Source organism: Leucopleurus acutus (genome assembly GCF_964270905.1).
Source record: "Leucopleurus acutus genome assembly, chromosome: 14".
Classification (NCBI taxonomy): Eukaryota; Metazoa; Chordata; class Mammalia; order Artiodactyla; family Delphinidae; genus Leucopleurus; species Leucopleurus acutus.
This window is the reverse complement of record NC_139156.1, coordinates 60226899-60515256: the sequence shown is the minus strand read 5'-3', so window position 1 is coordinate 60515256 and position 288358 is coordinate 60226899. Positions and strand designations below refer to the sequence as shown.

The window sequence follows — 288358 nt, the reverse complement described above, 5'->3', positions numbered from 1 at the left end:
CAGTTTTATTCAGAGACCCTGCTGGAGACTATGGCCCTAGAAACAGCCTCTCAGAATCTCTGAGGGGACTGCTCTGAAGAGGTAGTGGGAGAAGCCAGTATATATATGATTTCAGTGAGAGAATAATAAGTGCAGTCAAGCATAAAGGTTACTCTTCTATGTATGGGAAGATTCAAGAATCTGAAATTTAATTTCAGATTAATTTAATTTCAGATTCAAGAATCTGAAATTTAATCTGAAAAAATGTAATGATTTTTTTTCCTGAGATATCGCTAACTAAGGGGAGGCTGTTTTTCCAAAGCACAGAGCACCTCATCCTGTTTTTCATCCTGAATTCCTTCCAGGGGTACTGTACCTCGGCGACTGCGGTGATTAATGACTTGATGCTTGTAGAACTGGATGGTGGGCAATATTCTTTGTTTTATAGTAAGAAAGGCTATATACTGAACAGCATGTATTATATATGACCCTTATGCTTTAAAAAAGTCTACATAGGGCTTCCCTGGTGGCGCAGTGGTTGAGAGTCCGCCTGCCGATGCAGGGGACACGGGTTCGTGCCCCGGTCCGGGAAGATCCCACATGCCGCGGAGGGGCTGGGCCTGTGAGCCATGGCCGCTGAGCCTGCGCGTCCGGAGCCTGTGCTCCACAACGGGAGAGGCCACGACAGTGAGAGGCCCGCGTACCGCAAAAAAAAAAAAAAAAAGTCTACATATATGTAATATACAAAATTGTCTGTATGTTTGCACATGCATGCAAAATCTTTGATATACACCATACCTGCAGAATCCTCATCCCTATGTGTAGTGATGCAGTATTTGTTCTCCCGTTTATTTGTCAACCTCCCTTCCCTAGACAGTAAGCTCTTAGGAGGCAGGAACCATGTCTATTCACCAGTGGATCTCTAGAGCCCAGACCATTCCCTGGAACATGGTGGGTCCTCAGAAAAATATTTGTTAAAGGTCGATAGAGAAAGAGAGAGGAAAAGAAAGAAAACTCGAGAGAGAAAGAAAAACTTGTTGAAAGACAGGAAGACGGAAAGAAAAGTTAGGAAGGGAGGGAGGGAGGGGGAGAAAGAGATGGAGAGAGGGAGAGAGGGAGGGAGGGAGGGAGAAAATTAGGACTGGAATTTTACTTCTACAACTTTAATTGGTTGAATACCTTTTAAATGTTTTCATTGTAAAATAAAACACAGATACAGAAAATCCTATGGTTCCAATACATGGCTTAACCAATTACTACAAGGTTAATGCCACCGAGATCAAGAAAAAGAAGGTGGCCAACCCGCCCGCAAACCCCTCCACGCGCCCATCCCCAAGCACCACCCCTCCCTCCTCCAGGAGCAGTAACCGCTATCCTGACTTTTATAGGGCACAGTGATTGCACTTTAACCTCAAGTCGGCCGTCGGGGTGGGGGTGGGGTGGGGGTTTAAATGCTCCTCCGGCGTCAGGGCTCAGTTCCCTCTGCAGAAACCCCTCCGACCCAGCAGCTTGTGCAAGACCCCCCTGACTCCACGGATCCATGTGGCGGGTTCCGCAACGCTCATCCGCTTTCGAAATACAATTTTATGCAACCCTAGCGGACAGAGCTTCGGGTCTACGGAGAAAGAGAAGCGAAAGAGGATCAAACACCACGCGCTGAGTGATTTCAGGTTCAGAGCGGTTCATCAGGAAGGCCGCGGGGTTGCGCACCGCGCGGAGGGGAGACCCCGGACCAGTGGGGCGGGCGGTGAAGCGGCCGGTACGCCGCCCCCGCCTGCAGACTTGGCGCGGGGCTGAGCGGGTCCGCAATTGCCAAGCCGAGGCGCTCGGGCGGCCTAGCAGCATCCCCGTACCTACCTGCAGGCATCCGTCCATCCACACAGCGGCGCAAACCGGTCGTGGAGGGACGCGCGGAAAGCGCTGCGAGTGGGCCCTTGGAGTTGGGGCGGGGGGTCCAACTAGGAAGGGAGTCAATTGGAGGACTCAGTTTTTCTAATGCTTACTGATTAATTTTAAGAACACACACTCCCCCCCTCCGGTCCGTCCTTTGGGCTCAACCACCTCCTCCAAGAAGCTGCCTTTCTCTCCCAGCTCATCAGGAATTCTCTGTCCTCCGTGCTTCTCCTGCCGGAGCTGGTATCGGCCCTGCTAGGCTTCCACTGCCTGTGGACTCTTGGGCAAGTGGCCCCTGTCCTCGTGCCGCAGCCTCCTGGTCTGTCAAGTGAGGACGGGGTGGGTGCGAGGCGGGTAGCGGTGAAGTGCGGAGCACGCCGGGCGCACTGGCATCGCCCTCCACCTGAGAGAGGAAAGAGCCCGGACGCCTGAATCCCACCTCCACCCCACTTTCCCTTGGCTCAGGCCCTGCCACCGACCTGCTGGTTTACCCTTTCATAGGCTCTCGTTTCCTGAGCTCTAAAATGGAGTCGGAGAAGCTCAGGAATTGCGTATTATCATGTAAACAATGATGATGAGGCCTGTGCAGCAGCTCTGACCACATTTGAAGGAAGCATCTTTGCTTCCCAGCCCCAGCTTCCCCTCTGCTCTGTGCCCCATCTCCTGCCTCCCTGTCAACCCCCCTCCTCCTCAACCTCTCCTGGCCCCCATCCAGGCCTCCTATCGGAAAACATCTCCAAGCACAGTCCCCGTGGTGTGGATGACCAGGGGGGATTTCCACTTCAGGGAGGAAGTCAGTCCCTAAGCAGGAGCTCCAGACAGGTGGCCACTGAGTCCGTCCCCTGAAGCATGTGTTTGACCTGCACAGTCTTTTTTTTTTTTAATTTATTTTATTTATTTATTTTTGGCTGCGTTGTGTCCTCGTTGCTGCGCGTGGCATTTCTCTAGTTGTGGCGAGCAGGGACTACTCTTCATTGCGGTGTGCGGGCTTCTCTTGTTGCGGAGCACGGACTCTAGGCGTGCGGGCTTCAGTAGTTGTGACATGCGGGCTTAGTAGTTGTGGCTCACGGGCTCTAGAGCGCAGGCTCAGTAGTTGTGGCACATGGGCTTAGTTGCTCCATGGCATGTGGGACCAGGGCTCAAACCCGTGTCCCCTGCATTGGCGGGCGGATTCTTAACCACTGTACCACCAGGGAAGCCCTGACCTGCACAGTCTTGAAGGAATTATGTTTGGTTTGTAAACATAATTTCATTTAGTTGCCAACAATCAAGATAAAGAGATTACATGTCGAATTGGGGCCAATTTCCCATAGGGTCACAGTCACTCAGATGAGCCCTTTGACGCGTCCACACCTAGCCCCACTGAGCTCCTCTGGGCCTTTGAAACCAAGATTTCTGCCTGAAGCTAAAGAAATGCATAGCAGTGGAGCACTGGTGAGCACAGCAGAGGAAGGATTTTGGAGTCAGGAACTCTCATCTTCTACAGATGAGAAATGCTATGAAGGCAAAGCCTGGCCTTGCCCCAGGAAATGTCACACTGGACTCTAGGCCTCAGTTTTTCCATCTGTACTCTGGTCGAGCAGGCTAGATAAAGCGTCCCTGCAGACCCAGCACTCTAGACATTTTGGGACCTATGCACTTCACGTGTGACAGCTTCTTGTTCTGTGCTCGCTCGGAGGCGGCTGCTCCTCTTTCTTCACACTGGCCAGGAGCCAAGCGTGGGAACGCTGGGCCTCGTCCCTCCCTGGGAGGGGGCCTGTGTTCTGACATCTGTAAAACGAAGAATGTTGCCGGCCATCCAGTCATCAGCCGCTGCAGCCACTGACCTGCAGTACACCCTGAAAGGAATTCAGGGCAAAGAGCAGGAGGAACTCTGTGCTCATCCTGACAGACCTGGCCCTCGGGTAGTTAGATACTTTCAGGAGAAAACTGTGAACCCAGTTAATTGCATCGTCCCATACTTAGAAAAGCACTAAAACCATTAACTAAGACAGCTGTTCCTCACAAATTGCAGTCACCTTCTAGAAGGGGTATGCTTGACTGCACGCGCCCCTTCGTCAAAATCACGTGTAAAAAAAAAAATCACGTGTGTACTCGCCTTCCCCCTCACGCTCGGAACAGTTCTCAGAGCTCTCCGAGAGACTCTCTCCCAGGTTACAATCCTCAGGTTGACACAGATAAAATTTTCCACGTCTTTCTCAGATGACTGTGGGCACTGTTTGTTGACAGTACCCAAGGAGGCACGTTTGGTTGCCGCAGTGATGTGGGAGGGGCGCCACTGGCATTTGGGGCAGAGGCTGAGGAGGCTGGTCCTGCAGTGCTCATGGCTGTCCCTCGGGACAGAAAAATTGTGCGTGTCCTCTCCTGATTCTCATAGGTCCCTTCAGATATTTAAGTCAGTGACAAAACCAGACTCCGTTTCACACTTAAACACAAGAGAGTTTGCATGTTTTAAAACAGACTCTGAGAATGCAAATTAATGGAAAACTACAGTTTGTTCTGTATGAACCTCTACCAAGAGTTTTAGCCATTTCAGAAAATCACAGCTCTGACAGCCGCATCTCTCCCGGGATGCAAGTCCCCAAAACAGTACCTGTAAGGCCCTCCTCATTTGCAGCCAGGCACGTGTGACACTCTAATGTGCTGTGGGCGTCTGGCCACCTTGTATCACCTTGTGCCTGCTGGTGGAATTGTCAGTGGACGTGTACCTATTGAGATGCACATAAGCTTGTCATGACTTTCGTTTTCCTTTAACTATTAGGATGTTCTACTGTTTTTTAAAACTTATATGTGTCGGCAAGTTTTATTATCTGTTGATGATTTTACAGTGAGGCCCATGGACCCCCGGAGTGCCTGAGACTCTTTCAGAGCAGTACTAATGTCACCATGATGACATCTGATGATGAAAAAGCCACAGTGGGTGAAACTGCTGGCACCCCAGCAGGAAGCAAGAAAGTAGCCCTAAACCAGGCTGCGTCCTACATAGACACACACTCACAGTGACAAAATAGGCCAGTGTCACTTAAGAGCACCCTGATGAAGCAGCAAAAGTAATAAGTTTCATGGACTCTCAGCCCTTGAGTATATGACCTTTAATATTCTGTGTGATGAGATTGGCAGGTACATGGCTGTGGAGGAAAAGCACTCGTGAGCTTGTTAGAGTTGGAGCTGACTTGCCTCTGTGTCCATGGGATGGCATTTTTACTTGAAAGAACAACCAACAGACACGCTGTGGGTAGCCAGACTTGGCTCTTTGGCAGTTTTCCAGAAATGAGCGAAGGGAGCCTGTCATTTCAAGGGAAAAGAGTTGACCACGTTTGTCACCAATGATGAAGTTTGAGCTTTCAAGCAGAAATCAGAATTTTGGAAAACCCGTATCCACCACTATGAGCTTGACAGTTTCCCAATATTTAAAAATTATACTGATGAGAGGAGTGGTGACGTTAACAAATGCTATTTTTTACATTGTTCGATGACCTGTGTCATCTTTTGGAAGGTCTGAACTATTCAGTCAGCAGAAATTTTCCAAATGACCAATGCAGGGTACACCTGGGTAAAAGACCCACCTAGAGCACAGAATAGACCCAAACATTAAAGTAAGAGAGTATGGGGACTTCCCTGGTGGTCCAGTGGGTAAGACTCCGTGCTCCCGATGTAGGGGGCCCGGGTTCGATCCCTGGTCGGGGAACTAGATTCCACGTGCGTGCCGCAACTAAGACCCGGCGCAGCCAAAATAAATAAATAAATATTTTTTAAAAAATTAATAAAGTAAGACTGTATGAAATGTTCATTGGTATGGTTTCAGATTCCACATGGTACTAACCTTTAGGAAACTACCACTTGTTGAATTCTGTGTAGCATCCAAGAAGAAAATCCACAAATTATCTGCAAAGGCTCTAAAACCCTCCTCTCTTTTCCAGCTAAATACTATGTGAGGCTAGATTTTCTTCAATCAGAACAACATATCACACCTCACACCTGTCAGAATGGCTATCAACAAAAAGACCACACATAACAAACACTGGCAAAGATACGGAGGGAAAAAAAAAAAGATACGGAGAAAAGGAATGCTTATACACGGTTGGTGAGAATGTAAATGGTGCAGCCACTATGGAAGACAGGATGGAGGTTCCTCAAAAAGCTAAAAAGAACTACCATGATCCAGCAATTCCACTCCTGGGTATAGACTCAGAGAAAATGAAAACACTAATTCAAAAAGATACATGCTTCCCATGTTCATAGCAGCACTATTTACAATAGCCAAGACATGGAAGCAAACTAGGTGTCTATTAACAGATAAATGAATGGAGTAGACGTGAGATAGATAGATAGATAGGTAATGGAATATTACTCAGCCATAAAGAAGAATGAAAATTTGCCATTTGCAACAACATGGATGGACCTGGAGAGTATTTTGTTAAGTGAAATAAGTCATCATTTATATATGGAATCTAGAAAACAAAACAAACGAATGCATATAACAAGACAGAAATAGATTCACAGATACAGAGAACACTAGTGGTTACCAGTGGGGAGAGAGAGGGAGGGGCAAGATAGGGGTAGGGGATTAAGAGATACAGACTACTATGTATAAAACGACTAAGCAACAAGGATATATTGTACAGCACAGGAAATATAGCCAATATTTCTGTAACTTTAAATGGAGTAAAAATTTTGAATCACTATATTGTATACCAGAAACTAATATAATATTGTAAATCAACTTTACTTCAATAAAAAAACTTTTTAAACATATCACAACAGACTTAATACCAAGGCAGATATGAGGATCTAACAGTCTATTAAAACAATCATTAAAGGGACTTCTCTGCTGATCCAGTGGCTAAGACTCTGAGCTAGCAATGCAGGGGGCCCAGGTTCGATCCCTGGTCAGGGAACTAGATCCCACATGCATGCTGCAACTAAAGATCCCGCACGCGGCAGCGAAGATCCCGCCTTCTGCAACGAAGACCAGGTGCAGCCAAATTAATTAATTAATTAATTTTTAAAAAGACAATCATTAAAGAGATTTGCAAAAGTGTGGAACAATGCCACTACACTGAGTACTGCTAACTTACGCATCTAATTTGAAAATAGGAGCATTTCAAAAGAAAGTTTTTCTTTGAGAAAGGATGTATTGGGCTACCACTTCACACCCACTAGGATGGCTATAATAAAAATGACAGGACTTCCCTGGTGGCACAGTGGTTAAGAATCCGCCTCCCATTGCAGGTGACACGGGTTCGAGCCCTGGTTCGGGAAGATCCCACATGCCGTGGAGCAGCTAAGCCCGTGCGCCACAACTACTGAGCCTGTGCTCTAGAGCCCGAGAGCCACAACTACTGAAGCCCATGCGCCACATCTACTGAAACCCGTGTGCCTAGAGCCTGTGCTCCACAACAAGAGAAGCCACTGCAATGAGAAGCCTGTGCACCACAACGAAGAGTAGCCCTGCTGGCTGCAACTAGAGAAAGCCTTCGTGTAGCAACGAAGACCAAATGCAGCCAAATAAAAATAAATTAATTTTAAAAAATGACAGAAAAAAAGAGATAAACAAAACAAAACAAAAAGATAGCAACAAGTGCTGACAAGGGCACGGAGAAACTGGAGCCCTCTCACACTGCGGTTAGGAATGTAAAACGGTGCAGTGGCAATGGAAAAAAAGCCTGGCAGTTACTTGAATTGTTAAACATAGAGTTAAGCAATTCCACTCTTTTTTTTTTTTTTTTTTTTTTTTTGGTACGCGGGCCTCTCACTGTTGTGGCCTCTCCCGTTGTGGAGCACAGGCTCCAGACGCGCAGGCTCAGCGGCCATGGCTCACGGGCCCAGCCGCTCCACGGCATGTGGGAGCTTCCCGGACCGGGGCACGAACCCGTGCCCCCTGCATCGGCAGGCGGACTCTCAACCACTGCACCACCAGGGAAGCCCAGCAATTCCACTCTTAAGTATATATACCCAAGAGAAATAAAGATATACATCCAATATAAAAATATGTACACAAATGTTCATAGCAGCATTATTCACAATAGACAAAAGTAGAATCTGCCCAAATACCCATCAGCTCATGAATGCATAAACAAAATATGGTAATTCCACACATGGAATATGATTTTGCAATAAAAGGGAATAAAGTATCAGTGCATACTGTAGCCTGGATGAACCTTGAGAACACTGTGATAAATAACAAAAGCCAATCACAAAAGACCATAGATTGTATGATTCCATTTCTGTAAAATGTCCAGAACAGATAAATCTGTAGATAGAAAGCAGATTAGTGGTTTCCTAGGGCTGGGGGCTGGGGGTGGGAATCGAGGGGTAACAGCTAATGGAGGGTGATTTCCTTCTGCAGTCATGAAATGTTCTCAAATTAGATTGTGGTGATGGTTGCACAACTCTGTGAATATACTAAAAAATACTGAATCGTACACTTTGAATGGGTGAAGTGTACAACATAAGAATTATAATTCAAGGAGTGTCCAAGATGGTGGAGTAGGAAGACCCTGAGCTCACCTCCTCCAATGGGTTCACTAAAACTACAACTTTTTTTTTTTTTTTTGCGGTACACGGGCCTCTCACTGTTGTGGCCTCTCCCGTTGCGGAGCACAGGCTCCGGATGCGCAGGCTCAGTGGCCATGGCTCACGGGCCCAGCCACTCCGTGGCATGTGGGATCCTCCCGTACCGGGGCACGAACCCACGTCCCCTGCATCGGCAGGCGGACTCTCAACCACTGCGCCACCAGGGAAGCCCTAAAACTACAACTTTTTACCAGGCAACTACCTAAGAAAGAGACTGAAGACTAGCAGAAAAGATTTTCCACAACTAAAGTTATAAACAAAGAACCACGATGAGATAGGAGGGATAGAGACACAGTACAGGCAAGACCCAAATCCCAGGGTAGGTGATCACAGACAGGAGGATAATCACAATTGCAGAGGTTCTCCCCAAGGAGCAAGGGGTCTGAGACCCACATCAGGGTCCTCAGACCTGGGATACTGCACTTGGAAGACAAGTCCCCAGGATGTCTGGCTTTGAAGGCCAGCAGGGTGTGGGTACTGAAGAGCCAGAGGGCAGTAGGAAACAGAGACTCTGCTCTTTTTTGTTTTTATTTTATTTATTATTTATTTATTTATTTTATTTATTTATTTTTGGCTGCATTGGGTCTTTGTTGCTGTGTGCGGGCTTTCTCTACTTGTGGTGAGCGGGGGCTAGTCTTCGTTGCGGTGCGCGGGCTTATTGCGGTGGCTTCTCTTGTTGCAGAGCACAGGCTCTAGGCATGCAGGCTTCAGAAGTTGTAGCACGTGGGCTCAGTAGTTGTGGCTTGAGGGCTCTAGAACACAGGCTTAGTAGTTGTGGCGCACAGGCTTAACTATTCTGTGAAATGTGGGACCTTCCCAGACCAGGGCTCGAACCCATGTCCCCTGCACTGGCAGGCGGATTCTTAACCACTGCGCCACCAGGGAAGCCCAGAGACTCTGCTCTTAAAGGCACATGCAAGGGACTTCCCTGTAGGTCCAGTGGTTAAGACTCCGTGCTTCCACTGCAGGGGGCGCAGGTTCAATCCTTGGTGCCCAGTCTAAAACTAAGATCCCGTATGTGGCACGGACAAAAAAAAAAAAGGCACATGGAAAATCTCACCTGCTGTGGTTTCAGCCCACAGGCAGTAATGTGAAAGGAGGCTGAATCAGACCACTTGCTAATCTTGGCAACTAGGGATGTAGACACTGGCAAAAGCCATTTCTGAGTGCTCCTTCTATCTCAAGGACACTGTGCTGACAAGTGCCATTTTGGAATCCTCCCACTAGGCTATTAGTGCCAGGAGCTTACCCACCCACAAGCAGGCCAGCACCAGCCCCTGGAGCCCCAGGCCATACGGCCAGCCACACAGTGACAAATCCCCACCTACAAACAGGGCCTCAATACAAGGGCCTTGCAGCTGCTGGGCTAGGGGACAGCACCACCTACCAAATTTACAAAACCACTATTTTAAAAGATAGATGCACCCCTATGTTCATTGCAGCATTATTCCCAATAACAAAGATATGGAAGAAACCTGAGTGTCAATCCATAGATGTATAGATAAAGAAGATGTGGTATATATACACAATTCAATATGACTCAATTACAAAAAACCAGGGTATCTTGCCATTTGCAACCTCATGGATGGATCTAGAGTGTATAATGCTAAGTAAAATCAGATAGAAAAAGAAACATAACATCTAATTTCACTCAAATATGGAATCTAAAAAAAAATCACAAATGAACATAAACAACCAAAAGAGAATCATACATACAGAGAAAAAAACTGGTGATTGGGCTTCCCTGGTGGCGCTGTGGTTGAGAGTCCGCCTGCCGATGCAGGGGACACGGGTTCGTGCCCCAGTCCGGGAAGATCCCACATGCCGTGGAGCGGCTGGGCCCGTGAGCCATGGCCGCTGGGCCTGCGCGTCCGGAGCATGTGCTCTGCAACGCGAGAGGCCACAACAGTGAGAGGCCCGCGTACCGTAAAAAAAAAAAAAAAGGCAAAAAACTGGTGATTGCCACGGGGCGGGGATTGGGGGTGGGGAGTGAGGAGAACACCTGCGGGAGATTAAAAGTATAACTGCCAATTATAAAATCAATAGGTCATGGGATGTAATGTACAGCACAGGGAATAGAGGAAAAGTACTGTAATAACCGTGTATGGGGACAGATGGGAACTAGACTACAACTAGTGATCATTTTGCAATGTATAAAATCATTATATTATACATCTGAAACTCAATAATATTGTAAGTCGATTATACTTCAGTTAAAAACCAAAAATTCTAGGGGGACTTCCCTGGTGGTCCAGATGCTAAAGACTCCATGCTCATACGGCAAGGGGGCACAAGTTCGATGACTGGTCAGGAACTAAGATGCCACAGGATGTGGCAACGAAATTTTTTTAAAAATTAATAAAAAATTATACCTCAATTCTGTTTTTTTTTTTCAATCAACCTTTGTAAACTTGGGGTTTTACAGGAGAAGCTTATCTGGTGGCCTAGTGTGGAGAACCCTGACCCCTGGTGGCCATGGCTAGCATAGCATTAGGGAGGCAAGGAAACCGGCGCTTGCTATCCTGGAAATGACCACAAGATGGCAGAAGAGCGCAACGTTCGCTGCACTAACCCCTGGGAAACTGCTCCCAATCTTCTGAAGCCCCGCACCCAGCCAGATGCCCAAGGAACTGGGACAGGGGGCCAGGAAGAGCCAGGTTGGTGCAAAAGTGACCTTATACCGCTGTCCACAGGAATGATGCCCGAAGTGCCCCCATTAGGAGGCTAAGCTATCTTCTCTGGCTGCCACCGCAGCCCTAGGGAGGGGCCCTCCAGACCCATCAAACTCGGGTAAGGCTCAGGAGGATGCAGACTTGGGCAGCAGGGACCCGCAAGTTATTGGATGCCAACTCTGACCACCACTGAACCTGACTCGCGGAGAACTTGATGGACATACAACTTTTAGTCCCTAGTCGGGGCTTAATAAAACCATTCACTCAATCATTTAATCCAGAGATGTGATAGAGCACCTACCAAGGGCCAGGGACTGTACTACAGTCACTGAGGACACGAGGATGAACAAGAAGGAATAACCTCCTGCCAACACCGGGCTCCCGATAAAGTGGGAGAGGCAGACCTGAACAACCACCTCATGCATGCACAAATGAAAGATCACTTAGGGGCTGTGAAGGGCGCCTGGGGGAGGGGTCTTGTCGACCCCAGGGGGCAAGAAAGAAACCTGGAGAAGGCATAGGAGTTTATCAGGTGATACTAGGAAGAAGACTTTCAGGCAGAGGGAAGAGCCCGGGAGTGTGAAAGCCTGGAGGCAAGAAAAGGCTTGGCGCCCTCCTGGAACAGGAGGCCAGTTAGGATGGAATGTCATTCAGCCATGCAGCAGGATGAAGCACTCACACGCGCCACTGTGTGCCTGAATCTCCAAAGGAGCCAGGGACCCAAAGTCACACACTGTAGGATTCCGTGTAGGTGAACTTTCCACGACAAGCAAATCCATAGAGACAGAAACCGATTGCTGGTTGCCAGGGGCTGGGGGAGAGGGGATGGGGAGTGAGTGCATCATGGGTAGAGGGTTTCTTTTTGGGGTGACGACAACGTTCTGCAACTAGAGAGCGGTGACAGGTGCACAACGTTCTGTACATGCTAAATGCTTTGAACGCGACTGAGCTGATGTCCTGTGAATTGCACCTCCAATAAAGCCAGAACACAGTGTGTGGCGTTCAGGGAGGCCAGCCAGGAAGGACAGGCGGGGCACTGGTGGGGATCAGCCTGCCTGGGAAGGCAGGGAGGACTTTGGGGTTTGTGTTTAGGGATTAGGAACCAGGGAAGGGTGAATAGGGACAGGCTCGCTGTGACCAAGCTGACCCCTGGTTGAAAGGAGACGAAATAAGAGGCAGACAGTCTAGGTCAAAGCTAATGACCCAGGATCGAGCCAGGGGAGGGAAGACAAGGCAACACAAGGAGTAACAGGTGCTGGCGAGGATGTGGAGAAAATGGGACCATCGAGGACTACTGGTGGGAATGTCAACTGGTGCAGCCACTGTGGGAAACAATATATACGTGAGGCCAAAAATTAACAATAGAACTACCATGTGATCCAGCCATTCCATTCCTGTGTATTTATCCAGAGAAAGGAAAACACTAATTTGAAAAGATAGATGCACCCCTATGTTCACTGCAGCATGACTCACAACAGCCAAGATATGGGAGCCACCTATGTGTCCATCAATAGAGGTATAGATAAAGAAGATATACGCATGAGTATTTGTGTGTGGATGTGTGGGTGTGTATAAGTACACATTTGAATATTACTTTGCTCTAAAAAGCAGGAAATCTTGCTATTTGCAACCACATGGATGGATCTAGAAGGTATCACGCTAAGTGAAGTAAGTCTGACAGAGAAAGACAAATATGCTCTGGTTTCACTCATATGTGGAATCTTAAAAAACAAAAACAAATGAACAGAACAGAACAGAAACAGACTCTGAGATACAGAGAAAAAAACTGGTAGTTGCCAGAGGGGAGGAGGGTGGGGGGATAAGGGGAATAAGTGAGGGAGATTTAAAAGTATAAGCCTCAGGCTTCCATGGTGGCTCAGTGGTTAAGAATCCGCCTGCCAATGCAGGGAACACGGATTTGGGCCCGGGTCCGGGAAGATCCCACATGCCGCGGAGCAACAAAGCCCGTGTGCCACAGCTACTGAGCCCGCATGCCACAACTACTGAAGCCCATGCGCTTAGAGCCCGTGCTCCACAACAAGAGAAGCCACCTCAATGAGAAGCCCGCGCACCGCAACGAAGAGTAGCCCCCGCTTGCAGCAACTAGAGAAAAGCCCACGCGCAGCAACAAAGACCCAACGCAGCCAAAAATAAAATAAATAAATAATTTTTAAAAAAAATAAATAAAAGTATATGCCTCCAGTTATAAAATAAATAAATCAAGGGATGTAATGTACAGCATAGGGAATAGAGTCAAAATACTGTTACAACTCTGTACGGTGACAGATGGCATCTAGACTTATCCTGGTGATCATTTTCCAGTGTATCGAATCACTATATTATACACCTGAAACTCATATAACATTGTAAGTCGATTATACTTCAATTAAAAAAAAAAGAATTACAGTAAGTCCCCCACATACGAACCTTCAAGTTGGGAACATTCAAAGATGCGAATGTGCATTCACATGTCCAATCACGTAAGTTAGTTCACGTGTCTGGTGTACATTGTCACGTGCCTGCATCCTCTACAAGAGGCTGTGCTCCCGTGTGCTGTACTGTACAGTACTGTATAGAGTACAGTAGTATAGTATCCTTATTTCAAGCCCAGGATGTCCGGAAGCAAGCGTAAGCAAGCGTAAAAGCAGCAGTGATGTAGCTGGTCCTGCTAAGAAGCACCAAGCGAGAACAATGGAAACAAAAGTGAAAATAATGCAGAGAGTGGAGCGACACCAGGACGAAGAAGTAACTGAAGAACCGAACAGATTCACGACGGAGCAAACGGCAAGGGGATTTTCTTTATTTTTTTTAATTTTATTTAAATTTTTTATACAGCAGGTTCTTATTAGTTATCTATTGTATACATATTAGTGTATATATGTCAATCCCAATTCATCCCACCACCACCCCACCCCCGCCAACAAGGGGATTTTCTTTCGTTGAGGCGGCACTGTTAGTTTTTGAGACACAGGATCCCAACGAAGAACGGTACGTGAAGCTTGCAGCAGCTGTTCAGAACGCCATCTAGTGCTACCGTGCCATCGCTGACGAGAAAAAACGAGCTACTACCCAGACATCCCTGGATCGTGTCTTTCAAGAGGGTAGATAGAACTAACTGAATCCAGCGAGGAACCAGAACCTGTGCCATCAACATCCGGCGTGAGTGAAACTGCAGCTCGCCCTCCGTCTCCTGTTGCTGAGGACCCTTCATCTCTACCATCTCCCACTTCCTCTCCCCGCTCCAGTCAGTGGCTCTTCTCGCCTGTTCACTCGATGCCGGCCCCTGTATGCCAGCTATAGTATTGTACTACTGTACTCTTCAAGGTACTGTACTGTAAGATTAAAAATGTTTTCTTTATTTTTTTGTGTTTGTTTGTTTTTTATGTATTATTTGTGTGAAAAATATTATACACCTATTACAGTACAGTACTACATAGCCGATTGTGTTAGCGGGGCACCTAGGCGAACTTTGTTGGCGTTACGAAGAAATTGGACTCACGAACGCACTCTCGGAATGGAACTCGTTCATATGTAGGAGACTTACTGTATAGCTCAGTGCTGTTTTGTTAAAGATCAACTTTTATACAGCTGGGGTTGGATGGGGAACCTTCCTTATCGGGCTGCCCCCTGGTGGCCAAGGCTAGCATAGCATCAGGGAGGCAAGGAAACCGGCGCTTGCTATCCTGGAAATGACCACAAGATGGCAGAAGAGCGCAACGTTCGCTGCACTAACCCCTGGGAAACTGCTCCCGATCTTCTGAAGCCCCACACCCAGCCAGATGCCCAAGGAACTGGGACAGGGGGCCAGGAAGAGCCAGGTTGGTGCAAAAGTGACCTTATACCGCTGTCCACAGGAATGATGCCCGAAGTGCCCCCATTAGGAGGCTAAGCTATCTTCTCTGGCTGCCACCGCAGCCCTAGGGAGGGGCCCCCCCAGACCCACCAAACTCAGATAGGGCTCAGGAGGATGCAGAATTGGGCAGCAGGGACCCGCAAGTTATTGGATGCCAACTCTGACCACCACTGAACCTGACGCGCGGAGAACTTGACAGATATAAAATTTTTAGTTGCTCTAAACAGTGCTAATGAAATAAAACAAAAGACACTATAAGTCCTATAAACAGATCTCAAAATATTATCTCAAGATTTTTTTTCTTTAATCGTACCCCAAAGATCAGACAAAAGTGAAATAACTAGCACTAGAATTTTAAATCCTCTTTCTTGCCAGATTGTCTCTCTGAACAAGTCATCCAGCAGGGCTAAAGTGACCATCAGCTGCTACAGGGCTGGGGACCAGAGGCCACACTGGGGGCAGACCCTCTGGCAGGGACTCAGGGCGAAGGGAGTGGCTTCCTGGCAGCCTGTCTGCCTGCAGATCTACGTGCAGAAGGGAGTGTGGCTCTGCCACCAGTGTCCTGATAAGGCTACGTCTGTTGTTGCCCCAGTTCTCCAAGGGGAGATCCTATCCTTCACCACCTGCCCTTGGCCATGGAATATTTTTATCCATCCCAATCACCAGTTAGCCTGGCAGCCCTGTCATTTGGGAGCCTGGCCACCTCTGTACTATAATTCCTGCGCAGACACTTAGACCTCAGAATGGCCCCTTCCACTCACACTTTGGTGATGCTCTGTGGCCAGAAGTCTCTTTTGCAGATTAGGGTCAGGACTTGGTGCTGTGGAGTCAAAACTGGGGCAGGGCGGAGGTTGGCCTCTGGATTTTCTACACCCACCTCTTCTCCACCATTAAATTGGGCTTGGACATCTTGGAAGTAGGAGTGTGCCTTCTCTTCTCACAGGTGAAGGACCAGTGCTGAGTGTGGGGCTGGATGGAGCCGCACAGGGTCGCTCAGGCACAGAAGAACCCTTGGTAACACGCTTGCACGCTCCTCCTGCCTGGGGCGTGTTTGCTCGCAAAGGGGCTGCTTTTCCTGCAGGCCTGGCCTGGCAGCCGGGATGTGGCTGCTCTCCTGCCTGAAAGATGACTCCAGGGCCCCTTTGGGCCCCTTTATATGCCTGTCATGTTATTTCACTAAAATTTAACTTCCATCATGCCCCTCCGCTGACTCCTCAGGAAGAAGGAACCCAGGATGTTATTGAGGACTTACAGAGCACCCAACACTGTTGAGGTTGTTTTATTTTGGGTTTTTCAGGGAGATTTACACTTATTTAATGAGTATTAATGCATCAACATACACAGAAACCTTAATGAAAAAGAAAAAAAGGAAATAAAATCAGAAACTGGACGAACTCATTGGCTACACTGTCTTTCCCCAACACACATCACTGATAGCGAGTCTTTGGTTAAAAAATATGCCTTTTTTTCTGGCATCATTTACTCTGGACAGTAAAGGTTTTTGTGATGTTACGGGATCCCACAACATTCTTGGGAGGTAGGCATGCTTCAGTCCAGGTTACGGATGAGGAAACTGAGGCCCAGATGTGGGCTAGGAGCTTTACCCAGGCCAGAGCTCCTTCTCTGAACACATTATTTAAAGTAGTTTCCCCTGGGAGAATCCTTCTCTGTGCTTTGCCCTGCATTATATTTTTTCAAAGCACTAACCTCTACCTGGTATGCCTAAATGGATATCATACCACACTCCATGGCGTTCCATTATATTATTTGATTGTTCGTGGCCTGTGTCTCTCCTGCACCGTAAGCCCCCTGAAAATAGGGAGCTAGGTGGCTTTGATCACAGCCACACACACCTGAATCCCCACACCTAGAGTGGGAAGGGCCCACGGGGGCGCTCAACAAGTTTTGTTGAATAGATTCAAGGGTGAAAGCCTAGATTCAGACCCAGAGCTGCCTGATTCCAAAACAGGTGCTTTTTCCAACCCGCCGTCCTGCCAAAGAAACCGAGGCTCATCGAGATTATGTATTAGTTGAAGCCAGCTAGAGGCTGAGTTCAGGATTTGAACCAGGTCCTCCAGTCCCAAGCTCTCCTGGTAGAGTCCCTAGGAGGAGGGGCTACAAAAGTGTTTGCTAACCACCTCTGTTCCTTCCTCCCACCTCCTGCCTGGAAAGTTTCAAGCAAAGGGATTTGAGGGGTTGGCAGGTACCTGCGGTGTTCCTGAGTGTGGCAGCAGAGGCCATTCGAAGTGCTCCAGCGGGATGGGAGTTACTCATCTGGCTGCCCCTGTATAAACCCCTTCCCTCCACAGCCAAGGAGGCATGTGCCTGGGCAGCTTAGACCCAAGGCAGATATCCTATTGCCAGGCCTCTAATAAGAGTCAGATGGTCCTTTGTGCTCTTCAGCTGACCCCCCACCCCCATGGGCATTCTCATCACCATGGAAACTGGGCCCCTTGGCTTCCTTCTGAAGGCATCTTTGGACAGCATCCCATCAGCCCACAAGCCCCCACTGCCCAAGCCGGCCCTGGAGAGAGACTCCAAGTGGGCTGAGGCCTCCAGGGCTTTAGGGCTGACCTGCTGACCCAGTTTCCGACCAAGATCCCCAAAAAGGAGAGAAGGCCAGGCATCGGCTCATTCGGCAGCGATGTGTGGGTGGCTGGAACACTGTGCTCAGGGCTGGGAAACGGAGGACAGCGGAGCTTCTGATCCAGAACACATGGGGCCTGACGACCAAGGGATGTTCCCTCCTCTGTATCTCTCACATAACGACAGCGGTAACAAGCACTACCACACTCTGTGCCAGGTACTATGCTAAGCACTTATGCTGCAGTGTGCTATTGGCCCATCTTACAGATGAGGAAACTGAGGCTCAGAAAGGTCACACAGCCAGCAGGTAGCAGAACTGATTGCCTTGCTCTGGAATGCTTAATGCACGTCTGTCTTGTCACCAGCACGCAAGCTCCCCAGCAAGGAGAGTGCACCAGTTTTACCTCTGTCTCCCTAGCACTAAGCATAGGGTTGGACGCGTAATGGTAAATATTTGTTCAATAAACTAATGGGTAATTATAAATTGCTCTTCTTTTTTCCCTACTCTTGACTTCTCCCCAACCTGTTGGTTTTTTTTTTTTTCATTTATTTTGGCTGCACCGGGTCTTCGTTGTGGCATGCGGGATCTACGTTGCAGCATGTGGACTCTTAGTTGTGGCATGCATGTGGGATCTAGTTCCCCGACCAGGGATTGAACCCGGGCCCCCCACACTGGGAGCACAGAGTCTTACCCACCGGATCACCAGGGAAGTCCCTCCCCAATCATTTTTAAACATTTTTTTCTTCCAGCTTTATTGACATAGAGTTGACATACAGCACTGTATAAGTTTAGGGTGGACAGCTTAATGGTTTGATTTACCTACATCATGAAGTGATTATCACAAGTTTAGGCGACATCCATCATCTCATATAGATACAAAATTAAAGAAAGAAAAAATAATTTTTTTCTTATGCTGAGAACTGTTAGGGTTTACTCTTAACAACTTTCATATATCATATACAGCAGTGTTAATTATATTTATCATGTTGTCCATGACATCCCTTCTTCCCTGATAATTAAGCCTAGTTTCCCTCGCACCTCAAAAGGCTTTGGAATCCGTAGGCCCACTAAGGGTGGAGGTGTAGGGCCACTGCCTCCAAGATGCAGCTGAGTATAACGGATAAGAATGCAGTCATTAGAGCCAGACTGTGTGGGTCTGAATCCTGGTTCTGCTGTTGACTACTTGGGTGACCTCTGTGAGCATCAGTTTTCTCATCTGTAAAATGGGGATAATGATGGTGGTGTGATGTTAATGAGGATGGGGTGTGAGATACCTCTCAGGCACACTTCAGATGCTCTTGGCCTCTTCTGTTATTCATTCTACCACTGGGGTGGCAACTAGCTCTGCAGGGACTGTGACCAGCTTCGCTGCGGTGTAACCTGACAGCGCTTGGCCTCATGTCCATGCTGCACACCTCCAGCCTCTTGTCCTGGGGCTTCTCTGAGGCCACTGAAGCATGGGATGCCAAGGGCTCTGCTTGGTGTCCACTCCTGCATAACTCTGTGTGTGTGTGTGTGTGTGTGTGTGTGTGTGTGTGTGTGTGTAGCCCCTTGGGGTGGACATTGGCCAACGGGAGACAGGAGCTGGTGGATAAATTCTTCCTCCTATTCCCCCTGGTCCAACTGTCCTGAGGTGCATTTTATATGCCTTCTTGAAGCGTACCCCCACCCCGGGGATAGAGCATTCATTCAAGCGCACCTAGAGGCAGCCAGGTGGGTCACACACCTTGGCTTCAACTCTGCCTCCTCCCGTGCTTCACTTCTGTCCCTCCCACCCACCTGCCCCCTAGGGTCACTCTTCCTAACAAAGCAGTAGGCATCAGCTCTTAGCCTCAGGCTTTGCTTTCTAGGAATCCAGGCAAGACAACAGTTATCTCCCTCTAAGCGTGCTGGAGGATGGAGGGAAGAAAAATGGCCCACCGAACTGAGAAGGAAGGCATCTTCGGACGGAAAAATGAGGCCGGCAGCTGCATCTAACCAATGGATCCGTTTATTACAAGATAACTTACTCTCAGGGTGGGATCGGGCAGACAATGACCTGGAAGCTTTCGAGGCTGCGCTCTGCACTGCCGAGGGGCCATTCAGACAATTTTAGAGTTAGCCTAGGGTATGGGGATACACGCTTGGAAACAGGACGTGCACTCCTAAGTCAAGATTTATGAATGGGTAACTAGTCTCGTGGGTGCAGGGAATAGGCAGCAAAGGTCTTCATCATTGTTTGGGGACCAACAGAGCACAGAGGTCACCTGGTCCACATGATTATTAAACAACATCTATTAACTACAAAGCCCTTGAAGTGATTTAGTGCACAGTACAGTCTGGGGTAGCATCAGTGGAAGGACAGGAGAAACCGAACAGGCCCAAGACAGCATCAGTTACGCTCACAGCCATACGAAGTGTTTGTGCAAAGATGAAATTTGCTCATTAATGTCCAGGGCTTGGATCAGGGTCTGGCATCAGTGGGCTAATCCTTCTCCCTCTTCCCCCACATCCAATCAGTCAGGAGGCCCTCTCACTCCATCTCCTAAACAAACCTTGACGAGGTCCACCACCTCCATCCCCACTGACACCACCTGTCCAGGCCACCCCCAGCTCCTCGCCTGGACGCTCCGCTGCCAAACCCTCCTTTACTCTGCATCCACAGTGACCTTCCTAAGGAACAAATCTGGTTGTGCCGCTCTTCTGCTTGAAACCCTGCCATTTCTCGCCATTACTCCTTAAAGAAGGCGCAAGCTCCAAGCTATAATTCAGGAAGATACACGCACCCCGGTGCTCACAGCAGCGCTATTCCCCACAGCCAAGACACGGAAACAACCTAAATGTCCATCGACAGAGGGATGGATAAAGAAGATGCGGTACACATATACAGTGGAATATTACTCAGCCATAAACAAGAATGCAGTAATGCCATTTGCAGCAACATGGAAGCCACTAGAGATTAGCATACTAAGTATGAAGTAAATCAAACAGAGAAAATCAAACACCATGGAATATCACTTATGTGTGGAATCTAAAATATGATACAAATGGGGCTTCCCTGGTGGCGCAGTGGTTGAGAGTCCGCCTGCCGATGCAGGGGACACGGGTTCGTGCCCCGGTCCGGGAGGATCCCACATGCCGTGGAGCGGCTGGGCCCGTGAGCCATGGCTGCTGGGCCTGCGCATCCGGAGCCTGTGCTCCACAACGGGAGAGGCCACGGCGGTGAGAGGCCCGCGTACCACACACAAAAAAAAAAAAAAAAAAAAGATACAAATGAACTTATTTACAAAACAGAAACAGACTCACAGACATAGAAGACAAACTTATGGTTACCGAAGGGGAAAACAGGGGTTGGGAGGAGGGATAAATGAGGAGTATGGGATTAACAGATACACACTACTATAAATAAAATAGACAAGCAATAAGGATTTAGTGTATAGCACAGGGAACTATATTCAATACCTTGTAATGAACTATAATGGGAAGAATATGAAAAAGAATATATATATATATATATATATATCTGAATCACTTGGCTGTACACCAGAATCTAACACAACATTATAAATCAACTATACTTCAACTAAAAAAAAAAAAGAATGTGCAAACTTTGTAGTGTAGGGATACCCTCCAGGCTCCTCCCTGAACACACCCACCCCACCTGGGCTCCCAGCAGGTTTCCCTTCCCTTCAGCTCTTCCCTCACTTGGTCCCTCTGCCGGAAGGGTCTCTGTGTGTCCTGTTCCCCTCTTCACCTGGCTGATATCAAGTACTGGCAGAAATAGGGAGACTTTTGTTGAACTTTTTACTGAAGAAATTTTCAAAGATGTACAAAATAGAATGACTAGTATAATGAACCATCTTCATCAATTACCGATACATGGCCAATCATGTTCCATCTATACTCCACCCCCCACTCCTTCCTCCTCTTCAGATTATTTGGAAGGAAATCCCACATATCACGCCTATCATGTCATCTGTTACTATTGATATTTCACTGTGTAACTCTATAAGAACTCTTCTTTTCAAAAATAGTACCACAATACTATTATCACATCTATACAATTTAACAATAGTTCCTTAAACCATCAACTATGCCATCAGAGTTTACATTTCACCAATTAGTTTATAAAATTTTTAGGAAGACAGTTTGTTTGAATCAGGATCCAAATGAAGTCCATACATTTTGTTTGATTCATATGCCTTTAGGTTGCTTTATTTTCTTTAATTTCTTTTCTTTTTTTTTTTTTTTTTGCGGTACGTGGGCCTCTCACTGTTGTGGCCTCTCTCGTTGCGGAGCACAGGCTCCGGACGCGCAGGCTCAGCGGCCATGGCTCACGGGCGCAGCCGCTCCACGGCATGTGGGATCTTCCCGGACCTGGGCATGAACCCGCGTCCCCTGCATTGGCAGGCGGACTCTCAACCACTGCGCCACCAGGGAAGCCCTCTTTAATTTCTTTTAATTTATGTTTCCTATCCACCTCTTATTTTTCTCTTTGCAATTTTCACTTGGATGTTATTGAAAAACTTGTGTCTTTCATCTGCAGAACTTCCCACAATCTGGATTGTGTCAGTCTTGAGGGTACCATTTTAACAACGTTCCTTTGTCCCTTGTATTTCCTTGAATTGGTAGTTAGATTATAGGCTTGATTGGGTCCAAGTTCATTTCTACTCCTCTTCCCCTCTTCCTCTTCTGCTTCTTTTTCTGGACAATTCCATTTAATAGGTGATATTTTATTCTTCCATCAGGGGATGCACAATGTCTGATGATCTCCCTTTTTGTGATACTAGCAGCCACAGATGATCAGTGCCTGGATCCTTTAACTCATTAGGGATGTAAAATGGCGATATTCAGTTCTATGATTCCTTACTTGATTGTTAGCTGGGACATTTCGCAAGATTTAATGTAAAGGATTCGCCGGTCTTTTTGGCTTTTTGAAGTCTGGATCACCTAGAAAGGGCTCAAGGGAACAATATTCCTTGGGTTCTTCCACGTTCGTAACAGTTTGGCTTTTATACTTGAAGGTCAGTTTCACTCGGTATAAAATCCTTTGTTCACATTTCCTGAAATACGTCAGTATATTGTCTTGTGACATAAATCATTGCTGTTTAAAAGTCAGATGACAACTTGTTTTTCTTTCCTTTATAAGTGATTTGCAGATGTAGAGAACAAATGTATGGACACCAAGGGAGGAAAGTGGCGAGGGGGGTGGTGGTGGTGTGATGAACTGGGGGATTGGGATTGACATGTATACACTAATATGTATGAAATGGATAACTAATAAGAACCTGCTGCATAAAAAAATAAATTAAATTCAAAAAAAAAGTGATTTGTCTTTTTGCTTTTATTCTTTTTTTTTTTTTTTCCTTTAAAGCCCAACAGTTTTCCTAGACATAAGTCTCAGGGTTGACTCACCCAGGTATACAGATGCTTCTCCCAGATGAAATTTCAGGCCATGCTCTCTGTAAGGAACATCTCCTTGAATTATAGTTTTTAGTACTTTTTCTGTTCCACTGTTTTGCTTTTCTTCAGGGTTCTTCATGGATTCCTATTACATGTATGTTCACTCTTCCTTTTCTATATTTTCTCTGTTCTATCACTCTCGAATCTTTTTATCTCTTTATCTCGCTTTTAAAATGCCTTCCCTTCTATCTTAGTTTTCTTTGAAAATATTCTCTATTATGGTTATTCTCTCTTTTGTTCCTTTGCATTTCATCTTCGTTTCTGAAATGGTTTCTTGTTCTATATAGTTAGTTATTTTCTGACTTTATCATCATTCTTTTCAAAACTTTCTTCTTTTTTCCCTAATCACCTGACTTCTGAGCTCATCCAATTTTGATTTATATAGTTTCATAATTTCTATCATTTAAAATTTTTCTCTAATTATTTGGGAAATGTTTTCATCTCCTTTGTGGACATGTTTTCCTGGCATGCTTTTATTATTTGTAGGAATGTTATTTTGCAACTCATTCTCCGTTTTCTCATAATTTTACACAGGATTCAACCTTGATGCTTTTCTGATGCTCCTTTTTAAAGTAAAGTGAATTTTCTAGTATTTTTAGGGGACATCAGGTGAGTAAGGATAGTTTTCTAACTTCACAGGTCTTGAGCTCCTCATTCTGTTGAGTTTACAAAGTGATTGTTCTAATTACTATTGCTGCATAACAAATCACCCCAAATTTAGCGTATAAAACCACAACCATTTTATTGTGTTCACAGTTTCTGTGGGCCAGACATTCAGAAAGAATACGGTCAGGATGGCATGTCTCTACATCGTAATGCCTGGTGTTGCAGCTGGAAGACTGAGTGGAGATGACTTGAAAGTGTTGGGGCCATCTGACAGCTCCCTCACTCATATGTCTGGTGCTGGATGCTGGCTGTCTGCTAGAACACCTACCTGTGATCTCTTCATGTGGCTTGTTGGGCTTCCTCACAGCATGGTGGTTGATTTCCATGAGTGAACATTTTAAGAAAGAAGGTGGACATACATGGCATTTGGACAGTCTTGAAAGCCACATGGCCTCTACTTCCACAGTACTCTCTGTGTCAAGACAGTCACAAAGTTCCAGCCAGGTACATAGGTCCCACAATTAAAGGGACAAAAGTCAAGGCCACATTGTAAGAAGGGCATATGGGGGACTTCCCTGGTGGTGCAGTGGTTAAGACTCCGCACTCCCAATGCAGGGGACCTGGGTTCGATCCCTGATCAGGGAACTAGATCCCACATGCATGCCACAACTAAGGAGTCTGCATGCCGCAACTAAGGAGCTCACGAGCCACAACTAAGGAGCCCACCTGCCACAACTAAGACCCAGTACAACCAAATAAATAAATAAATATTAAAAAAAAAAGAAGGGGGTTTTCCTCGTGGCGCAGTGGTTAAGAATCCGCCTGCCAACAGGTTCAAGCCCTGGTCCAGGAAGATCTCACATGCCATGGAGCAACTAAGCCCACGCGCCACAACTACTAAGCCCACATGCCGCAACTACTGAAGCCCATGCTCCTAGAGCCCATGCTCTGCAACAAGAGAAGCCACCACAATGAGAAGCCTGTGTGCACCGCAACGAAGAGCAGCCCCTGCTCGCCGCAACTAGAGAAAACCCGCACGCAGCAATGAAGACCCAATGCAGCCAAAGATAAATTATAATTTAAAAGAAAAAATAAGGCCATGTGGGATGAGGACATAATTTTTGCAGCCATCTTCAGAAAATAAAATCTGCCTCGGTGATTTATATATATGTTTGTGTGTATGTATAATATATATGTATGTACACACACACATGACTTTGTACTTCTTGAGATCCCTTGATCCTCCATCCTCCAACCCCACGTTTGCCTGGAGCTTTTCTTTCTTTGTCCCTGGTGTGCCTGTCCTGATTAGTTCGTAGTCTACTCTCCAAGTCCCAGTGCGGGACTTTGTCATTAAAAAGAGCTCCAGTCTATTAGTTTCAGGAGTGTATAGGGGAAGCAAAAGTGAGTATATGGGACCCAGATGGCTCTAGCACTGTTAGACCTCACTGTACAGTGGTTCCCTGGCACTTATCTACAAATTGGGTACTGCAGAAGTATTTTCTAGTTTTAGCTGCTTTTGAATTGGCCTTCCATGCTTTTGAGTAGAAGTTGGTGATTTGGGAATTTAACTGTTCTCAGGACCATCAGAAGCCCAGGTGTCTTCCTTCTGCTTTCTCCTACACAGAAACCAGTATCACATGAGTCTAGTAACTATGGTTTGTCCCCACTCAATTGGTATTTTGAGTTTGTGGGTTTAATTTGTCACCCAGTTTTGTTGTAGAAATTGTCTGTGGCTCTTCTGATGTTTTTATTCTAGTTAGGTTTTTTTTGGGGGGGTGGGGGGCCATATTAGTCTGTTAGGTCTGTCATAACAAAATACCACAGGCCGGGTGGCTCAAACAACAGAAATTTATTTTCTCACAGTTTGGGAGGCTAAGTCCAAGATCAAGGTGCTGTCAGTGTTGGTTTCTGGTGAGACCTTTCTTCTTGGCTTATACAGCAACCTTCTCACTGTGTCCTCACATGGCCTTTCCTCTGTGAGCATGTGGAGAGAGGGAGTGAGATCTCTGGTGTCTCTTCCTCTTCTAAAGACAACCATCCTGTCAGATTAGACCCCTTATGAACTCAATGACCTTTAATTATATACTTTAAGGCCCTATCTCCAAATACAGTCACTTTGGGGGTTAGAGCTTCAACATACGGATTTTGGGAGGACAGTGTTCAGTCCATAACAGGGGGAACTTGGGGAGAGGCTAGAACTACATTCTGCCATCTTCCCAGAATGAGAGAGGCTTTGGCTGTAGCCCGTACAGGCCAGTGACCCAGGAGAGGGAGTGGAGTGGAGGAGCGTGGGGAGTGCTCTGAAGGTGAAGGGAAGATGACATCCAGCACTTGACAAAGGCCTTCCGTGGCTGGAGTCCTGCCTACGTCTGCCTCTCATCAACTCCTGACGCGTGCTGCCCTCCCCAGCATGCTCCAAGGACAGCAGGCAGCTTCTCGAGTTCCTGGCTTACACCGTCCTGCTCCTGGTCCCCTTGCCTTCGCACCCACAGTTGTGACTGCCCATAAAGCCCTTCCTTGCTTCCCTGCCGCTTCTCTCCAGTTCAGTCAAGAGCCGCTATTTATTTTATCCTTTAGCATTTACCTTGGGCGTCTCCTCTCTAGAAAATCTTCTTAGCTGTCTAGCTGGCTGCAGGGACCCACCATCTCCATGCTCCCAAGCTGTGTGTTCATGCACACACACGTACACACCACACACATGCACACGCATGCACAGTCCCATGCCACCCACAGATGCCTCCTCACTGCACGTCCCTCAATTGTGTCTTTACGAGCACCTCCGCCACTAGACGGTGAGCCCCCTGAGGGCAAGGCCTGTGTCTTGTCACCTGCAGCACACTGGATCCCTGTTCTCAATTCACTCCCTCATCACAGAATTCTCTATCTATGCCATCACCGTGGCTTCATGGTGGGTAAAAGAGACCTCTCCACCTTCACACCTTTAGGTTGGGCATGGGATTTGTTCTGGCCAATGATGTTGCAGAGGCTTTGGTTTGGTGGTTTGGTTTGTCTCTTGTGTTCCTGTGATCTCCCTCGAGAAGCACATGCTCCAGGATAGCCACTGGTCCATGTAGAATGTGGGGACGTGAAGATTAGACCTGAACCCAACCCAAAGGCTGGACCCAAGTCCAGCCAACCTGTGGCCTGAAACAGAAATCCCTGCTGACCCCCGACCTACTTAGGAATGAGGAAAATAAATACTTGTCATTGGGAGCCACTGAGATTTGCAGGATGTTTGTTTTGCAGACTTATTGCAGCAACAGCTGACAAAGACAACATGCATCCTACTGTTCCCAGGCCCAGCACAATCCTGGGCCAAAAAATGTTTGTTGAATAAAGAAGCGAAGCCAGGGACTTCCCTGGTGGCGCAATGGCTGAGAATCCGCCTGCCAATGCAGGGGACACGGGTTCAAGCTCTGGTCCGGGAAGATCCCAAATGCCACAGAGCAACTAAGCCCATGTGCCACAACTACTGAAGCCCGCGCACGTAAAGCCCGTGCTCCACAACAAGAGATGCCACCGCAATGAGAAGCCCACGCACCGTAATGAAGAGCAGCCCCCGCTCACCGCAACTAGAGAAAGCCCACGCACAGCAACAAAGACCCAACGCAGCCAAAAATTTAAAAATTAAATTTAAAAAAAAGATTTAAAAAATAAAATAAAAAAGAAGCAAATACATCCTTTGATCCAATACCTTTGCAGTATGAGTCAGTTCAAGTCACCGCACCTTCTGAGACCTCTGCTACCTACTCTTTGCAAAGGGGATAATAATGGTTTCTTTGTAGGGCTGCTGTCAGGTGTCAATGAAATGATGTAGGTAAAGCTCCTGGCACTTTGTGCCCCCAAAGTGCCATTTTTCTTCCTCACTCTTCACTCCCTGACATCTTTAAGTGAGCTCTCAGGTTACAATGATGGGGGCCCAGGAAGCTGAGTGGGGAGAGGGAAGAGCTTACTCTAGGGTCTTGGGCCTCGGGCCCTTTAATTCCAGCTGGGGAAGCCTCTTTATATTCTTCCCCTTCCCCTCTTCCTTTGCCCCCAGGATTTTTCCCTGAGTCACTGCCAACTAGCTCTTCCTGGCCCGGAGAAGGGGATTTGCACCAGATCCTAAGAACGGCTCAACAATCCCTTGGCAGCATGCAGCTGGGCTGCCTTGGGCCAGGCAGCTTACACTTCCTCTCTCTTCTCGGAAGGTAGCCACTATGTAAGAGGCCTGACTACTCTGAAACCACCATGCTGTGAGGGAGCCCAAGCTAGCCACGTGGGGAGAGAGAGGCCATGTTGAGAAGCACGGACGTGCCACACATGGGAGTGAAGCCTCTTGGACTTTCCAGCCCAGGCCACCCCAATTACCAGCTAAGCACCACAGGGTGAGTGACCTCGGTTGATGCCACGTAGAGCAGAGGAGCCTTCCAGACGAATCCAGTCAACCCACAAGACCATGAGAAATAACACACTTTGGTTGTTTTGAGTCATTAAGTTTTGAGGTGGTTTGTTACACAACAGATAAGTTCATAAATAAACGAAACTCTTTCTCTATAATATGTTATATCTAATATGTATAATATATATTATTATTTGCACCCATGAACCCTTTGAGAGGAAGTGGCAGAAATCATGACCCTAAGTATTTCTGTGTGTATCTCTAATGAACCAAGTATCATCTTACAGAACAGTACAGTTATCAAACTCGAGAAATTTAATCTTGACACAATATTATTATTCATTCTGTCCCTATTCATATCGGGTCAATTATCAAAATAATGTCTTTCATAGTGATTTTTTTTTTCGGTTCCAGAATCCAGTTCAGGATTACACATGACATTCAGTGGTTGTATTACTTGTAAGTCGTTGCATAACAAGTCACCCCAAAACTTAGTGGCTTAAAGCAGCAACCTTTATCATCTCACAGTTTCTGTGGGTCAAGAATCTGGATGCGGCCTCGCTGGGCTCCTTGGCTCAAGGCTGCAGTCGAGGTGTGTCAGCCAGGGCTGCAGTGATCTCAAGGTTCAACTGGGGCAGAATCTGCTTCCAGGCTCATTCAGGAATTGCTGGCAGATTCAGTGACATCAGGCCCAAAGGCCTCGGCTCCTTGAAACACGGGCCTCTCCATAGGGTAGATCACAATCTGAAAATTTGCTTCATCAGACCAAGCACGCCGAGATGAACCAGAGAGGGAATGCTAGCAAGACAGAAGTCACAGTCTTTTGTAATCTAAACACAGTCTTTTGGGTTCTCAGAAGTGACATTCCATCACCTTTGCTGTACTCTATTATTAGAAGCGAGTCACCAACACGGAGGCAACCTAAGTGTCCATCAACAGATGAATGGATAAAGAAGATATGGTATATTTATACAACGTAATATTACTCAGCCATAAAAAAGCATTAAATATTGCCATTTGCAGTAACATGGCTGGACCTAGAGATTATCATACTAAGTGAAGTAAGTCAGACGGAAAAAGACAAACGTTATATGATATCACTTATATGTGGAATCTACAAAATAACACAAATGAACTTATTGACAAAACAGAAACAGTAAACAAACTTATGGTTACAAAAGGGGAAAGGCATGGGGGAGGGATAAGTTAGGAGCATGGAATTAACAGATATATACCACTATATATAAAATAGATAAACAACAAGGATTTACTATATAGCACAGGGAACTATATTCAGTATCTTGTAATAACCTATAATGGAAAAGAGTCTGAAAAAAAATAACTGAATCACTTTGCTGTATACTTGAAACTAATACAATATTGTAAATCAACTATACTTCAATAAAAAAAAAAAAGAAGCAGCAAGTCACCAGGTCCAGGCACACTCAAGGAGAGGTGATGACATCAAAGAGGGGGTGTAATTGGGGACCATCTTAGAAGCATGCCTGCCACAGTGCTCATGCCTCTTTAATCTCTTCCAACCCGGAATGGTTTCTTAGCCTCTTCCTTTGTCTTTCGTGTCATTTGACATTTTAAATATTACAGGCTAACTGTTTTGTAGATGTCCCTCAGTTTGGGTTTGTTTGATGTTTCCTCATGATTAGACTGAGGTGAATTTTTTCTTTTTTTGGCAGGAATAATTCATACATTGTGTCCATCCCAGCACATCACGACAGGAGGCACATGATGTCAGTGTGTCCCATCGTTTGTGACCTCAGCTTGTGTCAATGTCGATAAAAAAATTAGTCAATAGTCAATCTAAGAAAGAAATGGAAAATTTTAATTGAGCCAACTGGGGATTATAATCTGGGAGACAGTCCTTCAGACAGCTCTGAGAACTGTTCCAAAGAGGTAAGCGGGGAGGCTAGTATATATGTGAGTTTGGTGAAGGGGTACGTGCAACCAAGCACACATCTCAGTAGAAAGTTACTATTATTCAGATGAACAGATATCTTAGTTAATGGCTTTAGTGCTTTTCTAAGTCTGGGAAAATGCAAGAAGCTGAGTTCATAAAATTTTTCCCGAAAATATCCAATTATCTGACGGCCGGTTCTGTCAGTTTTCCTAGAGCACAAAGTGCTTCATCCTGATCCCTGAACCCATTTCAAGGTGTATGTAAGTCAGCGACTGCAGTGGCTAACAACTTGATTCTCATAAAACTGGATAGTGGGCAACATTCTTTGTATTACAATCCCCTTCCTTTCAGCCTTAATTTCAACCAAGGTTTGGGAGGCATTTCGTGACCGATTTGTCCCACGGCCTCAGGAATGCTCATTCTTAGGTCAGGAGAAGATTTTGTTGATAGGCCACTCGACATGCTATTATAGGACTAGGCCCTGTTAACAAGTAGCCAAAAGCCTCTAGATCCCCTGTCTTACTAGTCTGTTATGGTCCAGAAAATGGTACCCTCTTGTTTCTTCCCATATCTAGAGTTACAGTACTACAATCATTGATCTTAGAGGACTATATATTTGCTCAACTGTTTCAAGTTGCCTAGTCATCATTATTTTTTTAAATAAATGTATTTACTTATTCATTTATTTAATTTTTGGCTGCACTGGGTCTTCGCTGCTGCACGCGGGTTTTCTCTAGTTGCTGAGAGCGGGGGCTACTCTTTGTTGCGGTGCGCGGGCTTCTCATTGCGGTGGCTTCTCTTGTTGCAGAGCACGGGCTCTAGGCGTGTGGGCTTCAGTAGCTGTGGCACACAGGCTTCAGTAGTTGTGGCTTGCGGGCTCTAGAGTGTAGGCTCAGTAGTTGTGGCGCACGGGCTTAGTTGCTCCGCGGCATGTGGGATCTTCCCAGACCAGGGCTTGAACCTGTATCCCCTGCATTGACAGGCGGATTCTTAACCACTGTGCCACCAGGGAAGCCCCCGTCATCATTATTTTTATCAGAGGCTGTCACGTATGGGGTAATGAGAGAATAATAATCTTGTAAAATAGGCAGAATAGAAGTAATACAGCTAGTAACATTAGTAAGGTCATAAGTAAGTATTCAAGCTAAGAACTTCCATTAGATGCAGCCCAGTATCTCCCCAGGTTTTCTGACCAGTCTGTTCTGCACCAATTGATATCTTTAATGGAAATGTTATATTGGCTTTGTATATAAAGTTCACCAAAGATATCTGCACAGACAAAGAGAGTGGTGGGTCATCGTGACCCTTTACAAGATTGAGAAAGGAATGGTGTCATCTAAGGAGTTACGTGGCTGGTGTCAGAAGGAGAAAAATTTCTCTTTCTGATTGAGCAGGTATTTCTGCCATTGGGGAGGTCTAGTTAACACATAATGGAGATGCACAAAGGTGCTAGAGGGGAGAGAGGAGGCCAAAGGACAGAGAAAGTTTTCTGTTGAAATTTTTCTTGTCTTGCCTTTAAAGTGTGAATTTGTATTTCATCACTTGGATCACTTGGTTAAAATGGTGCTCAGGCTCCCACATTCTTAACCATCTTGCAATTCTGCCTCTGGCCTGGAAAGTTCTTTCAATTTTTTCTTTCAAAAAAAAAAAAAAACAAAAAACCTGAGACCAATTCTCTTGGCAGAGCAACTGTGGGAAGAGGTAGAGCCTGGAAACTATTTTAGGATGAAAATTCTCAATGTCCTGGATCGGACCCTTACTCTCTACCTCTCATTGGCTCCCAAGATACCCTCACTGAAGGCCCAAGTAGTGGCTGGCATGCTTGAGGAGAGAATACCCTTTTACACCTATGTTTCTTTCAATTGCTGGTCCCTTTACTTAGAAAGCCATGGCTCACTGCTACCTTCTTTCCTATCTGCAGAACTTCAGCTCATCTCTTAAGCCCAGGCCTGGGGTCTTCAGCTCCAGGAATAAGGCTGCCGCACTGCACAGTCCCAGGGGCCAAAAGTCACATCACATTCCACATGCCTGGTGCCCCTGGAGTTGTGCAAGCCTGTGGTCTTGCTCTGGAGACACCTATCCCCATCCCCAGCCCTAGCCTCACCTCACACAGCACACTGATTCACTAGTGCTTGTTCAGACATAGGTCTGTCTTCTCTAATCAGAAGGTGAGACTAGGCTTGTTTACCTCTATGGGCCCCCATATCCAATATGTGTTCAACAAGCATTGGGTGAACACAGGAATTCCTCAGTGACTACTCAGGTGCACCCTCCCCACCTCTGACCAACATCAGTAGCACAGAGTCTCATTCTCTACAGTCTGGTGGTGACACGGTCTAAGTTTCCACCTTTGTATCCCCTGAAGGGGCATCACAAAGTTCTGGCGATAAAATTCCAGATTCCGTATGTCCCGCAGGAAGGCCTCCCTTGTAAGACCAGCAGGTGCAGTTAAAGGTAGCTTCTTGACAGATTTGTGAGGCTGAAATGGAGGCCCTCCCTTCTAAGAAGAGGGGATAGGGTCTGGAGAAACCCATGTGTCAAGATACTGACTCTAAAAACAAGTTGGAGAGCCTGCAGACTGACTCCGGGGCAGAGGCCGGGCCCCTGTGATGTGAGGCGAGAGCAACCAGGGTGGCTGCAGCTGCAGAGGGAGGGGTTCCGGGAGCTTACCCAGGAAGTGAGCTGGGGTCTCAATTCTCACCAAATTCCTGGTGCCCTATTGCAGGTCGCTGTTAATAACAGAAGGGAAGCACCCAGTTGGGTTTTTCTGCTGTAAGAGATACCAAGGTCTCATCTCACAGCCTTCAGTACCTTGCCCAGGCCCCCTCTAGCTGGCAGCTGGTTGAAGCTTTGGATGCTCTGGTCCTAGGTAATGAACAGGGTCCTCTGACTTCTTGCACCTGTGAGGACCTGCTCGTGGGTCATTCTCAATCCTCTTTGGATTTCTCATCTACACATGTTGAGAATGACAGGTGCCAAGTGCAGATGTTGAGGGTTTTGATTTTTCGTTTGTGTTCCAATTCCAAGTCCTTTCCCACGCTAGCCTTGTACCCCAGAGGTGGCTCTGCCCAGCAGGACACTGCACCAGGCGCGGGAGGTATCACGCTTCGTCAGATAGGACCATAGGGCACTGGTCAGATAGGACCATAGGGCTTGGTCAGATAGGACCATAGGCAATAATACTTATTCATTTAACCAAAGTGACAATAACAGATTTCAAAAGCAAATACAGAACATTTTAAATTACTTAAAAGCTTGGAAAGAAACTTACAATCTGTTATCAAAAGCAGCTCAACAGTCCAAAAAAACTTTGTTCTCTTCATAGAGAGAGAAAACAAACCCAGGTTTTACACCATCTTACCTTTAATATTAAAATTCATTTACTCAATTAAACTCATTCTAATCTTCGTTAGTCCTGACTACACATAGAATTCCTTTCTAAAGACCTTTCCCTCTTGCAAAGCTTCCACAACTTTCTATACCCATATTAATTTGTCCCATATTTTCTTTCCCATTTAGAAATAACCAGTTTTAGGACCAAAGTACTTTCTCTCTCTTAAAAAAATGAATTTCCATTTCTTATACCTTCTTTTCCTTGCATACAAAGGTGTTTTCTTATTAAATTTTAGTTTTAATTAAATATATTAATTAGAATTCTCAACTCTTGAAAACCTTAATTTCTAGTGAAAACTAAGAAATAAGCAACTATGAACTGTCTTTTGCATTAGCACTCTGTAGATTAGCAAACTTGTAAAATATTCAATAAACTTCCATCGTTTAATTTAATTTAGCAAAACTCTAAAGTTTCAAGTTACCAAATATTTGAAGAAACTACTTTTAAGTAGACAGTCATAAAACATAATTATTCTTAAAGAGTTCTCCTTTAAAAAAAAACTTATCTCATTTACATTTAATTTACTTTAAAAAATTTCGTCGGGCTTCCCTGGTGGCGCAGTGGTTGAGAGTCCGCCTGCCGATGCAGGGGACACGGGTTCGTGCCCCGGTCCGGGAAGATCCCACATGTGGAGCAGCTGGGCCCGTGAGCCATGGCCGCTGGGCCTGCGTGTCCGGAACCTGTGCTCCGCAACGGGAGAGGCCGCAGCAGTGAGAGGCCCGTGTAGCGCAAAAAAAAAAAAAAAAAAAAAAAATTCATCATACCAAGTTATTTTTCTTGTTGACAAATTCTGCAACAGATATAATAAGATCTTATTTAACCTCCAGTAAACCTAGGTACAATAAAAATATCATACTTAATGTTGATGGCTCCAAGGACATGTCTGATTAATTAAACCAGCAAAAATGAACTTTAATGCCCAAAGTTAATTTAATACTGAATATTTCCCAGTTCACATAAACCTGAAATTTCTTTGGTTTAGTTTCTTGTATATTCCTTTTTAATAATTTTTTTAATTAATTTATTTATTTTTGACTGCGTTGGGCCTTCGCTGCTGTGCGGGCTTTCTCTAGTTGCAGCGAGTGGGGGCTACTCTTTGTTGCGGTGCATGGGCTTCTCATCGTGGTGGCTTCTCTTGTTGCAGAGCACAGGCTCTAGTTGCACGGGCTTCAGTAGTTGTGGCTTGTGGGCTCTAGAGCACAGGCTCAGTAGTTGTGGCACACGTTCTTAGATGCTCTACGGCATGTGGGATCTTCCCGGACGAGGGCTCGAACCCATGTCCCCCGCACTGGCAGGCGGATTCTTAACCACTGAGCCACCAGGGAAGTCGCAAGAAATTAATTTTGTTAATAAGGTCTGGAAGTTGAGACATATCATATGTATAATGTACACACAGACATATAGGCAGATACAACTAGAGACCTCATAGCTTCATTTTAACTTAGTCATGAATCAAGTATTACAATATAAAACTCACTAGTTTATAAATAACAGTTGGAATAAGTTAAGTTTAAAAAGGCCTCTTCCCTCCACCCCCCCATTTTTCCTCTCAGTCTCAGGAATTGGAGATGCCTAGATAAGACAGGAGTTCCTGAGAGCCCTGGTAGAACATTTACAGCTCAAGGCACAGGGAGAGAAAAGCAAGTTCCTCCTAGAACCTGCTCTCTTAGGGTCAGAATTCTGAAAAGATGTTTTATCAAGCTGGCAAAACTAGTTATGGATTATCAAATGAGCCTAATCTTGGGCATTTTTCTCCAGAGTCTAAAGAATACTGTGGTTACACAGTGTTACCAAAAAAAAAAAAAGAAAAAATCAGCTTTTTGGCTTTAGTCATGGTACCAGAACAAAAGGTGGTCCAATTTTGTAGGATGCATCCTAAAGGGCTATTTTTAGGAACTGAACTTTTGTTTAATGTTTAATGTCTACCAAGTAAAATAGTGTACCTTCTTTAGCACAAATACATACACACACACAAACACACGCACACACACACACAGATAAAAGACAAACCAATTCCAAAAGGCTCAAAGCCAAACCAGTTCCAAAAGGCTAACTTTGATACACTAGCATAAAAGCCTACACACAAAGAATTTCATGTCATTTTCCTTCCCTTTTACAAAAACAGTTCCAGTTGATGGTCTCTTCATGGTGGACAAAATTGTTATCGAACCGAACTCGGGTCTGCTTGCCAAACAAGCAGCATAGCCAATATACTACAGCAGGTTGTGGTGAAGTAAAGTACAGGGTTTATTTGCAAGGCACCCAGCAAGGAAGTGGGAGACACGCCTCAGATCCGCTCCACTTGGTCTTTGAGTGAGAGGGTTTTATAAAGGGGAAGAACAAAGAGGCTGGGATTAATCATCTTGGGACATTTCCGTGACATTTTTTAACCTTTCTTTAAATTGAAGTATAGTTAATTTATAATATTGTGTTAGTTTCACGTATACCGCAAAGTGATTCAGTTATACATATATATGTGTATATATATGTATATACGCATATATATTCTTTTTCAGATTCTTTTCCATTATAGGTTATTACAAGATATTTACTAGAGTTCTTATATTGTGCTTTCTGTGACATTCAGGTTGCGGAACTCAGGATGTCTCTGGTTTAGGATTCTCTGGCCAGGTGGTCCAGGCCTCAGGGGGTCTGTTAACGTATCTTGCCCTGGAGAAACAACCTGAGTTTATACATTAATGATATCTGTAATAGCAACTTTAGTACATTAACAGTGTAATTCACACCAGCAACCTTAGTACATTAACCATGTTCTCAACAGCAGCAATTTTAGTCAACTGACTCTGGTTGACTAGTGTTCAGTTAGCACAGGATTGAAGTCAGAGGGGACAAGAAAGGGAATAAAGTTTTGGATAGACACATTAATCATAAACTCCTAAGGGAACTCAGGTTTTAGAAAGACTCCGTTTCAATAGGATGGGAGGCCGGAAGGACTCGAGGGGCTCTGGCACAGTGAAGCCACGGGGATCTCCAGGCCACCTCCCTTCCAACCCTCCCCCGCCCCTCCCAACCCAGGAGGGGAGCTCTTCTCAGCGTCTCTGAAAGCGGGTAGGGATCCCAGTGGCTTCAAGAGAGTCTCAGGGGACAGGCGGGCGGAGGCGCAGCGCTGGGAACAAAGGCCCACAGAGGGGTCCTGCAGCGCGCAGCTCCCCAGGGGCTGGGGCGACGGCGGCCCTCTCCCCCTCAGCTCCTCCCTCTCCTTCCCTGCTTCCACCCGGAGGCCCGTCGCGCAGCCCGAGCTGCGCCAACTTCGCCAGCGGTTCCCAAGTTGCCGGGGGCGCAGGGGTGAGAGCTGGGTGGGGTGAGGGAGAAAAGGAGGAGGAGGAGGGCTCCCCGGGCGCCTTGGACGCAGTTCAGGAATCCGCCGCCACTGCCGGCCGCTCGCGGACTCGGGCCGAACGGAGAAGGCGCCAGGCAGGACCGCTCGCTCGCTGCGCAGGACGGCGCCCTCCTGGCGCCGCTTCCCGCCCACCGTGCGAACCCGCGGGGCCGAGCCTCCTTCCCTCCCCGCCGCCGTCCCCGGCCGAAGCCGCTTCTGCCTGGTCCTGCCGAGAGGAGGGCAAAGTTGCGGGCGGATGCTGCCCGCGCCGGACCCCTGCCTCGGAAAGTCGGATCCGCCCCCGCTGGAGGAGGCTCGGTGGCGGGGTAAGTAGGGCACCGGCATCCCGGAACCGCCTCTGGGCCCGGGAGATGGCCCAGCGGTGCGCACCCCACCATCCCCGATCGGGCGCGCGCGCCAAACTTTGGAGGAAGAGGGGGCGAAACCGAAGGTGGGAGAGGGAGTTCTCGGCGCGGGGAAAGCTCAGTGCAGGCACCCACACCTCCAGACCCACTGCACCCAGATTCACAACTGCCACATACGCACAGCTCATCACCCATCGAGCCACAGACACACGCACACGCTTCAGAGCGAACCGTGCAATTCCGGAAGTGCGGGCGTTCGGATCTTTAGACCAAGCATGTCCTCCAGCCTCAAATAAATCCACTGTCTTTGTCTGCTGCCCCTGCAGCCCCACAGTGAGGTGTCCCCAAAGCGAGACGGGCAGGAGAGGGGCTGCCTTGTCTTTGAAAAGTCGTGGCCGGGACCTCGAGGCTGAGAAGTGGGGAGGGGAAATCAGACATTTCAGTCAGCTCTCCGGGTTCATCAGGAGCGAGTTTGGCGTGGAAACTCGGTGTCTGGGTGATGTGTCTGGGTGTGCGCAGCCCTTCCGGAGGCGAGGCCGGGAGAAAGGAGGGAGTGACTCATAAACTCAGACCAGGCGTGTTAGGGTCTGTGAGCAGAGTAGAAAAGGCTGGCAGGCGGTGCTGCCCTGGACAGCTGGGTGGTGGCAGTGACAGGGCCTGCGAGGGAAGCACAGACCCTTCCCCCTAGCGGATGTGCTTCCTCAGAGAGACTTCCAGGGGGGGTGGGCTGAGGAGATTCCAGCCCTGGGTGTGTATATGTAAAACGTGGTAGGGGATGTTTAACACTCCAAGGTCATGGAGAAAGCAGGGCAGTCCTGAAGCCATATTTATTTTCATTGCACCTGAAGTTGTGTCTGTTTTCGGATGCCCTTGGTGTCCGGGGCTCCAGGATGTTTCAAAGGTTGTCCTGGATCTAGTACAGTGCCTAGCATTGTTGGTACTCGATAAATAGTTGTTTGATGAATGATGACACCAATAATTCATATATGTTAAGGACACTCTATGAGCCAAGCCAGGTGGCCTCGGCTAGGTTGGAATTGGTCTATCTGCAGAGAAGGGGGCCCTGAGTGGTTCCAGGGAGCCCTGCCTGATCTGTTTAGCCCAAGCAGCAGGTTCTGTTGTGCCCTGTGGGCTGGCATTGGGGACTTGAGTCTTAGCATTGGCCTCTGCTTCCCTAAGAGGGGCAGTAAGAAAGTCTCCATTTTTGCATCTGGCTAAGCTGGGAATGTCGTGGAGTGTTCTTCCTGGCTCCTACTGGCCTGGAAGGAGATGGGTCTCATGAAGGGTCTAGGAGCTGTGTCCTCCAGCAGTGGCTTGGCTCTGTGGTGGCAGCAGGTAGAGGGGCAATCACAGTCCCTGTACTGAGTATTGGGTGGGTTCCTCTGCACCAGCTGGCATGAGCTTCCCAGAGGAGTGGAAACATCTCGTGTTCCTGGAACTGGGATTGCAAGCAGTCCTGAGAATGATTCCCTACCTTCATGGAATTGGGAACATGCCAGGATGTGGTACAACTTGGCCATGTAATCACAAAGAAATGTGTCATTCCCCCACCCCACCCCTGGCCCTTTGTGACTAGGTTTGGTGTGCATGTGAAGCTTCTAAGTGGTCTGAATCCTGAAATTAGCAAAGTGTGTAGGCAGCACCCAGGATTGTGGCCCCAGATGAGCGAGGGAGTGATCTGGGCTTGGCCACCCCCAATTTCAGGTGGAACACTGCAGCCAATCCCTTCCCAATATCACCTTTCCACCTTATTTATATCTTCTGTGAATCAAGAGCTCTACCTTATCTCATCAAGACCTTATATCCCTATGAAGTTAGCGTTTTGTCACCATTTTACAGATTAGGAGACTGAGGTTCAGAAATGTTAAGTAATTTTTGGGGGGTCACACAGCTGGTGAGGGACAAAGCCAGGATTTGAAACTGGACAGTCTGACTCTGGAACCCATGCTGTTTCCACCATGCCCAGCTGTCTCTAAGGTCCCTAACTGGTTCTCCATAGCAACAAGGAAGCAACGCTGATGCACTTACTGGGTCCTGGGGCCCCTGACTACAGTCCTCTTTTTACACACACTCTGCCTAGCCTGGGTTACACCATGGGTCATGGAAATCGAAGGCTGGGTGGCACCAGGCTGCTAGAGCCTTCCGTGTGGATTTGGAGTCAGGAAACGATGGGGGTTTGGGAGTGACTGCAGGGAGATGTTGGAGTAATTCTGGCGAGAGCAGATTCACTGCTTATGTGAGAAATGGGGACAAAGCTACCACTCGTGACTATACAAGTCGCAGGTTTGGGTTTGGAAGGAATTGCCAGGTAAACGTTCTCACATGGGTGACTATATTCCTTTCCCTTTCGGCCCTTGCCAGGGGAGACATCTATCACACAGGGAAATCAGCCCTCACCTGAATATGAAGGGGCGTGTCACGGCTGTCCTTCCCACCACCCACCACATGCCCAGGAGAGCTAGACTCCGTGGTGGTGTCTGGTCCTCAGGAGGGATGGATGGGGACAGCTGGGGCAACCAGGGGCTGCGATAACCACATGACTCACTGGGTCCCCAGCTTATGCTTTCTCACACAGGCCCCACAGAGGGACAGTGGTTCTCATTCCCGATTTGCTGATGAGGAAATGAGGCTCAGAGAGGTGCAGTGGCAGCCCAAGGTCACAAAGCTAAGGAGGAAGTGCAAGCCATGCTGCCTTCAGGACTCCCTGCAGGCACTTAGGGGCAGCTGTGTTTTCTGCCTGGTTGGTATTCTACCTCCCCAGCCCCAAGGCTGAGAGGGGGTTACCCCCATTGGGGCAGAATCCTCACAGCTCTGCCCACCCGCACCTCTACCCCCAGATCCTCTGGTACAGGTGTTCACGGCATGGGGAAAGCTGGCAACCTTAAACAAGGAGCAGAAGATGAGCACTGCCCAGCTGGCCCTGCCCACCTTCCACAGCGAGCCCACCTGGGTGAGTGCCGGAGCGTGCGCAGTGCTGAGCTGCAAAGATACGGGCGCCCTCTCCCTGCTTCACTGTGGTGTGGACTCGCTGTCCAGGATGGAAGTTGGGAGACTGGGTGTGGGGAGAAGCTGCCCCATCCGAGGGGCGGGGGCTATTATCTTTGTACCCCTGGCTCTGTCCTAGTGCGTGACACGCGGAGGTACTTAGGAACATTGTCAGATGATGGGTGAACACCAGGGAGGGGCTGTGAGTGCCTCTGCTGGGAAGTGGTAAAGCGGGGAGCCAAGGGAATCTGCCATGAAGAAACACTCAGAGAGGCCTCTGCCCTTCATGAAGTCACGCAGGAGGAAAGGAAAACAGCTCTCCTTTTCATTCCTTAAACAGAAATGCTTGTCCCCTTTGCTTAAACAGGTGGAAGAACACTGCTTGTCCTGCCCTGAGCGTGTAGATAGATTCCACGTCTGGGTGTGGGGTGGCCTCTGGCAGGCTGGACAGTTTGTTCTGTGCTTGAAGGTCTCAGCCTACGTCTTCATCAACCTAAATCAGGCTGGTTCTCCTGCACATCCCCCCCCTTGCAAACTTGGAAGGAGGGGCATGCAGGCCATGGGAGCCCCTGACCACCAGTAACTTAAGGTCTCTAGCGGCCCATCACTCCCTCTCTATGCCTCTACCCTCCCCCCATGCCTCCCCTTACCCCCCTGCCCCACAGAGATGGCTGTGTGCTGGGTTATTTTAGACTCTGGGAAATTTATCACTGGGATTCCAGAGGGCTCTCTGAAAAGGATTTGGAGGAAAAGCGTGTAAAATAAATAAGCCAATTCCCAGCTCAGCCTCTCCTGAATGCCACAAGTAAACAGCTAGCCTGGGAAACTCTGTTTTGGCCTCTGTGCTCACACCTGGCTCACCGGCTGCCTTACCCGCTCCCTCCTTCCTGTATCCGCCCCATCCAGCCCCTCCTCCTTGACTCAGGGAGCCTCAAAAGTCGGGGAACACACCCAACGCCACACACCCAACGCCGGCTGTCCGGGACACTGGGAAGCTGGCATACTGGTGGCTGGGGACAAGAGGAGAATGTGGGAGAAGAGACAGCTAGGGGTTGCAGCACAGCCTTGCTCCATCTGAGGAAGTCTCCCTGCCTCGGCCCTGCTCGAGGTGAGTTTGACTTTGTTGATGGAGAATGTTGGGGCTTTTTCCAATTTTGTGGCATCTGAGGAAGCTTTACATCTTAAACATCAGTTTAGAGCGGATGGGCCAAAGCTAATTTTCTCCAAAGTGGGCTCCCATGTGAAGAAACCCTAAAAACCCCATTTATGGTGTAGGGCTACCCGGACTAACCAGAATGTCAGGGGTCTTTGCTTTTGACCGGAGTCCTATGAGCTTAGGCCCTATCAGTTTAGGGCTCTGGTGGTGTGAGTTCACTGTTGTAAGTTTCTTTGTGGAGTATGAAGTAAACTCGTGATAACTTAATAACTTCATTTAATTCAGTTGACCCACTCTAAAACCCAGCACCCAGTGAGAAGGGGAGAACCAGGGTGCTAGGGTGGGGGTATTTCCCTGGTGGGATTGGCAGCTGAGGGCTCCACTCAGTCCCAGGGAGGGGCCTGGGGGCCTTTCCATTGATGTGCCTATGCCAAGCTGGGTCAGCAAACTGAAACCCCTGGGATCTGGGAAACAGGCACCCCCCTGAGGCTCTGGGTCCCGCCTCCACGCAGGAGCCCCTTTGGCCCGTTGCTGTCAGGCTTCCAAGAGAGAAGTTGAGGGGTAAGCCCCATGGCTTGCAGTCTTGTTTGGAAAGAGGCTGCACACCCACATACAGATTAGCACACATCATCATGGGCCAAAATATACACACACACACACACACACACACACACACACAGATACATAAGCACAGGGATGCATTCATCCCAAAAGGCAAATTATGTAATAGTAAAGAGTACATATTCTAAAGCCAGAATGCCTACCGTACTGCTTAGTAACTGTGTGACCTTGGGCAAATTACTTAACCTCTCTGGGCCTTACTTTCCTAATCAGTAAGAGGGGGATGGTAATGGATTATAAGTAATGGGGCTATAAGTGAATTTGTATCTGTGAGGAGTTTAGAAATGTGCCTGTACGTAGCTAGGTGTTCTAACTATTGTTCACCACATATTCTATGCCCCAGATATTCAGGCCCAAGGGCACAATACTTCCCAGAGAGGTGCTCACAAACTTGTCAGCGAATAGGATCAAACACTTTGCACCTTCTGAGTTCTGATTCTCAGGATGTGTGGCATTCTCTGTACTAGACTCGAATTAGAATTTATTAGAAACATCATTTTGTCTTCCCTTAAGAAGCTCATTATTTTATAAATTTATTTATTTATTTATGGCTGAGTTGGGTCTTTGTTGCGGTGTGCGGGCTTCTCGTTGCAGTGGCTTCTCTTGTTGCGGAGCACGGGCTCTAGGCATGTGGGCTTCAGTAGTTGTGGCTCGCGGGCTCTAGAGCACAGGCTCAGTAGTTGTGGCGCACGGGCTTAGTTGCTCCGCAGCATGTGGGATCTTCCTGGACCAGGGCTCGAACCTGTGTCCCCTGCATTGGCAGGCAGATTCTTAACCACTGCGCCACCAGGGAAGCTCAGAAGCTCATTATCTTAAAACAATGTGGGCACTAACTCCCCCCAGAGAAGGGTATGATTCCTTTAGCAGCATCAGTTTTCAAACTAGTTTCCTTGGAGCCCCAGAGTTCAACGAGGACCCCTCAGAGGTCTGATGGGAGGGAGGATCCAGGCCTCTCCCCCCATTTATCTTTTTTTAAAAATATTTATTTATTTATTTATTTTTGGCTGCATCGGGTCTTAGTTGTGGCACGTGGGCTCCTCATTGCAGTGTGCAGGCTTCTCTCTACTTGTGGCATGTGGGCTCAGTAGTTGTGGCACACGGGCTTAGTTGCCCCACGGCATGTGGGTCTTAGTTCCCCGACCAGGGATCGAACCCGCGTCCCCTGCCTTGGAAGGTGGATTCTTAACCACTGGACCATGAGGGAAGTCCCCCATTTATCTTTTCTACATATTGGGTTTCCTAGGAAAGTTCTGGTTCATAAGAAGGCTCCATAGCTTAGACGGTTGAAAAACCCCCTCCACCGTCTGACCCGCTTCCCATCCTGTGTGCGTCTGTCCGAGCACGCTGTGCGATGCCCGTGCCTATGTGGGCCCATGCAGCTACCTGAACGTTGGCCCCAGGCCTCTCCCACTCTCTTCCCCGCTTCCCTCCTCTCCCCTCCTCTCCAGCTGCCTCACCGTCTGCAGGATTCTGGAAAGTGCTAACATGTCTGAGCCAAGATAGGGCTATCTGAGGAAGTATTCTGAAAACAAACTGGGCCACCATCCTGGCTGAGACTGCAGTAATTTTTAGCAAAGAATTCACAACTTCCGAGGTGGGCAGCCGGGGCTGTGGCCCCTGGCTGTCCTCTGGAGGATGCCTGGGGCCTGTCTCTACAGGGTTAGGATAGACACGCCTGAAGAGGCCCAAGATTGCAAACCTAGAACCAGGAAGGGGAAGTCATCCTCACAGGATGAAGAACTGGAACCCCCCACCCCATCCCCCCCATGACCTCAGGGGTATGGAACCCTGTCCTCTTCTTATTCTGAGAAATGCTACTTTCCTTTTAGTTTTCCTCCTCCTTTTCCATCTGGTGCAGGTGCCTCGGGGCTGGGGACACAGGAAATATTAGCACTAACAGCTTAGCAAGCACAGCCCTGTGCTTAATTAGTGCCTTCCTGGCCTGCACTCACCGAGTTCTCACAGGATGCTCTCAGGATAGGTACCGTTGTGCTCACTGTTGTACAGACGGGCAGACTGAACCAGACAGATGGGATAAGTTGCTGGCACCCCACTGCTGATGAGTGCAGAGCTGGGTCTGAGGCCTGCAGCCTGGCTTCAGAGTCAGTGCTCTTGACCCTGGGTGTGTCCGTCCTGCTGGGGCCACAGCCGGAGAGGTGGAATGGCCCACCAGGACAGTCATTTCGTAACTGTGGCCAGGGCATGCTGCTGGTGTCTGACTGGGCAGTGCTGGGAAGGCTGGCCTCAGGGGTGCTGCAAGCCAAGTCTAAGCCTCGGCCTTCCCCAAGGCTCGCTGGGCAGGGCACTGCCCTCATACAACAGCCTCTTTTGCAAGGCCGGCCATCTGCTGATTGCTGCTTCCCCTTGGCAATGGCAGCTCTCAGAAAGTGACGCCGATGACAGCAGAAGGGATTTAAATTATTGGCAAAAGGAAGAACTGGCAGATTGGGGGCCTCTGTCTCCCTGAAGGCCATTCTGGCAAGACAGAAACCTTACCGTGGAGTAAGCGCCGAGCTGCTCGAGATGCCGAATGGCTTCCTTTTTTTTTTTTGAAATAAAGTTATTTATTTATTTTTGGCTGCGTTGGGTCTTCGTTGCTGCGCTGGACTTTCTCTAGTTGCCATGAGCAGGGGCTACTCTTTGTTGTGGTGCCCGGGCTTCTCATTGCAGTGGCTTCTCTTGTTGCGGAGCAGGGGCTCTAGGCGTGCAAGGCTTCAGTAGTTGCAGCACGTGGCCTCAGGAGTTGTGGCTTGCAGGATCAGGAGTTGTGGGACACAGGCTTAGTTGCCCCACGGTGTGTGGGATCTTCCCGGACCAGGGCTCGAACCCGTGTCCCCTGCATCGGCAGGCAGATTCTTAACCACTGCTCCACGAGGGAAGTCCCCGAATGGCTTCCTTGGGCCCTGTGATCTCCCGGTGAATATCATCCCCAGCCTCTTCTTTCACCAGCCCTTGTCACGTACTTGGTGTTCCAGGTTCCAAACTGACCTCTTTCCCGATGCACGTGTCCTGCTCTCTGTAGCCTTTCCAGCTGCCCAGAACACTCTCTCCTTCCTTCTTTTCTCATGGTCAGCTCCCTTCATCCTCAGGCCTCAGCTTGGATGTCTCCTTCTAGAAGCCTCGGTCAGCGGCCCTCCCTATGGCTGCCTGCACGTCCCCGTCCTCACACTTTGCCCCGCTGTGTTGCCCTGGCTGCTTTCATGGTCTGTGGTCTCCACCAGGTAGTGAGCTCTGCGAGCAGGACAGAGCCTGCCTTGTTCCCCTTGTGTCTCCAGTGCTTAGCACAGCCCCAGGCATGCGCTGAGTACCCATGCCTGACTGTGGGACCATGAGTGATGGGTGTGAAACCTGGCCGCAGGAGGAAGGAGGCACTGGACGGTGCCCAGGCTCCCATGATTGGATGCCTAGGGAGTGATCAGTGTCTGGGCAGAAGTGGTGGGAGTCATGGTGTGTGGAAGGGGGCAGCTGATGTGGACCAGAGGCCCTATGTGGGACAGGGAGGGAATGGGAGAGTGAGACCCTGGGCAGATGGCCTCTTGCAGTTACTACCCTGTGGGCACTGGGCTGGGATCCCAAGGATGGGCCTGAAACGCTCCAAGAGGCCTCTTTGAATTAGGTGGCCTGGTGGATGGATGCACTATGGGCCTCACTACTCAACCCCACCAGCAAGTGGTTCTCAGTCCTGTTCCCTTTCTGGACGGACATTCATTCATCCTCTCCGGGCTTCAAAGCTGACCCCCAAGCAATGGAGGCCCCCCATGGCTGAGTCCTTTCCCCTGAGCAGAGAGAAGGAAGCCCAGCTGGCAGGCTGCCTCCCAGGGTTGGTTCCAGTTGCAGCCTTTGAGCTGTCCTCACAGAAGTAGTAGGGCCCTGCGTGCTGGGTTCCCATCCACACCACCCAGGTAGCACACATTAGGTGCTCTGGCCAGGGCACCGCCTGTCTGGGTGCCTGCTCATGCCTGAAACCATGCCAGGTTGGCTGGGGATAGCAGAAGGTGCCTCTAGGCAAGAAAAGGAGAGGACACCTAGGCACAAATAACCACCTTTGAGTCCAACTGTGATGAGGCCACAAAGGTGGACATGAGGGAGGACTTGGGAAAGGCTTCATGGAGGAGGTGGGGGTTCCAGTGCAAGAAGGGAACCTGGGCAAAAGCACAGGCATGGGAAAGTTCAGATTGAATGCAAAGGTTGGTGAGGAGTCCAGTTGGGCTGAACTTCAATTTGTAGGATGAACAAAGAAGAGATGAGGCAGGATGGAGTTGTGGTTACATGTGTAAGCTCTAGAGCCAGGCTGCCTGCATGAGGACCCTCAATCCCCACTTATTGGCTGTGTGACCATGGCCAAGTTGCTTAACGTCTCTGTGCCTGTTTTCTCATCTGTAAAATGGAGATACTAATAGTACCCATCACGTGGGGGTGACAGGAGAATAAAATGTGTTTCTGTACAAGTGTTTAGAGCAGTACCTGGTACACAGCATCAAGAAGAGTGAGCTATTATCCTTATTTTTTTTTTAAAGCAGCTAGAAAAGTAAATTGAGGTCAGATCATAGAGGCCTTTGGATGTCATACTTTCTGTTTGCTAAACACCTGCTGTGTGCCAAGTACTTTACTTTTCTCACTGAGCCCCATACAACCTAGCAAAATTGTTAGCAAAGTCTCCATTTTATGGATGAGGAAACAGGCTCAGAGAGGCAGAGTAACCTGCCCAGGGTCACTCAGCCAGGTGGAGGCAGAGGTAGTAATGAAACCCAGGTCTGTCTGGCACTTAGCTCTTTCTTCAACACGGAGATTTAGAGAGACGTGACAGAGGCAGCATGGGGACATCCCCTTGGCTGGAGTCGCAGCCAGGAGCAGAGCATGGATGCTGTAGCCATGGGTCCCTAGGCTGGGAGAGTGGGAGGTGACAGGGGAAGGAGAGATGCAGGCAAGCCTGAAAGACAAGGAGATGAGGAGGCCCCAAGGCCACAGCACACAGCTCACCATTCAGAGCTCAGGGACAAGCCATTGAGTCATTTTGGGAAAACATGACATCACTGAGTCTTGCTGTCTGCTGCCCACCTGCCAGTCCTCGTGCCCAAAGTCCTGCAAGGGGACCCTCACACCCAGGCAGCAGGGCCAGGTCAGCTCCCTGGCTTTCTGCCCTGAGTTCTCCCCAACCTCTGTAGCCCCATCTTCCCACTGCTCCCCTCCCTGCCTGCGGCCTCCACACCGCCTCCACTCATAAACCCGAATGAGGCAGGAGCTTCTGGAAGTGATGATGAGCATGAACAGCTTCCAAAAGGGCCTCCATGCCAGGCCTGTGATTGGAATTCCTGGTGGGAAGGGGACAGCTGTGTCGAGTTTTTAGAGCTGTTCTTCCCTTAAGAATGGTGCCTGCAGGAATTCCCTGGTGGCGCAGTGGTTAAGAATCTGCCTGCCAATGCGTGGGACACGGGTTCGGGCACTGGTCCGGGAGGATCCCACATGCCGCAGAGAGGCTGGGCCCATGCGCCGCAACTGCTGAGCCTGCGCTCTGGAGCCCGCGAGCCACAACTACTGAGCCCACGAGACGCAGTACTGAAGCCCACACGCCTAGAGCCTGTACTCCGCAATGGGAGAGGCCACTGCCGTGAGGAGCACGCACACCGCGGCGGAGAGTGGCCCCCACTCGCCGCAACTGTAGAGGACCCATGCGCGGCACCGAAGACCCAACGCAGCCAAAAATAAGTAAATAAATAAATTTATAAAATAAAATTAAAAAAAAGAATGGTGCCTGCTATTCCACTGGAATCACTTTTTAAAAGTAAAGCCTGGCTGAGCTGTGTGCTCATGCTATGCCAGGTCCCAGCAGCCTCCGCCTTCCTAGAAGGTACAGTTGAGTATCTGAGAGCTCTTTATGTACTAGGTATCCTCAGGCTGGGTGATTTATTTGTGTCAATCTGATTGCATGAGGTAGCCCCATTTTATAGATGCCATTGCTGAGGCCCAGAGAGGTTAGGTGACTTGTCCAAGGTCACATAGCCAGAATTCAAACACTCGGCTGTCCAACTCCAGATGTGCCTATGCTCTTAGCCACTCCAGCCTCAAATAAAGCCATCAGAGAATACAGGACGTGGGCTGTACCGAACCTATGCCTGCCAAATTGTGTGGTGCAGACAGGAAGTGCTGGAGAATTTTCATCTCAGAGTGTGGGTTACGCCCCAGAGCTTGTTGGAGGCTGTGGAGACATTTAGGAGGTGACAGAGAGCTCCAGCTTCTTTGGCCTAGCAAACCCTGCTGACGTGGCCATCTGGGGTGAGACTCTCCCCTCTGGAAGGAGCACCAGAGCTCAGGGGGTGCCTGTCCTGGTTTTAAAGGCCAAACCTGGAAAAGGAGTATGAGTCAAGCAAGGGGCCAAGTGCCAGCTTCCTCAGCCCAGTCTGCGGGTGCAGGATGCCAGGCTGCTGCAGCTGCTGCTGCCACTCACAGCTCCCTCCCAGACCGCAGGAGGGGCTGGTGGCCAGCCCTCTAACTCTCACCACGACCTAGCAAGGGAGGCACGGTTATCCCCATTTAACAGGTGAGGACATTGAGGCTTAGAGAGGTTTTCTGGTGCACCGGAACTCCTTTGGCCGGAAAAGAGAGGAACTGAGACTCTAAGTCTTCTTTCTGCCAAGAGACAGAGGGTTAGCCTGCCCTCTGACACTGAGCCGCGCAGGCTGGCTGTTCTCAGGCCTGCATTTCTGATTCATCTGCAATCACCAGGTCCTGATGTTGCAAGGCGAATAACCTCTAGAGTGAGAAAAGCTCTGATTTCCCTTGAGCTATGAGTCACCATTTCTCTGGGAGCACTTTTGAAGCCATAGAGCTCCTCCCCAGGCTTCGAGGGGCAGGTTCCTTCTGTGCCCAAGTGCCAGCCCCACACTGGCCCTGGCAGAGCCTGTCTATGGAAGGGCCAGGAAACAAAGGGCCTCCACGAGAGGCCTGGCCTTGGTGATTACCCAGCATGTGACACCCTGCCTTGCTCTCCACAGACAGGTGCCAGATTCCCAGAGGTCTGTGGGGTCTGCAGCCTTCAGGGATCCCTTGTCCCCTTTAATGCCCAAGGCCCATGTGGTCAGCACAAGTACACCTGCCCTCTCCAAAGATGTCTGGGAATCCCCCAGGATTCCCCAGTGTACAGGGCGGCTCCTCCAGACACCCCTCCCCCCACAGGAGGGAGGGGACCAAAGCCAGTTACTCCCTCCTTGTCAGTCTCAGGCCTGATCACCATAGTAATAATTTCTGGAGAGTTGTCACTTTTCTCACAGAGAAAGTAGACTGTTACGTTCGACTGTAGGGGCAGTTCTGCTTCGCACTGCCCCCAGATTTTCCTTCTGCGATAAGATTTTGGCTTTGCCTCTGCTTAAATTCAAAAGCGTGTTCAAATGACTTTTCCGAAATGAGAGTCTCACCTCAGAAGAACTTTGCCTCTACCTCTACAGGTAGAAAGCTGATACCTGCTTTTATTTTATTTTCATTAAATTTTATAAAATAAGTAATCCATGCCCATGGTATAAAATTGGAAAGGTACAAAAGGGTATGTGGTGAAATCTCTTTCCCACGCCTGACCCAGACACCCAGGTCTTTCCACGAAGGCAACCGGCAATATTAGTTTCTTGTGTGTAAGCTGCTTTTAAATTATCTAGTTTTAAAACAAATCATACTCCACTGGGCTTCCAGTTCCGCCACCGTTTTTGAGGCACAACTGAAAAACTGCAGCTCAGGAAGTAGTAGGGGCCGCCTGCAGAGTGCAGCTCTGCCTAAGACTGTCCCTTACAAGCAGTACTGGCTGCCCACATCCCTCAGGGGTCACCTTGGGTTCACCCACCCCACGTCCCTTATCCCCCGCAGCTCCAGGCAGCTAGCCCCTGGCTGTCCCCAGCTTCCAAGTGTGGCTCCTTCAGGCTCCACGTGAAACCGGTGCTCCCCACTGCCCCTTCTCCATTTTGCCCTCTAGTCTGGCTGGGCAGGGGCCTGCAACAGGGGCCTGTGGGGTCAGGGCCTGGTGACGGTGATGTGACCAGACTCTGCTGCCTCTTGGCTGGACTGAATGTTCAGAGTCCCCTAGGGGCTCACACAGGTAAGGTCCACTCCTATCCTGAGTGTGACCAGAGGCCTCCCTGCTCCCCTCCCCTCTCCCCTCCTTTCCTCTCCCCTCCTTTCCTCTCCCCTCCTTTCCTCTCCCTTCCTCCCTGCTCCTCCCCTCCTTTCTTCTTCCCCAGCATATTTATCAGGTGCTGTACAGTAAACATTAACCCTAACATAAAGCGGAAAGTGATAAGAATGGCGCAAGGTGGAGAAGAATGCTGCTAGGAGAGCCCTGTCCTTGAGACTGGCCTTCAGCAGACCCTGCCCTTCACGTCCTGGCCTTGTACCTCCTGCTGGGTGACCTTGGGCAAGTCACTTAACTTCTTTTTTTTTTTTTAAATAAATTGATTTATTTATTTATTTTTGGCTGTGTTGGGTCTTCGTTGCGGTGTGAGGGCTTCTCATTGGGGTGGCTTCTCTTGTTGCGGAGCACAGGCTCTAGGTGCGTGGGCTTCAGTAGTTGGGACACGCGGGCTCAGTAGTTATGGCTCACAGGCTCTAGAGCGCAGGCTCAGTAGTGGCGGACCAGGGCTCGAACCCGTGTCCCCTGCATTGGCAGGCGGATTCTTAACCACTGCGCCACCAGGGAAGCCCCACTTAGCTTCTTTGTACCTCCCTTTCAAATCTGATTAAGGAAGGAGAGGGTGGCAGTAAGGATCCAGAGGGCTAGTGGGAGAACCTGGAGCTGCCAAAGGGCTTTCTAAGAGGGTGACAGATGTGGGGTAGGGGGGGACGGTGCTCTTCCTCTAAGGGAATCATTATGAATGTGGGGGAGGGCTCTGGGGACACGTGGGGTCTGGGCTCAGACTTAGGGCATGAATGGGGCAGGGGTGGCCCTTTGGGCAGCACTATCCTGTCTTGGCAAATGCCTTCCCTTTTCTGTATTTCCACACAGCGATGGACCCTCCTCAGCTTTGTATTTTTCAAGTAGCGGCTTTATTTTATTTTTTAATTTTATTTTTTTAATATTTAGTTATTTAGTTGTACCAGGTCTTAGTTGCGGCTTATGAGCTCCTTAGTTGCGGCATGCATGTGGGATCTAGTTCCCTGACGAGGGATCAAACCCCGGCCCCCCGCATTGGGAGCGCAGAGTTTAGCCACTGTGCCACCAGGGAGTCCCTAAGTAATGGCTTTATTTTTGTAATAATGATAGATGTTTAACATACAAAATTCAAGTAAAATGGATGAATACTGAGAAGAAAGCAACAAATCACCCCTCAACCCTACATCCAGATGTAACTGGTTAGCTACCTGGTCCACATACTTCTCTAGGCATATATATAAAGAAAGGGGGGCAGTGGAGGGACAGAAAGTTTTATAAACATGGGGGAAATGCACAATTTAATTTAGCTTTAGGCCAGTGCTGTAAAGAGGCTGTCTGCCCCCAAAGCTGCCCCTCTCATCTGTTCAATAACCTACATGAGGGCCTGGTGTGGGGCAAGGGAACTTTTATGCCAGGATCTTTTTTTTTTTCATTTTCACCAAGAACTTTATTGAACAATTTTGTTCCACTACCTACTGCCATTTTTCAGGCAACTTCATAATTCTGTCTTCCGAAAACTTTTTATCTTTTTGAACAAACAACTGTTCCAGGTGCCTTTTACAGTCTTCCAGGGAATTGAAATTTTTTCCATTAAGAGAATTTTGTAAAGACCAAAATAAATGGAAATCCGAAGGTGCAATGTCTGGTAAATATGGAGGATGAATCAGAACTTCCCAGCCAAGCTGTAACAGTTTTTGCCTGGTCATCAGAGAAACATGCGGTCTTGCGTTATCCTGACGGAAGATTATGCGTTTTCTGTTGACTAATTCTGGACGATTTTTGTCACGTGCCTCTTTCAGTTGTTCTAACTGGGAGCAGTACTTGTTGGAATTAATCGTTTGGTTTTCCGGAAGGAGATCATAATAGAGGACTCCCTTCCAATCCTACCATATACACAACATCACCTTCTGTGGATGAAGACCAGCCTTTGGTGTGGTTGGTGGTGGTTCATTTCGCTTGCCCCACGATCTCTTCCATTCCACACTGTTGTACAGTATCCACTTTCCTTGCCCATCACAATTTGTTTTAAAAACACGTTTTCATTATGTTTCAGTAGAGAATCTCATGCGGAAATATGGTCAAGGAGGTTTTTTTCGCTTAACTTATGTGGAACCCAAACATCAAAGCGATTCACATAACCAAGCTGGTGCAAATGATTTTCAAGGCTTGGTTTGGATATTTTGAGTCTGTCGGCTGTCTCCTGCGTGGTATAACATTGATTGTTCTCAATTATTGTTTCAATTTGACCGCTATCAACTTCAACTGGTCTACCCAACCGTGGAGCCTCGTCCAGCGAGAAATCTCCAGCACAAAACTAAAAAAACCACTTTTGACACGTTCCATCAGTCACAGCACCTTCTCCATACACTGCACAAATCTTTTTGTTCATGCCAGAATCTTTAAAACCTCTTTAAATTCAGACAAATTACAAAAAGGGAGCCGGCTGAATCACAGATCTTCCTTGACTTTTGATGAGGTTACAGCCTGATAAACCCATCATAAATTGAAAATGCATTTAATACACCTAATCTACCAAACATCATAGCTTAGCCTAGCCTACCTTAAACGTGCTCAGGACACTTACGTTAGCCTACAGTTGGGCAAAATCATCTCACACAAAGCCTATTTTATAATAGAGTGTTGAACCTCTCATGTAATTTATTGAATACTGAAAGTTTATAACAGAACGGTTGTGTGGGCATAGAATGGTTGTAAGTGTTATCAGTTGTTTACCCTCGTGACCGTGACTGGGTGACTGACTGGGAGCCCCAGCTGATCGTACGGCATATCACTAGCCCCAATTCATGTACGGTTGCTACTGAATGTATGTCGCTTTTGCACCATCTTAAAAGTCAACCAACTTAAGTCGGGGACCTTCTGTAGTACACTCTGGCTGTAGAACAGTGGCTTTCAATCTTTTGGACCAAAGCCTCAGACAGAGACACACACACATCACTGAAACTAAAGTCGTATGACACCCGTGCATATCCTTATTACGCATCCTTAACACACTCTGATATTTTCTGTCTAGACAATTCTGTTCTTTAAAAAAATAAAAGCTTGTCCAACCTACCAAATTAATTGCACAACTGAAATTTGAAACGTACGGCTCTAGAACAGTGATTTTCAAACTTGAGCGTGCATCAGAATCACTTGCAGTGCTTGTTAAGACAGCTTGCCATGCCCACCCCGAGAGATTCTGATTGAGGAGGTCTGGGGAGGGGCCTGAGAATGTGCATTCTGTCAAGTTCCCAGGTGCTTCTGGCCCACTTTGAGATCCCACCCTCCTAGAATACGTTTTTCTTGTTTTTTTTGTTTTGCGGTACGCGGGCCTCTCACTGCTGTGGCCTCTCCCACCGTGGAGCACAGGCTCCGGACGCGCAGGCTCAGCGGCCATGGCTCACGGGCCCAGCCGCTCCGCGGCATGTGGAACCTTCCCGGACCGGGGCACGAACCCGTGTCCCCTGCATCGGCAGGTGGACTCTCAACCACCGCGCCACCAGGGAAGCCCCTAGAATATGTTTTAAGACAATGTACTCCCTTGGCAGAGACTACCAGAGGGTTTTCTGTATTCAACAGATAATGATTGCTGATGGCTAGCACAAGCATTGTAGGTCTCTGGCAGTTTTGAGGATGCTGACCGGGCACTGTCTTTGGGATCTTCAACACCACACTCCTGAAATCCAGCTCACTATTAATATCAAGTGCTGAAGAAAGGTCCTGCTAAGCAAAAGGACATTTATGCCCAACCCTGGTTGAATTGCCTGCCTCTTAATACCAAGCCCACAGAACATAAAACGCCCCCAGCCCTTTTGAAAACACTGTTCTACAGGCAACGAAAGGTGCCATTTACCGTGTGGATTGCACCTTTCTGTTTTTTTAAACAGAAGAAGGGAGGTGAAGTGTGAGCACCCCATGGAGAAAGCTGTCCCCTGGCTCTGGTTGGGGTCTGGTGGATTTCACTGTCCCCGGATTGCCAGCTTTAATGGGAAACTCTTCCTGGCCTGAGTGCCCGCATCAGCACCCGAGCTTTCCAGCCTGCTAACTTCTGAAACTGGCCTATAGTTCCAAGCTGCCTCTGTTCCTCCAACCAGGGGACTCAGCCCCCACCCCTAATCCTTCCCCTTCCCCTTCCCCTTCGTAGCCTTGGGGCCCTGCCCCAGCCCTGCAGTTTTCCAGAAGCCAGCCCTCAGCTGGGAGCAGCTTCGTGAGGGAGAGAAGTGTTAAATGGGCACAGAGCCCTTCTGTTCCATTAACAATGGCCCGTTGATGACTGGATCCTGCCCGGTTGGCCCCCTTGACTGGACTTCGGAGAGGAGGAAAGACTCCAGCCCCCCAGACAGCTACTTCTGGGTGTGAGGTTGATTCAGAGGCCAAGGCCTCTGTCTGCCCACAGAACCTCATTCTTCAGGCCCTGATGCAGCAGTGAGAAGCCCTCTCACCCCTCCCATCCCATCCCAGGGGTAGTTTGGGGCCCCAGGAGTGATTCACTTCAGTCTAATTCAACAAGCATCTATTGACCAGCTCCTGGGCACTGAGGCTCAGTGCTAAGTAGCTGTGGGAATAAGAATAACTGCTGACATGAAGTCAGTGCTTATTATAGTCAGCCCCACCCTGGCTACCCAACAGAGTCACTAGGGAGCTTATAAAAATTGCAAAGCATAGACACTTCCCCCACCCCCACATTTTCAGGAGTGAATCCCGGGCACTATTTTGTAAAAGCTCTCAAAGTGCTTCTCGTGCCCAGCTGAGATTAAGCACCACCAGTCTCCTACTGGCTAAACACTACGCTGAGCATTTAACTTGCAGCATCCGGTTTCATGGGGTACGTGCTTGTGGGAGGCTGAGTAATTCCTCCCCCCCACAAGATCTCCACATATGAATCCCCACATCTGTGGACATGTTACGTCACATGGTAAAAGGGACTTTGCAGTGTGATTAAGGATTTTGAGATAGGGAGCTTATCCTGGATTATCCAAGTGGGCCCAGTGTAATCATCAGGGTCCTTATAATAGGGAGATTTGACTGCAGAAGAGGCGGTCTGAGTAATACATTAAGAAAGACTCAACCAGCCATTGCTGGCTTTGAAGATGGAGGAAGGGGCCATGAGCCATGGAAAGCAGGCAGCCTCTAGAAGCTGGAAAAGGCAAGGAAGAAGGTTCTCCCAGAGACTCCAGAAGGAACGCAGGCCTGCTGACACATTGATTTTAGGCCAGTGAAACTGACCTTGGACTTGACATTCAGAACTGGAAGATAATAAATATGTGCTGTTTTAAGCTACAAAGTTTGTGGTAGTGTGTTAATACAGGGCTATTACTAACCGTATTTTATAGACGAGGCACAGAAATATGAGGCACTCACTTGGGGTCACACAGCTAGTGGATGGCAGAGCTGGAACAGAAGGAACTCAGGTGCATCTGACCCCTTAATCTGTGCTCTCTCCACCTTACTGCACTGCCCCTACTTTGCAGCCAAACAGACATGAATTCAAATCCCAGTTCTGCCATGTTCTGTCTTTGTGTCCTTTGCTAGTGATGGGTACATCTGGCCGGGGGGAGGCTGCATGGGGGAACATGTGACAACCAATTGGAATGCTAGGGTGGGCCAGGTTGTTTCCAGGTGGAGCACCATGTGGAAGAGTTTGGACTTGATTCTGAAGGAATGGAGCCCACGGGGTGCCAGTGTATTCTTCCCTCTGCATTTCATGATGCTGCCTCAGACTTTCAGGCCCACTCAGTCTCTGGGACCTGGCCCTACTGCAGCAACCCAGCTCCCATGCAGAACTGCAGGGTTGGGGCCAGGAGCAGCATTCTACTCACTGTCACCTGCAGCCAGTGACAACTGCTTGTCTGGGGTGACGAGTAAGCTCCCATCTCACGGAAGGCCAGCAATGGCCCAGTGCCTCCAAAGCACATCTCTTCGAAGGCTCTCCTGCAGCCCTGCATTTGGGGCCATGCATGTCTTAGAGAAGGAATGTGAGCTATAAAGAGGTCCAGAGAGTTGTTCAGAGTCACACAAGTTGGTACAGGTCCTGGCCAAGACTCTGATCTGCCCACTGCTGTACAGCTCCTGCCTTTTGGCTAAATCCGCCCGCTCAGCGCTACAGCATAGTGGTTGAGTCCGTGGACTATGGAGACAGACTTCCTGGGTTCCAATCCCACCTTATAACCGAGGGCAAGTTGTTTGGCCACCGCTTGCGTTAACAGGGGGTGGTGATTACTATCTATGAAGGTACTGTGGTACCTTTCTCACAGGGTTGTCCTGAGGACTAAATATATTTATGTGTGTGAAGTGCTTGGAACAGTGCCTGGTTCATTAGAAGTGTTAACTTCTGTTATGATTCAGCTCCCCTAGGGCACAGACTCTTTTCCTCCCTCTATTCCCAATGGCTCTTCCCATGCTTTGCACAGAGCAAATACTCAGCAAATGAATTTACTGGTTGAATGTGAGCTTTTATTAGCCAGAGGCTCACTAGGTACTTTCCCAAATATACGCAATTTTCAAAAATTCCACCTTAGTTATTCAGACCCTTCTCTTCCTCCTTCTTGCCTGGGAGCTGCAGAATTGCCATAAAGTAGCCTGAAGCTTGCTCTGCCCAGGGGTAGGTCCCATGAGCAGTTCAGAGATAACCAGGCATCCCCAGGTATCACCAACCCTTGAGTGCAAGTTAACTAACACAGTTAGCATGGCTGCCCAGATCTCCTCAGTTCAAGGCCATGCCTGACCCACCTGCTCAGGCCTCCTCTGGGTCTCTGAGCCCTGTGGCAGCACAGCTCGAGCACCTAGTCCCGAGTGGCCTCTTAGCTCCTCTCCTATCTGAAGCTCACACCAGGCCTTCCAGCTGATGAGAGGGTCAGATGTCGTGTCATCCCCTCCAGAGTCCTGTCCTCGTCTTTCTTCTTCCCCTACTGTGAGGATGGGCTTCCTCATCGTTTTACTTCCTCAGAAAGCCCCCAAGCTTGTCCTTGCACATGAATAGACTCCAGGAGGGTGGCCAGTCCATGGTGTTCCAAAAAGCCAAACTCGGAATTCCAGATTGGACTCAACTCCTTCACTCCTGCCCCAGGAAGGCCGTTTCTGCTCAATCTTGTCACCCACCTCTAGCTCCATTTTCCAAAGACCTCTTTAAAACCTGCCTACTGTTGTGGCAGCTGGTTTTCTTTTCTTTTTTTCTATTTAATTACACTCTTTTTGGTTTTGAGATAATTACAGATACATGTGCAGTTTTAAGAAATAATACAGAGAGATCCCTTGAACCCGTTATGCGGTTTCCCCCAGTGGTGCTAAACTCTAGTGCAATATCACAACCAGGATACTGATGCTGATGCTGATATAGGCAAGATTCAGAACATTTCCATCACCACAAGGACCCCTCATGTTGCTGTACTATAGTTATGCCCACTTCCCTTCTGCCCTCACCATTCTTTAACTCCTGGCAATACTAATCTGTTCTGCTATCTTATAATTTTGTCATTTCAAGAACGTTATATAAATGGAATCATGCAGTATGTCACCTTTTGAAATTGGCTTTGTTCACTCAATACCTCACACATTCATTCAAGTTGTTGTATCTGTAGTGCATGCCTTTTTATTGCTGAGCAGTATGGCACGGTATAAGGGAGCTGGTTTTAAATGGACCACTCAAACATAGGCCTAAAAGCTTCCCAAGCACCGTATCCCAAGTAAAACAAGAATACTGGCATGTTCACCCGGCATCCACGCCTGGTCAACAAGAGATCAGCAACACTCCTGTCAGTATGGCCTTGCTGCTGAGCTAGGGTGCACACCGGCAGCAGCTCCTCTGGCTGAGATGCCCTGAGGTGGCGCTCTCTAAGGAAGCTGGGTGCTCTCTAAGGCACAGCTCTTAATCTTCGATCACCTAGGGAGCTTTAAACAATTGATACCCAAGCCATACCCAGACCAATTCAATCATAATCTCTGGGTGTGGGACCCGGGCCTCAGCAATTTCTGAAACTCCAGGTAATTCTCACATGCTGTCAGGGTCGAAAAGCAGTGCTCAAGCAGATTCAGCAAATGCACAACAGCGTGCTACCCCTCTAGCCGCAGTAGACGTCACCAAGCAGTCACCACACTCTTTTCCTGCGGAGAGCGACCTTTTCAAACACGCTTCAGGCAGCCACTTCCAATTGATCGGCCTTGGCCCAAGAATCGAAATGACTTGCCCTCCCAGCTGAGAAGGCTGAAACTGTTTGGCAACCGCCATATCCAGGTGTGTCTGGGCCTGGGACCTGATGCATTAGGTGAGCGGCCCTCCAAATCATGCCAGAAAGGAGTGTCCTTGGCCCATAGTAATAGCAGCAGCAAAGCCACAGCAGGCAAGGATTTTCTGGGCTGGTTCCATAGGAAAAGGCAAAGTGAATCAGCCAGTGTCCTTCCCCTGCGGCAGCCTGCAGCCCAGCTGGGAGAGAGATGTGCGTGCAGGGTGTAAACCAACAGTGCCATCAGCATAGACAGGATCTGGCTCACACTGGTCCAGACCTGTAATGATGACCAGCCTGTGTGCAGTCCTCCTTATTTTCAGAGCCTCACACAAGCTTACCTGATGCTCACGACAACGCTGTGGGGCTGACCCAGGCTCAGAGCAGTTAAATACCTTGCTTAAAATCACCAGAGAGGGCTTCCCTGGTGGCGCAGTGGTTAAGAATCTGCCTGCCAATGCAGGGGACATGGGTTCGAGCCCTGGTCCGCGAAGATCCCACATGCCGCAGAGCGACTAAGCCCGTGCGCTACAACCAACTACTGAGCCTGCGCTGTAGAGCCCACGAGCCACAACTACTGAGCCCACGTGCCACAACTACTGAAGCCCGTGCTCCGGAACGAAGAGCAGTCCCCGCTCACCACAACTAGAGAAAGCCCATGCGCAACGAAGACCCAACGCAGCTATAAATTAATTAATTAATTTTAAAAATCACTAGAGAATAAATGGGACAGCTGGCACCCAAACCAAGTCTAATTGCAAGTCCCCCCTGTCTAGTCCTCAGAGCAGTTAGACATTGACAGCCTGGACCTCTCTCCCCACCTTCAGGCTCCGGCTCTCCTCTCCAAGGGCTGGGTATAGATGGACTCCTTCGTGGCCATTGATCAGCCCAGACAATAGCAGTAGTCGGTGTGGGCTAAGACCCAGGCTGCTCCCCTCTCTCCTACCGCTAACTCCCCTACAGATCTGGCGCCTGGATGGTGGGCAGAACTCCCTGGTGAAAAAGAGAAGAGTCACAAGGAATAAAGCCCCTGCCTACTGTTAACAGGAAGGATTAAATGGGGGCTTGAGGAAACTGGGGGACTGCAGACCACCCTGGATGATCCAAATTCTGTATCCTCTGCATTGAAGACAGTAGGATTGGAAAAAAAACCAGGGAGCAAAAGAAATTCTCCTCTCCATCTGTCCCTTACATGAACATTCTCCGGTGCAGAAAGTCTTCTTAGGAATGTCAGTCAGTAGGAGAAAGCAGGAAGGGGATCCTGGGCTTATGCATTGAGAGTTTTTCTCTTCCCGGTAATCTCAGAAATCCTGTCATGGTGGCTCAGCACCACAAAGGCTAATTTTGTACTTGCATCACCTCTGATGCAGGTGGGGTGACTCTCCAAGCAGCGGCTCAGGATCTGGGCTGCTTCCACATTGTATTAAGCTAGTTGGAACAGTGGCCTCCAGTCTTGTCACAGCAAGAGAAGAGAGGACCTGGGGAATGTGTGGGATCATTTTACAGGACTTGAAGTGGCTTATATCACTTTAACCTACATCCCCACAGGCCAGAACCTGGTCACTGGCCCAACCTAACTGCAGGAGGGGCTGGGGAAGGTAGACAGCATGTGGGTACCCGGTGAGCACCAAGTTTCTGCCAGTCGTTTCCCTAGAATTTCACCCACACAATATATTATGGAACATTTGGTTCTTCAATCCAGTATGGGAAAAAGCAGCACCACGCATCATTTTGATCTGCCCGTATATGCTTTCTTTAGGCAACTGGCCTCAACCTATTTCTGCTGTAATACCCATGGCAGATTATGTTCACACTCAAGACGCACTCCAATGGACTTGCCCAAATTTTCTCCAAATCCAAAAACCACTTTGTAGGAAAGCCCTAAGACTTCTAAAATTTTTGGCTCTTATTCATAAAAACATACAAAGGCATGTGAGTGACAATATAAAATTAGCCGTGTGAAGATCTCTGCCAGCTGTGGTGTGGAAGGGATCGGCAGCCATTCTGTGCAGTGTCCTAGGCTCTCTGTAACGCTGCCTCCACTCTCATTCATGAAAGCACAAGCCAAGCGAGGGAGAAAGGTAGAATTATAAGAACCTTGCATCCATTGCAGTTCTTTTCAAAAGGAATTGTTTTTTTTTTTTTGCAAATTTTGATGCTTTAACTATTCTTAGTGACCTCACCATTAATTGTAATCTGTGGTGTTTTGTTCAGTAAAGGCCTTTATGTGTTAAATGAAAGGCTTGGAGGATGGATGTACAAGGCACATGTGCTTGAATGGAAGGTTTATGTAGGAGGAGACTTGGAATTTGGCTGGCATTGAGGGGTGATGTCAGACAGCAGAATGGTAAACTAAAGGAGGGTGAGGAATTTTGTTTGGTAGCCAGTAAGGATCCCGTAAAGTTGGAGGGGCAAGCTGGTTTTATCTCACATGCCAGCTCTAATGGATTGGCACTGCACTGAGAAGGCTTATGAGGCTACATCTAGTCTCAGCTGAAAAGAGGACAATGATTGATTAGTGATGTCTGCCCCAGGCATAGGACTGCTGAGTGGAATGTGTACCATTATTTGACATCCCTGTGCTGAAGGTTATTGAGTGGGCTAAGCTATGAGAGTCAGGGTGATAAAGTTTGGCAGGGCCATCACTAACCTGGGAGGCAGGAGACCTATGTAGTAGTTCAAGTTTTGTCACCATCCAGTTATGCCTTGGTCAAGCACTTCCCTTCTCTGAACCTGAATTGCTATAGATGAAGAAAGAGGAAGCGTGGATAAGAAAATTTCCAAGTCCTTTCCAATCCTGACATTCTGCAGTTTTAGGGCAAAAGCCATGTTTTTCATGATTGGTGGGGTAGTGTATAGGACAAATTTCTCTTGGACCTTTCCGAAAGAAATGCACACTTGCACAGTTGAAGGCAAGTACAGCTAGAGTTGGGAAGCCGAGCTGCTTTGTGTAAGGCTGCTGGCCTGAGTCCCTGCTGACAGCATGATTTTGTCCTGGGGGCAAAATCCACTGGCATTCAACTTGACCTCAGCCTGACAGATCTGAGGCCTGATGCCTCTGTTCACCACAGCCAGAGTGGAGCTGGCTACTCCGCAGGGGTCCATTGTACCCCATGGCTTCTGTCATTCTGCAGCCACACTCCTGTCAGCGCACTCAGCACTTCCTGGAGATGGGGGGCCGTATGGAATTTGTGAGCAGCTCTGGCCTATAGGGAAGCTGGGGAGAGAGCATCCTTAAGCGTTCTGCCTATGGTGTTTCTGGGTCTCTCTTCGGCTGCTCTGCTGCTTCAGGGCTACAGGTGACTGCAGTGCTCGGGACGGGGAAAGTCAGCAAGTTTATCCCCAGATGAGGCTGAGAGAAGATGAGATGCCCAGAGCCAAATGCTATCCATAAATGAGCAGATGTTGGCTCTGCCTGAGGGGTGTCTCTAGCTGTGGTCAGATCAGGTTATCACTGTTCCCTACACCCTGGTATTTTTAGGGGACTGAGACCCCCACCCCACTGCAGCCATTCCAGTACTTGCCACTAGTCACAAGCCACAGAGTCTGCTGCATCTGTAAAGACAGGGTGAGTGGTTCCTTAGTAGGACCATTTATCACAACTTGGGCTTGGATTAAGCATTTCACCAGCATCTTACTGAATTCCTCACGACCACTGAGTATACAGTAGATGCTGTTAAGTGTCCCATTTATAAATAATGAAACCACTCAAGTTTAAGTTCCTTTCCTAAGGTCACAGGGCTTCAAAGTCAATATGTAAAAGCAAAGAAGTCAAGACAGTCACTGTATAATTTGTTCAGGCTTTTCCAAAATGTCTGTCTGTGTCTCTATGTCTGTCTCTCTGTCTCTGTCTCTTTCCCTCTCTCTCTCTCTATATATATAAAATCAATGGCATGTTAGTCATCTTCCTCACTAACATGGGGGAAGAGAAACTACAAGAAACTCAGCCAATTCTTAAACACAGTTATGAATCCATTCATTCACCTCACAAACATTATGAGCCCTGCCACGTGCCAGGCACTGTGGGTGCAGCAGAGAACAGGAATGCTGTCCAAGGAAGGAACCAGGGATCCTCCTGGAATCCTCTGTTGCCCTCCTTCACCCTGCCTATTGTTTATGAATTCTTTTTTATTTTTACTGTGGAAAATAGACATACCATAAAATGTACTATTTTAACAATTTTTTTTTTTTTTTTTTTTTCTGTACGCGGGCCTCTCACTGTTGTGGCCTCTCCCGTTGCGGAGCACAGGCTCCGGATGCGCAGGCTCAGCGGCCATGGCTCACGGGCCCAGCCGCTCCGCGGCATGTGGGATCTTCCCGGACTGGGGCACGAACCCGTGTCCCCTGCATCAGCAGGTGGACTCTCAACCACTGCGCCACCAGGGAAGCCCCTATATTAACCATTTTTAAGTGCACAGTTCAGTGGCATTAAGTGCATACATGTTGTGCCACCTTCACCACTATCCACCTCCAGAACTTTTTCATTTTCGCAAACTGACACTGTGCCCTCATTAAACACCAACTCCCCATTTCCCCTCCCCCCAGGGCCAGGCAACCACCCTTCTCCTTTCTGTCTCTACGAATTGCGCTCCTCTAGGTACCTCATGTACGTTGAATCATACGGGATTTGTCCTTTTGTGTCTGGCTTATTTCACTTCATAAGCATACTGTCCTCAAGGCTCATCCACGCTATGCAAGTCACACGCACCACGCGGGTTTCCTTAAGATTTCACATGTCTGTCCTTCCTCTTGTCCACTCTGTCCCTGCTTGCTCAGGCCGCCTCCTCTCTCCTGGACCAGTGCAGAAGGGCAGCCTGCTCTCCCGGCCTCCAGTCCTTCCTTCTTCCAATGCATTTTCCACGCCGCTTTCAAAGTAATCTTACATTTCTCTTTTTAAGCTTCAGATGAGATTTTAAAGCTTATTCATTAAAGTGGTACATGTGCATGGTTGTCAAAAATTCAAATCCAAAAGGGTAGAAAAGTGAAAAGAATCATCACTTAATACTCCATTTTTGTAGCTGCGCATCAGCGTTTTTAACCCCTGCCTGGCTTGCTTTCATTGTGCCAATGCACTGCAGTTACTTAGCCAGCCCTGTCTGCTGAGACACTCAAGTAGCTTCTCACACGTTGGACTTCCAGAGCTGGGTGCACATCCTTGGCCGAATCTCAGCCCACGTCCAGGTCGGTTCCAAAGAAGCCAACAGACTCCTCACCAGGCTGCCTGGCTGCATGGCTAGGGGCCTCCTGGACACCAGCCTCTGCTGCAGCTCCTGACTGGGCAAGGGCTGGAAAGCCCAGAGCAGTGGGTCGGCTCCGACGTGGCCCAGGGCCTAGGGTTCAGCATGAGAGGCACGGGAGGTACCTGTGCGGACAGGGAGGCTGGGACTGTTCTCGGGGCCCGTATCCGTGCAGCCATCAGCGTTCTGCACAGGATGTGCTTCTCACACAGCTGAGCAGGCCCTGGGGGTAGAGAGTGTGCTGCCCCATACCCCCGCACAGCCAAGCGGGGCCGAGGGGCAGCGGGGTCTGTCCCGGCCAGGGCTGGCTCCCTCCGAGTCTGTGGAGGCCCCACCCCCACCAGGCTGGCCTCAGCCCCTTGGTCCACCTCGTGGCTCTGGCCCACAGCTTCTCACGAGTTCTTGGATGCCCACTGCCACTCAGGTGACACATACCTCCACCTTTGGAGCACGTACTCTGGCTCTACCTTGGCTGAGGTTGGACATGTGCCCAAAAGGAAGCTTTAGATGGTTTGTTCTTGGGAGAGGAAGCTGGAGCCCTGGAATGTGAGGGACCTGGGGAGGAATGATAGCCCCGGGCTGCGCAGGGGAGCGTCCATCAGCCAGGCCTCCATCCACTTCCTCGTTCTCTCATTCCTTCACTCACTGGTTCATCCAACGGCTCCTGGCCATTTACTCTCTTGTCAGATGCTAAGCTCGACAGCCCAAGCCATCTCTGGGCATCCCTTTGTGAAACAGAACCTTGCCTGGACAGGCCCCTGGATGGACTCCTGCATCCCCCAAGCAGAGGTCACCTATGAGCACGTGTGCTCCTGCCCTCCGTCTCCACTCTAGGGGATCCAGAGACAACTCACAGAAAGCCCCCCGAGGTCTCCCTTCCCGGGTGTCTGGCGACACAGCATGGTTGAGGCAGCCTCCCGGCCCCCGAGGGCTGCCGCTCATGAATTAGTTCAGAAATTTCCCACGAGGGGCTTCACTGCTCGCATCTCTGCCCAGGAGCCTCGTCCATCTCAGCTCCTGGCCTCCCTCAGCTCAGGCGGCTGCCCCTCCTGCCCAGTGCAAAGGCTGTGAGCAGGGCCTGCCACAGCTGAGGCCCCAGTCCCCACTGTGCTCTTGGCCCCGAGCAAGACAAGGGAGGGGAGTGGAGCTTTGCTGCCTGATGCAACGTCTGGCAGGGCCCATCCCTTATCAGAGCGCCATTCACAGCAGACTCTGGGACCCCACCTCCCCCCACGGGAGGCAGCAGCGGGCCCAGGGCCTGCCTGGGAGCCATCCAAGTAGAAAGCTGTTCTCTTGTGAAGGCCCCTTGCCAGGTCACGAGGGAGGCCTGAGCAGAAAGGCCTCCGAGGGGAGAGCCGGGTAGGGGAGCTGGTGCCTAGAGTTTCGGGTCTCAGATCACAGCCTGCTTTCTTTCCAGTGCGCTCCCTCACTGAGATTGCCTGGGATGCCTTCGCTGGTTTCTGCCCTCCCTACTGTTAGCACACAGCTGGAGAGACTTGGAACTAAAAGCCACAAGGCCTAGTTTCTTTATCCTAAAAAAGGCATCCCGGATTGATATAATTCAAGAGACTGATGTATGTGAAGCCCCAAGCGCCAAGGTTTGCCCATAGTACACACTCGTAGCACACACATGTAGTATATACGTGTAGTACCCGCTCAGCCCACGCTTGTAGTACACACTCAGGACATATAATCAGTGCATACCCGCAGCACAGGTCACAGCGCGCACATATGCTTCACTCAGGGAACAATGGCTTTTTCTTCTTCCTCTTTGTATTTGCCATCAACTTAGAATGATTAAGCATCTCACAGTGGGCTAAGTGCTTTGGAAAAGACATCCATCTATTCATTCTACGAAAATTATGAGACACCTACTATGCCTGGTGCACATGGAGCAGGGCACTGGGCATACAAGGATGAAGCAGACAGAGCTCTCCCCTCAGCGAGCTCACATTCCAGAGACTGAAATAGGCAGCAAACAAGTACACTTCCATCCTGGAAGGAAGTAAAGCAGGGTGCTGAGAGGGAACATGATAGGGAGAGGGGAGATGGTCAACTTTAGGTCAGTGGTCAGGGAAGGACTCCGGAGGAGGGGACATTTGAGCTGAGTACTGAGTATAACTGGGCCCAGGACGGCTGCCCCACTCCCCACTGCCTCCAGGCAGAGCTGGGCTGGCACCTGCCCCTGGCCTTCCTCAGCACTGACCCTGGTGCCCTGGAAATACGACCTCCACTGGCATCCCAGCAGGGACGTGCCACCTTTTCCTTTGGCTGTCACAATTTCCTTTTGCTGGTGTTGGGGGGCAGGAAGGTATCAAGTACTCCCCTGGGAGATGGCATCCATCAAGTAAAGGAAGAGATTTTTCTTTCTTCCCATGAGCTAAGCAAGGGGGGCACCACGGGTTTGGGGAGGGAGGTAGTTTTGTCCAGTGTCACAGATATCACAGACACACTTCTTGCAAAGGGCCTCCTGCAGGCCAGGTTCTACCTGAGTGACCCCCATCCCAGCCCTGTCCTCGTCCCTCATGACCCGTGACCTCCTGGCATCTGTGACCCTCTGCTACCCCCGGGTCTAAACCTCTCTCGCCTGCCTGCCCACTTGCCTGCTGGCCTGCCAAAGCTAACCCTAGGGGTAGCCTGCCTGGGCAGGGCAAACGAGCCAACAGCCTGCCTGCGGTTTCATTTGGAGGGAGTTTTCACCCTTGCGTCTTCCTTTTAGGGCAATGTCGTGAAGGTTCTCAGGAATCTGGTATTATTCGGGGGTGAGGGGGCTGGGACAGCGACTCAAAAATAGAAACAGTGCCCGGAAGGGAGGGGAGGAGAAGGTTCAGGATCTTTGTCATCGAGGCAGCCAAAGTTGTAAATCTTACCCAAGATGTTAGCCCCAAAAGAGAGAAGACAGTGAACGCAACTCCCCCTGGGCCACATCTGCCTTTTCTCCCTCTCCCATGTACCAGATACTGCTCCTCACAGCAACTTTATGCAGTAGGAACCACCCTTTCCATGCTACCAGTGAAGAAAGTGAGGCCCAGAGAGGTTAAGTCACTTATACAATGCCACACAGCATGGTAGACATGCAGAAAGGACAAGAGCCCAGGACTTTTGGTCCTAGCTCCTTCTGCTTCCCTCACATCATCAGACCCAGGCAACTCTCAGCTGAGAGCCGAGAGGGAAGAAAGCTAGGATTTCAACCCTTTGTGCTCTGCAGACTCAGTACTGGGGCTCACCCTCCCAGCAGGATAGGTGGCCTCACATCCCACCACAGGCTAAACTGGGTGCATGGGAAACATGGCCCTGCCCGGCATTCTGCAAACGAATGCTGACAGCCTTCCAGGCACCAGCTTCAACGGGTTGACTCACCAGTGATTTGCTGGGCAGCTGATATGTGGTGGATGCCATTCTAGACGCTGGTCCTGACTTCAGAGAACTTGCAGTCTGGGAATGGGAGAAAGACAGACCATCAGCTGGAAAGCCCAACCACATGTGCTATGGCGGGGGTGGGGGGGTGTCACTGTGGAACATCAAGAGGCCGGAATGACGTCGATCTGAGAGGGGTGATCAGGCTGCCGCTGGAGGAACCTTGGGCAAATTAATTAATCTCTCTCAACCACAGTTTCCTCATCTGTAAAATGGGCTGGTCGCTACCTAATAGGGCTTTTGTGAAATGAGGAAATGCAAATCAAGTGCTTAGCGTGACACCAGGCATAGAGTAGTAACTTTATAAATTTCAATAAATTTCATCTACCCATATCCTTCTCATTGACTCTTTCAACCAGAGTGTAAGCCCCATGAGGATATGGGCTGGGTCTGCTTGTTCACTGCTGTATTGCCAGTGCCTAGAATGGCACATAGGAGGTGCTCAGAAAATATCTGTTTAATGAGTGCATAGGAAATGGCCCAGAAGAATTAGGAAGAGGCAAAAATATTCAGTTGCCCTTGAAATGGGCTTGTGGCCCTCTTCCCTCCTGGCTCCCCTCCAACTACCCACACTGACAAAGCACCCCAGCATTCTGCCAGGGAGAGCTGCCCACTGGCCCACCACCACTCTGCCCTGCACAGCTGAGGAACTCCACTCCAGCTGCCAGGGTACACATCTGTCTTCTCACAAGCCTCACTGCTTTCTCCAGAGGGTAGATTTTCTGGCTGTCCCTAAAGCCACTTCCATTGTGTGATGAAGGTGCAGCCCTGGGACCCTCCTTTCTGCCCTCCCACTCCCCCATGTCATCAGCTTGGAAGAAATTCATTATTCCCAGAAAGAAGGATGGTCCTGGATGTCCTGCACAAGGTCACAATAAGATTTTTCCAGACTTGGAGCAGACTGTCTCCCATGGATGAGGGTCCTTGTGGAGAAAGGGATAGACTTTTGGAAGAGGGGGTTGTGCTGGAATCTTGCGGCTTGTGGTATGGGACAGTGTGTGTGTGTGTGATGGTGAGGACGAGCGAAAGAAATGGTGATTCAGGCTCCATTGGGCAATGGTGTTTTTACTCCAGCTTTAAAAAATATATACACTTTCCGCTAAGAGTCATTTATTCCTTTAACCATTCTGTCATTTAGCAGCCGTGCATGAGTGTCTCCTGTGTGCCTGGCCCAGTGCTAAGGGATAATGAGGGAGCCAGGCAAACTCCCCGCCCTCCCCAAAGGGATGATCAGCACTGAACAAGTCATTACAAGTGGGCCTGCTTTATGACAAAGTCTCAGGTGCTAAAGAGAGTCTTTGTACTGTGGCGGGGCCGAGGAGGCCCTAACCTATCCCGGGGAAGCTGCCCCATGAAGCTGAGACCTGAAGGCCGAGGCCATGTGAAGGATTTTGTTAGAATTCTCATGCTATGGTGGAAAACCTTTAGTTAATTTTTAAAACTTTATACATTCAGGACTTCCCTGGTAGCACAATGGTTAAGAATCTGCCTGCCAATGCAGGGGACACGGGCTCAATCCCTGGTCCGGGAAGATCCCACATGCCGCCGAGCAACTAAGCCCATGTACCACAACTACTGAGCCTGCGCTCTAGAACCCACGAGCCACAACTACTGAGGCCCACGCACCTAGAGCCCATGCTCCGCAACAAGAGAAGCCACTGCAATGAGAAGCCCATGCACCACAACGAAGGGTAGCCCCCGCTCATCGCAACTAGAGAAAGCCCCCGCGCGCGCAGCAACGAAGACCCAACGCAGCCAAAAAAAAACAAAAACAAAAATTATACATCTGCATGGTAAAATTTCTAATAGTGCACAGTGTTACACAACAAACATTAAGACTCACCCCATCCTTCTCTCCTGACCTACCCGTCGCTTTGTTACAGGCCTTGTGTATGCCTGTGGTCACAGTCCACTTTTCTCTCCCTTAATTTTTTTTTTCAAATGGGATCATACTACATCAGAGGTTCTCAACCTGGGATGATTTTGTACCTCCCCCCTGCCCAGAGGACATTTGACAATGTCTGGAGATATTTTTGATTGTCACATCTGAGAAAAGGGGATTCTACTGTTATCTAATGAGTAGAGGCCAAGGATGCTGTTAAACATCCTACAATGCACAGGACAATCCCCACAACAAAGAATGATCTGATCTAAAATGTTATTAGTGCTGACATAAAAAAGAACGAAATAATGCCATTTGCAGCAACATGGACGGACCTAGATTGTCATACTGAGTGAAGTAAGTCAGAGAAAGACAAATATCATATGAAATTGATTATATGTGGGATATTAAGAAAAGGTACAAATGAACTTATTTACAAAACAGAAATAGAGTCACAGATGTAGAAAACAAACTTATGGTTACCAAGGGGGAAAGCGGGGGCATAAATTGGGAGATTGGGATTGACATATACACACTATTATATATAAAGTAGATAACTAATAAGGACATACTGTATAGCACAGGGAACTCTGTAATGACCTATATGGAAAAAGAATCTTAAAAAGAGGGGATATAGGTATACGTATAACTGATTCACTCTGCTGTACAGCAGAAACTAACAACATTGTAAATCAACTACACTCCAATAAAATTTTTTTAAAAGTCAATAGTGCTGACGCTAAGAAACCCTAGCCTATATAAACACACACTGTCTGCAGCTTGCTTATGTATAATATATACACATTATTTATATATAAAATTATAACATATTGGGTTGGCCAGAAAGTTCATTTGGGTTTTTCTGTAACATCTTACGGAAAATCCTGAGCGAACTTTTTGGCCAACCCAATACATAGTAGATTATTCATGTCAGCATTAGTAGGTCCACCTCATTATTCTTCGTGGCTGCATAATGATCCATTGCTTACTCCATCATATTTTATTTAGATGTTTTCACTCTTTGGCTATTGCAAACATGTTTACTGCAAGGAGTATTCTTTTCATACACTTGCCTTTCAGTCATGTGTGAAGTCAAAGCATAAACTGCTGGAAGTGACATGGACGAATCAGAAGGTTCATTGGTATTTTGAATGACCTCATTTCGAGTCTCTGGGGCATAGTCCATTGGGAGAGTGGGTCTGGGGTTCTGACAAAACAGGGCTGTGGTCCCCAAAAGTCTGGTGGAAAAGCTCCTGTTTGTTCTCATCTACAGACAAGGGTGTCCTGACCGCTCATCTCTCCACAGGACCAGGTGTCCCCCACCTGAACAACGAGCCAGGTCCTGAGTGATGTCCCCAAGCTGAGTGCCCATGGCCCTACCCTTCCCCATGGAGAAAGGACTCACTCTGCCCCAGGACTGCCGACACTTTCTGCACAGCCTGAGAATGAGGAGCAAATATGCCCTTTTCCTGGCTTTTGTGGTGGTGGTTTTTGTCTTCATTGAAAAGGAAAATAAAATCATATCAAGGTGAGGGATGCAAGCCCAAGTCTTCCCTATCAAGGTGGGGTGGGTGGGGGCAGAGAGGTAGCTTATAGGGCTGTCTGTGGACCTACAAAGGCAATCCCTCAACCAGTAATCATCAGACCTCTCCTGTGCCCAGGCAGTAGGTCATGCCCATGTCCTCAGGACTGCACAGCTGTGAGACTTGGGCTCCAGACTCAGGCAGTCTGAGTTGGAATCCTGATTCTGGCACTTTTTTTTGGCCGCAGCGCACGTCTTTCAGGATCTTAGTCCCCCCACCAGGGATTGAACCCATGACCCCTGCAGTGGAAGTATGGAGTCCTAACTACTGGACCGCCAGGGAATTCCCCTGATTCTGGCCCTTTCTAGCTGTGACAGCTTAGACAAATTATTTCACTTTTCTGTCTTAGGTCTCTCTTCCGTAAAATGTGACTAATAATGGGGCCTGCCTTGTTGTAAAGATTAAATAAGAAAATGTAAAAGCGTTTAGCCCTGTGCCTGACACACAGTTGGTGTCCTGTACTTGCTGGCTGTGGTTATTATTATTAATTAACTTCCTGGCCTAGGATGATGCCTCACATTAACAGCATATCTCCTATACCAATCTGAAGTCATGGATGAGGGTGAGGCAGGGTCCTGGTACAGATACTGTGGTGGGCAGGGCTGCCACGTTCAGCTGCCCAGGTTGTGCACTGTTCAACTCCAGGGGTGTGCACTCACAACAGCTACGCTGGGAATGCTGCCCCCTAGAGTTGGCAGTGTACGGCTGTGTGCAGTGGCCCTGCTAGTGGGCCTGCAAGACATAGAAAGATTTCACAGACCTTCTCTCCCAAGCACAACCCCTGCAAGAAAGCATCAACCAGGATGGGTAGGTTAGGAATAGGGCTATGTAGTAGGCACTATGTCAGTGCCCTGCCTGGGTTCCTTAGCATGGACTGCTCCAGTTTGTGCCTACTGGGTCCTATTGCAAGATCCTGCAACTCTCCACCTGAGGGCATTCCCTCCACCTGCACACTGGCAAGCCACAAGTCCTGGGGAGTAAATGCCTCTGGGAGCAGCCCTCAGTCAAGGCCAACTGGGAGCTTCACACCCCTTGGGTAGAGAATCCTGAGGTGTGTTCTATCTACACCGTCTCCTGGGGTTCCTCCGGCAGAGCGATTTGGCCACAGGGGTAGCCTGCTCACCCTTATGGACTTCCTTTCCTCCCTGCCTCACTTCCCTACCCCTCTACCCGTTCTTCCTGTGATCAAGTCCCAAATAAACTACTTACGCTCAAATCCTTGCCTCAGAGTCGGCTTCTGGGTGATTATCCTGGGATGCTCCTCAGGGTGGCACAGGGGATGGAGTCCCCAGTCAGTCATTGACCCCGGTATCCCTCTGTTCTCACAGGGTCTCGGACAAACTGAAGCAGATCCCCCAATCCCCGGCAGATGCCAATAGCACCGACCCAGCCCTAGTCTTGGCCGAGAACGCATCCCTCCTTTCCCTGAGTGAGCTGGATTCGGCCTTCACGCAGCTGCAGAGCCGCCTGCGAAACCTCAGTCTGCAGCTAGGCGTGGCGCCGGCAGAGGAGGCTGAGGAGGAGACCACAGAGTGGGAGCAGGAGTCCCGCCCACCCGCCGAGGCCCCGCCCCGGCGCCACTTGCTCCTCATGGCCACCACGCGCACGGGCTCCTCGTTTGTGGGCGAGTTCTTCAATCAGCAGGGCAACATCTTCTACCTCTTCGAGCCGCTGTGGCACATCGAGCGCACGGTGTCTTTCGAGCAGGGCGGCGCCAACGCCGCAGGCTCGGCCCTGGTATACCGCGACGTGCTCAAGCAGCTCTTCCTGTGCGACCTGTACCTCCTGGAGCATTTCATCATCCCGGCACCCGAGGACCACCTGACCCAGTTCGTGTTCCGCCGGGGCTCCAGCCGCTCCCTCTGCGAGGACCCCGTCTGCACGCCCCTCGTCAAGAAGGTATTCGAGAAGTACCCCTGCAAGAACCGCCGCTGCGGCCTCCTCAACATGACGCTGGCCTCCGAGGCCTGCCGCCGCAAGGAGCACATGGCAATCAAGGCCGTCCGCATACGGCAGCTGGAGTTCCTGCAGCCGCTGGCCGAGGACCCCCGTCTGGACCTCCGCGTCATCCAGCTGGTGCGCGACCCCCGCGCTGTGCTAGCCTCCCGCATGGTGGCCTTCGCCGACAAGTACGAGACCTGGAAGAACTGGCTGGCCAAGGGACAGGACCAGCTGAGGGAGGAGGAGGTGCTGCGGCTGAAGGGCAACTGTGAGAGCATCCGCCTGTCCGCTGAGCTGGGCCTGAGGCAGCCGGCCTGGCTGCGGGGCCGCTACATGCTGGTGCGCTACGAGGACGTGGCCCTCAGGCCGCTGCAGAAGGCCCAGGAGATGTACCGCTTTGCAGGCATTCCGCTGACCCCGCAGGTGGAGGACTGGATCCAGAAGAACACCCAGGCGGCGCACGACGGCATCTACTCCACGCAGAAGAACTCCTCGGAGCAGTTTGAGAAGTGGCGCTTCAGCATGCCCTTCAAGCTAGCGCAGGTGGTACAGGCTGCCTGCGGCCCCGCCATGCGCCTCTTTGGCTACAAGCCTGTGCAGGACGCCGCCTCGCTCTCCAACCGCTCCGTCAGCCTGCTGGAGGAGCGCGGCACCTTCTGGGTCACGTAGGGGACCCGGGGCGTCGAGCACCCCTCCTGGTGAATGCCCCGTCTTGCCTGCCTCACCCAGGCCAGCTGGGAGCCTGCAGCGCCGCCGCAGGGGTGGGCGGGAAGACGTGCAGGGCGTAGGTGGCGCCTGCGCTGTAGAAGTAGGCCCTCAGCCCGCTCGCTTCCCGCCCTAGCTGTGGGCCTGGAGCTTCCCGCTGAGAACAGGACAGTGGCCAGTCCTTTTGAGGGCTGCAAACCCAGACCTAAGGGGCTGTGGTGTCCTGAGCAGGCCCAGGCAGGCCCGAGCCTATTGACAAGCCTTTCTCGCCTCTCTCTCCCTCTCTCTCTCTCTGTCTCTCTCTCTCTGTCTCTGTCTCTGTCTCTCTCTCTCTCTCACACACACACACACACACACACACACGCACACACACACACACAGAGAAATATACATGAAACACACATAGGTGCCTGTAGACCCTGTGGGTCAGGGTCCACAAATATTTAACAACCAGAAGGGGTTTCAGACACTGACTAGCCACAGTCAGACCCCCTGCTGTACTCAGTGTCAACCTTTCAGTTTCCGAATTTCTCCATAATCCAGTGTGGCATCTGGGTGGGTCCCTGGGGAGAGGTGAAATCAGCTCTATATAGAGCTACGAAACAAACATACACATATAAAGACAAATACCTACACTCACACCCCACAGAGAGGCAGAAGAACATGAAAACACAAACACACACACAGAAAAAACCTTCCCCGTTGCCTTATGCTTTATCTGTATCACACACCTAAAGAAAAGCCTCTGCTTACCTTTTAGAGTTATTCGGGGAGGGGGGAATGATATACGGTCATGGGCCATGACCCTGTTCCCCATCCAAGCTTGAGGCTGAACGGTGGATGCAGAACTGCCAAGTCCATGGCCTCTGCCCACCTTAGATGCTCGTGGCTACCTCCCCTGACCCATTCGTGTCCTTGCTGCTAGCAGGCAGCATGGTTTGAAATGGCATGGCTGACCCTCGTGTGATTGCAGCCCGAAGGCCCTGTCCTAGCTCAATTGGCTCCCCGAGAGCAGGTCCATATTTGAAAGCGGCCTCAAGCCTGACTGGCAGGAGCATCAGTGGTCCCTGGAGGCAAAAGGCAGCTCATGAGTCCTGTCATTTCCGGCCAGGCCGCTGTGGGGCAAGGCGCAGAAGGAAATACAGAGTGCTCCTAAGGGAGAAGTCACATCAGGATACCCCGTCCCCCGAGAAGACAGGGACAGAGGTCAGCCACATGGTTGGTCGTCATGGTTATGTGGTTAGTGTCTGGAATTCCTCATTTAGGGCTCTGGGAAGAGTATTGCTCAATGTGGGATGGGGTGCATGTTTTATTTTTTTTTAAGTTATTTATGGTTTGGTCTCTTGTGGCTGTGTTTTCAGGTTTGTTTCTACAGGAGTGCTGCTTGGAAGCATTGTGGGCTTGAGGGGCTGAGGGGGGCCAGGAAGACCAGTGGGGAGCACTTTGGCTCCTGCTGGAGGAAGAGGAGGAGGAGCCTTCCCCCAGAAGAACCAGAGCCAAGGTGGCCACATGGCAGCCCACAGTGCCCCACGGGCTTTTTTGTTTGATCCAACGTGGAACAAATGTCAGAAACCAGTGGCGTTCTTTGCTGAGTGTCCAGAGACAGCATAAATTAGCAATCCTCACCCCCTCCCCAAGAAGAGGCCAGATTTGAACATCTCTCCCAGGTCCTAACATATTTCCTGGGGCGTCAGGGTCCTATGACCAAGCAGATGTCCCCAGAGTGGAAGCGTTTCTCCATTCCCACCCCAAACTAGGGAGCAGCACTCAGTACCACCTCAGAACTTGCAGGAAACATCAGCAGTTCACTAAGGGCTATTTCTGATTTCCTGGACAACCTCTGTATCAGATCCGTCTCATTGTCAAGCCCAGAGGGCTGAGTTTTGTTTTGAGTATTATGGGGAGCAGGGAAATACAGGATCTGGGTCCAGCTAGTGTTGCCATAGGGAAGGGGGGGTGTCCTGGCAGGAAGCCAGCCTTTGAAAAGGTGAGGACAGTGGCCATCTTGTGGGATCCATTACAGTCAGTGCGTTTGAGCTGCTGGGTCTCCATCACCATGGATTCAGCCAATCGAGGAAGTCTCTAGGTTTTCTGTTCCAAGAATAAATTGTGCCGGGAAATGGCTCTAATTTGGGGTCCAAAGGGACTCCAGCTCTGAAAACTTGATCCTGGGGCAGAGTGGGGCCAGGATGACTCTGGCAGGCCCAGAAGTACTGGCCATTCTTCCCCAGCCCTTGCCCTGCTCCCTCCACTGTTCCCCACCTGGGGGTGGTGGGAGGCAGGCACCTCTATCCAAGGCCCTTTCTGGTTCCTGGGGCCCTCCTAGTGTGGACTGCAGACTTCTTCCTTCTTCCCTTACTGTGCCTCTGAGGCCAAGGCCTCCACCCCTGAGCTCTGAGGACTATGCCGAGAATGGACCTTTGGGACTTCTCAGGACATTATCAATTTGTACACTGCAGGTTGACTTAATTTATTTATTTTGTGAAAAAGAAGAGACAGAAAATATTTTATTTTTTGCAGGGACTCAAAGCTGTACCCAAATCAAAAAAGATGATAATAATAGAAACCATTCACTTCATACATACAAGGACACTCCAAGACGATTCAGAATACACGAGAGGACAAAACTGAGAGCGTGGGAGTCACGATGGCCGCAGGGTATTTTTTTAGCTCGGTTTCCTCTTGTTGATTTGAAGATATGACAGTAAGGCCCTTTCTGCTATATTACCTTTGTCCAGGTATCTGAAATAGGACACGCCTCAAGAGAGTGTTGCCTTGGGCTTAGCAATGCTCTGGGAACCCTTGGGGTTTAGGGAGGAGAGGGAGGGATGACTACTGACTCTACACTCCATGGGACCTGGTTGGAGTAACGTGTGAGGGGTTTTCAGCAGGGAGCTGGGCTAGGGGAGGTGGTCCAGCTGGGAGCTAGTGCCTCCTCTTCCAGCGAGGCCAGCCCTGGTTTCTCTGCTCCCTCTGGCCCCCCACGAGCCTTCACCTCCACAGCACCCACCTGCCTGGAGACAGAGGGAGTGTTGAGGCCTCACCTCCGCCCACCGCCAGCTTCCTGGGAACAAGAGGCTCATTCAGCAATGAGCGTTTATTCGTTTTTCTTTTTCTTCATGAAGACCTCTTTAGCCCAGCCTATAAAAATAGTTCCGAACATTCCAGGCCTTGGTGAGACAGGGCAGTGTCCAACACCCTCAGGCTGTCGCCACTGCTGCCCATTCCTGGCTTCTCCTCTGGGCCTTGTTTATAAACCTTGGAGTGGATAAGGACATGGGGGGAAGGGTCTTTGGGAGCAGGATTTTGCGGGGGGCAGGATTCCTGAGTCCCATGAAGAGGGAAAAAGAAGAAGCAGATCTCTGTAGCATGGCCCTTGCAGGTTATCACCAACTTATTATTAAGGTTGAGAGACATAAGCAAATTCTAGCCCTCTGTCCCTTTATGTGATGCACTCACTTGAAAATAAGTAACCAAATGAACAGGGGAAAAAAATATTTGCCTGCCAGCACCCTCAGCCTGGGAGCTATGCCAGAGGCTGGTCTAATGGGGCAGCTGCTAACCATACCCTTAAGAGCAGAGGACCCAACCGACCCATTACAAGAACATCTTTCCCTTCCACCTCTGCTTTCTGAACAAGCTCCAGGAGGTCCCTGTCCCAGAAGACGTATGCTTGGCCTAGAGAGCAGACAGGAGATGTAAGCATCAGATGGTCTGGTCCTGACCCTGAAGGTCTCTTCCAGCCCTGGTTCTGTGTTAATTGACTATGAGGCCTATCCCTTCAGAGGCCCTGGATTATGAAGGACAGGGGCAGAAGACTGGATGGCTGTGTCCCCAAGGCAGTCCTCTCCCACTCCCATCCCCAAAGGCTGAAAGCAAAGGTGGGTCTCAGAGGGGTGGGTTCCTGAGGCAGGGAGAGTGGGGTGGGGGAACAGATGCCTGCAGAGGATGCTCCTTCTTTAAACTTGTGCAGTCTGACGAGCTCCAAGAAGTGGATCTTGTTAGTCTGCACAAATTTAAAGAAGGAGTGTCCTCTGAGTTCCAAAGTTAATGAGTTTGCCTGTGAAGATTCCTAGCACATGGTCCAGCTAGAAGGCAGGGAGGCGGCCCAGGGTTTCCTGAATGTAGCCACATGGCCTTTCAACTGCCCATGGTTTCAGAAGAGTGGAAGCTGCTCTTTACCTCAAAAGGATGAAGCAGAGTTGGCAGCTCAGATGTCTTAAGAACTTCAAGATCCTAGGGTCTTGTGACCTTTGTCATTCCATACTGTGCATGGGGGACTAGTTAGTTATGTGTTTCCAAGATTACATGGTACCATCCTCAGGGCCTAGCTCATACTGTAGACCAGGTATTTTATTTGTATTTATTTGTCAAATAAAATGGCCTATGTTCCTTACTTCTTCTGTCATTGGGCTTGAACTGGTCACCCCCTAAAGTCTCCCTTTCATCTGTACTTTCTAGGCCAAGTCTGCCTGGCTCCCCTGCTCCCTCCTGGTTCCTGCAAACTCTTTTTGCCAAGAATTTTGGCCCCCTGTCATGTTTCATGGGCGCACAGTACAGGATACCCCTTCATGGCCATACGTGGCCATGGTATGTACATATGTGTCCACACGTGTGTATGTGTAGCATGTAGCTCAGCCTGCTTGGCCATGTTGCTCCCAGCCCCCTTGCCGTCAATGTCCCAGATGTTCTTGTCATGGCTACAATCTCCTGGAAACACAGGGGCTGCCTTCAGAAAGCTGGTGGCCACCACCAGTCAGGATCTTCTCTGCAGAACAGAATGTGAACCCATCACCTGATGGCTTACTTGATTTATTTAATTAAAAATGAAAACGCGCAATGAGCAGAATCTGAAATGTCTCTGCCCTCTTTTTTGCGTTTATTCTCAGCAGCAACTGGGTTGTAAAAATTTAACAGGAAAATTTGTACGTCAATTATATCTCAATAAAGCTGGAGTGGGGAGGGGAATAGGAAAAAAAAAAAATAACAGGGAAAAAAATTAGCAGCAGTAGGAAAGGGGTAACTTCCAGCATGAAGCAGGTCAGAAAAACTGCCTACTCTTCAGGGGTGAAAGGCACAAGGGAAGCACGGATAAGTGCAGAGGGTGTGATGAATATTCTTTTACCAGAATGGCAGAGCTGGTGATAACTGTTTGGAGTTGGCTACAAGGATGAGGTCTGAGAGAGAAATACCTCATCATTGTCGGGAAGGGACAAGAACATTAGCTAAAGGTCAGGGGACCTGGGGACAAGTCCCAGCCTTGCCACTCTCTGGCCCTGTGACCTTGGGCAAGTCACTTCCGTTAATCTGTACCCCAGTTTCCGTTAGAATGAAAGGTGTAATTAGTAGTTGATAACCATTGTTCCAAAAAAGTCCCGTTAGGGATGGATTGAAGTCAGCTGAAAGGGCAGGCAATGCTCTCACTCGGAGCAACTGTGCGTTCATTCACTTCACATGTTGAAAGAGTACTTAAGATTTCATTTGGCCTTCAACAAAATCTCAAAAATCACCTGAGATTGCCAAGAACCCTTTCAACTAAGAAATTTTATGCAATTACATTGCTGTATCAGTCATATCAACTTAGTGCAAATTAAATTTCCACGATTTTGTTTCCTAACAGCCACCTGGAGGGAATGGGCATTTCCTCAGGGAAAAGGGCGAGGGTTCCTTTTGGAACACAGGAAGACAAAGCTGGTGGAGTTTTGTGGGTTTGGGGACAGACGGGAAGTAGGAACTGCAGCAGCCATGAGGAGGCAGAGAAGAGCTGAGCACTGGGGACAACGGTCCCTGGAGTGAAGGGGTGACAGAGTGAAGCATGATATGAGGAAATGAGACCTCTTCCCCAAAACTCAAACCCGTATCTCTGTCATTCCACCCAGGCCAGGTCTTGGAAGCTCAAACCATTTCCCTCCCAACCCTTAAAATACAGGAGTCAGCACAATGACATCCCGACCTGGGTGGAACCTCGGCCACCCCGTCCCCAGCCAGGTGCCATTGCTGTGTCCAATCTGCTGGGGACTGGATATATTTAGTTTAATTTCTAGGCTGTGTTTCCTACCACAAATGGCCACCTGGAGAACCAAATTGCCCTAATCACAGAGCAGAGACTAGCGACGTCCCCACGCACTGGCCCCCTCAGCCACCAGCCTAGGCTGAGCCTCCTTCCACTCCCAGACCTCTTAGGGTTCCTGAATCCTCCTGCACTACACCCCAAGTTATCCACCCTGGAAAGGAGCCGAACACCCCATGGGGTCTCGGAGGGGCAGTCAGCTGGCTCCATCCCTGCAGGCAGCTTGATCACCAGCAGAGAGAGGCCGTGGACTTGTGCCACTTGCTCACGGAGCCCTGCCAGGCCCCGCACTGCCAGGTCCTAGAGTCTGTAGCAGTGCCCCAAGTGTTTTGGAGGAACTGTTGTCACCTAACCTCTCTTAAGAAGTCATAGTGCACATTAGTGCATTAAAGGCTCTTAGAAGCCCTGCTTTCCTCTGTCTGACCCAGCTTACAAGGATTCACTCATAACAAATTTTATGGGTGGAATTCTTTTACCATGAAAACTTTTTTTGTTTGCTGAACAAGATTTTCAAGACTTTGGCATTCTATAGAACAATGTGTACCTACCAGATATCTGCAAGTGTAAGACTAAAAGCCATGGTAAGCAGACAATAAGGTGGTAGGTGAAGTGGCTGGGGAGAAAAAGCCCAGGGTTTCAGGGCCCCATCCCACTTTCACATCATTCTCACTGAGCTGCAGGCCAGGGGCAAGAGTCAGCCTGTGTGGGGAGTAGCAGCCTCAGGGTCACTATGGGTCAGAGTTCACAGCTCCAAGGCATCCATGCAGCTGTCATAAAACCTCCCAGTTGCTTGAAACCCTTCGTGTCCTCAAATCAACCCACACCTGCAGGGCCTCTGTGGCATTACCCAAAAGATGTGTTGACCCCCACAGAGAGTGGAGACCCTGGAGAACCAGGCCAGGCATAAACACCACAGGACACTATTGATCTGAGAAACTAGAGCTTGGGGTCATTCTTAAAGGAGTCATTTCTGAAACAGCCGGACAAAGGTTACCAACAGTAAATGGGTTCCCTGGAGATGTAATCCCCTAGTAGCTAGTAAACCCCTTGCTAAATGCTGCTGTGCAGTTTATTAGAAGAGCAAGCAAGTAGTAAAGACTCAGCAGGAGGGGCTTCCTCAAGAAAATCAGAATAGGAGAAGGAAGGAAGGAAGGGAGGGAGGAAGGGAGGGAGGGAGGGAGGGAGGGAGGAACAGAGAGTGACAGCTAGGAGGGGACATTCTCATGAGATGCAGGGGAAGAATAAAGCCAAGCTGCTGGAAAGAGCACCCATGAGAATAGCCAAAGCCATGATGCCGAAGCATTTAAGGGATGTCAGGGTCAGGCCAGGCCCAGGTACACACATAGCCCTGCACAGCACTGGCCATGGACCAAATCTACCCTGTGGATGTGTGGTCCATGCATGGTCTGCTTTTCTTTTTAACAACTGGTCACCACTTTAAAATTAAGGGATTTTATATAAAAACCAGATTTCTGCTTCCTCTTGAAAACTGGGTCACTTGGTTTGAATTACACCACAAGCTGATGCTGAGACAAAGATTTGAGAGCAAATGGTTTATGTGGGAGCTGCAGACGGCCTGGCAGGGGAGGAGGGGAAGAGGAGAGGAGACAGCCAGCCAAGGGTGCAGGGTTGAGCCAGCTGCCACCTTGGACAACTGGAGCTGAACGCCTCCAGGAAGTGCATAAAGCTTGAACCTTGGAATGATCTGAGATGAGGGGTGAGGTGAGGGAGCCCAAGAGTATTCCTACATCAAAGACCTGTCAGTCCCCACCTCCTAGAGCAATGGAAATAAAAACAAAAATAAACAAATGGGACCTAATGAAACTTAAAAGCTTTTGCACAGCAAAGGAAACCATAAACAAGACCAAAAGACAACCCTCAGAATGGGAAAAAATATTTGCAAACGCATCCACGGACAAAGGATTAATCTCCAAAATATATAAACAGCTCATGCAGCTCAATATCAAAAAAACAAACAACCCAATCCAAAAATGGGCAGGAGACCTAAACAGACATTTCTCCAAAGACGACATACAGATGGTCAAGAAGCACATGAAAAGCTGCTCAACATCACTAATTATTAGAGAAATGCAAATCAAAACTACAATGAGGTATCACCTCACACCAGTTAGAATGGTCGTCATCAGAAAATCTACAAACAACAAATGCTGGAGAGGGTGTGGAGGAAAGGGAACACTCTTGCACTGTTGGTGGGAATGTAAATTGATACAGCCACTGTGGAGAACAGTATGGAGGTTCCTTAAAAAACTAAAAATAGAATTACCATATGACCCAGCATACTACGGGGCATATACCCAGAAAAAAAAACATAATTCAAAAAGACATATGTACCCCAATGTTCTTTGCAGCACTATTTACAATAGCCAGGTCATGGAAGCAATCTAAATGCCCATCGACAGACAACTGAATAAAGAACATGTGGTACATATATACAATGGAATATTACTCAGCCATAAAAAGGAACAAAACTGGGTCATTTGTAGAGACATGGATGGACCTAGAGACTGTCATACAGAGTGAAGTAAGTCAGAAAGAGAAAAACAAATATTGTATATTAATGCATATATGTGGAATCTAGAAAAATGATACAGATGAACTGGTTTGCAGGGCAGAAATAAAGACACAGATGTAGAGAACAAACGTATGGACACCAAGGCGGGAAGCGGGGGGCAGGCTGGTGGTGGTGGGATGAATTATGAGATTGGGATTGACATATATACAGTAATATGTATAAAATAGATAACTAAGGCTTCCCTGGTGGCGCAGTGGTTGAGAGTCCGCCTGCCAATGCAGGGAACGTGGGTTCGTGCCCCGGTCCGGGAGGATCCCACATGCCGCAGAGTGGCTGGGCTCGTGAGCCATGGCCGCTGGGCCTGCGCGTCCGGAGCCTGTGCTCCGCAACGGGAGACGCCGCAGCAGTGAGGGGCCCGTGTACCACAGAAAAAAAAAAAAAAAAAGATAACTAATAAGAACCTACTGTATAAAAAGTAAATAAATAAAATTAAATTTTAAAAAGTTGTTCATATTTATACTTAAAAGAATTATACATTATATTGGTACAAAATCTCAGAGTTGTTAAATTATCAAGATCTAGAAAATGCCAAGTATATATTAAAATTTACCTATGCCAGTAAAAAAAAAAAAAAAAAAAGAAGACCTGTCAGTCTTTGGTTGAAGGTTGTTCCTCGGAAGTATTAATTCCCCAGCACTTGCCCTGCTGGCAGAACAACATTCCAGAATTCTGAAAAAAGATGTCAGGCCCAGAGAGGAAGGAAGATACAAGTGGTTGAAAGTTTCCAGATCACAGCGCAAGTTTCCAGTGAAAGGTGTGAGGGAGAGGAGGGGCCTGACAGCACCTGCTCCCTGGGGTGGTAGGTCACCTGGGGCTCTCATCCCAGCAGGAACAGCGGGCCTCAGTTGGGAGAAGGGCGGGGCCCAGTCTCCCCCTGGTCTCTCCAATACTAGGCAGCATTTATCACGGCATCTGCATTGATGTTTTACTTCCAACAGAGACATCCTCTCTGTCAATCCATGTCAGTCCAAAGTGAGAAAGCAACAGGTTAAGAGGGCCACAGCTGTGACTCCATTCATTAGGACAGCACCCCAGGCCCTGGAGTGTTTGAGTTTTCAAACCACAGCTTAAAGTCCTGGTGGAATGCTGGGGTCTGGGCTGGCTTTCCCAACAATGCTCACCAGGGGACCCTTAATGCTTAGACCTCAGGAATAACATGGTTAGTCTGGAAACCATAGGCTCTGCCTAGGCCTGCCTGGTCAGAACACCATGGAACTCAACCTTCCCTTCACCATCTCTTACCACACCCTCCTGGATTTCTCCTGCCCACCCCTACCCCACAACAGCTGCTGCCCACCTGTGCGAGAGGACAGACTAAGCAGGGAGGAGTAGCACAGGTTCTTTTCCCACCTGGAGGGTGGACAGAGCCAGCCGGCATCCAGTCCATACCAGAGCTACCCTCCCTTGAAAGTTTTCAACTTCTTTCTGCTCTGAGGCACATAGTAGACGATGCTCACCTGTGGGGCCCAACACATCCCTTGGGTGTGCTGGTGTGAAGATCAGCATGGCAATCTCCAGCGCCTGAGTTCAAATGCCACCCGTTCTTGCCCACCTAGGAAAGTTCAACAGGGTGACCAAGGAGAGTGTGTAAAAAGGCCTGGAGGATGAAGAGAACTTGAAGAGTTTGGGGACCGAGAAACAGTTTGCTCTGGCTGAGGTGATGAGACAAGAGGCTGGAGAGGAAAGCTAGGACCTGAGCGTGCAGGAGCCTCTAAGTCATGATAAGAGATTGGACTTGATACCAAGAGCTATAGGGAACCGTGAAAGGTAGAATGAAGCAGCGTGGCCTGGCCTGATCAATTATGTCCCATTTTACAGATGAGAAGAGAGAGGCACAGAGAGCTGACATGACCGGTAGTGTCAGGATATGAATCCACATCCCTCCTCCTTGAAGACCCTTCTGTCCCATCTTTTGCCTCAAGTCTCCCACTTTGATCTGTTGAGACCCCAAAGGCCACGAAAAGGCTGTGGAGGACCAGAACGAAAGGCTTTCCTTTGAGATCATACAGAACAAGTCTGACCCCTCCCCTATGTGCCAGCTTTTCAAAGTCAGCCTGAGTCTGCTCTTCTCCAGCAAGGTGTCCTAGCTGTGTGACTTTGGACCAGTGAATTGCCGTCTCTGAGCCTTGGACTGCTCATGTATACAATGGGGATAATATCAATGTGAAGGACAGGGATGCATGTAGTGTGTCTGGTTCATGGTAAGCCCTGAATAAACAGTGGCTGCTATTACTTGAAGATAGAGGCCCTTCACCCTATTCACCCTCTTCTGGATGCCTCTCAGTTAATCAACGAATCAACAAGTATTTTGAAGGCTATAGGGAAGCCTAAATAGAGCATACAGTGGAACCTGGGCCAAATAGAATAGGTCCCTCAGCATCTGCCCCAGGCAGTCAAGCTGCCCCCTGCAGGACAAATCCTGAAAACCAGTGCTGAGATTCCAGCGACAGACCTTGAGATGGCTCACAGAGCAACGGGCAACTCCCAGAGTCTGGGTGAGTGAGTAGGACTAATCTTCTCTTTCCTTTTGGAAGCTTTCATTAATTCCACTTCTGTGTTTCAGCAGTCTCTTTCCTCTGACTTGATCTTGATTTCTTTAAGCAGTTTCCTTTCCAGGAAAATAAAATGCCCTCTGCCTTCTGTCTGTATGAGAGGAGAGACTGATTCTTGAGAACCAAGAAGATCTGAGTTTAAATCAATTCATTCAAAACATTGCCCAATGGGCAGCACTTCTCCCCCCTTCCCTGGCCCTGGAGGGGTCTGGCTGGCCCGAATGGAGGTGTGTTCACACTTGGTCTGCAGCCTACCGCTTCCTGAAGCAGGCAGGTCTCTCACTTGGCTGGGAGCAGAGCAACAGTGAATAAATGAATGAATGAATGAATGGTAAGGAAGTTTAAGAGGCACTTGGAATAAACAATTTTTTTTTCAATTGTAGTAAAATACACATGACATAAAATTTACTGTTTGTGACATTTACTGTTGGTGACATTTAGGACCTCCATAATAAGCAACAATCACCACTATCTAGTTCTAGAACATTTCCATCACCCTAAAAGGATACCCTCATATGCCCTGCAACCACAAATCTGCTTTCTGTCTCTATGGATGTGTCTGTTCTGGACATCTCATATAAATGGAATCATACAATATGTGACCTCTTGTGTCTGGCTTCTTTCACTTAGCATGATGTTTTCAGAATTCATCCATGCTGTAGGATGTATTCGAATTTCATTCCTTTTTAAGACTGAATTATAGTCCATTGTATGGATATACCACACTTTGCTCATCAACTCATTAGTTGATGGACACTTGGGTTGTTTCCATCTTTTGGCAGCACTTTCATTTAATGAACATTTCTTGAGCTCCTACTATGACCCTGGCACCGTCCTGGGGACTTGCTCATTATCTATTATTGAACCCTCAGTACTGTTCTCAACTGGGTGGAAATTATTTCTCCATTTCAAATATAAAAGAACTGAGGCTCGACAAGGTTTAAGGAACTTGCTGAGATAGAAAGTAGCAGAAACAGTTCAGCCCATCAAACACTGCTGGCAGAGCAACTAAGCTCGTGTGCCACAACTACTGAGCCTGCGCTCTAGAGTCCATGAGCCACAACTATTGAGCCCGTGCACTGCAACTACTGAAGCCTGCATGCTCTAGGGCCCGCGTGCTGCAACTACTGAGCCCATGTGCTGCAACTACTGAAGCCTGCACACTTAGAGCCAGTGATCAGCAACAAGAAAAGCCACTGCAGTGAGAAGCCCGTGCACTGCAACGAAGAGTAGCCCCCCTGGCCAAAAGCCCTGTGCAGCAACAAAGACCCAAGGCAGCCAAAAACAAAACAAACAAACAAACAAAAAAAAATGCCGGCTGTGTGCCCGCAGTATGCAGCCCCCCTGCCAGGCTGCAAGGCACAGAAGTGAAGAGCACAGTCCCTGTCTGCGCAATAAAAGACATCCCATGTCAGACTTGCCAGGCAGACTCAGTATCACTTACTTCTATACCCTCCATTTCATTGGAAACTCAGCAACAATTCCAGTATTGCTTAATTTGTAATCATCTGTACCAATAATTTCCCAATCAGGGAAAAATAAAACCCACCATCAGACCCCGTGTCTGTGTCAGTCCCTCCCTGTATATGACTGATGGCACTGTCCAATTTGAGGTGGTTTGGGCCTCACTGGTTCAAGTGTAAGTCACCAGCTCCTTTGTGCCCTTTACAATGAGACAACACTCAGTCCATTTCTGTAGCAAGAGCTCCCTGAGCTTTATCAGTCTCCTCAAGAGGCCCAGGACCTCCACTCACTCAAAATACCTCTCTCAAAACCCTCCAGATACTCACAATTGATCAATAATCATAATGATGATGATTTATTGAGCATGTACTATGTGCTAGGTACATGCCCAGTACCTTCTATGCATTATCTCCTTGGATGATCCTCCCAACCCTGCGAAATGGGTGATTGATTTGATAATTTTACTGATTATCCCCCATTTTATTGATGAGGAAACTAAGCCTTGGAGAGGTAGACCCTGGGTGGACCAGGTTGCAAACCCAGGTCTTTCTGCTCCAGAGCTTGACCTCAGAACAGCTGTGCCACACCACTGTGAGGACATCTGAGTGCTCAGAGCCTGTGATACCCTCATCCCTCTCCCTGGTGACAGGATAAATAAAAGGCAGGTAATTGTCAGCCCAGTTGTCAATCCTGCAGATGTTGTCTGCCTCTGTGAACAGTGCTCATGGGATCCTGGCCAAGAAAGAGGCAGCAGGACCAGAGACTCTCTTTAGAATTTGGCTTTCAATGCCAGCAGGGCAGAGCTAAGGCAGGGAAACATCACACGTGGAGCTGCCCTCCAGATACAAGGCCACAGTAAACATAGGCATAAAGCTCAAATTCAGCAGACAGCCAAGAAATGCAAACCAAAACAAAAATGACCTCTTAAATTGGCAACAGTTGTTTTTTTGGCCTCACCATGCAGCACTGGGGATCTTAGTTCCCCGAGCAGGGATCGAAACTGTGCCCCCTGCAGTGGAAGCGCAAAGTCCTAACCACTGGACTGCCAGGGAATTCCCAGCAACAGTTTTTTAAAATAGTAAAACCCAGTGCTGGTGAAGGCGTAGATAAACATCCATTCACCTGCTGGGAGGAAAGTTTGATGATATGCATCAAACACCTTAACATTTTTCATAACCTTTCATCCAGCAAATCTAGTACAGAAATTTATTCTAAGGAATTAACTGTGGCTGAATGCTAAGATTTAACATTTTAAAACATTAAATGTTGTTTATAATAGTGAAAAAAAAAAACCCTTAAGTGTTGAATAATAAGGAATTGGTCAAACAAATTATAGTTACACATATGAAGGGAAACTCTGCAGCTATTAAAATAATCATGCAGAAGACCTTTTATGACAGTTAAAGATGTTCAGGATATATTAGATAATAAAAGAGGGCTATAAAACTCCATGTATATAAAATATTCTTTATAATGTGAATATATTTGCACAGAGAAATTAACCAAACTGTTGACAGTAAATTACTTATCTAAATTTTAAACAACTTTTTAAACCAACATGTATTCCTTGCATTCATCACATAGTGTTTAAGAGTGTAACCTCTCTGGGGCTTCCCTGGTGGCGCAGTGGTTGAGAGTCCGCCTGCCGATGCAGGGGGCACAGGTTCGTGCCCCGGTCCGGGAGAATCCCGCATGCCGCAGAGTGGCTGGCCCCGTGAGCCATGGCCGCTGGGCCTGTGCATCCGGAGCCTGTGCTCCGCAACGGGAGAGGCCACAACAGTGAGAGGCCCGCGTATCAAAAAAAAAAAAAGAGTGTAACCTCTGGAGTCAGGCTGCCTGAGTTCAAATCTCAACTCCATCCCTGATTCATGGAGACCTCTCTTGAAACCTTTCAGTTTTCAAGTACAAATGAGGGTAATAACAACACCAAAGCACCTGCTCAGGGGGTGTTGGGAGGCTCTAAATGAGAAGATAATGTGTGATGTTCCCAGTCCAACGCCTCACGGTAATTTATCATCACCATTGCTATGATTACTATGACTAATTATGGTTATGATTACTAATACAACTTGTGCAATTAGAAGGGAGAAAAGCCTGAGCGTTTGCCCGCGTCCTCGCCCACCTCAGAAAGCCATGCCTGCCAGCTGCCCCCCACAGGGCTGGCACTCGCTGTCGACTTCCTGCGAGGGTTTCAGCTCACACTTGCCAGGACTCCCGTGTTCCGTCTGCCTCACCCCTGTCCACAAAGAGGAAGAAACAGCCCAGCAAACACTGGTCTGCTGGCCCCAGAGTGAGACGTGGAAGTTTACAAAAATGTATAAGCAAATGTTTGGTTTGGGAGGAGAGAAGGAGCACAGGCTGCACCGAGAAAGGAGACTTTTCAGAAGGCCCTGGAGGAGACTGCTCTTCACCACTGGGCCTCCTTCTTTCCCCTGTTTGTTTCTTCACTTCATCCTGACCAGCTCATTTTCTCTGAAGCATCTGGCCCCAATATGGGGCTGATTTGAATAAATCCAAGACATCTCCCTTAGCCCAGCAAAACTTGGAAGAAGCCAAGGAGAAACCCCACAGTGTTGTAAGCAGAAGCCCTGAGAGGCAAAGACAGACAGGAAAGAGGAGGGTGATTACAAAGTAAGTGAGGACCAGGGTGCACCTGGGGCAAGGTGTGTACATGGGGCTGATGTGTCCAGAGATCGAGAGGGATGAGCCAGAGAGAGATGAGCCCCTTGAGCCAACAGCACCCTCCGGCAAGCGTCCACCTGCCCTTGGTTTCCCTCCTCTCCTGTGGCCCCTCACTAGGCAGGAGCCAGCTCATATGGGTCACAGATTTCGCCAGATGTGGGAGAACCAGATCGAGGGACATGTTGTGGTTGCTCCCCTACACAGACACACACAGATACACACACATGCACACACACAGATACACACACACACGCACACACACACACACGCACACGCCCACACCTCCTTCCAGGCTGGGAAAGCAGAGGGTATGGAGTTCCAGCCAGACCCCCTCCTCCAGTTGCTTTAACCCAGACACATTCTTCATTCCCTTCTGCTTGAAAATACCAATACACCCGTAAAAATTCTAAATTCTAGTGACCCCAAGACAAAGCAGAGTAACTGTTCCTGGGTGAAGCGTCAGGAACGGCGGACAAGAACATTAGATTGAATATGAAAGAAAGAAGTGAATGAAAACAACAAAAAAAAGCTGTGATTCCTAGAAATTCCCACTCCACCCACTTCCCACAACTATTCTGTTACTCCAAAATGAGAAATTAATTCCTCCAGGATTAGGGTTGTGAAGAATGTGCCAAAACCCAAGAAGAAGGCTTTATGTTTGCAGGGTGTGAACTGGGCTTAGCTGAACTCACTAAGATGCAGCTAAGGGAGTCTGGGCTCCACTTCTTTACATTTCAGTAGAGTCTCAAAATACAGTTTGTCAAGGATGCCCTGAGCAGGTTTGGGGCCAGCCTCCTCTCTTACTGGTGTTGGTAATAGAGCAGAGTGGGCAGCAGTATTAATTGTGAAGATAATTTTTGTCTTGTTCTCACTTATGTACGTAGAAGATGTCCAAAGAATGGGAAGGTCACTGTCCCCTTTCCCCTTTCCCCTTACAGGGAGTAGAGCCCGGCTGCTCTCATCCTGAACTCTGGACCTCAGCAGGGAGAAGATAAGCCACCATTGAAGAGGCCGTGAAACTCAACCCTCACCCATTCACTACTTATTTTAAAAACACAGAACTTCCTAAACTAACCCAGTAGTTTTCAACTCTGGATATGCATTAAAACCACCAGCTGGTGCTCAGACTTTCCTGTGCATCAGCATCTCCTGGGGGACTTGTTAAAACACAGATTTCTGGGCCTCCCCCAGAGTCTCTGATTCAGTTGGACAGGGATGGCACCTGAGAACTTGCCTTTTAACCAGTGCCCTGGCGCTGCCAGTCCCCAGTCCACACTTTGAGAGCCACTGCCTCTCCCTGTCCTCCAAGACTGACTCAGTTGGTTTGGAGTGGGGTCTGGACATCCGCTACCTAAAGGGGCTGAAAACGAGCAGGACCCTGTAGGGCTCCTGGGCACAAAAGCCTTTCTGTGTCCCCTCATTTCTTTTTTTTTTTTTTTTTGCGGTACGCGGGCCTCTCACTGTTGTGGACTCTCCCGTTGCGGAGCACAGGCTCCAGACGCGCAGGCTCAGCGGCCATGGCTCACGGGCCCAGCCACTCCGCAGCATGTGGGATCTTCCCAGACCGGGGCACGAACCCGTGTCCCCTGCATCGGCAGACGGACTCTCAACCACTGCGCCACCAGGGAAGCCCCCCCGCGTTTCTTGATTACAGGAAATAGGCTTCCTTCAGCCTCCATGACCTTCCCTGAGTTCCAACAGGCAGGTTCAAACAGTCACTAATTAGGGAAGGGAGGGGGATTTGGAGACAAGGGAGGAAAAGTCAAGAAAAAATAGTGCAGCCTTGGGGCAGAGTCCTGGTTCCTCCTCAAGGCACACACATAACAATATCTTTGAGCTGTTTTGCAGATACTGAAACCCCCACCAGGTGGGAGAAGTTAACTGTATGCTGCCCAAGAGCACGGAGACCCCGAACTGTTGGAACCAGAAGGTTGATGATGCTTCCCACTTACCTCACCATCAACCAGTCAGAAGAATGTCCACGAGCTGATCACGCCCTCCTCTTTGAACCATTGCTATAAAACTCCTCACTACCCCCTCCAGGTCGGGACACACAGTTTTGAGAGCATTAGTCCTCTGTGGCCCCCTTTGCCTGGCAAAGCAATAAAGCTATTCTTTTCTACTTCACCCCAAATTCTGTCTCCGAGATTTAATTTAGAGGCTGGATACGGCATCAGGGCCCAGGGGACCCTGGGAGAACCACTGCTAACACCACAAGGGCCAATTAAGGTGAGATCAACTACAAGAGCACATTGTAAAAATCAGTGCAAATAGCCAGTTAACAGTTAAGGGTCTACTAGAATCCAGCTGCTCTCAATCATGGCCTTATCTAACTTCGATTCCTTTTTTACATCAAAGAGAAATCTTGACATCGCTCTCGGACTTGGCATGTCTGCAACTTCGCAGAGGCCATTTCTGCATGTCGCTGCTCTGCTTCTGGTTCTGCCTGAGCTTTGGGGCAGCAGCACTTTGTCACAGCTCCCAGCTCTCCGTTTGCAGGTTCGTTGGTGTCTTAACGTTCTCCCTCTTACCTTTGTTCAAGAGAAACGTTCCCTCTCCTTGCACGTGGCACAGAGAGCCCCTATGGCATGGCTTCCTTATGACCCAGCTCAGGGAAAACTGACTTACCTTGATCCATGGAAAAGCCAAGGTCCGCTGAGCTCAAGACCTTGGCCGGCTCTGGGAAGGACAGTCTGCCTAGCAGCACACAGCTGATGAGCTGATCCTTGGTCTGCACAGGCATAAATCCCCCTCCGAGGCCTGGCAGCAAGGGAAGGTTGGGCCTCCAGCTCCCGCTGTGGGAAGATTTACAAAACAAAGAGCAGATGCTTTGAGTAATCACTTCATCACAGGATGAGGCCCAATGCCTTTACATCAGGAAGGGAAGGGTCAGTGGATGCTGGCCAAGTCCTGCTCAGAGGAGCCTCAGAGAGACAGGCAGGTACACACGTTGACCAGGCAGCCATAATGAGGAGCAGAGAGAGGAGAATGAACACACTTCACTTCCCCTGGGCCATGCACTTACAAGTAGCACCTTATTTAATCCCTGCAACAACCCCACAGTAGATGCTGTCATTGCTTCTCTTTTGAAGATGAGGAAACAGAGGTTCAGCGAGGTCACACATCCTGCCCCCAGTCACACAGGTGGTATGAGAGCTAACATTTATTGAGTCCTTACTATATGCCAGGCACTGCTTCAGTTGTTTACACATATGGACCCATTTAATCCTCACAACAATCCTAGAGGTAGTGTATTAGTCGACATAGGCTAGGTTTTGCTGTGGTAACAAACAGTCCCCAAGGTCTCAGGGCCTAACATAACAAAGGTTTATTTCTTATCTACATGAAGTCGGCTGTGGGTCCACGAACCTCTCCGGGGCATCTTTCGTTCATGCAGTGACCCAGCAAGTCAGGTAGCTTTGATCTTGTCACTCAGTCTACTGAACAGGAGGTCTTGGTGCTGAGGCAGAGGAAAAGACAACTCTAGGGTCTTGGGCTGGCTCTTCTGTTCTTTTCCCCAGAAGTGACTCATGTCACTTCAGCCCACAGACCACTGGCCAGTGCTAATCACATGGCACCTACCCAATTGCAGTGCGGGTGGGGAATATAGGGGAACAAATAGAATGTTTGGCGACTATCACTATCTCTGCCACAGTAGGTACTATTATTGCTTTTACCTTTGTTTTTTTTGGCCGTGCCCCACAGCATGTGGGATCTTAGTTCCCCAACCAGGGATTGAACCCGCGCCCCCTGCATGGGAAGCGTGGAGTCTTAACCGCTGGACCAAACCACCAGGGAAGTCTCTTTATCATTTTTCTAATTGAATGAAAGATTCTTTAAATTCTGTAGTGCTTTACAATTTTCAAAAGTTTCATGCACGTGATTTCATCTAATCCCATAATAACGCTTTTATTTTCCCTTACCCCTCCCAGTAGGTAATATTATTATCCTCACTTTACAAACAAGAAAACTGAGACTGAGAGGTGAGGTGACATGCTGTATTAGTTTGCTAGGGCTGCCATAGCAAAGTACCACAGACTGGGTGGCTTAAACAACAGAAATTTATTGTCTTAGAGCTCTGGAGGCTAGAAGTCTGAGATCAAGGTGTCACCAGGGTTGGTTCCTTCTGTGGGGCGTGAGGGAGAATCTGTTCCATGCCTCTATCCTAGTTCCCAGTAGTTTGCTGGCATCTTTGGTGTTTCTTGGCTTGAAGAAGCATCACCCCAATCTCTGCCTTCATCTTCACCTGGTGTTCTTGTGTAGGTCTGCCTCCAAGTTTTCCCTTTTTATAAGGACATCAGTCATATTGGATTAGGGGCCCACCCTACTCCAATATGACCTGATTTTGACTCACTTCATCTGCAACAATCCTATTTCCAAATAAGGTCACATTCCGAGGCACTGAGAGTTAGGAGTTCAACATATGAATTTTGGAGGACACAATTCAACCCGTAATTCCTGCTCAAGGTCACACAGAGCCAATAAGGTGAATAACTTGTACCCCAGTCTGTCTGACAATTTTAACTCTCCATCCAAGGTGATAATTACTTCCTCTGAAATGGGAGGTCTATAAAACATTTGGAGCCATGTTGATGATGAGAATTAATCATGTTATTCTTGTCAGTCTCTGAAAGCAGGGATCATACCTTATAAAACCACTCTTACACTTGCCCTTAAGAAACATGAAACCCATTTAAACAAGGATTCTTTTAAATAAAATCTTCAAAGAGGATGTTGGAAACCTCCAAGAAATTAAAATCCCTCTCCCTCCCTATGTCTCCACTCAAATGGGATGCAGTGTTCTCCTTAGAACACACAGCTGTGGGGCTCTCGTTTCTCGTTGTCCCACCCATAGGCCTGGTCTAGAAGGAAGACATCTCTGCCTTTCCCATCTTTACTAACCGGAATGGTGACCTGGTCCCAACGTCCACCTGGGAGGTGTGATAGCTGAACTACTGCCCCATTTAGGGTCTGATATTAAACAAGCTGGACATGGGAAAGGGTGTGTGTGCTTGTATGCTAATTCACATACCGTCCTACCCTCTACCCCAGGTTCCTACCCCTTACTCCTCCCAGCCCCACTGGACCCAGATCCCATCTTTATTTTCTTAAGTCTTCATCTCCGCCCACTGCCTTCCCCAAAGAGTCTCCTGTTGGATTGGTGCAGAATTATGCTCAGCCCAGATAGGAAGAAAACAATCCAAGAAAACAATCCAAGTCTGGGTGTCAATGGTCATGCATGTCATTTCATAACACCTTCCACCTGCGACAGCACAGCACACCTGGTGGAGATGCCCAGTGTGCAAGGCCATGCCCAGCAATGGGCTGAGCATCTCATCCAAACTTGCAGAGGCCCTGAGATACCTCTGTGGAAGATGAAGGAGCCTGTCACTAGCTAGAGTGGTCAGGACAGATTTTAATCAGTGATATAACCACTGCAGTAGGGAGAAGAGTCCAGTGTGAAATATACTCAACTGGGACTTGCGCAGAGGTGACTGGGCATTTTAAAGGGAGAATGAGAGAATGCGGGGGTGGTGCGCAGGGGCTCAGGAAAGTCAGGGAAGTGAAGAATTACAAACAAACAGGAAGGAGGTGTTGGTCCACGTGAAACCCCTCAGGATTGGCATACTGGCCTTATGGAGGTTAGGCTCTGCCCCTCCCGCGGAGTCTGGGAGGTGGGCCCCCTCTTCAGGTGACGGCTGGAACAGTCAGTTCTTTTGGCAGCCTTGAGTTTTCCCACTCAGGCATTTTAAGAGGGGCCAGCATCATCCTAGGGATGTGGCCCCGGGCTGTTAGAAACTATGTTAGCGTCTGTTCAGGTCTTTATAGGCCAAAGTGGAGGCCTAGTCCAGAAGGAAGCTCCGAGGAGCCTGGCTGGGGTTGGGTCAAGGAGAGAATCCCTGTCACTTGCACCATTCTCTGTGTTTCTTCTATGAAAGCGGGTCAGCATTCCACTCAAGGCCACATACCTGGTGAATGGTCAAGCCATGCCTGGCCTCCCGAGTTCCTCGCCATGTCCCTCTGGCTTACTGTTTCTCTCCCTGGGTCTGTCCACTCACATCACCCCCACCCCACCCCCACTCACTGTTCAGGGCTCTGCCAGGAGGATAACGTATCTGTGAGGGTCAGGCTGCCAGGAAAGAGGCGAGTGAGTGGCCTGAGCAAGTTATCCACCCTCAGGCCGGGGTCCTCACCCTTCCAATGGAGGATTATAGTGCATCCTTAAAGGGGGTTGGGCTAGAGAAATGGAAATAAAAACAAAAATAAACAAATGGGACCTAATGAAACTGAAAAGCTTTTGCACAGCAAAGGAAACCATAAACAAGACCAAAAGACAACCCTCAGAATGGGAGAAAATATTTGCAAATGAAGCAACCGACAAAGGATTAATCTCCAAAATTTACAAGCAGCTCATGCAGCTCAATAACAAAAAAACAAACAACCCAATCCAAAAATGGGCAGAAGACCTAAATAGACATTTCTCCAAAGAAGATATACAGACTGCCAACAAACACATGAAAGAATGCTCAACATCATTAATCATTAGAGAAATGCAAATCAAAACTACAATGAGATATCATCTCACACCAGTCAGAATGGCCATCATCAAAAAATCTAGAAACAATAAATGCTGGAGAGGGTGTGGAGAAAAGGGAACCCTCTTGCACTGCTGGTGGGAATGTGAATTGGTTCAGCCACTATGGAGAACAGTATGGAGGTTCCTTAAAAAACTACAAATAGATCTACCATATGACCCAGCAATCCCACTACTGGGCATATACCCTGAGAAAACCAAAATTCAAAAAGAGTCATGTACCAAAATGTTCATTGCAGCTCTATTTACAATAGCCCGGAGATGGAAACAACCTAAGTGTCCATCATCGGATGAATGGATAAAGAAGATGTGGCACATATATACAATGGAATATTACTCAGCCATAAAAAGAAACGAAATTGAGCTATTTGTAATGAGGTGGATAGACCTAGAGTCTGTCATACACAGTGAAGTAAGTCAGAAAGAAAAAGACAAATACCGTATGCTAACACATATATATGGAATTTAAGAAAAAAAAAAATGTCATGAAGAACCTAGGGGTAAGGCAGGAATAAAGACGCAGTCCTCCTAGAGAACGGACTTGAGGTTATGGGGAGGGGGAAGGGTGAGCTGTGACGGGGCGAGAGAGAGTCATGGACATATACACACTAACAAACGTAGTAAGGTAGATAGCTAGTGGGAAGCAGCCGCATGGCACAGGGATATTGGCTCGGTGCTTTGTGACAGCCTGGAGGGGTGGGATAGGGAGGGTGGGAGGGAGGGAGACGCAAGAGAGAAGAGATATGGGGACATATGTGTGTGTATAATTGATTTACTTTGTTATAAAGCAGAAACTAACACACCATTGTAAAGCAATTATACTCCAATAAAGATCTTTTAAAAAAATAATAATGGGGCTTCCCTGGTGGCGCAGTGGTTGAGAGTCCGCCTGCTGATTCAGGGGACACGGGTTCATGCCCCGGTCCGGGAAGATCCCACATGCCACGGAGCGGCTGGGCCCGTGAGCCATGGCCGCTGAGCCTGCGCGTCTGGAGCCTGTGCTCCACAACGGGAGAGGCCACACAGTGAGAGGCCCGCGTACCGCAAAAAATAAATAAATTAAAAAATAATAATAATAAGTAAATTTTTTAAAAAGGGGGTTGGGGAGGCCAGAGACCCCGTTCAGAAGCTAATGATAACGGTAGACAGTCATTCAACAGTTATGAATACTTATGAAGGCCAGGCACTTCACCTGATTTTTTTTACCAAAAGGCCAGTAAAAATGCTTAGAGTCCTCTGCCACCAAGATGTGTGGGCCACTTAGGTTGAGTCAAGTCAGTCATCTTGGCCAGAGGATGAAGGGGGCAGACAGGAGGGCTCCTTCTCAGCTCTCAGACCCTGCTGGTCTCCTTGGGTCTCTGCCCCATGAAGAGAGGTCAGTGTGAAGCTGTGGTAGCTCTGGGGACTTCCCTGGTGGCACAGTGGTTAAGAATCCACCTTCCAATGTAGGGGACACAGATTCGAGCCCTGGTCTGTGAAGATCCCACGTGCCACGGGGCAACTAAGCCCATGAGCCACGACTACTGAGCCTGTGCTCTAGAGCCCACGAGCCACAACTACTGAGCCCGCGTGCCTAGAGCCCGTGCTCCGCAACAAGAGAAGCCACGACGATGAGAAGCCTGCGCACCGCAACGAAGAGTAGCCCCCGCTCACCGCAACTAGAGAAAGCCCACGCTCAGCAACAAAGACCCAATGCAGCCAAAAATAAATAAGTAAATAAATAAATCTATCTAAAAAAAATTAAAAAAGGAAGAAGAAGAAGGTAGCTCTGACGTCCCCTGAGCTGGACTCTAGTCCAGGCTTACCGTTCGTTAGCTGGGCACCCTGGCCTCGATAGTCTCGTTTTCCTCATCTGTAATAACTCTTAGAGTTAAATGAATGCTGTGAGGTTTAATGAGATAAGACAGACAAAGAGCTTAGGAGAGAACTTGGCATGTAGAAAGCCTCAAAAATGTTAGCTGACACTTATGGCAGGGACAAACTTCAAAATCACATCTCCTCTGGGAGATGGGGAGGGTGGACATTGGTGACTAAATGCCACCCCTCAACCCAGTTCTGTAGAGCCCCAGGCCAGGGCCTCAGGGCAGGTGGATAGCCAAGCCCCAGGGAGCCCCAGTGTGGAACCTCCTTCCGGGCTGCACTGCCAGCCTCCTCCAGCCCCTGGACACCCTGCCCTGCTCTGAGGCAGGAGGCCGCTCACACACACGCCTGCCCAGGGCAGCCTCCACCGTGTGACCAGAGGGAGGCTGGGGGTGTGGGTGGAGGGCAAGGCTGGGAACCTTGAAGACAAAGAAAGAGCCCTTTGCTGTGGTTACTGAAAAGAAAAGAAAAGAAATTCTCCTGTTCAAACCCAGCCCCTGCAGACAGCCCCACCCTCAGACTCTGGGCCCGTCCAGGTCCCTCCTGGGCTCTTGGGACCCCTGTCCTGAGGGACGAGCCTCCCCTGAGCTCCTCGTCTCCCCTCAGGGCACTTCCCATCCCAGCACTGGTTCCCTAGTTGTTAGCAGCAGAAGCCTGCCTCCCACTGTGATATCTCACAGGCGCCTGATTAAAAACAACAAGATAAACCCCAAACTAAAAGCACAGCTGTTATACTTGAAGCCCTGTCCTCCGATCCAGTTTTTAATAATAATAACAATAATAGCTATCATTGTGCTTTGCTGGGAGGACATTCGACTAAATTCAATGCTCACAATAACCTCAGGGGTAGGTATTATTGTTATCCCCATTAAACATATGGGAAAACTGAGTCACGGAGTTAAGCCACTTGCTCAAGGTGATATAGATCAGAGCGAGGACTGCATAAAGGCCCCCAGCAGCCCCACCCCCCACCCCCGACTGCGTAGGCTCTCTCTGCCTTCTCCATTCTCAGGGACACATGTGGCCATCCTAGTGCCCATCCCTCGCCAAAGAGTCTCTGCTCTCAGGGGTGGGGACAGAGAACCTTATGGCCTAAGCACCTGCCTCTGGCCACCTTCCCGTGTTTACCCTGAGGCTGCCATCCTGACAAAACTTCTTTGTCCTGTCCCAGGAGGTGGCAGGTTTTTAAGGACATGGGTTTAGTACTGGGCTGTTTATCATCAGGACTGGGTTTCCTCTCTCGGAGGTGGAGAAGTTGCAGTCAAAAAATGTGTGGAGAGTGATGTTAAGCTCGCCACCTCTTCCTCTGCTCCCTGCCTGGGAAACACGGTTCTACCTGACAGTGTGCCATGTACATACACAGTACACTCACACACACACACACACACACATACCTGCAAACACACGCACGCACACACACGTGCACACGTACATAGCCTTCCAGGAAGCAGGGGAAAGCAAAAAGGGTCTTTCTTAAGTCTTTGAATGGCCTCATGGGATTCCTGCACATCTGAAGTCATTTACAAATTGTGGCGTGTGTGTACACTTGTGCGTATGAAGTGCAGGCATATGCAAGACATAATTTGCAGGTCCCAGTGCAGAATGAAAATGTGGGACCCATTGTTCAAACAGTATTAAGAATTTCATGATGGCAACAGCGAAACATTAAACCAAGCGCAGGCCCCTTCTGAGCACAGTCTGAGTGTGACCGTACAGGCTGCACACCCAGGAAGGCGGACCCACTCACAAGAGCGGGTTGTATGTTTATACTGCAGGCACTTTTCTAATTAGAAGGCTCAGGGCTTTCGTTAGAATCTCAAAGGGGTCCATGACTCTCTAAAGGTTAAGAATCATTTGGTAGCAGAAGGCTGGTGTTAGAGGCCTGGGTTTGAGTCCCAGGCACATGGTTTACTAGCTGTGGGGCCTGGACCAAGTTCCTTAACCTCTCTGAGCTATTTTCTCATCTGTAAAATAAGGGTTATAATAAAGCCTGCCTCACAGGGTTAGTGTGACAATAGTAAAAGTGAGCAGGACCCTGTGGGGCTCCTGGGCAAGGAAGCCTTTCGGTGTTCCCCATTCCTTGTTTGTAGGGAACAGATTCCAGCCTCCACGACCTTCCCTGAGTTCCAAAGGGCAGATTCTTGAACAGTTGCTAATCAGGGAAGGAAGGGGATGAAAAGACAGGGGAGGGGCAGCCAAGAAACAATAGCGCAGCCTTGGGGCAGGGTCCTGGCCTCAAGGGATATACACAATAATTATCTTCTGAGGTCTTTACAGAACTAAAACCCCCAACAATTGGTAGGTGTTAGCATTCTTTATTCCAGGAAAGACCAGGTTGAAGGAATCAGAGAAGCTCATCAAAAGATTACCTGAGACCAGATTAGAAGAGGGCAGGCCCTGCATACCCCCTAATCCTTATCAGCAACCCCACCCTTGAACAATTACTATAAAACTCGTCACCAAATCCTCCCGGGATGGGACACATAGTAGTCTTTGAGGGGCACAAGCCCACTGTGTCCCCCTTTGCCTGGCAAAACAATAAAGCTATTCTTTTCTATTTCACCCAAAACTCTGTCTCCGAGATTATTCGAGATTCGATTCAGCACCGGTGTACAGAGGCCAAGCTTTCAGCATCAATAGGGGCCATGAGATAAACAGCTTAGCACAGAGCCTGTCATATTAGCTCCCAGGAAGTAGTCGTTAATGAACTGAGTTCATCCTGTTTTGCTTGTTACATTTACATCCTTTTGCCAGCTTGATCACAGCAAGCTGTGCCTTCCATGGATGTCCTCAGCAGGCCCAGCACAGATCCTGGCAGGGGCTCTTGGGAACACGAGCTGGTGTTTCTGAAGACTGGCTTGGTGTCTTGGCTGGTCTCTCCCCCAGACCTTGCCCTGCTGGCTGACCTGACTGATTTGGTCTGCAATGCCTGGGCCACAAGGATATGTGACAGGTAGCAGCAACCTAGGGGGCCCTAGGGCTGGTGGATGATTTCTAGGTTGAGCTTGAGAGGACTGGGCCCCTCAAGAGGACCTCATAGCTTTTAAGTCCAGTGTCACACTTGACAGAGCCTCTCTCTAAACTGGGGCACCCAGGAGAGGGTTCTTAGGAAACCTGGGGCCCAGTGGCCCTTGGCGGCCCGTATTTCCCCTCTGGTACCCACATGGTGGCTCCTCGGGGGCCTCTGTGCTGCTTCAGCAATTATCTCCACTGGGCCTGCCAGCATCACAGGGAGAAGAGCCACTGTGGCCCTGTCACCCCTTCCCTCCTTTCCTCCAGCCTGGTGCCACGGCCCACACCCCACCCCAACTCGTTTCAGGGTGGAGACTCCTAGAAGAGAGGAAAAGGGAGAATCGGGGCTGAGACCATCACACCACCCCCAGCGTGATCAGAGGGAAGTCTGCAGCCCCTCAGGGTCTCCATGGCCATATTTGTAACATGCAGGGGGAGCACCTTCATGTCTGCCCTGGAGAAGCCCTCACCCATACACCCAGGAAGGTGTTTCAATATGTACAATGTGTATCTTTGTACAGAAGGAAACTCAGGATGAGAAAACACAGGCTACCGGCCCCAGATAGCTGTAATGCATGTCAAAGGAATGATTTCAGTGAGCCCACACTCTTGCATCTTCCTATACATAGAAAAGTACTAAACTCCTTAACTTGAGATATCTTGTTTTCTTTTATTAACAGTAATCTTTTGATGTTCCGACTACCTGGTCTTTTGCTGCGAAAACTCCTGGCTCCCCGCCTTGCCCCTTCTGAACAGTTTTCTCACGGTTATCTGAGATGCTGTCTCATGGGCTTGAAGTCCTCAGAAAATCTGCCAAATAAAACATAACTCTCGGCTTTTAGGTTGTGCGTTTTTTTTTTTTTTCAGTCGACACAGTCATATTAGCAACGTTATCCAGCAGTTCTTAAAAGCTAAGTGGGATGACACAGAAAGGTGTCCAGGATGTATTTTTGAGAGAAAAATGAAAATTGCAAGAAAATATACACAGTGTAAGTCATTTCTGTAAATATAAACTATACATTCTCTAAACATATCTATGCACAGGGAAAGGTCTGGAAAGATGTATTTCGAGTTGATCATAGAGGCTGCCTCTGAGAAGGGAGGTGCTGAAGGGGTGGTCAAAAAGGACCTAAAGTCCACCCTTCTGGAGCCCTTGCCACAGGTCCTGCAAGCGTGTCCCAGACCCTGCTGGGATGGAATTCCTAACCCCAGGGCCAAGGCCATGCTGCACTGCTGGCATCTTGGGTGGAAATTCTGATTGGCTCGTGAATAACCAGCCTCCCATCCACTGATAGCAAAATTGTTCCAAACATCATTTATTAACTCCCCACCAAGGGCCAGGCATCCCACCCTTCCACAACAGGGTGGGTATTAGAGTCAGGCAGGGACTGCCAAGAACAAGAACGGTGGCAGGTCTGAGACTTTTCCTCTGCTTGTAAGCCAGCAGTCAGCCTGCCAGTGCCACGAATGCTGGCAGACTTCTGGGACAGAGACAACAGACTTATTAGGTAAAACAGGTGACACTGTGGGACTCGAGGGACATTGTTCCAGCTAATGATTAAGAACTCTCCAGACAATAGGGGCTTCTTAGACAATGGGTGAATTTCCAGGATGTCCGGCCCCCTTCCGAGAAGGAGGGAGATAACAAAATGTAAAAAAGGTGTCTGTCAAAGACCAATCAGGCAGCTGGGGACAAGTTCCCTCTCTGGTCCGAGCTTAAGCCGGGACCAATCAGCAGGAGAACACAACCAAATCTATAATTTACATACAGGGAAGTGGGAACCTATAAAACTGACATATTCGCGCCCAAAAGGGTTCCTTCTTCGACCTCCTGCGTGAGGACCAAGGAACCCCGGTGCACCGGCCTTCAATAAACCTCTTGCGTTTTGCATCGACTTCCGACTCTTGTTGTTTCCTGGGCGAGTCGAAACTCCTAGGAGACCGCACAGGTCTAACAACACAAGCTCCATGTTTGCCTTGGTTCCTTTTGCTCCCTTGTCTCACGGGCCAAGTGGGAGACGGGCGTGAGGAAACACTGTGCCCATAGGGGGTTTGTGTCTCGGCCGAGGAATCCTGAGATTAGGAAATCCCCAATCTTATAAAGTGGCTTCTAGCAAACCTGCCCAATCTTTGCCTTGGAGGGAGACATTGTTTTTATTCTCCAGGAAAGCAAACAAATCTGCCCTCTACCCAAGGGAGACACTACATCTGCCAAGGCTGTTTGCTAGACCAACACCCTTGAAAAGATAGTCCGGAGCAAAAGGTGTCACGGGACTCCAGAAATTCCAGAGGCCCTCTGGAGAACTGTCTCCAGAACTAACACTGGCAGCCTGAGATGAGGCACTGAGATGTTGAGTTCCTTCCCCAGGGTCACGCAGCTAGGACACAGCAGAGCTGGGGTTACACCAGGTAATCTGACTCCAGCGCCCCTGCTTTTTCCTCCCTGCCTTCAAAACGGGCTGCTGGGCCAGCCTGGCAACCAAAGAAACACAGACAGCACTGCTTCAGAGGGAAAATCCACTCTGAGTTCCCAACGACGACCTACAGAGCTGCAGGGACAGAGCCTGTCTGTGGCTTGGGACCAAGCACTGCCCACACGTTCCTGACCTGACTCCCCCGTGGGGATGAGAAAAGAAAATTCCTCTCCAGCTGCCCCTGGGTGATGTCAGAGAGGAGCTGGAAATAAGGAATGAGTTTCTGGAGACCGGATAAATGCTCTTTTCTTTTGCAGAAGGAAAATAATCTCACACCATTCCATATTGACTTAAACATGAAATTTATTTATGGAGTAGAAAGACTTGGTGTTGGCTTTCAGCGCCCAACCAGGAAATGGTCTGGGCTTGTTTTTGTCTCCTCCAGCACCATGTCCCCCGGTGACCTAATCTGATTTTTCAGACTTGAAGGCTGGATCTTGTTCCCTGGTTCTCAGGCCTCCCCTGACCCACCTTCTCGTCTCTGGAGCCATTCCTCCCTGCCTGGAGGAGGCGCAGAGAGGGGCCAAGTCTGTCATTGAGGTTCCTCTATTGCTTACTCTCCTCATCTGTAAAATGGGGACATACGTCTGCCTCACATCTCCCTCATCAATAAAAAGCAATTAATAGTAATAATAACAGTAATAGCAATAGCTTCTAATTTGGTGAGTTGCTAATACATGCATCTATGAGGTAATAGGATTCTTCTTTACAGATAGGGAGACTGGGATCAGGGATGCTGGCAAAATTGGCCACTGTCACATAGTCACCCTTAAAGAAATGTCCACCTCCTGTCACTTTGCCCCTCCCGAACTCCTCCTTGCCACCGAGGAAGACACATCTCCAACATCTGCTCCTCTGAGCTCTGTCTGAAGTTGCACAAGGTTTATATACCCAGAGGCTTGGGCAGGGCTGAGGCTGGGATCTTGTCCTACAGACAGCAAGTCCCCTTCCCCAGGAGCTGCTCTATATGAGGCCCTTTAACGTTGTTTAACCTCATGGCAGCCCTGAGAGAAAGAGCTTTATCTCCATTTGCAGGTGGGCAAACTGAGGTTCTGAGAGTATTACATGGCCAGACCGTATGGCTGGTGGGGAGCAGAACAAAGGTCCCACTCTGTAGGCCTGGCTTCTTATCCCCACACTGCAAAGCCTCTGAACAAGCAGGTTGTGATATGGCCTCAGTTTCCCCTTCTGCAGCATAGGGACAAGACCCAGCTTCTCGCCATCTGAGATCCTGAGGGGTTTCTATGTTGCCTTCAGATGAACTCTGTGCTATTAATTTGGAAAGACACAGAGCAGATCCGTGACATGCCGAAAGTCACCCAGTGAGCCAGCCAAGGTCTGAGCCCTCTGCCTCAAAGCCAATGCTCAGTCACCCACACCTCACTGGCCAGGCCTCTGCAGGGAGGGGGTAGGTGGGCTGAGGCCCTGTCTCAGGGAGGGAGCTGAGGAAGCAGTCCCAGGTAAATCCCAAACAAGCTCCCACGACAGGAAATTACAGGGTAAGGTGGTTGGTGGCGAGGCCTGGGTGGGGCTGGAGGACAGAAAAAGAGGGAAGAGCAGGCCTGATGCCCACACTTTCCTCCCCAGGGGTGGGGGCGGCTGGCAGCTGTGGGGACAGACACCTGCAGCCAGGTATATCTGGGGGCACCCACCTCAGGAAAATTCCACCAGCTGAGGCTGGCAGGCACGGGGTGGGGATGACCCAGGGGATGCCCCTCCCCACCTTCCCCGCAGGCAGGGTGATGAGCTATTGTCCTGCTAATTAAAAAATTTTGCTTGCCTTGCGGTTCCATAAGAATTAGGTCATTAGTCACTGCAGCTGCTAACCTTCAACACACCCAGGCGTTCAGGACGGAGATCAGGATGAGGCACTCTGTGCTCCAGGAAAACTGAGAGAACAGGCCTTCAGACAGGTAGGCATTTTCAGGCAAAATTTTTTATGAACCCGGATTCTTGCAACTTCCCATACTGTACTTAGAAAAGCACTAAAAGCACTAACTGAGGCCCTCATGACCTGCCCCTCGTGACCAGCAGCAACTTGTACTGAGATATGTGCTTGGCTGCAAGCACCCCCTTCATCAAAATCACATCTATGGGGCTCCCCTGGTGGCGCAGTGGTTGAGAGTCCGCCTGCTGATGCAGGGGACGTGGGTTCATGCCCCAGTCCGGGAAGATCCCACATGCCATGGAGCAGCTGGGCCTGTGAGCCATGGTCACTGAGCCTGCATGTCTGGAGCCTGTGCTCCGCAATGGGAGAGGCCACAACAGTGAGAGGCCCACACACCGCAGAAGAAAAAAAAAAAATCACATCTATGCTGACCTCCTGCTCTACCTTTCAGAGCAGTTCCTCAGGGCTCTCTAAGAGGCTGTCTCCTGGCCTACAGTCCTCAGAAAGTTCCCCAATAAAACTGAAACTCACAGCTCTCACGTTGTGCATACTTAGTTCTGCCTGGGACTCTTTCTGCCCCTCACCCGTCAGGTCTCAGTTTAAACTCTCCTTCTGCCTCCCTGACTGCGTGAGTGGAGCAGCCCCCTCCTCAGCCCCACCTGCTGGGTGTTGGTGCCCAGTGACTGTTGGTTATCTGCTTTATTTCAGATTCATCGTCCTGGACCACCACCTGTGAGCCCCTCAGAGCCTCGGCCTTGCCTGGTTCTGCTTCACCGCTGCCGCCCAGCGCCCAGCTCGGGCTGACGCGCAGCACGTGCTTGGTCCCTATGAACAGGGCCCAGGATGCGCCTGCCCATTTAATTGCATAACAGGAGGGTGAGGGACTTGTCCTATGGTTCCAAGAAGCAGCAGAGAAGCAAAGCAGAGGACCTCTAAGGAGAATTGGGGCCCAGGATTTAAGAGAGCCCATCTGAGGCTAGACACCTCTCCCCAGAGCCCTCAGAGCCGGGTGAACTGACCCCACCCCAGCAGTCCCCACCCTCGCTTAGTCATAGAGTGTGGAGGATGGTCCCTTGTGGGGAAAAAATTCTGGTGACAAATAGCTCTTTCCACCTGGCCCCATGGGGGGAAGGTGGCTCACCCTGTCACCACCCCCAGCCCAGTGTTGGGGGGACTCTCAGAATTCTGCATGGAAACTTGAGGGTTCCTGCAAGCACGGGGGGCTGCCATCTGGTGACCCAGAAGCATAGGCGGGGTTCTCAGGAGAGTTTTCCCTGTGTCCCCAAGCGTTTGGGATACTGGAAAGCAGAGAAGTGGGTTTGTGAAGGCAGGAGCTGAAGGATGTGTAGATTAGAGGTAGGGCCTGGTCCAACATGAAAATGCGGGGCCCTTGTTCCAAGCTTACTAAGCAAGGTTAACATCAACAGTGGTAAGTCATGTTGACCACACACTTTCATATGACGTGACGAGAAGGGCACTTTACTGCTGTGGGATCCCCCCACTCTCTGCGGGACCGCCTCCCCAGAGGCAACTATGGAGCAGGAATTGAGAAGAGGAAAGCCAGTGGCCAATACAAATTTGAAAAGATGCTCAGCCTCATGAGAGTTCAGGAAAATGCAAATTAAAGCCACACTGAAATCTTATTTTTCACCTGCGAATAGTCAAGAATTTCAAACATCAAACAGCAACAGCCAGGGACACTGAGGGTGCCTGGGACAGGCAGCTGTGCTCTCTGTGAACACGCTGCAACACCCTTTTGGAAAATCATCTGACATTTTCTTCTGAAACACAAAATACACTCACTTTAGCCCAGCAGCCCCCCAAACTGACAAGTTTCCTAGAGGAACAAAAGCACCCACCAAAAGGATTTATAAAAAGGAGTGGTTTTCTGATATAGTTTGAAATAGTGGGGGGGGGGGGAACCCTAAGTATCTGAAGAGCCATTTCTCTACAAGAGAAATTATTGAATGAACATGGTAGGTTCTTACCATTGCATATTATGCGTCTGTTGGAAAAAAAAAAAAGGATTAGGCACAGCTCCATTGTCTGAAGGGCTGTGCACATCCTGCTAAATTTAGAAAGCATGTTGCAGAGTTGGGACACTATGGGAACTGTAGGCGAGACGATTCAATGTGTAAAACTGTCCCACACATTACAGGACGTTCAGCATCCCTTGTCCCCTCATGGTCGTGCCAACTCTGCCCTCTCATTGTCAAAAAAAGAACAGCAGAAAAGCCTTAACATATTTCCAAATATTCCATGCTAAAAACCAGTGATGGTGAGGCCTGGGGTGAGGTTTTTGTTTTTGTTTTTAATGAACATTAGCAAGACCCTAGCTGTATAGACGTTTCCTCCTGCTTGGCTGTTGGGGGAATGGGGAAGGGGGAGGGAGAAGATCCCTATGCCTGGTTCCATTTTTGTATGGATTCACCAGGCAACACAGGTCACTCTTGTAATTACCAAAATTACCAAGGAGAAAAACCTTTTAAAAGAACAATAATGAAAGAATAACAAGAGCAAAAGTAAAATGGAAGGAAGGGAGGGAGGGAGGCTGCTCTAGAGACCAAAGCCCCCACCCCCTAGCACTACATACACTACATATAGCCCCTGCCCCCGCCGGTGCAGCATCATCAGGGTGTGGACAGGGAACATTGCGGTCATCCTAGTTCTACAAGGACCAAGCCATTAGCCACTGCAGCTACCGCATTGGCGGCACACCCTGAGGGGAATTCAGGATGGAGAAAACCAGGAAACATTCTGTGCTTTGGATGCTGGCCCTAGATAGTTAAGATGCCTATCTAGGCAACCAATTCAATGAACCCAGATTCTTGCATCATCCCATGCATAGTAGAGAGCTAAAATAATTAACTGGAGATGTCTGTTCTTTGTGAACTTCTGACGTTCGACCACAGTTTTTTCTTGGCTCCTCCTTTATCTCTTTGGAGCAGTTCCTCAGAGCTAGCAGAGGCTGTCTCTCACGCTATAGTCCTCAGTAAGACCCCTGAATAAAACTGAATTTGTAACTTTCAGGTTGTGCATTCTTTCTCCAATGGACAGGGGTGACCTGGTGGCAGCACCTGCCGGCCACCTCCCTGGCCACATAGCTCTGGCAACCTCCCTCGGGTCCAGCAGCCGTCCTCCGCTCGCCACAAAGGCCCCTTTCTCTGCTGGCTGTTTTCCTTGGGCCCTGCCCATCTCCATGGACAGCCTCTGGCCACTGCTGGTGGCACCAGGACAGGCCCTTGCCCGCTGCTGAAGACTTGCTTTATGGACACCCAGGCCCTTGGAAGGCAGCTGTTTCCACCTTCCTGCCACATTCCCGCCCCACTCCCCCAACCCCAGCTCCAGGAGGGAACACGCCACTCCCGTTCTTCGTCATCCCACGACATAAATCATTGCTCCCTGGGTAGGCAGCGAGGCCAGGTCCCCCACAGCCCACATCACAGGCGTTCTTGACACCCTACTAGCTGGGAACCACGTCCAGCACTTCCCCTCCACTCGGCCCTCTCCCCTGCCCTCCCAGAGGCCTGGGTGAGGCTGAGCCAGGAGCCTCTGGCTGCACCCCAAGGCCACAGCAGGGGGCAGTTCCAACTCGTGTATTTCTCATTTTTAAAACACCGTATGTATTTAAACATGCCCTGTCTTGTTCCAAAAATATAAAACAGCCACAAGGACACACAAGATGCAACCAGCATAAACTAAGACCAGAAGATGCTCATAATAATCTTGCGACAGAGATTTTTGGTATAGTTTAAAACATGAAAACCTTAGAAGCCACTTAACGTCCAACCATAGGAGACTAGTTAAATAAATTACAATATAGCCGCACAATTGAATATTACGCAGTCATAAAAACTGAATTTATAGCTAGATAACCTAACTTATTTATAAATAGTTTATTTATAGAACCTAATGCTAAATTTGTAAGTCTATATGCCTCATGAGCTTCTTGAAATGACTGTGGCTCCCAGGAAATTAAAAGCCACTACCCTATAGAGGGGCATGTAATGCCATGACTAGATATTTATGTTGTATATAAAATGTATGCGTTACAAAGTCCCCCGCTATCTAGCCTGAGGGTGCAGGACAACTTTGATGTGGGGCTGAGGGGTCTGCCAGTACAAATGGTCTATCCATTTGGGGACAGACCCAAAGGGGAATGGCTTGCAGCCCCTCTACTGGCCCCATTCAGGAAAGGAGTCGACTCATTCCATCACAGAGGGGTAGGGTGAGATGGGGTCAGAAACTCTCTCTGTTCACCTCTTAGGAGGACAGTCAGCGACACATCCCAAAGAGTCAGCCACTAATGGTGGACTTTCTGGCACAAGCAGCAGAATGTTTGCAGGTGACTGAAATCAGAGCACACAGAAATCTATTCACTCCACCCAAGGCTAGGAGGTTCTTACTACCTATCCCCAGGAGAAAATCCCCAGAACACATTTTAGATTGCTCTGTTTACCTATTGCTGAGCAACAAATCAGCCTAAAACTTAGTGGCCCAAAGCAACAACAACCGTTTTATTATCTCTCATGGTTACTGTGGGCCAGGAAATCAAGGATGGGCTCAGTTGGGTAGCTCTGGCTCAGGATCTCATGAGGTTGTAGTCAGATGGAGGCTGGTGTTGGAACAGCACGGGACTGGGCTGGCTGGGGGATGACCAAGCACCTCTCTCTCTCTTCATGTAGTCTCAGAGCCTTTCCATATGACTGCTTCATGTGTGATAGCTGGGCTTCCTAACAGCACGGTGGTTATCACACAGAGCCACCACCAATATCCCAGGTGGGCAGGACAACCTGAGGCAGATGGAAGCCCTATGACCTTTGATCCCTGTATATTTGACATCGACACCATTAGTCTATCTATCTTTTATCTACACAAAAGTCAACCATTTCATGCCTCAGCTGACCCACCAACACTTTGAGCTATGATGGCACAGGGGTACTGTCAGCCAAGAAATGGACTTGGGCAGTGGCCATCTTTTTCTGAGTTTTAGACAATTATTTGAATATACTTTTGAGTTTTACCCATGATGTTTGATCATGGGTAAATGATCAAAACAGAAAACAGAAAAGTGAACTCGTTGATGGAAATGATGAAAAAGATACAGGCTCCAACCCCAGGCCAGTTAAGGCTGAGATGGAGTCAAGAGGGGCTCCACTGGCCTGAGTTGGATGGTGATCAATCTTGAGCGAGCTGGCTATGAGTTCTCTTGTGAAGAAAAAGAACAAAAGCAAAGCAACAAAATAGAAGAATGTACACTACTAAAGTATTTTGGATGAAATGACACAGTGTCTGGGATTTGCTTTGACATGCTCCAACAAACAAACAAAAAGTACAAGGTGGGGGCCAGATTGGTCATGAGTTGCTAATTGTTGAAGCATGGAGGTTCATTATTCCATTCCTTCCATTTTTGTGAATGTTTATCATTTCCGTAATAAAAAGTAAATACAAATTTATATTACATATTAAAAATATAACATTAAGCATCACATCTAAAAGCTAAACTGTGATTAGGTGTAATTAAATTCCTGGAAATGTCCCCTCCCAACTACTGTACACTAATGATTTTTGTTTTATTTTTGGCCGCAGCATGCGGGATCTTAGTTCCTGGACTAGGGATTGAACCCGTGTCCTCTGCAGTGGAAGCACAGAGTCTTAACCCCTGGACTGCCAGGGAAGTCCTGATTTTTCACAAGGATTATCAGGGTCATATTTATATAGAAGTCAGTAACCATCTGTACTGATGTACTTAATTCCATTGCGCAAACTGCAGAATCTTCCTTGCAAGAGAAGGGTATTATATATGTGCAACCACAACAAAAGTAATCTCAATCCCTGAATTCAGAGCTCTTGAAGCAATGAGGGAGCGTTAATTAACAGAGATAGCAGGTGTTGGCAGCGGGAGCAGGAATATCCTGTATGGGTTGAATTTCCTTTTGCTGTGTGTATGTGTCCATTTTTAAAGCTTACTTGATTTATTTAGAATAAGAAAAAGCTGTTGAATAGGTACTATTGGCTGTTCCTTTCTTTTTCCTATGGTATTATCTTTACTACTTCTGAACTCATTTTGTCTGCCAAGGGAGTAGGTATCACTAGCAAACAAGAGATAACAGGCATCGGGCTTCCCTGATGGCGCACTGGTTAAGAATCCGCCTGCCAATGCAGGGGATACGGGTTTGAGCCCTGGTCCGGGAAGATCTCACATGCTGCGGAGCAGCTAAGCCCGTGCGCCACAACGACTGAAGCTGCGCTCTAGAGCCCGCGAGCCACAACTACTGAAGCCCGCGCGCCTAAAGCCTGTGCTCCACAACAAGAGAAGCCACCACAATGAGAAGCCTGTGCACCACAACAAAGAGTAGCCCCTGCTCTCAGCAACTAGAGGAAAACCCACATGCAGCAGCAAAGACCCAACGCAGCCAAAAATTAAATAAATGAATAAAATAAATTAAAAAAAAAGAGATAACAGGCAACAAAGATAAAGAGAGAATGATGCAAAAGTTTTAAATGGAATAAACTCTGGTCATCAGCTTAATCCCACTTCTCTACTTTGCCCCCACTCACCACCTCTGACTTGAAAAAAACCGGTTGTTCCATTTCAGCCCTAGGACGTCTCCCAGGCCTGCCCAATGCAATGACCAGCGCGCCATCTGGTGGCTTCTGGAAGAAGTGCATAGGCCGTGTTCTTTTCTGAGCTCACAAGCAAAGCTGTAGTTTCTACTGGGGGTCATAAACTGATGCTCCACAGGGCAAACCTGACATACAGATGTAACTGTCTATAAATGTACAGCTGTATGGATCGCAATGCTTTTACAGGTTTTTAATATGTTGCCAACATTAAAAAATCCAGATGTGGGACTTCCCTGGTGGTCCAGTGGTAAAGAATCCACCTTAAAATGCAGGGGACGCGGGTTAGATCCCTGGTCAGGGAACTAAGATCCCACGTGCCGCAGGGCAACTAAGCCCGTGCACCACAACTACTGAGCTCGGACGCCTCAACTAGAGAGCCTGTGTGCTGCAAACTACAGAGCCCACACGCCCTGGAGCCTGCGCCTCACAACTAGAGAGAGAAAACCCACACGCCACAGCTAGAGAGAAGCCCAAAGGCCACAGTGAAACATCCCGCATGCCTCAGCGAAGATCCCGCGTGCTGCAACTAAGACCTGACGTGGTCAAAATTACATAAATAATAAATCTTAAAAAAAAAAAATCCAGATGTTTTACATACAAAGTCTGATCTCTGGCTTCTTTTGAAAACCGGATCTGAGGATGCCTGGGGCTGAGGCCTGTGCTCTCCAATTATCTGTCTGGCCTCTACTGTGGCCACTTTGGTTTCTGTTAGTTTGTCCTACACAGAATCCCTGTAGTGTGTTGAACAGTGTCTCCCAAATATACATGTCCACCCGGAACCTCAGAATGTGATCCTATTTGAAAAATAGGGTCTTTGTGGATTCAGTGAGTTAAGGATCTTGAGATCATCCTAAATCCAATGACTGATGTCTTTATAAGAAGAGGAGAGGGGGAATTCCCTGGTAGGCCAGTGGTTAGGACTCCGTGCTTTCACTGCTGAGGACGCAGGTTCAATCCCTGGTCTGGGAACTAAGATCCCACAAGCCACACAGTACCACCAAAACGAACAACAAAAAAACAGGAGAGGACACAGAGACCATCATGTGGAAACAGAGACATTGGAATGATGTATCTACAAGCCCAGGAGCACCAAGGATCGCTGGCAAACACCAGAAGCTAGGAGAGAGGCATGGAATGGATTCTCCCTCACAGCCCCCAGAAGTAACAACCCCACTGACACATTAAGTTTGGATTTTTGGCCTCCAGAACTGTGGGAGAATAAATTTTTGTTGCTTAAAACTACCGTTTGTGGTAATTTGTTACAGCAGCCCTGGGAGCCTGCTGACAGTTCCCAAGAGGTCCTCACCTATTTATAACATCCCCCAAACAGGCCTCTGCTCTAAAGCCTACGGGGACGGGAACTTACTACCTCCCACCTGTGTGATGGACTAATTGTTGGAAAGTCTTTCTGCTAAACCAATACATAATACAAAGAACATAACATCAGGTTAGAGTCTATAAAGAGTGAGGGAAACCAAGGCCTAAGAAGAAAGAAATCCCTGCTGGTTATGAGCTCAGGGGTTTCATGGAGGAGGCAGCACTTGAACTGGGCCTTAAAGGATGGATATGATCAAAACAAGCAGAAACAGGTGTGGTGGCGGCCATGTTCCAGATGACAGAGCAGTGGATGGCCCAGAGGTAGGAAAGAGTGGGCCATGTACAGATCCATAGATTCATTCGCTCATTCGTTCATTCCCTTCTAGGAATATTTATTCTCTGAGCAATGAGTAGTGAGCTTAGTTGGAAGGGAAGCGTGTGGCTGGGTGGCGTCAGTAGGTTGGAATTAACAGTGAAGCGTCTAAATCTTTAAGATTTAGAGAGACCTAAAGTAAAATATGTGACATTTATCCGCATGCCTGGGTTATTTTCTTCAGGCGAAACTACTCTGTTCACCGCTTGTATAGAGGACTGCTGGTTTGTATCTTTCCAGGAAGTTTCCCTGTGTCCCTTCCCCCGATCACAGCCCATGTTCTGGCCAAAAGGGTGGTTACGTGATCCAGGCTGGCCACCCACAGCACCCCACCCACCTGGCAGCAGCGATGGGTCCGGTCAGAGTCTTTCCCTGCCACTGATGCGTAGACTCTGGGAGCAAGCAGCTCTCTCTTTGCTGGAGCAGCAACTTCTATGCCACGTGGAGAACGCCCATCAGAGATTGAGGCCAGCAGGTGAAAAGAAACAGTAAAGTGTTGATGAAAGATGGGCAGCACCGGGGAGAGCCCTGGGGGCACTCACCTCACAGTCGCTCTCCTGGAGGCCCTGGTTCCTAGACTTTTTCCTTCGCTTCCAAGAGCTGCCCTAGTATCCTCCCCCTTCATGAGGGCCGGTAAATTCCTTCTCTGCCTAGGCCAGTGTGAGTTGAGTTTCTGTTGCTTGCACTGAAGGGTCCTGGGTGATATGGTCCTGTTTCCACACTCTCCCACCCCCACTGGCCAAGCAGCCAACGAGAGCAAAGGAGGGTGGTTCCCATCCAGGCCAGCAGCGCCCCCTCCAGTTGAGAGAGGTCACCCCATGCACTTTCTGGTGAGCATGTGAGCACTTGGTGCTGTTAGGGTGACATTGAAAAAGCACAGGGCTGTGACTCCAAGTAAAATCCAAGTAAATTGCAAATAACATAATGAATGAAAGCTTCTCTGTCTGTGATGTCTCTACCCCAAAAGACACCAATTTCCATCCTTAGAGAGTCATTCCTTTGGGCTAGGGCTCCTTTTGAAATATAAGCTGGGAGAGTAGTTCAGGAGGCAGTAAGTCGGCCAATTTGCCAAAAAATTTATACACCTGAATGCACCAAATTCACTAAATTTAAAAAATTATAAAAACTTGTTTATTTTAACTAAATATAAAAACTGGTTTCTTTTAACTAAATCTAATTTTCAGCACTTCATATAAAATGTTGACATTTTGGTTTCCCACATAAAATTACTGGGACACTTTAGCTTGGCAGCAATTTGCAGAAAGTTTCTACAGGAAAGGGTAAAATTGTTTACACACCTGAAGAGAAGTGAATCTCTAATGATAAACAGCACCAGGAGTGATGATTTTTTTTTTTTTTTTTTTTTTTTTTTTGCAGTACGCGGGCCTCTCACTGCTGTGGCCTCTCCCATTGCGGAGCGCAGGCTCAGCGGCCATGGCTCACGGGCCCAGCTGCTCCGCGGCATGTGGGATCTTCCCGGATCTTCTGGCAGGCGGACTCTCAACCACTGCGCCACCAGGGAAGTCTGATATTTTAAAGGGGGATGTCAGGCTGACCTGGGACAAGATAATTCATCTAGTCACTCATTTATTTAACATATACATCCTGGTTACCTGTCCTGTGCCAGGCTCAGGACTCAAGGATACACATGTGACAAGACATGATCCATGCCCTCAAGGAACTCCAGCAGGGGAAAACCCAGGGAATCAAGGAGATGCAGCTCAGTGGTCTTAGGACAGAATATAGGCCTACACAAGGCCAATGAGGAACAGAAGTAGCTTGGCCCTCTCTGCCTGAGGAGGTGAGAAGGAGACATGACGTTTGAGTTGGGTTTTGAAGGATGTGTAGGAGTTCACCAGGTAAAGAAGAAGAATGGAGAAAATTTTCAGGCAGGAAGTACAGACTAAACTAAGGCTCTGAGGCACTGAAGGTGGAGAGGAAGATGAAGACGAGGAGGAATAAAAGGAGTGTGGTGGCCAAATCACCAGGCTTCTACAAAGCCAGTCAAAAGGAATTTGACTTTCACTCTGTGGGTAATAGGGAGCCACTGAAGGTATTATGTAGAGGAAGCAAATCACCCTGTCTCCATGGCAGCTGTGACCAAGATGGACCAACAGTGCTAGAAAGGAGGGGGCTAGAAGACAGGGTAGAGGCTGCTGCAGTTGTCCAAGCAATAGATGAACAGGGCTAAGTTAGAATTTATTCATTCAACAGATATTTATTGATCACCACCTGTCTAGAGAGAGGCGCTAGCTCAGGTGATCACTGCTGGGGATTCAGCAGTGGGTAGAAGCTGGGTGATAGAAGGGGAGGCAGAGGAAGATCATTCCAGCTGGAGGAAACATCTACCTCTTTCTGTGGTCAGGGCAAAAGAGTTTGAGACCATCAGAATTCAGATATAGATTTGGCTCTTGTATCAGACTAAAAATAACAATGATTTAGACAAAATAACACCTACGTTTCTCTCCACTGCCTGGAACAGTGACTCCGGGGTGAGTGGGGCCCAGGCTCCTTCCCTTGGTTACGTCACCTCAAGATGGAGCTGCTGTATCTGTGTTCCTGGAAGTGGGAAGGGACAGAAGGAGTTGGGGGGGAGGCATGCGATGCTTCTCCTGAAGGCCACCACCAGGAAGTGGCATCTGTCACTTCTACTCTCATCCAACTTTCCAGCAGGGAGTCACCTGACCATGTGGAGCTACAAGGGAGGCTGGGAGGTGTGGCCTTTGTCTGGGCAGCCAGATGCCCAGCTAGAAATAGGGGGCTCTGTTGCCATGCAAGGGGAGAGTAGACGTAGGGTCATCCAGCAGCCTCTGACCCCGCCTGTGTTTGAGGAACTGCTAGGGATCCCATGGGCTTTGGGATCTGTTGCCTGGGCATAGGCCCTGCAGGCTACATGCCAGGCCCTCCACCCCTGGGGGCCGGGGAGGCCTCCTCCCATCCTACTCCACACCCCGTGTCATCTCTCTGGATACCAATGGCCCCCAGAGCTCCCCACACTCTTTGGATTCTGTGAGGAGTGAAGATGGCCCACGTGGCTGTTCCCACGGCACCGGGCCTGGTGCAGAGGAAGCCCTCTGTGAAGGAAGCCATCTGCATCCATGTTTCCTTCCACCTAACTTAGCATGTTTCCGCTCTCCTCCTAACTTAGTCCGGCTAACTGTCACAGCCCCCAGGAGTCCCCGATACCCAACAGTCTACGGATACCCTTCCTCACTCACTCAGCCTCGTGCCCTTTGCCTCCTGTGCCTCAGCCTCAGCATCTATAAAGGGGGACTAGTGAGAGGACTTGGCACAGACAGTTGTGTGACGGTGTCCTCATCCATAAGATGATGAGGGCTGTTGTAAGGCTCAGATGAAATCATGCGCGAGAAGGCTCTGGCCGGCCTGGGCCTGAGATCACCATCTGCCCCGGCCACGGGCTGGGGAACTGTGTTAGCCACGTGACCTCCTCGGCCCCCTCACTCTCATGTGGCAGTGTGCACAGGCTGAAGGGGAGAGTGCTTGCCTTTCCCTTCCTGTTCCCCCAACTGTAGGAAACACCCTGCTCCAAAGTGTAGCCCCAGCCTTACCCACCTCCAAATGTCACCAGCAGAAGAACTCAGTCCTTTGAGCCTTCAGAAAGATGGCTGCCACGGCTCACAGCCCTTCTCCAGCGTTCTTTTTAAAGCGTAGTTAATTTTGCTTTGCAAATGTGTGAGCCCTTGGGGTTAATTAGAGGAAGTGTGGAGTGTGAGAGGGAGAGCAAGAAAATTTTGAGCCGGTCAGGATTCCTGCCTCTTCACGCTGGCACAAAATTACAAAACTGGGCAGTCTAGCCCAACCCCTTCATCTCACAGCTGGGGAAACTAAGGCTCGTGGAGAGGTGCTGACCCAAGTTTAGAGACAGGACCAGGTGAATCCCAGGTGTCCTCATTTCTTCCGTGCTCTTCCCCGGCACTCAAGCTCCCAGCCATGTTCGCCCATGATTTGTTTCCGAAGATGTGGGATCTCTGCGTTATTTACTGTCTCACTGTGGGAATCACAGAGCAGTGGCAGCAGAACGTGGAGGCTGACACTGGAGTCGGCCAGGCTGGGGTGACATCGCGGCCACAGGAGTGAACCAATGTCACTCCCCTGGAGGCTTAGTTGTTTCCTGTATAAATGGGGGTGGGTGGGTAACAATACTAGTCTCTTGGGTTTGTTGGGAAGATTAAACAACATACTGTAAAAAGCATGTAGGACGCTGATGGGAATATAGAGACATTTGTGTTTTCCTCCTTTCCCTCACCTTTGTTGCTCAAAAATAATTAAAAATTTTTTTTTTAAGTTAGTGGGGTTTTTGTTGCTGTTGTTTTGTGTTATTTTGTTTTGTCTTATTTTGTTCTTGGGCAAACCCACCCCCTCTCCGAACCCACCCCCCACAAAAGGTGTGAGACCAGCCAAAGGCACGGGGCCCACAGGGCAGGTATGGGAGGCTGGTTCTGTAGGGGTTTACGTGTGTTTTTGTTTGTAGATCTGTTCTCAGGTCCTGGCTGTTCACCTAAGAGCAGTCAATATACGGTCCTTGTCTCCAGGAGGCTAAATCCCGAGGAAGAACGAGGCGCCAGAACAAGCTGGCTCCCACAGTACGGGGGCGCGGGGAGGACCAAGGCTGAAGGGTCACATCCAGGAGGAGCAGTGGCAGCGGGCGTCCCAGGCAGCTCACTTACTGCTGTCAGCACTTGGGCCTGTCCTGGGCGATGCTCTTTGTCGATGGCCCTGGAACCCCAGGTGGCCGGGATATGGTGACAATGGATGAATTGTTCCAGTAGCCTGGGCCCTGACTGGCCTCTAACTCCCCATGGCTGGAACAAATGCTGATCATGAAGTGCAAACGCCAATATTTCCCTGCGCGCTGAGGATACTCACGCAGACGCTTCCCAAGGGGTGGATGCAGGCGCCCTCAGCAGACTGCAGGCTCCTCGATGATCCAGTACCCAGGCCTGGCTTGGTGACTGATAAGATGTTAGATGAATAAAATGGGAGCCCTCCTGTCAGGGGACCACTGGACCTCCTGGCTCCTGCCCTTGAACTGGCCTGCAGGCCTCACACTGTCCCCACCCAGAGATGAGGGCCCAGTCCTGGCTCCTCGCAGGCGTATTCCTGCCCTGGCCTCTTGCACATCCTGCCCTCACCTAAGGGACACTCCCTGCTTCTATCTGCTTAACCTGGATGCACACATCTGGCTGCACGTCAGCAGCACCTAGTGATGGCCCCAACCCAGAACAATGAAGTCAGAATCTCTGCGGGTGGGGCCTGGGGGCCTAGACTCCCCCAGGTGATTCTGATGTGTGGCCAGAGTTGAGCCACTAGATGATTCTTACCCACGTAGGGGGCCTAGCTGAAGTCCCATTCCTCCAGGAAGCCTTCCTGACTTACCCCTGTGCAGGTGATCATCCTCCTCTGAGGACCTGTGGGCCATGCAAGGAGCAGTCACTGGGCACTGATGGCAGCCTGCTTTGTGCGGGATGGTAATTAGGAAGCAGAATTCAGGCTTTGCCCCACACTAGCTGCATATCCTTGGTCAAGTTACCAAACCTGAGACTCAGTTTCCTCATTGGCAAAATGGGCATTAATAATAGTGCCTACCTCATGGGCTGGCATAAGATGCTTCCACTGACCAATCCAACCTCAAGGACCCCACACCTCCCCCATGGCTCCTCTATTTCCAAAACCACAGGTTCCCACAAGCCCAGAGAGTGCACCAGTTTCTAGGATCTCCATCTGCATCTATCTCCAACCTACTTTCTCCTGCATCCTGTGTGCTGGGAGAAGCTCCTGGGCAAGTCACATCCATCCTCACACTTCCTCCAGGAAGACTCCTGAGCCTCCAAGTCTGACCTTGCAGGTGACAGTGAGAAACATCAAAGGGAAGAAAACCAGGCCGCACAGCCTCCCATCACCTAGGAGGTAGCTACCCTACCTTAGTATCCATTCTAGCCAGACGGGCAGAGTCTGCCCTGGCTCTGAGCTGGCACGGAGGCATAACTAGATATTTATGCAGGGTTTTCACTGTTGAGAAAGCACTTCTTCGTGATCCTTGTGAGACGACTTCTTCTCCTCATCTGCAGATAATGTGACCAAGGTCACGGTTAGCAAGTTCTAGGGCTAGAGTTGAGAGTATCAAGAAATTGGAAACAATAGAAATATCCAAAAATAGGGAAATGGTTAAATTCATTAGAGTACATCCATATTGTGGAATACTCTGCAACTATTAAAGTCATGTCGGGGTGGGGGAGAGGGATAAATTAGGAGTTTGGGATTAAGATATATATACTACTATATATAAAATAGATAAGTAACAAGGATCTACTATGTAGCACAGGCAACAATACTCAATATCTTGTAATAACCTATAATGGAAGAGAATCTATATATATAACTGAATCACTTTGCTGTACACCTGAAACACAACATTGTAAATCAACTATATTTCAATACAATTTTTTTTAAGTCATGTCTTCAAATAATTTTAATGACATAGAGAAAGGTTCATAATAGGCTGAATAAAAAAAGCAGGACACAGAGTTCGATCTCTGTTTTGTGATACAGATGTATTTATTGGCCTATCTACAAATAGACATTGCATATATATTTGCAATAATACCAAAAATGTTTCTAAGTTGCTTCTGGTCCTCCCCTCAGTAAATCAGGCCTCTCCTCGCAGCCCCACCCTCTTGGAGGTCTAACATATGAAGGTGAATAAGGGAAGCGTGCTGACCACAAGCCTGAATCCTGGGACCTTGTTTTGTGAAAAATGACACCAAGGGGGAGAATAATCAGAGTAGTGCCAGTAGGTGGTGTTTATAAAGTTTTTATTTTCCGTTTTCTTAAAAATAACATTTGATTTCCTTTATGCATGTGTGGAGTGTACTTGTTTCCTTAGGCTGAGTTAATAGGCAGATAAAGACAACACGAGGCGGGGTCCCCAAGTGGAGGCGGGGGGCAGGGGTGAATGTGAGGGGAGGGGGGGCACAGGGGAGAGGAAGAGGGTGGGGTGACCCACGGGACGCTTGAGTGCCCATCAATGCACAGACACAGTCTAACACTTTGTTTTTCGATTTTTTTTTTTAAGACATCTAAAATTACTGAGAGATACGATTTCAGCACTTAAATATACAGACGGAAATCCAAGCACTTGGAACACAATTCTTAACTCTAAGCTCAGTTATTGCACGTAACACAGTTTAAGGAGGCTTCAGGCTATAAAGCAATTTGCTCTGCTTGGGACTTCCTCGGATGTCTCGAGTCTCCTTTGGCACCCCCGGTGTCTCTTCCCTTTGACCCCTGCCAGCCCACAGCCTCACGATGATGCCGGGGGTCAGTGGATTAGCCACCCATTCTCCCCAAGGGCTGCGGGGGAGGCTTTGGTGAAATGGAGGGTTCCCATGTTGATCCCAATGGACCCCCACCCACTCAGGTGAAGCTGAAAGCAGATGGAGCTCATGAGAGGTGAGTGGGTGGCCTGCCCACTAAAACCAGGCAGGCTGGTGTGAGGACAGAAGTGTGACCATTGGCCACATGTGGCCACAGCCCCAGGGGGGACAACGAGGGGCAGTCACACCCCCTCACACTCTCATCAGCTTCACCTCCCTCCTCCTTCTTCCTGAGCTCCCACACCTCCTTTCCCATCGCCCTGAACCCTCTCTGAGTGGTCTCTCAAGGCACATTTGTTCCCTCCAACTCCAACCTGCCCCATCTTAGACGTGCCCGTCTCTCCCAGCACTAGTGGGTAAGGAGGCCTGGGGTGGCCAAGGGCAGCTCCAGGGCCAGGCAGGAAACTTCTCTGAAAATGTGGTCGAGCTCTTTCCAACACAGCCCGAATCCCGCTGCCTGCCTAAGCCAGGGGAGTGGGGACAGGACAGAGAGAGGACACCGAGAAGAGGGACATGGGAGGGGCCAGGTGGCAGACAGCTTGGTCAAGGGCACACATCCAAGGAGCTGAGGAAGGACCACCCTGCAACCTTGCTCACAAGGAAACCTGCACCTTGTCTGACAAGAAGTGACTTGGAGGCCTTCAGCCCACTGGGCACAAGCTGCTTGGTCTAACTTTGCAGGGGGCGGGTGTCTCGGTCCCAGAGAGTGGGGTGAAAAGCAGCGTAGGGGCTTCAGAGACAGGGCAATGCTGGACCCCTGAGTCCCACCAGGGTCTACTTCAGCGCCTTTTGCTTTCTCTCTACAACATATTTACAAGGTCACAAAAACGTGCACAACCAGAAGACCCAGAGAGGGCATGCGCCCCCAGGAGGGGAGGGCAACAGTAAGAGGAGAGGGGCACTCCTCCCTCTCTGCCCCCTCCCCACCCCAGAACGCCCCAGCATCCTCAACAGCCACGCCCAGGAGACGGTTCCAGAAGTCTGAGCCAGGGCAGAGGGAAGAGACAGACAGACTCCAATCCTAGCGAGAGCAGGAAGTTTCAAGTAGCTCTGAGAGGAGCTGTGCTCAGACAGCAGAGGGCTGACGTGAACCGGAATTTCCCTGAACTGAGCCGGGGACCAGAGGAAGGACTGGGACGACAGGAAGGGGAGAGGGGGAGACAGGCGAGGGGGGATCTGGAACAGCGCGACACCTCAACAATCAGAACTGTGCTGTGGAATGAGAAGTGGTTCATGGGGCTAACTGGAGTTTCATTATTTCCCCCTAGGGAGGGCTTGTAAGATGTGGATTCCGGGGTGGAAGTAAAGAATCCGGGGAGCCAGGCTGGGAGGCTTGCCCAGGGAAACTTACGACGACGTGGACCCCACACCCTGCCACCACCCAGCACACAGGGCGCTCCTCCTCATCTCCTCATGTGCCAGGCCCCCAGGGATGGTCCCTAGGCTCGTGCACACGCGCGCGCGCGCACACACACACACACACACACACACACACACACACACTGCACTCACACACACTGCACTCACCACACACCAAAGGGCATCAGAGGCCCAAATCCAGGCAAGAAATTCTTCACCAAAGGTGTTAAAAAATTTGCTTCAACAGGGAGAACTGGATAGAGTAAGAAAAAACAAAAAACAAAACTTGGGGCACTTTCTCCTCCATGCTGGCTGCCACACGGTAAGGAGATTTGGGGGAACAGTGAAGCATGGCCTCAGATTCTGGTTGCCCCGGACCTGTCCCCTCTGACTTTTCACAACCCTGAACACCTCAGAGCTTGAAAGGCCCTCCACTACAGCAGCCCTAGGGGACCCTCGAAGGGGATGGAGGGCAAGCCCGGGGGCTGAGAGGAGTGGGGCTGGAAATGGCCCAGGGGTGCCTCTCTCTTGAGGAGAGATGGGGAAACATCCTGGTCTCTGAGGGCAGAAGTTTGCAGCTTTCCACTGCTCCTCCTTCACAGGGTCTCAGGGACAATGCTTTCTGTTGGTCTGGATGGGAGGGGAGCAATTATTAAGGGGTCAGGGAGGACGTGGGTGCATACACACACCCCTGGGCAAGACCCAGGCTCTTCACCTGCGGCCTGATCCTCAGGTTCCTGGAGTGGGGGACCCCAGCAATGGAGACAGGGGAAGGTGTGGTCCTCCCTCAGGGCTAGGGGGAGCTCACCTGCATAACCACCACCCACTGCCCCTACAGAACAGCCCAGACCAGGCCCCTACCTGAGAGCCACAGAAAGGGGCCCAAGTTATTCCAGGGCCTGGCATTCAGGGGTGCCCCATCTCCACTCCTAAGAGCGCTACCTGGATCTGCAAAGGCGTACGCTCCCTGTCAAGCTGGCCCCTTCTCTTCCTCACATGGTCCACCCCTCCCCTCCCCAGCAGCTTGCCAAGGCCTTTTCCTCCCCCACCTCTCAGCTTCTGCCCCCAGCTCTTTCTCTGCCACCTCTGGTCACACTGGCTTGGGTTAGGAGGAGAGTCCAGCAAAGGGAAAGTGCTCACTGAGGTGGGTGTCCCAGCCCCTCTCATCTGAGTCTGGTGGGCGTGTCACAACCAAACTGGCCAGCAGACAGCTCCCTGCCCTCCCTCCCCTCTGCCCCCAGGGATGGTCCCTAGGCCTCATCCCCCAGGCCAGGGCTTGACTCCAGAAGGGAAAGAGAGAGGGGCAGGGGCAGGAGGAGGGAGGACTGATTGAGGAGAGGGTAGCAAATCAGGACAAGGAATCCCAGGGTGTCAGGGTGGGCCTGGATGGGGCTGGGGGACTGGCAAGGGGGCATCTCATTTAATCAGTTTTGACCTTGCAGTGTGTGTATGTGTGTATTTTAAAACTAAAATGGAAAGGAAACAACTACAAGGAGGCCGAAGGGGCCTTTGGGTAACTCACTCTGCCAGTAGCAGTGTGGACCAAGGACACGTTTTTCAGTGCATGCCACACACACACACACACACACACACACACACACACACACACACATTCACACATCCCGGCCATACATGCCACACACGCCACACACGTGCCATGCGCACTTGCACATCGGGTCCTCCCCGTTGGAGCCAGGGTAGCTTCAGACTGTTATTTTCTGGATCCGTTCGCCATCTGCCTGCTCTGTCCAGGCCTCTGCTGGCCTGTCTCCCCGGCCGTCAGCACCCTGGCCTGCCCCAGCGCCCCGCGGGCCATCTACCAGATGTAGCCTCCATCATCCGCCTCGCCAGCCTCGCCCTCCTCTTCCGCCTCCTCGCCTGCTTCCTCTGTCTCCTTCTCCTCCTCGTCCTCCCAGCCGACACCGCTCCCAAAGTCCCCTGAGAAGCCCACGATGTCGTCTGTGAGGGGAACAAGCCAAGGGGCAGGTTAGCATCCTGCTAGCAGGAAACCTTGCCACACCGAGCTGGGCCTCTGGTGGCTGTCCGGTCCTTACCGCAGTCAGGGCTCCCGTGCGTGCGGGTGCCCGTCAGCTCCAGGCCCAGCTGGTCCACACACCAGCAGTCGCCGCTGCTCTGGTCGCACTGCATCTTCCGGTAGTAGCCATCCTCGTCACAGCTCGGGATGAAGACTCCTGAATGGGGCACGCCCCGCAGGGTCAGAGCAGGGGCCTCGGGGTGTGGGCTCTTCCCAGAGGTGGCCCTGGGACCTTGGGTTCACAAGGGCCCAGACCCCACCAGATCCCAGCCAGTGCAGGTACTGACCCCCCAACAAGCTCAGACGTCCAGGGTTGGACGCCAGCATTTATTCCAGCTTGACTGACCAGAAACAAGAAAACCTGCCTTTCTAAACCACCTGCTCAGCCCCTACAATGGCTCCCATCTGCCTCCACAGTTCCCAAGTCCTGCAGGACGGCCAGTGTGACCTCGTTGTGCCAGACGCCCTCCATCCTACAGCTGCTCCTCTGCCTGGCTGTCTCCTGCCTGCAATGCCAGCTTCTCCTCCCAGCCCTCTGATGCTGACCTGCCCTCAGGCTGCTCCTCTGTTCACTTAACAGACACCGGCTGACATCCCCACTCTGGGGCCCCAGTGATAAGACTCTGCCCACTTAGTAGGAGTGAGATAACATAGAAATGTTAACACCAGGCACCCCAGGACATGTGCCCTAAGGCCCAGGGCAGGGGAATGCAGACCAGAGAGGATTGCTTCCACCAGGAGGAAGATCCTGGCTTCCTGGCAGAAGTGGCACTAGTGCCTGCCCCCAAAGGCCACTGGGTTCTCAGTCAATACGGCTTTGCAGGGAGGTTCCAGTGTTTGGTTTCATATGTGCCGGTCTCACTACCCAGTTAAAGGCCAAGCCAAGCTGCACCCAGGAGCTATAAGGCCCCATGGGATCTGCCCCTCGGACCTCTGTCCCCTCAACCACCACGCTCAGCCACACGGGTCCTTTCTGTGTCCCAAGAACGTTTTCCTGCCCTCAGCACTGCTCCTGGCTACCTCGTTCTCATCCCTCAGGTCTCCTCTTGAACACCAGCTCCCCAGAGAGGCCTTCGCTGACCCCAAGCTGACTTCTGTCCACTGTGCTCTCCCTCAGCACCTCAGCTACATACAGGAGCCACAACCGGTCGCTCTGTCTTTCTGGTGTGTCACCTTGTGGGTTGTGTTTCCCCAAGTAGCCCGTGTGCTTTATGAGGCCAGGGACCACTACTGTCTTGCCCATCAGTTCTGACCTAGGCTGGGTTTGCTGTTGTCTCTCCAGGGCTGGCACTCAAATGTTTGCCGAGAACACGAGCATCTGCTATGGGCTTTGCACACACCCTGGCTGAAGTGAATTGAACAGAGAGTTCTAGGAACCTTCCGTATCCCTACCTCCAGTCCTGGCAGGAATGGGCACAAAATTAGTGCTTAAAACACACTTATTGAGGGGCTGGTTGGGAGACCTTTCCCCACCACGAGGATAAAGACAGGAGGGAGTTTCCCTCTCCTGTCTTCCTAAGCCAGGGCCTCCTCTGAACTCTGCACCTTCCATGATACCCAGTGGCTAGAGCCTCTGGGCCTCAGAGGGACCCCGGGGCACCTGACTCCTCCTCTGAGCCGAGCCCAGCCCCCTCACCTGGCTTCTTCTTGGCAGCCTCCTGGATCTGGATACGCTCCAGCTCTGCCAGGCAGGGGGGCTCTGCAGGGAGAGAATCAGCCTCTGATGGGGGCTGTCCCATGGTGCTGATGGGACTCACTGAGCCCCCTCAAGGCTTAGAAACCCCGTCAGAGGGCTCTGCAAGATGAAAATACCCAGGCTCTGACACAGGGCTGCCCCACAGTGGGATGCACTGATCCTTCTAAGGTCTCCAAAACTGGCACAGGGGCTCTGCCAGATAAGAACACCCAGGCTCCAACTGGGAGAGGCTGTTCCATGGCTGTGGGATGTGCTGAGGCCCCCCAAGAAGCCCAGGGGTATCTCTGAGGGTTTTGGCCACTCATGGGATGGGTAAACAGGATTCAGAAGAGGAGGTGAATGCACAGATTCCCCAGGGTGAGAGGGCCCGGGGGCAACATAAGACTGGAGGGAACATTAGATGGAAGCCTGAAGATAACTGGCAGCCAAATCTAACTTGTCTGTGACCTTGAGAAGTCCCCTAGCCCTTCCCAGCGGGGGCCTGGCTGTCTGTAAAATGAGAGCAGCTCCCAGCTTCCTGCCCAAGAAGGCTACTATACAGAATGGACAGCACGAGCTCCAAAGGCCTGGGAAGTAAAAGTGCTGGAGCTGTGCAGAGAGAGCAGGAAGGCTGGGCAGTTACAGGCAGTAAAACTGGTCAAAATACCCCACACTGGCAGAGGGATCTGTGATTTACATGGTGCTCTGCACCCAGATTTTCTCACTTCATCTTCACAACAGTCTCTGAGGTATCGTTATCTCCCTATTCGGACGAAGAAACTGAACTCGGAAAGATTCAGTTGCCTGACCAGCGTCCCACACCAGCTATGGCGGAACCCTAGAGGAAGCCCCAGCCTCGGGCCACAGTTGCTGTATACTCCCATCACACGACCACAGTGGGGACCAGGCCAAACACCAGGGGCAGAGCACAGGCTACCCCACCTCTGGCTGGTCAGCTGAGCCCTCGGAACCTCAGTTTAACCATCGATGATGGTTATTCACTTGGCCTAGATGATCTCTAAGCACATGTCCTGCCCTGGCTCAGGATACATAAAGCTGACAAACAACGTTGTATCTCTAAGGCTAATGATCACACGCACAATCACATATTTGGGGCGAGTACTGTGAGATGGGCCTAAAGGTAGAATCACTGAGGAGCCAACCTAGCTTCAGCTTCAGGAACCCTGAGCCCCTTCCAAGCCCTCTGAGGGGCCCTAGAAATTTTACATGTGTAGTTTTTAATACTCTTCCTTAAAGCAGGCCTCCGAAAGTGCATAAGCTTCAGGACCCACAAAATCCACCTTGGAGCCTGCCGAGGAAGGGAGTTCAAGTGCTGGCTTCCCTGGGCTCCAAGGGATGAGGTGCTGAGAGAGTGCAGGAAGTGGGGGAGCATGAAAAGTTCTGGGCATGGGGAGGTAGCCAAGAGGGAGCCACCCCGACTCCCAAAGACAGCCTGGAGCAAGGGGCAGAGCCTGCACAGCAGGGCAGGGGGTCTGGGGCCCTGGGAGGGGCCACACTCACTCTCCCTCCAGAAGCAGAAGCACCACTCGGCGGTAGAAACATGGCCATCCTTGTAGGTGTCGCAGGAGTTGAAGAAGGGGCGGATGCAGACCTCGTACTTGTCCAGGTTGACGGCAGCCAGCTCCGTCTGGTCCAGGAAGAGGTCAGCACTGGTGTCCAGCTTGGAGAACATCCAGCCAATGGAGTCCTTGCAGCTGGCCCCCAGGCTCTTGTCCAGCCCTGGGGAGAAGGCCACGGTTCAGACCTGCTCAAGGTAAATCGCTCCATCCATCTGTCCATCCATCCCTCCACCTCTCTGTCAGCCCCAGCCCTCTGTTCAGGGTCAGGACAGCTCAGAATCCAACCATGGCGTTGAGAAATTCAAGAGTGGCTGAAGGCCCATCCCTCGGCCTCTGCATAGGACTGCACCCAAACCAGTCAAAACCCTGTTTTGAAAGCCCTTCAGGGAAAATAATTCCTTACCTTCCCTTGGCTACCCATTTCAGGCTTTAGCTTCCTTCCACTCATTTTAAGAAGTTCCTCCTGTTAGCTACCCCAAATCCCTCCTGTCTGATCAAGCCTCCCTCCCCTTGTTCTGAGGTTTAGGTTCTTTTAGGGGCTCAGGGTCTGGCAGGAAGGAGCAAAAGTGGGTGCTCCCCAGTGCAGCCAGGTGGCTCAGTGTACCCCCGTCCCCCCATCTCCCACCCTCCTCCCCTGCAGAGCAACCAGCTCCTGTACCACTGGCCGGGTGGGCCCCACTGCTGGCTGAGCCGTTCTGCTTGGAGTTCTCATGAAGGAGCTGGAACCAGTCCCGCAGCCGATCCCCCAAGTCAGCCAGGTCCTGGCCCGTGCAGGTCTCTGCAGTCGGCAGAACAGGGAGAAGGGGGTGGAGGGTGAAGGTGGGGTGAAGCAGCAAGCATGGTCTCAGCTGGGGGTGCTGCCCTACAGGCCTGGAGGCTGGGCAGTGGGATGCCAGAGGGAAGGGGAGTTAGAAATCAGAGGCACTCTCTCCTCCTCTCCCACCTTCCTCCTCCGCCTCACTCCCTAGCACTAAAAACACCCAGCGCAGTCTCCCTGGGATGAGGCGGCGGCCCTCCTGCTCCGTGTAAACCAGACCTCCAGACCCACAGGTCCCTCAGGCCTGTCCCTGTCTTTGCTACTTCTCCTGAAGGAGGCGTCCCGGGGCCCTGGCAGTGAGTCGCCTCCCATTCCTAGCCTGGCTGCGGCCCAGCACTCATTACCTGGTTTGCCATCTGTGGAGGAGGTGGCGGCCTGCTCCGTGGGGCAGGGGCAGGGGCCCTCGCATCTCACCGTCAGCTGCTTGCTGCTCAGGCATGCCTGCTGCTCCAGCTTACACTGCACAAAAAGAAAGGTCGGGCTGGGTGACGGGGGCACTGCTAGGGGCACCCTCCAGCCAACCATGGCAGCCACATCTGCCTTCCTCCTTGGAGATGGGAGGGACAGACCCACAAACAGCCTGGAGCGGCCCTCCTAATCCCCCTGGAGGCCACAGGTGTACAGTGGTCAGGGGCAGCAGGCCCAGGAAGCGGGGGGACTCAAAGGCTCCCAGGAGCCCCACTCCGCACCAGCCTGCCTCTCTGCACAGTAGTTCTTCCCAGGAAACCCCCATCCCCTCACCCCCACTCACCCACCCCTCCTCGCCCTCTTGGCCTCTCCTCTTCCCCCCCCACAGTCCCTTGGCTCCTAGGTAACCGGCTGTGGGCCCCTCCCTCATGGCCTTCCCACAGTCACCTCCATGGGCTCTCTTGATAACAAACAGCTACTGGCTACTGAACATCTGCTAATTCCCTGTCCTTTACAGTTTCCAGAGGGGTTCATCCATTCCTCGCCCTTCGAATGTTTTCCCCTGGTCGTGTCTGTTTTCTCCCCATGGGATGACCGCTCATGGAAGCGGGTCCTCGTAGCATTTTACAACGTGACCTCACCTGGCCCCGACAGTTCTGTGAGGGAGGAATTGTGTTTCTCGTACTCAGCAGAGAACACGGAAGCTCAGAGAAGCCCAGTGACTCAGCCAAGGCCACGGGGCTGGGCTGGAAGCCAGACCTCCCGATGACCTCCACCTCCCCACAGGGCAGCACTGGGACCCTCAAACCACAGCCTCCTGCCCAAACCCCACTTTGCCCTCAGGTGGTGTGACTCAGCGCTCTCCTCCTCTCTCTACCAGCTCCGCCTACATCCTCTGTACCCCTCCTCCATGCAGCTTCTGCCCCTTTGCTTATTCTCTCTCTCTGCCTTATTCTCCCTGGGTGACCTCATCCCCTCCCCAGCGTCAATCATCACCCACAACGGGTGACTCTTAAATCTGCATCTCACCCCAAAAGGGTTCCTAAGCCCCAGAACCCAACTCCAGCTAACAGTCCATGCCCTCCAGACACCAAGCAACTCCTCACAGCTAGCAGAAGCATTCACAATTAGCACCCGCATTTCTAGGGTACTTTAAAGTTTATAAAATGCTTTCACAAATACTGTCTCATTTAACCCTCACAAATATCCCATCAAGTTGGAATTCATTCACCCAACCACCGTTCCCTCCCACATTGTCATCTCACGGAGGATTACTTCCTCCTGCCCCAGAATGCCTGGTGCTTGCTGGTGAACCATCCTGTCCACGTGGATACCCACCCATGGGAAGATTTCAACCCCCAGCACCTAGACGACGGAGCTCCTTCCTTCCATTGCCCTCCATACTTTCATGAGGCCCTTTCCTCACTTACTCTGACTTGCAGTTACCGGTCTCCTCCAGGCCCCAGCTCCCACCTGCACCTGCCCAAGGTCAGGGGCAGGGTCTGGCTCAGACTCCCGGGATTGGTTCCCCTGCTGTGGTCGGCCACGCTGAATGCGGTGACAAGTGCATCCGGCCCCATAGCAGTACTGGGAGCCCCACAGAAAGCCCAGCTGAGCTGTCCTCTCTGCTCCCTGCGGACTCCAGTGCACCCCACCCCCACCCCTCCTGGGGCCAGAGCTCCTCACCACTGAGCTGTAAGTGTGGCCATCAGAGCCGCAGACGGAGGCGAGGTGGGCCATGTGACAGGGCTTACACATGGTGTCTTTGTTTCCATGGAGTTTCAGGGCAGGCTGCTTGATCCTACAGGAGGAGCAGAATGGGAGGGCACAGGGGTGGAAGCAAAAATGAGAGACGGACAGGGCAAGGGAGGGTTCAGGAGACTGGTTCCAAAAAGAAGTTGCTCTTGGTGATCTATAGTAGATGCAGCTGCCTCCCTGCCCCTGCCCACCTCCCATCACCCCCAGCCAGACCCTCTTCTAGCTCATAAAGGTGGAACCAACAGGGCAGGGTATAGACCCCCAGCTTCCCCTTTCCAGCAGGGCCCTCAGGTTGCAACTCCAGGCCCAAGTGTAAGATGTAAAAGGGACTCACACTTGCGTAAGGGGTAAGACCAAATCAAAGGTTGCAAACTGATGGCCCATGGGTCACATCTGGCCTGTAGGATCGTTTTGTTTGACCACCAAGGGTTTTTGTTTTTAATTGGGTTATTCATGAACATTTGCAAAATGGAAGAGTTCACATAAAAAAACCCTGGATTTCTGGCCTAGTTAAAATGGAAGATATGGGAGTCCTGGTCCTGCATTTCCACAAGGCCTGGGCTCACCAGAGTGGTCTGTCACCAAGCTCTCTTCATGCATTTACATTACCTGCCAGGCCCCTAGAGGCATCTAAGATTGCAACCCCAAGTCTCTGGTCTCTGATTCTATGATTAAGGAGAAAGGGGAGGGAAATAGGACCTTCTCCAGGGGGTCTTGGAGTCAGGCAGGGTCTTGTCCTTGGGCTGGAGCTAAGGCCTCAAATGCCCCTCACTCCTTCCCTCCTCTAAAAGCCTCAGAAGCTACAACCTTAAATATTTCATGAAGTGGCTCCATGTCAGAGCTGGAAGGAACCTCAAACTATCTGGGCCAACCTATTTGTCTTACGGATATGGACACCGAGGCCCAGAGACGAAATGTGCTTTTCCCTGGGTCCCACAGTTTGGTGTCTGATCTCATACAGTGTGGTGGTTTTGAAATATGTCCACAGATTCTTTGACACTCCTCCCTTCAAAACATGGAACCTAATTCCCCTCCCCTAGAGTGTGGCAGTGCTTAAGACTCGCTCTTAACAAATAGAGGTGGCAGGAGTAACAATGTGTGACTTCTAAGACTAGGTCATAAATGTGGCTTCCTCCTTGCTCTCTCCCTTGAATGACTTGCCTTACAGGAAGCCAGCTGCCATGTTGTGAGGACACTCAAGCAGCCCTACGGAGAAGTCCCCTTGACTAGGGCCAACAGCCAAGTGAGTGAGCTTGGAAGTGGATCCTCCATCCTGAGTGCAGCCTTCAGATGATGCAGCCTCAGCCAGCATCTTGACTGTAACCTCCTGACAGTCCCTAAGCCAGAACCATCCAATAGAACCACATCTGATTCCTGACAGAAACTGTGTGAGATAACACACATTTGTTGTTTTAAGCCACTAAGCTTTGGAGTACTTTGTTCCGAAGCAAAAGATAACTGATCCTCTCCTATGTATTAGTTAAGCCCTTGCTCTTTAAGCAAACCCCCTCCAGGCCTCCCACCTCCCCAAGGCCCTCACCTGTGCTCCAGCTTCTTGCGGCTGATGCACATTGCCCGCTGGTAGCCCTGGGCAATGCACACTTTGTGACGGCTGCACTTCACCTTCTGGCAGGGGTCCTTGGTGGTATCCAGGGCTGCAGGGACACAGAGTTAGGACACAGGTCACCTGGGACTCAGTGTTAGAGAGCCCAGGAGCCCCCAGCCCCACTTCTGAGCTGGGAAGCCCCTCTCTCTATCAGCCCTTGATAACCAGAGCTCCTCGGCTTGGAAATTCCATCCCCATTTGGTCCGGCTCCCCAAGGAGCGTCCAAAGCCATGATCAGGACTTGCCCTCTGGTCTCAAGTCCTCATGGGTGTCAGTCACCTTCCCCAATGTGGGAGGGGCATGTTACCTTCATCTCCTTGCTGACTGTCCTCCCAGCTCCTGATGTAGTCGTCCTAGGGAAGGACAGAGCGGGTGAGGGAGAAGGGAAGGGCTAAGATTTACATCCTAGAGCCGAAGTTCAACTCCAGGGCCAACAGAGGAGAAGGCTGGGCCACTGCTTCCACATGCCAACTGCCACCATCCTCGTGGTTTCCCAGATGACCCCTGTCCACCCAGGCCCCACCAGCTGCCTCCCCCAGACCTCTATCCCCCTAAACTCATGTCCAGAATCTCTTCCGGCCTCTCCCCTATTCCCCTATCTCCTTATTCCACGCCCCCCATCCCACACTGGATGACGCAGGGAAGGAGAAATTGGGGTAAGTGTGCAACTGAGAAGAGAAGAGAGTGGGGTGTGTAGCTGCAGATACATATGCAGTGGAGCCCCAGGCAGTACTCACCTCTACCTCCTGGGGATCAGCAAGCAGCAGCAGGCCACGGGAACCGGAGCAGGAGGAGAGAGGGAGAGACGAGGATTTTAGTGTGAGGCCTACCCTCAGACCACGTGGTCAGGGCTCCCCAGGCCTCATCACGTGACTGTGGATGCTGGGCAATGGTCTTTGATTGCTACCATCCTCTGACCTCTATGGCCTCCAACTGGAGAACAGTACTCCTATGTCTTTACAAAAGAGAGCTTGAGGCCGGAGCCCGCTCAGGGCTGGCCTTAGGAGCAGTAGAGGTGAGGCCCATGGCTTTAAGGGTGAGGCCCCATCCCTCTACTTCAGGCCCTGAAGCTGGTCCCAAAGGAACCAGCCCTCACCCCACCATCAGGACAGATGTCTGAGGGGCCCATACTGCCTGGGAAGTGATTCTCATGCCTATGCCCTGGCTGTTCCAGAAACACCCTCTCTCCTTCTACCAGGGTAGGTAGTCCCCTCCCTGACAGTCCTTCCTAGGCAGTCCCCTCCCCTGACACCTGTTTTTCAGTCAAGGTCTGACTTGCATGCAGAACTCAGATGGTGCACTGAGAGGAAGGGGGACCATGGCCCCTCCCAACAGCTTCCTCAGTTACCATCGCCCAGCTGCAAATCCTCAGACTCAGAAGATCCTGAAAAGGCCCTCTGAGGTCATCTGTCCCAGCCCCTTCTATGTGCAGGAGAGGCCGGGAAGTCCAGAGACAAGAAATGACCTGACCCAAGTCCCACCGTCTCAGAACCCAGGTCACCCAATGCCCAGCACAGACCTCTCTTCTGGATACCGCACACTGTCGGGCACCCGGGGCACATGGGAGCTCTCTCCTCACCCTCCTCTGGCTGCAAGTCCCTCCCCTGGGCCTGTGGACCCCGCAGTGGCCAGAGGCAGAGCAGCTCCCACCCAGCCTAGCTCACTGGCATAAAACCCCAGCTGCTCTGGTTTCCCCACTTTCTCCTGAGGGGTGGAGGCAGCAGCTGAAAACCAGTAAACAGCTCCCAAGGTGCTCCCAGTAGCAGCTCTGCCAGGCAGGCGGGAGAGGGCTTCTCTGGACCGGAGGCTGGCAGTGCCAAGGAGCCAGCTGCCGGCCTCCTCTGCATAGGGGTCCAGGTGCTGGAGGACAAGGGGCAGGAGAAGCCACGTGCAGCTGCCTCCTCATCGTGAGTCCCACCCAAGGATCAAAACTATGCAAGGATGAGGCCACACTGTGGGGTAGGGGTGGGAAGGGACCAGACTCCTGTCAGGCCTGGGGAAGAGGGCATGGGGGTCCTGCACCAGAGGGCACCCACAAGGCCTTGAAAGCCCAAGGGCTCTGAGGCCTCTGATGTGTCCCCTGGAAGTTGACAAGCATCAGGAACAGGCAGGGGCAAGAGCCCTTATCAACACAGCCTCCTGGGCAAAGGCCAGAGAGGGGCCATGCCGATCAAGCAGTTGGCATCAGACCCAGGTAGAGCACGCTGGGGTCAGGTGCAAACCTGAGTGTGTGCTTCTGCACACGCACACGTGTGTGCATTCATTTGGGTCTTCACACATGCACACTCATAGGCGTGTGTCCCAAAACACCTGTATGTGCAGGCATGCGTGTCGTCTGTGAGCATCTGTATCCATGCACACACGTGAAGCAACAGTGTGTACTGGGTGTTCGTAGGAAAGAAGGACACTTCAAGACAGTTCACCCAATGCCAGTTGGTTTTTATCTAGAAACTAAGTAACAACCCACATATGTGTCCAAGCAGCCAAGTGTCCTGCAGTCCTTGGACCCAGGAGCAGCAGGAGGAAAGCCACAGGAGGGGCTTCTGGAGAACGTGGCCTGGGCGGCCCCCTGGACACTGAACAGACCAGCCCAGGCTCCTGGCTCAGGCACCCACCCAATTCCACAGGACGTGGCTGGAACCCTCTTGAGCCCCTGGGCAAGCTTCTAAGAAGACCGCCAGGCAGCCGACAGGGAACTGCGGCATAATTTCCCTTTATGCCAGGGCCAAAGGAACCTAGCCCAGACCCAGCCCTTCTTCTCCAGGAACTCATCAGGGTGGAGGGGTCCCTCCCCTGGTGTCCACTCACCACAGATGGGAAATGAGGCTGAGCATGGCCAAGTGGTTGAGGCCAGGGTTACAAGTTGGGGCAAAAGTAGGGTCTGGCCTTCATGGAGTTGGGGTCTTGCCATCTGCTCCATCATCCTCTGGAAGGGGAGTGGGCATGAGGTTGTGAAGAGGACAGGGGAAGTGGCTTGTGTGAGTCACCTGCTTTCAACCAACAAGGTCTGTGTGCCCCGGAACCCACCCACACCTGAACTGGAGCAGGGAGGGGCGTTAGCTGAGGGCCTTGACGCCTGCTCATTCTCTCCCTCACTCTGGACCTAACCTAACGCCTTAACCTCCAACCAGGCTGGGAGCAGAAGCCTTTGGGACTCAGAACAAAGAAGGTTCTCAAAGGTCAATACCAAGAATTTCTGATTAGAAATCCAGGGGGGAGTGGGCTGGGGGAAGAGAGAGTTCAAAGAAAGGGCTATTTCACCATCCAGCTGCTTTGTGAGAGCCCTGGTGGGGAGCCATCTCCACCCACCCCAACCCAAGTGAGGCTAAGACTCCCCCTGATTCAGGATACAGGGATTGAGCCCCTTTTGTATACAAGGGTTGCCCTGGATTCTAGCTAAGCTCCTTGTCTCCGCTGTGATGGATGAGGTTGGGGGAGGCTGAAGTAGTTCTGGATCCCAGGACCCTCAGTTCCAGAAGAATGGGAGCAGCCAGCCAAAGAGGGGGATGAGGGGGAAAGAGGGCCCTGGAGTCCCACAGAAGCCCATGCTCCCTTACCAGCGTACCTCGGGCAAGCACCTCGGCCTGTAGGAGCTCAGCACCTAACTCCTGGACCGCTCAGAGATTAAAGGAGATGGTATCTGAAGGGTGCCTGGTGTCCACAAAATACTCAACAAATAAAAGCTGTTATAGCAGAAGAGACCAGAAACTTCAGGTGGAAAAAATGGTGGAGGGACAGGAAATGGGCAGGGAGAGGCCACATGAGGGGCCCCTGCAAATGGAGAAGAGAGTGGCCACCACTGGGAGAGCAAGAGACCAGTGGGGTGTGAGGAGAGTTGCCCCCAAGGGGTCTCAGTGAGAGGAGCAAGTCCTGTCTACTCCACCTCCTGCTCTCCCTCCAGCCTGCCTTCCCCTCACCATGCCCACTGGTCCCACCCTAGCAACCCCGGCCTCACTCACTGCAGGGTCTCCTCTGGGCTCTCCCTGACCCCGCCCATCTTCCACACCCCTGCAGCCACAGGGATCTGTCTAGAAGATAATTCTGATCATGTTTCTCCCACCTTAAAACCCTTCGCTAAATATATAGCTTGCTCTTATTTTGAAAAAAAAATGTTTAAAGATGATTAGGTAAAAAGCATTCATATCAAAATGTTAACAGTGGTTTCCTCTGGGGGAGAGGAGTAGAGAATCTGGGCATCTTTCTGCCTTTTTCCAAGTTTCTAAAATTTCTACAATGAACATGTATTACTTTTGTAATGAAGGGGGAAAAAAACCACAATAAATATTACATTTAAAAACCCTCACAGGGTTCCCTGTCACCTATAGAAGAAAGCCCATCTTCTCTGAGTCTCTTCCTGTCCCCATGTCCTTCCAGTGGATGTATCACTCTGGCCAGGCCTCGGCACAGCCTTCTTCACCCTCTGGAATGTATGTTTGCATCCGGCCCCTGAACTTCTATTTATCTTTCAAAACCTGGCTTTCACACTTCATCTTCCCTAACCTCGCCCCGTATCTAGTTTTCCTTCAGGTGGACTGCACCTAGTAGAAGTTATTATTGCTCTGGTTACACCAAGCAATGCCATTGCTTCTGCCCTATTTAGGTGGCCAGTTCCTCGAGGGCAGAGACCATATAAAGTTCACCTTTCTATGCCCAGCACCTAGCAATAGTAAAAATACTCTAATAATAGCTAACATCTTTTGAGCAATTACTGTGTGGCAGGCATTGCGCTATGCACTTTGCACTCATTGGCTCATTTTACTCTTCATGAGAATTTAAGAGAAAATCACTATTATCATCCTATTTCTCAGGTGATAAAATTGAGGCTTGGAGAGGTTAAGTGACTTATACAGGATCACACATCAACAGCACAGCAGAAGAGTATTGGTACCCCCAGAACTGGGATTCCAGAATCTGTGCCCATAACTAGGACCCTGTATTGCTCCATAAATTTTCGCAGATAAAGAAAGTCCCAGGCCAAGACTGGACCCAGGAGGCCCAATCCCAGCCCATGGGTGGTTTCTCCCACCACACCAGCTCTGCTCCAACCCCTAGGCAGAGAGTCTTGTAAGCAGAGTGGAGAGACTGGCGGTGGTGGGGGAAGACACCTGGGGGCCCCCCTTCTCCACGCATTTCCAGAACCCTCTTCACCCGCCCCTGGTTCGGCTGGTTTGGAGCTAACCCATCTCCTGCTTTGATCTCAGCAGCTCAGCCCGGTTGCCATGGAGACAGGGCCCACTGTGCCAAGCTGGGGGAGAAACGGCAGTGAGTGCGCAAGCCTAGTCGGGCTTAGGGGGCACATGCTGGGTGTTTCCAAGCGCTGTTTACTTCCTGTCATTTTAATTAGCACCCAAATCACCCGCTCACTTCACAGCTTGAATTAACCCAATCTCCCCCAGCCTCTCCATCTGGTGGGGAGGATGGGACACAGCAGTGAATCAAGCAGAAGAAGAGCAGCGCCCCAGGGCTAAAAACCACCTGGGCAAATCTCCACCTGCCTCTTTGCAGCACAGTGTGATGGAGAGACTGACACCCCCCACCCTCGCCCTGGCGTGGAATCAGGGCACTGGGTACTGGCCTGGCCTGGCCTCTGACTGCCAACAAGACTGTGGCCTAGAGAGCCTTGCCCTCACTGGAGCCCCTTCCCTTGCCTATAAAGTAAGGGTGACTCCCTTGCCTTCCTCCCTGAGCTGTGGAGGGACCCAGTGCGATAACAGCTATGAGAGCACTTTGTAAACTGTGAAGCTCTATACTTGCAAAACTCACGAAACAGGAGCACTGAAGCTGGGTTCTTCAGCACATACGGTGGGAGTCTGGGGGACAAGGTGGACAAGAGGCACTTCTGGGTCTCACAGTCACAAGGAGCCTCAAACGCAGACTTCTGACCTCTCCAGTTGAGGCGCTACAGCCAGAGGCACACCGACAGGACCGAAAGATGTGCATCATGAGACTTTAAAGAAACCATAACTTCTGTAACCCTATTATGGCACTTCTTCATTTCTTAATAGATCGAGAACCTCTAAAAATGGAAGTGGGCCAGGCCTCTCTCAACCTCTGAAAGGCCCCGTAGCCGGCATTATTTTGGCCTCATTCCTCAGGCGAGGGAAACTCTGATGCAACCCAGTGCACTGAGAAGGCCCAGGAGTGGGGAACTTGTAGCTGGGGGCTCCTCCTACCTCTCCCTGCAAAGAGCCGGGGAGCACAGAGGGAGGGACCCAGAAAGGAACAAGCAGGGGTGAAGTTGGGCCCGCCTGGCTCCTTCTCAGCTGAGGCCTGACACCCCTGTCACAGGCCCAGGTGGAAGGCATCTTGAGGAGGCGGCACCCTCCACATGGAGGAGGCTGGGAGGGGGGCAGTCATTAAATATTTGCCCCTCTCTCAGAGGGAACGGCAGAGGCTGTTAGGCCTGGACAAACAGACGGAGTCAGGCATCTGGCAGACTCCCCGCCTCCCACCTCCTCTCTGCTCGGAGGAATTTCCTTGGAGGACAAAAATGTGCTTATCACTGCCAGCATGCCAGGAGCTCCACCTGGCCTCAGGTATGCCCGCGCTGACCCCCCATCCCCACACTCCGCGGGGCCTGAGCTCTCCACAGTTCCAGGGGCATCTCGGCCCCAGTCCTTGTGTTTCTGGTTCAGGCAGTGGCCCCAGGGGTCCATTGAGGGCAGAGAACAAGAGAGAGGTATAGGGGAGGGTGGGCCTGGAGTTCTGTTCTGAGCTGCCTCAGGACCTCTGTTTCCTTTCTGGAACATGAGTGGGGGGCAGGATTTAAATCCCAGGGATCTCTGAGGAGGGCCAGACACTGGAGCTGAGGAAACACAGACACGGGGTTGTGAAAGAGCACATGGGCTTGGATGTGCTCGGTTCCTTTATCTGTAAAACGTGGAGGCTCAGCGCTCAGTGCTTAATGCTGCTGAGGCTCCGCAGTTCTGCTCCCCCCTCTCCTAAGCTGAGAACTTTGAGAAGAGGGGAAAAGGAGCCTTAACAAGTTCAGACTCTTCCACGTCCTCTAACCTGTGCAAGGGAGCAAGGGATCAGGGAAGGAGCCAGCAGCTTGCGTCCAAGCAAGAGTAAGACACTGGCCCGGCCTGGCTTGTCCTTCCTGCTGTGTGCAGCCTTGACCTCTTCTCAGATGTCAGAGAAGGGGCAGGATGCCCTGCCTCAGGGAACCTGGTCTCCACCTGAGGAAGCCCTGTGCTCACCCACCCACAGGTCTGATGGGTGGGTCACCTGCTCGGTGGGCCCATTGAGGTGGGGGGAAATTTTGAGCCCCCTACTTCCCAGGAGAAAGGGGAAGGCTGGCTGCAGCCAGGTCCAGGCCCACAGACACAGGGGAGAACAGGGAGGCCTGCGGGATAATGTTCCTTCACGGCAGCATGTACTCCCTTATCCTACAAATGAATCATTGGAGTCAGGGTGCCGGGGTTCTAGTTGTGACTATCCCAACCTTTCAGGGTCCAGAAAGAGGAAGAGCTCACCCCAAATAGTCAGCGTGGCTCAGCCCCAGCTCTCCCTTTGCCCTCTACCACCTGAATCCACAGTGCTGCTCCCTGGGGAAAAGAGGGAGGGGCTCAGAGGACAGGTTAGTTGAGACCCTTCCTGCCTTTCCTATTCCACGGTGCATATACTTATACTGAGCACATACTGTGTGCACAAAAACCCCATGCAATGCTCTGAGGACGGGGTGGTAAGGTCACAAAGCAGTCTATCCCCAAACCCTACCCTCAGGGACTTACCTTGGGAGGAATGTGATAAACACCAGCAGGAGGACTCTTGAGATACAAGCCCACAGCATAAGTGATGATGCAAAGCAGCACCAGCATGTGCCAAATGTGTGTATGACCAATAAATGCTGCAGCAACCCCAAGGAAGGGGCTACACATACAACTGAACACTGGCTGAGCCCTCAGGGGGTCAGAGGCTGCGACATTTCAAGAATCCCATCACCCTACAGCTTGCAGCTGGGCCTGGGTCTGCCTGCCAAGGTTAGACACATTTTCCCTGTCTATAGCCCTAAGAAGACCCACATTACACTTACAAGGGAACCTACACAGCGGCAGTATGGCCATCCTCAGCCTGGTGTTTGCCCCAGGATGCCATTAGGCCTCATTTCTCAGGTTTCTTGGTCTCTGGTTAATACATGCTCAACCCTGACTTGGTCACAGATACCTCCTCAGGAGCAAAAAGAAAATCCTTTTCCTAAACCCAAAGTCCTGCTGCTCAGCTTGTGGCAAGGGGGCAGTTGCGGTGGGGGGGGGGATGTGTGCAGGTGGAGGGCTGTGGACGGGCTCTAGCCTCATCTTCCGGAGTCACAGAATTAAACCAAGGGAAGGGCTGCCCATTAAACCAAGGGAAAAATCAAGGGCCAGAAACTGGAAGTGGCTCCCCCAGGGAGGAAGACAAGCTGAGCACCCTCCCAGGGCCCTTGGGGCTCAGGGTAGGATAGAGCTCTTCCACTCCTCCGGACAGCCCTCTGACCTTCTGGAGAATGGAGGGGGTGGTGTTGGCTTGCCATCCTCTGCAGACTGCCTGGAAGTTGAGAGGAGAGTCAGACGGCCTCTCTAGGCAAAGAGTGCTCTTCTCTCCCTCTCTTCCCAAGGCCTGGAGCCCCACTGGGTATTCAAGAGTCTCTCGCTGCACTACACTGCTCTGGGCGACGCCAGCCCCTCCAGCGTGGGAGAGGATTTGAACCCAAAGTGGAGGTGGAGGAGGAGGAGGCCAGGGCAGGACCCAGCCTCCCATCCCCAAATCCCAATGATGGAATCCATCCTGACCCAGTTTGGGGTTCTTCTCACACACCCACACTTATCCACGAACACCTGTGCAGCTCATTCCCACACTTGCACTGGTTCAGCAGTATGGGGTGGGGAGAGGGGAGGGGTGGCAACAAGGGAGGCCCTTTGTGGCTGAAACTTGCTACTGGCCTACTTGGTGTTCATAAAAACATGAGAATCCTAAGTAGCCAGCAGGCGACGTTTCCCTGGGCCAGACCCCAGGTTCATGGTGAAGCCACAGGCCTAGAGGAGGTGCTCAGATCTGCAGTGAATGAGTGAATTAGTAAACATACATCGGTGTCATTCTCATGGAGCCAGAGGCATGGTGTGGGCTAGCCCCAGAAACACTGATCCATCTGGTGGTTTTTCTATGGGGTTGGAGTTTCTTTCTATATTGCCTGAAATGGATGCCCCCCAGCCCTCTGACAAGATGTCTTCATGTTCATGTGTCCATTTCAGTCTCCTAGACTGAAACTGAAGTTCAGAGAGGTTATGTGACGTACCTGGCATAATGTTGCCAGGCAGTGGCAGAATCAGAACCTGAACCCAGGCCTCATGCCTCTCCTGGGTAGAGAGCTGCTCTGGAGGGTCGCTAGGCCAGGCTGGTGGCAGGCTGCCAAAGACACTGAGAGCCTTGGCCCCCCCCTTCCTAGGAGGTGCTGCTCCTGCCCAGACATCATTGAGCCCATAGGGCACAAGCCAGGGTAGACTCTTCTTTTCCATGTCCACTAAGGGTTAGGCTTAGAGTTCTCTAAAAAGCAAAGTTGAGTTAGAGGACCTGGGTTCAAATCCCAGCTCTGCTGCTTACTCGCTATTTGACCGTGGATAAGTTACTCAGCTTCTCTGTGCCTCTGTGTCCTATATAGGGTGGAATATAAAGTAATGGTAACTATCTCACAGGTTGTTGGAGGGCACAAGGATAAAGTGCTGACTGCAGGGACTGGCAGATATAAGCACTCCCTGCAACCAGTGATTCAACACGTGCTAACTGCGTGCCTCCGGGGTGCCCAGCACTGTGCTGGATCCTCATAAATATCATTAAAATGTAATGTGTGGTACAAAGCAGAGAAGAGCCAAGAAGAAAAAGAACGGTCAGTGCTGTCCAGCCAGCTCTTGGAAGCTGCCAGGAAGAATGCTGTGTAATGGGCCTGTCTCCTCTCAAGTGTCCATCTCTATCTACCAGGCTCTGGATGTTCTGTTCCAAAGACTGCGGTAAAATCCACCCACTTCTGCAGGGAGTGAATTCGGAGATAGTAGCACTAGGGAGCAGGGCTCCGAAAAGCCCAGGCCTGCACAGAGCAGGGTACAGCTAGATCCCCATCTCCTCTGACTTGAAATTCCCTCCTCCCGGCAGCAGGGCAGAGACCTCTCCTGACACATGTGAGAGCCCCGCGCCCACTGGAGGGGAGGATTACTCTGCCAGTAAATCCTTCACAACACCCCACCCCCCTAATAATCCTAGTGCTCAGAGGAAGAATGCTAAGCTGAACTCCCCACTAACCAGCTCAGACCAATTCCACACTGGAGCAACGGCCCGCGCTTTCCTTCTCTCCTTCCTTCTCCTGACCACTTCGACATGATTCCCTCAATCTCCCCCCTCAATTCAGTCCAACCATTAAATGGAGACATTTCCCTCACCCACACTATCGACTCCTTGATCCTATTCCCCAAGAATATTCCATTCCCCCTGCTTGCCTGCCTCCCTTCCACTGAGGCAGAGTGGGGGTCCTGCACCATTTTGTGACTGATTATCAACAAGGTTCAGGGTCCATCTGGCAATGCCTCAGAGGTTCAAAAGAAACTCCTACCTCTCTTCTGAGAAGCGAAGGAGCATATTTTCAAGAAAGCTTGCCTGATGAAATGTACATCAAGCCGGTGCTACTGTGCCCAACTAGAGGGCCTTCAGTCCTTAGGGTGGGAAGTGGGGCCTCTGCTAACAGGGGAAGAATGAGAACTGTCTGCAGTCCTCGCAGAGCCCCTGTGCATGGTCTGTGCACTGCACAACTCCAGGGGGCACCATTCACACCATGGCACCCCTAGAGTTATGCAATGCAGTGGCTCTGAGCTAGCAGCCTCCTGCATTTCTGCAGAAACTGCCCAAGGATTCCTATAGCCAGGTCCTCCTGCCCACCCTTCCTTGTCCTCCTTCTCTCCCTGACCCCATTCTCCTATAGCCAGGGCTACCTTAAATGGGGTTTTAGAGGAAATCTACACTATAAATGCCTGAGGCCATGCAAACCAACACATGCTTTGAAGTTTTCCATGAATCCTATGGGGGCAGGTCATGCAGAATTTCATTCTGGTGGCTTTTTTCTGATGAGCATGGGAGGAAGGGGGAAGTGATTGGCATCAGTACAGGGAGACAGGTGGGCAGCCCTGTGCCAGGGGTCATGTAGTCAGTCATCTATCCTCACCCACAGAGTTGGCTATTGGAAGTCAGTGGAAGGGAGGTGGGTAGGAACCTTTTATTTTAAAACCTGTACTGTTCTGATTAAGCATTTCTTTTCCCTCTGACCTTCACTAAGCCCATTATGGAAGATCAAACTGCCAACGAGTCAGAGGGAGGCCTGGACAAGTGACACATGGATTCAGGATGGGCCAGCCTGCTGCCACGCTCTCGATGCTGTGGCCGGGCTGCTTCCCAGGCAGCGGCAGGAGACTGCAGCTAATCTATGCTGGGCCTGCAGGGGACGTGGAAAAGGTCTTGCTGGAGCTCCAGGCTCCTGTCACTGGACCAGCCGTGGGGTGGGGCAAACCGCCCACTCGGGCCCAGGCCACTCAGCCCTGAGGACCAGGCAGCATGAGAGTCCTGATGAATTACAACCTACCAGTTTGACTTTGGAGATAAACAGTCACTTGTTTCAGGGTAACAAAAAGATGCATATTTCTGCCTGTTTCCATCATGAGGCTGGAAATCATATGAAGCATGTGTGTTTTAAACACATTGCTAAGGAACTTCTGGATGCACACAATTTAAGATGAGAAAGGTCACGGTGTGGCCTGTGTTATACTAGGTGGGTCTGATGAGAGAATCTGGGGAATGAGGAGCAAGAATTGGGGTCGTAGGAGAGGTTTTCTGGTGCAGGGTGTTGGAAAGCACCAGATCGCGGGGTACCATCGTTCCTCTCCTCCGGAGCATCCGGGCACATCCAGCACCTCACACCCCCACCCGGACCCTTCTCTGGGCCCCAGCCACGCCCTCTGCCCTCCCCTCCTCACTCCTACTTACCCTTCTGCGAACATGGCAGCCTTCAGTTTCCCCTCTGATCTACAGGTGCCCGTAAACAAAGTGCTGCAGCGACGCCCGCTCCTCCGCAGCCGCCTCCCCACCCCCTACCCGGCAAAGTCCGGCACAAGGTTAAGCCTGGGTTCCATCGGGCGTCCCCGAAGGGCTCCCATACCCAGCTACTGGGCTCTCCCCTCTGCTTTTCAAGTCCACTGGGCTAGGGAGTCTTCCCTCCAGGTTGGAGCTCCCCAACTTCTGGGCCGCGCTCCCCCGTGAAAGGTTGGTCCTGGAAAACCAGCCTCCATTAGTGCTCGCGTCCCTCAGCATGGGGACCCCAGACCTGGCTCTGGGGGCCACCCAGAGGTGGCCTCCGGTATTTTCACTGCCTTCACCAGCCCCCCCATCACGGACACGCCTTTCACCATCTCGCCTTAGGAGGATTGCTAAGAGCGCCCCCCGACCCCAACTCAAAGCGCCAACCAAGGGCCCTGTCCCCTTCTGTCTCTCCTTTACCCAAAGCCCAAGATGGGAATAGAAGGCAAGCGCAAGACGATGCTACTGTCCCTGCCGGCCCCACCCAGACCAGCCCCTTCTGCAGTGGCCCGTATGTGGAACCTGCAGCATCCACCCAGGGGGACACCTGGGGATGGCTCACCAAAAAAAAAAGAGGAGCAGGTCGGAAGCCCGGGCAAAGTCAGGGTCCCCGCCCCTCCCTCCCTACTCCCCTCCGCCCCCTTCCCCCCGCCCCACTGCAACCCGCACCCCTCTCCGCACCCAGCCTGAAGGGGAGACCTCGTCGCTTACGCACGCCCCCAGAGTAACTCCTCGCTCTGGGAGGGTGTGGGACTGGGGGTCCCAAGCCCGCCAGCTCCTGGGCTGGGGAGTACATGAGGAGGGGTCTCAGGAGCCCGGCGGGTGCTCGTTGTTTACTCTTGGTGCAATTAACCGGCTAGGCTGCGGGAGCCTGTGGCTGCGACATGCAGCCGCCACTCCCAGCCCCAGGGTCTCTGCTCCAAAGCTCCCTCCCCAAACCCCCAGCCCCAGCCCTCGGCCCTCCAGCCCCGCAGACTCACGTCTCGGAAGCGGTTCCAGTGCTTGATCTTGCCGCTGTACTGCGAGATGGACGACAGCCATTGCTCGTCCTCCATGAAATTGCCGGGGGTCTCGCCCTCCTTGAGCCTTTTGGCGTCGCCTTCGGCCAGGGCAGCTACTGTGAGGAGCAGCAGCGGCAGCGCCAGCCGCCCGCAGTCCGGAGCGCGCATCGTGGTCTGAATTCGACCTGAGGTGAGGGAGTGGGGGTCTTGACTTCTGCAGTATTTTAATGTCCTTCTTCCCACCCCGCAGTTGGGGGAGCAAACGCCGTCGTCTTCCTCAGCCCTCCTCCTGCGGTCTGACTCCGGTGACAGACGGATAGTGGGTCGCAGCTGAAATGTGACCTGGTTAGGAGATGCACTTGTCTGAAAAAAACCCCAGCGCCGGACGTAGAGAGGAAGAGAGAATCAGAGAGGCTGCGCCAGCAGGGGCCGTGTCTGTAACTGTAGCATCAGCATCACGTTTGACATCATCATACCTGGTTTAAAAAAAAAAAAAAAAAAGTAGGGGGTAGATTTCAAAGGGAAGCGCTAGATCAGAGCGCCAAACGCCAGCCATCCGCTGCCGCCGCAGAGCCCAGCCCAGCCCAGCCTAGCACTTAGGGAGTTGCAAACCAAGGAATCTAGACCCGGACATGTCCCTGCTGTCTCTCCAAGGCTGGAGAGCAAGAAGGGTGCCGGGTCTCCTCAGGGAAGATGGGAGTGAGGAAAAGACGAAACTCTCTGGTTACAAAGCCAGGTTCAGGTGTCTAAAAGGGAATTTGGCCACAGACACTCTTTCTCTCCCCTTGCCTCCCACCCAGAGGGGCCTGAGCCACAGCCCTGACAGCTGGCTTCCTGCGAGTTATGGCTCTACAGTAATGGGTGGCTTCGTTAAGACAAAAGCCATATAACAACTGGCTGCCTGAGAACTATTGCCCAGCCCCACATGCTCTTTTCAAGGCAAGGCCTGAGCACTGAATAGCTGGTAAAACAGAGGCAGATGTCCTCCTCCCCAAGCAACTGTTTAAGGGCTGTCACCCTTTTTGTTAGCTCTTTTTAGGGCAACCCTAAAAGGCAAATGTCTGGCTATTTCATCTGCCTTGAGGTAAATTTGAAAAAGGCACATTTGCTACGGTTTTGACTTCAGTTGATTTTAATAAGCCACTGGGGAAAGGGGTGTGGGGAGGCTGGGTTTGTTTGAGGTGTTTAAGTTTTTGTTAAAATTGTGATCCTTATCATTGCCTTTAGAAATGTGTTGACATACACATTTCTGGGCACAGTCCCAGGATCAGAGCAGAAATGGGGTGAGGTTTACATCACAAATAAATTGAAGAGGAAACAGATAATCTGACAGGACAAAACATATTAAACTTTTGGGACCCAAGCCCTAGATTGTGTTTTTATTTAAAAAAACAAACAAAAAACTTGGCTGCTGTGATGTTAAAAAAAAAAAAAATCAAAGGCAATGAATAACATGATCTTAATCAGTAGGAAAGAAACACAGGTTGAAAGGTTCATAGTCACCCTGAGTCTGGCTTGCCTGGGAATTCTGAATGCATCAATGGCTTGGGTTGGGGTCCCTTGGGAAAACAGAAAACAACAACTCCCTTTCCATGTTTTCTTCTTCTGTGCAGTTGGATTTAGAGGTGGTGCTGCAATGAGGCCCTGGCCATGGATGTCTACATCTCACAGTAAATAAAGCAGGCTTGCCTTGCCCAGTTGTACACAGCCGCAGTGTACAATGGAAGAGCAATCTGTTGTCATATAGACTGGGGATGGAATCCCTCTTACTAGCTGGGTTCTTGGGCAAAATACTTAATCTATCTTCTATCTATAAATTAATGATACCACCCATCTCAGAAAATTGCTGTGAAACCCATGCAAAATTACATACTAAGTGCCTGGGCATAGTGAACATTTTTGAAATGTTAGATCTTCTTCCCTCAGGTTGGGAAGAGGTGGCTATGATGTCCCATAGTTCTGAATACGTACTAACATTTGCCAGCTTTTTCCATTTCAATCCTCGTCTTTTAGCAAACCTAATTACATGTCTCCAAGACATTGAGGAGGTAGATCCTAGATGTCATAGCTCTCCCATTCTAATACTATCTTATGAAGTCCCTGGTCTTCTGAAATTACTACAGTTGCCCAATAAAGAGTCTGGAAAGGCACTAACAAGATGCCCATCAATAAGACAATAGCTCTTTCCAGACCCCTGAAGGTCAAAATGTTTCCCACACTCCTCCAATGGGACCTGCCTTCTGTAGCACCTTCAAGCTGGGTCAATATTAGTCCTGGGCTTAAAGCAAATCAATAACAGTCCAGGACTATTAGTTAATCCAATAGTAAAGCTATTTAGGAGGGAAAATCCAAATTTCCAGATGAGGGAGAAAAGAGCTGTAGAAAATGGACAATAACTATTGTTTATAAAGAAGAAAAGGTTTTCCTAAATTTTGAAGGACTTACTGGCAGGTCAGCCTTGAAAGGGGCCCCAAAGCTGCTGGGTGTATCTGATAAATGGTACATATGTTTCATGCTTTTCTTCTGTTTGTATTTAATATTTAGCAATACAAAATGGAGGAAGGAACCTCAGTTTCCAAATAAGAAACTTAAATTTAACCACATCTTTAAAACCATTTAATCTCATTTCTAGATGACCTCACGAACATAAAAAGACAAACATACAAAGATGTTCAATCCAGAATTATTTATAATAGCCAAACCTGGAAACCAAATCAAGGTCCATTAGTTAGGGATCAACTAGTTAAATTATAATACATACAACAGGCTATGGTACAGACATTAAAAATCATGTAGATCTGTATCTACTGACAACTAATGTGATCCACTACATATTACTGGGTAAGACAAGCTCATTATAGAAAACCATGTATCACTTGATCCCATTTGGAAGGAAGTGACAGTATAGTGCAGCAGTTCTCAAACTTTCTGGTCTCAGGAGTCCTGTACACTGAAAGATTACTGAGGACCCCAAAGAACTTTTGTTTTTGTTCATGTGAGATATACAGTATAGACACTGATATACTGTACTTGAAAATAAAACTAAGCCTGCCTCTCAATTTTTCTGTGAACCTAAAACTGCTCTAAAAAATCTTTCAAAAAAAACTTAATTAAAAAAGTGTATTTAAAAATAACAATACCAAACCCATATTAACAAAATAACATATTTTATGAAAAAAATTATATTCCCCACCCCCCGCACACACCAAATTAATAAGAGTAGTCGTATTGTTACTGTTTTACACTTTGGCAAATCTCTTTAATGTCTGGCTCAAAAGAAGAAAGGTAGATTACCTTCTGCATTATAGCAAGTGTATTAGTTTGTTAGGGCTGCCATAACAAAATACCACAGACTAGGTGGCTTAAACAACAGCATTTATTTTCTCAATAAATTCTGGAGGCTAGAAGTCCAAGATTAAAGTGTTGGCAGACTTGGGAATTCCCTGGTGTTCAGTGGTTAAGACTCCCTGCTTTCACTGCCGAGGGCCTGGGTTCAATCCCTGGTCGGGAAACTAAGATCCCACAAGCAGCAAAGCACGGCCAAAAAAAAAAGAAAAAAAAAGGTGTTGGTAGACTTGGTTTCTCCTGTCTCTTCCTGGCTTGCAGATGGCTGCCTTCTTGCTGTCATACATGGTCTTTCCTCTGTGCATGCACATATCTGATGTTTTTCTTTCTTTCTTTTTTGGTTGTCAAATGATCCTTTATTGAAATATTTTCCTTTGCTGTCCTTAACTAGCTGGGCATTCCACTGCACCACTGTTGATGTCATCCATGATGTCATGAGGGTGGCAGCCATCAACATTGCAGTCCACCAACTGGGCAGTCCCTGGGATCTCTTTAATGGTTCCAGACAGTTCTTGAGCTAAAAATAAGTGCCACAACTGTTGGGCAATGTTGGCAATCTCATCAAAAATTGTATGTCCACTGTGCTTAATGTTCTGCTTCTTTCTGTCTCTTGGCCATTCCTTGAAGGCTTTGATGATCAGGGCAGAGGCAGAAGGAACTTCCTCAGTCTGGCCCTGTCTGTTCTGAATTGGTCAGTTTCACTGACATTCTCGGACCCTTCCAATCACCAGTTACTAGGCAATATCATCAACCAAACTTTTTTTTTTTTTTTTTTGTGGTACGCGGGCCTCTCACTGCTGTGGCCTCTCCCGTTGCGGAGCACAGCCTCCGGACGCGCAGGCTCAGCGGCCATGGCTCACGGGCCCAGCCGCCCCGCAGCATGTGGGATCCTCCCGGACCGGGGCACGAACCCGCGTCCCCTGCATCGGCAGGCGGACCCCCAACCACTGCGCCACCAGGGAAGCCCAACCAAACTTTTTTGGAGACAGACCCAGGGAGATGATCTCGGTAGTCAGGGGTCCGATGTTTCTTTGTGTGTCCAAATTTCCTCTAGTTATAAGGCCATCAGTCAGAGTGGCTTAGGGCCCACCCTAACAGCCTCAGCCTCATTTTAACTTAATCACCTCTTTAAAGGCCTTATCTCCAAACAGTCACATTCTGAGGTACTAGGGGGTGACCGCTTCAACATATGAATTCTCAGGGGACACAATTCAGCCCATAATAGTAGCTATAATGGGAAGTAGCTAGTAAAAGCACAGCAGAAGTACTGAGAGCAAACTGAGTTTCTCTCTAAAAACATGTATCTATAACCTAAGCCTACCAACTTACAAGATTCTACAAAACACAAAAATATACAAACATATATTCTATTAACCATCAGTGTGATGATGTTACCATATCATATAGCCTTTGCAAAACTCCACTGTACACTCAGGAGAGAATCAGAGTGAAAAAGGCTAATTATGCCTTAATATTTTTATGAAAATAGTAGGACATTCCCACCCCTCCAAAGGATCTCAGGGACTCTGAGGGGTACAAAGACCACATTTTAAGAACCACAGATACAAGCACTATGACCTCAGGCAAATTTCTTAACCTTGTTAAGCCTCAGTTTCTAAAATGAGGTTAATGATAACACCAACTTAAGTGGGCTTGTAAAGATTTAATGAATAAATACACATTATTCACAAATAAATGACAAATGTGAGCATTCTGCTAATATTAGCTGTTATCATTTGTGAAAAATTACTTAGCAACATGATTCATGTGCTTAAATGCATAGGAAGTAGTAATCTCTGGATGAGGAAATTTATTTTTTAAACAAATATTTAAATTGAAGCATAACAGTGGAAAAAGCATAAGACAAAGTAGATAGCTTGATGATTTTTCACACAGTAATCTTATTTTACCTTTGTTTGAGAGATCATTTTATTAATAACAACAAAAAAGTTATTGATAAACAACCACAACAGCAGCCCCTTTTCTCACCTATAGCATCCTTGGGTTTTGCTATCCATCTCTCTGTAAGCATCAAGACAGAATCTGAGAGGTGTTCCTTAACTCAATACCCCTCTGGTACCATCAGGTTCTCTTTGGCACAAGGAAAAGCGCACAGTGCAAGAGCAAACCTGAACCAAGCTTTGTGTCATTATGAAGCTGGATTCTCATCCGTGTCCAATTTAGTAAACTCTGAAGTTCACTTAAAAAATAACCATTATAGGACTTCCCTGGTGGTCCAGTGGTTAAGAATCCGCCAATGCAGAGGACACAGGTTCAAACCCTGGTCCGGGAAGATCGCACGTGACATTGGGCAACTAAGCACATGCACCACAACTACTGAGCCTGCATTCTAGAGCCCACGAGCCGCAACTACTGAGCCCACACCCCACAACTACTGAAGCCTGCGCACCGCAACTACTGAGCCAACGCATTGCAACTACTGAAGCCCACATGCTCTGGGGCCCGTATGCCACAACTACTGAGTCACGTGCTGCAACTACTGAAGCCTGCACGCCTAGAGCCCGTGCTCTGCAACAAAGAGAAGCCACCGCAATGAGAAGCCCGTGCACTGCAACAAAGAGTAGCTCCCACTCACCGCAACTAGAGAAAATCGCACGTGCAGCAATGAAGACCCAACGCAGCCAAAAATAAGTAAATAACCATTATAAGAAACATTTGTCATGTTTCTACCAAGGGTATAGAGTTCATTTGGGGGTAACTCATTGTGCCCCTTCAAAAAAACACCAATATTATTCTCCATAACAAAGTTCCTTATATAATAACACATACCTTGTGTAATAATCATGGTGAGAGATTTTTTTCCCCTTCTCCTCTTAGAGGAGTTGAGGGTGAATTTAGTGTCTCAAAAACCAACTGGAGTGATGTTAGGTGCAATTTAACTCTATTTCAGTGCAGAATGAACTGCAAAGTGGTAATACTAAGGGAGACTGGATTATAAGCACAGAAGTAAATCCTCCATCCTTGACCCCATTACAGTTTGGTGAAAGGGGACCTGAAATCTTGAAAAATTCTTTTAGCTCCATTAAAAATTATTTGCTCTCTAACACTGTTGCTCTTCTCTAAAAGTTCTACGTCAAAACTACCTGCTACTCCCCCTTCTACAACAGTAGTTTAAAGTGTACTTTCTTTAGAGCTACATTGTCTCAAAAATTTGTCTATTGGCTTCTAGAAAGAAAACTTAAAATTTTTTTCCAATTCTACCAATACCTACAAACTTACAAAACAAACAACAATACATAAGCACACACTCTATTAACCATTAGAGTGATGATGTCACCATATCACATAGCTGCTGGAAAACTCCACTTTACAAGTATGAGAGAATGAGAGTGAAAAAGACAAAAAACTTGTGAAAAATTACTTGTGAAAAATTACAGTATGATAAGTCCTTAAATGCATAGTTACCTCTAAATACTAAATAATAGAATTTCTAATTCTGTTAAGAATTTAGCATTTGATATATAAAGTTACATTTTCCAAAGACAAAAATTTTTTCCTAAAAACGTTAAGTCATACCTCTGATACTCAAAAGAAGACCTCTCTACTTACTGCCCAACGGCAGCTGTCAGAAAGAAATCAGTAAGGCAGAAGCGGGACCAAGAAGAGGTGAGGGCACTGAATTTCAGTCAACTCTGCTATTCAGTACTACCTCTGGGAGCGCTCATTCCCATATGTCATTTAACAATCAGAGGTGAGTGAGGTAAAAGCTCAACTTAAATAAAAAAATGAATATTACCAGTAGAAAGCTATTTTGGGAAAAAGCAACCCTTTTTTTGTGTGTGGGGGGGTGGGGAAAAGCAGGCACCAATACGTAACACCGATATGTAAATATGCTATGCTATTGAATAAGTGATGGCAGCAATGTATCCCAACACACACTGACTAAGGGGGTCAAACTGAAACTATATAATAATACTAAAAGAAATACACAGTTACTTTAGAAATTCATTTATTCACAAATGATCTGTGCAGTCACACTGATAGATCTCTGAGTGTTATACACAGCCCTTACCATGTCGTGGCCTTATTAACACACGGGATTCAGAATCATACTTCTCAAATAGAAAGTAAGAATCAAGATTAAGACTAAGGAATGAAGGAAAAAGAGAGGCCATGGAGGGAGAAAGGCTGTGAGGGGGTAGAGATGAGAGGTAACAACAGTGAGGCTGGAGCTCCCCAGCAGAGAGTGTGGCAGGACTGATGGGTGGGGCAAACCTGTGCTGGGAGCTCCCTCCCTTTGCTGGTCTGCAGCAAGGAAGGAGTGAGTGCCTTCTGTGGCTGACACTCTCCCAGGGAACTCTGCATAGTCCTGATGGTATCACCATTGCTTTGATTGCTGCTGCCCTGAGAAGTAAACAGAAAAGAGCTACAATACTGCAGCTCCATCAGTGGCATGGGAAGGCAAGGGTTAGGGTAGGGTGAAGGAACAGGAATCTAAGAAATATACAAGGTACCAACTTCAAAAGAAAAAGGACAGATCAAAGTAAAAGGTAAAAACTTTACCAGTTATTTTGCTAAAGTTTAAATTCTAAGTAGTAAAGGAATTGAAAGCAGGGTCTCAGATATTTGTACACCCATGTTCATAGGGCATTATTCACAACAGCCAAGAAGTGGAAGGAACCCAAGTGTCCATCGATGGAAGACTGGATGAACAAAATGTGGTTCAGTCGACCCTCCATATCCATGGGTTCCACATCCGTGGAGTCAACCAACTGCAGACCAAAAATATTGAGAAAAAAAATTACAGAAAGTTACAGAAAGGAAAACTTGAATTTACTGTGTGCCGGCAAATATTTACATGGCATTTACATTGTGTTTGGTATTATAAATAACTTAGAGATGATTTAAAGTATACAGGAGGGTATGCATAGGTTATATGCAAATATTATGCCATTTTATATAAGGGACTTGAGAATCCACAGATACCAAGGGAGGTACTGAAACCAAGGGAAACCGAGGGATGAGTGTATATACATCGGATGGAATATTACTCAACCTTAACAAGGAAGGAAGTCCTGACACATGCTACAAAATGGATGAACCTTGAGGACATTATGCTAAGTAGAATAAGCCAGTCACAAAAAGACAAATACTGTATGATTCCACTTATATGAGGTATCTCAAGTAGTCAAATCCATAGAAAGAGAAAGTAGAATGGTGGTTGCCAGGGGCCTGCGGGGGTGGGGGGCAAGAAGAGTTGCTTAAATGGGTACAGAGTTTCAGATTTGCAAGACAAAGAATTTCTAGAGATAGTTCACAACAATATGAATATACCTAACACTACCAAACTATATATTTGAAAATGGCTTAAGACGGTAAATTTTAGGTTATGTGTTTTTTACCACAATAAAAAACAAATTCTGGGTATTGATTAAAAGGGGGAGGGAAAAAATACAAACCTTTACAATCTGTAGATATTATCTAGGTGGAGAGATTAATAAGATCACACATCTGTAATTCTCTTTTAAAGTATTAATATAAGTTTAAATGGTTGAGGCAAAATCAGTAGGTATATAAGAAATAATGCAAATCTGAGCTCCACAGGGCTTCAGAGGTACATTTTCAGAGAAGAGCTTTGGAAAGAGAGGTAGACCCTGTGAAAGATGAACAAGCTAAGGGTTACAGGTATATGTTCTCCCTGTGCTCACAACCATCTCGCTGACAGTGCGATGACTGTGGACCACCATTAGACACCATGGTATCCTTGGGGAATCACCCAGGAAAGTTATCACCCAAATTTCCACATCCCTCCTTGGCAATTAAAATGATGATACTTTCCCTCAGCACCTTGTGAGGATGTTTAGTTTCCAGTGTTTCCCAAGATCCACCTCAGGAGAAGTCAATTTGTCCACAAGAGGCATAGTTTCCAAAGCTGTCTACTGTGAACCTCTGAGAGATGTGAATTGAATTGAGCTTTAGGGTACCAAAGCAGAAGTTCTCAAATAGCTGAAAAGGAAGAATAAAAACTCAGAGTGAATATCCAAAGAAAATCATGGATGAAAACATTAAACATCAGATTCTCTTGTAAAAACACCACAACAATCCCGACAAACTTCCTGTGCTTTCTTTTCAGTATTTATTCTGAAAAATGATCCTGGAGAGGAGGGATAGGAGCGGGAGTGAGAAAAGAACAGCAGCTCTTCGCTGATTAATTGAAAAGCCTCCTCTGACAAAATGCACTAGAGAAAGAGGTCTGAGAAGTCAACTCCAAAATGTATCTATTGAGCAGATATGACCAGGAACTTGTAACAAACATCCTAGGGCCATACCCTGATCCATAGGGCCTAACAAAGCTGCTTCTATGACTTTCTGTCACTGACCATGCAGGATGTTAGTTTTGTTACAGACAGGATAAAATTTGATATAATATATTCCCCCACCTCGTCAACAACATTTATTAGAAACACTGACTAAAATAAACAGAAGATAAGGTTCCTGCCCTACAAATAATTCTGATAACCCAGCGAGGAGTACAGAACACTTTCGCACACAAAACAGCCAGAGGAACACTTCTATTGAATGATATAACAAATACAAATGATAATATTTATCAAAAGCCTTTCATTAGACTTTGGATTCAAGCCAGCGTCCTAAAGTAAATGCTCTTTACTACAATTCTTTATTTAAAAAGCTTTCAACTTTGTCAGAGGGAGGGATGAGCCACACTCTGAGAAAGACCTGCTTTTGTGATCAGCACATTTACAAGGCAGAATGCAAAATGACATCAGAATTCATTCGAGGAAAATTAAGCCACACTGCTTAGATAATGAGTGTCAAAGAGTAAAGGGCTGACCTTCTTCTGTTAGGATGGAAGAGTTGCTCTTTCTTAAAATGTCAGCACAATCCTGAGAAAGCCTTTCAGTACGTGAACCAACAATGCTTGAGTAGAACCTAAAGCTGAGACCTTTGCACATTAGCAAGTGACTGTCTTGTCTCTTCACTTATTTTTATAGTATCTCTATAGCCATGGACTTCAGCCACTGTCACCTTTCCTCTTCCTGCAATTAATGGCCTAGCGAAATGCCCGGGGTTCATTTAAAGTCTAACTTTATAAAGCCCAGTAAATACTGATTCTTCAACATGACATCAACTTGACCCCAAAGATCTATTTAGAGGTTGTGTGCCGCATTGTCTTGTCTTTCAGAAAGGTGATCAGCTCTTGCCTGCATTGATTTACACAATTAACTTCTCTTCCTGGCTTCAGCAGCCTGTTCAAACCATATCCACCCTTTTGTGTAAAGAAATACAGCCCGAAATGTTTATCGGCTAATCCCTTTGCTGAACGTTAATTTGAAGTGAAAGCCATGCCAACAAGACTGACAGATTTACAGCTTTACAAACTGAAGCCTTCTAGGTACAAAGAAGACATAACCAAAGGGGCAATAAAAGACAAGGCAAAACCAAAAGGGAACTCATAATACTTTCAACAAGTTAGTTTTTAGGGATTAGCAGTCCATGGTTCTTCTCTTTGTACCTATGCTTCCAAGTGATGGAGACACCACAGCTAGGAGCTGGAAAGTACTTACCTCTGACTTCACTTTGCCTTTTAAATACTTATAACCTCCAGACGGCATGATTTGCCAGGGAGATTTCTCATGCTTTAGGTTTGAAGCAAAGAGTATAAATATGGTGATAATGAAGTTAGCTGGGATGTGATTTCAATGCAGTAATTACACAAATTAAGAGAAGACTGAACACAAATTCCCATGCTCCTCTAAGACAAGAGCAGCAGGTGGAAAGACTGAAGTCAGTCTAAACTTACGACAGGCACGTGGGAGCCGGGTGGCTGTGGACAGACAACACCACCCATGGTACAAGATCATAATGGGTAAAGACTCAATAAGATGAACAAGTCGAAGTACCTTCCTTGTAAACTGTAAAGCACTCCTGAAAACTAAATAGTTCCTATGATGTTTACAACATCTTTCTACTCTTCTTAACCGGTCCTTATTCTACCTTCATAGGCTGCCATCTTCTTCCGTACCTTTAACATCATAATCAAATGGATTTCTTATCCAAAGTCCCTAGTGCAAGGCCAAGCTTCATTTTAGCCTTTCCTGTCCCCATGTTCTTGTTCTCTCTCTATGTTTATGATGATTTAGTAACAATTTTTCATAGTTATTTTATTGTTTAGTCATTGTTTTATCTTTAGTCTTAAGCTTCTCTTTTAGTTCTGCCAATTATTTCTGGTGACTCGTTAAAATATAAGCTCTACAGAAGAAAGATCTTCTATGTTCTTCAAAGCTGAATCCCACTATATGCTGTAACTGTATCTATGCATATGATCAATAAGCATTTGTTGGATAAAATGACAACAATATCGAATGTTGGAGATGTCTGTGTACTTTGTGTAGGAAAAGAGAAAACTATAACATGGCCTTGTTTAGATGGATATAAAAATCTCATTTATAGATCACCACCTAGGAATCCTTGAACAAGACTTACCCAATGGTATTACCTCTAATGTAACCTCAACTGTAACTACTTGTGAAGAAAGAATTTATAGTTATTAGTAATGGAAGTTTCACATATTCCTTTAAATTTCTATGTGTTTCTTATTTGCCAAAGCCTAGTCTTAGCTCAAATTTCTGATCTAGAATGTCACTGAGCACCTGATATTATGCATTTTCATGTAAAGAGGCATATGATGTGGTGTTGTCTCCCAGGCAACTGCCATCTGGTTAGGGAGGATGGGGTATGTGTCAGAAGAGAGGCATGTTGATGACACGGGTGTGTTCACCTTGTGAAAAGTTACTGTATTATGTACTCAATTAAAGTTTACCTAAAACAATATAGGTGGCAAAGGTTAAGTGTGGGAGGAGAGGTAAAGGCAATTAATAAATGCAGCGGGAGGTAAGAAAACAATGGATGTAGAGGGCTGGGGCATCTAGAAAAGCCATCTGGAAGAGTCAGAAACTGAGCTGGGCCTTGTAGCAAGTCTAAGACTTAGTGAAGAGGAGGAGGGAGGGCAGCATGAAGGCGGAAATGGGTATATGGAGGGTCAAGTAGGCCAGGTTAGATGTAATGGAGGGTTCCTAAAAAGAAGCAGTGAAAAGACTAAGGCTAAAGACATAAGGAGGGAAAATCAGATTAAGGGGGGCCCTGAGGGTCAGGTTCAGAAGTTAGACTTCATTCTAGACGGTGGGGAACCACTGAAGGCTTCTGAGTAAGCTGGTGGCCCAAGATGAAAACCAAGGGAAATTAATCTGGGTGTGGCATATTGATTGTGCTGACTGGAGAAAGGAACAAGAGAAGAAAGAAAAGGAGACCAGGGTAGCAGTTAAACTGTGAGATACTGAGTGTCTACTGACTAAAAATAGTAGTAGTGGGCCTGGAAAGATTGGAGCAGATGTTAATACTATGAATGAAACACAGAACAGACTCCGTGATTTTCTGGATGAGAGGAAGGAGATACAAAAAGAAGATGAGAAAAGTCATGGATGACAGGGTAAAGGGATATGTGAGGGTACCACTGAGAGCGACAGAACATTTCTGAGTGGGAGCTATTTTATGGGGAAAAACAAAAAAATTCAGATCTGTTTACACACTCATTCTGTGTCTTTAGCTGTGTGTCTCAAGCCCTTCTCCAACCAAGGGTTTGCCTGGTATGCTCTGAGAATATATATTAAAGACATGAAATCCGTAGCACAGTTAAGTGGAAGCACATCACCATAAACAGTTTACAACGGTCTACTTTTTTAATTGAGTAGTAGTTCTCTATGTATTAGGGAAATGAACTCTGTGTGATGAACTGCAAATATATTTTCCCCCAATTTGTCATCTGTCTTTTGACCTTACTTATGGTGATTTTTACCATGTCAATTTAAATTTTTATAAACTCAAAAATATCATAACAGATTTTTTTTCCCTCCCGCTCCCCCTCATAACAGATTTTTAAAACAAAGTTACCTAATGCCAATATTGTTATATATTAAAAAATCAAGGTGAACAACATATATATATGTTGACAACAACACTAATGAAGTAAAGATCATAAGAGCCAAAGTTTACTGAGCAAGCATGCATGCCGGGCATTATACTTCGGGCTCTATGTGATCATCTGACTGCCTCCTCACAACCCCAAGAAGCAGATACTATTATTAACCCCCATTTTAGGGTTGAAGCTGAAATTTAAAAGGCTAAAGTAACTTGCCCAAGAATACACAGCAAGTAAACAGTGGAAAATTGACATTCATAAAGCTGGAAAAGAAAAGGAAATTAAGAGTCAAACCCAGAACTTATATACAAAACAGAAACAGACCCACAGACACAGAAAACAAATTTATGATTATCAAAGGGGAAAGGTGGGGGAGGGATAAATTAGGAGTTTGGGATTAACATATATACACTATTATACACAAAATAGATAGCCAACAAGGACCTACTGTATAGCACAGGGAACTACACTCGATATTATGTGATAACCTACATGAGAAAAGAATCTGAAAAAAAAAGATATATATGTATGTATAACTGAATCACTTTGCTGTACACCTGAAACTAACACAACACTGTACATCAACTCTACTTCAATTATAAAAAGAAAAAAAGATTCAAACCCAGATAGCCTAACTCTGAAGTCTGAACTCTTTAACCTCTGTACTCTACAGCCTCTCCTTGTGGGTGATGCCCCTTAAAACCTGGCCCTGCTAAACCACAGAGATTAAGCTTGACTCACAATACTCCCAAAGACTGAAATGAACATATTTTTTCCTTGTTATTCCCACTTTCATTGTCACTTCTTATCCTGGACCTCGTTTAAGAATCAGATGGCTGTAGTTCAGTTAGAAGAATTTTAATTGAATTCTGGATGAAAATAAGCACAAATCAACTAAATGGCTCCATTTAATTAGGTACCTGAATGGAGAAGAGGAAAAAGCTTAAACTACACGTTTAAAAAAAGAAACTTGGTTGTTCTTTATAGGCTAAAGTAGTTCAAGAAGAGCAAAGTGGTCTATTGTTTAGAAAATAAAAGACCTAACAGGAAAAATTTAAATTAAAAAAGAACCATGGCAAGGTATTTAAATCATATTGAGATTTTTCCCCTCACTGTTGTTTTATAACAATTCCTTGGGGATTTTGAAACCTAAACCTTTTTCTTTCTGAACACATTTCTCTCTGATGCACACACAGAGCCCTGTTGTGTTGGAAGCCAGCATTTTTTTAAAGCCTGTCATAAAGGAACAAAACAATGAACAGCTGCACAAAACTACAAATATTTGATAAGGAAACAAACATAGAACTTAAGACTGCCAATATTTGTGATATCACTTGTAAGTAATAAGTACTGATTTGGACAATTTAAGAAAATTTAAAACCCAAGTTAAGTGTTAAGTATGACATTTGAAAACTGTTAAGCATACAGTTGCTATCCTTTATTGACTACTCACAGTTATCTTCAGAAAATTAAACAAAGTTTTCCTATTACCAAGAGACAAATGTGGACCACCAAGATGAAAGGTTTTTAGTCAAAACCAAAGCTTCCCTGACAGAATCTTGAGACAAAGATCTAACCATCCTGCTGTCCCTTGCTCACATGATCTGTGAAGCCTACCATTTTTAGTTTGTACATGTTTGTTTCCTAGGGAGAACACAGAAGAAATTATTGATTTCTGGTAGTGTAGTGGTATACACTGAAAGAAAACAAAAAGCAAGATTTAAGGGCTAACTGTGGTCATTTTCCCTTGCATTCATTTCAGACCTTCTACTCCTTCCTCTCAGGCTCTATGAAACAACCATAAAAGACCAGAAATAATTCCACATGTGACTAGGCTGCAAAGATGAGCCTCAAAATCTCAGCGAGAGTTGGGGAGGAGAGTAAAGAGGAACCTCCTAATATCTGTGACCTCAAGCTACAAAACTGAATGAATGGCCAATCCTCAACAGCATAATGACAGACATGTTGGGGATCCCTGTCCATAGGGCTTCCCAAATGAGGCTCGCTCTCCTTCTTCAATCTTAGACAAAGTAGTGGTCACTCTCTTCAAAGATCTCTCCTTTAAGAAAATCTATTTCTTGTGCTGGGTGGCCTCAGTGAACTATTTGGTATCTGATTTGACTTCAAAAAGACGAAATTCAGTTTTGAAGTCTAAAATGAAGATTCGAAATATGTAAGTCCTGGCAAAAGAAATGAAAGCAAAAATGAACGAATGGGATTCTAATTAAATTTAAGAGCTTTTGCACAGCAAAGGAAACCAGTGACAAAATGAAAAGACAACCTAATGAATGGCAGAAAATATTTGCAAATGATATGGCTGACAAGGGGTTAATAGCCATAATATACAAACAGCTCATACAATTCAATAACAAAAAAACCAATTAAAAAATGGGCAGAAGACCTGAACAGACATTTTCCCAAAGACATACAGATGGCTAAAAGGCACATGAAAAGATGTTCAACAACGTTAATTATCAGGCAAATGCAAATCAAAACAACAATGATATAACACCTCACACTTGTCAGAATGGCCATCATCAAAAAGTCTATAAATAACAAATGTTGGTGAGGATGTGGAGAAAAGGGAACCCCCCTACAAGGGACCCCCTCTACAAGGGAACCCCCTGTAAAATGGTGCAGCCACTATGGAAAACAGTATGGAGGTTCCTTATAAAACTAAAATAGAGTTACCATATGATCCAGCCATTCCACTCCTGGGTATATATCCCCCCCAAATTTAAAAACACTAATTCAGAAATATACATGTACCTTAATGTTCACAGCAGCATTATTACATCATAGCCAAGATACGGAAGCAAACTCAGTATCTATCAGCAGATGAATGAATAAAGAATGTGGTATATACATATATTTGTTTGTGTGTGTGTGTGTGTGTGTGTGTGTGTGTGTGTGTGGTATATACAGGACTATTACTGTGTCATAAAAAAGAATGAAATTCTGTTATTTGCAACAATGTGGATGGACCAAGAGAGTATTATGCTTAGTTAAGTAAGTCAGACAGAAAAAGACAAATACTATATGCTATCACTTATATTTAAAATCTAAAAAATAAAAGAAATGAATGCATATAGCAAAACAGAAAGAGACTCACAGATATAGAAAACAAACTAGTGGACACCACTGAGGAGAGGGAAGTGGGGAGGGGCAAGATAGGGGTATGAGATTAAGAGACACAAAATACTATGTATAAAATAGATAAGCAACAAGGATATATTGTACAGCATAGGGAATTACAGCCATTACTTTGAAATAACTTTTTTTTTTTTTTTGGCTGCACCATGTGGCATGCGGGATCTTAGTTCCCCCACCAGGGATCAAACCCATACACCCTGCAGTGTAAGCACGGAGTCTCAACCACTGGACCACCAGGGAAGTCCTAAAATAACTTTAAATGGAGCATACTTTATAAAAATACTGAATCACTCTGCTGTACACCTGAAACTAATATAATATTGTAAATCAACTGTACAGTTTTTTTTTTAATTTATTTATTTTTGGCTGCGTTGGGTCTTCATTGCCGTGCGCAGGCTTTCTCTAGTTGCAGTGAGCAGGGGCTACTCTTCATTGCGGTGCACGGGCTTCTCATTGCGGTGGCTTCTCTTCTTGCAGAGCACGGGCTTCAGTAGTTGTGGCTCGCGGGCTCTAGAGCGCAGGCTCAGTAGCTGTGGCGTACGCGCTTAGTTGCTCCGTGGCATGTTGGATCCTCCCGGACCAGGGATTGAACCCATGTCCCCTGCATCGGTAGGCAGATTCTTAACCACTGCACCACCAGGGAGGTCCTTATACAATTTTTTAAAAATGTTAAGTCCTATGAAATTTATAGTCATTCCTGGTATGTGCAAGTTAAACTAACCCTTAGTACGTAATCTGGTACAAATGAAAATAAGTACTGGTGTTCAATTAATGCAAGGATTTAGAAGGATGCAGCGGGTCCTGTTTCTCCCCCAAGAAGGGATGATTTCTATTGTTTTCATGTATGGCAGTTAGACTTCTGAAACCTAAAGTAAACAGGAATGGCAAACGCACGCTACTTTGAAGTTTTCCCAGTGTTTTTCTTCTATAATCTGTTTTACCAACTTCTATTTCTCACAATTACCCCCTGTTTACAGATAAAAGTAACAGTAATAACACTATTTTGTACTTAATAATAATGCTCCCCCACCTACCTCCCTACCAGGGATGGTATGAGGATGAATGGAAGACAGTCTGACAAGCACTTTGAGCTCTTTGGAAGGCACTCCCACAGAAAGCCTTGCTGAGGCTAAATAACACCTGTCATCTAAGGATCTAAAAAGTATCTCACAAAGCCCAGATCATTAACCCTTCAAAAAAATCACTGTGACATAAACCTGAGCTCAGCATTATTATCCCCATTTAAAAGATAAGAAACAGAGACAGGCTAGGACCACTAACATTGTGATATAAATTTAAGAGTTCCTGGGACCAGGCCTAGAACACAGGCCAGTAGAAGGCCATTTTCACATGGCAGTGTGCATTTGTCTCACAATCTGAATAACAAATCTGTACCAAAGAATGCCAAGTGGGGAAGAAGTCCCATCCTTGGGCTATGCATATGCAATCAGACAGCAAAGGAAGCGTCCACTTGGTTTTGTGGCCAAGAAAGACAAGTAATGTGAAAAAACTATAATCACAGCCCTTGGAAGATTCTAATTGAAAAACAACAAAACAAATAATGGTATATTTCAGAAGCATTCTTCACAAAATTGTACCTCCAGGTACAAAAATGATAAGACTTTAGGTAGTAAACAGAAAGATATGGACAACAGCCTAAAAATATAATAGACTTGAAAACTATCACAGCTCTTCATACGTCATATTGCCAATGTCACTTAGAATTAGGATCACAAGTAAGTTTTTTCTTTTCCCACAGGTAAGTTTTGTTGGTTAAAATTCCCCAAACCTAAAAAAATGATTCTGAGTTTCTGCCAAGGTACCAGGCAATTCAAATTCTCAAGCCTTCCCGTACCTTGCATTTTTCTTCTGGCTACGTGCAAGATTACTCTTGAAGAGAGCAAATATGAGAGATGTGAAGAGACAAGAAGGAAAATGGTGATCTAACACATCAGGTCAAAAACACCTTCTATCTACTTGAAAACTATTTATACAGGCTGCACTCACATTGATTCTTTCTAAATCGTCACAAAAGAACACAATGGAGCCTATTCACACTAAGGTAAGCCATGTCACTCTACGTATACACAAACATACCCAACTTCACCTGGAAACCAAAGGTAGAAACTTCTTTTCTATTGAAGAGAGAGATCAAAACAGTTCTTAGGGCAAACTAGACTTCAATGCTTTCCTATCAATAACCACATAGCTACTCTCTCCCTCAATTTTTCCACCTTTAAACAGGGACAATACCTTACAAGGATATTCTGCAGTTACAGGAAGATAAATTATCAGATGGAATTTTGAGCTCTATTATTGTCACTCACTAACTATAACATCCAATGCATCATTACAGGACAAAAAGCAGCTTCCTTAAAAGAAAAAAAGAAAAGGTCTAGAAGGAACTCTGATAGCTTACAGTCTCTGCAGTCATCAACTGGTTTCACAGGGCTATATTTTTAAAGAATGGAATAGAAACATCTACTTCAGAATAAAAGACAATGTGATTGTTAGGTGGTTACTATCCTAGAGTCATCTCCAAATACAGCCCTAACTCCGCCTGAGATACCACATCTAATCTGAAACCTCAAACTGCAGTGATCAGTGGTGAGAGAGCCAATAATGATACCTAATATAACAGCCAATAAAAATAGGACATAATGTACTTCCAAAAGGCCGGGGGCACCTCAGATAAAGGGAGCAAGTCAAGGCCAGTCTGTGGGAGGAGTAATTCTTATCATCAATTACCTCTAAAAGGAAAGAGCAAGAAGAATGTAATCAGTGGATCAGCTATGATTTTTCAACCTATCAGCACACCACTCCTGCTCTGGGCATCTCCATTAAAACAGTACCAAAAAGCTTGCATGTCACCAGAGCCCAAGTCTCCCCACTGACTGCAGTGGCATAGGAACATTATCAAGCTGCTCACACAGAATGGGAACGTGAACTTCCCTCTTTGATTCTGCTCTCCCAAACCACCTGCCTCTCTCAGCTGCAGAGAGCACAAGGAATGTTATAGGCCTGACCTGAAGAGGCGCCAGGCAGAAGCCAAACAGCCAGGGAATGAAGGCTTTAACACCTCCTTCAAATAATTACGCAGGGTTGCACTTTTGGATGTTTGCCCTGAGCCTCACTGCTGACGTGAGGATTATCAAGTTTAAGACTCTGCTGGTAAGGCCAAATGACCTATTAGAGAGTGAATTAAAACTGCTATATACAAACAGGATGCCAGGCAGTTATGCTGAGCACCTCAATACTCAAAATACCAAAGGACTTCCCCTCCCTGCAGAGTCTTTCAGTTTTAAAAAGTAGCAATAAAAAAATGTGGGTGGAAGTAGGAGACAGGAGAGAAGAGGCTGTGCTGACATGGCTGAAGAACCCAGACCTCATCTCAGCACACAGCAGCACGCTCTGCTGGTTTCCACAGCAGCAGGTAGAATTAGCATCAGAGATGGGCTGCTGGGAGTTGAGTTTGCTGCAAAATTTCTTCCAGAAAAAGCCCTGCCTTCAGGCATGGATATTACTGCTTCACCAGGGAAAAACTGCCCCAGGTGGCTGCTGGCTAGCAGGGTCTCTTCAATGCCCTAAGCCTGTGACCACCAACCCTAGGGGCAGATGCCCTTTCAGGACTAATCTAGATAATGTTTCTGCAGATAAATTCTTTCCCTCAGAAGGAGGCTCCTTAATGCTCATTCAAATCTGTTACCACTCTTACTTTCAGTTTGGTCATCTTCCCTCAGGGATTACTCATAATTGTCCCTCAAACAATAGCAACAGGAGGTAAGTGTTTGATCTTTGTATTATATATGAGAAAGGAAGTGCAAGTCAGCAAAAAGGAGCAGAGATGATTTCTGCTCAGCCTGGGGGTCTCTAGGCAAATGGCTTTAGGGAGGCAGGGCACAAAGAGGCTGACTAGTGTGCCAAGTGACAATTCAGAAAAAGAACAGTGAGAAAAGAGGAAAGGTCATCAGGTGCAGCCAACTCCACTCCAACTTTTCCAACAGGAGAACAGCAACAAGAAAAGTTCAAGAGCAAATCAGATGTCCCTTGGCAACATCAGGCACCGGCAAGAGCATATATACATATAAATAAGAGCTGTCCAAAAAATAGCTGTTTGAAATGCTTCCTTGTAAGGTGAGAGACAGGTTGCCACATGTTATCTTAGATTTTCAACTAAGTCACCTCATCTTATTAGACAACGAGACGTGAAATATTTATTTTGTTCTCTGTCAGGACCATAGGAAACCTGCCTTCAGTAGCACCACTGGAACATTATCTATTATGACACATACTTACTTGCCTGTAATCCAGTCCAGATGACCTCCTTCCCCTCTGCAAAGGTGTGGGCTAAATGTCAGACAAAAGGCCCTGGAAGAGGGATAGGGTTATCATCCCCACACACACCACAGGAGTTGCAAGACCTCTACAATTTAACAAACTGGTATCAATGTTTTAACCTACAACTGAGAGCGCAAACTTTGAACTGGAATTCTGGTTTACTTACATCTTGTTTTTCTACTTTTATTTTGTAATAATAATGTTCATCTATGAGCATTAGTTCTAAAACTGTTTCACCATTGAGATATGGGAAAGAGGACATGATTTCTTAAGAAATTGTCACAGCTTCATCACGTGGTGAAGTTCACTCTCACTTCTTTTCTCTTTCCACAATGTCCTCTAACATTTGGAATAACACTTAGACATTGCTGGCACCAAGCCACCTAATCTAATATGGTTTCATTTGGTCTGGTCTCTAAACAATAGGCTGTCTCAAAGAAGACAGTGCCCTGTCACCATCTCTAGGTGCAGATTTATATTTGGTTACTGGTGTGTTTACACTGTAGCTAAAAAACCACAATGGAATATATACATACAATGGAATATTATTCAGTCTTAAAAAGGAAGTAAATCCTGATACATGCTACAATGTGTATGAAACTTGGAAACATTATGTAACTGAAATAAGCCAGAATCAAGGTAAATACTGTATAATTCCACTTATATGTGGTACCTATAGAGCCAAATTCATAGAGACAGAAAGGAGAATTATGGTTGCCAAGGGCAGAGGGGAGGGGAGAATGAAGAGTTACTGTTTAATGGGTACACAGTTTCAACTTGGGATGGTGAAAAAGTTCTGGAGATGGATGGTGGTGATGGTTATACAACAATGTGAACGTGCTTATTAATGACACTGAATTATACACTTAAAGTGGTTAAAATGGTAAATCTATGTTACGTATATTTTACCACAACTTAAAAAAAAAAAATAGACCGAAGTGAACCATAATCCAACTCCCTTCACTTGTGAACTACACCCAAAATGATATACTAGACCCCTACAAATGAATATATAAAAGAAATAAATATTCCCCACAATAGTAACAGGCATCTTGTCAAAAGAGTTCATAGGAATGGGATCAGAGGGACCAAACAATCGAATATTTATCCCCATCCCCCACAAATGCACCAAGCACATAGCTTAGTGTTTTATCTTCAGCAGGTATTCAATAAAATACATTTCATCCTGATAAAAACCAGAAATGATTTTAAGAAAAGTAATTTTAATCTCATAATTCTTTTTTACTCTTATTGTCTTGCCTATTTCTTGTCTTTGTGTTAGGTTAGACTTTCCAAACCCATCATTCCCTGCCTGAGCAAAGACAAGGCACGAAGTATCCCAGTACCACTGCAAAGATGAATAACCAATAAACATAAATTCAAAACAGAGTGAAGGGAGGAAAAAAAACCATCTTGTATGAACAGAGCAACAGACCAGGGAGGGTGCATCTTTCTAGAACAGATGTTGGCTCTGTCAAAAATCAGCCAACTGCTCATTTTCCAGTTTCATTTTAACGATGGTTGTGCCTCACTGACAGTCATATCTTTAGTTGCTCTCATCAGTGTTTTAAGATTTCACTTTCCAGGCAAAGTGACACATAAAACAAATTCAGAGGATAAGTTTTGGTGAAATACTGCTTGGATGTGAATCTTCCCCCTGCCCCCAACCCAATAATCTAAAACAAGATAGTACCAAACCAAACTGAAGCATTTCAAACTGCACTTTTCCTTATATATCTGATGCTCTAAAAAACTGCTCAATCAATCACCTGTCAGAAGTCTTTCAGATTTTTAACATATAATATGTTATTTCTATTACTAACAAAATATGAAAAGCCCCTAATGATTTCCTGCATCTCCCATTTGCTCAAGTTTTGTTTTGTAATCATCAAGAATGGAGGCAGACTGTGAAAGTGGAAAAGGGGGAAAATGTAGTGGACTGCCTTCTGTTTTCATAGAAAACCTTACAATACTTGTTATTTCTTTAAACCATGCATATGTATAACTTTTGTTTTTAAAAGAATATAAGTTTCCTGATGGCAGGGACCATGAGAGTCTTGTTCTATTAAAATCCCCAGTGCTCCCCCTGAAGCAGCTGTTCAAAAAGTATCTGTTGGGGGCTTCCCTGGTGGCGCAGTGATTGAGAGTCCACCTGCCGATGCAGGGGACACGGGTTCGTGCCCCGGTCCAGGGAGTTCCCACATGCCGTGGAGCGGCTGGGCCCGTGAGCCATGGCGTCCAGAGCCTGTGCTCCACAACGGGAGAGGCCACAACAGTGAGAGGCCCGCGTACCGGAAAAAAAAAGTATTTGTTGGGGCTTCCCTGGTGGTGCAGTGGTTGGGAGTCTGCCTGCCGATGCAGGGGACGCGGGTTCGTGCCCCGGTCTGGGAGGATCCCATGTGCCGCGGAGCGGCTGGGCCCGTGAGCCATGGCTGATGAGCCTGCGCGTCCGGAGCCTGTGCTCCTCAGTGGGAGAGGCCACAGCAGTGAGAGACCCGCGCAGCGCAAAAAAAAAAAGTATTTGTTATTCAAGTAACTGAAGTCACCGTTCTTGAAGCTCTAAATGGCTCCTCATAAGGCACAGCATTAAGATCACAATGCTTGCAATGCCTCCAGGGACTGCAGGCAGGGTCTGGTCCCTGAAACACTCCTCTCCCTGACTCTTCCTCTAGTGCCTCTTTCAGGTGCTCACATGCACATTGTTCCTTCCTGCCTCAGGAAATTTGCACATGCTGTTCCTTCTACCTAAAAAAGCTCTTCACCACCATCACCTAGTTCTCTCCCATAAGTCGGTAGACTTCAGCTCAAATGTCACTTCCTCCAGGAGATCCTCCCTGTCTCCTGTCCCCCTCTCTTCACCAGCCTGATGGGGCCACGGTAGGCCTATCCCAGTATCCCCAAGGACCTTGTAGGTTATGTTAAGGCATTTACTCTTCTATCTAGAAAAGAACAGGGAGCCACCAAAGTGTTGCCAGCCAGGAAAGATAATATCCAATAAGCTGGTAGGTCTGGGGTTCAGAGAATTATGAACAGCAGCAAGCAGCTTACTTGGGACACAGATGACCTTTGCTCAACAAACAGTGGCCTCATCCTACCTCCCCAGGATACCTCCAGTAATGCCCTATGGTAGTGTTTTCCAGAATGGGGCATGACTATCACTGGGGGCTCTAGGGATAATTTTATTGGCATATAACTAAATATTTTTCAAAGATTAACGTATTTATTTCAATGGGGATTCAAAAATAAAACTTGCATTCTAAACCCATGGGGAAAAAAAAAAGAATGTAGACAGAGCCATATTTTATCACTAACAGAGCAAAGCAAGAGTGGCCGTATTTTGGCAAGATGTCTTGTCACAGGTTCCTTTCTAAATGCCACATTTTTCTGCTACTCATGCTAATTTTATTTATTTTTAAATTTATTTATTTTTATTTATCTTTGGCTGCATTGGGTCTTCGCTGCTCCGCACAGGCTTTCTCTAGTTGCAGCGAGCAGGGGCTACTCTTCGTTGCGGTGCACAGGCTTCTCATTGCTACAGCTTCTCTTGTTGCAGAGCACGGGCTCCAGGCACGTGGGCTTCAGTAGTTGTGGCTCGTGGGCTCTAGAGCACAGGCTCAGTAGTTGTGGTGCACAGGCTTAGCTGCTCCACGGCATGTGGGATCTTCCAGGACCAGGGCTTGAACCCATGTCCCCTGCACTGGCAGGCGGATTCTTAACCACTGCACCACCAGGGAAGCCTTATTCATGCTAATTTTAAAATTAACACAGGTTTACTTACAAGTTCACTGGTCTTTAGTTTTCATTCAATACTTTTTATTAATACATTCGGTAATAAGGCATAAATGAAAATGCAAAATAAATCACTGTTCATGTTTAAAGTTAATTAGTGCACACCACAGAGAAACAAAATTATTTTTGGATGTATTTTGAAATAAAAGGAATTTAAATGTAAATTCAAGCTCATTATTATTCCTATCAGCTGAACCTTGCTGATGTGAAGTAATAAAGTTGCAGTCAAATTTAACTGAAAAATGAACTTCACTTATTAATGGAGGATTGTGAGTATGCGTTACAGGTATATTTGACTTGGGGCTCTCTTTTCTTGAATTTAGTAAACTAATTCTTAAAAAGAAACATTTGCTAGAAAAGAGTTAAGTAAATGAAAATTCAATAGGACTGACTGCTGTTAACTAAATATTTATAACATAAATAATATATCTTAAAGGTCTATTAAATACAAGCATCACATCTAATCATAAAGCAGAAAGGGCACTGGGTGAAATTAAAAAGTGAACTAAACACTAACCTTTAAGACAGTGGTCAGCAAACTTTTTCCATAAAGGGTCAGGTGGTCATATGTTGTTCGTCACAACTACTTAACTTTGGCACTGTGGCACAAAAGCAATCAGTGCATAAACAAATGAGGACAACTGTGTTCCAATAAAATTTTATTTAGAGACCCTGATATTTGAATTGCATATAATTTTTACATGTCATAAATTATTCTTCTTTTAATTTTTTTCAACCATTAAAAAAATATAAACACCATTCATAGTTTGAGGGCCATACAACAAAACAGGGGACAGGCCAAATTTGGTCCTTGGACCATAGCTTACAGGACCCTGCTCTGAGAGTTACAATTTCAAGTAAGGGGCAAAAAATATCCCCTTTGTCAATCAAAATCTTTTTCTTTTCTTCTGCCAAAGGAAGATTCTATAGAAATTTATAGATTTCTGATTTCTACAGAAAAAAGTTTTAGTTAGCCAATCCAGAAAAAGCTTCCTGAATGCTTGCCAGGCATAAAAGACATTGCTAAGCGCTGAGAGGCACGTGAATGGTGTCTGCACAAAGTAAGGAGAGGAGGGTAGGCACTGAGAGGTGAAAGCATGCCATAGACTGGGATGGTCCTTACCATTATGGAGGAGGTAACACCTGTACTGGACTTTGAAGAATGAGTAGGATTTGGATAGAACAAGATTGCAGTAAAAGAAAAACAGAGAGATAAGGACAAAACTTTAGGAAGTAGTCATACAAGGCAGTGAATTAAAAAAAAAAAAAAAGTAGAACCAGAAAAAGGAAAAAACTGCCACTAAAGCCAAGAGAAGAGAACATTTGAAAGAGAAAAGGGCTTAAAACTCTCAATGTGGTTACTGGGAAAAAATTAAAGTAGGTTAAGGCACTGGACAAAAGGGGGCTACTGGTGCCTTTTTACAGTGCGGTTTCAGTGTAATGACAGAGCTGACAGATAGGTTTCATGGAATTAAATGGAATAGTTTGAAAAGGATGTTGGTGGGAAGAATGGCTTTAAAGAGAAATGGACTCTATTTTCTTAAATAAAACAAAACAAAAAACATTCTAGTGAAAGATGCAGCTACCTTATTAGTAGCTTGCTCAATATGAAACATCCTAATCAGGAAGTTGTTCCTTACCTAAAATTCTTATACCCCTTGAAATCAAATGGGCCAAATTTTGTAGTAAGATCAGGAATTAACAGAAGTTACATCTATCCTAAATGCTGGAACAAAACATAGGCATGACTTCAACAAACTTTTCTGGAAGATGGTTATTAAAAAAAAAAAACCCACAACCATAACAAATGGTTAGTGTCCTATTCCCCTCCCAAGAGCATGTCTGTCTTTCCATCTTCTTTTATTTTTTATAATTTTTTACAATGATGTAGTTTCAGTCTTTCAGAAAAGTTACAAAAATAGTAAAGAGAATTCCTGGATACCTTTTTCCCTTCTTTCTTTTTTTTTTATAACCTACTTTAAGAAAAGCATTCTTTCACTGATTTCCTGGGTTTTGTTCTTTGTAATGTGGATACTGCCAACAAACTCTAGACATTCATTTTTAAAAGTGCTGGGGCCTTTTTAAAGTAGTTTAGTTCACGTTGTCCATGATTCACTCACAAGCTGTAGGAAAGAAAAGTGCAATATAGGCTCACTTAACAAAACTGTTTGGAATTCATTTGGCTTCTTTAATCTGTAGGTTGATGTCTTTCATTAGCTCTGGCCCATTCTCTCTTTCCTCTCCTTCTGGGACTCCAATTAAATGTATATTAGATCTTGTCACTCTATCCTGTATGTCTCTTTTTCTCTCATCTGTAATTTTTACCTTCCCCCTCTGCCCATGCAACATGTTGGATAATTTCTTGTGACAATTTCCACTTCACTACTTCCCTCTGCAGCTCTATCTAATTTGCTAACTTGCTGCTAAACCCCATCCATTGAGCTCTTAAGTTCAGTTATTGCATTTTTACAGTTCTAGCATTTCTACTTGGTTCTTTTCAGAACTGCTACATCACTTTTTCTTTGCAATAGTTCCCAATTACCTGATAAAAAAGTTGTTTTAGCCTAAGTCTGATAATTCTAGTATTTCATGTCTTTATGAGTTCTGGATGTCTGTTTGCTTATGGTGAGTGGTTTCCTCATATGCCTAGTTATCTTTGTATATTGGCTGTTTTGGGGGCAAAAGTTCCTTGGAAGAATATTTTTAGGCAGAGGGTGATAGAACTTTCTTCCAGAAAGGATTTTTCTTTACTATTGCCAAGTACCTGGGAACACTACCAGTCCAGAGGCTCTTTCATCCAAGTTCAAGACTCCAAGGTCTGTTTTCTCCTTTTAGAACCCTAACAGTTAATTTTTGCACTGCCTGAGGATCCTCTTTGTCAGATTTTCCCCTCATATTTTCTATCTCTCCACTTTGCCAGAGATTTCCTTAGCTTTATCTTCCAATCCTTAATTAATATATACATATGTGAGTATATATGTTATTTCTATGAACTCTCTTCTCACAGAAGCCTTTTCCACAACATCTTGCTTTTATTTTCCAAGTGAAATTCTCTAGAAAGTTGTACATTTGCTCCTCTAACAAGCTGTCTATTTTACATGATTGTCAAGAATGATGTGATTGCTTCCAATGCTGTGGATAAAAGCTCTTACAAAATATTAGTATGCCCAAGTGAAGTTAATAAATGTCAACAGTGTATAAGCATAAATAGCTTAAATAGAAAGTGACACCTGCTTAGTGATTTTACTTAAATTAAAATTTCAGGAATTCCCTGGCAGTCCAGTGGTTGGGACTCAGCACTTTCACTGCCGGGGCCCAGGTTCGATCCCCTGATCGGGGAACTAAGATCCCGCAAGCCGTGCAGTGCGGCCAAAAAAAAAAAAAATTCAAGTCATAGAAATATCAGGTAGTAAAAATGACACCATAGCTACGGTGGTAATGAGACATAGCAACTTTTTTCTACATTCAATTTGCTGTTATTCATAGTGATATAATAGTGCAATGGAACATTTAGTGATAGATTTTCAAGGAAAGGCTTTCTGCGAAAGGTGAGTTTTGAAAAAAAAAATTCTAAAGAAGAGCCATGTGACTAAGAAGTAATTTTCAAGAACAGTATGTAACGTGGCTTAATACTGAATTGGATAATAAAAAACACAATATTTTCGTCCTTAGAAATAATATACTTTCTAAATGCTAGTCTTCCTCTGTAGTCATTAATATCTTTTAAAAAAAAATTACTACCGAGTTCTCAATCTAATCTCTCTTCCCTTGAAAAAATAAATTCATCTTTTCAATATTCTTCTAATACTCTGAAACAAGTAATCATTGAAAACAAGCCTCTTCACTAAGAGTATTTAAGAACTTAATTGTGCCTTTCTTACCTTAGGACAAATAGACCACAGAGTTGGCCAGGGAAGGACATGTGAGGCACATTCTGCTTTTTGACCTTGGTAGTAGTTACAGTGTTCACTTTATGATTATTTGTTTAAAAGTACATATATGTTTTATGAACTTTTACCAAAGAGAATAAATAGTATGTATTTTTAAACAGCTTCCTTTATAGAAACTTCTCTAAGTAAAGAAAACTAAATAAAGCTCTCATTTAAATGCATTCATTCTAACTGTCCTTTTAAAGAACTTTAAGAGGCAGCAATGGAGCAAAGCAAAAATGAATGAAATACTTGAGTTACTCTCATTTACATCTTTCAAGAAAAGTCTCAATGTACCTAGCTAGATTTAAAACATATTTTCAGATAAAGTACTATTAAATATTAATATAGTTAAATACTGCCAATTCCCCCTTTCTCTAAATTTAAATATTCTTATATATATAAAAAAATTCATCTCTTTTTTTACTTGCTTTATATGTTCCAGGATTTTTTTTTTAGCATCTTTATTGGAGTATAATTGCTTTACAATGTTGTGTTAATTTCTACTGTATAACAAAGTGAATCAGCTATGCATATACATATATCCCCATATTCCCTCCCTCTTGCGTCTCCCCCCCACCCTCCTTATCCCACCCCTCTAGGTGGTCACAAAGCACCGAGATGATCTCCCAGTGCTATGCGACTGCGTTCCACTAGCTATCTATTTTACATTTGGTGGTGTATGTATGTCCATGCCACTCTCTCACTTCGTCCAGCTTACCCTTCCCCACCCCCGTGTCCTCAAGTCCATTCTCTATGTGTGCGTCTTTATTCCTGTCCTGCCCCTAGGTTCTTCAGAACCTTTTTTTTTTTTAGATTCCATATATATGTGTTAGCATACAGTATTTGTTTTTCTCTTTCTGACTTACTTCACTCTGTATGACAGACTCTAGGTCCATCCACCTCACTACAAATAACTCAATTTCGTTTGTTTTTTATGGCTGAGTAATATTCCATTGTATATATGTGCCACATCTTCTTTAACCATTCATCTGTCGATGGACACTTAGGTTGCTTCCATGTCCGGACTATTGTAAATAGAGCTGCAATGAACATTGTGGTACATGACTCTTTTTGAATTATGGTTTTCTCGGGGTATATGCCCAGTAGTGGGATTGCTGGGTCATATGGTAGTTCTATTTTTAGTTTTTTAAGGAAACTCCATACTGCTCTCCATAGTGGCTGTATAAATGTACATTCCCACCAACAGTGCAAGAGAGTTCCCTTTTCTCCACACCCTCTCCAGCATTTATTGCTCGTAGATTTTTGATGATGGCCATTGTGACTGGTGTGAGGTGATACCTCATTTTAGTTTTGATTTGCATTTCTCTAATGATTAGTGATGTTGAGCATCCTTTCATGTGTTTGTTGGCAATCTGTATATCTTCTTTGGAGAAATGTCTATTTAGGTCTTCTGCCCATCTTTGGATTGGATTGTTTGTTTTTTTGATATTGAGCTGTAAGAGCTGCTTATAAATTTTAGAGATTAATCCTTTGTCAGTTGGTTCATTTGCAAATATTTTCTCCCATTCTGAGGGTTGTCTTTTCATCTTGTTTATGGTTTCCTTTGCTGTGCAAAAGCTTTTAAGTTTCATTATGTCCCATTTGTTTATTTTTATTTTTATTTCCATTTCTCTAGGAGTTGGGTCAAAAAGGATCTTGCTGTGATTTATGTCAAAAAGTGTTCTTCCTATGTTTTCCTCTAAGAGTTTTATAGTTTCTGGCCTTACATTTAGGTCTTTAATCCATTTTGAGTTTATTTTTGTGTATGGTGTTAGGGAGTGTTCTAATTTCATTCTTCTACATGAAGCTGTCCAGTCTTCCCAGCATCACTTTGTTCCAGGATTTTTAAGTATCTAAAGAAATGGCACTTTCACAGTGTCCTTTGATTTTGGACCTACAGTACTGTCTATTCCTTCCCAAATATATTATTGTGCCTTTATTTGTACCAAATCATCTCTGGTGAGTACAACCTAGGGCTCTAATGTCTCCTCTTCACTTTGCAGTTAGAAGCTATGCTTTTAAATAGTTACTACTGTACCCCTATTCAATCTGCTGAGAGCACAGTCTTGGAATACTGATTCGATTGCATAAGACCATTTCATAAGTCCCCCAAACAGACTGCCATTAAGACCACTTCTCTCTCCAGAAACTGGCAGTTAATGACCATTCTACTTTTAGCTAGCGAGGGAGCAGTTATTTCCTGCATTACATCTTTAGATCAGCATGATTTCTCCATTTACAAGTTTATCACTGCATTATAGACAAACAAACTACATCTTTGCTCCTATCTGTTAGATGAGAAATGGAAACCCTCTGACAGGACACTATCCTATTAATTTGGCCTAGGTCTTCTTCACTTGTATATCCTCCTTTCAGAGCTATCTGTCAGTCTTCCATAAAAAAATGCTACTACTAAATATATTCCTTTTCTGGTTTGAAAAACACGCGGAATGATTCTTTAGTTGTCAGTTCTTCTTTCAAAGTCTTTCTTAGGGTAAGAAAATTCTTATTTTAACTAGGGATAACCAGATACTAGTCTATAATAGCTGCAACAACTCTCAAAAGAGCTATACAAAAGAAAAATGTGGCTTCTACCTCCAAGAGTCGGAGTTTTCTTTTCTTATTAAGGCATCCGAAACACATAATACTACACCAAGCCAAAAGGACCAATTCTCTTCATGGAGTAGAATAGCAATTGGCTGTTACTCATTAAATTCTTACAGCAATGAGCAATGACTTGCATTCTCGTTTTGTTTCTCTTTGAATAGCAGATGAAGTTGATTTTTTTCCAAGGCTGCTTCCCATCACCAGCATTCCTGATCCTTGACCTATGTAGTTGTTAATATGCTGTACACATATGCTTGGGATCCTTAGCAATCAATGCAGTTAACCTTTCTGTTTATTCCAAGTCAGTTCCTATCTTGTTAATGAAAGTGATTTTTTTCCCTTTCTAAACATAATAATTATATCTGGTACAAAAACTATGTATAATCCATCAGTTTTTTAAATCTTTTTTTTTTTTTGCAAGGGATTCAGGGGCCATGGGTTCTAATGTTCTAGTTGAGAAAGACTTGTCTTGTAATTCCAAAAAGTGGGCTGCTATAGCTACTTCATAAATACAGTTATTACTGCTTGTGTGTTTGGGGGGCTAGTTGTTGGATGCCACATTTTATCTTTATTCTCAAAGAAAAGTTAATTCCTTTGATTAAATGTAAGTGAAAGATTATATTTTCTGGAACTAATGATTAAAAAGTAATATACTGGGGGGACTTTCCTGGTGGCGCAGTGGTTAAGAATCTACCTGCCAATGCAGGGGACATGGGTTTGAGCCCTGGTCCGGGAAGATCCCACATGCTGCAGAGCAACTAAGCCTGTGTGCCACGACTACTGAGGCTGTGCTCTAGAGCCCACGTGTCACAACTACTGAAGCCCACACGCCTAGAGCCCGTGCTGCACAACAAGAGAGGCCACTGCAATGAGAAGCCCGTGCACCAGAATGAAACCCAATGCAGCCAAAAATAAATAAATAAGTTTACAAAAAAAAAGTAATATATTGGAAATTCTATCAAAAGATACTTTGTTACAACTACCTGTGCTCAAAGGTACTTCCCCTCCATTTCATAATTTGCCCCCATCATTTTATATGGTAATTACCTATTAACCAGCTGTATCTCTCAAAGACAGGAAGCTCCTGGAAGGTAAGGACTGTATCATAATGACTTTTATCTATAGGGCACATAGTCTGACAGATGGTATACAGTCAATAAGTATTTCTGTTGGTGTTAGTATTATATTCAACTCAAAAGTCTAATTCTTAATTAGCCAGTTTTAGACTAACTGGCACACCCATTGCCTCAACAGTTATGTCTAGTCAGATATTTTCACAATTCAGATAGGCCCAGTTTCAAATATCTACTGATTTCTACCTAAACACTGAGCATCTTTATGGAAGAGAGTAGAGACATTGCTAACTTGTGAGCTTTGAATCTCTTTGTTCTGATTCAGACTCTGCTACTATCTAGCATTAACCTTTGGCAAAACATTTTAACCATATTGGATCTCACACCCTTAGAGAGTAAAATGAGGAACTGGATTAAATAGTTTCCAAGTACCTAGCTGGGCCCAGCTCTAAAATTCCAATTAGGCCTTAACAGTAAGGGTACAACTACTATAGCAAGCTTTCGTCAACACTAGAGGGAGCTACAGCCGTGTCATCACTGGGGTGGGTTAGGAAGATTTCCAAGCCAAGCATCTTTAAATGGAAAACTGACTTTCCAGAATGAGAGAAATTAAATATTTAATGAGAGATCCATACTGTTCATACAGCAACTTCTCAGGCTCCCTGCTGTTACCTCCCTCTTACAGATGTTAAAGCACCTCACACTCCACTTGCATCAACATACCTTTCGGGCTTTAATTCCAATTTCAAAGGAACCAAGTTGGCTTGAGTCATTCCAACAGATTTCTTTCCCCATCCGTCTAGTTTTTTTCTTAATCAAATTAACAACAACAAAAAAGTAAAGTAATTAATGCTATTATTTAAAAAGCCCCAGGAAATGAGCTAGAGGAGGAGAAAGATTCATACAATGAAGCTGTGGCCTGGGAAAATAAGTAAACTGCAACTGAATTCATTAGCAGCTTGCCACTCAAACCAAATCTACAATAGCTACTTTGAAGACAAGAAAATTACTCAAAGAGAGAAAAGGTATCAAGTAAAAGAAGGAATCAACAAAGCCCTGCAAAGCCCCTTCCCCACAAGGCAGGAATGCCTGCCTAAGTGAACGCTGTCACTGCTCTTTTAGGCTCTGCAGTGAGGAGCTTGCAGCTGCTGAACAGTGATGTCATTAATTATACGCAATGAGGTCATATTAGGCATTTGGCAACAAAACTGTCAAGTGATAAGATAAGGGAATGGAGGAAGGAAGGAAAAAGAAAAAACATTTTTAAAGCTAGAGCTTATTCTGAAGTTATTATATACATACTCTCCCTCCCAGCTCCAAAAAACACCCATGGCCTTGAAAATGTATGACCTACATCATTATAGAACAAGTAAAATGAAGAATCAAAAACCTCTCCTTTGGTATCAACTTATGTTTCTCTTTGCACAGAGGCACAATGGTATGTTAACCTGATAGAGAGAGCATAAACTGTGGATGTTACAGAATGTGGTCTGTGGTAGAAAGATAAATGCAATCCTAAAGAACCCCTTTTATTTGAATTTCATAGGTTAATTTAACGCTCAGAAGCAAATCCTCAACAGTCAGAAATGGACCACCGAGCTTTTAGTACATGGGCTGTTCCTGAGTAAAAATAGATTATACAGGAACTTTGGAGAGCGACTTTGTGGGTGAAGAGAAAAATCTACTAGAACAAGACAAACTATTCTTTTTCACTTAAAAAAATGCACACTCAGTCCTCCAGAGGTAAAATACAGAGCAAGACTCACAAGGTTAAAATCAACTTATTCCTATGGATCCAAATAGTCACTATACTTGTTTCTTAAATCATCAGTTTCAAGTACTCTAAGAGATACCAACAGCCTTTTAACAAGTCAAAAAAGATTTCTCTTTTAGGACAATGAAAAACAATTTTAACAGTCCTTTCAATCAATAATCCTCATGGGAAATATGAGAAAAAGATACTTTACTGTTAAAAGGAGAACCACTTATTGTCCTCCCTTATTTTAGGACACATGCCAAAGGTTTCCAATTCACTCTGCTTCATACTGACCTTCAAAATGTTTCGGCCATCAAATGATTCTCTTTCCTTGAAGGCATATTTGCCATCTGTTGTGTAGAGGTTGTACCTGCCTTCAGCTGTAAATATTCCAAAGACAATGTTAGAAGAGAAGCTTGGGTTATGTATCTGTTTTCTCTTGGACTTCTACAGGGACAACTAGCAAGATCTTCATGTACTACCTGGAAAGTGACATAATATGGAGGGAAATACATCAGGCTATGAGTCAAGAGACCCAGCATCTAGTCTCAGCTCTGTCATCAACTGATATATATTTATTCATTGAACAATGTCCAAGTACTCACTGTATATAAACTACATAACTAACCATATTCTTAGGCAGTTTACGTCTCCTCTATGGACCTCAGTTCCTCATTTACAAAGTTAGAGGTTAAGACAAGGTGATTTCCAAAGGTTCCTTGTAGTCTAAAACCCCAAGATTTTATATAAGCTGCATGCATTTCTAAATACATAAAAATATACAGAAGTTCACACATTAACTAGTCAAAAATGCTGGCAACTATGCTTTGGGTTGATTTAAGGACTTCCCCCTGAATGAGAAAAGCCTCTTCAGTTGCAATCAAAGGTATCCTGACATTCTACACAGAAATTTGCAAATCTATGACCTTAGCCTCATCAAAGCTGTATTCTAACTCCTTGCATTAATTTAGCTTGCTTATCCCAAAAGATGTCCTTCAAATGCAGCAGAAAAAAGGATATCAAAGGAAAGGGATAACTGGCAAGTAAAAGCAAAACAATGTATTCTATAGCCTTTTCAAGAGAAAAACACAAGACAGAGAAGAATCCAGGGTATATAAAATTCAAAGCATCTTCAAAAATTATTTATCAGAATATTTTCTGAAATATCAACCCTTTCCTGCCCATCAACAGACACTCAAAAATATTTGTATTTCTACTTTTGAGTATATTCTTTTATTGTATGGAGATTCTTTGATTGTATGGAGATTACCATGTCAGAACTGATAAAATACATCCAAAGTGCTAACTCCATGAACATAATATATTTTAGCTAGCCCACTGGAATTATACCTGGGTAACTACAGGACTATTTTTCTAATGAGAACTATTCTCTTAATCCAAGATCCCAATCCCATGCATATTTCACAACTTAAAAATAGGTTCCTTGTTAAAAGGAGATGTGAAAATTTAAAGTAAATTCATACTAAGTAAATGTCAATAAAAAAGCAGTAATGAAATCTGAAGATTAAAATGTTTAATGACAGGTGCAAAATCTATAAGTAGCACTAGCCATAAGGGGAATGTAAATCAAGGTCACAATGAGACACCACTTCACACCCCAAATGATGGCAATAATAAAAAAGTAATAACAAGTGCAGATAAAGATGTAGAGGAATTGAGACCCTCATATACTGTCGTCCCCCCTTATTCATGGTTTTGCTTTCCATGGTTTCAGTTACCCATGGTCAACCGAGGTCCAAAAATATTAAATGGAAAATTCCAGAAATAAACAATTCCTAAGTTTTGAATTGTGCACCATTTTGAGTAGCGTGATCTGTCTCACCCAGAAAGTGTCATCTCTTTGTCCAGCGTATCTCACCCTCTCTGTTATCAGATTGACTGTCAAGGTATTGCAGTGCTTGTATTCAAGTCACCCTTATTTTACTTAATAATGGCCCCAAAGGCAAGAATAATGATGCCAGCAATTCGGATATGCCAAAGAAAAGCCATAAAGTGCTTCCTTTCAGTGAAATGGTGAAAGTTCTTGACTTAATAAGGAAAGAAAAAGATCATATGCTGAGGTTTGCTAATATCTACATTAAGAACAAATCTTCTATCCGCGAAATTAGGAAGAAGGAAAAAGAGATTCGTACTAGCTTTGCTGTCACACCTCAAAAACTGCAAAAGTTACGGTCACAGTGCATGGTAAGTGCTTAGTGAAAATGGAAAAGGCACTAAATTTGTACAATAAAAAATTTTGAGAGAGACAGACAGCACTCACATACTTTTAATTACAGTATATCGTTTAATTCTTCTATTTTATTATTAGTTGTTAATCTCTTACTGCACCTAATTTATAAATTAAACTTTATCATAGGTATGTATGCATAGGAAAAATACAGAATGTGGTATGTAGTTTCAGGCATCCACTGGGGATCTTGGAACGTATCTCCCGCGGATAAGGGGGAACTACTGTACTGCTTGTGGGAATGTAAAATGGTGCAGCCACTCTGGAAAACAGTCTGGCAGTTCCTCAAAAAGTTAAACATACTGATATCATGATGCAGCAATTTCACACTTAAGTATATACCTAATAGAAATGAAAACATATGCCCACACAAAAACACATACATAAATGTTCACAGCAGCATTATTCATAATAGCCAAAAAGTGGAAACAACAGAAATGTCCATCAGCTGATGAATGGATAAATAAAATGTGTTATGTCCATACAATGGATTATTATTTGGTAATAAAAAGGAATGACATTTGATACATGCTATAACATGGATGAACCTTATAAACATTATGCTAAGTGAAAGAAGTCAGTCACAGAAGATCACACATTGCATGATTCTATTTATATGAAATATGCAAAAAAGGCAAATTCATTGGACAAAAATTAGACTGGTGGTGCCTAAGGACTGAAGAGTAAGGGAAAAATGGGGAGTCACTGCCAATAATTATGGAGTTTCTTTTTGGGGTGATGAAAATATTCTAAAATTTACTGTGGTAACGGTTACATTACTCACTATACTTTAAATAGGTGAATTATATGGTATATGAATTACATCTCACTAAAGCTGTTATATTTAAAATATATGTCAACAGGAAAGGATAACTAGACTGTGAACACAGAACATTTTCTTTCATGAAGCTCTGGTGCCAACCGAATATACATCTGGATCCACACAATTTAAAAGATACAGATTCCTATATAATTCAACTCTTTTATGTTAAGAGGTTAGTTAATAATGGGGTATGGTATAGTTGTAAGAGCTCTGAACTAAGATTTAAGGACTAGGACAGATGCAGAATGTATTACTGATAGTATCACATGTCTAATAAAATACTGCACTGTCCAAAACAGTAGCCACTAGCCACATGTGATTATTTAAATTTCTTTTTTTTTGGCCATGCCATGCTGCATACAGTATCTTAGTTCCCTGACCAGGGATCGAACCTGTGCCCCCTGCATTGTGAGCTCGAAGTCTTAACCACTGGACCTCCAGGGAAGTACTTATTTAAATTTAAATTAATTAAAAATTCACTTTCTCAGTCTCACTAGCCAGCCATCTTCAAGTACTCAATAACCACATGTGGATAGTGGCTACCATACTGAATTTCACAGATATGGAATATTTCTATCATCATATAAAGTCCTATTGGATGGTGCTAGATACAATGTAACTTCTGAACCAATGAATTAGAGCAGCAGTCCCCAACCTCTTTGGCACCAGGGACTGGTTTCATGGAAGACAATTTTTCCACAGACCAGGGTGGAGGGAATGGTTTAGGCAGTAATGAGACCAATGGGGAGCGGCAGATGAAGCTTCCCTTGCTTGCCCGCCACTCACCTCCTGCTTTGCGCCCTGGCGGTTGGGGACCCCTGAATTAGAGTGTACCTTATTTTTAATTAATTAATTAATTAACTTGGCTGTGCCGGGTCTTAGTTGCAGCACACAGGATCTTAGTTGCGGCATACATGAAGGATCTAGTTCCCTGACCAGGGATCGAACCCGGGTCCCCTGCATTGAGAGCACAGAGTCTTAACCGCTGGACCACCAGGGAAGTCCCTAGAGCGTACGTTAGAGTTCTGAACCTCTGTCTGTACGTGATGATGTTAAAAGGTACACCACCTCAGGGGATCTAACAGTGTTTTCCAAGATTAAAACTGACTGACCGGGGCTCCCCTGGTGGCGCAGTGATTAAGAATCCACCTGCCAATGCAGGGGACACGGGTTCAAGTCCTGGTCCGGGAAGACCCCACATGCTGTGGAGCAACTAAGCCCGTGTGCCACAACCACTGAGCCCGCGTGCCACGACTACTGAAGCCCGTGTGCCTAGAGCCCGTGCACTGCAACGAAGAGTAGCCCCCGCTCGGCACAACTAGAGAAAGCCTGCGCGCAGCAACAAAGACCCAACGCAGCCAAAAATAAATTAATTAAAATAAATAAATTTTAAAAACTGTCCAGAACAAAATAAATACCACAAACTCCTTTAAATGTTCCCATTAGATAACTTACATTATAATTTATATCAAATATTCCATAAAAAAATTTTTTTCTGGAATTCCAAATGGTCTTCTGCAATACCACTATCCAAATGAAAGAAATATATTCCATCAGAACAAGAATAAGTAGAGAGCTTCGGATTCTACTAACTACCCAGAGTCCATAGGCTTTGACTGAGTCATTTGAATGTTTTTTGATCTCAGTGCTCTGAAAGGTAAAACACTGATTTATTTACAAAAGTCTTAAAGAAAATACAATGTAGCATCATAAAACAGTTAACACTAGAACTAAGAATTGGATTAGCTACATATCTCTTAGTCCAACAATGGCGCTAACCAAACCAAACAACTTATAGTTGAGTTCTCTGGTATATATCTGAAGAAATGAAAAGATGTACTTTGGTAAAAAGGGACACAAAAACTGTCCTTAACTATAAATCTATAAATAGTTCATGGGTTCTGATGGAGTCCTGATGTAGTCCTCTTCCAACGTAGACTTTCTAAAACCAAGGTCAGGGTCCTAACAAATATAATAAAACCTGAATATGGAGTTTTGGTGCTGGTATATTTTAAACAACAGGGCTTTGAAGAAGCAGCTGCACATAACTTGAATTTGTAGCTCCTGATCAGATAGATGCTGAAGTGTGCTAGACAGCTTTGACTTGGTGGGTGAGGATGGGAAGAAAAATAATCCTTATTAAAATGTAGATTATTATCTCAAATAAAGGGTTAAAACAGGCATTTTTATATGAAGGTTTAGATTCATGAGGGAAAAAAACCTTACTCTAACACAAGGTTTTTCAACCTTGGTGCTACTGACATTTTGGGCTGAATAATTCTTTGTTATGAGGGGTTGTCCTGTGCATTGCAGAGGGTTAAGCAGAACCCCTGACCTCTACCCATTAGATGCCAGTAGCAACTCACTCCCAGCCCCCTAACTGTGACAACCAAAAATGTCTTCAGACAATCCAAATGTCCTCTGGGGGTAAAACTGCCTCTAGTTGAGAATCACTGCTCTAACATTTACCTTTACTAGTTAATCTTCTTTCTTGTTTTATAAAAAAAAGAAAAAGCTGCCATGTACTTCATGGGACATACCTACACTAAAACAATTATTCATTTTCCACCTGAAATTTACTTGGGCATCCTGTATGTTTATTTGCTATATCTGGCAACCCTATGTGCGACAGAAATAAAAGATTTGGAATGCTACAGTCCCATGCTAGATATGTCCCTGCCCCCTTCCACTGCGCTCATCAAAACAAGCTAATGGATCTAAAACAGAAGATGTAGCAGAGATTCTTTTTTTTTTGCGGTACGCGGGCCTCTCACTGTTGTGGCCTCTCCCGTTGCGGAGCACAGGCTCCGGACGCGCAGGCTCAGAGGCCCTGGCTCACGGGCCTAGCTGCTACGCGGCATGTGGGATCTTCCCGGACCGGGGCATGAACCCGTGTCCCCTGCATTGGCAGGCGGACTCTCAACCACTGCGCCACCAGGGAAGCCCAGCAGAGATTCTTTGATAGCCCATTCTCTTCAAACCCCAGGGACATCATTAGGCCTTGTTGATCACAAACTGTGCTGTGGTTCTATGAAGCACTTACCATTGGGGTCTTTCCTGAATAGAGTATTCATGACTGTAGCATGGAGTTTCACACTATTCCACTCTTTCACTATTAGTCCAGATGCCTGAAAACGTTCCAGTACTCGATCAACCAATTCCTGCAGCCTGGAGAAATTGAAGAAAGAAGTACAGAAATCTCAGTAAACTCCTGAACCCTGATTACTAATTCACATTTATGAAGCATCTACTCTGAGCCAGTCACCGTACAAGGCCCTCAAAAGAAGAGGAAGTAAATAAGGCTGCAGTCCCCACCATCATGAAGCACACAGCTTTGTGTGGACAAGACACCTGGAAACAACTGCACAACATCATGGTGAGTGTAAGGGAGTGATCAACTATACTTGGAGGGGCCAGGTTTTCACAGGAGGTTTAAGCATGGCCTTGAAGGAAGATGGAAGTTTATGATCTTGGAAATCTTACACAAGAAGCCAGGCTCAGCAGAGAGCTGTCTAAAAGAAAGTGCTTTATTGGTTCATCCAGTCACAGAACCAAAAGCTAGTTGATGTGTTTCGGCCAGGATCAAATGAGGTCTGGCATGACTCTCAGACATTTGCTCATTGGGAAGGAGCATGCACTGTGAAAATCCCAGCAGCCCTGGCCACTACATCAGTGTTCACTAAGGCAGAAGTGTAGTACCAATGAAGACAACTATAGGAAAATCCACAGGCCACATAACTGATGTCTCCAAATGGACTCCAGCTGGCTCTAAGCACTAACGGTTCTGCAGCGGGTGAGTTCTATCTTGATGATGGCTGTTCATTCCAATACCTCCAACAGAAACAATTCTTGCACAGGAAGTTTTCACTCTGTTCAGGTGTTTTGATCAACAGCTTAAAGAACTCTCTTTAACATTTCTTGTAAGGCTGGTCTAGTGGCAATGAACTCCTTCAGTTTTTGTTTGTCTGAAAAACTCTTTATCTCCCCTTCAATTCTGAAGAACTTTGCCAGTTGCGCCACTGAGAGGGGGTCATTATCCCATCGAGGATGTGGTGGAGCAGATCTTGGCCCTAGGCCTCAGAAAGCAGCCATCTTCTGTGACCACTCACTCAACTGATGGTGAAGTTCAGCCTGTGGCTTTTACACAGTGTGACCAGATGTCCAACCTGAGCCTGCAGTTCTCACTGAACATGGGTGCTGATGTGGAGGTCTGCATCAAATGACAGAGCAGTGCACCTGATGAGCACAGGGAGCAGCCTGTTCCTTTCAACCTTTCCCTTGGCTTTTTTTGAGATTTGTGCTGCATGCTAATTGACTTCCCCACCTCAAAATCTTTCATTCGTCGCCAGTGTACTAATGAACAATAGATTTCACATTTTTTAAGATTTTACATTTTAGATGTACATACTAGTAATACTCTTTGTCCCACATACCATTTCTTTTCCCAGATGCAAGTGGCCCTGAGAAATCTGTAGAGTTTGTGAATCTTCCACTGCTTCTTGGGCCATGGCTTGCGGTAAAACACTGTAGCCCAGTGAGCAGCTTCTCCTTGAGCAGGGCTGGATGGGTCTGTTTTATGTGAGATGTGTGCCAAACCCACCTTGCGTGGCCCATTTGTGGGAGTTTTCCTGAGGCCACAGGGCAGTCTCTCTGGTTGCAGCAGCTGAGTTGCTCAATGCCTGTCTCCACACGGATAGAACAGCCTCTGGTACCCCTACCCCCCAGTTATCTTTCACCCATTTAGACATGGTCAAAACAACCCTTTTCCGCTTGCACTCATACGCTGCAGCAAGAGGGAGTTATCTTCCCCTAGAGATTGAGTGAGAAGCACAAAGGATTCTTTTCCCTTTCATGGTTTTCAGGCTCCAAAGTTCCAAATTAATCTTCTTATAATTCTAACTTCTCTATCTTAATTGTTTTTATTTTGTCTACTAACCAAAGAATATTTAAACATGAGTAAGCTATAATTTTTTTATTTTTTGGCCACATGGCATGTGGGATCTTCATTCCCAGATCAGGGATCGATCCCGTGCCCCCTGTAGTGGAAGCATGGAGTCTTCACCACTGGACCGCCAGGGAAGTACCAAGTAAGCTATAATTAATAATAATAAAATAAATACCCATACCCTCACCATTGACCTCCAGAAACAGAACACAGGGCTGGGACTATAATGATCAGACCATGGGAAGCCACGGAAGTCTTTTAAAAGGGAATGATGTGGTCAGCTACCCATTTGTGAAGCTGACTCTGTGGCACAGTGGAAAATGCTTTAGAAGGGGAAAGAGACCAGCGGTACTGAGGTCAGTTATGTGGTACTAATAGTACTAATAGTAGAAATAATAACAAACACGATGTGTCACACACTATTCTAAGCACTTTGTATCTGTTAAATCATTTAATCTTCACGATAAATTATTATCCCTACCTTACCAATGAGGAAACTGAGGCACAGAGAAGTTATAAAACTTGACTAAAGTCACACAACTAAGTGATAGATCCAAAATGAGAACCCATGCAGTCTGGCTTCAGAGGACAAATTTTAAGGACCATGCTATAAAGTAGAAAGGGATGAAGATCTAAACTATGACAGGGGCAGTGAGAACCGAGACAAGGGAATGGATTCAAAAGAGCTTGTGAGAGAGAAGTTGGGGCCCTCAGATACGACAGTGTTATAGCAGAGGAAGCAGCTGAGAGCTACTCCCACGAGTTCACCTTAAATGAGCAGATGGGTCACTGACCAAGGTGGGGAGTGGTGGAGAGGGTTAATAGTGTGTATACTTTTTCATGTGTGGCACCGGATTTCAAGTGCGACATGTCCAGGAGACAGATGGAAATAACAAGCCTGAAGCTCAAGAGAAAAATCTGGGCAAAAGACACAGATCTGGGAGTTATCAGTGCAAAAAAAGTAGTTAAAAGCATGGGACAGATGCAGTCACAGGGTGAGGGGGAATCAGAGCAAGCAAGAAGAGAGCTAAGGACGGAGCCTTTATGGGACACTCGTATGTAAGGGGCAGAGAAGGAACCAGTAAGGACAATCGATAAGGATGAGGAACAAGAAAAGGAAAACTTCAGGAAGGCTGAAAAGAGAATTACAAGGGGTGTGAAAAGAGGAATAATCAGTATAGTACAATGCTATAAAAAGTAAAGTATGAAAAGGAGCAAAAAATGCTTACTTATTTCTTACAGTCAGAACATTATTAGAGATCTTTGCCAGAGCAGTTTCGCTGGCACACTGGCGAAGGAAGCCTTATTGCAGGGGACCAAGGGAGAGGCCAGACAGACGGGAAGGGGATACATGCACATAAACTCAAGAAACTTGCAAGGAAGGGAAGAAACTAATTGCCTCGGTAATTAGATATAGAATTGAAGGCAGGTTCTTTGTGTTTATTTTCAAGGAAGAGAAAGAGTTGAAAATGCTTACTGACAACAAGAAACTATCCAGCAGAGAAGGAAGATGAAACCTTAGGAAACAGAGGGGATCAACAGAACAAGATCTCAAAGGAGACAGGAAGGGCTGGTGTGGGAATGGGAATCATACAAAAGATGAGCAGAACACGTCCCTGCTCTTGAGCAGCTTACATTCTGGTGGAAGGAGACAGATAGCAAACAAATATACATATACGACATCAGGTGGTGCTAAGCACCATGAAGAAAACAAAATGGAAGAGAGGGAGGAGAAAGGGATTGAGGGTAAGTGTACTATTTTAGACATGGTGATCAGGTAAGGCTTCCCTGATAAAGTGACACTTGAGCAGAGACCTAAGGGAACAGCATTCCAGAGAAAGGGAAGAGCAAATACAATCATCTGAGGCAGCCTGCTTGTGGCATGACGGAGGAACAGTAAGAAGCCAGTGTATGGAATGAAACTGTGGGGAGAGGTGATGAGGTGGGAGAGGAAGGAGGACCAGGTCACAGGGGCTTACATAAGGTTCTTAGGCCCCTGTAATAACTTTGTCTTCTACTGAGTGAGGTGGCGAGCTTCTGGAGGGTTTTCAGCAGAAGAATGACACGATCCAACTGACATTTTAAAAGGAAAACTCTGGCTGCCGTGTGGAGGACACACAGTGGTAGAGGCAAGAACGGAAGCAGGAAGGCAGCTGAGAGGCTGTCGCAACACCCCAGCTGGTGGGCGTGGCAGCAGTGGAGGTGGTGAGGAGGGCGGTGGCTTTGCTAATATACTGTAGTCAGGAGTTGAAAGTGATTCTAAAAGAATTTTTGTCCTGAACAACTGAAAGAGTGAATATCAAAGAATACACTGCACTCCAGGTTCATGAAAAATTCTGTGGAGAGGGAAGGGCAGCAATGAAGTGGAGGCAGGCTGAAGCCAGATTGTGAAGCTTCCTGTGTGTCAGGCAAGGCTGTAGTCTTATTTGGTAGACCTAGGAAAGCAAGACGGGGTTGTAAGAAGCAAGATATGCAGGGGAAAACTAAAGCCTTGGAAGCCAGTTAAGAGAGATGCTGTGCTTCCTTGCATAGTTATCTTAATTTTTTTTCTGATTACAAAAATAATACATGTTTGTTATAGAAAAAATGGAAAATGCAGAAAACGACAAAAAGGAAAACAACCTTACCATCCATAGATAAGCACTTAATTTTGGGTTAAATAATTTTTAAGTCTTTTACTACAGATAGATAAACATCAATTTAAAAAAGACAGAATATTGGGCTTCCCTGGTGGTGCAGTGGTTGAGAGTCCACCTGCTAATGCAGGGGACACGGGTGCATGCCCCGGTCCGAGAAGATCCCATATGCTGCGGAGTGGCTGGGCCCGTGAGCCATGGCCGCTGAGCCTGCGCGTCTGGAGCCTGTGCTCCGCAACGGGAGAGGCCACAACAGTGAGAGGCCTGCGTACCGCAAAAAAAAAAAAAAAAAAAAAAGACAATATTTTTCTATAACCTGCTTATTTCACTTAATATACCCTGAATATTTTCCCATGACATAAAATATTTTTCTCAAGTATTTAACTGAGCAATGAGAAGGGCTAACCAATAAGATATTAGTAAGGATGGAGAAAGATGACTGATTCAAGAAAACGACTTTGTTCCTACATTCCTAAGGGGAAAATAAAATGCATTCACAATGCACGTAACTCTGATTTTGCAGTTTAACTTACTTAATTGTGCATGTGGATCTCCAAGCCAAGACCTACACTATTGGGTCTAAAGTTTCTAATTAACACCATCTCATAAAGTTTAAAATATTTTAAAATATTACAACATAACTTAGGTCTAAACATAACCAAGCACTGCAAAATGCACCTCAATTTCAAATCACAATAGAATGATGCCTCTCTCCTATCAAAGAAAAAGAAGTGCAGACTTCCCTGGTGGCGCAGTGGTTAAGAATCCGCCTGCCAATGCAGGGGACACGGGTTCGATCCCTGGTCCGGGAAGATCCCACATGCTGCAGAGCAACTAAGCCCGTGAGCCACAACTACTGAGCCTGCACTCTAGAGCCCATGAGCCACAACTACTGAAGCCCGTGCACCTAGAGCCCATGCTCTGCAACAAGAGAAGCCACGGCAATGAGAAGCCCGCGCACCACAACAGAGTGGCCCCTGCTCGCTGCAACTAGAGAAAGCCCGCACACAGCAACAAAGACCCAACACAGCCAAAAATAAATAAATAAGTAAATAAATAAAAAATAAAGGTAAGAAAAAGAAGTGGACAGGGAGCTCAGCTGTAGAGAAACGGAGCATGTAATACTACAGGAAGGAAATTAAATTGACTAAATGAAAGAGTCCAGTTTCCAGCTTTGTCTTTCTGGCAAATTAAGATTTCTCCCTCAGAACTCTGAAGAGATTAAAGTCCTTTAAAATGTTCTAGTCTAACCTGCTCACTTTACACAAAAGGAAACGAAGCACAGACAGGCCGAGTTGCTCAGTCAGGGCAGAGGGATGGGAATCTAAGTCTCCTGGCAGCCAGTTCTGCTCTGCTATCAATTTATTGTGCACTTCCACGAAGCCAGCTCTTCATGTTATTCACCGCCTTACCCTGGCACCCAAGTTAATACCTAATTGACATATCATCAGTGCTCAGTGAATAGCTGTTGCAGGTATGTATGCATGAATTCATAAATGACAAATCTTTGGGGTTCTATTAAGACAACTTAAGGGTGCTTAGAAACAATCACTAAATTTCAGGCTGCTGTCATGGATACTACATCTGACAATATGTCAGTATATTTCTAACATTATAGTCTTTGAATTCTTACTTCACTGATCCTTCCCCGGTTGACTATGAATGAGTCACAAAGCTTCTCTATACCTTTGCATCCTCATAAGTGAATTAAAAATAATATAGGGTTGCTATGAGAAAAATAATAAATTACTCTTAAGCAGATTTATCATTTAGATAGTGCTTTGTGTTTGAAAACAGAAGCCAATTATTAATGCCTTGAATCTGAGCTCTTAGTTTAAAGGCCTGTAAGTGCTACAAAGCTCAAGCATTCCAGAGCCATCTTTATGGATGTGGAGTTGTACTGCAGAATGATCACTGACTCCCTAGAAAGTGCAAATTCCAGATTTTTCTTTGATTTTTTTTTCCCCAAATTTAATTCAGCTCTATCCAATTAACATTTCTTGAGTTCTTACTGTATACAGGCACCATGCTAGTCACTAAAAGAATTAAAAACTAAGCAAACATAGCTCTTGTCATTAAGAAGCTTACAATCTATTAAAATAACTATAAAGAGAACTTTGGTAATGACACAAGGAATACAAGGTGCTTTGGTAATTTAAATGTGGAAGACGTTACAGCTGGGTTGAGACCAGAATAGGTTACCAGGAGGATGGGCTTAGGACAGGAAGCTAACTGTACTCAATTCATCTTTGTAAATCAGCTGAAAAAATAAATGACTTAAGTAAACAAACATTCACTGAACATCAACTATGAGTCATGAATTATAAAAGCCACTGGATACACAATGCTGAATAAGACACTCCCTGCCCCCAAGAATCTTAAAGTCTACTTGAGAAAAAAGAAGGAAAGATAGCAAGAAGGAATGACAGCACTTGGACAAAAAGAGATGAGGAGTAACATGAAAGAAATTTTAGTCACAAGAAACAACATTAACAAAGACACAAAGGATCATCAAGCAGTGAAGCGGGCTAGGGCTTGGGGCAAGTCCAAGATAAGTGGAAGATCAAGTTGAAATATTAAGTTGGTTTCATCCTGGAAGATACTGACTGCTAGACTGAGGAATACGAACTAATTCAAAGGATGATGTGAAATGATGGGAGATTTTTAAGCAAGGGGAAGTCCTACTGTATATAAGCTATGGCTTAGAAAGGCTGATGTAGGAGTAGATCATAGGATCTATAGACACTGACATAAAAGTAATGTCTAGGTTATGTTTTATGAAAAGAACAAACTATAGAACAATATGAATAATGTGATCCAGTTTGTATAAAACAATACGCACGGACAGTGACTCTCAGCAGTATTTGCTCTGCTTACAATCTATTGGGGAGGAACACAGGGAGAGTCAGAGCAGGGGGAAAGGGAGCCATTTAATTTTCACTTTACCCATCTGGAAGGCTTTAATTTTATGAGAGAAAACAATATATAAAGAAGCAGCTCAGCTATGAAAGGAAGAAGGCTAACTGGAAGATGGTGCAGTGATGTTGAGCTGCACAGTTGTAGACTCTAACTACATCTCTCTCATCTTCCTTTCACCAAACTTCTCAAAAGAGTGGTCTGTCTCCAATTATTCTTAATCTCCTCTTTTTTTTTTTTTTTTTTTTGCTGTACTTGGGCCTCTCACTGTTGTGGCCTCTCCCGTTGCGGAGCACAAGCTCCGGACGCGCAGGCTCAGCGGCCATGGCTCACGGGCCCAGCCGCTCCGCGGCATGTGGGATCTTCCCGGACCGGGGCACGAACCCATGTCCCCTGCATCGGCAGGCGGACTCTCAACCACTGCACCACCAGGGAAGCCCCTTAATCCTCTCTTTTTGCCCCACTATGAGCATAGGCTTTACAGTCAAACACAGCTAGGTCAAACCATAATTCTACCACTTACATGTACATACTGATTACTACTGACCTTCATGTGACAAAGTATATCAAGTGTATCTGAAAAACTGTAACACGTGCCTGCTTTACGAACATTGTTTTTATTTTAAAAAAATCTTACAGATAAGCTAAAAGAAAAAAAATTACTTATTATCCAAAAATAACCACTGATAAGATGATTATATATTCAGACTAACTGGTTTATTTCTCTCTTGCTCTCTCTTCCCACTTTTGAGGGGAAAAAAGTAAATGTATATTTACAAATTGTTCTGTAATCTGTTTTTATCACATAATACTCTATATAGTAAATAAGACAAAACCCCTGCCTCCAAGAATCTTAGAGTCTATTTGAGAAAAAGAAGGATAACAAGAAGGAAAGACAGCATTTGGACACAAAAAAGTTATTTCACTTTTGTTCTTTAAAGATTTTTTTCTGGGTAAACAATTCCAGCTTGACAGTTGTTTTCTCTAGAAAACAGTCCGCTGTCTTTTGGCTTCTGTTGTTGATATTGAGAAGTCCACTGTCTAGATAACTGTCAATCCTTTGTAGGTGACTTCTTTTAAATTCTTTATCTTCAGTGTTCTGCACTTCCATCCTGATTTATCTTGATACGGATTTCTTTTTATTTATTCTGCTTGTATTTATTCTTTTTTCTCTTATCTTTGCTACTGCCTCAATCCAAGCCCCTCTAATCTCTTCACATGGACATCTGATGTGACCCTACCTCTCCTTCATTATGTCTCATCCATATGTGGAATTTGCTAGGCTTTTTCCTGCCACAGGGCTTTTGCTCTGCATTTTTTTTTGCCTAGAATTTCCCACCACCCCTTTGCCTGAAAAATCCCACTCCTCCAGACCTCAATTCAGTATCAATTCCTCCAAGAGGCTTTCCTTACCCTGCCCTCCCACAGTCTAAACTGCCATATTTTCTGTCTTTAAAAGAGCACCATTTTCCCCCTGCTTCACCTTTATCACACTTTGCAATGATATATTTACGTGTTGTTAACATCTGTTTTCTCCATTAGTCTGTAAATTACATGGGGGCAATAACTGTGTCTGGCTTTACTGACCATTCTTGCTTTTTTTTCGTTTGGCCCTGCGGAGAGGCATATGGAATCTTAGTTCCCCAACCAGGGATCGAACCCGAGCCCCCTGCAGTAGAAGCGCAGAGTCTTAACCACTGGACCACCTTTACTGACCATTCTATATTCACAGCTAGCACAGTGTCTGGCACACAGTGGGCATTTAATAAAGTTTTGTTGAATAAACAAATGACCAATGAAAATCAACATTCCTTTTACATGGCATATAACACTGCCTCTAGATCTGTACTTAGTATTTATTCCCTTTTCCTAGCATGCTACTCCCTCAGCCTGCAAACTCCTTATTCAGTAAAGAAACCTGCTTTCTGAAGCCTTCCTTTACAAAATTTGCCCACACATGGGCAGAGTTTTGCTGCTCATTTATGTACCACTAGAATCTCAATCACAGTCCTCAACCTAGTGTATTCTAGTTACCAACATCTGCCTCCTCCATAAGAAAGAAGCCCTAGGGTCTACTGCATCTCACATCCTGGGCATTTGAAAAATGCCTGAGGGAAAAGGGGACTGGAAATGCCCTGCAGGGTGGAATAATTGATGGTGTCAGGTCTTTGAGGAGATAAGAAGGAATGGGGTCCCAGAATAAGTGAAGGGATTAGCCTCATCAGAGTTAATATATGCAATTCTTCAGAAAGAGAGTGAAATTGAGTGGGGTGGGTGTGATGAAAACAGGTAGACTGTGAGGGAAAAAGGAAGGAAGTTGACTTGGCTTCATGTTCTCAGTATAATGTGAGGAAGCTATTCTTCTAAAGTGGCAAGGGTGGAGGCCTGTGACAGTAAGAAACAGAACAGAATAGCCACTGTGTTCAATGCTTAAGTCTTAGCAACAGCTGACTACTAAGTAATTTGAATGCAAATTCCCTACACAGTCAGGTTTTACAAAATCCAAGGATCTATCAATAAGTGTAGCTACACTGTCCCAGCTCTGTTTCCAGAGGAAAAATTTGATCTAAGTGGTTCCATTTTTTAAAGGTCAGGCACTTCACAGTCAAGCATTTTAAGGGACTCTTTCATCTAAAATATATGAAATCATACAAAGAAAGTTGACTGTGTTTTTATTATAACATGGCCTCTCCTCCATGCCTCTGCATTGAGCAGTGTCTCTTCACATAAAGAAACACAAATGACTGAATGTGCCTTAAAAATTGGGCCATGTCTTACTCATTTCTGTATCAATTTACATGGTCTTTCAAAATACCTTGCACAAAGGAGGCATTCAAATAGTTTTAATATTGAATTAAACAAGAGGTGTATAAGTCCCTTAGACACTGCGATTTGGGGAGGGGACTTTACAAAACTTGGTTTTTTGTTTGTTTGTTTTTTAGGCTGCACCAAATGGCTTGCAGGATCTCAGTTCCTCGACCAGGGATTGAACCTGGGCCCATGGCAGTGAAAGTGCAGAGTCCTAACCACTGGACCACCAGGGAATTTCCAGTAATGATATTAAGACACTTTTTTTCTCCAGTTTTATTGAGATATAATTGACATACATCACACACACAAAAACTGATTCTATATCTTTTTTTTCCTCCCTTACACTCAAAATTCACTTCCACTGGAATTGATAGAAGATAACTGAGATCATCAATTCAAATTGAGATAAGAGAAACCTTCCAAGAGATCCTCTAGGAAAGCAAATCAATTTGGGGGCCTGCCCAGAGACACAGATTTTCCCTAGAGGGTTTTTTGTTCAGTGTGAGTTCTGTTCTACCCTGCCCTAATGAAAAGACCACACAAAAACAAACTTCCAATTCAAGTTGCGCTCCTCTGCTCACCAAAGGCCTTGCACAGACTAATAAATGGTACTAATATCGCAAAGGGCTCTGGATGCCTAGGCGAGCCTCAAAAATAGCCTGGGTTGCAGACTGAGAATTCCAAGTAGGGATCGAGGTGTGGTAATAACAAAAATTAAAAATAGCAAACATTTTTAATGTATGTTTTGATGATGTCAGTATGTGCCAAGCACTGATCTAAGCATTTTATGTATATTAATTTAATTCTAATAATCCTATGAAGTTTGTACAGTTATGATCCCTATTCTGCCCTGGTATTCACTAGATCTGCATTATGTCACTTTTGAAACTGCCATCCTAATATGCCATCCTTCCTGCCTCCTATTATCCTGGAAAACATGAAGGAGGCACTGAGTTCCATAAAAACTAGATTGCTACTATCAATATCTACCATCCAAGTAATTCAATAATTATCAAACTAAAAGTCTGATACTTTTTCCTACAACAAATTCCTCTTGCAAGATATTAACTTACTATTTCAGAAAAAGAAAGAATTTACACACTCCTTACAATAATAAGACCTCAAAGAAAAGGAATCAAAACTACCTGAACTTCCAGGGATTCTTCTCGGCACCTCACAATTAAAACAAAGAAGTATTCCAGAAACATACCTGTTGGAGCCATCTTTCATATGGACTTTGGCGTAAAGAACATCCACCATGCCAGGATCATCATTCATGTATTCTATCCCCGCCATCTCTACTTCCAGGGGTTTGCCCCCAGAAATGTCACTGCAAAGGAAAACACATTAGATTTTTTATAACTGTTTAAGTTAAGAGGGCTATTATATTTTGAAACATGGTTAATATACATAGTCAAATATTACAAAAATGAAGTTGTTGAGGGTTTTTTTTAACTAACATGATTTAACCGTCCTTCTAATTTCAAAATAGATACATGTTTAATGAACACAAACTAGAACCACAAGTATTTCCAAAGTCACACTATATTTATCCCAATACCAGTTTATTAGCATGTCTAAGAGATGTCTCAGAAAAGGCCAAGTGATGACAGTTCTGATTGATGAAGACATTTACTACATTGCCCATCTCTCCGGTTTTACCTTATTATTTCTACAAATTGCAGACAGTATTTCACTCATATAACAACAGTGAAGGTGCAAACTGGTATCACATCTCTAAGAGCAATTTGGCAATACTTATAAAAAGCCTTCAAGAATAGAAAAACTTTGCCCAAGCAATTCAATTTCTAGGAGCCAAACCCAAGGAAATAATTATAAATTCAGGTACATATCCAACCACAGCCAATAAAGGAAAGTTCTTTCAGAAGAATTCCAACTGATAGATGTAGAGGTAATGATGGAATTAGAATATCACCATTTTGCAACTCCTGATGAAATATTTAATCAATTCCATTATTCGTGCAAAAGATGGGGATAAAAAATTTAATATATATACATATTTATATGCTTGTACATACATAAAATCTCTGAAAGGATATAATACAAAGAAACTGCTAAAATCTGTTGCCTTCAGAGAGGAGATCAGGGTGCTTGGTGGGATAACAGTAGGCAGGAAACTCTTCACTGCATATCCTTTGTACTTTAAAATTTTTGAACCATGTAAATGTATTATTCATTAAAAAGTTAAAATAAAAAAATATATGCAAAAGAAGCCAAACGCAGAAGTGTATATACTGAATGATTCTATTTATATGACATTAGAGAATAAGTACATTTAATCTGTGGTAACAGAAATCAGAACAGCAGTTACTTTTGGGAGAAGTGAATTTACTGGAAAAGAGCATGAAGGAATTTCCTAGGGTGATGGCAATGTTCTACATTTTGATTTGGGTGAAGTTACATGGGTGTACACATTTATCAAAATTCATCAACTACACTTAACATCTGTGCATTTTACTGTAAGTAAATTACACCTCAAAGGAAAAAAATACATATATGCAAACCAAAAAGCGTGGGAGTACATGCCCCAAAATGTTAATAGTAATTATCTTCAGGTAATATTACAAGTCATATCTTGTTTATCTGCAATTTTTTTTTTGGACGCACTGCTCGCCTTGCGGGATCTTAGTTCCCCGACAAGGGACTGAAACTGTGCTCTTGGCGGTGAAAGCGTGGAGTCCTAACGATTGGACAGCCAGGGAATTCCTGTTTATCTGCAATTTTTAGCTTTTCTAAAGTTAACATGTATTTCTTTTATGTTAAGTAAAACCCACCATCCTGCTTTCTTCCCAGGCCCCTTAAACAGACTTATGCTTCAACTAGCAAAGGCTTTGCTGTGACAACATGAAACCCAGCTAAAAATCAGCTCACCAAACAGCCTTCTCCAAGCCCCATGAGGCCAGGGACCCTATCCATCTTTTCTACTCCTATATCCCCAGCACCTGGGACAGTGCCTTATATAAAATGGGTACTCCATAAATCTCTGATAAACATTGATGGATGTACCACTATAAAGGGAGAAGATGTCCTGAACAATTTTGAGAATGTGGACACACGCCTATATTGTCATTGAATAAAATGTGGTACTGGCTCAAAGACAACAGACTGTTAGGATTAATCAAAAAATAATTCCAAATAAGGCAAAACAAAAAAGTTTTCTTGATATTTAATTGAGGCCCAGGGAGATCCTTTTATAGCCTAGGGATCCTAATGGTAAAAGATTCCCTTAAGGGCTTCCCTGGTGGCGCACTGGTTGAGAGTCCACCTGCCAATACAGGGGACACGGGTTCATGCCCCGGTCTGGGAAGATCCCATTTGCCGCGGAGCGGCTAGGCCCGTGAGCCATGGCTGCAGAGCCTGCGCGTCCGGAGCCTGTGCTCCGCAACGGGAGAGGCCACAACAGTAAGAGGCCCGCGTACTGCAAAAAAAAAAAAAAAAAAAGATTCCCTTAAAACACCAAGGCCATTATTATTGCACAAGACCAGAATTTTTTAAGAAACTAAATAACTCAACTATTTTAGACAGGTACTTTAATGAGAAAAATTATGACCCTGATCATAAGTATCCCTACAACCACCTCCAATAAGTGGGATATTCCAAAACACAAGTCAAGCTCTGAATTATTATCTGATTGAAGTCTTTAGCTTCAATCAACAATACAAACTTCCCTGGTGGAGCAGTGGTTAAGAATCTGCCTGCCAATACAGGTGACATGGGCTCGAGCCGTTCCAGGAAGATCTCACATGCCGCGGAGCAACTAAGCCCATGTGCCACAACTACTGAGCCCATGTGCCACAACTCCTGAAGCCCATGCGCCTAGAGTCTGTGCTCTGCAACAAGAGAAGCCACCGCAATGAGAAGCCCGTGGACCGCAACCAAAAACAGCCCCCGTGTGCCGCAACTAAAGAAAGCCTGCGCGCAGCAACGAAGACCCAATGCAGAAATAAATAAATAAATAGATAGATAGCCAGCCAATACAGTGTATCTCCATTTCTAGTTATAGTCAAAGAATTCAATATGAAAGACTGCCATTAAATCCTATCAAAGGGCAGTCAACAAAACTTTTGGGAAAAAAAAATTTAATACTAAATGTACATTCTTCTATGTTTTTTCAGCTCTAACCTTGCATAGTTAGATCACCAGAAAGCACCATACTGGTTTAGTTTCCCACTAAAATGTTTTTACTGGGTTATATTTAATGTTACACTCTCAATTTCCAGGGGTCAATACAAGAAAGAGCAACGTGAACAATGTTTTTATATCTTCTGCCAAACTCCTGTTGAAGACACAGCTCATCATCACCTGGGTTCTTTATGTTAAGATTTATACAACTTTTTCTTGGGTTGAGAACCAGAAAAGGATTCTCTCCTGAAAAATTATGTTCCTTTTTATCAGATAAGAATTATAATAATTGGTGTTTTCCTTTCTGGAATTTAGTTCGTGTGTGTGTGTGTGTGTGTGTGTGTGTGTGTGTGTGTGTGCGCGCGCGCGCGCGCGCCCGCGTTTAGGCCACACTGCACGGCTTGCGGGATCTTAGTTCCCCCACCAGGGATCAAACCTAGGGCCCTGGCAGTGAAAGCGCCAAGTCCTAACCACTGGACTGCCAAGAATTCCCATAGTTCAAGTATACTGATGCTTGAAAACACCACTAAATGTTAAAGTTCTAGTACAATTATTATCTCACCTCGGTTTTTAGACAGAATTTTCTTCCCATTCCATCTTTATGGTTTCTAATCTGTCTGACTTTAACATTTCTTTTGTATATATGTCCTCACTCTAAACTACCTCAAACCACTGGAATTAGATGCGGCACCAAAAACAAAACCATGAACAGATTCAAAGTCTGCCTTACAAGTAGAAACAAACTCTTTCAACCTATCCCTAGGATTTATCAAGAGGGAGAATTAAAGAGCGGGAGAGAATCCAATGGTTTGCTTGATAAATGCTCTTTGTCTTGGTGACCAAACTATTCCACCTTGGATACCACTGAGCACACTCTTCAATGGAGAGACATATGAGGCAATAATTAGGGACATTTGTCCGTGGGTATTTTTCCTCTTCTCCTCTCCTCATTCTTGTCCCTTTTTAACTTCTTATTTGGTTTTACTTCAGGCCTACTGGGAACACTTAGGTATGAGTAAAGTGTTACGGGAGCTAAAGAAGAGCCGCACATTTGTCAGACTATATACTCAGAGACATGGCACTGTTTGTGTTCGACATATCACAAAGAAAAGTCACAAGGGACACATTTAGTGCTTCAGCACTACTGAACATCGTGAATAATTCATTTGAAATCTACACAGCTACGTGAGCCTTTAGCCTAAGAATTGAAATGAAAGTTCTATTTCTGGTCAGGTGACATACTTTAAACTCAAATACCACCCCCAAATTTAAAACGAACATTCAACTACCCATTTCTTTAAAATATCTATGTATCACCACAATTTTAATTAAACGCCAATATAGCCACATTTAATACCTCAATTTAAAAAGCCATTAAATTAAGCTACAGCATGTTATATAGTAGACTATTCATTTCCAATGTTTTCCACCTTTATATTTTAATTTGCGATCTTTACATCATAAAAGGTTCAGGTTAGAAATGCAATTATTTATTGACATTTTTTTTCTAAGCATACCAAGTACAAAGACTGAGATCGAAGATCAAGAATAAGGAAGAAGGGGTGGGATAGGGAGGGTGGGAGGGAGAGGGAAGAGATATGGGAACATATGTATATGTATAACTGATTCACTTTGTTATAAAGCAGAAACTAACACACCATTGTAAAGCAATTATACTCCAATAAAGATGTAAAAAAGAAAAAAGAAATAAGAAGGAAAAAGAAGTTAGGTGATACATTTTACACCAGGGCTTTATTGTAAGTATACTTTTTTTTTTTTTTTTTTAGGAGATTTTTCTTCCTTTTAGGAAAACAGGGCACTTCTGGACAATACAAACAACCAATTCTGATTCTCACCCCTCTAGCCAATCAGGTAGATTAATTTTGCACTATATACTTTTAAAACAAGTGTGTATAACAGAGGGAAGGTGACAGAAGAAGGCTGGGGAGGCCTGCTTTACTTGCTGGTTTTAAACCTTTCCAGCTTTTTGAAAAGAGCAACTTTAAAAAATTTTTGCCTGCATTGCAGATTTTTGGCAGGGTAACGTGTCCTATTTCAAAAGCTTTGCTGAATTTGAAAAACTACAATTACTGTTTTCATCCTGTCATGTCAAAAATTCTTAGGAACTATTAAGGCTGCTCTTCATTCCCTATGCACACCAACTCTGACACGCTTAAAGGGTTCAGATTTGGCATTTAGTCACAAAAGACACCAAGAGACATAAAAGGGAGGAACTCAACTAAATCCTCACATAGCTCAGGATAAGGCTTCAGTGATTAAAATCCTGTGACCTGATTTTCATAAGGTAAAAAACCAAATACCTCTCTGAACAAATATTTTATCCGCCTTTAATTTTTTTGTTAGCAGGATTATCCTAATGGCAGCCAAAAAATGCAGCTGCTTTCAGTTTTGTTTAGCAAAAAGTAATCGGAAGTTAAAGTATCAGAAGTGATTTTTAAACAAGGTAAAATTGCTCTGCTTTGTAAGGTAAAGCATAAAATTTTATTTAATGCAAGGAAAACTGTAAATATCTAATTACAAACACCAAATTATTTTGAATTTTAGGTCAGATAGAGAGAAAATAGTTGCCCATCACTATGCAAAGAACAAGACAAAGAAGTATTCTTTGCTGTTTGAAATTCAGAAAGAACAGGCAGCTGCAAACATGATCAGCTTATGATTTTGCTCAAGAAAAATATTTTGTCTTCAAAACAATTAATGGAAAAAAGAAAACTGGTCCACAAATAAGTCTTTGTATTACAGTTTCATATACAACATAACTTGAGAAAAAATTTAAATCCTTTTACCTTGTTTTACCCAATGAACCAGGTAACCCACTTCTACAAGGCCATGTCAGAATAGTATATTTTACAATTGAATAAAAATAAAACTATTCAAGTCAGTTAATTTTCAAGTTTCTCTTGGTTTGCTTCAATCTTAAGTAAAAGGAACAAAGGAAGGGGGGCTCAGAAGACATGATCCTTTGAAACAGAGCTGTTAGGTCAGATGTATATGCAAATTAAAATCTTACAGTAAAAAGAATAACAACTCTGCCGTCAGAACAGCAATGTTTTCCCTGAGCCAAAACCGACTGCTTGGACAGTTTTTGGTATCCTTACTGACTCAAACAAAACTACCTTTATTAAAGAAAAGAAAATTAAAGACTGCATTTCTGAAATACAGTGAAGACTCTCCTATGGAATCATGTTATAATGTTTGAGTTACTATGGTAAGCACAATAACGGCCCTCCAAAGATGCCCATGTTCTACTCTTTGGAATTTGTAAATATACTACCTTACATGGCAAAGAAGGTTTTGCAGATGTGATTAAGGCTAAAGAGTTTAAGGTGGGGAGATTACTCTGGATTATCTGGGTGGGCTCAATTAAATCACACACATCCTTAAAAGCAGAGAACCTGTCCCTGCTATGGCCAGAGAGAGAGATGTAACAGATTGAGGGTCAAACAGATGCAACATTGTTAGTTTTGAAGATGGAGGAAGGAGGCTACTAGCCAAGTACTGTGGGTGGCCTCTAAATCAGGACTTTAAAGACAAGGAAATAGATTCTTCCCTAGAGCCTCCAAAAAGGAACACAACCCTGCCAGTAACTTGATTTTAGCCCAGTGAAACCCCTATCAGATTTCTGCCCCACAGAACTATAAGATTATAAATTTGTCTTGTTTTAAGCCACCAAGGTTGTAGTAATGTGTTACAGCAGCACAGAAAACTAATACAGTAGCCTACACTCTTCTATAGATAATGAAGAGAATTTCCTTTTTGAGAAAGGAATGGGATGTCCTTGTTAAAGAACAAAATTTGCCAACTGAACTGGTAAAATCTAAGGTAGAGCCTTTCCACACAAATCTGTAAATATATGCTTTAAATCCATTTTAAACCTTTTAGACAATAATCCAATGTTAAGTGTTACAAATGGGTGAGTCAACAAATTTTGTTCCCATGTCACCCAGCTCCCTAGTCCAAAAACAAGTCTGTGATACCAGAAAGAAGCCAGTACAGGGTGACCACCCTTCCCCACTCCTGTGGATTACTCACTCAATGAATTCCTCTTTACACTGCTGTAGCATCTCACATGTCTGCTGGATCTCTTGCTCACTCAAAAGCACCAACATCCCAATAGTTAGGTGAAGCTTCTTAGGATTCTGGAAAATGGTGCTATCAACCCCGTGATCCTATTATCAAAGGGAGAAAAAAACAAGAAACTCAGCCCATACAAAAGTACATGGCAGGAACTGTAAGGCCAAATGGCCCGAGGCAGGGGAACGCAATCAGACTCACAGGTTGAAACTGACCTGGAGACTTTCCGGACCACCCAGTTCCAGGAAATGACCTGGGGACTTTCCACCCAGCCCAGCCTTCCCGCCTTTCAAGGGGCGGGACTAACGGTCCCCCACAATACCCGAAAAGACCACCAAATAAGGAATACCCTGCGCCCTCCTGGATTCACCACACCCCTTTCCCTTCTTCCCCTATAAATTCTGCCCAAACCCTCGCCCAGGCGCGACTTCTCTGGCCCCTTTCTCTCGGACCAGTGAACCTCGCCCGGGAGCGTTCCCAAATAAAGCTTGTTTAAGCTCTCCCCCGTTTCTTGGTGCCGTTCCTTACAGGAACAGAATTGAGTGCAGAGAAATAAACCCACACATCCATGACCAACTGATTTTCAACCAGGCTGCCAGGACAATTTAATGGAGAAAGAAGAGTCTCTTCAACAAATGATTTTGGGACAACTGAATATCTACATGCAAGAGAATGATGTGAACCCATACCATATACTATATACAAAACCTATGTCAAAATGGATCAATGATATAAGAGTTAAAACCATAAAATCATAAAATTCTTAGAAGAAAAAGAGAGGAAAATCTCGATGACCTTGGATTTGGCAATGGATTCTTAGATATGACACCAATAGTATGGTAACAAAAGAAAAATCAGATTAGACTTCAAATTTTAAAACTTTTGTGTATCAAAGGACTACCAAGAAAGTGAAAAAGATACCATCACAACACTGTTAATCAACTATACTCCAATAGAAAGTAAAAAGTTAAAACAAAAAATAAAGTGAAAAAGACAACCTACAGAATGGGAGAAATATTTGCAAACCATACATCTGACAAGGGTCATATTGTATCCATAATATATAAAGAGCATGTACAAAGCTCAACAACTAAAATATAGCTCGATTTAAAGAAAGAAAAAGGGACTTCTCTGGTGGCGCAGTGGTTAAGAATCCACCTGCCAATGCAGGGGACACGGGTTCGAGCCCTGGTCCGGGAAGATCCCACATGCCACAGAGCAACTAAGCCCATGCACCACAACTATTGAGCCTGTGCTCTAGAGCCCGCGAGCCACAACTACTGAGCCCACATGCCGCAACTACTGAAGCCTGCACACCTAGAGCCTGAGCTCCGAAACAAGAGAAGCTACCACAATGAGAAGCCCACGCACCACAACGAAGAGAAGACCCCGCTCGCCACAACTAGAGAAAGCTTGCATGCAGCAACATAGACCCATCAACGAAGACCCAACGCAGCCAAAAATTAATTAATTAATTAATTAATTTTAAAAGAGAAAAAGGAAAAGGACTTGAGTAGGTATTTCTCCAAAGAAGAAATACAAATGGCCAACAGGCACATGACGATGTTCAACTTCTTCAGTCATTAAGAGAAATGCAAATCAAAGCCACAATGAGGTACCATTTCACACCGATCAGGCTGCCTATAATCAAAAAAGTGGAAAACAAGTGCTGGCAAGGATGTGCTTCATGGGTATGGGATTCCCCTTTGGGGTGATGAAAACATGTGGAATGACAGAGAGCTGGTACTTACACAACACTGCTAATGCACAAAAGGCCACTGAATCATTCATTTTAAAATGGTTAATTTTATGTTAGGTGAATTTCACTTCAAGAAATATTTTTTAAAAAAATGAACTGGTAGCCTGATAAAATGTTATGCCCAGGAAAAACAGAATGCTACCTAATTACAGGTTCTAAGAATAGCTTTTGTTCCTCATCAGCTTTATTAGTTCCAGAGCAACTGGGCCTCTTATGGGCTTCCCCAAAGATAATATACTCTTTATAAAAAAGTTTCTATCTTAGCAGACACTGCAGTATTTTCAGGTAAAATATTTTGTGTAAGAACAAACTGCCCCAGGCTTCCCTGGTGGCGCAGTGGTTGAGAATCCACCTGCCAATGCAGGGGACACGGGTTCAAGCCCTGGTCCAGTAAGATCCCACATGCCACGGAGCAACTAAGCCCGTGCACCACAACTACTTAGCCTGCCCTCTAGAGCCCACACGCCTAGAACCTGTGCTCCGCAATAAGAAGCCACCACAATGAGAAGCCAGAGCACCTCAACGAAGAGTAGCCCCCTCTCGCCACAACTAGGCAAAGCCCACGTGCAGCAATGCAGAAAGAGAGAGATAGAGAGAGAAAAAGAGAAAGAGAAAGAAAGAAAGACAGAAAGAGAGAGAGAAAGAAAGAAACTTATTAAAAAAAGAATAAACTGTCCCAAGCAAAGGTGAGTGAAAAATGAATTTGGAGAGATATCCAGACACTGGAGTAGCCACATCAAATATGGTCATCTTTTTCTAGCATAATCATTCCCTGCACTTTAAAACTTCTGTCTCCCCCACTTTTAAACTGACAAGAAATTCACTTAGCACACAATTAACCATTTTAATTTTTTTTTTTTTTTTTTTTTTTTTTGCGATACGCGGGCCTCTCACTGTTGTGGCCTCTCCCGTTGCAGAGCACACAGGCTCCGGACGCGCAGGCTCAGCAGCCATGGCTCACGGGCCCAGCCGCTCCGCGGCATGTGGGATCTTCCCGGACCGGGGCACGAACCCGCGTCCCCTGCATTGGCAGGCGGACTCTCAATCACTGCGCCACCAGAGAAGCCCCACAATTAACCATTTTAGAGTGTACAAAATTTAATGGTATTTAGTGTACTCACAATTTTGTAAAACCACCATCTCTCTTTAGTTTGAAAACTTTTTCAGCACCCCATAAAAACACTTCATACTTATTAAATAATCACTCCCTATTTCCCATTGCTCATCCCCTGGTAACCTCTAGTTTGCTTTCTGTCTCTTTGGATTTGCCTATAATGGATATGGCAAATAAAAGGAATCATACCATATATGACCTTTGTGTCTAGCTTCTTTCACTTAGCATGTTTTCAAACTTCATTCAAGTTGCAGCATATATCTGTACTTCATCCTTTTTCATGGTTCAATAATATTCCACTGTATGCATATAACACAGTTTGTTTACCCATTTATCCCTTAATGGTCATTTGGATTGATTCCATCTTTTGGCTATTATTAATAATGCAGCTTTAAAAAACATCTGTGTCAACATCCATGTTGACATATGTTTTCAACTCTTTTGGATATATACTAAGGCGTGGAATTGCTGGGTCCTATGATGACTCTATGTTTAACTTACTGAGGAACCACCAAACTTTTCCACAGGAACTGAACCATTTTACATTCCAAGCAGCAATGTACGAGGGTTCCTATTTCTCTACACTTTCACCAACACTTAATATTTTCCTTTTTTAAATTTTACTATAGTCATCCTAGTAGGTGTAAAGTGGTATCACATTGTGGTTTTGATTTGCTTCTCACTATTGACCAATGATGCTGAACATCTTTTCATGTCCCTGTTGGACATTTGTACATCCCCTTTGGAGAAATGTCTATTTAAATCCTTCGCCCATTTTCTGTCTTTTTATTGTTGAGTTATAAGGATTCTTTATATATTCTGATAGTAGTCCCATATCAGATCATGAATTCCTTTTGAAGATAAATAGGTCTCAAATTTCATTAAACTCATTTTGCAAATGAAGACAAGAAAAAAAAAGTTGTGAATCTTATCCTCCAACAGGAGCAAAGCAGGAATTCTTCTATCTCTGAATTACAAGTTCTTACCCCATAATCTGATCCCTGGACTAATAAACCACCCCAAAAGCAGAAAAATGTATTTACCAAATGCAGATAGCTTATATCCTGCTCTTGGTTTGCCTAAGACTGCCTGATTTTTGCCTTGGCAAGAGGAATTAATAGATTATTCATTTTCTAAGTGTTAATGGAGCTTGAGCTATTTTTACATCTGATGAAGAGTTTTATAATTCTACACATCAACCCAAACTGCCTCATTTAATGAAAGTGATTTTAAGGAACAATCAACTTTAAATGTGTCAAGGAAGGCTAAGTGCAATACTTATCATCCCAGCTGCTGTAACCCATGGCGGAATCTGTCACTTTAGAAAGGCATGCAGAGACCCACAAATGATTCCAATATGCACAACCCCACCCCACACTACAGTTGAGAATTGCTCCCCTAATAATAAGAGCTAATATTTCTTGAGGCTTACTCTGCCCCAGGCATTTCTTATGAACTTTATATACACAAACACCCTACGAGCAAAGTATTGGGCTGGCCAAAAAGTTTTTCCGTAAGATCTTACGGAAAAAACCAAATGAACTTTTTGGCCAACCCAACAGCATTATCCCCATTTTACAGATGAGGAAACTGAGGCACAGAGAAATAAAGCCACTTTCCCAAAGTAACACTGTTAGGAGGGGATGAAGTTAAAATTCAAACCCAGGTAGTCAGGCCCCAAAGCCTACACTTTTGATCAATATTACTCTGCCTCTCTAGTAATAGTTGCCCAAAGGACTCTGGAACAATGAGGCCATCACCCAGAGGCAAGGCATTATACATTTCAACAAAACTCACACAATAGTCTGATCACCAGACTAGTCCTGAAAATAAGGCAAATATCATAATTCCATGAAAAGTAGTTTTAATCCTTGTCTTTTCTGAGATACGAGCATCAAAAGCATAAGCATAACCCATAAAGAAGAAAAAAAGGATTAACTGAACTTGATCAAAGTTAAAAACTTGTGCTTCAAAAGATACATTAGGAAAGTGAGAAGACAAGCCACAGAGAAAAAATTATTTGGGAGAAAAATATTTGCAAATCATATATCTGATAAATATAAACATTTAAAAAATTTTTAAAATTCAATAATAAAATGATACACAATCCAATTCAAAAATGAGCAGAGTATCTGAATAGACATTTCACCAAAGAAGATATACTAATGGCTAATAAACATATGAAAAGGTGTTGAACATCATTAGTCTTTTAGGAAATGCAAATCAACACCAAAATGAGACATCACTTCATGCTCACTAGAATGACTGTAATCAAAAAGACAGACAATAACAAGCACTGGTGAGGATATGGAGAAACTGAACTGCTGAATACATTGCTGGGAGGAATGGAAAATGGTGCAGCCCCTCTGGAAAACAGTTTGGCAGTTCCTCAAAAAGTTAAACGTGAATTTTCAGTACAACCCAGACGTTTCATTCCTAGGACTCTACTCAAGAGAAATGAAGATGTAGGTCCACATAAAAACTTGTAAGTGAATGTCACAGCAGTATTATTTATAAGAACCGAAAAGTGGAAGTAATCCAAATATCTATCAACTGGTGAAGGGATAAACAAAATTTAGTACAGTCATACAACGAAATACTACTAGGCAACATACACATGTAATAATATGAATAAACTACAAAAACAATAACTAAGTAAAAGAAGCCAGATGCAAAAACTACATATTATACGATTCCATTTATGTGAAATATTCAGAAGAGGCAGATCTGTAGAGACTGAAAGCCAGATGGTTGCCTGGGGTTAGGGCTGGGACTGCAAATAGGCATAAGGGACATTTCTGGAGTGACAGGAATGTTCTAGAAATACAATTAGATTATGGTTATGATTGCACAACTCCGTAAATTTACTAAAAATGATTGAACTGTACACTTGAAATGGGTGGGTTTTTTGGTATGTAAACTGTACCTCAATAAAGCTGTTAAATATAAAAATGTGTATGCCGGGCTTCCCTGGTGGCGCGGTGGTTGAGAGTCCGCCTGCCGATGCAGGGGATGCGGGTTCGAGCCCCGGTCCAGGAAGATCCCACATGCAGCGGAGCGGCTGGGCCCGTGAGCCATGGCCGCTGAGCCTGCACGTCCGGAGCCTGTGCTCCGCAACAGGAGAGGCCACAACAATGAGAGGCCCACGTACCGCAAAAAAAAAAAAAAAAAAAAAATCTGTATGCCTTTTCTTTTTAAGAGCATCTTAGCAATCCTGAAACAAGTTTTCACCTATAACTCAACCTGCTGAGAGCTATCCTCATGGAATAGTTTACTCGACCTCTGATCAACTCTTATTTGACCTTTTGTATTTGATGACTTCCCAAAGGTCTTTCAACATATAATGTTAAAAACACCACGTACACACAGAAATCTTTGTGGATGGCAAAGCTGTTATCTCAAACCACTGAGGCAAATATGATTTTTGTTAATAAATGATACTGGGGCAACTGGACAGCCATTTGGAAAAAGAATAAAATTATATTCATTCATTACACCACACACAAGAATAAACTCCAAATTAAAGACTGAAACGTAAAAAAACAAACTATACAAGAAAACAAAATGGGTAAATTCCTCTTTAACCTGGATGTAGAAAAAGGCTGTCAAACTAAGACTAGAAATCCAGATGCAATAAGACCAATAAATTTGATTACTTAAAAAGAGAAAACTTTTACATGGCAAAAAATATAAGCAAAGTTAAAAGACAATACACTAGAAGAAAATACTTGCATATATCACATATCATATATCACATATATATATCACAGATAAATATCACATATATCATCAAATATATCACATATATCACAGATAAAGGGTTAATATCTCTAATATAAAAAGAACTTTTAAAAATCAAAGGAAAATGACTAAAAATGCTACTGAGCAATAGACAAAAGACATAAAGAGACACTTCACAAAAATAAAAATGACTCAAACATGGGAAGAGGTACATGGTTATTACATTAAAAAAATTCCAATTCTCAGGAAATATATATTGAGGTGTGAGGGGTAAAGGGTCATGACATATGCAGTGCACTTTAAAGTAGTTCAGAAAGGATGAAAAAAGAGAAAGAGAGAATGATAAAACAAAGTAAAATATTAACAAGTGAATCTGAGTAGAGTACTATCCTTAGTCTTATAACTTTTCTGTGAGTTTAAAATTATTAGTATCCTACTGTTACTATAACAAATTACCACAAACTTAGTGGTTTAAACCAACATAAATTTATTATCTTACTATCTAGAAAAAAGAAGCTCTAGAACTTTTCTTCCCTTACCTTTTTCTTTGGGAGCCTACCACTTCAGTCAACTTGAGTTCCCTGGCCACAAAAATAGTAAATACTTGGAAACAAAACAGAGAGAACACAAAAGAGCAAGGAAAGGAACACATGGGATACCCAAAGGCAACATAAACTGAAGTCTTTGGGGGAATTGTGAGTCATAAGAATTCAGACAGGCTTTAACTGTACTGTAGATTATATAATGCATATGAAACCCTACTGGACAGTCTTTTAATAAATGGAGAAACACCCTAAATTTTACCCTGCCTAGGAATGCCATCTACCAAGAAAAGCTTTTCTCTTACTGAACTATCTAAATTTAATGTGGAACCAAACAATCTTCAAGGCAATGGCATAGATCTCTAGAGCCACTATTTTTCTTTGCTTGGAATATATCATATTTCTACCCGCAAGCTTCTTCACTGTAATGAATACAGGCCAACAACAAATTCTTTTCTCCAGGGGTTTAATTACACTGGGCCCTGCTCCAAGTTCACCATTACTCGGAGCCAGAACTATTTTACTTTGTTAGGTTGGCCACCCAGGCTGGCGCCTGAAAATCCTAACAGTGGTGACCTTCCACCCAGCAAGCAGAAGCAAAGGGTGAAGTAACAAGAATCCCTAGGGTGGTTCTATCTAGATTGGGGGGTTGGGTTCTTTATGGCTAAGTCATATCTATGAGTCTCAGTTTCTTTATTTGTTAAATAAGACCTCATCTAAGGAAAAAATGCATGCAAAAGCTACCTCCACAGAAAGCTTATGTGCAGGCCTAAGCCCCAGTTCAGAGTTCAAAGTCGAGTTCTAACTCAGCAGTCCTAGGTGCAAGACCTTAACCCTCTCATTCAAACTGCAGCTCCATGATTTATCAGCAGTCACCACATGATCACAGTGCCTTCACTGATTTCACTTTTAATCCAGCTCTCGGGGTCCACGGGGGCAGAACTGCTGGCAGTGCTATCAGAATGAACAATTAACAAGGAATAGTGAAATCTAAAAATGTCATGCTTGGGGAAAAGGTCAGTAGAGAGAAGTATGGATTAGCCCACTTTTTTTTCCTTAAAGCCCCAGTAAGAACTCAAACCATTCTGTCCACACAGTTGGGATATAACATAGGTACATCTGCCAGAGCTATCAGCTGACAGAAGTGAAGCCTCTCTTCAGACTCAGATCCCAAAGGTCATGCTCCATTACATGAGAGTTAAGAAAAGAATGCCTATGAATCTGATCCAAATGTGTAGCACCCAGAACATATATAATGTACAGCACTTGGCCTTGACAGTACGTGCTAAGAGCCAGAAACAAAAAAAATAATCCTCAAATTATATTCACAGATATTATCTTCCAGGAATTCCAGGCATAACAAAGGTTTGGGATTTAGCTACAAAAGGCTTCTAACCTGGAATACAGAGCTTAGGGTTCTAATTCCAACTCTGCTATAAACCAGCTATGATCAGGCAAACCATCTCACTTCTTTAGACCTTGGTTTCCTTCTCTGTAAGATGAGGGAGATGGCCCAGTTTACCTCTAACTCAAAGGTCCTATAGATTTTTTACATGCTCTCACGAAACCTATAAATAAGTACGAAACAGGTATTTGTGAGGGGTCTACCAATTCACTTCCTGATATTCTATGCAAAGAAAGAGAGGAAATAAGTACGGAAGTCTTCCCCTATGCTCATTATATTTTCTTTCTTTTTATGGCCAAATCCCAGACAATCACTCCTGGGTGGGTGATATATACCTACCTCATTCACATAGAAAAGTTATTCATATAAGACTGGTGAAAACAGCATTTGGCTTTGCAACCAGATAGGCCTGGTTTCAAATTCTATTTCTGCTACCTATCCATAGTATTACTTGAGGTGAGTTACTCACTGCTCTGAAACTCAGTTTCATCATCTCTAAAACACACATTTCCTTCTCAGGGTTGTTCTGAGGCCTCTGGCACATAGTAGTATGGAATAAATACAGGCTTTCCCCCTTCTTGCTTTTTATATGACTAGGCTACACTCTAAACAAATGCCATCTTTACTCTTCCTTTTAAAGCACCCTCAAGAGCTAATTAGGCTCTGCTGAGTCATTTCTATCCTTTAAGACTGTTCACAAATGCTGACTTTGATTTGAGAGTCTCTGTATGTTATTAATCAAATAATTGTTATGCTGAATAAGCTTCAGAAAACAGGGTTTTGACTCTTCTATCTTATAAATTCTATCCAGACATACTTACGGGAAAGTGGAGAGGTTCTTAAAAACAAAGGACAAATATTCAAGGATCAGCTTTTACAGTGACCAGAAAAAATGAATGTTCTCACGCATGGTCTAAATATCCTTACCCACCTGAAAAGGAGCAAAAAGCATCTCCCCTTAACTAAAGGATACAACTCTCTTATGTTGATAAGCACAATGAATAGTTAAACATACTTTTCTAAAAACTTAACTATTCCTCTATAAGTTACTTGTAAGCACTAGCTGGCAATCCATCTACCAACCTACATTTATTCCCAAAGACAGACAATGATCACTTAAACATTAGTGATGAGTTAATGGTACACCTCCTATTCAAGTCAGATCCTCCACTCCTTCTTGATGCTACACTTACCCTCATCTCCTATACAGTAATCCGTGCTATTATTACAAGAGCAAACACAATACCAACTATGCACCATGCTCTGCTCTAAACACCTTAAATTTATTAACTCATTTACTCTTCACATCAACACTAAAGGTAGGCACCATTATTATCCCCACTTTAGAGAGATCTCTAAAATATCTCTGGAACATATCCTCTCCTGAATATGCCACAGGCCTTTGTCTTTTTTTTTTAATTTATTTTTGGCTGCACTGGGTCTTTGTTGCTGTGCGCGGGCTTTCTCTAGTTGTGGCGAGTGGGGGTTACTCTTTGTTGCAGTGCACGGGCTTCTCACTGAGGTGGCTTCTCTTGCTGCGGAGCATGGGCTCTAGGAGCGCAGGCTTCAGTAGCTACAGCATGTGGTCTCAGTAGTTGTGGCTCGCGGGCTCTAGAAGCACAGGCTCAGTAGTTGTGGCACATGGGCTTAGTTGCTCCGTGGCATGTGGGATCTTCCTGGACCAGAGATCGAACCCATGTCCCCTGCACTGGCAGGCAGATTCTTAACCACTGCACCACCAGGGAAGCCCTTAGTCTTTTTTTTAATAGACGGTATCAATAGTCTCTAACTGGTAGATGCCTCTCGTACCCCATTCCTTAACTCTCGATCCATCCTCCACACTGCCTTCAGAGGCAACTACAATGCTAAGTTAATCACATTAGTCCCTACTTAAAATCTTTGCCGGTTCCTGACTATAAAATACATTCAAAATCCTTAATCCACACATGACCTTTCACAACCTGGATACCATTCACCTTTCCACTCTTGACTCCTACCTCTTCCCTACCCTACTCACTTTCCAGGTTGCAGTCTTAACAAACTCCTAACTCTTCCCCGAACACAGCAGACTAGAACACCTCCATACCTTGCAAGTGCCAGTTCCTCTGCCCAGAATGCTCATCCCCCTTTGCCAGAACTCTTGTTCTTCTTTCAAGACTCAATTCAAGTGTCACCTCCCTTAATAAGCCTTTTCCAACCACTGGAGAATCTCTCCTCTGTGAACCCACTGCACTCCCTCTAATAGCACTTAACTCACAATACTCTAACTATTTCTATAAGAACACTGTTTCCCCCCAGTAGAGTATGGGATCCATAGGGTAGAGTCCATTGTTAGCACAAAATATATAGCCTGGACAATGGTAGACATTTAAAAAATAGTGAATGAATGAATAAAAGATAAACACTTATTCACAACAATCATCTCCATCCAAATGGTACACTATATGAATCTTGTAACATCTCTTTTCTTACTTTCTCACCTAACATTAGAACTCAGGAGTTCACAACTTTTATTACAACCAAAGACAACTACAGGCACACCTTGTTTAATTGTGCTTCACTTTACTGTGCTTCGCAGATATTATGTTTTTTACAAATTGAAGTTTTGTGGCAACTCTGAGTGGAGCAAGTCTATTGCTGCCATTTTTCCAACAGCATTATTTTTAATTAAGGTATATACATTTTTTAGACATAATACTATTGCACACTTAATAGACTATAGTAAAGTGTAAACATAAATTTCATATGCACTGGGAAACCAAAAAATTCATATGTCTCACTTGATTGCAGTGGTCTGGAACCAAATGCGCAATATCTCCAAGGTATGCCTGTATCCGTCTTCATTCTAAATTAGTTCACAAGACAATTACACATGAAATTACACATGAAAAATTACACATGAAAAATCCTAAATTATTAGGATCCTAAAAATCCTAAAAATTACACATGAAACATCCTAAATTATCCACTAAAGCTTTTATATATAAATTTTCGTCTTCAGTGAATAATACTAAATGGAAAAAACTAATCCTAACTTGGGGAGAGGGGATGGACCCCAAATCCATTAGCCATTTCTGCCCAGTGTCAGCCTTCACACCACAGTATGAGCAGAATGATGTAGTTTTTGTTCTATAACCTGTTCAGGTTCTCCAGGCAGCCTGAGAAATCCCCTGTTGCTTCAGACAGATCTACAAAGCCTTCAGAATGCTCCACCAAACACAGTTTTGAATTACTATTTTTCATTACTGATGTGCTTTTCTACTGGACCCTGCTGTGAGATAAATTGGAATTATATTAGCATTACTAGCTATAGATAGATTGAGAGATATACAGGGTTTTAACATACTTCTTGAACTTACAGTGAGACATCTTTGAATCTTAATGCAAGAGAGGAAAGAGTGAAAAACTAAGGTGCAGTTCATCTGCAGATCACATAGATGAAAAACACCTTGCTGGTGTCTGTGAGCAGCTAAATCCTACATTAAATACTCAGGCTTAGGGAGCTGAAGCACAAGGATGATGATGATGATGTCTGTAGTCAAACATTTCTTATATAATTGATCAGCACAAAGAAAAGTGATTTCAGGAAATGTTATTCTAAAAGGTAAATCCAGGGTTCCCTTAGAGAGTCAAGGATGAGGTCAAGGACAAGCATGCTACCAAATAAAGAGAGAAAAGGGGCCCACTATCTTAAGGGAAGAAAAGAGTTCAAGGAAGGGTGAGGGAAGGATAGGATGAGAGCCGGGAGTAGAAAAATCAGCTGTATCAAAAATGTGACTCTCACAACAATGTTTTAAAATGAACATTAATGCTACAGTAGGCAGAATTCTAAGAATGACCCTCAAAGACCCTTAACCTCATATAATCCCCTCTCCTTTGACTGTGGGTGGAACCTGTGAATGTGATATCACAGCTGTGATTATACTCAGTTATACGGCACAGCTGACCTTAATCAGGCAGGTTATCCCAGTAAGCCTGACCTATACACATGAGCTCTTTAAAAAGCAGAGTTTTCTCTGGCTGGTGGCAAAGTCAGATTTGACAGAAGTGAGAAGGGCCCCATGTCAAGGAAACAGGGACTTCAGACCTACAGCCACAAGGAACTGAATTCTGCCAACAATGTGAATGAACTTGGAAGTGGATTCTCCTCCAGGGCCTCCAGATAAGAGACCGGTCTGGCCAATACCTTGATTTTGGCCTTGTGAGACCCAAAGCAGAGAACCCTCTCGAGGCCACCAGGTCTTCTAATCTACAGAGCTACTACAATACTGTGAGATGATAAATGCGTGTTGTTTTAAGCTGCTAAGATTGTGGTAATTTATTACACAGCAACAGAAAACTAATATAGAGTAGGGTATAAATGTAATCTAATAAATTCCTTTTCCAATATTACTTTTCACCTCAGAGATCCCAAAAGGACTTCTTTTATTTGAGATAAGCTGCAAAAGACGATAAATTTACCTTCTCAAAGAAAGAAAAAAAATTAATATTATTAATGAATTTTTAAAAGATAAAGAATCTCACCTCCTTCAGTCCTAATACAGGAGTGAAGATGGATATCCCTAATGAACGAAAGTCCCTCTTAAATGATATCATATCCACATGATATCTTTTAACTATTAGGGAACAGAATATGATTTGGAGTTGAAACACCCAAGCACAACTGGGAAGGCTCTGCTGCTGTTTTTTGAATGCTCAAATACTGTACAAATTACTACCTAATTCTACTCAAGGCTAGTCCCAAGGAAAATACCTGCTGAAAGATTGGTACAAGTGGTTAACAGACAAGCAACCATCAAAAGATCTTCAATTTAAACAGTTATTTTTTGGTAGGGTTGTTTTTTGGGGGTTTTTTTGGGCCATGCCATGCAGCATGTGGGATCCTAGTTCCTCAATCAGGCACTGAAACTGTGCCCCCTGCACTGGCAGTGCCGAGTCTTAACCAGGAAAGTCCCTAAACAGTCTGGTTTTTTTCTTTCTGTTCAAATAATTTCCCACAGTGACTCCCACGACTAATTTCAGCTATTTGTTCTATTGGATTGTATAAATTACAGCCATTACTAGGTCCTACACAACTTTGTATCATCTATCTGACTTAGCATGGTGGCAACCACTAGCTGTGGTACCCTGTCGTACCTTGGGAAAATTATCCTCTCTAAACTTCACTTTCTTAATCAGTAAAATGGAAAATCAGTACCTACCTCATAGGGATGGACAGAAGATTAAACAAAATAAGCATAGGAGGCACTTAGAACTGTCTAGCACAACACAACAGCTATTTTTTATCAGATGAAGGTCAATTAAGTAAATAAAAATAATGGTAAACTCAGCCTTGTTTACAATATTACAAATTATTATAAGAAAACATGTATGGATAGCAGCATTATTCATAAAAGCCCAAAGTAGAAACAACCCAAACATTCATCAAGTGATGAATGCATAAACAAAATGTGGTAGAGCCATACAATGGAGTATTACTTGGCCATAAAAAGAAAATGAAGTAGCGTTACATGATAAAACATGGATAAACCTTAAAAACATTGTAAGTGAAAGATGCCCAGAGAGAAAAGGCCACATATTGTATGATTCCATTTTATGGAATATTCAGAATAGGCAAACTAACAGAGACAGAAAGTAGATTAGTGGTTGTTAGGGGCTGGGAAAAGGGGGCAATAGGAACTGACAGCTTAATGAGTATGAGCTATCTTTTACGGGGTGATGGAAATATTCTAGAATCAGATGGTGGCAATGGTTGCATAATGTAGTGAATATACTAAAAACCACCGAACTGTGCACCTATGTTATATGAATTATATCCTAATTTTAAAATGTATGTCTCCTTTTGCCCATGAAGAATTAACTCCTACAGGACTTGCCTCCTGCCATCAATAACTAGAAAACTAGGGCTTCCCTGGTGGCACAGTGGTTGAGAGTCTGCCTGCCGATGGAGGGGACATGGGTTCGTGCCCTAGTCCAGGAAGATCCCACATGCCGCGGAGCGGCTTGGCCCATGAGCCATGGCCGCTGAGCCTGTGCGTCTGGAGCCTGTGCTCCGCAACGGGAGAGGCCACAACAGTGAGAGGCCCACGTACCGCAAAGAAAAAAAAAACACTAGAAAACTAGATAAAACACATAAAACAAATGTTTTCAGACACTGGATAACAGATGGTGCTAGACAGACTGAGTGAGCCCCATCTTGGCTTTCTGAATGGAAACAATTTCCACATAGGGCACAGAGTGGGGAACCCAAACAGAGCCCAATGATCCCAATGAACTGAGGGGACAATTCAATTCAATTCTGTAATTTGGTGATGCAAAGGCAAATAAAATTTGTAGGACCAAGCACTGAAGAGGAGGAAGCCAAAAAAAAAGGACTCCAGAAATCAGCATAAAACTCTCTTTGAGACTTTGGCTGAAGGACAATCTGCACATGCACAGGGTGAAATCCACAAGACCAGATGAAAAACAACTACTGGGGAGCTGTAAGCCTAACAATACCCAAAGCTCAAACAGCATGCTAACATTCAAGTTCCCACCAGCCAGAGTAGAGACACCACACTTGAATACACAGAGCACTGAATAGAGATTCCAGTAGGGACACACCTTAGGAGTGAAGCTAAACTAGCCCTAGAGAAAGGAATACTCCAAATCTGCCCTTAAAAGGTTTAAATACAAGCTTTGGAACGATTATGCTGATCCACAAGTAGCTATTTTCCAGAACCAAGGTTCAGACTCTCTAAAGAGAAAAAACAAGATGTGCTCTCAACGGAGTAAATTCACAATGTTCACCACCCAATAAAAATTTAACAGATACACAAGAAGCAGAAAAATGTGACCCGATAAGCAGGTAAAAAATCCATCAATAGAGGGCAGACAGCAGAAGCAAGAAGAACTACAATCCTGCAGCCTGTGGAACAAAAACCACATTCACAAAAAGATAGACAAGACAAAAAGGCAGAGTGCTATGTACCAGATGAAGGAACAAGATAAAACCCCAGAAAAACAACTAAATGAAGTGGAGATAGGCAACCTTCCAGAAAAAGAATTCAGAATAATGATAGTGAAGATGATCCAGGACCTCTGAAAAAGAATGGAGGCAAAGATCGAGAAGATGCAAGAAATGTTTAACAAAGACCTAGAAGAATTAAAGAACAAACAAACAGATGAACAATACAATAACTGAAATGAAAACTACACTAGAAGGAATCAATAGCAGAATAACTGAGGCAGAAGAATGGATAAGTGACCTGGAAGACAGAATGGTGGAATTCACTGCTGTGGAACAGACTAAAGAAAAAAGAATGAAAAGAAATGAAGACAGCCTAAGAGACCTCTGGGATAACATTAAACGCAACAACATTCGCATTATAAGGGTCCCAGAAGGAGAAGAGAAAGAGAAAGGACCAGAGAAAATATTTGAAGAGATTATAGTCAAAAACTTCCTGGACTTGGGAGATGAAATAGCCACCCAAGTCCAGGAAGCACAGCGAGTCCCATACAGGATAAACCCAAGAAGAAGCACAACGAGACACATAGTAATCAAATTGGAAAAAATTAAAGACAAAAATTATTGAAAGCAGCAAGGGAAAAATGACAAATAACATACAAGGGAACTCCCATAAGGTTAACAGCTGATTTCTCAGCAGAAACTCTACAAGCCAGAAGGGAGTGGCATGATATACTTAAAGTGATGAAAGGGAAGAACCTACAACCAAGACTACTCTACCCAGCAAGGATCTCATTCAGATTCGATGGAGAAATCAAAAGCTTCACAGACAAGCAAAAGCTAAGAGAATTCAGCACCACCAAACCAGCTCTACAACAAATGCTAAAGGAACTTCTCTAAGTGGGAAACACAAGACAAGAAAAGGACCTACAAAAACAAACCCAAAACAATTAAGAAAATGGTCATAGGAACATACATATCGATAATTACCTTAAATGTGAATGGATTAAATGCTCCAACCAAAAGATACAGGCTTGCTGAATGGATATAAAAACAAGACCCATATATATGCTGTCTACAAGAGACCCACTTCAGACCTAGGGACACATACCAACTGAAAGTGAGGGGATGGAAAAAGATATTCCATGCAAATGGAAATCAAAAGAAAGCTGAAGCAGCAATACTCATATCAGATAAAATAGACTAAAATAAAGAATGTTACAAGAGACAAGGAAGGACACTACATAATGATCAAGGGATCAATCCAAGAAGAAGATATAACAATTATAAATATATATGCACCCAACATAGGAGCACCTCAATACATAAGGCAACTGCTGACAGCTCTAAAAGAGAAAATCGACAGTAACACAATAATAGTGGGGGACTTTAATACCTCACTTACACCAATGGACAGATCATCCAAAATGAAAACAAATAAGGAACAGAAGCTTTAAATGACACAATAGACCAGATAGATTTAATTGATATTTATAGGACATTCCATCCCAAAACAACAGATTACACTTTCTTCTCAAGTGCACACAGAACATTCTCAGGATAGATCACATCTTGGGTCACAAATCAAGCCTCAGTAAATTTAAGAAAATTGAAATCATATCAATCATCTTTTCTGACCACAGCGCTATGAGATTAGAAATGAATTACAGGGAAAAAAACGTAAAAAACACAAACACATGGAAGCTAAACAATAAGTTACTAAATAACCAAGAGATCACTGAAGAAATCAAAGAGGAAATCAGAAAAACCTAGAGACAAATGATAATGAAAACACGACGATCCAAAACCTTCGGGATGCAGCAAAAGCAGTTCTAAGAGGGAAGTTTATAGCTATACAAGCCTACCTCAAGAAACAAGACAAATCTCAAATAAACCATCTAACCTTACACCTAAAGGAACTAGAGAAAGAAGAACAAACAAAACCCAAAGTTAGCAGAAGGAAAGAAATCATAAAGATCAAATCAGAAATAAATGAAATAGAAACAAAACAATAGGAAAGGTCAATAAAACTAAAATCTGGTTCTTTGAGAAGATAAACAAAATTGATAAAACATTAGCCAGACTCATCAAGAAAAAGAAGGAGAGGACTCAAATCAATAAAATTAGAAAGGAAAAAGGAGAAGTTACAACAGAAACCGCAGAAATACAAAGCATCCTAAGAGACTACTACAAGCAACTCTATGCCAATAAAATGGACAACCTGCAAGAAATGGACAAATTCTTAGAAAGGTATAAACTTCCAAGACTGAACCAGGAAGAAACAGAAAATATGAACAGACCAATCACAAGTAATGAAATTGAAACTGTTATTAAAAATCTTCCAACAAACATAAGGCCAGGACCAGATGGCTTCACAGGTGAATTCTATCAAACATTTAGAGAAGAGCTAATACCTATCCTTCTCAAACTCTTCCAAAAAATTGCAGAGGCAGGAACACTCCCAAACTCATTGTATGAGACCACCATCACCCTGATACCAAAACCAGACAAAGATACTACAAAAAAAGAAAATTACAGACCAATATCACTGATGAATATAGACGCAAAAGTCCTCAACAAAATACTAGCAAACAGAATCCAACAACACATTAAAAGGATCATACACCATGATCAAGTGGGATTTATCCCAGGGATGCAAGGATTCTTCAATATATGCAAATCAATCAATGTGATACACCATATTAACAAATTGAAGAATAAAAATCATATGATCATCTCATTAGATGCAGAAAAAGCTTCTGACAAAATTCAATACCCATTTATGATAAAGACTCCCCAGAAAATGGGCATAGAGGGAAACTACCTCAACATAATAAAGGCCATAGAAGACAAACCCACAGCAAACATCATTCTCAATGGTGAAAAACTGAAAGCATTTCCTCTAAGATCAGGAACAAGACAAGGATGTCCACTCTCACCACTATTATTCAACATAGTTTTGGAAGTCCTAGCCACAGCAATCAGAGAAGAAAAAGAAATAAAAGGAATACAAATTGGAAAAGAAGAAGTAAAACTGTCACTGTTTGCAGATGACATGATACTATACATAGAGAATCCCATAAATGCCACCAGAAAACTACTAGAGCTAATCAATGAATCTGAAAAAGTTGCAGGATACAAAATTAATGCACAGAAATCTCTTGCATTCCTATACACTAATGATGAAAAGTCTGAAAGAGAAATCAACACTCCCATTTACCATTGCAACAAAAAGAATAAAATACCTAGGAATAAACCTACCTAGGGAGACAAAAGACCTGTACACAGAAAACTATAAGACAATGATGAAAGAAATTAAAGATGATACCAACAGATGGAGAGATATACTATGTTCTTGGATTGGAAGAATCAGTATTGTGAAAATGACTATACTACCCAAAGCAATCTACAGATTCAACGCAATCCCTATCAAATTACCAATGGCAATTTTTATGGAACTAGAACAAAAAATCTTAAAATTTGTATGGAGACACAAAAGATCCCGAATAGCCAAAGCAGTCTTGAGGGAAAAAAATGGAGCTGGAGGAATCAGACTCCCTGACTTCAGACTATACTACAAAGCTACAGTAATCAAGACAATATGGTACTGGCACAAAAACAGAAACAAAGATCAATGGAACAAGATAGAACGCCCAGAGATAAACCCATGCACATATGGTCAACTAATCTATGACAAAGGAGGCAAGAATATACAATGGAGAAAAGACAGTCTCTTCAATAAGTGGTGCTGGAAAACTGTACAGCTACATATGTAAAAATGAAATTAGAACACTCCCTAACACCATACACAAAAATAAACTCAAAATGGATTAGAGACCTAAATGTAAGCCCAGACACTATAAAACTCTTAGAGGAAAACATAGAAAGAACACTCTTTGACATAAATCACAGCAAGATCCTTTTTGATCCACCTCCTAGAGTAATGGAAATAAAAACAAAAATAAACAAATGGGACCTAATGAAACTTCAAAGCTTTTGCACAGCAAAGGAAACCATAAACAAGACAAAAAGACAACCCTCAGAATGGTACAAAATATTTGCAAATGAATCAACGGACAAAGGATTAATCTCCAAAATATATAAACAGCTCATGCAGCTCAATATTAAAGAAACAAACAACCCAATCCAAAAATGGGCAGAAGACCTAAATAGACATTTCTCCAAAGAAGACATACACATGGCCAAGAAACACATGAAAAGCTGCTCAACATCACTAATTATTATAGAAATGCAAATCAAAACTACAATGAGGTATCACCTCACACCAGTTAGAATGGCCATCATCAGAAAATCTACAAACAACAAATGCTGGAGAGGGTGTGGAGAAAAGGGAACCCTCTTGCACTGTTGGTGGGAATGTAAATTGACATAGCCACTAATTGAGAACAGTATGGAGGTTCCTTAAAAAACTAAAAATAGAATTACCATATGATACAGCAATCCCACTATTGGGAATATACCCAGAGAAAACCATAATTCAAAAAGACACATGCACCTCAATGTTCACTGCAGCACTATTTACAATAGCCAGGTCATAGAAGCAACCTAAATGCCCAGCGACAGACGAGTGGATAAAGAAGATGCAGTACATATATACAATGGAATATTTCTCAGCCATAAAAAGGAACAAAACTGAGCCATTTGTTGAGATGTGGATGGATCTAGAGACTGTCATACAGAGTAAAGTAAGTCAGAAAGAGAAAAACAAATATCGTACATTAATGCATGTATGTGGAACCTAGAAAAATGGTACAGATGAACCAGTTTGCAGGGCAGAAGTTGAGACACCGATGTAGAGAACAAACGTATGGACACCAAGGGGGGAAAGCCGCGGGGGAGGTGGGGATGGTGGTGTGCTAAACTGGGCGATTGGGATTGACATGTGTACACTGATGTGTATAAAACTGATGACTAGGGCTTCCCTGGTGGCGCAGTGGTTAAGAGTCCGCCTGCCAATGCAGGGGACACGGGTTCGTGCCCCGGTCCGGGAAGATCCCACGTGCCGGGGAACGGCTGGGCCCGTGAGCCATGGCCACTGAGCCTGCGCGTCCGAAGCCTGTGCTCCACAACGGGAGAGGCCACAACAGTGTGAGGCCCGCGTACCGCAAAAAAAAAAAAAAAAAAAAACTGATGACTAATAAGAACCTGCTGTATAAAAAAATATATAAAATAAAATTCAAAAAAAAACTAATACTAAACTTTCTTTGGGTTATTTGTATGGAAATATGTTAATATAAATGTTTCAGACATTACATGGCAAAAAATAATCCATCAACAGATATAGATCTAGAATGCTATAGTATTATACTAATGGATTAGCAGATAATGACTTTAAATAGCTATTATTTATAAGCTTAACTATTTTAAGGAAAACGTGAGGATACTGAAGAGGAAAAAGGACCATATCAAAAAGAAACAAATGGAACTTCAAGAGATTAAAAAAATAAGTGCAAAAATGAAAATTCCATTTGATGGGATTAACAACAGATTAGACGCTTCAGAAAAGAACAGTGAATTTGAATACGCAGCCACAGAAACTATCCAAACTGAAGCAGAGTGAGGAAAAAAAAAGTCTGGAAAGCAAATGAACAGAGCTTCAGTAATCTGTACACTAACATCAATTAGTCTAATACAGGTGAAATTAGAGTTACAGAGATGAGGAAAAGGGAAGAAAAAAGATATTTGAGAAAATAATGCCTTAAAATTATACAAACTTGGAGCAACATTAGCAAGATGGCACACTAAGAAGATCCAGGCCCTTATTCCCCGACAGAAACAGCAAATAAACAATAACATACAGACCAAAGCAGCTTTGGGAAAACTCCAGAAACCAATTAAAAATCAGCAACAACCAAGCAAATGCCTAACCAAAGGAAAGCTGCACTCAAAATGGTAGGAAATTTCATCTATCCTTTGCCCTACACCCCTTCCCTAGGACATTACAACAGGTCAGAAGGAAGCCACACAACTCCTGCTCCTCCATCAGGGCAGAAGGAAGAGTGAAAGTTGTTTGCAATGTTCTGGCTTGTTAGGAGGCTGCCTGAGGAACTGGCTTCTGTCTTGCCTAACTTGGAGTGCAGTTTGGAACAGTGGTATAATCTGGTTATCAGGTTGGAGGCCACTATAAGAAATGTTAATTACCTGCAGAGGGAGAGAAGGAACTACAGGAGACAGCAGATCTTCAGGTGCCTGGGGACAAGAGATTACAGGCAGAGGAATACAAGAGAACAACTAAAGCTCTAAGAGGAAGCACTGGGGTGAGACCTTAGAGAAATTAAGGCATTTAAAAGCAGCCGTGTGTGTGTGTGTGTCTGTGTGTGTGTGTGTGTGTGTGTGTGTGTGTCTGTGTGTGTCTGTGTGTGTCTGTGTGTGTGTGTACACAGACACACACACACACATACAGGAGAACTGGAACAAAAGCACAAATACAGGCCAATGAAGATGCATCCTCAGAAAAGGTTTGAGAGGACCCTGAAATAAACCTGAGACAATTTAAGCACCAAAAAGAGAAAAAAATATAATTTATGAAATCACACGAATAACAAATAAATTTAAAAGTAAGGGGAGGGGCTTCCCTGGTGGCACAGTGGTTAAGAATCCACCTGCCAATGCAGAGGACATAGGTTAGAGCCCTAATCCAGGAAGATCCCACATGCCACGGAGCAACTAAGCCCGTGTGCCGCGACTACTGAGCCTGTGCTCTAGAGCCCGTGCTCTGTAACAAGAGAAGCCACTTCAATGAGAAGAAGCCTGTGAACCGCAAGGAACAGTAGCCCCTGCTCGCTGCAACCAGAGAAAGACCATGCGCAGCAACAAAGACCCAACGCAGCCAAAAATAAAATAAAATAAATTTATAAAAAATAAAAAGAGATTTTAAAAAAAAAAATAAAAGTAAGGGGAGAAGGAAGGTCCCCTGCTTACAAAAGAATGTAGAAAGCTGAATACTAAATGTAGAGCAAGCGCTAGAAACATTTTGCAACCATCATGGTGAAGATCAGATAAGGAGCTTCCCTGGTGGCACAGTGGCTGAGAATCCGCCTGCCAATGCAGGAGACACAGGTTCGAGCCCTGGTCCAGGAAGATCCCACATGCCGCAGAGCAGCTAAGCCCATGTGCCACAACTACTGAGCCTGCACTCTAGAGCCTGCGAGGCACCACTACTGAGCCTGCGTGCCACAACTACTGAAGTCCATGAGCTTAGAGCCCGTGCTCCACAACAGGAGAAGTCACTGCAATGAGAAGCCCGTGCACCACAACGAAGAGTTGCCCCCGCTCACCGCAACTAGAGAAAAGCCCACGTGCAGCAACGAAGACCCAATGCAGCCAAAAATAAATAAATAAATAAATTAACGAATTAATTTTTAAAAAATCAGGTAAGAATCACCAGTGGATGCTAAGCCTGGGGAATTTTTTTTTTTTTAATTCCAGAGGTTCCAAAAAGCAAAACTTGTATTTGCCACATACTGGCAACTATTTTCATAGCATTTGCACTGTACTAGATATTATAAGTAAGCTAGAGATGATTTAAAGTATACAAGAGGGGCTTCCCTGGTGGCGCAGTGGTTGAGAGTCCGCCTGCCAATGCAGGGGACACGGGTTCGAGCCCTGGTCTGGGAAGATCCCACATGCCACGGAGCAACTAGGCCCGTGAGCCACAACTACTAAGCCTGCGCGTCTGGAGCCTGTGCTCCGCAACAAGAGAGGCCACGATAGTGAGAGGCCCGTGCACCGCGATGAAGAGTGGCCTCCGCTTGCCACAACTAGAGAAAGCCCTCGCACAGAAACGAAGACCCAACACAGCCATAAATAAATAAATAAATAAATTAATTAATTAATTAATAAAAGTATACAAGAGGATGTGCATAGGTTATATGCAAATACTATGCCATTTTATATGTGACTTGACCATCTGTGGATTTTGGTATCCACAGGGGATCCTGGAACCACCACCTACAGATACCAAGACACAACTATATTTGCATGTTCTTAGAGTATCTCCCTGCAGACTGCTTATTAGTTGCAAGGAAGATATAAAATACAGTTATTATACTTAGAAGCAATTTGGGCAATATCTTGACTAGATGTAACATCACGTACGAAAAACAGATGAATGCTGTATGTCCCCAGGTGTGATATCCTCAGAAGGACACAACATCACCTATGCAGTACTCTAACTGAGAAAACATAATATCAACTTAAACATGAGGACACATAAGACAAATGCAAAAAAGAACGCTCTGTTGTTTAAAAAAGGTTGGAAGGGATGCATTCTTCAAATATGTCAATAACAGAAAAGTCAGAACGGCTATGAAATATTCCACATAAAAGAGGTTAAAGGGGGCTTCCCTGGTGGCGCAGTGGTTGAGAGTCCGCCTGCCGATGCAGGGGACACGGGTTCATGCCCCAGTCCGGGAAGATCCCACATGTCGCGGAGTGGCTGGGCCCGTGAGCCATGGCCACTGAGCCTGCGCGTCCAGAGCCTGTGCTCCACAACAGGAGAGGCCACAACAGTGAGAGGCCCGCGTACCACAAAAAAAAAAAAAAAAGAGGTTAAAGGGACATAAAAATTAAATGCAATTCCTGACCTTACCCTGGAACTTGTATTGGAAATATTATAAAGGACATTATTAGATAATACAGCACTACTGCATATGAGTATTCCTCATATTTTTATACTTTTTATAAATTTGAAAACATTTCCAATAAAAAAGGTAGCCAAACATATTACACACAGAAGAACAAAGAATTACAATAGACTTCTTATCAGAAACTGTACAAGCCATAAGACAACAGAATAATGTCTTTATGGTGTTGAAAGAAAAAACTATCAACTTAGAATCCTATAACCAGTTAAAATTATCTTTCAAAAAAGAAGATGAATTAAAGATTTTTTTCAGACAAAAGCTGAGAGAAACTGTATCCAGCATCAGCAAACTTGAACTGTAAGAAATCTTACAGAAAGCTGTTTATATATAGAAGCAAGATTAATGACAATTAAAGAAAGGACAGGAGGGAGGAAATAGATGATACATTGTGAGGTTCTTAAATTATATGTAAAGTGGTGTAATATTATTTGAAGGTGATGGATTAAATACATATTGTAAACCTAACAGCATTTACTTAAAAAATAAAACAAACAGGTGTAGCTAAGAAGCCAACAGCGTCAAAAATATGAAATTTCAAAAAACCCTAAATCTAAAAAATGATAGGAAAAAACAAAGGAAAGATAGGATAAAAAATATCACAAAATAGTAGATTTAAACCCACCTATATCTATAGTTACATTAAAAGTAAACAATCTAGTCATTCCAGTTAAAAGGAAGAGTTGATAGACCAGATTTTTTAAAATTCAACTATATGCTGTCTTTAAGAAACGTATTTAGAATACAAAGATAAAAATATGCTAAAAGAATAAAAATATATATATAATGAAAAATACTAATCAAAAGAAAGCTGGAATGGCTACATTAATATCTAAAAAACTAGACCTCAGAACAAGAAATCTTGTCAGGGAAAAAGAGGGATGTTTCATAACATAAAGGAACTGATTTTCCAAGAAGATATGAAAAAAAATGACAGAACTGAAAGGAGGAATAGATGAACTGAAAGGAGGAATAGATGAATCCACAATTACAGTTGGATATTTCAACAGTCCTCTCTCAGTAATTAACAGAACAAGTAGACAGAAAATCAATATGGATATAGATGACAATGATCACTAACACTCAGACAGCACATATAACATTTATAGATCAACCAAAAAACATCAGAATGTACATCCTTTTAAATATACACAGAACATTTACCAAGATAGATAATATTCTGTAACAGAAAACAGGTACAAATTCATTTAAAAGAATTGGAATCATACAGAATCTGTTATCTGACCAAGAGAATTAAGTTAGAAATCAGTAATGGAAAGATATCTGTAACAGTAACAAAAAAAATCCCCAAAAGGAGAAAACTAAACAACAAACTTCTAAATAACATGGGTGAAATAAGAAATCACAAGACTTAAAACCACATATGAATCGACAATGATCTCAAAAATGTTTACTTAAAATACCTAAAACACTAAAATACTAAGAAAGGTCTCAAATCAATGATTTAAGTTTCTACATTAAGAAGCCAAAAAACCAAGAGCAAATTAAACCCAAAGCTAAGCAGAAGAAATGCAACAAAAAAGATAAAAGCAGAAATCAATGAAACAGAAATGGACAAACAATAGAGAAAAATCAATGGAACCAAAAGCTTTTTTTTTTTTAAAGACCAATACAATTGATAAACCTCTAGCCAGACAGATCAGGAATAAGAGAGTAGACACAAATTACGAATATCATCAATGAAAGAGGGAATATCACTTCAGGGCTTACAGACATGAAAAGGATAATAAAATATTATGAACACCTTTATTCTAATAAAATTCAAAAACTTTAGATGAAATGGACAAATTCAAAGATACAAACTACAAAAACACACTCAAGAAGTAAATAACCTGGATAGTTCTAACGACTAAATAAATTTAATTCAAAATTTAATTTAAAAACTTTTCAGAAAACTAAAGATCTAGATGGCTTCACTGGTGAATTCCATTAAACATTTAAGAAAAAATGATACCTACACAAACTTACACAAACTCAGAAAATAAGAAGGGAACCCTTCCCAACTCACTTTATTCATTTGGTATTGAATCATATGGTCAGTATTACCCTGATAGCAAAACCAGATGAAGACTAAGAAAATGATATAAATGAACTTATTTACAAAACAGAAATAGACTCAGACATAGAAAACATACATGTTTACCAGAGGGGATAGCAAGGGGTGGGGGGAGTGTGTGTGATAAATTAGCAGTTTGGGATTAACATATACACACTACTATGTATGAAATAAACAACAAGGACCTACTGTATAGTACAGGGAACTATATTCAATGTCTCGTAATAACCAATAATGGAAAAGAATGTGAAAAAGCATACACACATAACTGTACACCTTGAATCACTCTGCTGTACACCTGAAGCTAACACACACACACACACACACAAGAAAAAAAAAGATGAAGACGTCACAAGAAAACTAAAACCAATACTTCTCATGAACACAGATATAAAACTCCTTAATAATTAAGTTCTAGTAAATCAAATCCAACAATATATAAAAATGATAATACATCAAGACCAAGTGAGGGACTTCCCTGGTGGTCCAGTGGTTAAGAATCTGCCTTCCAATGCAGGGGACGTGGGTTTGATCCCTCATCAGGGAACTAAGGCCCTCATGTTGCAACTACTGAGCCCTCGCACCAACTAGAAAGCAGCCTGAGTGCCACAACTGCGCACCGCAATGAAAGATCCCACGTGCTGCAACTAAGACCCGAAGCAGCCGAAAATAAATAAATATATTTTTTAAAAAAGACCAAGTGAGGTTATCTAAGGAGCAAGATTAGTTTTAACATTACAAAATCAATTATGTAATAAAGCATATTTACACTATGAAGGAAAAATATATAAATCTCATAAATATTAAAAAAAGATTAACAGGGCTTCCCTGGGGGCGCAGTGGTTGGGAGTCCGCCTGCCGATGCAGGGGACACGGGTTCGCGCCCCGGTCCGGGAAGATCCCACATGCCGCAGAGCGGCTGGGCCTGTGAGCCATGGCCGTTGGGCTTGCGTGTCCGGAGCCTGTGCTCCACAATGGGAGAGGCCACAGCAGTGAGAGGCCCACGTACCGCAAAAACAAACAAACAAAAAAAGATTAACAAAGTTTAATACCCAGTTGCGATTTTTTTTAATTCTCAGCAAACTAGGAACAGAATGGAATTTCCTCAACCAGCTAAAGGGCATCGGTAAAAAACCTACAGCTTACATTAAACTTAATGATAAAAGATTGAATACTTTCCCCCTACGATGATCAAGAACAAAGGAAAGAATGTCCCCTGTCACCACTTCTATTCAACACTATATTGGAGGTCCTAGCCATACTAAGTGAAGTAAGTCAGAAAGAGAAAGACAAATATCATATGGTATCACTTACATATGGAATCTAAAATGTGATACAAATTAACTTATTTATAAAACAAACTCACAGACACAGAAAACAAATTTATGATTACCAAAGGGAAAAGGTGATTGGGGAGAAATAAATTAGGAGTTTGGGATTAGCATATACAAACTACTATATACAAAATAAATAAACAAAAAGGTCCTACTGTATAGCACAGGGAACTATATTCAATATCCTGTAATAAACCATAATGGAAAAGAATATGAAAAAGAATATGTATATGTATGTATAAATGAATCACATTGCTGTACACCAGAAATTAACAAAACATTGTAAATCAACAATACTTCAATTAAAAAAAATAAAAAAGACACCACCAAATGCTGGCAAGAATGTGGAACAACCTAAACTCTCATATATCATTTGTGGTAGGAAGAGGCACCACCACGTAAGGAATAGTTCTAAGTTTTCTATAAAACTAAACATATATCTGCACTTGATCCAACAATTATACTCCTAAGTACTTGCCCAAGAGGAATAAAAACATATACTTAACACAAAGATTTTTGTACAAATGATTAAAATAGCTTCATTTATAAGAGCCAAAGACTAGAAACCACCCACATAGTTGAATGGATAAACAAATTTTGGTACATTCATGCAAAGGAATATACTTAGCAATAAAAAGAAATGAACTACTGTAACACACACCAACATGAATGATGCTCAAAAATGTTATGCTGAACAAAAAAAAAGCCACACAAAACACTATATACTGGGGACTTCCCTGGTGGTCCAGTGGTTAAGACTCTGTGCTTCCAATGCAAGGCGCGTGGGTTTGATCCCTGGTTGGGGAACTAAGATACTACATGCTGCACAGTGCGACCAAAGAATTAAAAAAAAAAAAGACTATATACTGCATAATTGCATTTATATGAAATTCTAACAAAGGGAAATCCAGTAGTAACAGACAGCAGATAAGTGGTTGCCTGGAATCACTAGTAGGAGATGAGATAGCAGGAAGTGGCTGCAAAGAGGTAGTGCAAGGGAATTTTTGGGGTGATGGAAATGTTCTACATCTTGTTTTTGATGGTTGTTGCACTGCTGTACATGTCTGTCAAAATTCATCAAAGCATACTCTTAAAATGGGTGCATTATATTGTTTGTAAGTTGTAACTCAAAAAGGCAGATTTTTAAAATAAAATGGAAAAAACTATCAAAAATTTTTAAGTTTACATTCCCTTAACCCATGTATTCCAGTTCTAAGAAATTATCCCAAAATGTACCTCAAAGAAACCATCAGCCAAGAACACAAAGATGCATTTACAAAAATGTTCTTTATAGCATTATTTAATAGAAATAATTTCTTTCAATGGTCCATCAATAGGGTATTAATTAAGTAAGTTAGGGTACATTCATAGACTAGGATACTTCATAGCAATTAGAAGCAGCAATTAGATTTACTTATATTGACCTGAAACATGTTGTTAAATCGAAAAAGTAGGGAGGTTCCTAGTGGCTTAGTGGTTAGGATTCCAGGCTCTCACTGCTGGGGCCCGGGTTCAGTCTCTGGTCAGGGAACTGAGATTCCACAAGCTGCATGGCGTGGCCAAAAAAAAAAAAAAAAAATCAAAAAGGTAGTTACAAAACAGTGTGTGTAACTTAATTTTAATAAATGTATATAATACATACATATGTAAATTCAAAAACGTATGAGCCAACTTTATACCAAGAGATGTCATCTTTTTCTTATATGTAAGAGAATGTTGAGACCACTCCTATTTTACAGATGAAGAAACTCTCATCAGAGATGTCAAATGAGTGTCAGAGAAATCAAAACAAGACTGAGGGCCACATAGTCTTTCAGGAAACAACTGCTATCTCAATGAACAGGCATACATTCTTCAAAGTTTCTACAAAGGAACTCTGCTAAGTTGGAAAAATAAAAGCAGAGTACCAGGGACTTCCCTGGTGGTGAAGTGGTTGAGAATCCGCCTGCCAATGCAGGGGACATGGGTTCGAGCCCTCGCCCGGGAAGATCCCACATGCCTTGGAGCAACTAAGCCCATGCACCACAGCTACTGAGCCTGCGCTCTACAGCCTTCTAACCACAACTACTGAGCCTGCGTGCTACAACTACTGAAGCCCACGTGCCTAGACCCCATGCTCCACAACAAGAGAAGCACCGCAATGAGAAACCCATGCACCGCAACAAAGAGTAGCCCCGCTTGCTGCAACTAGAGAAAGCCCGCGTACAGCAACAAAGACCCAATGCAGCCAAAAATAAATAATAAATAAATTTATATTAAAAAAAAAGCAGAGTACCAGTGGAAAACGCCTACATGGTTTTACAGTCATCTGTCGTTCTAACATCAGAATGAAATTCAGTAAAAACCTTCTTCCATATAGTAAGTAGACAGGGCTTCCCTGGTGGCCCAGTGGTTGAGAGTCCGCCTGCCGATGCGGGGGACGCGGGTTCGTGCCCCGGTCTGGGAGGATCCCACGTGCCGCGGAGCGGCTGGGCCAGTGAGCCATGGCCGCTGAGTCTGCGCGTCCAGAGCCTGTGCTCCGCAACGGGAGAGGCCACAACAGTGAGAGGCCCGCGAACCGCAAATAAATAAATAGATAATGGTCCCTTATTAACTCTTTTATGCTGTGCTTACTTCCCTGCTGTTAGCAGGACTTGATTTAAAAGCAGGAAGGCATATCCTGAGAAAACCGTAATTCAAAAAGAGTCATGTACCAAAATGTTCATTGCAGCTCTGTTTACAATAGCCAGGACATGGAAGCAACCTAAGTGTCCATCATCGGATGAATGGATAAAGAAGATGTGGCACATATATACAATGGAATATAACTCAGCCATAAAAAGAAACGAAATTGAGTTATTTGTAGTGAGGTGGATGGACCCAGAGTCTGTCATATAGAGTGAAGTTAAGTCAGAAAGAGAAAAACAAATACCGTATGCTACCACATACATATGGAACCTAAGGAAAAAAAAAAAAGGTCATTAAGAACCTAGGGGTAAGACAGGAATAAAGACACAGACCTACTAGAGAATGGACTTGATGATATGGGGAGGGGGAACGGTAAGCTGTGACAAAGTGAGAGAATGGCATGGACATATATACACTACCAAACGTAAAATAGATAGCTAGTGGGAAGCAGCCACATAGCACAAGGAGATCAGCTCGGTGCTCTGTGACCACCTAGAGGGGTGGGATAGGGAGGGTGGGAGGGAGGGAGATGCAAGAGGGAAGAGATATGGGGATATATGTATATGTATAACTGATTCACTTTGTTATAAAGCAGAAACTAACACACCATTGTAAAGCAATTATACTCCAATAAAGATGTTAAAAAAATAAATAAATGAAAAATAAAATAAAATAAAAGCAGGAAGAAGACAATGTCAGTATGGAGTCTCCCTGAAAGCAGGAAGGAAGTACTTTGGACTGATTAAGGCCAGCATGACATTCATAGTGGCCAATCTCATTCGAGCTGAGTTAAAGTAATTATTCCAATATTTGCTCCCTGTCAGCCCTTGTCAGGATCCAAAAGAAAACTGAGAAACTGTTCACACGTATACACACACACACAGAAAGAAAAAGGCTAATTTATTATAATCTGCTTGTCAAATATCAAGTATTTGTAATACTCCAAAAAATAAATAATCACTGAGCTTCACTAAGTGGTATTAACAAGGCAAAACAACTCCAAAACTTACCAGCACCACCCCCACAAAATTTACCAGACCATACTGAAACTTCCGCTTTTTTTTGAAACACCTTTATTGGAGTATAATTGCTTTACATTGTTGTTAGTTGCTACTGTATAACAAAGTGAATCAGCTATATGTATAGATATATCCTCATGTCCCCTCCCTCTTGCATCTCCCTCCCACCCTCCCTAACGCACCCCTCTAGGTGGTCACAAAGCACCGAGCTGATCTCCCTGTGCTATGAGGCTGCTTCCCACTAGCTATCTATTTTACATTTGGTAGTGTATATATGTGCATGCCACTCTCTCACTTCGTCCCAGCTTACCCTTCCCCCCGCCCTGTTCTCAAGTCCATTCTCTACATCTGTGTCTTTATAACTTCAGCATTCTTGATCTTCTCCTACCCGACCCTCCACTCCCACTGAGAATGAAATCATCTTGCTATGAAATGTTAAGAGGAAAAAAGATACTGATGGTTTACTAATGACAATTAGTAATATTCTGATGGTTTACTAATCATATATATGTACGCATACACATATATATAGTATTTGTGTATTGAACTTATAAACGTACCTTTGTTCAAGCACATAAATGCCAAAGAAGTCATCTAAAAATAGATTATACAATTCTATGCTGTCTACTCACATTTGCCCAGTCTGAATCTTCTCACCATCATAGCCTCCTTCTTAAATAATTAAGTTGACCAACTGTCACCCCCTGTCCCATAAAAGTACTTGGATTCTAATACTTCTATATCTGCATACCTATATCTCACTATATTCTAAAACCTAGGACCCAGCTTGAGCAATGTGGACAGGACAAACAAGAGAAGGGAAAAAGAGAAGGAAGAAAGGATTTTGTAAAAATTTTCACCAAAAACATTTTCACTGACCTTGCCCACAGCTATCAAATATAGCACTCACCTACTCTGAATACTCCAAGTAATACTAACAATTTTAACCTAACCAGTCATAAAAATATCAGGAGTAGCAGTCACCATTTATTAAATGCTTATTCTGTATCAAGCACCATGCTGAGTACTATATGTTATCTCATTTAATCCTTCCTACAACTCTCCAAAGCAGGCTGTAAAAATTTGGAGAGGTTCACTTGCTCAAGTCTACACAGATAGAGGAATCCAGAATCAGATGTATGTCCATCTGTCTCAAGAACCAAAATAAATAAATAAATAAATACTAACCACACTTCTATTTTATTCCACATGCTTTTATTCCTCTCCTTATTACAAGATTAAGAAAACAGAGCATGGGGCTTCCCTGGTGGCGCAGTGGTTAAAAATCTGCCTGCCAATGCAGGGAACACAGGTTCGAGCCCTGGCCTGGGAATATCCCACATGCCGCAGAGCAACTAAGCCTGTGTCACACAACTACTGAGCCTGTGCTCTAGAGCCCGTGAGCCACAACTACTAAGGCTGCATGCCACAACTACTGAAGCCCAGGAGCCTAGAGCCTGTGCTCCACAACAAGAGAAGCCTGCGCACCGCAAGGAAGAGTAGCCCCCGCTCGCAGCAACTAGAGAAAGCCCGCATGCAGCAACGAAGACCCAATGCAGCCAAAAATAAAAATAAATAAAATAAGTAAATTTTAAACAAATAAATAAAAAGAAAGCACAGCATGGACATCCATATGCAAAAAAATGAACCCCGACCTAAACTTTACAACTTACACAAAAATTAACTAGGTCACAGATCTAAATATAAAAAAGCAAAACCATGAAAATTCTAAGGGAAAACATTTGTGACTTGGGGTTAGGCAAAAAGTTCTTATATATGACATCAAAAGTTCAATCCATAAAAGAAAAATTAATAAATTGGACTTCATCGAAATTTAAAACTTTTGCTCTGCAAAAGTCACTGATAAGAGAATGAAGAGATAAGCTACAGACTGGGGAAAATATCTGGAAATCACATATCCTTGAAAGGACTTGTATCCAGAATATATATAAAAGAACTCTCAAAACTCAACAGTAAGAAAACAGTTTTAAGTTGTGTAAAAGATAATACCTCACCAAAGCAGATAAAAGAATGGCAAAAAGGCACATTAAAAAAGATGTTCAGGGCTTCCCTGGTGGCACAGTGGCTGAGAATCCGCCTGCTAACGCAGGGGACACGGGTTCGAGCCCTGGTCTGGGAGGATCCCACATGCCGCGGACCAACTGGGCCCGTGAGCCACAACTACTGAGGCTGCAAGTCTGGAGCCTGTGCTCCACAACAAGAGACCGCAACAGTGAGAGGCCCGTGCACCGCGATGAAGAGGGGCCCCCGCTCACTGCAACTGGAGAAAGCCCTTGTACAGAAACGAAGACCCAACACAGCCAAAAATAAATAAATACATTTAAAAAAAAATGTTCGACATCATTAGCCATTAGAGAAGTACAAGTTAAAACCACAATAAGAGGGACTTCCCTGGTTGCAGAGTGGTTAAGAATCCGCCTGCTGGGCTTCCCTGGTGGCGCAGTGGTTGAAAGTCCGCCTGCCGATGCAGGGGACACGGGTTCGTGGCCCAGTCTGGGAGGATCCCACATGCCGCATAGCGGCTGGGCCCGTGAGCCATGGCCGCTGGGCCTGCGCGTCCGGAGACTGCGCTCCACAACGAGAGAGGCCACAACAGTGAAAGGCCCGCGTACCGCAAAAAAAAAAAAAAAAAAAGCATCTGCCTGCCAATGCAAGGGACACGGGTTTGAACCCTGGCCCGAGAAGATCCCACATGCCACAGAGCAACTAAGCCCATGCACCACAACTACCAAGCCTGCGTTCTAGAGCCCACGAGCCTCAACTAGTGAGCCCAAGTGCTGCAACTAGTGAAGCCCGCACACCTAGAACCTGTGCTCTGCAACAAGAGAAGCCACCACAATGAGAAGCCTGCACACTGCAATGAAGAGTAGCCCCTGCTCGCCGCAACTAGAGAAAACCCACACACAGCAACGAAGACCCAATGCAGCCAAAAAAAAAAAAAAAAAACACAATAACATATCACTACACGTTTATTAGAATGGCTAAAATGAAAATGCCAACACCACCAAATGCTGGCAAGGGTGCAGAACAATTGGAATTCTCTTATGCTGTTGATGGGAATGCATAGTACAGGCACTCTGAGAAACAGTTTGGTAGTTTCTTATGAAGTTAAACATATACCTACCATATATCCCAGCAATCCCACTCCTGGATATTTACTTTAAAGAAATGAAAACTATGTTCACATAAAAACCTGTACACAGATGTTTATAGTAGTTCTATTCATAACTGCCAAAAACTGAAAACAAATTAATGAGAGGGGACAAATTAGTGAAACATACCACAACTCGGATGAACCTGAAAGCCAAAACCAATCTCAAAAGGTTACATACTGTATGATTCCACTTATATGACATTCTCAGGAAGACAACACTATAGTAACCAAGAAGAGATCAGTGATTGCCAAAGTATGGGGTGAGGAAGAGGTGACTGTAAGAGACAACATGAGGAAGTTTTTGGGGGGAGTAGAGCTCTTCTGTATCCTGATTGTGGTAGGTGGCTACAGAAATCTATACATGCGTTAAAATGCATAAAAATACACCCACAAAGTGCAGAATAGTGTGGATATTAGGATGATCCCTTTGTGTCTTCAACATCCTTTAAAGGATATTTCTGTAACATAGAAACTTATGTGCTTATATGTCTATATATTTTTTGCAGTTCAGAATTAAAAGAAACCGTTAGAAATGGTTCCCTTTATTCAGTGGGAGAAGAGGCTTGTATCTTTCTACTGTTTGAATTATGAGTCATTTTTGTACTCTTCTTTATATTTTTTTCTTTAACTTTTTGTTTTGTTCTGTTTGCTGCTTACCATGGAGCACTTCTCCAGTACTTCTTCCTGGAACTTCAGAAATCGCTCCTGAACCTCAGCTTCATTGAGGAAAAAGGCAAGGAAGTGAGTGAAGGGCTGCTTTCTTCTAAAAGTGAGCAAAAGAACATCAATCCGAGTTCGGGCTGAAATTACACCACTTCGATGCTGGCCAGTGATTACTGTAAGCAAAAAAAAAAAGGCAAATATTAAAATGCTCAAGGACCATCAAATGGTTGTAAAATAGGTGACCTCTTGAAACTGTCAGCTCTGGAGAATAAAATTGTCATGAATGTGTACATAATTCTGAACAGGGGACAGTACCAAGGGTAAGAAAGCTGTTAATAAATTCAGTCTAAGCAGAATGAGGTTTAAAAACAGAATAACCTCAAGGCCATCTGATGAAGTAGAGAAATGAGTTCAAAAGCTACAAGCAATCCCTCATACCTTGCTGGTATGAATGTAAAATGGTACAGTTGCCATGGAAAAGTTTGGCAGTTCTTTGAAAAGGTACACAGAAAAATACCATGTGACCCAGGAATTCACTCCTAGATAGAAACTCAAAGGAAGTAAAAACAGGTGTTCAAAGAAAAAACCTGTACAGGGACTTCCCTGGTGGCACAGCAGTTAAGAATCCATCTGCCAATGCAGGGGACACGGGTTCGAGCCCTGGTTCAGGAAGATCCCACATACCACAGAGCAACTAAGCCTGTGCACCACAACTAATAAGCCTGTGCTCTAGAGCCCTCGAACCACAACTACTGAGCCTGCGTGCCACAACTACTGAAGCCCATGTGCCTAGAGACCATGCTCTTCAACAAGAGAAGCCACTGAAATGAGAAGCCCACACACCTCAATGAAGAGTAGCCCCCACTCACTGCAACTAGAGAAAGCCTGTGCACAGCAACGAAGACACAATGCAGCCAAAAATAAATAAATAAATAAAATTTTAAAACCTGTACAAATGTTCATAGCAGTTCTGTTCACGAGAGCCAAAAGGTGGAAAAACACAAATGTCCATTAACCAATAAGCGAATAAATAAAATGTGGTATTTCCATACACTGAAATACTACTCAGCCAAAAAAAAGGAGTGAAGTATTGATACATGCAAAAACATGGATCAATCCTGAAAACATTGTGCTAAGTTAAAGATGCCAGACACAAAGGCCACGTATTGTATGTTTCCACATATAGTAAATACCTAAACAGACAAATTCAGAGAGTCAGAAAGCAGATCAGTGGTAGCCAAGAGCTGGGGAGTAGTGAGGAATGGGGAGTGATTGTTTAATGGGTATGGGGTTTTCTTTTTGGGTGATAAAATGTTCTGGAATTAGACAGTGGTGAAGGTTGCACAACACTGTAAATATACTAAATGCCACTGAATCCAACACTTTAAAGTGGTCTAAATGGTAAATTTTACGTTGTGTATATTCTACCATTTAAAAAAAGAACAATATATCACACAGAAATTAAAATAACAATAAAAAGTTAAGAACAAAAAGAGTGGAGCTTTCTGTCATGTAAATTTTACCTCAATTTTTAAAAATACTGTGGCAGAATTTGTAGTGATTCACTATAGTAAAAGAGCAGAAGAGAGTCTACTACAGTATATACAATCCTACCCTAACTGTATGAAAATATAAGGTTAAAGTAAAAGTTTTATCTATATCTGCAATGTATGTATGAATATCAAATTTCCACGCCTTGGTATAATTTGGTCTTCTTTGGTCTGGGCTGTCTTTACACATATGTAAACGAAAATAGGGGAAAAAGCCACAAAGCCTTAACACCACTGTCTGCAAAGAAAAAAAGTCATTTAGGGATTACACAACCTCTGTTTAAGCAGAGATTAAACTTCTAGGTTCCAGAACTGGCAGTGCTTGGTCCAAAACAGAAACTAAGGAAAGGTGCACAAGATAGGAACAATGAACAAAACTGGCATTTTAACAGACTATTTATTATAGAGGAAAGGACAGACTTCTGAACATAAAATATTGAAGTATTAACTCTAATAATAGCAAAATGTGCTATGTACTTTCAAGACCACAAAGCTTGTTCCTTCCAAGCAACTGCAGAAGTTAGGACAAACAAATGGAATTATTTCTTTAATACTTCCCATTAAAGCACTTGAAACTTTCTAAAGAACAACCTATCTATTTCTTAATAAGAATGAAATTATCATACCCATTTCGTTGTAGAGAAACAAGATGGAAATTTCTAAGAAAAGAAGTAAACTATGAATGAATTAATTAACAGAAAGCCTAAAAACTGTTTGCCTAAGTAAAAAATTGACATAAGTAATAACCAAAAAATGTAAGAAGCTGAGATATGATATTTTCTAATGACATCATTGATATTTTCAAATAGGATCCTTTGAGAATCCAAAAGACTCAGATGCCCAGTGAAGGGAAGTATCCTAGCAGGCATTCAAATAATGTGCTATAGAAATACTGACAAAGGAGTATTCAATGGTAAACTGGGACAAAATTAAGGGAAAGTAGAAATTGTAATTATTTCTGCAAGAGACAAAATATGGTGAGAAAATAAAAGGAAAAGGGATGGAGGAGATGGAAGCTTAAAATTCATGTTTATGTTTTATTTCTGTAAAAATTTAGTACAATATGCTAAATCTATTATTTTCCATTAAGAAGGTGGTTCAGTAGAGAATAAGACTAATAAGACATTTTCATTTTTTAACATAGAAAACTGAAAAGGGCACTTCAAAGGTGCTCAGGCTGATTTCCAGAAAAAGATTCAAAGTTGAGCAAACAATTACTAAAAAGCAAATATGATGAGGTTAGAAATATTCTAAAATATTAGAATATTATATCTGAGAGGACCAGAATTTACATGGCATGGGTCTAAAGACTACAATAAGGGATACAGAGAAAGAAAACAATTAAAGGCATTGATGTGAAACTTTAAAAAAACCAATTGCCTAACTACAATGACAACAACACTTTAAAAGCATCTTCTTACATCCCATTGCCTGAGACTTCAAAACAGACTAGACCAGATCCTTATCTAGAGGACAAATTAAAACCTACTAGATCATTTTCTTCTCTAGTTTCTCTAATTTAGGAGAGGCAAAAGAAAATAACTAATTACAGCATATACCACACCAATGCACCGGCAGTCGTGATTTCACAGCACAACCCAATTTACTGTAAGCAATAAATTTGATTTTTCTATATACTTTACTTCCCTACAAGACCATAACCAGTTTATCCTCTTCTTTTTCAGTTAAATTAGTTCCACTAAATTCTTACTTTTAATGATTAGACACACTTATTTTTCACACTTAAATATTTGTGCTTTCTAAGTGAAAATGGAATCTTAACAACCTGTCTAACCTTTTCTGAATAAGTTTTGGAATGACTCCAGTATCTTAAAATGGCTAAGGTCTCTACATTTATAGCATGTTATAATTTTTACCAAAATAAAAATTATTATCCATCTGTTGCTATATGCATAGAAAAAATGCAGAACAGATTCAACTATTAACAGCAATTATGGCTGAGGTTCATAACACAAGAGACTTCCCTTTATACTTTATATATAATTTCTACAAGTTTTTGTTTTTGAAAGCATGTATTAATTTTTAAATCAGGTAATAAAAAGAAATAAGCTTTAATGCAATTAATAAAATTACTTCAATATTTGTAACTTGAACTTTAACACTTAAGGTAAGACCCAAGTTTTTTTTTGCGGTACGCAGGCCCCTCACTGTTGTGGCCTCTCCCGTTGTGGAGCGCAGGCTCCGCGGCCATGGCTCACGGGCCCAGTGGCTCCGCGGCATGTGGGATCTTCCCAGACCGGGGCACAAACCCGTGGCCCCTGCATCGGCAGGCGGACTCTCAACCACTGTGCCACCAGGGAACCCCAAGACCCAAGTTTTTTTAACTGTAATTCTAAATATTTATTTCAGTGAGAGTCCTTCAAAAATGTCATTAGGGACTTCCCTGGTGGCACAGTGGTTAAGAATCCACCTGCCAATGCAGGGGACACAGGTTCGAGCCCTGGTCCGGGAAGATCCCACATGCCGCGAAGCAACTAAGCCCGTGTGCCACAACTACCGAGCCTGTGCTCTAGAGCCCGTGAACCACAACTACTGAGCCCACATGCCACAACTACTGAAGCCTGCGTGCCTAGAGCCCGTGCTCCACAACAAGAGAAGCCACTGCAATGAGAAGCCCGTGCACTGCAACGAAGAGTAGCCCCTGCTGCTCACCGCAACTAGAGAAAAGCCCGCATGCAGCAACGAAGACCCAACACAGCCAAAAATTAATTAATTAATTTAAAAAAAATGTCATTAAAGTCCTAAAGCTAAAGTTTGCTGAAGTTACCAAGGGGCTGGGGAAAATTCTAGCACTTCATTGTCCAAAACAGGAGCCCACACACAGCTAGTTAAATTAAAAGTTAAATGAATTAGAATGAAGCAGTATTTAAAATTCAGTTCCTCAGTCACACTAGCCACATTTCAAGTAATCACAGTCCCGTGTGGCTAGTGGCTCCTGCACTGGACAGTGCAGATACACAACATGTTCACGATCACAGAAAGTTCTCCTGGACAGCACTGCTCTAAAGTCAACTGCTACTTATCCGCCACAGTGATTATTCTTACACAGCACAAAATGAAAAGAGTACTTATTTTTTTCTCCTAAGACTTAATACAACCTATGAGTGATTATGGAAAATGGATTATTGGAGGCTGCTGCACTTATTCGACATTGAAGAAGTCCTACTGCTTTAGGATGAGTTTTTTAAAATTCTGTCCCTCCAGTGCCTCTCACTCAAAGCCACTTTACAACACAAGCCTATGCCCTTGGTTCACATTGTTGCTTTAGTACAGACACTTTCTGACGTAATTTCTATTGCTAAACTACTCTTCCTCACCTGACCAGTTATTTGAATCAGGTTGTTGTTTTAATTATTATTCTTACTATTTCCTTCCTAGTCTACAAAGCAAGATAAAAACAAGAGAACAATATGGAAAGGTCTGAACTTTATTTCAAATTTGCTGATCCCACTGGTTTTCTCTAATTCTAACGTGAAATAATTCACAACTTCATTTCAAGCTACTGAAGCATGAAAGAAATTTCCTCGTCCACAACAAAATCTGGAAGCTTTATTCCATCAGTGCGTGGTGAAGTATAAAATTAAGGCCCAGGTACTTAATCAAGTTAAGGTTGTATGACTACATCTTTCTTCATTTGGGAGACTGACACTGATATAAAAAGGCCAATAGCTACAGAACCACATAAAGAATATAGTCACCAAACACCTCAGTTGGGTCACATTATTCCATACACACACACAAGTGATTCCAAATATAACATATATATTGGGTCTCACCAATTTCTCCTTCTTGTCCAGGCTTAGGAATGCTTATGGAAGTTTTGGTCTCCACTTCTAGTTTCTTCCTAGTGTCGCCCCTCTTTCCAACTATATGCCTATAATATAAAGAAAATTAATTAACGTAAATCAAAATGTTCAAGAATAAAGAACTCCATCATGTTTAAATCATACGTGGCCAGAGACACTCCCTCATAGAAAAGTGCTTCAGTAAAAACTCAGTATCTGTAGGGGAAATTACAAATCATACAGCTTTATAGAACATACTGCATTACACTCATTGGCAAAATGATATCCTACAGCCAATTCAACCACATAGAAAGAATAACTATGCTCAATGCCTGCTTGCTTCTCAAAACTATATTCAGAGACTTCCCTGGTGGTGCAGTGGTTAAGAATCCGCCTGCCAATGCAGGGGACACGGGTTCGAGCCCTGGTCCAGGAAGATCCCACATGCCGCGGAGCAACCAAGCCTGTGCGCCACAACTACTGAGCCTGGGCTCTAGAGCCCGCGAGCCACAACTACTGAAGCCCACGCACCACAACTACTGAAGCCCACGTGCCTAGAGCCCATGCTCCACAACAAGAGAAGCCACCACAACGAAAAGTAGCCCCCACTCGCCACAAGTAGAGAAAGCCCGCGGGCACCAACAAAGACCTAACACAGCCAAAAATAAATAAATAAATAAAAAACTATATTCAAAATCTGGGTCTGCAGTTCAGTGAAAGGAAAGCTGGCACAGTCTCACAGGGCACTTGACTGGGTCTACAGTTTGAAGGGGGAAAACCTCGTTCTCTTAGAGAGCAAATTAACTACATTATGAGTTCATCCTAAGGGAATTATCCTTGATTAATTAAATAAAGGTAAAGAGCTTAGCAAAGAGCAGGGTTCACCAGTCAGGACAGATTCAAGCACAGAGAGTAAAGAGGTAATCCTCAGGTTGAATTCAAACACATAGGCATGTTTTGTTTGGGAGAGTTCACCTAAAAATTGGGAAATTTTACCTAAAAATATAGATTTCTAAGTTCTTTTGAAAAATTGGGAGATCTGACTACTCATGGCAAAAATAGGCTGGAATATGAGCGCGTTCCTAAAAATGGAATATGAGCTCATCACAAACCCTGTCCCTCCCTACTGTCTTTCACTGACTGCACCTCAATCATCTGCTGGCTCATTTGCATTACTTGCCTGGGCCTCCTAGCATAAATAATTCTGACAATCCAAGGTTATCTTCTGAAACCCACAGTAATTAGATGTGTTAAAGCAAATGAGACTGCCGGATCCCAGGAGAAAAGTTTCAGAGTCTATAAAGCACTAAGAGACCATCACAGGACCATAAAGTTAAGAGATAAAACTTCCTCATCAACAGTATTTCAGCTTCTATGATTTCAATTACAGTATCCAACAGCATGGGTGACTATGTCTAAAACTCTGCATTTGTTTTTTACATGGGGATAACCAAGCCCGGTTATTTCCATTAAGGTCTACTGTAGTAAGCCAGATTTTTATAAAACAAGATGTTTAGAAGAGGACGAGAACTCCATAGTTTCAATGTGGTTTTTCTCTGTGTTGGGCTAGGGACTGTGCAGCACCAACTCCATCAGGCCCTTGCCTTTCCAGGCCTTATCAACAAGCGGAGCTTTCAACCAGGCTCCTGTTTGTTAGCATGTGGCTAGTGGACAAACTTACCCTAAGTAGTTGGCTCAAAGTGTTATTAATAGTCCAGGCACCTTAGGGAAGTGATTGAGGTTAAAGACGCTTTAGAATCAAACCTTGGGCAAGTCATTTAACCACTCTAAACCTATTTCCTCACTTATAAAAATGGAGTGAATAATACCTAAGTAACATAAGGTTGTTTTAAGGATTAAATGTGATCATATATAAAAGGGCTTCCTAGTGACTGACACATAGCTCAGTACAGCCCATGCCATCCTCATTAAGCCCATGACAGCATCCTTACAGTTAAGAGTACCAGACCCAAAAGAGGTTTACATGGAAAGTCTAAAACACTCACTACAATAAAAGATATGCAGTGAAAGGGTGACTCCTTTATTGAATATGTAAGTGGAAATTCCTGCCAGATCAAGTGGTTCTCAATCTTGGCTACACACTGGAATCACCTGGGGGGCTACAAAAACTAATGATGCCTGGGTTCAGCTCCCAGAGATTTGGACTCAACTGGTCTGGGGTGCACCTAGGTATCAGGAATTTTTAAAGCTCCCCAGGAGCTTTAAATGTGCACCTGAAGTTGAGAACCACAGTATTAGATCCAGTCCGTGGACACATGTATCACCATTAGGCTTTGATTATAAATTACTTTGGTTAAGTAATCTCTTCCTTGATCCAAATAACCTTACATAAATGATTCATAAGAAGAAATCTTCCTTGTATGACAATTGTTTCTCAATAAGACAGGAAAGGAGGAAGGGAGGAAGGAGTCTTCCTAGTAAATACTGTCTATTAATTAGGATTTAGCAGAACCAATACCTAATCTAAATTGCAAGTCATCTGGAACAAAATGAGTACTTAGAATATATAGAATTCAAAAGGTCATCAAGTTAGAATCAGATATTTAAGGAATCTTTACACACCTTAGCAGTAGCAAATATATACATTAAGGAAGACATGTTGCATTGATTTTATCAGGAACCTGAGCCACAACTTTCTAAAATCATGTTTCTTAGAAGAAAATGTCACCAGAACCTGAGAGAAAAGTGAGCTGTCAGGATTAACATCTGGTTTCGCATTCAGCCACATTCCATAAGAATTTCATCCTTAATAGGTGTTTCAGAAGATTCTCAAGGTTGACAAAAATGAAACTACTTGTCTCTTGGAGCTTAAAGGTATATGATTCCATATTTGTAGATCTCCTCTCATAGAGGATCAAGGACAGACTTTATTCATCTGGTACAACACAGAAAAAAAATCTATGACTTCCCAGACCAGCCTATCTCCAGAGGCACAAGCCCAAAAGAAGCCAGTCAGCCACATAAGCTAACCGTATTAGTGGTTAATAAGAGACAGAATGTGGTCCATCACGCAAGCAAGCAAGCACAGACTGAAGGGATGGCAAAGCTTCCAAGCAATTTACATATAACGATAACTCTGGAAAAAGCACATCAGTATTTGACAAGCATTGGAGAATAACAGGACACATTCCTACCTTCAAGAAGCTTCCCATCTAGTGGGAAAAATATCAAATAGCACACAAATAAATATAAACATAAGACTGAGAAATGCTACAAAGGAAAAGTAGAGGGTGTTATGAAAACGTATACTAGGGAAATCAATGTGGCGGTGGGGATGTCGGTGTCAAAGCAAGCTTCCCTAAGGAAGGAGAATAAAACTAGCTAAGGAACAGGAGAGATTGAAAGGCAAAGGGAACAGCATATGCCAAGGCTCAAAGGCAGGAAGGAACACGGCACATGTGAAAAACTGAAGAAAACCAGTTAAGCTTAAGTGCGAAGCCAGGGAAACAGTGGTGTGAACTGAGACTGAAAAATCAAGGCTGGCTAACTCATGTTCAAGATTTTGGCCACTGCTCTAATGGAAGAGAATTCCATCTTCAGAGGAAGGATGTTAATGGATTTCAAGCAAAGGTAGTAAAATAATCAGGTTTGCCTTTTAAAAAGATCATTCCGCCCTCAATGTGAAGAACTGATTGGAAGAGAGAGCAAGAATCAGTGTGGAGAGACCAGTAAGTAGGCTACTTGAAGTAATTCACAGACAAGGCAGCAGGGTGGCTGTAAAGCAAGAGATAAGTAGATTCAAAAGATATTTAAGAAGCAAAATCAACAGGACTTGGTGACATATGTGAAATGATGAAACTGATCTACAATCAGTCCTTAGAAATTCTAGGACATTAAACACTAAACCATTTTACCACTAGTAATCAAGCATTGCAATAAGTGTGGAAAAGAGAAGAATCTACTTCCTGCTATGTTTCCTAGAAATGCCTTCCCATGAAGCTGCCGGGGGCCTCACTCACTTGTAGAGCAGGCTGGGGGCCTTCAGAGTACACCGGAAACCTTGCGGGGTCTGCACCACCTCATAGCCTTCACAGGACTCTTCTGCACACTCCACGAGACCTGTAGAGAAATGGTAACATCTCGCTCAGAGCTGCTGCTCTATGGACAACAGTCTGCTTTCTCACCAGCTGTCCAACCACTCTCAAGGTTTAAAAAAAGCAATACACACACAAAAAAACCAGTCATACACTTTACACTACAGAACACTGCTCTGATATTCCTTCTGACCTGCTCTTAGAAGAAAAATAAAGAATAAAAAATACATGACTATTTTAAATCTTCCAATCTTGGAACCGTGGAAAAGGAGTATTTACATATCACTATTTAACTGTTTTCTCCCAGAAAGCTAAGAAAGTAAAATTTTTTGTACTGTTTTTTCTTTTGGAGATGTGTTTCATGTAACATAAAACTCATCCTCTTAAAATGTACAACTCAGTGGTTTTTAGTATTAAAACACAAAATCACTTCAGTGAATGAGGTAGGAGTGATACTGGAGAACTTACTCCATACAGCCAAGACAAAGAGAAAGGAGGAGGGTGAAATAAAGGAGCTCAAGGCCCCAAGGCAAAAGGGAAACAGCGGGGAGGACCAAGGGGAAGACTATTCCCCAAGGTTTAGGGCCTAATGGAAAAGCTTACAAACCTAAAGGAAAAGGAAGCAGAGAACCTGAAAGGCCCTATTTGTGCATTAAACCCAAGTCCAAGTTAATCAGCCTGAAAGTATTGCCCATCTCAACGGTTTAGTTTACTTCTTAAAAATTACCCCTATTTTAAGTAGTAATAATGTTGGTTGTGTATTTGAAACTGCCTGTATATGACTGCAAAGAAGAAAAGAAAAATTACAACACAACAGTAATAATAACAACAGCTAACACTGGGCACATGTTCATTTATTTCAATAATTTATAGAAATTACTTCATAGCTTTACAGATAAAAGAACTTCAATTTGCCACAGATTATTAATGGTTAATATTAAGTTAACTAAAATTACCCCATATTACATTTAAGCCTCGGCACAAAGATGAGACACAACCTGATGTATGAAGTGAGAACACCTCATCAAACTCACTCATCTGTCCCCTCAGACGTCAACACAAAGGGAGCTATAAGAGGCCAAACATCTCAAATTTCAGTGCTCACACAGAAATACACTGAAACAAAGAATTGCTTCTACAATACGGAGAACATTTTACTTCTAATCTGACCAAAGATCAACCAGGATTACCTTGATAACAGTCATCATCTTCGTCTTCATGTTGATAAGTTTGCTCTTGGATGGGATTCTTCCTGTAAACCCGTCCACCAATTCTTATAAGCTGTGGACGCAGAACTTCCATGATACTTTCTCCAAACAACAGTCCTGTGGAATACTGAAAAATAAACCATCACCTTACCTTTTGTTTTAATCATAAAACCCTACCTCTATTATGTGGATCTTTAAGCCTAAAAGGACATAATTGGGCATCAGTTCACAGTACATCCTAAGCAAATGCAGCATTGTTTCCACTAGATTTCCCCTATCTAGAAGCTGTTTTAAATCAATTGCTGCATTTTCCACTACACTACTCCACTCCTGGCACACTCTAGACAGTAATTCGTAAGCTATTCAGCATTCCCCAAAAAAATGATTAAAAGATACTGAGCCCATCCATGACTTTGAAAGAGAAACTAGAGATCTCTTCATTACTTTAACCTAAAGAGAGTAAAATGCAACCTTCTGTGCTTATCTAAACATTTGCAAAGTGTCCTACCCTCACTATTTAGCACAACCTTTAAGAGAATTAGGGATATTTAAAACACTTATCCTCAAGGGGAGGACCAAAAAACCCCTAAATTCTTTTAGAGGTGCTAGAAATATATACCCAACAATTAGATCCAGTTGCCTATCAAAACAAAGTTAAAATATGACTTAACCAACATGGTTCTCTAAACCAACACATTGCTGAGGGGAGGAATCCGATTTCCGTAGGTAACTGCTCAAAAACTGTACATCACTCACAGAGAAGCCAAGTTTCCAGTCACCATTTAATGAATCAGTAATTTAGGAAACAAAGGTTCCTTACGGGTTAGCTGTGGTTATGTTTAACCAGTGTTTCTACCACGTATGTTACATGGTCTTGAAGTTCAAAATAAAAGAGTTCCCCCCAAAAAAATCAATCTTTACTAAATACACTAATGCTCAATCCAATCTCAGCAAGTAAGTCACTTTAATTGGTAATCTGCTTACAGAACCAAGAGGAGATTTCGTGTTGTGAGAAATAACAATATAAAAGGTAAACAGACTTGAATGTCGGAAGACGGGGCATAATTAGCAATAGTTTAATGACATTATACCCTAGTGCCCAATTTCCCAGGACCTCTCACACACAAAAAAAAACTCTCCACAAAAACAGACTTTAGGGCTTCCAGGGCTTCCCTGGTGGCGCAGTGGTTGAGAGTCCGCCTGCCGATGCAGCGGACGCGGGTTCGTGCCCCGGTCCGGGAGGATCCCGCATGGCGGGGAGCGGCTGGGCCCGTGAGCTATGGCCGCTGGGCCTGCGCGTCCGGAGCCTGTGCTCCGCAGCGGGAGAGGCCGCAGCGGTGAGAGGCCCGCGTACAGCAAAACAAACAAACAAAAAAAAACCAAACTTTAATGTTAAGGTCGGGCCTCAGACTGAGCTCTGGGGGGAAACAGGGTTGTCTCAGAGACAGGAAACCCTTTATCTGCCTTTCCTCTACGGCCCTGGGCTACGAGACTGCTCATTAGGAATGACGGGAAAATAACCAATTTCACCCTGCTTCGCGGTGGTTTGGAAAGAGAAAGAGAGACGAAAGCAGAAGGCCTGCAATGTCGTGGGGGAAAACGAAACCCTGAATCATAAAAGCGAGCAAAATAAAACGAGTACGTCAAAGCGAGCGAAGAGAAACTGGCTCCACTGCGGTAGGAAAACCTCCGTAGGCACAGCAAGCGAAAGATCCGGAAGGCCTCTTCGAGAACGCGTTCCCAGAGCCTCTCCGCCCCGACCACGCCCACCATTGCACGGGCACGCGCACGCCGCGGCCTCGAGCACGCCGCCGCTCTCGTCGCAGTAAACGCGGCCGCTCCGGTTGGCCTTGGGGGCGGGGCTGTAGAGGAACTTGCCAAAGCCGCAGAGGTAAGTGGTCGAGGGCTCAGGGACCCTCGGGAGCTTGGTGGAAAGGGAGTTGATCCCTGGGATCCTACCTGCAGGGACTAGTAAAATGGAGGAAGTAGGTGGAGAAACAGGAGCCTGCCGCAGAGGGCGTGTAAGAGGAAATTTCCTCAGGCCGCACCAGACTAGTGCGCATGCGGACCGAAGGTTGGCGCGTGCGTAGTGGGGCGGCGCCGATGTCGGACCCTGGGGACCGGGGTCGGGGGGTGAACCGCTGGCATTCTGACCCCTCCGCTCTTCTGCCCCTTTCTTTCCACCCGACCTGTTTTTAGCTGCAGCATCTTTTTGAATGGTAATCCAGCTCTTTGGAATGACTTCTTGATGATGGAGTTTAATGATTGCTTGTAATAATTTGCCATTGTACCAGGGTACTTCCTTCAGCGTCTTTTTGATACGGAGACTTTTTCAAAAGGAGGGATTCTTTTTAAGAACATAAGCTTGTATCTGCTAGGAAGGAAAGTAGTTTATGAATACGAGGTCATCCCTATCATACATGAAGTAAATGTGTTGATCATCTTATCACTGTGAACACAACCATGCTGTGTCTCCCCAAATAGCATTGCTCTCCTATAAGAATCTCTACTGCCAATAGTTCTGACTTCCTTGATAGGGTCAAATACTTCATCATCAGTATTTAAACATTCAAAAAAATTTTACTGAGCACCTACCTTAGGCTTGGCAGCCTAATGGGAGAAACAGTTGTGTAAATAGATCCGCAGAATAAAGAAGAAAAAGAAAACGGTAATGGACCAACCCTCATGACACCAAGCTTCTCTATCCCCTGCATAACCTTTGCTGAGCTGCTAGCTCTGTGTTCTGTTATTTGTTCATCATTCATTCAGGAAACATAGATCCAGGTTCTGTGCTAGGCTTTGAGGGTAGAAGGACAACTCTTTCCCCTTTTCCTAAGAAAGGGGTTCTTCCTAAGATCTTGAACCTTAAAGTGAAAGTGTGGAGTGCATTTTCCCTCTTCCTGAGCAGGTCCTTTCTCTAGGATTCATTTGACATTGATACTCTATGTCAAATAGAAAGAATTAGGACTTTTCCCATGAGTAAGTGTGTTGAAACATAAGTATGAAAAACTGGGATCTGCAGAGGAAAAAAAAGATTCAGGAGTAAATATCCATCAGTGATTTTGGATAGCTAATATTAAGTATTTACTGTCCCTATAACTGTTCCAAATGCTTTAGTTATATTAACCTTCCTGACACCTCTGGTGTAGGTACTATCATTATCCCCATTTTAGAGATGAGGCAACTGAGAAGCAGAGAGGTTAAGTGATTTGTCCAAAGTCATACAGCAAGTTAAGTAAAAAAACCAGGACATGAACCTAGGCCAAGAGGCTTCAGAGTCTGAGCCCTTAACCAGTATGCTATTTTACCTCTCACATAGCACATGACGTGCCAATAAAGCCATTGCTTAAAAAATGGCACGGCAGATAAGCTTAAAGTCCCTACACCTCAGTTTTGTTTTGTCATCTGTAAAATGGGGGAATCGGATTAGATGACCTTTAAGGAATCTTGTGATTCCTGTGAAATGTTTAACTCATTTAGCAAACATTTATTTAAATCAGCAGCTACTTAGTATAGGCCAAGCATAATGTTTGGTTCTGGTGATCAGAATGCCTGCCTTCATAGAGAAGTTACAAACTAGTGTTTATTGTTGGTTTCACTTTAACTCCTGTTACCACCTGCTGGTAGCATGCAAAATTTAACCTAAATCTTTAAAGCTAGAAATTACTTAGGTGTATCTTTCCACCTCAGCAGAAAACTGCTTATTTATGTTAAAGTTAGTGCTAATTCTGCACTCCACTTTTCAACCCTGGCTGTTTTGTGTATTTTTTTTTATATCTTCTAATTCCTTTTTTTTTTAAAATAAATTTATTTATTTTATTTTTGGCTGTGCTGGGTCTTCGTTGCTGCACGCAGGCTTTCTCTAGTCGTGTTGAGTGGGCTTCTCACCACGGTGGCTTCTCTTGTTGCGGAGCATGGACTCTAGGCACGTGGGCTCAGTAGCTGTGGCTCAAGGGCTCTAGAGCGCAGACTCAGTAGTTGTGGCGCATGGGCTTACTTACTCCATGGCATGTGGTATCTTCCAGGACCAGGGTTCAAACACATGTCCCCTGCATTGGAAGGTGGATTCTTAACCACTGTGCCACCAGGGAAGCCCTGTTTTTTGTATTGAATGATAGTAGTTCTGAGTTTGCAGGAAGACTACAGTATTCTTTTTAGAAAACATAAACTTTTTAGAATCTTTTGTAAATGTGTAGTATAAGCTTCTGTTTTGAACTTTTTTAAGGAGTTGTGTATTCGGTACAGATTTTTCTCATTTACATTTTGACTTTTTGATTTTTTGATGTGACATAGTATCAAACACTCACCATTCCTCTAATTCCTAATAGGCCTTGAATTCTAAGATCATTCCTGAACTATTAATACTTTGTTCCAGTTTTGGGCCGCCACCAAGTGATCAATTTGGGTATTACATTTGAATGAAAAAGGGGGGTTTTTTTGTTTTTTAGGTTTTTTTTAAATGAAAGGGCCAATATGTATTTCCTAACCAATTCTCCTTCCTTGGGAACAGAACACACTGTTATTCTGGAATTTTATTTGGAAAATTTTATAAGTGAATTTCTTGGTGTGGCTGGGTCAGGATGTGTCCAAGACAAACTATCCTATGAGGCATGGTTGTTTTATCCTCATATAATTCATTTCCTCAGTTAAATTGCTACCTTGGCACTGCCGTATCACCACTTCATAACCCATAAATCACCCACAGTCAATCCCAAGTGACATAAACAGTTTGCTAATGGTAGGAAGTAGTGTTTCGAGTAGAAAAACTAAGAATAAACATATTTTCACTTAAAATCCTGAGTGACATTTTGGCCTGAGGCATCAGTAAAAGATTGTGGAGTACAGAGGGTAGAAAAAATTGGAGCTAATTCTTGACTAAACTGTATGCTGGCTTTTATGGCAGCTAGAATGAAATGTTGTCAATCTCACTTCCATAAACTTGCCAATTGCTGTTTTTCTTTCTCTGTAGTGGAGTGAGAATTCTACTAGAGAGGAGATGGCTGCCTCTTCATCATCCTCCTCAGCCGGTGGGGTCAGTGGAAGTTCTGTCACTGGATCTGGTTTCAGTGTCTCAGACCTTGCCCCACCACGGAAAGCCCTTTTCACCTACCCCAAAGGAGCTGGAGAGATGTTAGAAGGTGATCTCATGCTGCTTTTTGCTGAATAATTGGATTCAGACTTGCTATGAATATTAATTGTAAAGAAGCTATTAAGTGGATTAGAGATAAGTTTGCCCTGATTTCAGCTCCACATTTCATTTCTTCTCCCCATTTCAAAATAATATCTTTAAAACATAAATCTTTCTCTAAAATCAGAATTTTGGAGCTGAAAAAGACTTTGGAAATCAAGGAGGTCATCTAGTTATTTAGAGCCAGAAAAGAGAAAGTAATTTGACCATGTGAAAGGACAAAATCAGCACTGGAACCAGGAATTCTGTTGACCTCCTGCTCCAGTTTGCTTTATCTTGGCACCAGTCTGCTTCCCTATGGTTGGTAGGTTTGATATATTTTTTTCTAATATAATTCATCAACAGATAGATTAAGAGATCCTGAGAGGAAATAAAAACCAATTTACTACTCTTGTATGTGAAGATGACTCTCCTGGCCCTGGCCCAGGCCCATTGCAGGGCAGTGCTGTGTGGTTTTTCTAGCACTGGAGCTGGATTTGCATCAAATCATCCCCCATCTTATTCAGCACACATTTGCAAACTGGCTGGCCAAGATCGGGGCACAGGCTGTAAGCATGAAACAGCGTTGGTTCCTAGAATTTATCAGATTCATGTCATTTTAGGCTCTGGACCAATAAATTCTTAATAGGGAGCATAAAAATCACCAGAAGAACTTATTTAAAGTACACCTTTCTTGGGCTTCCCTGGTGGCGCAGTGGTTGAGAATCTGCCTGCCAATGCAGGGGACACGGGTTCGAGCCCTGGTCTGGGAAGATCCCACATGCTGTGGAGCAGCTAGGCCCGTGAGCCACAACTACTGAGCCTGCGCGTCTGGAGCCTGTGCTCCGCAACAAGAGAGGCCGCGACAGTGAGTGGCCCCCGCGGGCTTCCCTGTTGGCGCAGTGGTTGAGAGTCCGCCTGCTGATGCAGGGGACACGGGTTCGTGCCCAGGTCCGGGAAGATCCCACATGCCGTGGAGCGGCTGGGCCCGTGAGCCATGGCCGCTGGGCCTGTGCGTCCGGAGCCTGTGCTCCGCAACGGGAGAGGCCACAACAGTGAGAGGCCCGCGTACCACAAAAAAAAAAAAAAAAAAAAAGAGTGGCCCCCGCTTGCCGCAACTAGAGAAAGCCCTCGCACAGAAATGAAGACCCAGCACAGTCAAAAATAAATAAATAAAATACTGAATACATAACTACTTTAAAAAATAATAATAATAAAAAATAAAGTGTGCCTTTCTGGCTCACCTTAGAGATTCCAAATCAGTGTAGGTTACAGCACAGGAATCTCCATTTTGACCAACATCCAGGGGATTCTCATGAAAATGGTCCTTAACTGTTAAACTATTCATCATACCTTTTGAAAAAAATTAGCAAAGAACCTACCAAGGATTCAAAACCTACTTGATTCTAGCACATCTGTGCTTAATTATATATTGATCTTTTTTGCTTTAAATATTGCAAATTTCAGTAAGTATATTTAAAAATCTGGAAATGTCTGAGAAAGGTACAAACTGTAGTTAAGAGTCGGCTTTTTGGGGTAATCTTTATTCATTTATATCAGGTATAATAAAAAGCAGAGGTTTGGATTAAGCCAGGACAAACAGAAGAATCATTTGTGACAGGAAAACTTGGGAAGACTGGAACCATAAGGCTTTTTAGAATTGGTTCAAGTCATGATTAGTAGACAACTGAATACTCAAGCTAGCATCACTGAGTCTGGAGGTAGCGAATATTTGGTGCCTTGTTTACCATATTTGGCGCTAAAAATAAATTATGACTTCAGTTATATGCAGCAGAGACCTGGTATTAAGGACGCGTCCCACAAAACAAACCAGAAGTTGGAGGAACTTAAATTGCTTAATGAGTTTTGTAGCAGCAGAAGAGGAATCATCGTTTAACAATGGACCCTAAGATTGAAGTCATTTAAATTCTAGCTACAGGAGGAATTTAATACAGGAGGTACCTCCTTGGTCTCAAAGCTATCAGCATTCTTGGTCAGTGTACACCAGATTACTTGGAAACACTAAAGAAGAAAGGCTTCTAAAATTACTCTAAATGTTGATATTCTAACAAGTTATAGTTCTATCCACTTCTATTCCATCCCATTATGCTTCATGGGGGACTGTGTTGCCTTTCTATTGTAGAATGAATTTAAATTAAGTTTAAATTCACAGTGCACAGTTTTGATTCTCTTCCTCGGGTTTAAAGTTTCCCCTACATTTTAAAGCTACTTACATTTAAGGACAGACTATGAAAACTTAGAGATGGTAGTCCTTGAACTATCCTGGTCAAATGAAGAATGTTAAATTGAAAAGAGTACCCTTAAATGTGAGTTAATAAGGATGCTAGTTTGGAAGCATCATCTACCATGTATATAGGTGATACTATTATGCAAGTAATCTAACACACACGAACCTGACCATTTTTCTTACGGTAGTTTAATCGAATACAGGCAAAGCGTGTTTTGTTGGGCTTCGCAGAAACTGTGTTTTTTTTTTTTTTTACAAATTGAAGATTTGTGGCAACCTTGCTTTGAACAAGTCTGTTGGCGCCATTTTTTCAACAGCACTTCGTGTCTCTGTGTCACATTTTGGTAATTCTCACAATATTTCAAACCCCCCATCAACAGAAAGATTACAATTCACTGAAGGCTCAATGATGGTTAGCATTTTTTAGCAATAAAGTATTTTTTAATTAAGGTACATACATTGTTTTTTTAGACATAATGCTATTGCACACTTAATAGACTACAGTATGGTATAAACATAACTTTTCTATGCAAGGGGAAACCAAAAAATTAGTGTGACTTGCCTTATTGCAGTTGTCTGGAACCGAGCCCACAATATCTCTGAGATATGCCTGTATGAAAATAGAGAAGGAATAGTTGCCTCTTCAGAGTAAGGAACAAAAGCAATTAGGAATCAAGGTTGAATGCTGTCTATAATCTTAACAGGTTAATCTGATCTTGCGCCCTCCTAAGTCTAGGATAATAAACCCAAATAACCTTGTGAATTAACTTTTTTGTGTACCTGCTCTCTGATAACAGACATCTCACATAAGCAGTATACTGTACAGAACTTTTCAGCATTGCCCTGCCCTTGGCTAGGATTGTCGTCACCCAGTTATTAGTAAGCAAATTAGAGACTGCCTTCCAGCCCAAAAGTGGCTGAATTTTAGTAACATTGTAGGCCACTGAAGCATAAATTATCTGCCGTTGTCTATTTTCCTGCTGTGAGGTAATATTCTTTTAAATAAATTTGTTAGCATCCTATTTATTGGAGTTGGCAATGGTGTTAGATTTGGACAATTTACTGAACTTTTCACCATTTATAACCTTTACTTGTCCCTTAAGAGGAAAGCTGATGTATTGCTACTTGGTGTGTTACAAAGGGTTTGATTACAATTTCTAAATGGAAGACAGTTGCGCCAGGCTGACTCCTCTGGAGAAATTCCAGGCTTTAGATTGGTACAGATATCACATCTAATAGGATGTGGCTAAGAAGCAGTAGACTTTGTGGTTAACACAGAGCTGCAAATCAGCAAAAGTGTGTTCCGCAGACATATAGAGTGGAAAAGTGATATGCAGGTGCCTTTTTGAAAGATTAGCTTACATCCTTTTGCTTTGAAGTTCATTACCAAGGGAAATATGCAAATGTTATAATTTAAGCATTTATCCTAATAACACCTGTGATTAAATGTAAGTGGGATGTAGCACTTGCAAGAGCTTCCAAACAAATCTTGGCCTGGTCCTAACAGCCAGAATCCCCGCTGCCTTGTGTGAGATCCTAAAGTTCAGGATCAAACCACCTGAGAAGTGAGCTCTAATTCTCTATGCTTTGCTCTTCCTAAAATAAAACAAATTATAATTTGATCCTTTAAGCAAGGGTATGAATGCTGGCATATTTACACAAAAGAGGCATAATAAGTTGCATCATTAGTGTCAAATGTTCACACAGTCCCTCTTCCCACAGTGGGATTCATAAGTTATTTTCTGGCCATTGCCCTTATCTAAAAAATTCAGTAATATCATTAGCTTACCTAGATCTTTAAACTGGACAGCCAGTATAATATTTAGTTAATTGAAAATAAAAAATGTTTTGCTCAATTTAGATGATATGCTCACAAATGACTTACATTCAGCCAGAAGAATGGGGGTGGGAGGAGGGAATAGGATCATATCCCATGTAGCACAGTATTTAGAAAAGAGGTTGGGTTTAAGGAATAACACTCTCCCCAAAGTCTACATCACTATATGAAAGAAACTATATTTTGAAATATTATTCAATATGTATATATCAATGCATAATATATTTCCATACATATGTATGGAAATAATTATATATATTATTTTTGCATCAGTTTTGAAGATAATATTAGAAGCCCTCTTGGTTGTATATTCAAGCTATTTGGATACAGTATCTATAGTTTTTCTTATTTTTTTTTACCATGAGCTTCTGAAATAAGGTCTGCCTTGTGTGAAACTCAGCATGAAGCTAGGATGTGTTAGTCCTATCTCCTTGTCACTTAATACCTGGCTGACGCACCAACCCATGATTGATGAGTGAGTGCGTGACACCCAGTAGTGCTGGCATGAACTACCGCCTAAAAAAAGACAGCTGTGTCCCCTCCCTCCATTTGTTTTAGGATTTTTGCAATAAGATCTCTTCACCGAATGGTTTCAGCTACCCCTTTAAAAGTCACATTTTCCTACATGAGTTCTTTGCCTTTGGGGGTATGTTTTGCTGTATCAGCCCTTGCCTGACAAGGAAAAACATGAACTAGCTTATGTTTCAGTCATCTTTCAAGTACTGGGGTGACTGAGTTAGCTACCTTCTTGTAGCCAGTTTTTGGCACCAGTACAATGCTAGGTTCTGAAGTTGTACCATACCCTTATGGCCATGCAAATTGCAGTGTTTTGATTCAGCTGGAAAATCAAGGTTACAGTTGGCGTTTACAGAATGAAGCTTCCCAGCAGTGTTTTGTGATGGCCATAGTGATGTAATTTGAAATATAAAATATCAACAATAGCTATTTTTCCTCAGCTTTACTTTTTAGAATGAAAATGATTAAGAGTTTTGGTGTACCTTTGTATTTTGAAAGCATGGGAGCCACATGGCCAAATGTGTCAGCTGTCAGTGTTTGCTTGACATACACAATAGGAGAACATTAAGAAATTGTCAGGTTAGGATGGGGGAAATGTTGACCAGGACATCAAACTGGGGTTTCTTGTTTTTGTTTTTTTAACACTATTTTTAAACTCTTTTAACAAGTGGAGGGACTATTTTAATATTCTAGGTATAGAAGAAGTAGCTTTTCAACAGTGTTAATTCTAAGTGAAACAGAAGCCCTCTTTGTAAACACTTAAAACTAGACCCTGATTGTAAAAGCAGGGAAAAGAATGGACATGTTTACTAGGTTTATCAGGCACCATTAGATTAAAATGGATTAGAGCAGATTAAAACTTTTCCTCTTCTCTTTGTAGATGGCTCTGAGAGATTCCTCTGTGAATCCGTTTTCAGCTATCAAGTGGCATCTACGCTTAAACAGGTGAAACATGGTAAGCACATGAGTATTGTGTACTTAACTATGAGAATAAATTTATTGGGGGGTGGGAGGGGGGACTTAGAAAGGTCAGAGTGCTCTGTAACAAAAACTCAGCAAGGCTATTTAAGTGGACTTTCCAAATTACCTGCAGACAAGAACATTCTACGGTCTTAATCCAGACATAATGTCCACATTGAGGCTTAAAGTTGAAGTCAAAGGGGTTAGTTTTCTAGGGGAGTTAATGCTTCCTACTCCGCTTGTATTGCTTTTTCCTCTCCTTTCTGAAACCTTCTTTTACTGTTGTTCTCCATTGGTTACCATCATTATCTGTATCTTTGGGTATTTATGTAAGTAATACCTCTTGGTCTAACTGGACTCTTAAGATCCTGGTAGCACCTTTTCTATTCCATCATCCCTCACCAGGTCTTCATTTATGCATCAGGGAACTCTGTTCACCCACCAGACCAGACCATTTCTCCATAGAGAGCATAATGTGGGGGGGGGGGGGGAAGCTGCAATTGCCTGTAACCCTAGGTTTTTAGTATACAAATCACAAATTTAGTACACAAATGGAACGGAGGATAAGTACTACTTCTTTTCCCTTTTTTTTAAAGATTAAGTCTTCTGACCAACATAGGGTAAGACCCCATTACTAGAATCTTGAGGGGGAAATCCTTTTAGAAATTATTTTTAAATCAGCCATCATGTTGGTGGTTGATATATCATCTCCTTGATTCTTTACAGATCAGCAAGTTGCTCGGATGGAAAAACTAGCTGGTCTGGTAGAAGAGCTGGAGGCAGATGAGTGGCGATTTAAACCCATCGAGCAGCTGCTGGGGTTCACACCCTCTTCAAGTTGACCTTGCCTGGACAGTCACCTCTGGGGCACAGCAAGTGCAGGTGCAGTGAGGAAATTTTCTTACAGCTTACATAGCCATCCAGAGATTCACAGCTCCATCACTGAATTGTTAATTCACATCCATACTTGGTTTCTCTGTATCTATCCACAAGCAACAAATACTTAAATGTGTGATCTTACAAGGAAATTTTTTGTTTATTTGTTTAAAAAAGTATTGAGAATCAGATTTAGGCAACTGGCATCACAGAACCAGGAGGTCTGGGTTTAAGAGAGATTAATAAAACTTCACAAGCCAGGACACATGCCAGAATTGGCCAACAGAATGGCATCCCTCCTGTCAATTCATGCAGTTCCTAGAATCCTCACCAGTCAAGTACGAGGTCAGGATCTGGAGTTATAAAATACAGCATTTCTTTTTTTTTTTTTTTTTTTTTTTGCGGTATGCGGGCCTCTCACTGTTGTGGCCTTTCCCATTGCGCCGGACGCGCAGGCTCAGCGGCCATGGCTCACGGGCCCAGCCGTTCCGCAGCATGTGGGATCTTCCCGGACCGGGGCACGAACCCGTGTCCCTTGCATCAGCAGGCGGACTCCCAACCACTGCGCCACCAGGGAAGCCCAAAAAATACAGCATTTCTGACCTAAAACCGTTCTTTTTGCAGATGAATGTGATTTCAACTCAGGACCTGTCCAAATTAGGAATTTTTTAATGTTTGGGATTTTTTTCTATTTTTAGACATCTAATTCTATAGATTCTATCTTTTTCTAACCTCTAGGCATGCCAAATGCTGGCAAAAAGAATTGCTTTTTTTTTTGTTTTGTTTTTTGCGGTACGCGAGCCTCTCCTGTTGTGGAGCACAGGCTCCAGACGCGCAGGCCCAAGCGTCCATGGCTCACGGGCCCAGCCGCTCCACGGCATATGGGATCCTCCTGGACTGGGGCACAAACCCACGTTCCCTGCATTAGCAGGCAGACTCTTAACCACTGCACCACGAGGGAAGCCCAAAGAATTGCTTTTTGAATGTTGAAGTTCTGGTAAAAATAAAGCAGTGAGCAAAATCCTTTTAAACACAGAAATCCTGAGTTCATCTTGTTGGTGGGCTCAGGCAATTCTGTAGCAAATAAATCCTTTGAAAGAGCTCCAGATTGGTTTCTTTATCCTTTCAAAGCCTCAGGGATTTGGGATAGGGGAAAGAGGTCAAATTACTTTTTATAAGAAGGGAATGTAAAAACCATTTCTCCTAAGTAAATGGTAGATTTGCTTTCTCTCAGGGATATTTGTCTTTTTCGAAGTATATGAATTTATCATCAATATCTGAGTAGGTTTTTTACCATGAAAAGGAAAAACCTGGAAAGCTAAGAGGTGTCTTTTGTTTTCCCTCATGGGACCCCAGGGTCCACACTGCACAGTTAGGAGAATCATTTATTAAATTGTATGCAAATTTTGCCTCAGACAGCATTTGCCTTTCTCCTCATTAATAACTTGTACCTGACCTGCTTAGAGTTGGTTAATTATGAATAAATAAGATTCCAGTAGCAATTGGCCTTAATCTCAGGAGTTCAGAATGTTTTAACACATAGTATATAACAGGCAGGTGGTGACCTCATTGCGTCGAAAAGGAATCTGAGCACAGGGAAGTTAAAGACCTGCTTATGGCCACGTAGCCCAGACAGAAGAAAATCTTGGCACTTGGAATAGATTGCAGTTGATTGACAATTCAGCCCACTAACCTTGTCTCTGACGCACATCAGAACACAAAAATTACCAGTCCTCAAACTCACCTATTTCCATATTAATACTTCTTAACCTAAACTAGTTCCATATTTGAAAGCCATTGAGTTTCCTAACATTGTCCTTTTTGGCATCAACCATCTTTATGATTACCAAAGGAAAAATTTTAAATACGTAGTCTGCAATAAACCTTTAAATCATATTTTCAGTGACAGTTCAGAAGCAATCAGTAACTTTCTCTCATTTGATTTATGTAACTGTACAGCACAGACACTGTATTACCTCATCGTTACCCTTTGGTATTTGAACTTACAGAATTTTTTTTCTCGGGCTTCCCTGGTGGCGCAGTGGTTAAGAATCCGCCTGCCAATGCAGGGGACACGGGTTCAAGCCCTGGTCCGGGAAGATCCCACATGCCACGGAGCAGCTAAGCTCGTGTGCCACAACTACTGAGCCCACGCGCCACATCTACTGAAGCCTGCGCACTCTAGAGCCCGTGCTCTGCAACAAGAGAAGCTACCACAGTGAGAAGCCCGCGCACCACAATGAAGAGTTAGCCCCTGCTCGCAGCAACTAGAGAAAGCCCGCGCACAGCAACGAAGACCCAACACAGCCAAAACTAATAAACAAACAAATATAATAAAATAAATAAATAAATACATTTATATTGTTTAGGGATTTTATAGCTTCATAGCCTTCCTTAATTTCTCCCAGATATACAATTACATTAGCATAGTTCATTAAAAAAAAAAGAATTGTTTTCTCTTTAAGTTGGACATTTCCTTTTATGACCTTAGAAATTGAAGAGATCCTAGAGCTGAGCAGAAATACTTTCTGAAGCACCTTTCCCAGTGAAGATTCAGCTTCTACTTGAGTGCTGCCAGGAATGAGACCCTCACTATTTGAGGATGGCCCCTCCCTCTCTGCACCTTTCTGTTGGTCATTATGTCTCATCCACAACTCCTATTGCCACGTTTTGGGCTTGAAAATGGACCTGTTGTTGCTCATCTTTCATCCCCTCTGCACTCATTATGTGCCAGCCACTCACAGGCATTAATCATAATCCTTTCAGTAATGCCGTAAGATGTGTAACACCCCCTAATACAGAAGAGGAACTTGAAGCACAAAGCAGGCATTACTACATGCTAAGGCTGCATAGCTAAGTAAATGGCCAAGTCTGGATTTGAACTCAAAGTCTGCCAGACTCCAAAGCTAAGATTATTTTAGTTGAATCATGTGGCATCCCATTGAGCCCAACCCAGGGCCTCGTACAAAGGAAAATCCTAAAACCTTCTTTTTTCTTTTTAATGATAAAATGAATTAACTACCTGGAGGAAATAAGCCTTGTCACTACCCTCCCTTCTTCCAGTGCTTGTTGATAAAGAGTCTTAAGTACAATGAAGGCCTCTTTCTTTGAGAACTGATAGGAATTAGGGGCTTCCCTGGTGGCACAGAACCCACCTGCCAATGCAGGGGGCACGGGTTCGAGCCCTGGTCTGGGAAGATCCCACACGCTGCAGAGCAACTAAGCCCATGTGCCACAACTACTGAGCCTGCCCTCTAGAGCCCGCGCGCCACAACTACTGAAGCCCATGCACCTAGAGCCCGTGCTCTGCAACAGGAGAAGCCACTGCAATGAGAAGCCTGCACACTGCAACAAAGAGTAGCCCCCGCTCACCGCAACTAGAGAAAGCCCGCACGCAGCAACGAAGACAAAACACAGCCAAAAATAAAAATAACTAAATTTATTTTTTAAAAAAACAGATAGGAATTAGCTATATGTTAGTATCTACCTAACCTTTTAAGATTCAGTATGATGAAATGTAGTTAGATGCTTAAGGGGTACCTACCCAAGTGAGCAAGGAGGAAGGCAAGAGGGCAGATGGCAGCTAACAGCCAGGACTGCACAGACAGCCATCCTAAGAGAGCGGATGGTAACGGTGCCTCAGTGCACAAAACACTTTGCAGCTTCTAAAGCATTTTCATATATGTCGTGTCTTTAGTCCCTCATCAACGCTGTGAGATAAATGAGGCAGGTAGTTTACAGTTGAAGAAACCAGTACAGAGAAGGTAAGGTATCAAGATTATTATCCAAATTATAGTTAATAATATAGGCCTTTCAAATCTTTGTCTCTGTGCCTTCTAGTTCATCATATACTAGAAAATCTGAAGGCAGAACTTGCTGTTAATAAAGAATTGTTCATGTCGGTTTGATACATAATTCCATATACGTGTTTTGTCTCATGGTAATGATACATAAATAGTAAACTTAAATAAAGCTGGTTTGGGGACTTCCCTGGTTGGTCCAGTGGTTAAGACTCCACGCTCCCAATGCGGGGGCCCCGGGTTTGATCCCTGGTCAGGGAACTAGATCCTGCATGCTGCAACTACAGATCCCACATGCCGCAACTAAGACCCAGCACAGCCAAATAAATAAATAAATATTTTTTTAAAAATAAATAAAGCTGGCTTTACTTTTATGTAGTCAAAAATCTTACTTTCTGACTTTATCCAGGATCAGCATTAAAGTCCTCAGTTTTCACTGATAAGCTTTAATGTGTTAGTTATCAGTGCCATCGCATGGGTGATACTGACCTGGAATGACAGTGGTCTGGAACTCTAAATCAGTTCCTGACCCTAGGACCTCTCTGCTCTGTCCATTTGCTTGCAGCCTGTGGCTTCCCTTCCCCCAAATGGTTGGGAGGCTTTGAATCTCTTGTCCCCGATCAGAACACCAGACACTGAAGTGGTAGAAACTTTGGACCTTAAGGCCAAACCAAAGGTAGAAGAAAGGAGATAGGACCAGGAGATGCCTATCATCCACAACAAAGAGGAGGAACCTGCCCAAGGATGTGGTTCCCTTTCAGGCAAACCCAAGAGATACTACACTTGGAGGAGAAGGCCATTCTGCCTCTCCCTCTCCTTTTGCCAAAGCACCTAACTTTGCCTAAAATACCTTGCCTGGCCTCCTTGTAATTGCCCAGAGTTCCAACCAAGACAGATCCTTTCCACAAAAGAGAAAAGGCTTAAGTGACAGATACATGGGAAAGTTTTGGGTTGCAGGCAGAGTACAGATGATACCAGATCGTCTCCTGTTTCCCAGAGCTGAGTTTGGGATGGAGACGGCACCAAGGGTGGAGAATGGGAGAAGGAGGCGGGAGCAGGATGCTTCGCCACCAGCCTGCCTTGTTAATTTGCATCTGGTCAAAGAGGGAGTCTGAGAATTTTAGAGCTGAATAGAACAAACCTTAGAGATCATCTAGTTCATCCCCCTGGTTGACAAGTAGGACGTTGGGACCCTGTCTGTGTCATTCATTGTATATTCAGTACCTAGAACACTACCTGGCACATAGTAGGTGTGCTACAGGTATTTACTGAGTGAATGAATTTGTTGCATGTTTACCCTGTTTTAGAAGCTGTGCTAGCTACTTACAGTGCAGCATCCAGAGTGGAGAAAAGCCTAACGTAATTGAGATAGGTGGTGGGCAGAGCCAAGACAATAAGCCAGAGCTCAGCCCAGAGTTCTCTATAATGCTCTACTGACAAGTGGAAGCTGTGGAACAAACGGAAACTGTGTCCAAAGCAGCCATGGTAGGAGCCTGGGCAAATGATGCTGGTGGCCCGCTGCCCTTCTCATAGGCTCCTGCACATGGGCCCAGTGGTAGTCCCACATGTCAGCATCCATGAGCTGGTCTCCACCTCTCCAGATACTTTAATTTCTGCAGCCTGTCAAGTCTCCCTAGAGAAGCTGTTTATCCAGAGTCCGCTTACTTCATTTTTACAATACAAGCTCTTTAGGGAAGGTAATGAAACAATATAGTTTGTTACCAGCAACAACAGAGAGGATGTTTATTTCTTTTACTCATTTCACAGACATTTCTTGAGCACTTACTATGTGTTTAGCATCTGCTAAATGCTGAGGATATGCTGTCAAACAAAACACAGTCATCAGCCTCAAGTTTATAAATATATTAAGAGAAAAGAGCAATTTTCAGTGTAAAAAACTGATAACAGAAAGCAGGAAATGCTGTAAAATCAGAGACAGCTAATGCAGCTGAGCAGGGGTCAGAGAAGACTTCCTAGGAGGATGGTGTTTAGGCTGAGACCTGAAGAACAAGTAGGTAGGGTGGGAAGGAACGACTTTCTAGATGGAAGGAACAAAATATGCAAAGGCTCAAGAGTGAGGAAGGACATCGTGCTTCTGTGGGGCTGCAGGTGCTTTGTTATGGCTAATTCATAGAGTATAAGGACAAGATGATAGATTTTATCTGAGAGTTACTCAAGAAGTAGCATATATGGGACTTGGTGACTGGTCAAACTTGGAGAACTCAGGGAGGACACCCGGGTTTCTTGTGTCAGTAGCTGACGGACTGGATTCTATTCACTGAGACAGGAGTACAGGGAGAGAGGCAGGCTCAAGGAGATGTCCAGCAGGCAGGTGACTCTATGGTCTACATATAGTTCAGGAGAGTGAGCTGGGCTAGAGTTAGATTTGGGACTCACCCACCTAGAGACATGCAACCAAAGGTGGGCATGGATGGTATTGCCCAGGGAGAGAGCCCACAGAGTAAGAAGAGAATTGGAACGCTGGCATCTAAGGCAGCGGTCCCCAACCTTTTTGGCACCAAGGACCGGTTTCGTGGAAGACAGTTTTTCCACGGATGGTGGGGGGCGATGGTTCAGGCGGTAATGCGAGTGACAGGGAGCAGCAGATGAAGCTTCGCTTGTTCGCCCGCCGCTTATCTCCTGCTGTTGTCCTAACAGGCCACGGACCGGTACGGTGGCCCAGGGGTTGGGGACCCCTGATCTAAGGGACAGGAAGAGGAGGGGGAGGAGCCCAGGAAAGCAACTGGCAGGAAGTAACCAGAGACAGCCAGAAAATGAGGAATGTGGTATCAGGGAAACCAGGAGAAAGGATGTTTTAAGAAGGAGGCTGCTGGACTTCCCTGGTGGCGCAGTAGTTAAGAATCTGCCTGCCAGTGCAAGGGACACGGGTTCGGGCCCTGGTCCGGGAAGATCCCACATGCCGTGGAGCAGCTAAGCCCGCGAGCCACAACTACTGAAGCCCGCGCGCCTAGAGCTTGTGCTTCACAACAGGAGAGGCCACTGCAATAAGCGGCCTATGTATGCACCGCAGCAAGGAATGGCCCCCACTTGCTGCAACTGGAGAAGACCCGTGTGCAGCAACGAGGACCTGATGCAGCCATAAATAAATAAATAAACAAATAAGTAAATAAATAAAATTATTTTTAAAAAAAAAAGAAGAAGCCTGCTGCAAATACCAGTATCTGGTATAGCCAAGCAATGAGCTGACAGGGGTGGAGAAGGCCTTCGGATTTTACCCAGGAACTGGTTGGTGACCTTGTCTCAAGAGCAGCCACCTTTGTGGTACAGCGGGGGCAGAGCCAGGCTGCTGTGGCTGGGAGGGTGAGTGGAAGGTGAAAATACGGGGCCAAATCTAGGCAACATCTTTAAGAAGTTCAGTGGGAAGCAGAGGCAAAAATGGGGGACAAAGAGGGTGATGGTTAAAGGAGGACGCATCGTCAAGACGTTTGTTCTGGGGATAGGTCAAAGAGAAAGAGGGCATGATTGAGGGTGTAAGGTCCCTGAGGAAGTGGGAGGGATGGGAGCCAGAGCCCAGCTGGAGCGATTACCCTTAGAGGGAGGGAGGGTAAAAGGATAGTGCTGATGCGGGTAAATGTGTAGGTGAGGTGGCAGGAAGTTAAGGGAGTTCCCATCAGATGGCTTCTGTGTTCTCTGTGATGGAGGAGGCAAATTGGTGTATGGCCTGCGGCAGGAGCAGGACAAAGCAGGAGCAGTGGGCTTGGGAATGGTCCCTGTGAAGAATGGGAGGGAGCTGACCAGGGTCAGAGGATTGCCAAGCACATTCAGGGGCCATTTCCAGTCTGAGTCCCTGAATTTGCAGTGGCACCAATTGTTGGGGAAGTATACCAGCAACTCCGGGCAGCCTGGCAGTAGGAATGGAAAAAATGAATAGTTGGTGGTTACAGTCTTACACGGTAAGGGCAAGGGGGTAAGCAAATTGTTGGTCTAGGGCTAGCAAGGGAAGGAAGTGAAAACAAGAAGAGTTTACAAGAGAGAAATTATTAGAAGGGTCAGACAGTTCTTGAGGGCCTACTATGCCTCTGGTAATATGTAGTCAATAGAAGTACAAAGAGGGAGCGATAGTTCCCAAACCTAGCTGTGCCTCAGAGCCAAGCTTAATAAAAATACTCCCTGGCTTCATTCCTGGGGTCCAGTAGGTCTATGGCTGGGGGTCTCGTGTGACCCTCCTGCAGCCAGTTTTGGAAACCACTTGGACCAATTAAAAAGCAGACAAGTAAACACATATGGAATCTATACAGCACCATAACTCCATGACTCTGGTCTATATGGGGTGCCGTGGAAGCCAAGAAGTCTTGGAGGTGGGAAAGAAGGGGAGATAACAAGGAAACTTTCCTAGAGAAGGTGAGCCTGGGCCTGAACATGCCTGTTCAATTGGGGTTAGAGGGGAATAAGCCAGAGAACCATTCCAAGTACAGGGAATAGCACGTGCATAGGCAGGGCCGCATTCATGGAACTCCAAGTCATTTGGTGTGGCTGGAGCTGAGCGTGTAAACAGGGGAGGGGTGCGACCTCTCAGAAGAAGGAAGCAAGAACCAGATTGTTCTGAGCCTCATTCACCGTGCTCTACTTTCCATCAAAAGAGCATTTCTCTGACACGGACAGGGTACACCTAAGAAAAAGGCCAACAATCCTGACTTTCACAATAAGTAACTTAGGAAGCAGGCTCCTCAAGACCTGGAAGGGTTAGACCCTTAGGCTGGTATAACGCATCAGAGGTGATCTTTACAGACCACTAGGCAGAACTGTTCACAGTATTTTTGCTCTGGCTGGAAAGGAAATATTTACAGATTTGTATTTATTTACTTATTTTTAGGGAAAGGCAGATGTTCTAAGCTCAGAATTATTGAAGGAGCCTCCCTTCTGGGCTCTGAGCCAAACCAGGATAAGAGGCAGCTTGAAGGGATCAAATATAAAGTATATGGACATTGTGGAGAGATGTTTTTCCCCCAGAATGGTTTCTCCTCCTTCCTTCCCTGGCCCCGAAGGCCTGAAGTAAAATCCCACACCCTCTCTCCCCCTCCTTGTTCTCAGAAGTCTCCAGGCATATATTTGAAGATAAACCACACAAGCATGGGCATTTCATCTGTTTAGCAAACCCAAAGGTCATGTTTGCGGGCTGTTGAAGTCAGACTCTACCCACATAACTTTCTGCAGAGTCTCCAAAATATAGTAAATCTGGAATCTTCTGTGAAGTCAGGGCAACTTAGCTCTCCAACATAGTGCCTCGAGGACAACCTAGGACTTTCTATCCTGGACCAGTGTCACTGCCCAGAGAAGACTCAAGGCTCATTCTGTGATCCTGCTTCAATGCTCAAGGCTACAGTGCTTTTTGAAAGCACTCCTGATCATGAAAAGGAAAATCAGACTCTCCCAGCCAGCCTGAGATTGCAGCTGGAGGACCAGGTGCTATGGCCTCCAGAGACCTATGGACTTAGGAGCCAGGAAGAAAGCAGGACATCATCCCCATGCCATCTCTCAGTACAGTGGAGTATTCATTCCGAGAGCTAGAAAAGCAGCAGAAGGGGGAATGGAGGACCAAGGAGGAGGGCCGCGCCTTGTTGTCTGGGAGCATAAGCTCTGGCTGCGCCTGTAGTTAAGCCTTATCCACTATGCTGCAGCCAAGGGGCATCCTTATTAGGCAAATAGAAAAGCAGGGCCTTAACCTCAGAGTTCTGCAGCTCTTCATGACCCCGGGGATCACTGAGTCCAAGGACAGAGAAACCATCTCCCATTCTGAGCCTCTGCAGTCTCTTTTGAGTCCTGCTGGCTTTGTGGCCAAAATGAACTTTCCATGAAAAAGAGTTAGGCTCCTGGAAGGTGCCAATTTAATACTCTTCAATTTAAAGGCTGCCAAGGGGGATGGGAAAGGCTTCAGTAATGAAGGCATGAGTGACCATGAGGGCCTGGGCTCAGCACCCACACCTCTCATTTTGGCGCAATAGCTCTCAGGGTAGGTACAAGTCATACCCAGGCACTGGGGACTCATCATGGTTAATATATAGTGAAGAGTAACTATATGTGGGGCATTGTGCTAAGTACTTCACACACATTATGTCATTTACTCACTGGGAGAGGGCAACAGAAAGGCCATGTGGGGCAGAAGAAACCACCAAGGAATGGCAGGAAAGAATCCCATAGACAAGAGCTGAAGGGCCTTAGCAACTGTATTCATTTGAGCTAGGGCTGCCATAAGAGCCTACTAGGGCGGCCATAACAAAGTACACAGACTGAGCAGCTTAAACAGAAACTTAATAGTCTCACAGTTCTGAGGTCTAGAAGTCCAAGATCAAGATGTCACCGTGGTTGGTTCCTGCTGGAGGCTGTGCAAGAAGGGATCTCTTCCAGGCCTCTCTCCTTGGCTTGTAGATGACCATCTTCTCCCAATGTCTCTTTACATCATCATCACTCTATACGTGTGTCTGTGTCCAAATTTCCCCTTTTTATAAAGATACCAGTCAGATTAGATTAGGGTTCACCCTACTGAACCTCACTTTAACTCAACTACCTCTATTGAGTTCTATCCCCAAATAAGATCACATTCTAAGGTACCGAAGTTAAGACTTCAACATGTAAATTTTGAGGAGGGACACAATGTCACCTGTAACAGCAATGATGTCTAACCAAATCCTCTACTTTTATAAATGAGGGTATTGAAGCCTTGACTAGGAAAGTGACTTGCACGGGTCACACAGCAAATTGGAAAAACTAAGACTAGAACCCAGGTCTTTGGGGGCTGCAAGTTTTGTGCAGATTTCCCTGGAGTAGCTGCACTGCCAGCTTTGGGAAGCTCCTTCTCCAAGAAAGGAAACCCTGAGCTTGGATAAGTATGGGAAGCACCCAGTCGAATCTCTTTATAGGCATGGGGTGAGGACACACTAAAACTCTCTTACAAACCAATATTTGGGAAAAGACTCTGAAATGCCAGAGTGGAAGGAGCCCTATTAATAGAGCTTAATATAAGCACTGGGGTTTATTTTCAATGGCCAGGCCCCTCATTAAGGAGGCAGATATGTGGTGTGTTATAAAAGAAGAGCTTTGCTCCTTACTTGTAGCCCCCAGTAGCGCAGGGAGCCAGAGTACGGCTGGGTGCTGGCTGCTCACAGACTCTCCCTGACTGTCCACTCTCTCCAGGCTCATCTCTGCCTCAAGGCTGGCATCTGGCCTCCATACCTGGCCATTCTGCAATCAGTTGTGAGAACTCACTAAGAAAACTCTTTTGAAAGTCTCACGCAACGTTAAGGAGCAACATGGGTTTAAGAGCCTTGCTCTCGCAGCTTCAAAAACGAGGAGGCAAAAATTGAGATTGAATATAGTATGGAAGTGTGGGTGACACCAAACCGCAGATGAGTTGATAGCCTGCGGGGAAGGAAGTGAAAAGTTCACCTTGTCCTTCCCTGTAATGGAGGGCTGTTGGTTTTGCAGAGGTTTGCTTTTTAAAAATTTTTTCATTCAATAAAAATAGCTCGGTGGGACAACATATTATAGCATTCGTGGAAATAAAAACTAGGAACCACATCATAGGATGTTCTGCTCCAAACTTGGCCCTGGTTCCCCAGGCAGCTCCCAGTTCCTTTTGATTTATGCAGCAGCCGTGGAGGCCCTCACCCCGTCCCAGGTGGGGCCTGGACTTCAGGGAGGAAGGGAGGAGATGGTCCAGAGGCATCAGCTGTTTCCCTGCACGTGAGCCAAGACCCTCGCCTCAGCTAGAAACTCAGCTTTGTCCCCTGTGTCTGCCTTCCGCACTGTGAAAAGTTTCCATCACAAAGGGCTGATTCAGGAAACCAAGGTTAGAGGCAAACGGTCTTATTTGAAAATGGTGAAGGCCAGCCAGGCTTTGGGCTTCCTCCATTGATTGCTCTCCTGGGGCCTGGGACCAGCCCACCAGGGTGGGGCAGGCGGCTCTGCAGGTTACAGGATGTGAAAGTGGGGACTGAGGTTAGGAAAAAGAATAAAAGGCTAGGACCAGAACACACCCAGCAGAAGGCCATGTGCAGTTCTCCTCTTCAGGGTTTCCTGTGGGTACACTGAGAACATTGTGTTCTGGCTGTGAACTTACCCGGCTGAGCCGGCTCCAGACTCCACCCCTGGGTCCTAGTGCTGCCTCTCGCTATCCTCGGCCTTAGGTCACCTGCACCGCGTACAGCCCACTGAAGGACCCCAGGAGGCCACTTCCACTGTGCCCTGCCTACTGGGTGAGCCTCCAGTGACCAGACTGTGGGCACTTACCTTCCCATTCATCCTGAAGCATCTTCGACTTGCTTGGCACTGTCACATAATAGCATCTCATGTTCCTCATGACAAAACTTCCTTCAGATGACAAAACTGAGGCTCTGGGAAATTGGGAGGAACAACCAAGATTAGTAATTCAAGGTTTTTGGACCCAGATCTCCTGACACTTCAGGGGTAACTATTTAAAGACCAGCACTTCAAACCCTTGAAATGAATGTAAGCCTTTACCTTCAAAGTTTCTCTCCAGATGAATTTGACAGTAAGGTGATTTCTTAACGAATTCTCCAAAAGAGCTAAAAGCTCTGGCATGTGGTGTAGAGCTGACCAGAGGAAACTGGAGAGCCCAGTGCTCTGTCTGCCCTGTGCCTCAGCTCCCTGGACCTGCCACCAGACGCCTATGTGCAGCCCCACACTAGGCCTGGATTGTTCTGGGCCTGGGTAGGGTCCTGAAACTCAGAGGCAGACGCTGGGCTCCAGCCCAAGTAGCCAAGGATCAATGGGCCAGGAGAGAGGGAAAGGAACTCAGGAAGGGGGTTGAACTCTCTGGTTAGAAGAGATTTTTTTCAGTTTTTAAACTGGCTTCTGGATCATCAATTCCTCTACTAGGCGGTGAGTCTCTTTTTCCAAGTCATCTTTGTATCCTGTGGGTATGCTTGTCCTTGATAAACGGTTGTTGAACGACCTGAGTGGAAGTCACTCACCGAAGGCCCTGCCTGTAGCCACGGATCACAGTCTTTCCCAACTGCACATTGAGCACCTACTGTGTACTAAGTTAACAATGATTGATAAAGGGTACACAATTGCTAAAAACAAATGTACAGACAAAGGAAGGGCAGCCATGGCGTCTACCCCTCCTAGAGATCACAGTCTAGTGGAAAGAAAGGCATTCAATAAGCAAGAACAATCCCAAGGGTCCAGGGTTATCCTAGGTGGAGTCCAGAGTGCTGTGGGTGAGCACAGAGCAGGGAGACCTAAGAACATTGGGGGCCCAGGAAAGTCCTCGAGGGAGAGCTCTTCAAACTGAGACCCAAAGGGCAGTTAGGAATTAGCCAGACAGAGGAGCCTGGGAAAGGGAGCTTCAAGCAAAGGTAACCGTGCTTGTGAAGACCTGGAATTCAGAGATCAGATGGCTCATTGATAGAACTGAGAATAGTCTTCTATGTCTTCTGAACACCACCAGTGGGAAATCTAGTTCTCACTCCAGGGGAGAACCCAGGCATTGTTATTGTCCATAAAAAAGGAATCCTACCACTTCTCTGTGGCCTTCCCCTAGGCCCTAGACTCCAAACCAGAGAAATCCTAAAAGCTGACTGGGATATATCTTGAGGCAGGAAGGCCATGACTGTGGCCAGAAGGGGCAGGTACTAGTCCAGGCACTGGGACCCTGGACTGAGATACTGGGCAAGTCACTTCCGACCTCCCTCTGGATCTCAATTTCAGGCTTTATGTATTCTCAGTAGTTAGCCTGACAGTTAGACCTTCCTGAATTAATGAATGACTGCAGTTTCCATCTGGAAAAAGACTTCTTCCAATGCTAAGATTCTGGGTTTGGAACCCACAGTCAGTCATTCCCAGGATTCTTTTGGCAACAGAAGTGCCACGAAAGGAAGGAGGACAGTGCCCAGCACACCCACAGCAAATGTTTGTTGAATGAATGACTGCTCTCCCTGAAGTCACTCTAAAAGCTTTGATGGATCCTTGCTTCTCTCAACAGCTGCTTTGATCTCCATCACTCCTAACCCTGTGCAGTCATTATCACCCACCTACTTCATAGGCAGACATCAGATTTATTTATTTTGTGAAAATAAACCCTGGATCTTGCCTTTAGTGCTCCATCCTAGGGGAAGAAGATGGAAGATGACTGCAGGAAGCTGAGAGGCAGTGTAAGGAAGAAAGAGAAAGGCCTAAGATGGTCAGAGTCTGAAAATCAGTGCACATTCTCACGTAACACTCCCTGTCTTAGAAACCCCAAACCTGCCAAGAGCTCTGCCCCCTCCGGTGAACAGCTAGAACTCACCAGGGCTTGCTGGAAGAGCTCTGGAAATGGACAAGCGCTCCCTGAGCCACCACATTCCCTACTTGCCCTGAATCAGGCGCTATGGTGAGGGCAAGAGTTCCCAGCCGGGCACACCCTGAAATGCATTTTCCCTCTTCTGTGGGTTTCCAGGCTAGCCCGCAGAAGCCAGATTCATCCACAACCGCAGTGAAACATAGAATTAATTCTGGCTATACCCTGGGTGAGCTAGGCCATTATGGCAACCAAACCACTACTTACAGCATTATTTTGTTGGGAAAATGTGTTCTGAGGTCCAAGCAACCAAATTATAAGTGGGACATAGGCACACCCAGTTTCAAACCCCAGTTTTAACACTTCCGAGCCATGTGGTCCTGGGCAAGGCACCATCCTCCCCAGCCTTAGTTTCCTGCTTTGTAAAAGAATACCTCCTTTAGGAGGTTGGAGTGCTGACTGAATAGACCCCCATGAAAGTGCCCCATGGCCCTGGGCAGACGTCTCGCTCCTGCCTTTCACAGGAACTTTTGGAGGGAGACCTGGAGATATGACTCCAAACACAGTGCCTCTGAGGAGGGTTTACCCAGCTTGCATGGTGGCAGCATTACCACTGGACTCAGCCTCAGAGCAAGTGTTTCTGAGATAAATGAGCTGCTGTCTTAGAAATCACAGAACATTCTTCATCTTTGACCTTCTCCAGGCTTGTATTGGCTTCTCTGAGCCAAGAAACTTCTCCTGCCCCAACTCAGCTCCCTCTCTCCCAATCTCTCCATGAACAGCATTGTTCTGGTTTCCTTTGCTCCTGATCCTAGTCAGGGGCTTCGCCTCCAGAAGGGGCCAGAAGCCCTGGCCTTTCACCCAAGCCTGGACGTGAGCCCACAAGAACAAGCAGGAGGAGGGCAGAGGCGCAGGCGGCACCGCCGGGCCCTGCGAAAGGCAGACTCCCCCTGCCGCCTTTGGCTTTGGCCCCTCCTTGCTCTGTTTGTTTCCAAGCTGCAGTCAGAACGGTCTGTACCCAAAGGATGGTGAAACAGCCAAGGAATCCGTAGGGTCCTAAAGGTCGACCTCCTTCCTTTCCTTGCCCTTGTTCCCAAAAGTTAAGGTTTCCTGGTCTTGGGCTCCTTGTCCCCTACCCAGGGTCACAGGCACTGTGGAGGTCAGTCATCTTGAATGAGCCTCCCCTACACTGCCCTGTGCTTCCCACATTCCATTTCCACAGCCATCCTCACTTCTCCCCATTTGGAACCACAGAGCCTTCCCAGACCCTTCCCCCATCTGTCCAGGAGCTGCAGTACTTCTCACTGGGTCTCCACTGCTGCAGCCCCACCCCACCTCTTTATCCAACCCCCAACCCCATCCGCAATCCTGCAATAGCCAAAACACAAAAACCTCTTGTGAAAGTAATATGAACTCATGGTAAAAATCCGATTTCCAGGGCTTCCTTGGTGGCACAGTGGTTGAGAATCCGCCTGCCAATGCAGGGGACACGGGTTCGAGCCCTGGTCCGGGAAAATCCCACATGTCGTGGAGCAACTAAGCCCGTGCGCCACAACTACTGAGCCTGTACTCTGGAGCCCGCGAGCCACAACTACTGAGCTCGAGTGCTGCAACTACTGAAGCCCGCATGCCTAGAGCCTGTGCTCCACAGTAAGAGAAGCCACCGCAATGAGAAGCCCACGCACCACGACGAAGAGTAGCCCCCACTCGCCACAATTAGAGAAAGCCCATGCATAGCATCGAAGACCCAACACAGCCAAAAAATAATAATAATAAATAAATTTTATTTTTTAAAAAAATCCTATTTCCAGCGTTTCTACAAAGCAAAATAAAGGTAACCTTACTTTTTAACCTAAAAAAAAAAAAAACTATATAAAGTGAAAAACTAAAAGCCTCTCCCACTCCTCCATCCCTCAGAGATAACCTCTGGGGGCAGTTTTTCCAGTATCCTTCTAGATGTTTTCTCTGCACATGTAAGTGTGTGTCTGCAGGGGAATGTCCTCTGTTTTTCTTTCAAAATGAGATTAGAGGTTACAAATTGTTCTGCAACTTGTTCTTTTTGCCCAACAACGTATCGGGCATTTTTCCAAAACTGACCTCACTCTTTTTAACACCCACATAATACTCCATGATTTGTTGTACTATAGTTTATTTAACTGTTATCCTGCCACAGACACTCAAGGTGGGTTTTTTTTTTTCAGTTTTCTCCCATCACTATCTAACTGGTTCCTGGCCTCAGGTCTCAAACCTCTGATCTGCCTCCCACACCACTGCTTGATTGCAACACCAAGTCTGACTACCATTCCCAGCTCAGCTGTTTTCCTTGCATTAGGGTTATTCACAAGGTGTCTTATCTCCCCTCCTAGGTCTTAAGCTCAGGACAGGGTGTTTGCCTTGGAGGTCCTGACACGGAACACTAGGCCTGTCAGCTCCGTAGTTTTTGAGCCAATCTCAGTGCTGCCCTGGGGAAGTAGAAGGAGGTTCTCAGGCCACATGGATACTCATTTTCTTTTTCATATATATGTGTTGGGAACTCTGGGGACCTGGCTTTGTGCAGGGCACTGGAGCTCCGGGATGAAACAGATACAGACCTTGGCAAGCTTACAGTTTAATGGGAAAGACAGGCATTGTACATCCACACAGATAAATACATGGATAATTACATATGGGATGAGTACTTTGAAAGGAAACAACAGAGGAGAAGGGATGGGGCCAAGAGGAGAGAGGGCCAGTGAAGCCAGCAGACCATGAGATCTGGTTCCCATTCCAGGCCACTTCCCCTTTAATCTTCTCATCTGACAAGAAGGGAAATACCTCTTTCAGTTTTAACTTTCTGTGATAATAATACACACTATCAGAGTTCAGGTTATGTAGAGTTCCCCACTGCCTGATGGGGTCAAGGGAGACTTCTCACTGACATCACATTGGCCTTGAGTCACAGGCAAGCTCTACTGCCATTCGATTCCGGGCCGAATACTTGTTGAGCATATACCATATGTATCTAACATATAGAGGTTAGGGGTGTGTGTGTGTTGGGGGTAGTTGTGGTGGTGAGTGTTTAAAGATTTAAAATAGGTGACCTCTGAAGGAGTTTACAAATTGATGGAGCATCAGACCCAGGATAGGATAATTTCAATATACATCACGTGAGAAGAGAGCGACACATCCACAGCGCTGGGAACTGAGCACTGGCTTCAAAGGCAAGCAGTTCTGGACTGGACTCCCTGGCCCTGCACTCCCCGGCCAGGGGACATGGAGCTTCCCAAGTGTGCTCAAAAGGGGCTCCTGGAGGGCCCTGAGATGAGACAAGCTTGGAGTGTGAGTCAGAAGGAGCTAGAAGGGCATCTGGGAAAAGTAATCTGTGTGAAGACGGGAGCAAGCTGGAAGGGAAGACACTTGAGACCACAGAGGAAAAGCATCCCACGGGGCACAGGGCACCTGGGCGAAGTCAATTATACCAGCCTGGAAAGAAAAATCCAAGCCAAAAAGAGCATTTTAAAGAGGGCAAGCAGCCCGCATTCTCCTCCCCAGGGGCCAAGGATTTCATGCCCTAGAGAGGGCACCAGATGGGAGGAGACAGAAATCTGCTGTCACCTCTGCCAGTCTCACCTCCACATCTATGTGTCTGTTTCTCTTTAGAGTGATTAAAAATACTGTAAATTATATGCTTACACTTTGCTGATGTTCTCTTTATGATCCACTGTACATGGCTGTATATATTTTGCACATCTACATACATATTACTGTGCAAAGTTGTATACACAAAGCCAGGCATACTGTACTTTATGGAAAATTTAAGAGCGTTTCAGAGGTAATTAGAACCATCTGTGATTTTCCCCTCCTGGCTTTGGGAGGGAGGTGCAGCTAGAGATAGTCAAGGGCCAGCCCTGGGGGTTTGTGAGGCCAAGGTAAGGAGTCAGACTTGCTCTAAAGGCAGTGGGGAGCTATTAAAAGGTTTGAGAGGGAGGCCTTAGTGAAGCTGAACAAAAGTAAAATAGAAAGTTCCAGGCTCTCCTTGTTTCTACTTAAGATAACAGAGTTACTTCCACAATCAAAGCAGGAAATCCCAAACCAGTTCTGTCCACAATTCATCTCTGCCTCAGTTTCTCCATCTGTGAAGGGAAGCCCCACCTGCCATAGTGTGGGGCTGCAGGACCACAGGTCAACTTTGGCAAGCAATGAGGCCCATTTAGGCCGCCCTGGGCAAAACCCAGGGACATTGTTGCCAAATCTGAATATCATTCCTGGCCTCCATGGCTAACAAGCTCTGGACGTGGTGCATCCAGGTTCGGATCCCATTCCTTGGGGAAAGAACTTGGTGAAGCTTCTGCAGGCCTATTGATGTCCTTCTTCCCTGGGCCAGAGACTCTTAAAACTTCCTGGGAGAATGAGGCAACACGCCTCATTGTGCAGCCCTCAGCAAATGCAGCAGCTGCACCGAGTGCTAAAGAAAAGCTCCCATAATAACTATGTGTGATAATAAAAAGATAAAGAGGCAAATAGGTATGTAGGTCAGCTCAAAAATAGCCACCCATCCATTTGGCCCGGGTAACCATTTGTGCCAAGTAGGTCTAAAGGGTTTTCTTCCTTCCCCTCCCAAGCTGATATTCCCTGCTTTTTTATAAGGCTGCCTTAAATAAAAGTCCCCGGGGGCTGCCCGGGCAGTTCTGACCTGCAGCCCTATAGGAGCAGGCACTGCTCCCTGCACTCCCTCCACCAAACAAATCCTGGGGTCAGAGGGCACAAGGGCTCTGCCTCTCTGACGTGGGTTCTTGGGCCTAAGTCAGGGTGTAGGGTGGTGACTCACAGACACTCCCCCGCCCACCCCCATAAGGTTCTGCGTGCACCCAGGAGGCCTCCCCCACCCCAACAGAGACGGCTTTGTTAGCGGACCCGGCCCGAGGAGAGTTACTGCCTCAGGGTTGTGAGGGCCTCCTCAGCCTCTCCTCCCTCCCCTTCTCCCCGCTCTTCTGCCCTCCCCAGAAAGGCGCCAGCCGCGCGCCCCGCCCCCCACCCAGCAGCCCAACGACTAAAGCGCTGAGCTCAGCATCTCCCCAGCCTGGCGGCTTTCCTCTCGGACGGTGGGAGGAGACTTCTTCCTCCCAGGAGTGGGCGGGGTCAACGCTAGCCCCGCCCTCCTCCCCTGTCTCACTTTCCCTCCTTCCCCCCCACCTCGTCCCCAAGACGCACGTTCTCCAAGTCACGTCCCCGCTCGTCCCAACACACACCAGGGGGTCCGTGGAGACAGACCCCCACCTCCCCAGTCAGCTGCTCAGCATCTGTCACCTCCCCTGCCCGGCTCCCCTGAAGGCGTACCTCGGCCGAGGGTGGGGGGCGGGAGGGGAGAGGAAAGGGAGCAGGGGGTCTTCCCTTCCCCCATCCCGGCTGGCCCCACTGCAGACCAGCCACAGCGGGGAAGTCAATTCAGCTCTTGTGTGCTCCTCTTCCCAGAGCAGAAGCTAGAAATCTAGATTTTTTTGTGTTTCTCTGCGTGTGATTTTTAAATACAAAAAGATTCAGCCGTAGCTTCTGGATTCCTACGCCAAAGTCTGTCCTTTGTGGGTTACAAACGTTACAGCTGGGGGCGGGGAGAGGCTCCTCTTTTGGCTCACCACTTCCCACATGGGCCCTCCTGAGCTCTCAGGGAGGATACTTGGAGGGAGGATGTGACAGAATCAGTGTCACTTCTGGGCTTGCGGTTGTCTAGCTGAAGGGGACCCCATGGCGACAGTGAGCTTTGCCATTGAGTCAGCACTGCTGGGCCCTGCTGAATTCTGCATGGGGAGGAAGAGCCTCATCAGATAAGATAAAGAGCCTAACCAGCAGAGAAAGTTTTCCGTCAATAGCTCCATATCGACTCCAGGTGTTCACTCCACCTGTTCTACACCACCGCTCCCCAACGTGTACTGCCCCCCTTCCCAGCCATACAGTCCCTTTGGCTCTCAACTAAGTGTCAGGGGCTTGGAATCAAGGAAATCAGCCTAGATCTAGAGTCACGGCTCCAGCCTGCTGACTGGCTATGTGACCTTAGGCAAGTCCCTGCACCTATCCGAACCTGTTTTCTTACCTGTACAATGGCACTGATGAGGCCTGTCTCATCTACGCTATGCAAATGCAAGCCTGGATTCAGGCTGTCCCCACTGTAGCAGCTTCTGATCATCCTTGTCATCCCTCCACCCCCGCCCCACCCCCACCTTGATGAACAAAGCTCATCCTGACCCTGCCTGCCCCGCTTTGATATATGGCAATTGGAAACCCTCAAAAAGCGAGAACACTGAAAGGGCTGGAACTGGGACGTCTGTTTCTACCTTCTCTGGCAGGCCTCCTCCAGATGGTCCACCACCCTATGGGCCGCCCTCCACCCCGGGAGTTTTAGAAAAGGAGCTCCATAGAACTGAAATCTTTTTTTCTTTGTTATGATCTTTGTGGAGGTTGAATAGGCCCTTGAGATTCTCTAGTTCTGGGTTTTCAAAACTGGGGTATGAAAATCCCAACAGTGTCTGAAGCCACAGGATAAACGCAGTGTATCTTTTTTGTTAAAAAGGGTTTTTGGGGGGGGCAGGGAAGATTAAGTAATTGAAGTATTGTCATTTTAAAGTTTGCTACCGAAATTAACACAAATTCCCATACACGGATAAAATAGAAAATAGAATGCACGATTGCATTATTTGTAATAAAAATAATAAAATAAAATAATAATTTGTAATGAAAATACTGGATTTCAAAGACACATTACGCTTCCTAGGTGCTGATTCAGGCCACAGCTCGGAATCCTATTCATCTTTAGCAGCCAAATAGCCAAATAGCCTGAACTCAGGTCAGCTGACTCCTGTCCCCTCACAGGGCCTGGGCTTGCCTCGGAAAGCCAGTTAGCCTAGGCTTTGGGTACTAACTGGAGAGGGGTGTTACCTCAGCCTCCCTCCACTTCACTGTTTTCTTCTCTCATAAGAGTTCAGAAGCTAGGATGGAAGAGGGATTCTGAGAAGCTGGCCAAAAGCTGACCCCGCAGATGGGATTCCTTCCTGAGAGGCAGTCCAGTGTGTTAGTGAGAAAAGAGAGACAGTGCCCTGGAATCTGGATCCCTAGGACAACTCTGGCTGCGGGGGGAGCAGTGGAGGTCTGGCAGGCCGTCGTGCCTTTCACCACTGCAGGGGTAACCTGAGCTCCGGCAGGATACTCAGGCTACCCTCCTAGCTCCACCTTTGTCATGGTGGTTTAACAAGCCAGCCCTTGGTGGGGTTCCTTCTGCCCTTTGCCCTGTCCCCAGAGGAAATGACTTCTTGTGAAACCTAGGAGCCCATTAGAACTGGCTGGCTGTGAGCACACCATTACCGCATGTGGGCCTAGTCTCCACAGCTGTGTGCCATCTCACCTGCCCCGAACCCACCCCCAACCCACAGAGAGGCTGGGAAGCCAAGCCAGCGTTCCTTCCAAGGCCTACCTTTCTTCCTGACAGGTCAGTCTGCAGACATCCCAACTAAAGATAAGCATCAGGACCGCCCAGAGAGCTTTGTACAAAAGGGACCCATCCAGACCTACCAAATCAGAATGGGGACTGGGGAGGTGGGTTTCAATCTCCACAGGAGATTCTAATTATCAATCAGGCTAGAAAGCCGCCAGTTGATGGTAGGATTCCAGGACACTCACTCTGGGCCTCAATTTGCTTTTCTGTAGAATGGCATTATATTCATTCCTTCGGGTGTAAGTAGATAATATAATTCAAAAGCTTCTTTGAAAGGCTGCACAATACAATGTATTGTTAGTATATCCATTTCAAAAAATAGCTTCACTTGCAAAAAGATTCCCCACTGAATTTTTAACTCTCCCTCCAATATCACAGTCAAAATCCTGCTAAAGCCCTCAGCGTCAACAGCTTTTCACAGCCTTCCTAGTAAACCAGGTGCACTTATAATCTTGCTATTCTGACCAAGTTGTTGTTTTTCAAGTAAAAAAGCCACAGGAGTCCTGGGAACACTTTTGCTGGCTTCATTGTCCGCACGTGCCACCACCACTCCACCCTCTCCCCACCACCCGGGCGCCTCCTGCCACCTCCACTCCCCTCAATGACATGTTTCCAAAGGGCTGTGGAGGCAACCCAAGCAGAGCCGCGCAGGCATGCTGGCTGGCCTTCAGGGGTTCCCATCCTGAATTCTGGGGTTCCCAGAAACACACCCCCACCCCAAGATCTGGTTTAACTCCCCACACCCAACTGGGGCAACTTGCCAGACTGAGGTCCTGGGAACCGGTGCACAGGACAGAAACCGCCAGAACAGGGAGGGGCAGGTGGCCTGGAGTGTGTGCTCACTGACTTGAAATTGCAGGCTGCTGTGAGTCCTACGGGAAGAGAGCAGAGCCTGAGAAGGGGCAGAGCTTCTGCACAGGCATGGCTCTGGCCACAGAGACTGGGACATGGGGCATGGTTACCAACTTCAGAAGCCTGAGTCACTGGGGACATGACACTAGCCCACTCCTGCTGGGAGTTCAGCCATCTCCCCATCAGGGTCGTCTTGATACAGATTCCATGTTGCACACTGTGTCTATGTTAGGAGTGCTTTCCCCAGAAGACACATGTAAATGCACAGACTCGAATGGTAATGGTGCTATCTGGAGTCGTGCAAAGGGGCAACCCTACTCCCACCAACAAGGGAATATAAACTTCAAAAGTATTTTGAATCCAAAAAAAAAAAAAAGTATTTTGAGGAGAGTGACTGCTTGGTGAGTTCAGGGTCTCCTTTGGGATGATAAAGATGTGTTGGAATAGATAGAGGTGGTGGTTGTACAACACTGTGGATGTACTAAATGCCACTGACTTGTTCACTTTAAAAAGTTTAATTTTACATGTGAATTTCATCTCAATAAAAAAATTTTTGAGTATTTTAAGGCACTTGAAGGGAAGGTACTAATTGCTTTAAAAGATTTCCCACAAGTCAGCCCTCTGCACAATGAACCTCTATCCCCAACTTCCTGGGGTTGCCGACTATACCCAAACTGGAAGAATTAGGTTGCCTTAGAAGCCCACTTCCTGACCTGAGCTGAGGAAGAAGGGAAATATTCAGATACATCCAACACTCTTAGCACTTGTGAGAAAGGGGGTAGAAAGGTAGCATGGAGTTCTTCTGAAGGCTCACCCCAAAGGCCACCCAGATCCTGAGAATCCAGGTGTAGGTCTGCAGTTCTGGGAAAATCCACCTTCTTGCTTTATCCATTCATTCATTTATTCATCCAAGGAATATTCACTGAGACTCTACTATGTGCTAGCCACTGGAAGTTAAGAAGAGTAGAACTGGACTTCCCTGCTGGTGCAGTGGTTAAGAATCCGCCTGCCAATGCAGGGGACACGGGTTCGAGCCCTGGTCCAGGAAGATCCCACATGCCGCGGAGCAACTAAGCCGGTGCACCACAACTACTGAGCCCACGTGCCCCCGTGCCACAACTAATGAAGCCCGTGCGCCTAGAGCCCGTGCTCCGCAACAAGAGAAGCCACTGCAATGAGAAGCGCACCACAAAGAGTAGCCCCCTGCTCACCACAACTAGAGAAAGCCTGCGTGCAGCAACGAAGACCCAATGCAGCCAAAAATAAATAAATTTTAAAAAAAAAGAAGAGTAGAACTCACCCTCAGGAAGCTCATAGTCCGGTGAGAAGACTAAAGGGGAAACAGTTATTAACAGAGATGTGCATGGGGTGTGAGGATGACCTGAGGGGGGGGCACCTAAGGGATGGTGTATTGGGTTGGGCACTGGGGAAGGCTTCCTGCAGGAAGGGATGCCACAGCTGGGTCTCCAGGGCTGCTGGCAGGAGCATGTCCAGGCAAGCCTGACCTGCAGCCAGCCTAAGCCTGAGGGGGAGAGAAGCAAATGCAGGGTTCATAGGATCTTTGAAGGATTTGAAGAGGCCTGGCTCAGAGGCTAGGAGATGGAGCTGCCGGCTCCTTGCAAGTACCACTTTTGGGACCCCCCCATCCCATCTTCAATGCAGAGAGAGGTGTGTGAGATGGTAACCATGTCTTTCCAGCCCCAGCCATGTGGAAGGGATCCTGCCCTTCACCTCACAGGATGAACCAAGACCCTCCACCCTAGCTCCTCGGAGGGGCGAACAGTTAGGAAACTCCCCTTCTAGACCCAGAGGTTCTCCTGACAGACAATGGTATGGGGCTTTGCCCCCCTCCTTCATAGGGGTGAAGAGTTTCAGTCGGGAAGCCATTTAGCCCTCCACCCTCATCCCCCTGCAGCCAGGCCTCCTAGCAGGTGGTTGTTTACCCTATAGCCCACTCTCTCCTCTGGGAAAAACCTCCAGGGTTAAGACTGCCTGTCCTTTTCTGAAAATGATGAGACAACAACATTAATGGATTTCTTTTGAAAAGAAACAAAATTACCCAGTGCCCCTGAACATAGCCCTTCCCCATTATAAAAAGCTGTTTCATTAACAGAATGAGACAGTGAATGAAAAAAGCTGCTTAGCACACTTCTTCCGTGATGGCTACTTATTGAATGAATGAATGATTCCTAGTAAACTGACCTTTCCAAAATGGCACTGGATTCTTTTGCTTCTGAAACCTCTATTTAAAAACCTCTATTTTTCTTAGATTAGTGTTCCACATTTTTCTGAATTTTTTTTTCATGCGGGGTCGGTGGAGAGAGAGAGAAGAAAAACACCCTAAGTCTATATCCTGCTGTCTCAGATGTCCCCAGCCCAGTCAGCCTGGGAGGAGAGAATGGTCTTGATGGATTAATTCCCTGATCTTCAGTCCAGACAGAAAGACACACCCATACAGGTCACCCCAACTCTTTCCTTCCCACCTCAGTAAAGGGTGATTTCAAGAGGATGTCATCTACCCTCAGTCCTCCAAGCACTTCACCTAATTGCCAAGACCTGGTGTCTTTAAGGTTCCCAGCAAGTGACTAGAGCTTGGAGGATAGGAAGAAAGGGCCAGTGTTCAGGCCTTGAAAGCCCCAGCAGCTAACAGACTATTCTATTCTGCAGCAGTCTTTAAGATATCTCCTAATCTGAGTCGTCTAATTTATTTTTTATCCATAAATTTGTCTGCAGAGATGGTTCTCCCATCTGGAAAAAGGGGATGGGGTGCAGGGCTTGATTCTGGTCGTTCACAGTTCTAAGTCTTGGTTTGCCCAGAAGGCCCACGGGCCAGCCTCTTTCTTTTTTTTAATGGGAGGGGGTGTGGATGGCAGCGGCCGGACTCTTCCGGCGGCAAGTGTCTTCTGTCACGCGCAAGTCTGCCCCGAGGAGACGCCCGCCAGTCTGATCTGGTTAGGCTCTGGCCCTCCCAGGGACGGGAGCGTCTGATGTAAGTTTGGTTCTCTCTTCCATCAGGATCCTGTGACCCAGATTGATATATCTTTAAATAAATAAAGGTCGAATCCGTCCGATCCCCTTCCCACCTTCAGCAATCTCTGTCAGTCTTCGAGCACCGCCGTCGGGTCACATTTTCTGTGGCCCCTCCTGAATGACGAAACAGGGGATAGCGATTTCACTCCGGGGCTTTTCCGGAGATCTAGGTCTTCGGTCCTGATGCAACTCTCCGGCTCTTTTACACAAAGCGTTTTGGCGAAGAGGGGCGCTAGGACCCGGCGGACGCCCGGGGCCTCTCGGCCGCAGCGGGCGGGGGAGGCACAGCCGCACCTCTGTCCGTCCTTAGGGCCGGCGGGTGGGTCAGTGGGTCCCTCTGATATGGCTCCCAGCTCCAGAACCAAGCGCTAGGAACCGGGGCCCATCAATAGTCTTTTAACCACGTTTCCCAAACCCCCTCCTTGGAGGCAGCTGGAGGCTGGGAGCGGACCCCACCCCCCCAATTAATCCATCCCCTGGGGCTGTAGAGTAACAAGCGGGCGGGCAGGTGGGGCCGCCGGGAAGAGGGAGCACGGTGCCCGGAGCTGCCCAGTCTTTGGACCCCACCCCCATAACCCGACCCTTCGTAAGGAAGGGTTAGCGTGGGGTACGTGCGCGAGGGCCGGTGGATTAAAGTCTGCTCCCCGCGCCGCCGTCCCACTGGCATCCACTTGTGCGCCCAATTGTGCCCAGAGCTCGCAGGCTCTCAGACGCTGGGGGCAACCGTCTTCCCTGCTTGTTGGCCCCCTCAAGTTCCCCTGCCTCTTCCCCCGCGCGGCCGCCGCCTACCCCCTCCCCCAGCAATACGACCCTATAATAAACAAGTCTTTCCTAGATCCTCCCCTGCCGCGACCGCCCTCGGGGACCTTGGCAGCTGCAGCCGCCGCGGATCCCTTTCCAGAAAGGGGGCGTGGCCGAGGCTCGCGGGTTTGGCCGGGTGCTTTCTGGGGCCCAAGGGGGGCGGGGCCAGGCGGCTGTCACCGGGCAGGAGAGAACGTTGCGAACGTGCGCCCAGAGCCCATTGGTCGAGGTGGGCCACACTCCCGGGTCTGGATTGGGCCGCGGCGCGGAAGGGGTGTGGCCTCTCCCCACTAGTCCTTATAGGTCTCTCTGCGCTGGTACTAGGGACCGCGGCAGGCCGAGGGGGAGGTGCGGGTGGGGAGAAGGGACAGGTCCGGGCAGAGCTCGGGGGTTGGCACCAGTTCGCGCACGCACTTGTCCCAGTTCTAGCTGACCGCAGTAGCTGGTGAGTGTCCCTTCTCTGTGTGCTGGTCGCTGCGAGGAGAGGCCTCAGCCGTGGGGATCCTAGCGCTCTCAGTCTGGAGCAGACCCCAGACTGACGCCGGGCCCGCGCCGCTCTTGTCTTACAGCGTCTTCTGCGCTCCAGTACCCTGAGCTCATCTGCAAACGTCCTGGCGTCCGTCCTCACCATGCCTAGCCTTTGGGATCGCTTCTCGTCGTCCTCTTCGTCCTCGTCCTTGTCCCGAACTCCCACCCCAGATCAGCCGCCACGCTCAGCCTGGGGGTCGGCGGCCCGAGAAGAGGCACTCGGCCGCTGCGCGAGCCTGGAGAGCTCGGACTGCGAGTCCCTGGACAGCAGCAACAGTGGCTTTGGGCCGGAGGAAGGTAAGTCGTGGGCGGGAGCCGGACGCGAATAGAGGGGCCGGGGAGGTGAGAAAGCACCGCGCTGGAAGGAGTCAAAGCCACTTTGGCTTCCTATCCCATCAGAATCCGGATTGTGGAAGGAGGCGGGCAGAGGAGGGGCATTGAAGTATAGGGTACGAGAGTGGGGCGGAAACTGAGGCACAGAGTGGGAAGGAGTGCTGCTTTCTTAGCGAAACAGCACCTCCCCGTTCAGAGCTGTTCTAACTGCCTCCCCTACGTGCTTTCCCTTGCAGACTCTTCTTACCTGGATGGGGTGTCCCTGCCCGACTTCGAGCTGCTCAGCGATCCCGAGGATGAGCACCTGTGTGCCAACCTGATGCAGCTGCTGCAGGAGAGCCTGGCCCAGGCACGGCTGGGCTCGCGGCGCCCTGCACGCCTGCTGATGCCCAGCCAGCTGGTGAGCCAGGTGGGCAAAGAACTACTGCGCCTGGCCTACAGCGAGCCGTGCGGGCTGCGGGGGGTGCTGCTAGACGTCTGCGTAGAGCAGGGCAAGAGCTGCCACAGCGTGGGTCAACTGGCTCTCGACCCCAGCCTTGTGCCCACCTTCCAGCTGACCCTCGTGCTGCGCCTGGACTCACGCCTCTGGCCCAAGATCCAGGGGTTGTTTAGCTCCGCCAACTCTCCCTTCGTCCCCGGCTTCAGCCAGTCCCTGACGCTGAGCACAGGCTTCCGAGTAATCAAAAAGAAGCTGTACAGCTCAGAGCAGCTGCTCATTGAGGAGTGTTGAACTTGGGTCTGGGGGGCCGATACTGACCCCATGACAGAGACAGTTGAACTTTTGGGGTGGACATTGGCAGGCAGAAGCTGAGGGACTGCTGCCTGTCGTTAGAAAACTGACAACAGCCACCTGTGGGGAGGAAGGTCAAGGTGAGGGGAACACAGTGTTTCCCTAGGAAGCTCACTGAGGTGTGGACAGGTGGCTCCCACTTGGGCTCACACGCTGCCCCTCAGTACTGTAGCATGAAACAAAGGCTTAGGGGCCAACCAGGCTTCTGGCTGGATGTGTATGTAGCATGTACCTTATTATTTTTATTGTTACTGACAGTTAAGACAACAATGGTGTGACAGAGCCATGAGAGCAGCTGGGCTGCACTGGCATCTGCAAGGGATGTGTGCTCACGGTAGCCGGCTCTGGTCGGGGGGCGGGGGGGGAGGTCATCGAGGTGGTTTGTGTGTATCATGGTCTGAAGGGACCAAATGTTTGTTGTTTTTGTATCTTTTTTTTTTTTTGATTGGAGCTTCACTACTGACCTGTTCTAGGCAGCTATCTTACAGACGCATG

General features: G+C 45.7%; 5 protein-coding genes across 8 annotated transcripts in view; 3 read left to right on the top strand and 2 right to left on the bottom strand.

Moving 5' to 3' along the window:
* Window positions 1–70024: 70024 nt before the first annotated feature.
* CHST3 (carbohydrate sulfotransferase 3) lies at window positions 70025–72847 on the top strand (the record flags this gene model as incomplete). The annotated part of the gene is made up of 2 exons (XM_082853962.1): window positions 70025–70182; window positions 71566–72847. 2 exons carry the CDS (start codon window positions 70025–70027, stop codon window positions 72845–72847), a joined length of 1440 nt encoding a protein of 479 aa, XP_082710088.1.
* Window positions 72848–122959: 50112 nt separating this feature from the next.
* SPOCK2 (SPARC (osteonectin), cwcv and kazal like domains proteoglycan 2) lies at window positions 122960–144319 on the bottom strand (the record flags this gene model as incomplete). Of its 2 annotated transcripts, XM_082854328.1 has the most annotated exons (10): window positions 144093–144319; window positions 131330–131375; window positions 130957–131071; window positions 129345–129459; window positions 127595–127709; window positions 127092–127211; window positions 126375–126593; window positions 124815–124877; window positions 123198–123335; window positions 122960–123102 (listed from the first exon to the last, which is right to left on the bottom strand). In XM_082854328.1, exons 1-10 carry the CDS (start codon window positions 144279–144281, stop codon window positions 122960–122962), a joined length of 1263 nt encoding a protein of 420 aa, XP_082710454.1. In that variant the 5' UTR covers window positions 144282–144319. The 2 variants fall into 2 exon arrangements, with proteins under 2 accessions (XP_082710454.1, XP_082710455.1); XM_082854329.1 differs by lacking the exons at window positions 122960–123102; window positions 123198–123335; window positions 124815–124877; ... (4 more) ...; window positions 130957–131071; window positions 131330–131375 and adding an exon at window positions 142782–142826.
* A 4801-nt stretch (window positions 144320–149120) lies between these two features.
* Window positions 149121–250450, bottom strand: ASCC1 (activating signal cointegrator 1 complex subunit 1). 3 transcript variants are annotated; one of them, XM_082855097.1, is made up of 11 exons: window positions 250365–250450; window positions 248388–248532; window positions 247123–247222; window positions 243134–243231; window positions 237781–237959; window positions 202640–202776; window positions 195654–195773; window positions 184179–184303; window positions 178359–178444; window positions 153267–153425; window positions 149121–152191 (listed from the first exon to the last, which is right to left on the bottom strand). In XM_082855097.1, exons 2-10 carry the CDS (start codon window positions 248497–248499, stop codon window positions 153309–153311), a joined length of 1074 nt encoding a protein of 357 aa, XP_082711223.1. In that variant the 5' UTR covers window positions 248500–248532; window positions 250365–250450; the 3' UTR covers window positions 149121–152191; window positions 153267–153308. The 3 variants fall into 3 exon arrangements, with proteins under 3 accessions (XP_082711223.1, XP_082711225.1, XP_082711224.1); XM_082855099.1 differs by lacking the exon at window positions 250365–250450 and adding an exon at window positions 250048–250263; XM_082855098.1 differs by lacking the exons at window positions 149121–152191; window positions 153267–153425; window positions 250365–250450 and adding exons at window positions 164863–164937; window positions 250048–250132.
* Window positions 250239–261766, top strand: ANAPC16 (anaphase promoting complex subunit 16). The gene is made up of 4 exons (XM_082855110.1): window positions 250239–250296; window positions 253375–253543; window positions 259054–259128; window positions 259860–261766. Exons 2-4 carry the CDS (start codon window positions 253402–253404, stop codon window positions 259973–259975), a joined length of 333 nt encoding a protein of 110 aa, XP_082711236.1. The 5' UTR covers window positions 250239–250296; window positions 253375–253401; the 3' UTR covers window positions 259976–261766.
* A 24778-nt stretch (window positions 261767–286544) lies between these two features.
* Window positions 286545–288358, top strand: part of DDIT4 (DNA damage inducible transcript 4) — a 2113-nt gene continuing 299 nt past the window's right edge. The window contains exons 1-3 of the mRNA XM_082854634.1: window positions 286545–286657; window positions 286782–287037; window positions 287310–288358. The exon at window positions 287310–288358 is cut by the window's right edge and continues 299 nt beyond it. Of these exons, the coding sequence (XP_082710760.1) occupies window positions 286842–287037; window positions 287310–287803 (690 nt within the window). The 5' untranslated portion in view covers window positions 286545–286657; window positions 286782–286841 and the 3' untranslated portion in view covers window positions 287804–288358. The remainder of the gene's footprint in view (window positions 286658–286781; window positions 287038–287309) is intronic.

What these genes read in the sequence shown, in the direction of transcription:
- ASCC1 (XM_082855097.1), bottom strand. Translation starts at nt 248,499, where the DNA reads ATGGAAGTTCTGCGTCCACAGCTTATAAGAATTGGTGGACGGGTTTAC. An exon ending in TGGACAAGAAGGAGAAATTG is followed by an intron (nt 237,960 to 243,133) that starts GTGAGACCCAAT and finishes TTTTGCTTACAG; the next exon opens with TAATCACTGGCCAGCATCGA. An exon ending in TGTAAAGAGGAATTCATTGA is followed by an intron (nt 195,774 to 202,639) that starts GTGAGTAATCCA and finishes TTTCCTTTGCAG; the next exon opens with TGACATTTCTGGGGGCAAAC.
- ANAPC16 (XM_082855110.1), top strand. Translation starts at nt 253,402, where the DNA reads ATGGCTGCCTCTTCATCATCCTCCTCAGCCGGTGGGGTCAGTGGAAGT. An exon ending in AGCTGGAGAGATGTTAGAAG is followed by an intron (nt 253,544 to 259,053) that starts GTGATCTCATGC and finishes TTCTCTTTGTAG; the next exon opens with ATGGCTCTGAGAGATTCCTC. An exon ending in GCTTAAACAGGTGAAACATG is followed by an intron (nt 259,129 to 259,859) that starts GTAAGCACATGA and finishes GATTCTTTACAG; the next exon opens with ATCAGCAAGTTGCTCGGATG.